The sequence below is a fragment of the Sapajus apella genome, unplaced genomic scaffold (assembly GCF_009761245.1).
Source record: "Sapajus apella isolate SASKATOON/1434 unplaced genomic scaffold, GSC_monkey_1.0 scaffold25, whole genome shotgun sequence".
Lineage (NCBI taxonomy): Eukaryota > Metazoa > Chordata > Mammalia > Primates > Cebidae > Sapajus > Sapajus apella.
In genome coordinates this window covers 25,875,325-26,163,682 of record NW_022436965.1, presented here as the reverse complement: position 1 = coordinate 26,163,682, position 288,358 = coordinate 25,875,325, and the positions used below count along the sequence as shown (strand labels likewise).

Here is a 288,358-nt window from a genome sequence, read left to right as displayed (position 1 = left end):
CTCAAGGTGAAGAAAGAGGGACCAGGCAGGGCAGGGCTGGCCTCTGACTTCCTCAGTGGTCTCCATTCTGGTCTTCCAGGCCCAACAGCTCTCAGGGGAGCACAATCCGAGGGACAGGGATGAGTGATCCTAGCTGAATGGATGCCTGGAGTGATTCCTGGAGATCCCAGCAGGAAGGAGACTTTGAGCATTGCCCACTTTAGCTCCAGCACAGCACCACTGCTCATACATGTTTATGTCCAATGTTCTTGTGAGCCCTAACATAGGGGAGCTATGACTGACTGGGAGACTTGGGGGGAGGGACAATTGTCAGGGGCATTCTGTAGGCTTTTCCTTCTGTGTTTACAGGGAATCTAGTTTCACAAACCAGCTCAACCCCATTGATGGTGAATGGGGTTCTGGGGGAGTCAGTAACTCTTCCCCTGGAGTTTCCTGCAGCAGAGAAGATCAAGTCCATTACTTGGCTTTACAATGGAACATCTATTGCCTTCATAGAACCCTCTAAAACCAAAAGTCCACAAATCCACGTGACTAACCTGAAACGGGGAAAGCGACTGAACTTCACCCAGTCCTACTCCCTGCAACTCAGTAGCCTGGAGATGGAAGACACAGGCTCTTACAGTGCCCAGGTGTCCTCAGAGACCACTGTAAAAGTGTCCAGTTACACTCTGAGGATATTCAGTAAGTAAGGGTGTAGAGGACCAGGTCCCTACTGGTAAGGGTGAGTGGGCCACCCACCAAGCCTCGTGGGCTGTATGACCCTTGGTAAAGGCCTTCTCCCAGTTTCACTCTTTTTGTCAGTCCAGAACCTTTCCTAGGTAGATTCTTTTTTCTTTTCTCTCCTTATTCTTTTTTTGTCCTTCTTCAGTCTGGCAGCCCCGGGCTGTGGTTGTGGCTGATTAAAAAACATACAACTTGCCCCTTCTTTGTGCTCAGGAGTTGGAAATGAGAGTCAGAGATGTTTCCACTGAAGGGGTCTAGATTTCTTGCTGGGTTCTTACTCCTTGATAACCTGAATCTTCTCCTCCTAGGGTGGCCTAGAAAGGTCTTTAATTGCTATTTGTATCATTTAAAACTATTGTTTCAAGCAGAGCGGCTGTCAAGGCCTGATGTTAGAGTGGAGTCTATCATCTCTGAGAATGGGATCTGTAATGCCATCTTGAGGTGTTCTGTGGAGGAAGGAGGAGAGACCATCACGTATGAGTGGACATCAGTGGGACCAGGGGCTGCTGTGTCCCATGTGGGGTCCAACCTCAATGGCTCCTGGAGCCTTCATGATCTGGACTGGAGCTACATTACTTGCACAGCTCTGAATCCTGCTAGCAACAGCAACTCCACTCCTATCCATGCTGCGCAGCTTTGTGCAGGTAACAGGCCCCTTCTGGTCTCTCTAGCACCCCTAGGAAATGTTTTGAGGCGAGGGCATGGCAGCCCTTGTCACCTGCCAACAGCCCCATTCCACTTGCACACATATGCTCTGTCCTCTCTCATTCTACTTTCTCTCTTTCAGGTTTCAAGGCAGCTGAAGGCACCTATTGCCCAGTGAATTGGATTTTCCTGGGGAAGGGGCTTCTTCTCCTTGTGTTCCTTGGGGTCTTAGGAACTTGGTATATCAAGACACAGGTGCTCAGCAAACGCCTGAGGCCTAACTCAGGGTGATAAGAGGCCACCAGTACCCCAAGGGAGCCAGGCTGTGCCCAGCTGAAGCCATTACTTTTCTGTGGCTAAATTTCATTTATTGACCTGTACTCTTTTCAAGGTGAAGTACTATGGATTGTCAAAGGCTATTGGGATAAAAATTTTTTATTTTGTCATGTCCGTGCCCATGTACATGCTCATTTTTTTTTTAAGAAAGAAGAAGTTTGGTCAAGAAGAGATAAAATAACTGCATGAACACCATATGCTACCTATTCTAAGCATATTTTTTCACCACAATTTAAGGTTTCTGAAATCAAGTCATAATATAAATGTATACAGCTAAAAGGAATAGGGCGTTTTTCTCCTGAAATATCATTATTTAAATGATCTGCTTTTAAAAATTCAATGTTGTCTTCTGTTGATGGGAATGTAAATTAGTATACTATTATGGAAAAACAGCATGAAGGTTTCTAAAAGAATTAAAAATAAAACTACCATTTGATCCAGCAATCCTACTACTGGGCATATATCCAAAGAAAATTACATGTCGAAGAGATATCTGCACTCCCATGTTCATTGCAGCATTATTCACAATAGCCAAGATACGGAAACAAACTAAGTGTCCATCAGTGGATGAATGGATATAGAAAATGTGGTATATATACACAATGGAACACTATTCAGCTTTTATTTACTTACTTTTTTTTTTGAGACAGAGTCTCACTCTATTGCCCAGACTGGAGTGAAGTGATGTGATCTCTGCTCATTGCAACCCCCACCTCCTGGATTCAAGCGATTCTCCTGCCGCAGCCTCCCAAGTAGCTGGGATCACAGGTAGGCTAATTTTTGTATTTTTAGTGGAGTTGGAGTTTTGCCGTGTTGGCCAAACTGGTCTTGAACTCCTGACCTCAAGTGATTTGCCTGCCTCGGCCTCTCAAAGTGCTGGGATTACTGGCATCAGCCACTGCATCTGGCCAGCTTTTAAAAAGAAGAAAACCTGTCATTTGCAATAACATAGGTGGACCTGGAAAGCATTATGTCAAGTGAAATAAGCCAGGCACAGAAAGATAAATACCACATAATCTCACTCATAGGTGGAATCTAAAACAGTTGAACTCATAGAAGTAGAGAGTAGAATAGTGGCTAGCAGGGGCTGGGGTAGTTGGGTAGGATGGTGGGGACATGTTGGTCAAAGGATACACAATTTCAATTAAGAAGAAGCTCAAAAAATCTATTGTACAATATGGTCACTATAGGTTAATAATATATTTTAACTTAAATAAAAATTTAAAATATCTTAAGAAACAATACAAATCTGTTCAATATTTATTAGAAATAGATAGTTGACACTATTTCATAAAATAGCACTTAACTGCTTTTAAAAGGCAGTAAGTAGCCCCAAGAGATGCAAAAATACTCAGAATCTGCTAATCCAATCCTAGCCTTAGGAAATTCATCAAAATTTAAATTTTTAACATAAATATCAAGTGAAGGCCAGGTGTGGCAGCTCACTCCTGTAAGCCCAGCACTTTGGGAGGTCGAGGCAGGTGGATCATCTGAGGTTGGGAGTTTGAGACCAGTTTGGCCAACATGGCGAAACGCTGTCTCTACTAAAAATACAAAAATTAGCTGGGCATGGTGGTGCACACCCATGATCCCAGCTACTTGGGAGGCTGAGGCACAAGAATCGCTTGAAGCTGGGAGCTGGAGGTTACAGTGAACTGATATTGTGCCACTGCATTCCAGCCTGGGCGACAGAGTGAGATTCCATGTCAAAAAATAATAATAATAATAATAGAAAAGAAACATTAAGTCAATGTAGTCAATATTAACAAATTTTTAAAAGTTTATTGTAAAGAGATCTGTAGGTAGAAAGCAAGACGAAGTACTTTAATACTTTCTTACTAGCTGGTGACGTTGGGCTACATGTAAAATTGAAGTTAAATAATATTCTGGGTAGAGTGGCTCACACCTGCAATCCCAGCACTTTGGGAGGCCGAGGCAGGTGGATCACTTGAGCCCAATAGTTCGACACCAGCCGGGGCAACATGGCAAAACCTTGGCTCTATAAAAAATACAAAAATTAGTTGGGTATGGTGGCACTAGTGCCAGCTACTTGGGAGGCTCAATTAAGCCCAGGAAGTCAAGGCTGCAGTGAGCTGTGATCATGCCACTGCACTCCAGCCTGGGTGACAGAGTGAGACCTTGTCTTAAAAAAGAAACAAAAATATTGGTGTTGCGTATGGTTTTGATAGCTTATCTATTCTATAAATGTTAATAAAATTTTTTGTTGTGAATAAAATTAAGTAAAATAAATGTGAAGTCTTTAAGTTAAATCAACCAAGCCTACCCTTAGAAAAAAAATCAAATCCCATTTTGGCTTGCCAGTTATTTAAGAGAGATTTATCATTTGCCTTCTAAATTTTATTTTATTTATTTATTTATTTATTTATTTGAGACAGAGTCTTGCCCTGTCACTCAGGCTGGAGTTCAGTGGTGTGATCTTAGCTCACTGCAGCCTCTGCCTCCGAGGTTCAAGAAATTCTCCTGTCTCAGCATCCTAAGTAGCTGGGATTACAGGTGCCCACCACTGTGCCCTGCTAATTCTTGTATTTTGTGTAGAGATGGGGTTTCACCATGTTGGTTTGGCTGGCCTTGAACTCCTGACCTCAGGTTATCCACTCGCCTTGGTCTTCCAAAGCACCGGGATTACAAGTGTGAGCCACCATGGCCGGCCTGCCTTATAAATTTTAAAAATTTGTGAAAAGAAAGAGATTAATTTGTAAAAAGGTAAATTAAGCTTAACTACCAAATTTTTTTTTCCAAAAAAGGTTGGCTATAAAGTAACTATTAGTTTTAAATAGGGTGAAGAACTACTCTTGCCCATCAGATACGTTGTAATATACCTTATTAACATCTTACATAGTAGAAATTCATTATAAGACTTTAAGGCCCACTTGGGTAAGGTAAAAAAATCAAACACATTTAAACAAAGGAAAAACTGAACTTTTCTCTATTTACACTAATGACTTAGGTTACAGTTATCCTTTTTAGGAGGGAGAACCACACAAAAAGTACACTAATAAGTCAGCCAAAATGAGCAGCTCTATAGAAAACTAGCATTCTCTACTAAACAACATTGACTGTCATCTACAATTCACTGATAATGTAAGCCATTGATTTAATAATTTTTATGTAGGGTTTCCTTGAGGCTTAAAAATTATTTTAAGCATTCCTCTGGGATAAGGAGATTGAGAAATGTTAGGGAGAGTCTAGTTATGAGTAGACTCTCCCTAACACAAAAATCACAACAGTAATTAGAGCAGGAAAAAGTTAATATATGTTATTATTAAATAATAAAAGATGGTTAACTAAAAGATTTAAAAGAGGATTCTACAAAATACAGGAACAGCAAATACAGGAAACTGCTACCAACCGTAGGGTTAAGGGAGAAAATATCTAAGGAGGAAACTAAGAATTTGGAAGAGAAGGCTGAGCGCAGTGGCTCACTCCTATAATCCCAGCACTTTGGGAGGCTGAGGCGGGAGGATCATGAGGTCAAGAGATCAAGACCGTCCTGGCCAACCTGGTGAAACCCCGTCTCTACCAAAAATACAAAAATTAGCTGGGTGTGGTGGCAGCGTGCTCCTGTAGTCCCAGCTATTCGGGAGGCTGAGGCAGGAGAATTGCTTGAACCCGGGAGGTGGAGTGCAGTGAGCCAAGATCGAGCCACTGCACTCCAGCCTGGCTCCTGGCAAGAGTAAGACTCAGTCTCAAAAAAAAAAAAAAAAGAATTTGGAAGAGGATACTGATCCCATAAGGCCAAGATTCAGACCTTGTTAGAGTGTGGCTGCAGCCCCGCCTGTTAGGCAACAGAAAGTTTGCTGGAGTGGGCTAGGATGCTAATGTCCTCTGCTAAGAACTGAAGGCCAGGCTTTGGAATTGCCCTGCCACCACCTGGAGAGATGGCTGAACACTTTAGTAAGAGAAGAACAAGATTTTGGCGGGGGCAGGGGAAAGAAGAGGTTTTCCTTGCCCTTTGCTCAGCTTTTATAACATTAAAGGATTTTTTAAAATTTTGTTGCTATTCCTCATGAGGATTGGGATGTGGGATAGGTAGAATACTAATCTATCCTTTACCATGGCACACCTATTTTTTTTTTTTGCCAAAATCTTACCAATGCTCTCTATAACACAGCTCCAACACAACGAAAAAAATAAAAATACATCTCTCTCTGTCTATCCCTCTCCAAAAGAATAAATACAATATAAAAATCCATTAAAGGATAAATAACATTTACAATAAATATACAATATAAAATACAATAAACATACAAATATAGATATACAATAGGATATTATAATGGAACATAGTAATTTAGCAAGTAATTTAGTATTTCATACACATGAGCCCATGAAACAAAAAGGATTTAATGGAAACCTGCCCAGGTTGTAAGAACTAGAACAATAATTCATAAGTAGAACAGGAAATGTTCAGAGGAAAAGCTGTTGGCATTTGAAAGAATAATGCAGCTCTTAATGCGAATTAATAATGAATACAGTTAGTTTGTGACATCACGTAAAATAGTGACAAGGGATGGTTTAAAAACAATCTGATTTTATATATCTTGTTTGTAATTTCCATTGTTTCAGGATATGGAGTAAAAACGATGTTTTTGAATCTAGAGACAATTCTCAATTATCTATAATCATGCAGTTTCTGGATTACCAAGGTCTTTAAATTTTCCTTGGTTTTGCTGACCATCTTTTCACTGTTTATTATGACTCTCACCAGAAGGTGGAGAACAAAGCAAAGAGTCTGTGAAGTCCACAAGACTCAAACGTCACCATCTGTGAAAGTGGCTTTTCTTAGCATTAGCTGGTGCTGGGAGAGAAAGGGAGGAACAGAATATGTTGAAATAAATGCCCTGCTCTGCCTAGTCCCCCTTTCTTTTGCCTCTTCTTCCCCCACCACCTTTGCCTCTCCTTCGTCCTTCCCGTCTTTCATCCTTTAGTTCCCTGCTATTCTACCAGAAACAACCTTGGTCCAGGATTGAGAATTAGAAAAAAAACAGCTGAAGATTTCCCTACCTAGAAGGAGGAAAAGGTCCCAGGGTTCTGTAGTGGGTGAGCTGTGGGCCTGGGTTCTTTCTTCAGATGTTACAGATGCTTCTGCTTGGCCTGGGGTGGAGCAATGCAGCAAACCAAGAATATGGAGCTACAAAGAAAAAAAGAGGCATTACGTAGGAGAAAACAAGTGTTGAGTATTGAAAAACTATCCATCATCCTGCTGTACCAGTGAAGACTCCAGACTGCAGCAACAGTTCTACACTTGAGACTTCCTTTAAATTTAGAAAAGTACAGACTAGTGTTCCAGAGGGAATCTTAGGGCTTATCTTGGAGCTGAGACTCTAGGTGGAGACTGCCAATCACCGCATGGAACCCTCCAGCTACATTTTCTGTCGCATATGTCTCACTTGTGTAGGAAACTCTCATCTCAGTCAGAGGGTGATAGGAGGAGATGAAATAAAGCCCCGAATCTTGACCCTGACTCATAAACAGACTGAACCTTTCTTGGGGATCTTAATTTGTTCTCATGAGGCCTCAGCAATGGGCCAAACACCTTTAATCTTGTAAGGTAGGTGTGTTTGGCTCACATCAGTTTCTCTGTTCTCTACCCTCCTCAGTTCTATTTCTAATTGTCTTTCCTCCTTAAAACATAATGCCCAGGCCAGGCGCGGTGGCTCATGCCTGTAATCCCAGCACTTGGGGAGGCTGAGGTGGGCGGATCACAAGGTCAGGAGATCGAGACCATGCTGGCTAACAGGGTGAAACCCTGTCTCTACTAAAAATACAAAACATTAGCTGGGCGTGGTGGCAGGTGCCTGTAGTCCCAGCTACTCAGGAGGCTGGAGCAGGAGACTCTCTTGAACCTGGGAGGCGGAGGTGGCAGTGAGCTGGGATTGCTGCACTCCAGCCTGAGCAACAGAGCGAGACTCTGTCTCAAAAAAAAAAAAAAAAAAGAAAAAAAGACATAATGCCGTTTGTTAAAGTCTATCTTCTGGTTTTTCCATTTATCCCTCTTGGTTGCCATCCCCTCTTCAGCCACTAGCCTCCTGTTTCTTCCTGAAAAATAGATGACCATTTAACAAGCACTTGTTAAAAGCTTAATATGTTCCAGACACTATTCCAGGCACTGGAAATACGGTGGTGAAAAAATCAAAATCAAACTTGTCCTTATTTTAGACAGGGGAATCCAATTTTAAAAATGAAATATATATTACGTCCAAGGTGATACAGAGAGAAATGAAAGCAAAGTAAGGGGTACAAGGAACCCCAGGGAAGTAGGGAATGGCTAATTTATATAAATGTGATCAAGAAGAGCTTCATTAATTAACAACATTTAGGAAGACACTTGAAAGAAATGAAAAGTTGGCTGGGCACTGTGGCTCACGCCTATAATCCCAGCACTTTGGGAGGCCAAAGTGGGCAGATCACCTGAGGTCAGGAGTTCAAGACCAGCCTGGCCAACGTGGTGAAACCCAAGCTCTACTAAAAATACAAAAATTAGCTGAGCATGTTGGAGGGCACCTATAATCCTGGCTACTAGGGAGGCTGAGGCTTTAACCTGGGAGGCGGAGGTTGCAGTGAACCAAGATCACGTCATTGCATTCCAGCCTGGGCGACAGGGCCAGACTCTGCCTCAAAAAAGAAAAAAAAGAAAAGAAGAGAAAAAAGAAAAGAAATGAAAAGTGAGTCATGTAGCTTTCTGAGGAAAGACTGACTATGCCAGGCAGAGGAAACAGCAAGTTTCCTTTTGAGGAAGGTATCTACCTGATGTGTTAGAAGAACAGCTGGTGTGTCGGGACCAGAGTGGATGGGGGGATAAAGGGAGGACATGAGGTTGGAGTGGTCGAGGGATCTAAATCATGGACAGCTTTATCATCCACTTTGTGGAGGTCGAGTTTAACTCTGGGAGAGTTGGTGGGTTTGGAGCAAAGCCATGACTTAGCCTGACTTCTGCTCTCATTGGATCACTATGGCTACAGTGTTGAGAACAGACTGCAGGTGAGCAGGAGCTGAAGCAAGGAGACTGGCTAGGAGGTTATTTCAATCATTGAGGCAGGAGGTGATGGAGGCTAAGAACAGACTAGCTGCTGGGAAGGTGGTTAAAAAAAAAAAAGGTGTTGGAGACTGAGTATATGTTGAAAATGGAGGAAAGAGAAGAATCAAGAATGACTCCAGGGGCTGGGCATGGTGGCTTATGCCTGTAACCCCAGCATTTTGGGCAGCAGAGGTGGGTGGATCACCTGAGGTCAGGATTTCGAGACCAGCCTGACCAATATGGTGAAACCCTGTCTCTATTAAGAATACAAAAATTAGCTGGGTGTGGTGGTGAGCACACCTATAGTCCCCGCTACTTGGGAGGCTGAGACAGGAGAATTGCTCGAACCCTGGAGGGGGAGGTTGCAGTGGGCTGAGATTCTGCCACTGCCCTTCAGCCTGGGCGACAGTGTGAGACTACGTAAAAAAAAAAAAAAAAAAAAAAAGAAGAATGACCTCAGAGTTTTTGGCTTGAGCATCTGGAAGAACAGAGTTTCCATGAACTGATCTGGGGAAGAAATGTGGAGGAAGAAATTTGGGGAGGAAGATCAGGAGTATAGTTTTATATATACATATATACCAAGTTTGACATACTGATAAAATGCTAATTTGACATTTCCCACTCAAAATTACAGGACAAACAGTTCCTGTAGGCAGCTGACAAGAGCTAACATCGAGACATTCCCCCCTCCCTGCAGCCTCTTCCCTAATAGTGTATCAAGTACAGAACTGCTTGCTTAACATTGAGTAAGAGCCAACTTCAAATCAAGCTTCCATGTAGATATACGCTGTTCAATTTAAACTCTCCTCTCCAACACATTGCCCACTGGAGTTATTCCCTCTTTCAACCCCCATATGCTCTCCCTCTCCTCTTCCAATGATGCTATGTTGCCACCTGAATGAGAAAGTTTGAAGTCATCCAGCATTTTTCAGTTCATCAGATCACATATTCCCACGTTATCCTCTGGAACTCTCTCCAATCTCAAATGATGAGCCTTCTCTTTTGCTCAAAGCAAAGTCCTTTACTTGTGTTGTTTTTTCCTTAATCTTGTCTGTCTCCCCTACTAGACTATGAGTTCCTTGCCCAGGAAACTCTAGTAGTTCTTTATAAAAATACAGTGAAATAATAAATAAGCGAATAATAAATAAATGAACGAATGGTTTTAAGCTACCGATCTTTTCCAGTTTCCTGGATTTGGGGCCCTCGATCCCCTCCCTAGAATCATCAATCTCTCTGGGCTACAGAGATCAAGTCCAGACTGATTTTAGTTAGTGGCTTATGGAATACATCTTTTTACTATTTAGACCTACCTGTATGATTAAGCACCTACTTTTCAGGCAAGAGCTAGCTGGAGATAAGATCTTTTGTTTATGACTTCTCTACTTCCACTGCCTTTGTCTCTACAGGAAAACAATACCACGTTGATATTTTTGAAACTCTTTTCACACATATTACCTTGTTGTATCCTGACAGAAATAAGAGTTCTAAATGCACAACTAACCACTGTTATATCTAAATTGCTTTTATTTTCTATCCCTTCAATTTATTCTTTTGGGCTTTTGATCTCAATGTAGTTTGAAGAAAAAGCCTTCTCTATTAAATTGTGCTGTGCTTTTTTTGGGACGTTAACTGCAAAGGGTTATATGGAGATGGGGAACAATCATTCTGTACAGTTTCTATAGCTATTGTTTACTGAAGGGCCCTTACAATGTAACAGCTCGCAATAAATGCGCTACAAATTTAGTTTCCTCATTTTCACAAAACAATGTCTCCTTTTTGATCATATATTAGTCTTTTTCTCCTCAAGTCGCTCTATCCCTCCTCAAGATGATGCTATAGTTCCTACTTCAGGTGACCTGCCTAGTTCTCTTGTGACATTTGGCCAAAGAGAAAGGTTCCTGGGATCAGACTCAGCATCAGACCCAATAGGAAAGTCAATTATCCCTCTTAACCACTCCTGGAAAAAAAAAAAAAAAAAGCCTCCCTATCCCTCTGTAACTTTGAATTTGGGGGAATATTTTCTGCAGGAATTTGAAAACTGGCACTAGGCCCTTAGGGACGCTGATGTCTCCTGAGTAACAAGGAAAGGAACCAATGTGCTAAACTCGGAAGTCCTCCCAGCCTTCTTAAGTCATCAGCAGCTCCCAGACCATTAAAATTTCTTTTCTTTCCTTTTTTTTTGAGACAGAGTCTCACTCTGTTGCCCGGGCTGGAGTGCAATGGCACAATCTCGGCCCCTTGCAGCCTCCGCCTCCTAGGTTCAAGCTATTCTCCTGCCTCAGCCTCCCAAGTAGCTGGGATCACAGTCACCTGCCACCATGGCCATGGCGTTTTAAACTGTCATGGTGCTGATGGGAGTTTCCTTTAGTATGTTAATGCATTATAATTAGCATCTAATGAGTAGTAAGGATGACCATTAGATTCATCACCATCTTGGTTTTGGTGGGTTTTGGCCAGCTTCTTTACTGAAACACGTTTTATCAGCAAGGTCTTTGTGACTTGTATCTTATGCTGACTTCCTAACTCATCTTGTGACTTAGAATGCCTAACCTCCTGGGAATGCAGCCAAGTAGATCTCAGCCTTATTTTACCCAGCTCCTATTCAAGATAGAGTTGCTCTGGTTTGAATACCTCTGACAGTCTGATGAGACCTTATGGTTTGTAGGCTGTGACTCTTAACAGCCCTTAGGTAAGAATTTGGGGCCTGGTGTGGTGGCTCATGCCTGTAATCCCAGCACTTTGGGAGGCAGAGGCAGGCAGATCACCTGAGGTCAGGAGTTCAAGACCAGCCTGGCTAAGGTGGTGAAACCCTGTTTCTACTAAAAATACAAAAACATAGCCTGGCATGGTGGCGCACGCCTGTAGTCCCAGCTACTTGAGAGGCTGAGGCAAGAGAATCACTTGAACCCAGGAGGTGGATGTTGCAGTGAGCCAAGATCTCGCCACTGCATGCCAGCCTGGGATAGAGCAGACTCCTTCTCATAAATAAATAAATAAAATAAAAATAGAAAAAAATTAGCTAGGCATGTGGGCAGGAGCATGTAATCCCAGCTACTAGGGATGCTGAGGCAGGAGATCACTTGAACCTGGGAGGCGGAGGTTGCATTGAGCCGAGATCATGCCATTGCACTGGGCAACAAGAGCGAAACTCCATCTCAAAAAAAAAAAAAGAAAGAAAGAAAAAAAGAATTTGAGCAAGAGAGAAGACAGGTTAGAGCTTAGTCCTCAAACTCTCCACTTAGCACTGTATAAACCATCTCATCTTGTTGGGAACTCACACAAAAACTGAGGAAAATAAGTTATGGCCACATAATCAGAATAGAGCTTGAAATAGAAAAAGTTGAATGATTGAAAAGTAAAGAAGGCTACATTTATTACACACCCTAGTTTGTGAATTAAGGTGTCTATTTGTTGTTCAATAAACGGGTTTGCTGAATGAATAAAATAATTGAACAAATAAATGAAAATTAAAAATTTGAAACAGATCCATGTTTGCCCAGGGTGAATGTTTTTGATGAGGGAGCCATAGGCAAGGTGGATTATGATAAGAAGAGATAAACTCACCAGGCGTGGTGGTTCAGGCCTGTAATCCCAGCAGTTTGCTACTAAAGATACAAAAAAAAAAAAAAAAAAGAAAAAAAATTAGCTGGGTGTGGTTGTGTGCGCCTAAAACCCCAGCTGCTCCGGAGGCTGAGGAGGATAATCCCTCGAACCCGGGAGGCAGAGGAGATGGCGCCATTGCAATCCAGCCTGAGCAACAGGGTGAGACTCAGTCTCAAAAAAAAAGAAAAAAATGAGTTAAACTTTGTAAAATATTTGAAGAGATTTATTCTGAGCCAAATATGAGTGGCCATGGCCTGTGACACAACCCTCAGGATATCCTGAGAACATGTGCCCAAGGTGGCTGGGGTGCAGCTTGGTTTTACACATTTTGGGGAGACATTAGTCTCCAATCAAATACATTTAATAAATACATTGATTTGGCCCAGAAAGATGGGACAACTCGAAGCAGGGGTTGTGGGAGGGAGAAATGTGTCCTTCCAGGTTATAGGTAAACTTGAAATTTTTCTAATTAGCAACTGGTTGAAAGAGTTATCAAAATAAAGGAATGTCTGGGTTGCCATTAGAGCTTGTGGAGACCAAAGTTTTACTCATGCAGATGAACCCTCCAGGTAGCAGGCTTCTGAGAAAAATACATTGTAAATGTTTCGCTGATATTAACCAGAGAAGTATAACTAGATGAGTCCGACCCCTACTTCCAGTCATGGCCTAAACCAGTCGTTCAGAGTTTTAGAGTGCCCTGGCCGAAGAGAAAGTCCATTCTGATGGTTGGGAGCCTCAGAATTTTATTTTTGGTTTATAACTAAAATAGAAGCACAAAGGTCTAGGGATCCAGAATCATGGTTTTTGGTGACCATGGACCTGGAGGTGATGGTATACCTTTTGTACTTAGGGTGTTTTCCTTGGGCTCCTCTCTATGAGAAATGTAGGCGGGGTTTTATTTTTCTGGGTTCCTAGTGGTGAAGTGAGGTGCCTCAAAAGAAAAAGGACCAGTTTTGGCTTCAGGTATCCTATCCTAACCGTGAAAGCAGTTAATTCTGGGCCTGGAATGGTAGATACTCAGTAATTAATAGGTTACTTCTTACTCTGGGTCCTTTTCTCCAAACCTAATTCGTCTAATCACTTCTAGTCCCCGCCCCTTCTGAGCTCCCTCCTTCGGCCTGTGTGATAGGCTCTTCCTCGGTTTCCGGCTTCTCGGACTCGAGGGCACTACGGCTTCCGGTGTCATGGCGGCTTGAAGTCCCAGGAGTCGGTGAGGCGGCTGCAGGTCCTCCCCTGCGGAGCCGCTGGTCCGGCTAGCGGGGATGTGACCGCGGGCTCTGCCGGCCTGCCTCAGGCGTCGCGTCAGCTCCCGTGTACGTGCCCTCAGCCGACACCGATGGCGGGATCCGGCTGTGCCTGGGGCGCGGAGCCGCCGCGTTTTCTGGAAGCCTTTGGGCGGCTGTGGCAGGTACAGAGCCGTCTGGGTAGCGGCTCCTCTGCCTCGGTGTATCGGGTGCGCTGCTGCGGCAACCCTGGCTCGCCCCCCCGGCGCCCTCAAGCAGTTCTTGCCGCCAGGAACCACCGGGGCTGCGGCCTCGGCCGCCGAGTATGGTTTCCGCAAAGAGAGAGCGGCGTTGGAGCAGTTGCAGGGTCACAGGAACATCGGTAATTGCCGCTGTCTCCTTTCTCTTCTTGCCCAGGTCACAGTCCGAGCACACTCTTCCTCTCGCTGTGTGGCGTTCGGTCTTCCTCCCCTTCTGCAGGATTCGCGGGTCTAGCCCTCTATCACCTGATCCAGGCCGCTTTCCCCTTTCACCTTATTACTGTCTGCAGTGTAGTGGAGTTGGTGGTCTGCTTTGCTCAGTGTCACATAGATGCTCAGTAAATTCTACCTTGCTTCTAGTCTCTTCAGAGAATGCCGCATTCATTAGCATACAGAAATATCTTTTCTAGTGAGAGGAGGCACGTCTTTGCTAGATTGTCGTATCTTGTGTGGAAATTTTTGAATATTTGCATACCAGTAGAAAATGGAAACTATGTCTAGGGCTTGTGACATCAATGCTAGTAACTCATACAGCTTACCTGGTATGTATTTATTATGGATTTGGAGGAAATGATTCACTGTTCCATGGGAGCCCTTATAGAACTGTGAAATTTAGGAACGCTGTACCTTTGCTCTTGTGAGACTGTTTCATGACTCAGATATTCAGAATGTAAGACATGTAATGATCGCTGATGATTGATCTGTGAAGTCTTCATTTTCATTACAGGACAGAGAGCTTATCATTAGTTATAGCTTTCGTTATTAAAGTCTTCTTTCTTAGCATGTGTGATGCATATTTAATTTGAAGAGTGAGTTTTTTTAATAATACCATTTTGGAGAAGAATTACTTAACACTAGCGCTACATTTTTTTAGTTTACTAGTCTATCACTATAACCTTGGTATTGAAGAGGAAAAATTTTTTGTAAGCCTAAGGACTTGCTGAATCTCTGCAAGATTAGTTAAAATTTCATCTGGAAAGTCTCAGTCTCTTCATTAGTATTTAGATTATAGAGAGCTGTTTATTTTTCCGTTTTTTTTTGTTTTTTTTTTTTTTTGAGACAAATTCTCATTCTGTCATCCAGGCTGGAGTACAATGGTGAGATCACAGTTCACTGCAGCCTCCAATTCCTGGGCTAAAGCCATCCTCCTGCCTTAGCCTCCCAGGTAGCTGGGACTACAGGCACCTGGCACCATGCCTGGCTAATTTTTTGTAGAGAGGAAGTCCCCCTTTGTTACCCAGGCTGGCCTCGGAACTTCTGGGCTCAAGCAGTCCTGCCTTGGTCTCCCGGAATGCTGGGATCACGGGCATGAGCCACCGTGGCAGGCCTATACTGCTATTTTGGATCAAGAAGCAATCTTTAGTTTGGTTTTTGTACATTGTGACATTCCTTTTAAAAGAGTTACTTTATATTTGGATTCTTACTTTTTAAAATTTCCTTTTTTTTTTTTTTTTTTAAAGGACCTCATGATGCAACAATATTATTTATTTATATTTTGGATTTTTACTTTTAATCATTTTCTCTTGGCACTCCAAGTTCATGTTCACCCACCACTGAGTACTTGGTGAAACGCAAATAATTGTACCATGTTTAGTATCTGTGAATGGTAATCAGCTATTGTAGGCTGTCTCATCTTGTTTTTATTAAAATAACCCAATTGCCCAAAGATCTTATCCATGGGAAAAATAAATTACAGTGGAAGCTTGTTCATCAAAGTTATCCTTATCTAGACTCTCTCAAATTTGTATTGCAGTTACCTACTTTAATAGTGACTTACTCTAAGTCTGATTCTTAAAGTATGATAATTTCTTTTCCTAGTGACTTTGTATGGAGTGTTTACAATCCACTTTTCTCCAAATGTGCCATCACGCTGTCTGTTGCTTGAACTCCTGGATGTCAGTGTTTCGGAATTGCTCTTATATTCCAGTCACCAGGGTTGTTCCATGTGGATGATACAGCATTGTGCCCGAGATGTTTTGGAGGCCCTTGCTTTTCTTCATCATGAGGGCTATGTCCATGCGGACCTCAAACCACGTAACATATTGTGGAGTGCAGAGAATGAATGTTTTAAACTCATTGACTTTGGACTTAGCTTCAAAGAAGGCAATCAGGTAAGAAATAAGAAATAACCTTTTCTTTACTCTCGCAGTTGTAGTCAAAGCCAAGTATTTTCAAATGACAAGGGTAGTTTAGTAGGGACTTATACGTCATTTTTATCTAAAATACTGAAATGCCAGGGGATGCAGCAAATCAAAAGAATTTCAGTGCCACCATTTAAAAAAAGGACATAATGTTTGGGTCAAGTAGGAGGAGCCAGTGAAGAAGGAGAGCTCTGGCATTATTAAAAGTACTTAACCTACATAGAATGCTATTTTAAATTTTATGAACGTTTGGCTAATTGCTGAGTTACTGTTCCTGATCTCTTCAGTATGGGGGCTGTATCATATGGCAGAATGCATATGATAGTTCTGGCAAATCCCCCATTCTCCATGGTTTATTGTTTCTTTGCAGAGTGTCCTTATTATCAGCAGTGCCTAATAGGTAAGAGACAATCCAAAGAAGACTTCTTTATGAGCACTATATGGAAATGTACAGCTTGCCTCTGAGAACTGCCCCCAGTTAATGAATCAAAGAATATGATAACCAAGGGCTAAAAATTTTTAGCATTTAGTTTGGCAGTGGATTTACTGTACTCTTAGGGAAATAAACACACTGTAGAGATGGATAGAAAGGGAGCAGCTTTTTTGTTGGTTGTAATATTTATTTATCTTCTTTAGGATGTAAAGTATATTCAGACAGACGGGTATCGGGCTCCAGAAGCAGAACTGCAGAATTGCTTGGCCCAGGCTGGCCTGCAGAGCGATACAGAATGTACCTCAGCTGTTGATCTGTGGAGCCTAGGAATCATTTTACTGGAAATGTTCTCAGGAATGAAACTGAAACATACAGTCAGATCTCAGGAATGGAAGGTAAATTTCACCAGTGCTTTACTTTGGGGTTCTTACTTTCAATTTAAGAGTATTCAATTTATGATGATTCTTATTTATTTAATTTGAGACATGTTTCACTCTTTTGCTCAGGCTGGAGTGCAGTGGCACGATCTCAGCTCACTGCAGTCTCCGCCTTATGGTCTCAAGTGATTGTCCTGCCTCAGCCTCCTGAGTAGCGGTATTATAGGCGCTCGTCACCGCACCTGGCTAATTTTTGTATTTTTAGTAGAGACAGGGTTTCACCATGTTGGCCAGGCTGGTCTCGGAACTCTTGACCTCGTGATCTGCCAAATCACGAGGGCAAAGTGGTGTGATTACAGGTGTGAGCCACTGTGCCTGGCCAATTTATGATGATTCTTGTCTAGAATTCTTGATTGCTATCTGTTGTCCATACTCCTGTTTTTCTATTTATGATACTTAAATGCCACTACCCACTCCTATGGCTATCAATGTGCTAGTGAGTGTTGCATTCATATTGTTCCTAGCCTATGCCTAGGCTTGGCATATAGTAAGTGCTTGATAAAAATGTTTGAATGAATACATTTTCCTAAAGAAGCAAAAGTGGTTTCTTTTGCTTAGTAACAGTTATATTGAGTTCTAAAGTGTTGCTAATACAATCATAGCTTATGAGTTAAGTGATAATTTTTATAGATTATCTTAACTGCTTTACAGTTAAAAAAATTATTTTTACTGGGCATGGTGGCTCACACCTGTAATCCCAGCACTTTTAGAGGCTGAGTTGGGAGGCTCACTTGAGACCAGGAATTTGAGACCAACCTAGGCAATGTAGTGAGACCCCAGTCTCTAGTAAAAAAAAATTATAAAAGATATTTTAATACTTGTTTAATATCAAAACCAATAATCATTCCAAAGCATTGTATTTATTAAACCTCAAAAAATTATCCAGGTGTGATGGCACACACCTGTAGTCCCAACTACTCAGGAGGCTGAAGCAGGAGGATCACTTAAACAGTAGCCTAAAGGATACTGATATTATCACAACATTAAAGCCCCACAATACCTTTGAAAACATACTGTAGTTAATTCCTAACTGAAAAACCCACAGAAAGTTCATTCAAATATTAGAGGTTTGGAACTGAGATATTAAGCAACAAGTTTTTGGTAGTAAGCAACAAGCATTTTTTTGAGCATCTAATACATACTGTATAGCTATCATAGCATACAGTTTTGTTTCTTTTAAACACCTAGTCACTGATTTCTGTTGTAGCATTTCCTGGAAGGGATACTTAATAGCCCAGTGTATGTACCTGATGCTTGTATGGGTAAAAATTGCTTTCTTGGGAGTAAAATCAGTATCATTCTTTATTATTGGTATCCCAGACAATTGAGAGTCTAAGTATTCTTAATTAGTGCTAATCCAAACACAGATCAGTTATTTGAATGAGCTTTGACTATCTTTGTGTCTTTTGGACTATATCTGTTTGGCCTAGAGCTCATCAGAACTAGATCACATTCAAATTTATGTGAAATTCACATACATTTGATAGGGACAATGTGTAGTATTAGGATCTCCAATATATTCCTCTAGATAAAACATTATTTTTCTGTTTTATCACTTTCTGTGGGGGCAAAATTGCCAACTGATTATGAGCATAGGCCCTAAAGTCAAACTACTAGGGTTTGTATTTTGGCCTCCACAAAGATCTTACTAAGTTATTTATTTAGGTTCACTAAGCCATGGTTTGCTTTCTTTAATATGAGGATAATAATGGCATCTATCTCATAAGACTATTGAGATTAATAAATGATACTTTTAGCAAGCAGCTCATGGTAAGTATTTAATATAATTAACTAATAATGGTAGTATCAATTCTTTTAACTCATGTACACAGTTCTGAATTTTGAGTTAGCATAATATTCAAGCAGAATATATATTCTTAAAGATTTAGAGAATGAGTAGTATGACAGATAAGATGTTTTAATACTGCCTCGTATTCTCTTTGATAGTTTATTTCTGTCCGAAAACCAGTTCAAGACTCATCACAGAGATACCCTGAGTCACCTATTACACATTCATTTTTGCATTAAATCACATTCTTATGTGGTTGCTTTGGTATTAATTTTTTGTTCTTTCATCTAGTAGATGTTTATAGAGTGCTAGGTGCTGAAAATGGAGAAAAAATGTTCTTCTCTAGAAGCGTATAATTATGTATATTATTTCCTCTGTTGCTGGGCATGATGGCTCACGCTTATAATCCCAGCACTTTGAGAGGCAAAGGTGGGGAGATCACTTGAGCCCAAGAGTTTGAGAGCAGCCTGGGCAACATGATGAAACCCCATATCTACAAAAAATTAGCAGGGTGGGATGGCACACACCTGTATTTCCAGCTAAGCAGGAGGATCACTTATATCTGGGAGGCAGAGATTGCAGTGAGCTGAGATTGTGTCACTGCACAACCGCTTGGGTGGCAGAGCAAGACCCTGTCTCCAAATAAAAAAAGCTATTATAGGCTCTCAGAAGATAGTGTTATAGTGTTTTCTGTTGCATTTTACTCACTCAAATAGTGCTGTATGCCTAGTTCTCAATAAATACAGACTGAATAACCAAAGGAAGACTTTTCTCCCTTTCTTAAGGCAAACAGTTCTGCTATTATTGATCACATATTTGCCAGTAAAGCAGTGGTGAATGCCGCAATTCCAGCCTATCACCTAAGAGACCTTATCAAAAGGTATGTTACATGCACTGTAAGCTTGCTTTGCATACATGTACTGTGTGAAGTCGTATGTCTTTTTTTTTTTCTGAACAGATTTATATTATTATTTCTAGTTTGCTTGACCTATGTGGGGGTTTTGTTCCCCTAGAAATAAGTCTGTGCAGGCTAGCTTCCTATAAGGAACATAAGTAATCAAATAGTTTTACCAAATTTATTTTCAAAGGAATGTTCTTTTGCTCATAGTATCAAATGGTAAGCTTTTCCTGGCAGCCGCCTTTTCACTGGAAGATAGATACTGAGCCACTGTACCTTTGGCCTCTCATAGCCCTGGCAGTTCTGTATACTTGATGGAAAGCTGACTTTTAAAAAGTCTTTATTAACTAAAGATTGAGTTTGCTTTTGCATTACTCCCCTCCCCCCCAAAAAAAAGACCCAAAAACCATTTTAAATAATTATCTTTGACAATGGGGACAGATACAGTGTTTCTGATATCTGACTAGATCCAAATACAATAGATATTTTGAAAATACAAATATGTACAATCAGGTCATTTAACAATAGGGATCTGCTGTGAGAAATATGTCATTAGGTGATTTTGTCATGCTAACATCATAAAGTACTTACATAAATGTAAATGATGCAGACTTCTGCCCACACCTAGGCTGTCTGGTAGAGTCTGTTACTCTTAGGCTACAACCTATACAGCATGTTACTGTACCAAATACTTTAGGCAACTGTAATACAATGGTAAGTGTGATTTGTCTAAACATAGAAAAGGTACAATAAAATTATAGTATAAAAGATTTAAAATGGCATACCTATATAGGGCACTTAACCATGAATGGAGATTGCAGGACTGGAGTTACTCTGGGTGATTCAGTGAGTGAGTGGTGAGTGAATATGAAGGCCTAGGACATTACTAATGACTAAGGGTAAACACTGTCTACTTGGCTGTCACTACATTTATTTTAAAATTTTTGTTTTCTTCTTTTTTGAGACAGGGTCTCACTTTATCACCCAAGCTGGAGTGCAGTGGCACAATCTTGGCTCACTGCCTTCCAGGTTCAAGCGATTCTTGTGCCTCAGTCTCCCAAATAGCTGGAATTACAGGTGCACACCACCGTGCCCCGCTAATTTTTGTATTTTTAGTAGAGACGGGATTTTACCATGTTGACCAGTGGATCGTGAACCGCTGAACTCAAGTGATCCACCTGCCTCGGCCTCCCAAAGTGCTGGGATTGCAGGTGTGAGCCACCATGTCTTACCATAATTTTTTTTCTCCTGTAATAAATTAACCTTAGCTTAGCTGTAACTTTTTTACTTTATAAATTTTAATTTTTCTTTACCTTATTTACTTTTAAAATTTTTTTGTTGAAAACTGAGACACAAGCACACCTTAGCCTAGACCTACACAGGATCAAATTATCAATATCATTGTCTTCCACTTCCACATACTATCCTACTGGAATGTCTACAGTGGCAATAACATTCATAGAGCTGCCGAGTCTCCTATTGCCTTCTTCTGGAATACCTCACAAAGGACCTGCCTGAGACTATTTTACAGTTAACTATTTTTTGGGGGGGGTACACTCTAAAATAACAATAAAAAATGTATACAGTTATAAATACATAAGCCAGTAACATAACTATTTATTGTCATTATCAAATACAGTAGTTTTATTTACATCTATGTCCTATTACAACAAACACATTACTCACCTGCATTACCACAAGCATGTGAGTGATGTGTTACGATAGGACATTATAACTATGATGTCACTAAGTGATAAGAATTTTTCAGCCCAGTATAATTTTATGAGATCACTGTTGTATATATGGTCCATTGTTGACCAAAATGTCATTATGCAGTGCATGACTGTATTATTAAATAGTAGACTTTTCGGGTTTCTAGACTATGGATCAGAAGTAAGTAAAATAGTACGCTAGAAAAGTATGGATCCCTTGTTTGAGTCAGAATATTATAGTTTCCTTTGAATATTGGACCTATAAACCTTCAAATTAGTTTCATTAACATTTTACTTTGAAATAGTTATAGACTCACAGGACTTTGCAAAAATGTTACTGAGAGGTCCCTACCATTTACCCAGTTTCCCCCAGTGGTAACGTTTTACGTAATTGTGGTATATACAGTATCGAAACCAGTAAATTGAAACAGGTATAATCCGCAGGATTTATTCTGATTTCACTAATTTTTTTTTTTTTTAAGACGGGGTTTCACCATGTTGGTCAGGCTGGTCTTGAACTCTCGACCTCAGGTGATCCACCCGCCTTGGCCTGCAAAGTGCTTGGATTACAGGCGTGAGCCACTGTGCCCAGCCAATTTCACTAATTTTATGCATGGTTTATTTGTGTCTGTTTTTTTCATGTTAGTTTTAAATAGCTGTTAGCATCTGATTGATACGAGATATTATATATTGCGTTTTACATTGAAGAGATGGCAGTGAAAAATTGTAAAATGGATTGTAGCCTGGAAGTTAAATAATCTAAGTTCTAGTATTAACTTTGTTATTTGTTTTTTATTCTTTAAATAATAGTCCCCCCATCCATTTTACATGGATTATTAAATTTAGAAATTATAGAAAGAAGTGATGAGGAAAATAAAAATTATTAACCCATGTTCTAGTGTTAGCACTTTGGTATATTTCCTTCCACTGTTTTTCTGCATATTGTGTTATATATGCATGCAAGTCGCTTCAACCTTTTTTGTTGTTGATTCAAGCACAGATACTGAAAACACTAATTAAACAAAGGTGGAGCTTAATGAATCCGTAGGAACATTGTACCCACCTAATAACTACCGTGTACATCAAGAAATAAAACTTTCCAGCTACCCTGGAAGTCCTGTATGTGTCTCGTCCCAATCTCATACATTTTTCTTTCCTTGAGTGTCTTATATGTCACTGCCATGTGTTCCTGTTGAAAGTTTGATGACTCAGTAATTGCCTTTTCATTAAAAGTCACTTGGTCTTCCTGCCTGGCCAAGATGGTGAAACCCTGTCTCTTCTAAAAATACAAAAAAATTAGCCTGGCGTGGTGGCGAATGCCTGTAATCCCAGCTACTCGGGAGGCTGAGGCAGAGAATTGCTTGAACCCAGGAGGTGGAGGTTGCAATGAACCAAGATTGTACCACTGCACTCCAGCCTGGACAACCGAGCAAGGCTCCATCTCAAAAAAAGGAAAATAAAAAAAGGCACTTGGTCTTCTTTTCTAGATTCCCAGAGGATTTTATCTTTTTCTTTGATGTGTAGTAATTATACCAAAATATATTTTGATTTTGATTGTTCCGGGTCAGTATTCTCAGAAATAACAGTGTAGTTTCACTGTGTAGTTTCAGATCTTTGTTTTTTTTGTTTTAGAAAAGGGTTCTTAAATTGGACTTTTTAGTATTTTTTTTCTCTTCTTTTTGGTTTTCACTTTTATGTCCTCCTAGTCTACGTATGTTTGATTTTCTTTGCCTTATATTCAATATTGCCATTTTTTTCTCTCTCTCTTCTTTCTTTCTTTCTTTCCTTTCTTCTCCCCTCCCCTGCCCACCCCTCCCCTCCCTTCCTTCCCTTCCTTCTTTCTTTCAACAGACTTTTTGCTCTGTTTCCCAGGCTGGAGTGCATTGACACGCTCTTGGCCTGCTACAACCTCTGCCCCCTGGGTTCAATTGATTCTCCCACCTCAGCCTTCCAAGTAGCCAAGATTACAGGCTCCTGCCACCATGCCTGGTTGATTTGTGTATTTTTAGTAGAAATAGGGCTTCACCATGTTGGCCAGGCTGGTCTCAAACTCCTGACCTCAAGTGATCTGTCTGCCTTGTCGTCCCAAAGTGCTGGGATTACAAGTGTGAGCCACTGCGCCCAGCTGTCATTTTCCCTTGAATCCATATTATCTCTTTCATTATTTCTTTTTCCTATCTTTTTTTATGAGGTCCTACCATGTGTCCAGGCTGGTCTTAAATTCAAGTGACCCTCCTGCCTCAGCTTCCCAAAATGCTAGGATTACAGGCATAAGCCACCGTGCCCGACCCATTATTTCTTTGTTATTTTAAAAAATATCCTTCTTTTTGCCTACTCTTTCTCTAAGACGTTATTTGTTGTGTTTATTCATCTTTATATCTCTTGTAGTGTAATTTTATTTTATGAAATGATTTTTTTAAGTTTCTGATTCTTTCCTGAGTTCTATTACCTTATTTTTATGATTTTCAGATTTTGATTTCTGTTGCTCTTTCACATCCTGTATCATTTTTTAAAAATGTCCTTAGTTCATTTGAATTTTTGAGGGGGACATGGGAGACAAAGTCTTACTCTGTTGCCCAGGCTGGAGTGCAGTGGCATGATCTCGGCGTACTGCAACCTCCACCTCCCAGGTTCAAGTGTTCCTCCTGCCTCACCCTCCTGAGTAGCTGGGATTACAGGTGGACGCCACCAGGCCCAACTAATTTTTGCGTTTTTAGTAGAGACGGGGTTTCACCATGTTGACCACGCTGGTCTGGGACTCCTGATCTCAAGTGATCTGTTCTTCTCAATCTCCCAAAGTGCTGGGATTATGGGTGTGAGCCACCATGCCCAGCCGTTATAACCTTCTGTTTCATAATTAGCTAAATGGCCTGGCATGGTGGCTCATGCCCATAATCCCAGCACTTTAGGAGGTTGAGGCAAGCAGATCACCTGAGGTCATGAGTTCAAGACCAGTGTGGCCAACATGGTGAAACCCTGTCTCTACTAAAAACACAAAAATTAGCTGGGCCTGGTGGCATCTGCCTGTAATCTCAGCTACCTGGGAGGCTGACGCAGAGGTTGCAGTGAGCTGACATTGTGCCACTGCACTCCAGCCCGGGTGACAGAGTGAGACTCTGTCTCAAAAAAAAAAAAGAAATGGTAGACTATAATGTTCATCTGTTTTATGGCCATGTCTTTCTGGCATACATTCATTATCTGAGAGGTTTCATTTTGCAGTTATCTTTTTGTACAACAGATTCTTTTTCTTTTTTTTTTTTTTTGAGGCAGGGTCTTGCTCTGTCACCCAGGCTAGTGTGCTGTAGTGTGATCACAGGTCATTGCATTTTTAACCCCTAAGGCTCAAGCGATCCTCCCACCTCCACCTCCCAAGTAGCTGGGACTATAGGCATGTACCACCATGCCTGGTTTATTTTTTTGTAGAGACAGAGACACACTATGTTGCCCAGGCTGGTCTTGAACTCTTGGACTCATGTAATCGTTCCACCTTGGCCTTCTAAAGTGCTAGATTACAGGCACTAGCCACCATGCCCAGTCAGTTATAATCCTTTTTATGTTGCTTATTTTTATGTGTGAATTATTTTCCTAAACTTATAGAAGAAGATGTACTTGGGATAACTTTTCTAGTTATACAAGGCTCCCTCTTCTGTTGTTTTGTGTAATATTCCCAGAAAGTAGTGATTTTTTTTTTTTTTTTCCCAGAGATTTTCTGGCTCTTCTGCTTTTTTCCGGTGCCTCCCTTTCTCTCTCTCTCCCTTATCCTGTTCAATTTATATTCTGTTCCCAGGTTTTCTTCTCACTGTGGGCCTTTGACTGAAAGAAAGCTTTGCCTGGTTCGTTTTAAGACAGGTCTTAGTGTCTAGATTACTCCAACCTCTTAGGATTTTACGAAGAATTCCTTGTATTCACTTAGTATTAGAATATGTAACCCCTTATAGTTTCAGCTGCTTTTCCCCAGCAGCCTGCTGTGCTTCTAGTACCTTTTGGCCGTTTGGGGTTATTTATTTTTTTCTCTGGTTCATCAGATCAATTGTAGCTTTCCTCTGCCTCCTTACACATAGATGCCAATATGGGGCAAATCCAACTACTATTGATAGCTTGTCGCTATAGTTTTTTGGTTTTTGGGTTTTTTTTAAGATAGAGTCGCGCTCTGTCGCCCAGGTTGGAGTGCAGTGGCACAGTCCCCACCTCCACCTCCCAGGTTCAAGTGATTCTCCTGCCTCAGCCTCCCGAAGAGCTTGGGACTACAGATGCACGGCACCATGTCTAGCTAATTTTTTGTATTTTTTAGTAGAGATGAGGTTTTGCCCTGTTGGCCAGGCTGGTCTCAAGCTCCTCACCTCAAGTGATCCACCCACCTCTACCTCCCAAAGTGCTGGGTTTACAGGCATGAGCTACCACGTCTGGCCTAGTTTTTGTTTTTTAAGTGATTTCTTTTTACTTAATAAATGCTTACCTGCAATAAGGAAGTAATGGTCTTTTTATGCCACAAACATTTCAGTAGCTCTATAGTGATACATTAATTTTATTAGACTATAACAGCATTTCAATCTTTTTTTTAATGACATAAAATTGTATGTATTTGTCATGTATACCATGTTTTGAAGTATATATACATTATGAGATAATTAAATCTAGTTAATGAACAAATGCATTACTTTATATAGTTATTTTTTGTGGTGTGAATATTTAACATTCATTCTCTGTGTTTTTCAAGAATATCATCATTAACTAGAATCACCATGCAGCATCATTAACTAGAATAGTCATGCAGTAGATCTCTTGAACTTATTCCTTCTATCTAATTGTAATTAGGCATCTTTTGGCTTTGGCCAATGTCTCGCCAAGTTCCCCTCTTCTGTAACTTCCCCACCCAGCCTCTGGTAACTGCCATTCTACTCTCTGCTTGTGTGACATCAAAGCTTTTTAGAATTCGCATATGAGTGAGATCATGCTGTATTTCTCTTTCTGTACCTGGCTTATCTCACTTAACATGATGCCCTACAGGTTCATCTATGTTGAAAGTAACAGGATTTGCTTCTTTTCAATGGCTGAATAGTATTCCATTGTGTGTGTGTGTATATATGTATATGTATATGTATATGTATATGTATATGTATATATGTATATATAAATATATATCACATTTTCCTTTTTTACTCACCTGTTTTTCTTTTTTTTTTATACTCATCTTTTTTTTTATTTTTATTTTTTTAAGCTAACATCCAAGAAATGAACACTTACCTGTTAATAGATACTTAGGTTGATTCCATATCCTGGCTATTGTGAATAGTGCTGCAATAAACATGGGCATACAGGTATCTCTTCAACATACTGGTCTCATTTCCTTTGGATATATACCCAGTAGTGGGATTACTGGTAGTTCTTTTTTAAAGTTTTTTTGAGGAACCTCCATACTGCTTTCCATAATGGCTTTACTAATTTATATTCCCGCCAACAATGTATGAGGATTCCCTTTTCTCTATATCCTTTGTCTGTTTGATAATAGCTATCGTAGCACATATGAAGTGATACCTCATTGTGGTTTTGGTTTTTCATTTTCCTGATGATTAGTGATATTGAGCATTTCTCATATACTCTTGGCCAATTGTATGTGTTCTTTTGAAAAATGTTTGTTCAGGTCTTTTGCCTATTTTTTAATTGGGCTGTTTGTTTCCTTGCTATTAAATTGTTTGAGCTCTTTTTTTTTTTTTTTTTTTTTTTTTTTGAGACAGGGTCTTGTTCTGTCCTACCGGCTGGGGTGCAGTGGTATAAACATGGCTCACTGCAGCTTTGAATTCATAGGCTCAAGTGTTCCTGGAACTACAGGTGCATGCCACCACACCAGCTAATTTTTAAATTTTTTTGTAGAGAGAGGATCTTGCCATGTTGCTCAGGCTGGTCTCGGACCCCAGGGCTCAAGTGGTCCTCCCACCTCTGCCTCCCAAATTTCTGGGATTACAGATGTGAAATACCATACCCAGCCAAATTGGGTTCTTTGTATATTTTGTACATTACTCCCCTAGCTGATGTATAGTTTGTAAATATTTTCTCCCATTCTGTAAGTTGTCTCTTTACCTTGTTTGCTGTTTCCTTTGCTGTGTAGAAGATTTTTAGTTTGATGTAATCCCATTTGTCTGTTTTTGCTTTTGTTGCTTGTGCTGTTGAAGTTTTGGGTCTTACATTTAAATTATTAATCCATTTTGAGTTGATTTTTTTTGTGTAGGTAAGAGATAACAGTCTAATTTTATTCTTCAGTGTGCTGATATCCAGTTTTTCCCAGCACTATTTATTGAAAATACTGTCCTTTCCCCACTATGTGTTCTTGGTTGTAAATGTTTTTTTTCCCCTGGGGTCTCTGTTCTGTTTCATCAGTGTGTGTGTCTGTTTTTAAATCTATACCATGCTGTTTTAGTTACTGTAGCTTTGTAGTATTTTTTTGAATTCAAGTAGGATGATGTTTCCAGCTTTGATCTTATTTCTCAAGATTGCTTTGGCTGTTTAGGGGGTCCTTATAGTTTTTGTTATAGATATTGTCAACAGGTTTTTGGTTTTGCTATCTAGTTGGGTTTTTTTTTATTTTTAGTTGTTTATTTTTTGAGACTCAGTTTCTCTCTTGTCCGATAGTCTGGAGTGCAAAGGCATGATTTTAGCTCACTGCAACCTCCACCTCCTGGGTTCAAGTGATTCTCCTGCCTCAGCCTCCCGAATAGCTGAGATTACAGGTGCCTACCACTATGGCTGGCTAATTTTTGTATTTTTAGTAGAGATAGGGTTTCATCATGTTGGCCGGCTGGTCTTGAACTCCTAACCTCAGGTGATCTGCCTGCCTCGGCCTCCCAAAGTGCTGGGATTACAGGCCTGAGCCACTGCGCCAGGCCTAGTTGTTTTATTATTAGAGAAATTTGATAAGCTTCAGTAATCATCCTACTACTATCTTTTTTTGTGTGTGTTACCCTAAACTTGTGTCTAGCTTTTTTTCACTCACTGTTACAGTGTGTGGATCACTTTGCAGTGTTTCATTTATTAATCAAAAGTGTTACTGTAAATCACAGTATACTGTCATAGGTATGTTTCATGAATTTACTGAACCATCTACTAATAAATAGCATTTGTATTCCTTATAGGTGAATGATTTGGTAAATCATGCTAATATAATTAATGCTGTGATAAACATTTAGACATTCTTTCTTTATTGATTGCATTTTCAAAAGATTCAGCAGAAATGATAAGCCACCTATTTTTGTGTTTTAGCATGCTTCATGATGATCCGAGCAGAAGAATTCCTGCTGAAATGGCATTGTGTAGCCCATTCTTTAGCATTCCTTTTGGTAAGTTGTATATTATTTTATTTTTTTTCTTGGTCATTTGATAGTCATACAGGACATCAGCACTAATTTATATTCCCAAGTTCCTTTATCTAATGTTCAACTTATTTGGAGGGATTTACATTTAACCGTATTATGATGAATTTTAACAGCCCCTCATATTGAAGATCTGGTCATGCTTCCCACTCCAGTGCTAAGATTGCTGAATGTGCTGGATGATGATTATCTTGAGAATGAAGAGGAATATGAAGGTTAGCATTTTCTAAATTATATTTTAATGTGTCTTTCTTAAATAAGTCTGGAATAAACATATCCATAACATTTTCATATTTTCCCAGTTTATCTAATGAGAATATTGAACAGTGTGATCTCTAAAACACTCTCACTTTTTTTTTTTGAGATGGAGTTTCCCTCTTGTTGCCCAGGCTGGAGTGCATTGGTGTGATCTCGGCTCATTGCAACCTCCGCCTCCAGGGTTCAAGCCTCAGCCTTCCAAGTAGTTGAAATTACAGGCGTGCACCATCAGGCCTGGCTAATTTTGTGTATTTAGTAGAAACGGGGTTTTACCATGTTGGTTGGCTTGTCTCGAACTCCTGACCTCAGGTGATCCATCAGCCTCAGCTTCTCAAAGTTCTGGAATTACAGGCGTGAGCTACCGTGCCCAGCCCTCTCACTTTTTTATTTATAATGTCCTTTTGACTCTTACATTTCATCTTTACCCAGTTAACAAAGAAGATTAATTTTCCGAACAACTTCTATCTCTCTGCTCTGTCTCTTCTAGCCCTTCCCTGTGCTTGCATATCTCCATTTTAGCTCTCTTTTTTGCTTTTAAGATTCATTCATTTAAGACATATTAACTGAGTATTTACTATGTGCTGTTGTGGGATTACTTCGCATCTTAATGTAGTAGGGGAGACAGATACATAAAGAATTACAGTTGTGTTAATCTGAAGATAGGGTACTATACAAGGGCAGAAAGGACAAGTACTTAACTCAGTCTGAATAATTGGTGAGGGCTCCTCTATAAAGGTTATATCTGAGCTCAGTAATTTGGAGTTGCTGGGCTGAAAGTTGAGGGGTTAGGCAGTAAGTAGCACACATACATAGAGATGAAAATGTCAGAAAACAGCAAATTGGCATGACTGTATCTTAAGGTATTTGTTAGGGAGCAATCAGTTAAAGCTAACAAGGTAGCCAGAGTACAGACTAGTCGGCTGTGTTTAAGAATTTGGATTTTGTCCTAGAGATAGTAACACCAAAATACAGATAGATGAAGAGCTTTGCATCAGGTATAGAGTAATATCTAGCTTATGGTAAGTATTCAATAAATATCTGTTCTTTGTTGAATGCAGTAAGGAGTTTATTAAATAAATTTAAATGGGAGAATGACATAGTCAAACTTGTGTTTTAGTAGGGACATTCTGGAAACGGGGGAATGGACTAAAGCAGGGTCAGACTTGGACCAAGGGCAACAACTGTGAAGTATTTGCATCAACCTAGTATTACTACTACCAGAGAAACAATTTTGTGTAGTGGTTAAGTGTGGACTTAGAAAAATTACAGCTGGACGTGATGGCACACACCTGTAATCCCAGCTGCTTGGGAGGCCGAGGTGGGAGAAGTGCTTGAACCCAGAAGGTAGAGATTACAGTGAGCTGAGATTGCACCACTGCACTCCGGCCTGGGCAATGGAGTGAGACTCCATCTCGGCGGGGGTTGGGGGAGAGTGTAGACTGAGTTTACATTATGCCTCCATCACTTACTAATTTCCTTTGCAGTTTTCTGCAAAAGAAGGAAACAACAGTTTCCTCATGTATAAAATGGAGATAATAAATAGTACCTATCTTGTAGAGTTGCTGTGAAAGTTAAATAATATATAAACATTTCCTAGAACAATGCCTGGCAAATAGTAAGCACTCAACAAGTATTATCTATCATTACCCACTAGAATATATGCACTATATAAGCCAGTTTGTTTTGTTTATTGCTATATTAATGTCACTGACCCACAGAAGGCACTCAAATATTTATTATAGGAAGAAAGATGGAAGGAGAAATAATTCACAAAGGGCCATATATAATCTGTCTAAATGTAGTGACAGAGTGGATATGAGAGCAAGAAGTGAGGCAGGTTTGGCTTTTGCATGAGACATCTGAATTGAACCACTTGACAGTTGGTGGTGCTAGTTAAAGAGATAAGGAATAAAGGAGAAAAAGCAGACCTTGAGGATCCATTTTGGACAAGAGGAGGGATGCCTCCTGTACTCACTGAAATAGGTTGAAAGAGAAAGAATTTTTGTTGTGGCCGTATCTAAGTTATGGAAGTTATAAGTAAAAGTAGGTAGGAAGTCACTGATGTTCCTGCATAGTAACCAAATATTTTCTGTAGATATCCTTTAGTACTCAATTTTGAACTTTAAAATTTTTTCCTATTTATCATTTATTTACTTTCAGGTTTTAATTATTTTGCTAACAAATGAGGCTCAAATATCTTCTAGATTCTTGACCTATTTTTAATTTCTGTATCTTCTGCCCATAAATTATATCAGTTTTGTATCCTCTTAATATTTAAAATGGAAAAAATTTAAAACAAAGCTTTATTTTCTACTGTTTCCTTTTCATTTTACTTTGTTTCTTGTTCTCTGGCTGATCTTAACACTTAACTTTGTGCCTAGTACTTTATATATATTACTTAAGAGGTGGTAGTTATTTTTTCAGTTTATAGATAATTGAAGTAAACTGAGGCTTAGTCACAAAGCTAGTAAATATTTTAAAAGCCAGATATTTAGGTGTGTATATCTCTAAAGCTCTTTTATTTTTCTATTTAAAAATACTAATTGCATAATATTCAGTCTTCTCCTTGTAGAAAATTAAAATGTTACAGATAAGGCTAATTATATGACAGTTTCTCTTGTAAATCATTTCATGTCCCTACAGTATAGTGAGAGAACTGTAATTTCTTTGAGTCTGTGACCATTTTGAGTCTTGAGTTTTCAGGATATCTATCTGAAAGAAAGTCTTGCCTTCAGCATTGTTTCAGGTCACAAAGGTCCAGTGGCTCTGAATTTCTTGGGATCAGTTCAGAATGCTACTTATGTCCTTTCAGTCTTCATCTTTGTGATGACCTGCTGTCTTCATCACCTCATCCTTTCTACTCCAAATAATTTTTATCTCTATAAAACTGAAGCTTGGGCTTTTTTTGAATAAACCTTTAGACTACCATATCAACTCTTCTGTCTTGTTATGACGTTTTTCTGCTTTTAAATACATTGAGTCTTTACATTTTGTTTAAATGTTGCTATCGAATCTGAAGTGAACTAAACTGCAGCAGACAGTATAGTACCATTAAATACCTTTGTTACTTTTGATGAACAGGTTCATCATGAAATAACAAATTGCTTAGCTAGAAATTATGGTATGTGTTGGAACAGCTGTCTTGTAACCTTGATGGAGGCAGGGAAGAACATTAAACCTTACATTACAGACCAAATTAAATTTCAAATCAAGTAAAGATTAAAATACTAAAACAAGTAAGGGGATGAAATAGGGAAGGAGGGAAAAGAAAGGTGTGAGGGAAGGAAGTAGGGCAGGGTGAGAGAACTTTTTAATATAAAAAGTCATTGTAGAATTTTGTTATTTAATATTCCTGATGTGGAATATTAAACTCAGAAGCAGTAAAATTATCATTTTACTTTGTTTTCTGACCCTAAGAATTATGACCTTAAGCAAGATTAAAAGACAAATGATAGTTTAAAGAAGAAATATTTATAGCTCTTATTACAGCTTATGGAAAAGGAAGTAGACAAGTACTTTACACATATGCTTTTCCTCTCTATTGTTGAAATGCTAATTGGAGCCAAACTGCAATATCTTTGTTACCCATCAACCACATTGACAATGATGAAACGTTAGATTATCCTCTTGTGAGTGAGGGCATAGGAAAACAGACATTCTTGTACATTGCTAGAGAAAGTTTACATTGGTAAACCTTTAAAGAAAGCAAATTGGAAAAATTAGAAATTTATGTCCATTTTGACCTAGCATTTCCATTTCTGGAATGTCAACTTAGAAATACACAAGTAAGGTCAGGTGTGTTGGCTCAAGCTGTAATCCCAACACTTTGGAAGGTTGAGATGGGCAAATCACCTGAGGTCAGGGGTTCGAGACCAGCCTGACTATCATAGTAAAACCCTGTCTCTACTAAAAATGCAAAAATTAGCAGGATGTGATGGCATATGCTTGTAGTCCCAGCTACTCAGGAGGCTGAGGCAGGAGAATCACTTGAACCTGGGAGGTGGAGGCTGCAGTGAGCCAAGACTGTGCCACTGCACTCCAGCGTGGGCGACAGAGCGAGACTCCCTCTCAAAAAAGACAAAGAAATATGCAAGTGAAATGAGATATGCATATGGGGGTTTATTGTGGTACTGTTATAAGTGATAAAAGTTTGGAAATTTTAAAATTATTCAGTACTGGACATATTAGATAATATATTAATGAGAAAATTTTATGTGATAATTTGGAAATATCTTAAAGGACATATTGAATATAAAAAATAAGATATTTGCTTTTATAATTTCATATTTGCTTGTATAAGTTTATACTAATTATGGCAGACTACAGAAGAAACTGATGTTATCTGTTGCCTTCAAGGAGAGTAGAAGCTGGGAGGAAGACTATTTTTTAAAATTTGGAGTCATTTGAATATGTCAACTGTTCAACACCTAAAATGACCTCATAGACTAGTTATGTATTCCTGAATTCTTTGATTGAAAAATTTCATATATTGAATACCTGTTAATTATATCAGAGTAGTTACTCTTATATGTTTTAATAATCAGATGTTGTAGAAGATGTAAAAGAGGAGTGTCAAAAATATGGACCAGTGGTATCTCTGCTTGTTCCAAAGGAAAATCCTGGCAGAGGACAAGTAAGTGAATATTTTTATAATTGCAGAATTGTTCAGATGCGATTACAATTCTGTATTAAATGTTTTAGTTCTGTAGGAAGATGTACAAAAAAATTTTGCTAAGGATTATGGTTTTGCATTTTAAATGATTTTTATATTCTGACCTTTTTACTTCTAAAAGTTCTATAATATGCTTGCATTTCTTTTTTAGCACTTAAAATTTGTTTTAAAAAAATATCGGCTGGGCGTGGTTGCTCACGCCTATAATCCTAGCACTTTGGGAGGCTGAGGTGGATGGATTACTAGACGTCAGAAGTTCAAGACCAGTCTGGCCGACATGGTAAAACGTCTCTACTGAAAATACAAGTTAGCTGGGCATGGTGGCACACACCTGTAATCCCAGCTACTTGGGAGGCTGAGGCAGGAGAATCACTTGAACCCACAAGGCAGAGGTTGCTGTGAGCCAAGATCCTGCCATTGCACTCCAGCCTGGGCTGGGAGGAGTAAGACTTCGTCTCAAAAAAAAAAAGACTACTTTTGAGCCGCTGTAAACAGTAACACCAGGCCAGGCATGGTGGCTCATGCCTGTAATCTCAGCACTTTGGGAGGCCAAGGTGAGTGGATCGCCTGAGGTCCGGAGTTCAAGACCAGGCTGGCCAACATGGTGAAACCCCATCTCTACTACAAATACAAAAATTAGCCAGGCGTGGTGGCGAGTGCCTATATTCCCAGCTCCTTGCGAGGCTGAGGCAGGAGATTTGCCTGAACCTGGGAGGCTGAGGCTGCAGTGAGCTGAGATGGGTCCATTGCCCTCCGGCTTGGGTGACAGAGCGAAACTCCATCTCAAAAAAAAAAAAAAAAAAACAGTAACACCAACTGCTGAATCATGCTCTATATCAGGTTCGGCTAGAGAAATGTTTTAGTCTAATTTTGTTCTAATTAGGTAGAGTTAGAAAACCAATTAGGTTAGGTTTTAATTGTAATAGGAACTGTCAGTGATAGTTTAAAGAAGGAAAGTGTGTTGGACTGAGAATTCTTGAACCTGAGTTCTAGTCTCAATATGATTAGCTTTGTGATGATCCTCAGTTTCTTCATCTGTAAAATAGGTGGACTAAAACTGTTATCACCACATTTTTATAAGAAACTCTTAATTCCAAATTAAACTATATGAAGAATATAAGAAAATATTTATTTATAGTATTTTTATTTTCCGAGAGAATAGAATATTGGGTTTGCTGTATCCTAGGGTTTCTCATTCTTGACATTGAGGCTGATATGTTAGAGTAGCTGTCCTCTACATTATAGAACGTTTGACAGCATCCCTGACTTCTCCCGGCTTTGAACAACAAAAATGTCTCTAGACACTGCCAGATGTCTGCCTTCTAGTGGGTGAAGTTATCTCTGGTTGTGGATTGTTTTATCTTTTTTTGTTTGTTTGTTTGAGACAGGGTCTCACTCTGTTTCCCAAGCTGGAGTGCAGTGGCGTGCTCAGCTCTCTGCAACCTCTGCTTCCAGGCTCAAGTGATTCTTCCACCTCAGCCTCCCGAGTAGTTGGAACTACAGGCACACGTGCCACCACACCTGGCTAATTTTTTGTAGAGACTAGGTTCCACCATATTGTCCAGGCTGGTCTTGAACACTTGAATTCAAGTGAACCACCCGATTCAGCCTCTCAAAGTGCTGGGATTGAAGGTGTGAGCCACTGTGCCCAGTTATTATTTTATCTTAATAGCTTAGTATTATGAACATTCCTGGCAACTGAAAAAATATGAACATAATTTTATTCTAGTTCTAATGACATGTTATTGCCAAACTAATGTGATAATACTTTCGGTTTTTTGTTTGTTTGTTTTTGTTTTTGTTTTGAGACAGAGTCTCGCTCTGTCACCCAAGCTGGAGTGCAATAGCATGGTCTTGGCTCATTGCCACCTCCACCTCCTGGGTTCAAGTGATTCTCCTGCCTCAGCCTCCCAAGTAGCTGGGATTACAGGTGCCTGCCACCATGCCCTGCTAAATTTTTGTCTTTTAGTAGAGACGGGGTTTCACCATGTTGGCCAAGCTGGTCTCAAACTCCTGACCTCATGATCTGCCTGCCTCAGCCTCCCAAAGTGCTGGGATTACAGGGGTGAGCCACCATGCCTGGCCCATGATAACAGTTTTTATGTCATTTAGTGTCACATACTGAATACTAATAATAATTATGTCCTTGCTGTTTGGTCATTTAACTTATATTTATTGAGCATTTGTTATGTTCTAGGTAACTGTCATGAAAGTGGTCAAATAAGATTTTTTCAAATGGTGATAAGTGCTAGGGAGAAAAATAGATTAAGGAAGAAGCTTAAGGAGTGCTGGGGTAGGTAGAGTGGGTTGCAGTTTTAAATGGGTGATAGGGAAGGACATACTAAGAAGGTTATATGAGTTAAAGAGAAGCAAGGAAGAAAATTTTAGGCAAAAGGAACAGCAAGATCCAAGGCTCTGAGTATTCCTGGCAGATTTGAGGCCAATGTGGCTGTAGCAGAGTGAGAAAGAAAAATAGTAAGAGATTAAATCAGAGAGGAGATTAGGGAGCGGTAGGGGGCATATTAAGTAGAGTGAGCCTGGTAGAGCATTGAGGTAACAGTGGCTTTTACTCTGAACTAGGGCAAGGTATTGGAAGATTTTAAATGAAGGACTAACAGGATCTGCCTTAACCCCAGTGGTCAAAATGAAATGGAAGATACAGAATAGAGAGACAGGAGAAATCTTTTCCAGAAGGAAGTATCCAGGTTTGAGATGATACGAAAAAAGTATCAGTGAAAGGAAAGTTGCTATTTTGAGAAGTTTTCACTGACATTTAAAGGAGAATGAAAGCAGCTTTTGATAAACTCTTGAAATCAGAGAGTTAATCTATTTAGGCTTTTGAAAGTGTTCATTACCTGCTGACAAAGCCATTCTTCATTTGAATTTTCAATTCAAGTAAACATGATTTTATAAGGAATATTACAAAAACCACTGAAAAATAATGAATGCCTCTGATAATGCAATTATAAAAAGTAATCAGGATTAGAATGATATAGCCCTTTAATTTCATAATGAATTATAAAAATAAGATGTGATGCTTAGTATGGGATGGTGCAGTATAAAAAAGTATATTCTAAGGCCAGGTGTGGTGGCTCATGCCTAAAATCCCAACACTTTGGGAGGCCGAGGCGGGAAGATCACGAGGTTAGGAGATCGAGACCATCCTGGCCATCAACATGGTGAAACCCGTCTCTGTTAAAAATAAAAAAATTAGCCGAGTGTGCTGGCATGCGCCTGTAGTCCCAGCTACTCGGGAGGCTGAGGCAGAATTGCCTGAACCTGGAAGGCGGAGGTTGCAGTGAGCTGAGATCATGCCACTGCACTCCAGCCTGGCAACAGAGCGAGACTCTGTCTCAAAAAAAAAAAAGTATCATCTATCTGAACAAAGGAGTATGATAGAAAACATAATACTCCTTCTGTAAATGCATTCCTACTCATTTATTGAACTTTGGTCTATAGGATTGGGAATAATTAAGAATCAGGTAAAAAAAAAATCAGAAATAAATTCATTATTCTTTTTTGTGGAGGAGTAGGGGGAGACGGGGTCTTGCTCTGTCACCCATGCTGGAGTACAGTGGTGTGATCTCACCTCATTGCAGCCTCAGCTTCCTGGGCTCAAGTGATCCTCTTCACTCTGCCTCCCAAGTAGCTGGGATTACAGGCATGCATCACCACACCCAGCTAAATTTTTAATTTTTTTGTAGAGGTAGGATTTTGCCATGTTGCTTAGGCTGATCTTGAACTCCTGGACTCAATCTGTCTACCCACCTCACCTCTCAAAGTTATGGAATTATAGGTGTGAACTGCCACACCCAGCCAGATTCATTATTTTTATTAAGCATTATGTTCTAACTTCTTTTGCGTTTAATGAGAAAGTATATATTGCTAAAACTGATCTTGCAGACAACTTACACTTTTATAGAAAGGCAAAATATTAAGTATTTCTAAGATGAAATAAAATGAGAATTAACCGATTAGTTTATATATTTCATGATACAGTTCAATAATACAGGTTTTATTTCATAAATTACACCTCCTTAGAAAGAAATCACATGAAATTTTATCAATAGCATTTTCCCCATGCAGTTTTACTTAAACAGCCTTTCTGTCTATACTGCTGTGGCCATTTGAAAGTGCTTTTATTTCCAGTTAATGACACATTTTAGGGATGTGTTTTAATAATAGCTGGCAAGCACCCATTTACATGTGTAAAAAAAAGGCAATATTTAGCATTAGATGATCTCTACTTTGTCTTAAAGAGCAATGTGTAGCTTAAAATAGCCATGGGATAGAAGATGCAAGGCCAGTCTCACTTCTCCATTTTTCTCTATATATGAATTCAGAAAATTCCATCACAGGCCCAAAATATCCTAGGTCTCATGTCTTATATCACCCCTAACAGAAATATTTGCATAAGATAGTGATGACAAGTCATGGGCAGGACATGGGGTTGCGTGTATTCACAAAGGAAGATTCCATAAAAAACAGACTCCTGTATTAGGAATTGCCCCCTCTTTGTGTCCTGAAAGTTTTTATAAATAGCTTTGTTTTGTCAAGTGGGATAAGGGCTCCTTTGAAAGGGGAAATGAGAAAGGATAACCTTCCTGAACTTGTAGGTTGATGAGTTTTAGGAAAAGGTACAAATGAAAGTTAATCTGGAAATTGATTTTCTTCTAAATGATCTATTGTCGCATCCCTTCAAAAGTCTCTGAGTAACCTAGGATGCTGGAATACCAGTTCACAGACTATTATTGACAGAATGAATGAGGCAAACAACTGAGAAGGGAGAGGCAGTTGTTTTTACAAGGTAACTGAGGATGAGTTATTTCAAATCATTTCATCTTCCTCTAACTTTTGCTTTAGGTCAAAAAAAAAAAAAACTTATAAATTATGTTATATCCTCTTTCTATCTCAGGTAGGAATTCAAATGCTCTGAAAAAGGAAATTACCTAGTATTAAATTTCTTCCTTTACTATAGTTATGAGGTATAGCTTCTACAAATTGTACCTCTTAATAGGTGCAGTTTCTAGCAGTTTTTGACCAGTATTTTTTCCTTTTTCACTTACAAAATTACAGATTATATTCCAGGTACCATGGAAATGCAGTTGCTATCTGGGCTATTCAACCATGTCTGTGGCAGATGTCTAGTGCTATTCATCACTCCTGTAATGATCTTGGCAAAAGGTTATACATGATTCACCCAACTTGTCTTTGAAAGATTTTTCAGAATTGAGCTGAGTTGTAAGGAAGTATTCTAAACCGTGTTGCTCTAAAGTATAGTTCATGGACCAGCAGCACCAGCAGCATTGGCATCAACTGGAAGTTTGTTTAGAACTCAGGCACCAGCTTAGACCTAAGGAAGCAAAATCTGCATTTTAATAAGATCTCCAATTGTTGTATGTACATTAAAGTTGATAAAGTACTGGTCTAAAACCATCTTGGTGGAAATGAAATGACATTTTTTTTCTCTGTCTTCCTTCAGGTCTTTGTCGAGTATGCAAATGCTGGTGATTCCAAAGCTGCTCAGAAATTACTAACTGGAAGGATGTTTGATGGGAAGTTTGTTGTGGCTACATTCTACCCGCTGAGTGCCTATAAGAGGGGATATCTGTATCAAACCTTGCTTTAATCAGTAACCTAAGAACTATTTCCTTTTTCTCCTCTTCCATTTCTTGGGTTATTGTATTCCACACCTGAATGCAGGAGCACCCCCTTACCATTTTAGGAAGGTACTTTGTACATTTATTTAATCCTACTAATGTGTAGCCATTGCCCAAGCAGTGACTGCATTGCATACATTTGGCACTGAGTAGGACAAGACCTCTCAGCTATACATTGAGGGGTTTTAGAGCATCCATGTGGGCAACCTATTTTTGTGCAGGAGAGCAGGTGCTGCTCTTCCGTATGTAACCTAAAAACATATTAATTATTTTGTGTGATCATGAAGCAAGAATGAATAATATCATGTCTTGGTAAATACTAACAAATTTGTTAGGTTTGGTGACATCATTTACAGATTCTTTCTTTATGTTGTCCAGTGGTTCTTCCTTATTGTTGATATCCATAAGCTGGCACTGGATGCTCTCAGTAATGTTAAGTAATTGTCAAGCAGCAGTTACCTACTGTGTTCTTAACACTGAGTTGTGAATTTTTTCTTAAAGGAGTACTGTAGTACTGAATATTCCTTTAAAGGAACTGCAGTGAGCCTATCCAAGATTTTTAAAATTAAGGCTTTTAAAATAGAAAGCTGATGCTTGATCTTGCACAATTTTTATGTCTAGTATGTATGCTTGAGTGAGTGTGCAGGTATGAACGATTAGAGAAAATTTGAGTCACTGTACTTTATAGTGTGAATCCTGTGAGCTAATACAGTCTAAACTCATTTCTTCCCTACCTATTTCACATCGATAAGATTTAGGATATGCGTTTTTTGAGAGGTGGTCTCTCTGATACAATGTAAATGACAAAACAAATAATTCCTGAGAGGCTCAGAACAAACTGGAGTCTACCCTGGAGTTACATTGAGACTTCTAAAATGATTAGAACAAAGACTAAGTTTTGCCACATGTAAATCAACCCCTCTTTCAGTCTAATTTAGACTCTGTATTAGCTCATCTTTTTTGTACTAAATCTATAGTTTTAAGATTTCTCAAGATGTGGCTCTGCCTACTATGATGGAAAATTGAAGTGGGTGAAAAGAATTAGACATACAATAAAGGGAAAAGAAAAAAATGGGTGAAGAGAGGATAGAAAATAAAGAATTCTTTTTTCTTCCTTTCTGTTTCTTGTATCCCTGCTCCCTTTTTCCTCCCCTTCTCTCATTCTCTGCCTCTATCCTTACCTGAAGATAGAGGAGCAGCATCCCAGGTAGTTTGGCTTTTGACTGCAAGGAAGTTAAGAAAGGAGTAGATATAATGAGATAGAAGTAGAAAGGAAGAAAAACTCAAAGAATTCTTAAGGAATTCTTAAAAGGATTCGTAGCAACCTGATGTTTCCCTTAGTAGAGAATGCTGGTATGTGTGAGTTCATGGACACAAGTTGATGACACGGCTTTTAGAATTATAATTATGGATTCCTCTTACATAATGGTAGGTTGTCTTTAAAGATATAAAAATTAGGACACCTTTATGAAGCACTGATAATACCAAAAAAAAAAGACAAGTTGTATACAGGTTATTAATTCTTTTATTTATTTATTTTTTTCCTAAGGAAAAAGTCTTTTATATCTTTCCCTGCTGGAAGCCTTCTCATAGTTCCTTGTTTGCCATGCAGGTTGCTGAGAGTCCAATTAGAATTTGCATTTTAGAGAGTGAAATATTTTATCCCATTCAAACAATTAGTGTTTGACATTTTAGTTATTTACAATTGCCAAATTCAGGACTCTCATTTAATGTTTATTATGAAACCAAATTTGGCATAAGGAGGCTGATTTGTGAATTACCAAAGGGTCTTGTGGCATGTTCCCCAATATGTGCCCTTAGCAAGAAGAGCTGTTATTTTTTGTTTTGACCCTTTCCGAGGTTGATTATAAATTGATTTGTTTTCAAGTCAGAATTCAAGTGGGCAGAACCAGTATTGTGAAGACCTAAACTTTCCTAAGTGTTCATTTGGGTAGCAGATTTTGTGGTGATTAGAAATATCTGCTCCTTAAGGGCAAGTATCCTAAGTTAGCACGTGTACTTTTCTCTCCCCTCCACCCCCCAAAAGAAAAGTCCTTACACATAAACTGCAGTTAGGCTTCTAAGCTTAGCCCTGCAGTATGCTGCTAACATCTTGATGCCGATCTTCACAGCATTCTTTGACTGTCATCTTATTGCTGATACATTCATACATATATTGAGTGCTTGACACTGTAGAATTTTATTACAGAAGATGCTAACTAGATTTTAAGGGAGCTGAGGGAATAATTGATGAGCCTTGAATTAACCATGCATTTAATTAAATGTTTTATATTAAAGCCAGAGAATTGAAAAAAAATGCCTCCTGTGATTTAAATTATTTTGTAGCTCTTAGCCCATTCTACCAAAGATGATATTAGCAGATAACCCCTCCCTCTTCTTATATTATCAGAAGTTTAATATCTTTCTTAAACCTGAACCAAATATTATCAAAAGATTCAAGTTTCATGATTAGGTTGAAATACATACATAGGGATTTTGATTTCTTGAAATTACTGAAAAACGAGAAATTTTCTTTTTGAGAGGAAGGGTAAAGAGGTGAGGTTTCATGTCTCTTAACCCCTACCCTTTGGGTCTAATTTTATCTCAGGTAGTTTTTCATTTTCTAGATTAATGCCTGTGCTTCCTTACCTCTTGCCTTCCCAGTTACTTCTTCAGAGTATTATTGTGGCACATTTTACACCCAGAAAAGGCACGTGCCGTGATTATTCTGTAGGAAATACTTGATTCTTTTGAAATATATTTGGAGGGGGTAGCTAGCTAGCCACTATGAAAACAAATGCTGTATTTACAGGACAAAAACAAGTAAAGTTGGACATCTCAGTAAGAGACAGCATTAACTAAAAGTATTGACTGCCTTTTAAAGGAATTTTTAGAACTATCGTCTTGCAATAAGAGATTGCATTTCTTACCACTGGATGTCTTCCTTTTTTGTGGCCATCAATATAGCAGCTCTCTTTAGAGGGATTCCCTTTCTGCTATGCCTTGAGCCAAACTGGCTGCTTTTAGAACAAAAATCGTAAGTATAGTTTTACTCAAACTTCTCTTTGTTTTCATTGAGAGAATTATTGCCTTCTTTTTGGTACTCCAGCTGCTAAAGAGTGCTAAGGTATGTTAAATTATTCTTTAAAAGAAAATCTCCAAATACTTATTTAACTTGTCTTCTAGATTTGTGTTGCTTATATTTTTTAACTATTGAGCAAATTTATTATAAGGATTGCTGTCACATAGAGAAAGCTGAAGGGAAACCATGGGCAGAAGGCTTTTTTCTGTCTTATCACACTGGACCTTCACTCTGGTAAGGGCATCAGTTACTTTTCTAGAATAAAAGGCAGAGTTGGAGCACTTATCAAATGCTGTTCCATGGCTTACTTTAGTTAATTCGCCATGCAGATAACATTTTGGTATCTTTTTCTTTTAGATCTTGTTTTCTATTAGGCCTATCTTACACATAATTGCTACTATCAGTTATACTTGGCAGTATGACTTTTTCTTTTTTTCTTTTTTACAATTAATTTAATGAAAATCAGCATCATTGTAAATGATAGTAATTGTAACAACATAGTTACCGGGTGAAGGAGTAGGGGAGACACTCAGTAACTATTTATTTACCGAGACACTTATGCAAGGGTGCATGCTAGGTGGCTTTATTCAGATTGGGGTACAGATGGAATCACATCATGACTTTGAGTCTGGTGGATGTGTAGATAAAGATGTAAGCAAGTGCCTTGTGTTTCCTGGAAAATACTAAAACTCATTTGGATGAAAGCTTCCCAGATGATGATAATTAATAGCACTTATGCCTTTTTCCTGGAGTAACTTCTAGATTGAGTCATATAGTGTAAAAGTCCAAAATTTTCTTTGTTTACCTTTTGTTTTATGTTTCACATATCTATATATATATATAATTATTTTTTCACTATCTGCCTGGAAATAGCCTTGGTTTACCTTATTTTTTTATATGTGTAAAACTACTCATATTTGATTTTATTCCAATATTACATATGATGGAAAAGCCAGAATTGTCTGACAGAATTTAATTCTTCCTTGGATCTCTAGTTCTGTTTTTTGTTTTTTTTTGAGACAGAGTCTCACACTGTCGCCTGGGCTGGACTGTGCAGTGGTGCGATCTCAGCTCACTGCAACCTCCACTTCCTCTGTTCAAGCGATTCTTCTGCCTCTGCCTCCCAAGTAGCTGGGATTACAGGTGTGTGCCACCATGCCCAGCTAATTTTTTTTGTTGTTGTTGTATTTTATTAGAGACGGGGTTTCACTATGTTGGCCAGGCTGGTCTCGAACTCCTAACCTCATGATCCGCCTGCCTAGGCCTCCCAAAGTGCTGGGATTACAGGCGTGAGCCACTGTGCCCAGCCTAGTTCTATTTTTAATATCAAGTTCCTTCGTCAAATTCTATTACTGTAGCTCTCTAATAGTATTTCTTGTCTATTATGGTCACATATAGACAAGTCGTTGGTCACAGTTTGCTCAAAAGAATTCCCATTTCTTAAGGTGCTCAGTAAATCACTTTTATTTTGAGATGGTAGCTTTTCAAGTTAGCATTACTTACTAGCTTTCTCAATGAACATAAAAATGTTGTCTCCATCATATGGAACTGAGCCTCTTGTGGTATATTTAGATAAGTCCCATTCTTAATCACAGAAGAACATGTATATTTTAGTTTTTGGAGTACCCAGAATTTTGAAGATTTTGTTTCATTTTGTTTTAGGATAGCTTCTCTGCCTGATACTATAGGACATTATCATGTTTGTTATTGTAGCTGCCTCCCTTAGATGTTTTTCACTATTTTTAAAATTGTATAATGACCAGTAGATTCACAGTGGCATGTACTTGACAAGTGCCGTGGATATTTAAGAAGGTGGTAAATAATTTTAATATTTTTGCTGTAATTTTATAGGAGAAATGGACTTAAGAGAAATATCTATAAATCAGAGCGTATTTAGGAAATTTTATATTTTATAGGTGGTCATTAAAGTGATCTGCAGGATATAAGATAGTTTACACAAACTTTATTCTCCTGATAGGAAATTGTTATTCATTTTCCTACCACTCAGCACTTTTGTTCTGCCTTGTACTGCTTATGTGGATTAATGTTTTAAATTTGCTTTATTTGTGCTTTTCAGAGTTGTCATAATTATGGCAGTTGTGTTTGTGGCACTGTAAATGCTGGAATTCATGGGAAACCTATCAAATGACTGCTCGAGTGTTATTTCCCATTACATTAGGTAGCTGTCACAATAACCAGAAGAAAGCTGGTGGCTCTTTTGAAGAAGGCCATGTATGTTTTGTTATCTTGGTTTCTAGTATTTTAATTGAAAGGCAAAGAGAAGCATTCTGTCTTATTTGTCTTATATAACCATTAATCTTTTTTGTGCAGAAGAGAGCTTATTTTGTTACGTGTAAGGGAAATAAGTCACGTTCTGGGGGAAAAAACTGGAATTGTTCATGTTTTGTTTTTGGGGGGAAATCTTTATGTGAAAATCAGAGCTACTTGTTACCATCAGCCCTTACTATCAACAAGATAATTATTCGTAATCACTTTTTGTATCCCAGGTTGGAATTGCTTTCCCCTTCTAAGTTATCTTCCCTTAATATCTATGATATCAGGACAATGAGGGCATAAGAGCAAATGTAGTGAGGTATTCAAAAATCCTGCATATTTGGACTAAAACATGCTTTTGTTATTTGAATTATATGTAGCTGTATTATTAGCATGGGTTGCGAGAAGATTGCCAATTTTAAGAGTAAAGAGGAGAAAGATAAGTAATAAAAATAGAGGAGGGGAAGAAAATGCCTCCCTTACTGGTCTTAGTTATCTCCCATAAGGTTAATGAGCTAAAAATGATACTTATATTTTAAGTTCCAGGTTTGGTACCACTAGCATAGAAACATTGCCTTTCCTATACATTCCTCATCATTGTTTCCTCAGAAAATTATTTTAAGGATTTGTGAAACCAGATTTAATATCTATATTCAGTTTGGCCTAATTTTTAAAAATAAATATTTATACTCCAGCTTTTGTGTATTTGGTGTACATCACCACTTATGCAAATCAAGGATCAGAAAACTGGAGGTTAGCCATCTCCATTATTTCCTTTTGCACATTGGGTACAGTGGGTGGCATTAGTATGTACTAGCTGCAAAGTTTCAGCACCTTACGGAAGTTAATAGGTTTATTATAAAAAAAGTTAAGCTGAATCTCTGTAGATTACTTACTTTGCAGAGTATAAAGCTGTCATATCTTTTCCAGCAGAATTTACTCTTCCATTCTTAATTCTTTTTTGAAATATCTTAAATAATTTAACATTCCTTTACAGCCTCTTAATAGTGTCAGATCTGGGGTAGAAGGGATTTTTTCCCCCCAAAAGGGCTCCATCTTTGCTATCTGTTGATCACTCTTAGATAATCTAATTATGATCAATAAATTTTAACAGTTGATGGCATCCTGTGTCAGCTGGAGTAGTTGGTTGTGAATATTAAAACCTAGTACTATTTTCCCTCAGTAACATGTAATTGCTACATTTTTGATAAGAAGGTATGGTTAGAAACAAATGTGAAAGATCACTTAAACCAAAGCCAGTTACAAGGAGTAATCTCTCCTGTTGGTTTACCTTCACCTCAGAACTACAAGAATATTACAATACATAGTGAAGAGTTGTCTGTAACATTTCTACCAGTTGTTTCAGTAGCATATTGGTCTTGGCATTTCTTGACACTGTGGTTCTGTATTCTTTGTGATGTCTCATTGTGAGGTTTTTTTGTTTTTGTTTTTTTGTTTTCAGAAAAAAAAAACAAAAACTAAGTGGGATTATTTATGTAGATGTGTGTCAGTACCAAAAAGTTAACTTTCTCAAGTCCCTAAATTTCTGATTTCCATTCAAGTCTTTTAAACTCTTTTTCCTGCTGAATAGCAAAGGACTTTTATTGTTCACTTTCCTATATTCCTAAAAAGTATGAACAATGCATTTCAGTTGACTGTATTGCATACTTTTTTGCTGAAGACTTTTTCTGTAAACACAATTGCCTTGTTCAGTTTTGTTGTAAACTGACGCACCGTAAGATGCACTGTTGATATGCTTCCTGATGTGTGTTTGATAAGAGTGATAAAATAAAAGCTTAAAAGTAAAGGAGTTGCTTTTTAATTTCAACTATTTCTGTGCTTAGTATAAATACTCAGGTAACAGGTAAATAAATATATATGATTTAATCCTAACTCAAAACTGCTGTTAAAAATGTCCATGTAACTTCAACCATCCAACTCTAAAGAATATGATTTTTCATTTTTGGAAATCTTGCATCAAATTGACAATATTGAAATGTGATTTTTTATTTTGGAAAAGTGTTCTTGATATTGTAGAAACAGCCTGGTTGGTCTAATGAAAAAAACCAGAGTTCTGACTCAGGAAATTTGTGTGTTAATCTTGGCTGTTTTATCAACTTGATTATCTTTAATCCAGTGATTTTGCTTTGATAATAGTTTTATTTTTATGTTGTGAGGACCAAATGAGATAATAGGTGCAGTAGTAATAAAACGGCCATAAATCATGAAGCATCAAGGTGAGGGATACCGTTTTAGCTTATATCATGTTTAGTGTTCCCTTTTTCAGTTCCAGTGAGAACTGAGACCCAAATATAGGTTAAAGAGACTTGGCCAACATTTCCTAAAACTGAGAGGTGGTATTTATGTACTGGTCTATCTGGGAGTGGCATTGGCAGGCACGTTGTTTTAGGAAGTCGGTGACTGATCTGGAAGATAAATTAAAAAGGGAATTGTTGGTAGGAGGGACACCCTAGTAATTCTCATCCTTCAGCATATAACAGAATCACCTGGGAGGACCTGTTAGGCTACCAAGTGCTGGGCCCCGCCCCTAGAGTTTCTGACTGTAGTTCTTTGTGGGATTTGAGAATTTGCATTTTTAACAAGTTGTCAGTTGGGACTGCTGCAGCTGCTAGTGTGGAGACCGCACTTTGAGAACCACTCATCTAAACAATGGGCATTGTTAGGATTGAAAAGCAGAAGCAGGCCTTATTCAAGAGCTACTTAGTAGGAGTAGCCCAATCTCTTGGTGATAACTGAGCATTATTTTCCACCAGACATTGTGCTAAATGCTTTTTGTGCGTTGTATTTCCCCCAACCTACCCCTAATCCTCCCAACAAACCTATGAGGAAGGTATTAATGTTTATTTCATTTTATGGTTAAGGAAATAGATTGTTAGCTTACTTCCTAGAGTTTACACAGTGGACAAAAGAATGTCTAACTCCAGAGCCACCACTATGCTAGATAGCCTTCTAGTCAACCCAGTAATATCTTCCAGGTCCAGCTTCCCTTTTTCATTTCCTCAGATACTACTTGGTTTAGTCCTTGATCTTTTACCAGAGTTTCTTACAAGATCCCTGTCTCCTGCCCTTAGTCTCTTCACACTACTCACAGTTTTCATTTTTAAAAAGAAACCTGATCATGTTACTCATGTTTAAAATTCTTCATTTGATTTCCTGTTCTGCCCATTTGCCTTTAGAGTAATATCATAATTCCCTTGAATTGGCATATAAGACTTTTTACAATCTGGTTCCACCTGTCAGTCATGCCTCCTGTCTCTGCCTATTTATATTTCATGCTGCAGCCGCACCTACCTGTATTTCTGCAAAGCCCATACTTTTTCCTGTTTCTGATCCTCTTAAAATGCCATTCAGGCCAGGCGAGGTGGCACATGCCTGTAATACCAACACATTGTGAGGCTGAGGTGGGGGGATGGCTTGAGCCAGGAGTTCAAGACGAATCTGGAAAATATGGCAAAACCCTGTCTATACAAAAAATAGAAAACCATTAGCCTGGCATGGTGGCATACACCTGTAGTCCCAGCTACCTAGGAGGCTAAGGTGGGAGGATCACCTGTGCCCAGGAGGTCAAGGCTGCAGTGAGCCATAATGACACCAACTGCACTCCAGCCCAGATGACAGAGTAAGACCATGTATCAAAAATAAAACAGGCAAAAATAAACCAGGTGTGGTACTGCACACCTGTAAACCCAGCTACTTAGGAGGCTGAGGCACGAGAATCGCTTGAACCTAGGAGATAGAGGTTGTAGTGAGCCAAGATCACACCACTATACTCCAGCCTGGGCACAGAGCCAGGCTCCATCTAAAAAAAATAATAATAAAAGAAAAATAAAAGTGCTATTCAGTTACCTGCCTCCCCATCCCCAGTTATCTGTGTGATAAAGAAATCATATTGATGTTTTTTTTTTTTTTTTGGAGATGGAGTCTCCCTCTGTTGCACAGGCCGGAGTGGTACAATGGTGCGATCTCGGCTCACTACAACCTCCGCCTCCCAGGTTCAAGTGATTCTTCTGCCTCAGCCTCCTGAGTAGCTGGGATTACAGGTACATGCCACAATGCCTGGCTAATTTTTATAATTTTAGTAGAGACAGGGTCTCACCAAATTGGTCAGGCTGGTCTTGAACTCCTGACCTTGTGATCCACCCACCTCAGCCTCCTAAAGTGCTGGGATTACAGGCGTGAGCCACTGCGCCAGGCCCATATTGATCTTAAAACAGCTCAGTTGTTAATTTCTCTCGTTACCTTCCCTGTACTCCTTCCTGTCAAATTACTAGTACTTCTGCACCAAGTCTGTACTTTATAATATATATGTGCATTTCGTATGTGACTAGGTTTACCATTTTGTTTTGCCCCAGGTATACTCCTTATCAGTAGTGGATCACCTTATTCAGATCTGTATTCCTAGCACCTAGTATCATGCCTGGGCTATAGTAATTGCTCAAATGTTTGTGGAGTTGAAAATGAATTCGTAGAATCTGGCATCCAGTTGGATGTGGATGACTCCAATATTTCAAAGAATGTCAGTTTAGGGTTTAGTTAGTAGTTTTCTTTTTTTTTTTTTTTTTTTTTTTGAGACTGAGGTTCACTCTTGTTGCCCAGGCTGGAGTGCAATGGCGCAATCTTGGCTCACCATAACCTCCGCCTCCCAGGTTCAAGCGATTCTCCTGCCTCAGCCTCCCGAGTAGCTGGGACTACAGGTGTGCGCCACCATACCCAGCTAATTTTTTGTATTTTTAGTAGAGTTGAGGTTTCACCGTGTTGGCTAGGATGGTCCCAATCTCTTGACCTTGTGATCTGCCCGCCTCGGCCTCCCAAAGTGCTGGGATTACAGGAATGAGCCACTGCACCTGGTCCATTATTGTGTTTTTGAGATATTACTCTACAAAACTTACCTAAATGGGTGCTAGACAGAGCATTTACTATTTTGGAAATTAGATGGAGATATGAATTCAGTGATTACGAGTATGAACTTTGCAGTAAGAGAAATGTGTTCATAATCAAAATATGCCACTGGTTGAGACTTTAAAAATGCTACTTAACATTTCTCAGCCTCAGTTTATTGAACTATAAGATGAACATAATATCAGGGCTGGGTATGGTGGCCCACGCCTGTAATCCCCGCACCTGAGGAGGTGCATGGGTCAGGAGTTTGAGACTAACCTGGCCAACATGGCAAAATCCCATCTTTACTAAAAGGACAAAACTTAGCTACTTAGATGGCTGAGGCAAGAGAATCACTTGAACCCAGGAGGTGGAGGTTGCATTGAGCTGAGATCATGCCACTGCACACTGCACTCCAGCCTGGGTGACAGAGCGAGACTGTGTCTCTTAAAAAAAAAAAAAAAAAAAAAAAAAGACCAAAATAATTATTAGAAAATGACCTTAACTTTTGTAGTAAAAAAATTTGAAGTATGTACTTGAAAATATTTTACCTTGTTAATTTAAATATATGCTTTCCTCATTCTAAAAATTATTCATATCAGCCAAATCAGCTATAATCAGGTAGTATATCAAAGAGTCACTCCAGCCTGGGCAACAAAGCAAGATCTGTCTCTACAAAAAAATTAAAAAAAAATTAGCCAGGCATAGTGGCATGCACCTGTAGTCTCAGCTACTTGGGAGGGTGAGACAGGAGGATCACTTGGGCCCAGGAGTTTGAGGCTGCAGTGAGCTGTGACTGAGTCACTGCACTCCAACATGGGCCATATAGAACAAGACCTCATCCCTTAAAAAAAAAAATTCACAACTACTATTTGGAAAGTTCCATTTACTGTATATTTTCATATTCCTAAATTACTTTTTAGCAATTTACTATTGTGTACTTATTGTGACCTAAAGTCATGTTTTTTTATGGCCAATAATAAACAATTTTGGACAGTTATTTTAACAAAATGGCTACCTCCAAACAAACTATCACAACTGTTTTTTAACAGTTACAGTAGAACTTCATAAAACCTAATACTGATAGAATAATATTCAATGACAAATAAGGGACACAGTAATCTTTAAAAATACAAACAAATGGGGGCCGGGCGCGGTGGCTCAAGCCTGTAATCCCAGCACTTTGGGAGGCCGAGGTGGGTGGATCACGAGGTCAAGAGATCGAGACCATCCTGGTCAACATGGTGAAACCCAGTCTCTACTAAAACTACAAAAAATCAGCTGGGCATGGTGGCACGTGCCTGTAATCCCAGCTACTCAGGAGGCTGAGGCAGGAGAATTGCCTGAACCCAGGAGGCGGAGGTTGCGGTGAGCCGAGATCGCGCCATTGCACTCCAGCCTGGGTAACAAGAGCGAAACTCCGTCTCAAAAAAAAAAAAAAAAAAATACAAACAAATATCTGTAAATTTCCATCATGACGTAATTTATTGAGATAATCTGACGAGGAAAAGAAAAAAGTCTGTATGTTTATTTCAGTCAAAAGAATTTATTTTATTCCTGGGTGGCCTGTTTAAATTTTATCATGTATTCATTTTAACTGTTCAGAATACAGTGCAATGAAATATATTCGGTCAAAAGAAGAATCTAGATTGTCTCTTAAAAACAGCCTTACAGTCAAGACAAATCTAGTGAGAATTTACTTCAGTGAGATGCCGGAAAGGTCTGGACTTATGAGCAAACCACTGGGCATCTTTTCAAAAGCTTGTGGGTGAGAGATGAGCTCAACTGGGGAAGGGTATGGTGTGCTACGTGAAGTCAGGATTTCAGAGAAGACACTGTTCCTCTCGCTCCCTAGGGAGGAACACTGCCCAGTATAGTAAATTAACTTTTTAAAAGTACTTAGACTTTCTACTCTATAAGGAAAAATATTAGTTTTATTTATCTTATTTTATTGTCTTTTTTTTTTTTCTTTTCGTGGAAGATGGGGTCTTGTTATATTGCCTAGGCAGGTCTCCAACTCCTGGATTCAAGCCATCCTCCCGCCTCTGCCTTCCTAAGAGCTGGAATTACAGGTGTGAGCCACCGTGCCCAGCCGAAAAATACTAGTTTTAATAGGAAATGTTTTATGTGCCAGGCCCACAAGGTGATTTCCTTCCTTCCTTCCTAATTCCCTCTCTCCCTCCCTCCCTCTCTTCCTTCCTTCTTTCTCTCCTTTGTGTATTTCAAATTTTAATATTTATAATATCTGTATAATAAAAAAAGAATCTATTTTTTCTTTAAAAAATACTAAAAGTGCTGGGCACAGTGGCTCATGCCTGTAATCCCAACACTTTGGGAGGCCCAGGTGGGTGGATCACAAGGTCAGGAGTTTGAGACCAGCCTCACCAACATGGTGAAACCTTGTCTCTGCTAAAAATATAAAAGTTAACTGGGCATGGTAGCATGCGCCTGTAATCCCAGCTACTCAGGAGGCTGAGGCAGGAGAATTGCTTGAACCCGGGAGGTGTAGCTGAGATCATGCCACTACACTCCAGCCTGGGTGAAAGAGTGAGATTCTGTCTCAAAAAAAAAAAAAAACTAAAAGTTTCAGGTCTTTAACTGATTTTTTTTTGCTTTTAATCTTTCTTTTATCACAAAAAAGAAAGCAAAAAAGGAGTGTTAACACCAACTTGGCTCCTAAGGGACCCTTTGTGCCCTTGCTGGGTCAGTAAAGCCAATCAGAACAGTTTTATCATCTAAGGGGCTGGTACTGCAGGAGGTGCAGGCCTGTGATATTAACTGTCTGTATTTTGTCCCACTTTATAGGCAGCGAAGACAAAAGGATGGCGTTTAAAAGCCCTTCAGGGGGCCGGGCACAGTGGCTCACACCTGTAATCCCAGCACTTTGGGAGGCCAAGGCAGGCGGATCATCTAGGTCAGGAGTTCAAGACCAGCCTTGCCAATATGGTGAAACCCTGGCTCTACTAAAAATTAGCCAGGCGTGGTGGTAGGTGCCTGTAATTCCAGCTACTTGGGAGGCTGTGGCAGGAAAATGGCTTGAACCTGGCAGGTGTCAGAGCAAGGCTCTGTCTCCAAAAAGAAAAAAAATTAAAACAGCCAGGTGCGGTGGCGTGTGCCTGTAGTCCCAGCTACTTGGGAGGCTGAGCTGGGAGGATCGCTTGAGCCCAGGAGTTTTGGGCTGTGGTGCTCTTTGCTGATTGGGTGTCCACACTAAGTTCAGCATCAATATGGTGACCTCCCAGGAGCCGGGGGGACCACCAGGTTGCCTAAGGAGGGGTAAACTGGCCCAGGTCAGAAACGGAGCAGGTCAAAACTCCCTGGCTGATCAATAGTAGGATTGGGCCTGTGAATAGCCACTGCACTCCAGCCTGAACAACACAGCAAGACCCCACCTCTGAAAAAAACAGAAACAAAAAACCCTTCATGGTCCAGGCACAGTGGCTCACGCCAATAATCCCAGCACTTCAGCACTTTGGGACACTGAGATTGCAGTGAGTTGAGATCACACCACTGTACTCTAGCCTGGGCAACAGAGCAAGACTCTTGTCTCAAAAACAAAACAAAACAAAGGAAGAAAAAGAAAAAAAACCTTCAAGGACTCCTCACTACTCTCAGGACAAATTCTAAGCTGCAGTGTGGCTAGAGTCTGGTGAACTGAGGCAGGCTATGGAGAACATAAAAGGGAGAAGTTAGAGAAGGAGCAGGCCAGGTGAAGTGGGACAGCATAGATCCTATAGGACCTTATAGGCCATTTGATAATTTTGCATTTTATTCTGGTTGAAATAGGAAGCCACCAGAGGGTTTTGAGCACAGGAGTACTATAAATCCACAGATCCTCATTCTGGCTGTTGTATTGAGAATGGCCTTAAGAAGGGCAAGGGGGCCGGTGTGGTCATTTACACCTGTAATCTCAGCACTTTTGGGAGGCTGACGCTGGAAGATCATTTGAGCCCAGGAGTTTGAGACCAGCCTAGGCAACAGTGAGACTCCATCTCAATTTAAAAAAAAAAAAAAAAAGGAAAGAAAAGAGGGGCAACGGTAGAAGTAAGACTTCTTTGGAGGCCATTATGTAATTCAGGTAAGAAATAATGATGGGAGAAAGTGATGGTGAGAACTGGTCCGATTCTGGATGTACTCTGAAGGCAGAGACTATGGGATTTACTGTAGATTGGATCTGGTATGAGAAAAAGGAGTGAAGGATGACTCTAAGATTTTTGGCCTGAGAAACCATAGAGATAGGGAAGAGCGAGGGAGGGAAGCAGGTAGTTTTGGAGGTGTATAGGAATCATTTGAGAATTCAGTTAAAGACATGCTAACTTGTAAGTCAGTATTCAAGGCCACTGCATACATGGTGGTTTACACTTGTAATCCCAGCACTTTGAGAGTCTGAGGCAGGCGGATTGCTTGAGATCAGCCTGGGAAACATGGTGAAACCCCATCTCAATTAAATTTTAAAAAGTTAAAGAATTCAAGCCCCAGAGTGATGTCCTTGAGCGGGTGAGATGTGGGTCCCACCACCTGCGAAAGTCTGACCTGCAGTCCCTGACTCAAGATGGATGAATGGACACAGTCTCACACCATTACAGTGTTTCAAGAGGGCTAGGGATGGCCGTTGGCTGCTTTCACAGGGTGAAATGCAAGCAATCGACCCAGACCCTCTGTCCATTACACATTTATTCTCTCAAGACTTACAACAGAGGTTCTAAGTTAACACACTTGTGGATAATTAACATGGTTAAGAGACTTGTTTTATGGCTGGTAAAACCTTTAGGTTCTGGGGGTGCCCAGAGTCAATACTATTAACAGGTGATTCCCCTTTGATCTTCCTGGGAGAGACCACCCAGCACAAGATTAACATGAGTAAACAGAGTGGAGACAAATGGGTGTAGGGGTAAGGCCTTTGATCATTTTTATCTCCAATTCCAAGCTCCCTCTGTCTCCTTGCATTTGTAGGATTGCAAATTTCAGGGTTTTGTTCTGTTATTTTGTTATTGTTTGTTTGCATTTTCGTTGGCTGGAGGCCACTCTCAGCTCCTAGAAGCTGCACGCAGTTCTCTGACATGTGGACCTCTCCACAGGCCATTCACGACATGGCAGTTTGTTTCTTTTTTCTTCTTCTTTTCTTTTTTTTTTTTTTTTTTTTTTTTTTGAGACTGAGTCTCACTATGTTGCCCAGGCTGGTTCTCGAACTCCTGGGCTCAAGCAATTCTCCTGCCTCTGCTTCCCACGGTGCTGGTATTATCTGTGTGTGAGCCACCATGGCAGGCCTGGCAGGTTTTATTAGTATCTGCATTTGGGACTCAAGGAGTCATCAGTTGACTTGTTGAAGGTCATAATTGTAGAGCCATGACTCCAACTCTTATAGTCTGGCTTCAGAGTTCATGTTCTTACGTATTATGCTAAGCAGTTAAAGACAAATGAATAAATAAGTGCTTTGTGGGTGGGGGACACAGGAAATAATTACCCAGCAGCTCTTAGAACCCAAATAAGTTTTGAAACCACACTTTCGTAATTCAATTTTTTTTTCTTTTTATGTTTTTGTAATTCAATTTGATATCAAGCCAATTGGCACTGCCAGAGACTTTTATTGCAACATCAGTTCTTTCTTCCAATAATATTAAGTAACATAGGCCAAGGGGAGATATGGAGTCTGGAGGAAAAAATGTTGAGGAATTTTTTGCTGTGCCTAAGATCTTACCTGGAAAATAAAAAAGTTAATTGGTTGTCAATTCCTAAAGAAGGAATAGGTGACCAGGAGATATTGCCAACAAAAATAACTTGTGGTATATTGTATGTGTGAGAAGGATAAGAGATAAAAAGCACAATAAATTCAGACATGTTCATTTAGAGTAGAGCTGAAGAACTATATTATGAAAACCATATATATATTTTTTTGATATGGAGTCTTGCTCTGTCACCCAGGCTGGAGTGCAGTGTCATGATCTCAGCTCACTGCAACCTCTGCCTTCTGGGTTCAATCAATTCCCTGCCTCAGCCTCCTGAGTAGCTGGGATTACAGGTGCCTGCCACTAAGCCTGGCTAATTTTTGTATTTATAGTAGAGACAGGTTTTTACCGTCTTGGCCAGGCTGGTCTTGAACTCCTGACCTCATGATCCACCTGCCTCGGCCTCCCAAAGTGCTGGGATTACAGTCATGAGCCACTGTGCCCAGCCTGAGCAATCATCTTATGGAAGGTCAACAGCCCAGCAGAGATGGATGGCTGAACAGTGACCAAATAGGTGGAGAGGCAGGTTTAGAATGAAGTATGCTGTCCTTCTGGTTTCTATATAGGTCAGATGCCATTCTAGACTAGGTTTTTGAGGAATTTCCCTTGGAGAGATTAACACTGTGTGACTGCCTACATTAGAAAGATCCAGTTTAGGCTGGGTGTGGTGGCTCATGCCTATAATCCCAGCACTTTGGGAGGCCAAGGTGGGTGGATCGCTGGAGGCCAGGAGTTCCAGACCAGCCTGGGCAACATGGCAAAACCCCGTCTCTACCAAAAATACAAAAAATTAGCTGAGCGCTGTGGTGGGTGCCTGTAATCCCAGCTACCTGGGAGGCTGAGACCAGGAGGCGGAGTTTGCAGTGAGCTGAGCCTGCGCCACTGCACTCTAGCCTCCGCGATGGAGCAAAACTCCATCTCAAAAAAAAAAAAAAAAAAAAAGGAAAGATTCAGTGAAGTGGACTCTCAAGAGTATGCATTAAGTATTTGATCTAGGACTCACAATGGTTACAAGCCATTTAGCTTTAAGAGAAAAAAAAATATATATACTGAAATCATTGATTATGGGGGTTGAGGCTTTTAATGACTGGATTATTTTTACACTCATTACCTTCAGAGGAACTCTGTTATGTGGCAATAGATTGACTTCTAATCCTGCTGTTGCTTCTTAACTGCTGTTCTTTCTTTCAGCTCATCTTTTCAATTATGAGAAGTTTTGTCTCCTTATCTATGAATTAAGGGAGGTGGACCAGATAATTTCCAGCCAACAGCACAGGAATGAAATTTCAAGTCCACTCCTCCACACCATAAAAACCATACCTCAGTGTGGAATCCTGAGGTTGTGTACCTCCTGTAGTTGTCACATACTGATACTCTCAATTTTCTTCTTCTTCTTTTTTTCTTTTGTCTTTTTGAGACAGGGTCTGGCTCTGTCACTCAGGCTGGAGTGCAGTGGCAGGATCACAGCTCACTGCAGCCTCAAACTCCTGGGCTCAAGTGATCTTCCCACCTCATCCTCTGGAATAGCTGGGGCCGTAGGCATTCACCACCATGCCTGGCTAATTTTGGTATTTTTTTGTAGAGACAAGGTTTTGCCATGTTGCCCAGGTGGGTCTCGAACTCCTGAGCTCCAGTGATTGGTCCACCTCAACCTCCCAAAGTGCTGAAATTACAGGTGTGAGCCACTGCACCTGTCACACTGACAGTCTCTTGTCCACTTTCTCTCCTGTTCATTCCATTTTGTTATTTGCGTGATTCTTAGGTTACAATCAGTTTTGAGCAGTTGTACATTTACTCATCTTTGTATATCATCCCCAGCATCCCACACATTGTAAATGTACAAAGACTTTTCTGACAGCTTTCCAGATCAAAACCTTCTCAAGGACTGCATATACTTTAGGAGAGTATGGAAAACACTGGGTAAAAAAATAAATTTGTCATTTAATAGAGTGTACTCATCATTCCACAAAATTTCAAAACACACCCTGAAGTACAGAAAATTTATAGTGTGGAAGAAGTGGTGAGGTAAGTCAGAATCATCTCTTGGGAGAATGAAGTACTCATGTCCTAGGAAACTACCAACAGCAAAGTCAAAACCCTAATCTCACCCCCACCCATATGTTTGAAGGCTCTTGGAAACAGTGATCTCATGAATACTCAGGCCTTGCCTTGAACGGAGCCTTGAGTTGAGCCAGACTTTCCCCTGGTGTGTTGTCTATACTGCTGGGAAATAATCTGGACATTTTTAGAAGTTCAGTGGACTAGCTGAGGCCATTGCACTCAGGACAATGGAGGGAAGGCTCCACTAGTGTATATTTGCTAAAGCAGCCCACTGTTCAAAAAATCTGGGTGAGGCCAGGCACTGTGGCTCATACCTGTAATCCCAGCACTTTGGAAGGTCGAGGCGAGCAGATCACTTGAGGACAGGAGTTTGAGACCAGCCTGGACAACAAGGCAAAACCCTGTCTCTACTAAAAATACAAAATTTAGCTAGGCCTGGTGGCACATGCCTGTAATCCCAGTTACTTGGGAGACTGAGGCACGAGAATCACTTGAACCCCGGAGATGGAAGTTGCAGTAAGCTGAGATGATGTCACTGCACTCCAGCCAGGGCAACAGAGCGAGACCCTGTCTCAGAAACAAAGCAAAACAAAAAACCCTGGGTTGTGGATCATTACTGGTTGTACTAAGCAAGAGAGTGTGGACAGACTGGCACATATCTGACATGACTTCAGAGAGAAACAATCAAGGAAGCAGCTTTTTAAATTGTTAGCATACCTGCTTTTCTGAAATTAAAAATTCTAATTATAAAACAATTTTCTCTGTAGCATATTTAGAAAACACACCCTCAAAATCATCCAAAAGAATATAAAAATCACCATAATTCTCTTGTCCCTAAAAGACAAAACATAAGACTTATTGTTCCTAATTTTTAAAAATTTGTTTGCAGTAATGGCCCACCTAAAACATCTCTCCTGTAATCCCAATATGATTCTGTATTTTTTTTTTTCTTTGAGATGAAGTTTCACTTCTGTTGTCCAGGCTGGAGTGCAATGGTGCAATCTCAGCTCCCTGCAACCTCTGCCTCCTGGGTTCAAGCCACACTCCTGCCTCAGCTTCTCAAGTAGCTGGGATTACAGGTGTGCACCACCACTCTCAGCTAATTTTTTGTGTTTAGTAGAGACAGGGTTTCACCATGTTGGTCAGGCTGGTCCGGAACTCCTGACCTCATGTAATGCACCTGCCTCGGCTTCCCAAAATGTTGGGATTACAGGTGTGAGCCACCTCGCCCAGTCTGATTATATGTTTTTAATAGAGGACTTCTCCATTTCACTTTTTTCTTTCTTTCTGTCTTTCATTTATTCACCTAACATTTATTGAGTAGCTACTGTGTGCTAGGCTTTCTCTCTCTTTTTCAGACTCAGTCTTACTCTTGTCTCCCAGGCTGGAGCCCAATGGTGTGAACTTGGCTCACTGCAACCTCCGCCTCCTGGATTCAAGCGATTCTCCTGCCTCAGCCTCCTGAATAGGTGGGATTACAGGCACCTGCCACCACACCTGGCTAATTTTTGTATTTTTAGTAGAGATGGGGTTTCTCCATGTTGGCCAGACTGGTCTCGAACTCCTGACCTCAGGTGATCCGCCCACCTTGGCCTCCCAAAGTGTTGGGATTACAGGCATGAGCCACTGTGCCCAGCCAGCTTTTTCTCTTTTCTCTTTCCAACTCCATATGATGTATTAGACTAGTATTTCAATTTTGTAGATAAGGAAACTGATGTTCAGGGAGGGAATTTAGGTGATTTTTTTCCAGGTCTCACAGCTTCTATAATATACCTGTTGTATCTCTCTCTCTTTTTTTTTTTTTTTTTTTTGAGATGGGGGTCTCTCTCTGTCACCCAGGCCGTAGTGCAGTGGTGTGATCTGGGCTCTCTGCAACCTCTGCCTCCCAGGCTCAAGTGACTCTCCTGCCTCAGCCTCACAAGTAGCTGGGACCACAGGTGTGCACCAGCACACTGGCTAATTTTTTGTATTTTTGGTAGAGACGGGGTTTCTCCATGTTGCCCAGGCTGGTCTTGAGCTCCTGGGCTCAAGCAATCCACCCTCCTCAGCCTCCCAAAGTGCTTAGATTACAGGCATGGGTCACCGTGCTTGGCTCTATCTATCTACCCTCTATCTAGTAGATGAAATATTACTTACCTTTTTGAAAACCAAGCTGAATCCATAACACACTAGTGAAAATACATACTTTTTGGTGAATATTCCGGTTTTGGTGTTTCACATTTTACAGCTTATTTAATAGCATAGCATATCTCACTTTCTAAGTTCTTTACCTGAGTACAAATTCCTTGGTCTTTTTCATTAAGGAGGCAGCAGAAGTTAGAAAAGGTGATGGTGTGGCCATGCGCGATGGCTCAGGCCTGTAGTCCCAGCACTTTGGGAGGCCAAGGCAGGCGGATCAACTGAGGTCAGGAGTTCGAGACCAGCCTAACATCGTGAAACCCTGTCTGTACTAGAAATACAAAAATTAGCCGGGCATAGTGGCGGGCGTCTGTAATCCCAGCTACTTGGGAGGCTGAGGCAGGAGAATCCCTTGAACCTGGGAGGCAGAGGTTGCAGTGAGCCGAAATCACACCACCGCACTCCAGCCTGGGTGACAGAGTGAGAACCTGTTCCAAAAAAAAAAAAAAAAAAAAAAAATTTAGAAAAGATGATGGTGCTACAAGTGGGAAACCACATGAAAGCCTCCATCCCCCAAGGCTGAGTTTCAAAGGGCAGCCTCCTGTGAGGAGTGAGGCTGTCCCTTGCCTCTGGCCTCTTTCCCAAACCTACTGGCCTGTCCTTTGGGAAACCTCTTCAATCCTTCATTCTTTCCCTCTTCTGAGCTCTGAAATCCTTTATTTGTGCATTCACTGTGGCGCTTATGACTCTCTGCCTTGAAAAAGAAACATCTCTCCTATCTCTATTATGGCACTATAAAGCCCTTTAGGACACAGAATCTTTTGATTTCCTGGATGTCTATCACAGGGTCTAGCACAGAGCAGCCAAATAAACATATTTTGAGCAAACATCAGTTTGTTCTTTTTTGAATGCTGAAAATGTGCCAGTTTGCACTTAAGAGAATAGTTCAACTCAGTCATCCATATATAAACATGGAGGTATTCCAGGTAATGCCTGCTCTGTACAGGTTTCTGTGCTCTTCATCTAAGCCTCCACTGTATCCAGCTAGAAGGCTGAGAATTACAGAAAAACATTTCCCTATCATGATTGCCATGCTAAGGAGGCACAGTTGCCACCATAAACAGCACTTGCCGGTGGCATTTACAGCTTCTCAGGTGATGTGGCATTCTGACCAGATGCCAGAAGACTTGCGACATGGGACAGGTATACTGTTCTGTGGACTGTTGTATCTTTCCTGGATCCTTTTCTTTCAGAGCTGTATGCTCTGTGGGTTAATGATTTTCTTTTGTGTTGGACTGGTAATGAACAACTCCACTGTTGGTTGTATTTTATAATTTCAATCTTGTAGAACAGTATAAAGAAGTTCTAAACACCCTTTTAAAGTAGCTAATTGTTAGCATTTTCCTCCATTTACTTCATTCTTATTTACTTTGCCTCCCAAATTTCTTCCTTCCCTACCCCCATGTATGTATGCACATATATTTCTTTCTGAACCTTTTATTTATTCTTTGAGACAAGGTCTCACTCTGTCACCCAGGCTGAAGTGTAGTGGCATGATCACAGCCCACTGCAGCCAGAACCTCCAGGACTAAAGCGATCCTCCTGCCTCAGCCTTGGGAATAGCTGGGTCCACAGGCACACACTACCATGCCCAGCTAATTTTTGTGTTTTTTGTAGAGATGGGTTTTTGCTATGTTGCTTAGGCTAGTCAAATTCCTAGGCTCAAGTGATTCTCTCGTCTTGGCCTCCCAAAGTGCTGGGGTTACAGGCTTGAGCCATTGCTCCCAATCTTTCTGAACCATTTAAGAATTGCAGACATCATATTCTTTTAGTCTAAACATTTTAGTATGTCTTTCCTAAGAACACAAATATTCTTTTACATAACCATGGCACAATGACCAAAATAAATTTATTTAGTCATTTGTTCACATCCACAACACACAGGAAATAGCTCCAGAATTTTTCCATTGATAAGTATCTTTTGTGGCTTTCAGGTGTGTTTTATAACTCTTCTTACACAGGTTTTGCACATTTTGTGCTAAATTTATATTTAATTTTTTTGTTGCTTTTATAAATGGCGTTTTCTCCGCCAACGTGTCTTCTAAATGTTATAATGTGCATATATGAGAGCTATTGATTTCTATATGTTCATTTTATAACTTGCTACCTTACTGATATGGTTTGTCTGTCTCCCCACCCAAATCTCACCTTGAATTTTAATAATCTCCTCGTGTCAAGGGCTGGACCAGGTGGAGATAATCGAATCATGGGGGTGTTTTCCACCATGCTGTTCTCCTGATAGTGAGTTCTCACCATATCTGATTTTTTTTTTTTTTTTTTTTAGACAGAGTCTCACTCTGTTGCCCAGACTGGAGTGCAATGGCACGGTCTCGGCTCACTGCAACCTCCGCCTCCTGGGTTCAAGTGGTTCTCCTGCCTCAGCCTCCCAAGTAGCTGGGACTATAGGCACATGCCACCACACCCGGCTAATTTTTGTATCTTTAATAGAGATGGGGTTTCACTATGTTGGCCAGGCTGGTCTCAAACTCCTGATCTCGTGATCCACCTGCCTCAGCTTCCCAAAGTGCTGGGATTACAGGCATAAGCCAACACACTCAGCTGATCTGATGGTTTTTTTTTTGAAACAGAGTCTGGCTCTGTTGCCCACGCTGGAGTGCAGCGGTACAATCTCGGCTCACTGCAACCTCCACCTCCCAGGTTCAAGCAATTCTCTTGCCTCAGCCTCTTAAGCAGCTGGGATTACAGGCACGTGCCACCACACTCAGCTAATTTTTGTATTTTTAGTAGAGATAGGTTTTCACCATATTGGCCAGGCTGGTCTCGAACTCCTGACCTCAGGTGATCCTCCTGCCTTGGCCTCTCAAAGTGCTGGGAGCCACTGTGCCCAGCCATATGATGGTTTTATAAGTGGCTTCCCTCTTTGCTCAGCACTGATTCCCTCCTACTGCCCTGTGAAGAGGTGCCTTCCACCATGATTGTACGTTGCCTGAGGCTTCTGCAGAACTGTGAGTCAATTAAACCTCTTTTCTTTGTAAATTACATCTCAGGTATCTCTTCATAGCAGCATGAAAATGGACTAATACACTTACCAAAATTTTTCTATGGTTAGTCTTATCATTGACTCTCTAGGGTTTTCCAGATATTCTCTTTTGTCATTTGCAAGTCAAAGTAGTTTTACTACTTTCTTAAATTCTTAAAAAATAATTTTTAGTTCTTATATATTTTTTCTAATTCATAAGCCTCTTATGATTTCTGTTGTCTAACTTCATTAGCTGATACCTTTGGTGTAATGTCAAAAAAATCATAGTTAGAGCATCCTTGCCTTGTTTTCTTCAATCATCTCTTAAAAGACAATGCATATAAAAAGTATTTTGAAGGACAGAAATAACTCTAATGTGAGAAATTTCTGGACATTTAGCTGGTGAGATGAGATTATGACCCCTTTTATGCCTAGTAACCAGAATAACAAACAAACAGATGAAACTTTAGCAACAAAAGGTAAAAGTACAAATTTGATTTTATAGTAGTTCATTAAAAACATTTGAGTGGGACCTCAGTTTTACCTTTTTTCTTTAAAAGATTTCTAACTAATAATTTTGCTCTTTACACAGTCATTCATCTAAGACTTATAGAATGCCTATAATATTCCAGACATTATCTTAGGTTCTTTCTCATTTTTTACTACACCCATGTGAAATAGGTATTAGTCTCATTTCATAAAAGGACATTGGAGTTTGGAGGGGTTAAATGACTTACCCAAAGTCACACAGTTAGTAAGGGTAGACTGATTTTGAATCTGGGTCTCCTAGTTTGAATTTTTATAAGTACTTAATAATAAATAATAGCTAAAAGTTATTTAGTGTTTACTCCGTTTTACATACTTTCAATCGATAGGTTTAATACAACTACCAAATGGCATTTTCATCTTTATTTTATTGTGTTTTTTTATAGATGAGAAAACTGACACACAAGTAGCTTGCCACAGATCACAAGCAATAAAGAAGGTGAGACTGTCTTCAGATCCTATGGTTAAGAAACCAGTCACTACACTATTCTTTCAAAGAAATGAATGAAGTTCTAGGATCATGAGAGATGGAGAGTATTCAATCTCCTGAATGTAAATTACCAGCATTATTTACCAAGTTTAGGTTTTTCCTGTTACTTGATTAAATTGATAAAGGAAATGAAAAGGCCTTTGCACTCAAGAAAGTGGAAGAAAGGCACCTAAATGCCTGAATCTCTTTATGATAGGTGCTATGTTAAATCTAGGTATTTTTGGTTTTTCAACATATCGTACTTCTTGCAAAAACTGCAAAATGCAACACAACTTTAAATGTAAACATAGCTTCTAAGTGCACAGGGTTGAACATATAATAATCTGTGTGTGCACACCCACACTAGGTTATGCAACAGGAGTATAAACACTGGTCCTGGAATGGCCTGGGAGGTCATCGAGGCCCTCCACCATCTTCCTGCAGAGTACTGAGGCCTAGTGACCTTAAGACTGCAGACTCAATGATGAGTCCAGGCTTACACAAGCTTAGGTTAACTAATACCTTTGCTTGCATTTCCTCTCTCCTTTCCTATCTGTTTGTGCAAAAGTAAAAAGGCCCCGCTTCACTTTCTTGGGAGCCAAAACACCACCAGAGAGCGAGTTTGGGGCCTGGCCAGATATCTTGCGAACTGCACACAAAATAACTAGCCCAAGGACAGGGAGCGCGCCAGGCCCGCTCAGAAGGTTTCTCCGCAGAAAAATCCGCCGCTCTTTCCCAACCACCCGCGTGGGTGGCTCTGAAATCCGTCACCTTGGGGACACAGCTCCCCGCCCATCTCTGTGGCCCGCTTGTGCTTAGTGCCGCTGGGCCCACTAAGAGCCTTGGACTCGCACCTCCCAGTACAACCTAGGGACGTCAGGGCTCCTGGGACCCACTAGGCGCTCTTGGCCGGCCCGGACCTGGCCCCTCCTAACGGACCCAACTGACATTCCCCTCGCCCGCCCCAGCTAGTGCGCTGGAGAAGCCGGGCCGCCCGCTGACTGCGCTCCAGGACCATCCCCATTGGGCCAGAGGATGAGTGACGCATTAGGCCCCGCCCCGCCCCGACGGGCCCCTCTCTTCACGCTCGGCCCCTACCGCCTAGCCCCGCCCCGGCGCCCAAGGCCGCGCCCGCCTGTTCTCCTTCGCTCTCGGCGCTGACGTGTCTAGGCTGTAGGGTTCCACTCCTCCCCGCGCCAGCAGCCACTCGTCGTGGCAAGAGGGGCGGGGTGGCCGGGGCTGGCGTTCCTCTTCGCCCCCGCTCCCGGCCCGCCCCCACGCCGCGGCCCCCCGGATGAGGGTATATATTCGCAGCGGGCGCGGGACGCAGATGAGTGGCCGCGCGGAAGGAGCCGGAGCCGGGCGGAGCTGGCGTTGTGCTGAAGAAGGTGAGGGGCTCCCAGCCCAGCGAGGGGACGGCGGGCCCGGGACCGGGGCAGCGGGGGCCCTGGTCCCGCCGCTCACACGGCCACGCGCGCAGACGTGGACACGCGTCGCACGAACGTGCACAGCGCGGGCAGCGGAGCACACGCCGAGGAGCCTCCCGTCCGCCCGCACACACACACACCCCAGCCTGTGCGCCCCGCGGTCGCACCCCATCCTCCGCCACCCCGCTGGAGGTTGTGGATGGAGGGCCGGGGATGGGATGAGCGCGCCCCAGATGGACTAGGGGCGTTGTGGGAGGAGGTCTGGGCCAGTGTCTGGAGACCTAGGAGGTTGTCTAGGTGTGTGGGGTTGGGAGTGGGGCCTCTCCCGGGTGGGCAGTAGAGACCTCCAGGCTCTCAGGCTGGGGCCTCGTGGACGGTTATACCAAGTGTGCGGGCCTCCAGTGGGACAGGAGGTCGTTGGAACTGTCAGGTGGAAGCGAGTTGGTGTGTCTTGAATATATGAGGAAAAGAATTGAGAGCTCTGACAAGGACTAGGAGATACCTTTGGAGGACAGGACAGTGGGGCAAATCCTCTTAGCTTGCCACTTTCTTGCTTTCTTTTTTTTTTTTTTTTTTTTTTGGTTTGATTTGTCTTGATACTGGTAATGAGAGAGGATTGAAATTTCTGGGTTTCCTCTTTCTTGGCCCAGCAGAAGGATGGTATTGGAGGGCTGAGCACACATATGTTGAACATATGGCAGCCTGAAGTTTGGCCTGACGCTGTGCTACATTTATTTCTACATGGTTTATGAAATCTGAAATCAGGTAATAGTGATTATGCTCATATGTGTGTGTCATTTGGTGTTGCAAAAGTTTAAAGACTTTTAGGTGAAATTCACTGGGTGTGGACCCAAGAGTTTGCAGTTGTCTATTCCTTCACTCTTAGTCAGTTGGCTCACTTAGCTGGAACTAAGAAAGACTTCATAGGCTGTGCTGCCTGCCAGGCATTTATAGGATTCAGTTGGTGGTTATGTCTTAACTCTACTGTTTTTAAAAAGCTTTAAAGAGGTTTACTTACTAATTTTGAGGGCATACATATACCAGCAGAGATAGGGGCCAGGTGGGGGAGGCCAGAAAATGAGGGAAAAATACTGGATTTCCTTCATGCTGGTATTTAAATCTAATAAAAATATATTTGATAATATTTGATAATGGTAGACTTATTACCAAATTTGTCATTTATTTTGATGCAGATGCATTAGGCTATGGGCATGTACCGAGTTTTGTCATAATTTCTAGAGCAGATTTTCAACTTTTTCAGATTTTGGTTGTCAAAATAAAAATCTGTATCTCTTAATTCTTCTATTCGTTGCTGCTTACCATTACACACACGTGCCTCTAAGCAGCGTTAATGGGAAATATGGTACTATTTTTGTGGCATGGAGGTGCTTATATCTGCCTCAAATTAATATCACAGATAAATTATGGTTGTCCAAAACTCAAGTATGGTGGTTGTATTCTGAACATTATACAACATGTAAATGAACACGTGACCAGTTATCAAAGTTTATGAGGTATCTTATTTGCATGGATTCATTTTCCCAAGTGTCTGAAGGCGGATGAGTATCTAATGACCTTTTAGGAGGAACTTTTAGGAAAAGTTTGTTTTATATCTTAAAATGTTTTAATAATATGTTTGTGTATGCCTTTTAGCAGACAGAGCACTTTTTACTCTTGACTCTCTTGAAGGCATGTGAGAAAGGTTGGTTGTCTTATATTCATGAGGAAATACATGTACAGGAAGGTAAAATGATTGCGTAGAATCAAATGATGGAGAAGAACCAAGAACAAGGACTTCCTATTCTTTGGTTATCTGATTCACTGCTGATCTTCCCACTACAATGTACTCCCTTAAATCAGAGGCAAAGCAGTAGCATAAATGAGGTCTTGGGAAAAGCAGCATTCCTTGGAAAATAGTTTAATGTAAATCTGTTCCACTCAAGTGTCTTTTTTTTTTTGAGATGGAGTTTTGCTTTTGTTGCCTAGGCTGGAGTGCAAGGGCCTGATTTGCAACCTCTGCCACCCAGGTCAAGCAATTCTCCTGCCACAGCCTTTGGAGTAGCTAGGATTGCAGGCATGTGCCACCATGCCTGGCCAATTTTGTATTTTTAGTAGAGATGGGTTTTCTCCATGTTGGTCAGGCTGGTCTCCATCTCCTGAACTCAGGTGATCTGCCCACCTCAGCCTCCCCAAGTGCTGGGATTACAGGTGTGAGCCACCGCACCCAGCTCAAGTGTCTTTTTTAATATGATTTTTAAAAATTAAAAAAATAATAGCAACATGACTCTTGAAACCTATGTAAATCAATAGGAATGCCTTTTAATACCATAATGAACATTCAAAGCTAAGTACGTATTGTTATTATCACGTCAGGGAACACACAAGCTAGACCTGAGCTTGTAAATGGTGTTTGATGTTTAATGATCCTCGTGAAGTAGAGACTATTATTAATCTCATTTGACAGATAAGGTAACTGAGGCATGGGGAAATTAAGTGGCTCAGCTGAGCCTAGAATTGTGCTCTGAACTACCATGTGTATTACTTTGCACTGTTCTTACAGGAGGAGAAGATTTGGGCTGTTTTTTTGGTACCTACTTTTTCCCTCTGTCCCTCACATGGAAGCAGTTATAATGTAGTGATGATTCTTTACAGTGACCCTCAGATTTATTCCTTTCACTCTTATTTTCTCTGCCACTAATCTGGTGAGACCTTTGGTATTTCTTACTGCAATTGTCTTTTAACTGTTTTTAACTGGTATTTCTTACTGTAATTTTCCTGGTTCTGGTTGTTCCTCCTTACAATCTATTGTATGCCATTGCTCTTTTCTCTCATCTCTTTAAAGCATGGTAACATTGCCCTGTTTGAGAATCTACTGTTGGCTTTCTATTACTGACTCTGTGAAGTCTGAATTTTTTTGCTTAGTTTTCAAGGCTCTTCATGATCTAGCCCTACACTAGGCCATTTTCTATCGTTTGTCATGATGTTCACCTTACTGCTTTCCGTCCCACACATGCTTGCTCCTCATGGCCACCAGGCTCTGCTTGTTTCCTAATCTTTTAATTTTTTTGAGACAGGATCTTCTGTCTCCAGCCTGGAGTGCAGTGACGTAATTATGCCTCACTGCAGCCCCAACCTTTCAAATTCAGGTGATCCTCCACCTCAGCCTCCCAAGTAACTGGCACTGCGTGCGTCACCACCCCTGGCTAATTTTTGTATTTTTGATAGAGGTGGGGTTTTGCCATGTTGCCCAGGCTGGCCTTGAACTCCTGAGCTCAGGCAATTCACTTATTCCAGCCTGTACCAGGATTACAGTTGTTTTGAGCTACCACACATGGTCTCTAATCTTATCTATATAGCCTGCCCAACCCTTATCACACAGCTAGGTTTTGCCTCTTTGTGAACTTTCTAGATAACACCTGTCTCCTCTCAGAGCATTTGTCTATATTGAGTGAGTAGATTAAATATTTACTCATTTTCTTACTCTTTAGCACTATGAAGTTTAATATTTTACTATATTATCACAGAATGCTCTTTAGAAAACATTTGTCTTATTCACTGACTATTATATGTGTATTGCTTGTCTCTTTAAGGAGGGTCCAAGTTTTTAGTGAGTAGAGAAAATAGATGTGTTATTATTGCTTCTTTGCAGAAGTTGCTAATGAAATGAAATGTATTTTTCCTGATTATAGGTGGTTCTGTCTTCCTGAATATTTCAGTATACTGACTATAAGAAAGCATAGTAGTATCTCTATCATTAGAGATACAAGGAGAGCATTGAAATATTAAGCAGTCAGGTGTTCTTTCCGTGGTAGCTTAGTGGTCAAAGGAGTAATACAGAGAAAATTAAACATGGTAAAGAGTGTGAGCCTTGTCGTCAGGCTGCCTGGGTTCATATCCCAGCTCCACTCATTGGTAAGATTGCTTAGCCTCTCTGCCTGTCTTCTCAACTGTAAAGAAGTGGTAATAATAGTGCCTATGCCATAGAGTTGTTGAAAATTAAACAAGACGTGAAGGTAAAGTACTTAGAAGTGCCTGGTACATATTATTGTCTTACAGGTATGATCCCTTACAAATATTGAGTGATGGAAAAGCAGAAGTTAATTTCTTTAACATCAAGTTTTAAAAATATTCTTATTTTTAGAGGGGAAAAAAACCTCTCTCAATTTTGGAGGTTGGATTTTGACATGCTGTTAATTACTTTTCTCTTTTAGGTTTACAGGTACATAAATTACACCCCTGTTTTCACAAAGCTTGGCTATTAGAGCATTATGAACATTGATGACCTCAAACTCAGGTTGTCCAAAGCTGGGCAAGAACACCTACTACGTTTCTGGAATGAGCTTGAAGAAGCCCAACAGGTAGAGCTTCATGCAGAGCTCCAGGCCATGAACTTTGAGGAGCTGAACTTATTTTTCCAAAAGGCAATTGAAGGATTTAACCAGTCCTCTCAGCAAAAGAATGTGGATGCACGAATGGAACCTGTGCCTCGGGAGGTGTTGGGCAGTGCTACAAGGGATCAAGATCAGCTCCAGGCCTGGGAAAGCGAAGGTACTGGGCATGTACATATTTGTTCTGAAGTTTATTTGAGATATACTAAAATTGTCAGGTAGCTGGATCGTGTAACTATTATTTTGATTTGTACTACATTAAACCAGGTGACCCCGCAGAAAGTGACAGATTGTCTTTTCATTTTTGATGCTCCATTCAAGGCTTCTCTCATTCAAATCTTAATTTGCCTCCAGTCTTTCCCTCCTCAATTTCCATACTTCTGCTAGATTTCTTTTCCTGAAGTTAAATACACAACTTAAATACTTAAGTTTAAGCTGGCTTAATCTTTAAACCTGCCCTAACTTGACCCTAACCCATATTTTTCAACCAGCATTTTAGCTAACCAAATAATTCACCTTTCCCTGAACATGGTATCATGCCTTCCCTGCCTTTGCTTATGTTTATCCTTGGCTTGATGTGGCCTTTGCCCTTTCTCTGCCTAGCTAGGTCACCTTGTAAGGTCATCTCTTGGAGTTGTACAGTGCAATAGTCTGCCACTTCAGGAATTTACACTCATTCATTAAGGTTCACCACACGTAGTATTTGATCTATGACCTTTTCTTCGGTGTCCCAAGTTAGAAGTAGTTGTTCATGCTTTTATTTCATTCTAGCTTATCATAAGAGTTGTTTAACTTTTGTCTTTCTCAATACATTGTAAGTTCTTGAAGAGCAGCCCATGTATTAGTTGTCTCTGTATGTCACATAACATTTAGAACAGTTTTATTGTTATAAGTTGATCAATAAGTGTTTGTTGAATTGCCCCAATGCTTTTCATTCTAAACCATATAAAAAAATCTGTCGCCGTAACCTAATACTTATTTGTGCTTTTAAGAATGGCAGAATAGCTCAACTGTAGCTTTGGTGGAGCTGAAAGCTATGGTTTTTATAATCTGCTTCTCCTCTGTAGGTAAAATGTTGACTAAATATTGTAGCTGTTGCCCTGAGTGTTTGTACCTGATCCTTGTCAAATCTGGGCCTCATTTTCTCAACTGTGAATGAGAACTTGGGCAAATACTTCTCTTAACTTTTTAAAAGGCATTATTTTATTGCAAAAATAATATTGAAATGACAGATTGCCCATAATCTCATCAAAGCTATATTTTGTATTTGCTCACATTACCACCTAGTACTTGATTGTATACATATTTTTTTGTTTCTTTGTTTCCGAGACCGTTTCGCTCTGTTGTCCGGGCTGGAGGGCTGGAGTGCAGTGGTGTGATCTCATTCACTGGAACCTCTGCCTTCCAGGCTTAAGCGATTCTCCTGCCTCAGCTTCCCGAGTAGCTGGGATTACAGGTGCACACCACCATGCCCAGCTAAGCTTTTGGTATTTTTAGTAGAGATGGGTTTCACCATGTTGGCCAGGCTGGTCTTGAACTCTTGACCTCAAGTGATCTGCCCACCTTGGCCTCTGAATTACAGGCATGAGCCACTGTGCCTGGCTGGATTGTATATATATTTGATGTCATAGATGTGCGGTAATACTATACATCCAATCTTATGGTATGTATTTGCTCTACACCTTGGCTATTTTTATTTTGTTTTCCACTCTTTGGCATCCTCCTGCCTCCTGTAAAAAGAAAGATTATTGGCACTATCAACCTTCTGTATACCTTTCTCTTTCTCCAGGCTCATAAATTTACTGATTTTCAAAGGGTGTTCCAAAGAACCCCAGGGTTTTCACTGCTAGGGAAGCTGCCTCTTATAGGGAGGGGGGAGCAGATACTAAACTGGTAGGACTCCAACCCCTTTATCCTCCACCATGAGTAGTTCTGCTTTTTTCTGTTCAGTGTATTTGATCTTTACATGAGGTTTTATTTAAAAGAATTTAGAGGTTTAAAAATAGTTTGAAAATAATTGAATCTTCTTTGAGAAGGTGCTTTCCAGATGTAAAATGCTTGATAGTAGCTATCCTAGCTTTTTACTTAAAATAGGGCTTTGTCACTAAGATGTGAGAGAATGATGCCTAGATGTATCCTTGGGAATGAAGAGTTTCAATGATACCATGACTTCGTTACTTTGGATTCACAAATCTTTCCCTCCTTCCCTGGGTTTCAAAAAGGCTACCATTCCAAGCCAAAAGCCACACAGTCCTTTCTTTACCCTCTAGTATCCCAGTTGCCTGTATTTTTCCTTGGGATTTTAAGGGGGTGAAGTCTTAGTAATAACTCTAATGGAAAGTCAAAGCTTTGACCTTGTGTAATGGGGAACATAAGCCACAGTTAAGATACCCTATAATTTGAGTCTTCTTTATGGCCTTTTTGTTGGACTAAGTGGAGCTAGTCTACAGTTACGACTTTTCATGTAAACTAAAATCCAGAACTATTAGAACCAAGTATAGCATAACACAGTACAAACTTCCTTTTGGCTTAGTGTCAAGTGAAAGATATTTATTTGTAGCTTAAACAGTAAGGGTGGAGACGGAGACTTTATGTTGACATTATATCCTTTTCACTTAGCCAGAAACTGCCATGTGTCTGCAAATTCATAACAAAATGAAGTTTCTGCAGTAAGTTATCAAAGGGAAGAGAAGCCACTGGGACGATTATGGCATTGTATTTCAGGTAGCAGGAGGATCCTGGTAATTGTATCAATGACATTTTTTTACCCCTAACACCCGTAGAATGGGGGAATAAAACCATTGTCCAATAATTGCAAAGTATTTGGTAATTATTCAGATGATAACGGACATTTTTACAACTAGAGTGAAAAATTATTTCTGAAGGAAGAATGTAAGTGATCACTGTGCTCCTTGTTAAAGAGAGATCTTGCTTTAATTCTTGAAGTTTTCTGGCCAGTTGTAGAAAATGAAGAGGAGCAACTAGAAAATCTTTATTTTACAAAGCTGAGATCTTGAAAGAGAAGTAATTAGCAGCCCTGACGAGGCCGGGTGCGGTGGCTCACCCCTGTAATCCCAGCACTATGGGAGGCTGAGACGGGCAAATCACTTGAGGTCAGGAGTTCGAGACCAGCCTGACCAGCTTGGTGAAATCCCATCTCTTTAAAAAAAAAAAAAAGAAGCTTTGATGAGAATCTGTAATTTTGGTAAAGATTTGGTAAATTTGGTAAACACTGGAAAAACCTGTTTGCTTGATAAAAATTCTTCTTCTTTATTAAAACAAATGCATGCTTATTTGAACACAAATCTATCAGTCTTATAGTATCTAATTACTATTCAGTCTTAGCCTTTTTTGCCTACGAGACATTTTCCTATTAATCATAATGATGCTTCTCTACCATATAGCACTATTGTAGAAAAGTAAATGGATTGTTTAGAAGAAATACATTCTTTTTTTTTTTTTGAGATGGAGTCTCGCTCTGTCACCCAGGCTGGAGTACAGTGGTGTGATCTTGGTGTACTGCAAACTCCACCCTAGGTTTAAGCAATTCTCCTGTGTCAGCCTCCCAATAACTGGGATTACAAATGTCTGCCACCACACCTGGCTAATTTTTGTATTTTTAGTAGAGGCAGGGTTTAATTTCCTAATTGTCACATGGATTTAAATACATTTATAATTAGTTAACATTTTTCAGGTAGGTGCTGTGCTCAGCTCACATGTTGGTCAGGCTAGTCTCGAGCTCCCGACCTCAAGTGATCTGCCCACCTCGGCCTCCCAAAGTGCTGTTATTACAGGCGTGAGCTACCTTGCCCGGTCCAAGAGGTATATTCTTAACATTATCTCCTCTTCATTTTCTTAAATCTAGGATATTGATGTTTTTAATATATTTGTTTTATTTTGAAAGTAATACATGTTTATTTTAGAGAAACTGCAAAATACTAAACATTACAAAGGAAAAAATACAAATCTCTGTAATTCCACCATACAGATACTTGATAGTAATATTTTATAGTATTTTCTTTCACATACACACATATGCATATCTTGGGGTTGTGGTTTGTGTTTAGTTTTGTAGCCTGCACAAGCATTTGTTATCATGAAAAATGTCAAGGCTATTTTGAAACAAATAGTTAGCTGCAAAATCAGTATAGTGAACCCCCACATAAGTCACCTTGATTAAAAGTTAAGGAATTTTTGCTCCTTTTGCTTTCTCTCACCCTCTTTTTTTTTTTTTTTTTTTCCTTTGCTGCAGTATTTTTTGGCAAATTCCAAACATCATTTTATTTTTATCCTCATATAGTTTGGTATCCATCTCTAAATATATGGGTGTTTTCTTACTAATCACATGCCATTGTTATACCTAGTGAAAATCATCTAATGGAATCTCTGTTACCTAAAACTGGTTCAGATAGAGATTTTTGTGATTAGGCTGCTTTTTGTGCTTAACCATTTTGGGGAAATATAGTTTCAGCGATAACTTGATTAAAAATTAAAGACTTAAATTATTCCCTCTGACTAACTTTCTTGGATAGCTTTCCTTTATTTCTACCAGTTGAATAGCCTGTTTACCCTACTCCACTTGTCCTGGAGTTCTGACAGTGCATTACTCCAAAAGGACCTGTGCTGTCTTCCTTGTTTCAGCACATGCCCAAATTAAAGTGTACAGGAGGAACGAGTCCAAGTAGGAAGTTATCCAGGAAGCATTTGACCTCTGACAGCCACTGTGAACTTTTCTCTCTGTTTTTTGTGAATGTTATCAGTAAAAGTGCTCAGATTTTCTTGGGCCTGCAATGCATGACTCTCCAGGGAGAGACATATACTCCAGCCTTGGAAATGTGTGAGTCTGGCTTGATTTTTTTTTTTTTTTTCCAACTTCTGATTTTTTTTTTTTTTTTTTGAGACAGAGTCTCGGCTCAGGCTGGAGTGCTGTGGCGCGATCTCAGCTCACTGCAACCTCTGCCTCCTGGGCTAAAGCAATTCTTCTGTCTCAGCCTCCCCAGTAGCTGGGATTATAGGCACCTGCCACCACACCCAGCTAATTTTTGTATTTTTAGCAGAGATGGGGTTTCACCATGTTGGCCAGAGTGGTCTCTAACTCCTGACCTCAAGTGATCTACCTAACTTGGCATCCCAAGTGCTGGATTACAGGTGTGAGCCACGTCCCAGGTGCTGGGATTTATAGGTGTGAGCCACTGTGCCTCGCTCCTTTTTTCAATTTCAATTTCAGTTTTGCCTGTGTTGAGTTCCCTTGGGTAGGAAAGGTATTAACTCTTATGTCTTATCATGGAGAGAGAGAAAGGGTGATTGATGAACTTTTCAGTGTTTTTCAGTAGTTCTGCAGAAGTAGCTTTAGGATAAAAATTTGTGATTTCCTAATTGTCACATGGGTTTAAATACATTTGTAATTAGTTGACATTTTTCAGGTAGGTGCTGTGCTGCCATATAAAATTTATGTTATGACAAACACAGCTTTAAATAATGTATAATTGCCATATAACCAAAAAGGCTTATTGACTTTTATGGGCCCACTTAATTCAAAACAGCATTTTATCTGTCATCATAAGACAGATACTAGTTTATGTGGTACATACTTTTGATAAACATTGCAGCTTTATTGTAGTAACAGAGCTGAAGTAGATGAGTACTGAGTACTTCAGCTAGTATACACACAATTTGATACTATGAACAATAGCTGTAGCTGCATTTCATTTGTGAATTACAGCTGGCCTTGATTCTCCAGGGACTGCTGCCTTTTCTCTTGTTTTTCGCTGTTTGCTCATAAGTGAGATGTGTAAACAGGAAGAAGTTAATGCAGAACCTTTTTATTGCAAATATATGTGGATTGTGTTGTAGTTCATTATAATAGTTGTGGTTAGACAGAGATGAGATGTAAATGGATATCTACCTGGTAAAGTACATCTGGTTGGCATCATCTCAGTGCCATTGTTAAGTGGTAACCGGACTGGTTATCAGGTTCAGAGATGGAAAGAAGCACTGAAGAGTGAGCAGGAGTTGAGGAAACAAACACGTGCCATTTATCTGAATAAAGAGTGAGGCCACTGTGAGCTGCTGGCTAGCAAAACTTTTCATTTATTTATTTATTTTTGAGAAAGAGTTTTGCTCTTGTTGCCGAGGCTGGAGTGCAGTAGCACAATCGCGGCTCACTGTAACTTCTCCCTCCTAGGTTCAAGCAATTCTCCTGCCTCAGCCTCCTGAGTACAGGTGTGAGCCACCACACCTGGCTAATTTTTGTATTTTTAGTAGAGATGGAGTTTCACCAAGTTGGCCAGGATCGTCTTGAACTCCTGACCTTGTGATCCACCTGCCTCGGCCTCCCAAAGTGCTGGGATTACAGGCATGAGCCACCACGCCTGGCCTTGTTTTCTAGAAACCATAGTTTATTTGATATAATTCAGGAAATAACCAAATATAAAACAGTGTTCCCTTTAAATTTCTACATCTCAGTTATTTTGTATAGTGGTTATGGGTCTTGCTTAAGGCAAATGCAAACTCAGAATGGCTGTTAAAAATTTCAGTGTTTGGGAAGTTTTGGAGAATGTTGGTTCTTCTTGCTCAACAGTTTTTTTGTTAAGGATGGTGGGTAAGACAGACTGAAAACAAAAGGCAACACACTTCTGGTAGCAGGGTGGTATGGTGGTGAAGACGTCCTGGAGTCAGGTTCTAATCCTGATTGATATTTACTAGCTCTGTGACCCTGGGCGAGACTCTTAACTTCTCTGAGTATATTATCTCTAAAGTGGTGAAAATTACACAGTACCTGCCTCTTAGATTATAGTTACTGTTTTGGGTTCTATTTTGGTTACTCCTGATTTTATGTTCTTATTTTCAAATTCTTTGATGAAATACAGTTAAATGCTATGGAGTTAACAAGGACAATTCTGGTTTTAGGGAAGGAAGAAAGAAGATTTCTCAGGTAGCTAAGATCAGCTTCATATCAAAGGTGAAAATTATGAAAATATATAATGTGCTTTTGAGGTTTTAAATTGAAAAAATAGCTGGAATAGGCTGGGCATGGTGGGTCACGCCTGTAATCCCAGCACTTTGGGAGGCTGAGGTGGGCGGGTCACTTGAGCCCAGGAGTTCGAGACCAGCCTGAGCAGCGTGGTGAGACCCCAGTCTCCCATGCACCTGTAGTCTCAGCTACATGGGAGGCTGAGGTGGGAGGATCACTTGAACCCAGGAAGTGTAGGTTGCAGTGAGCCAAGATTGTGCCACTGTACTCCAGCCTGGGTGACAATGTGAGAGTCTGTCTCAAAAAAAAAAAAAAAAAAAAAATCAGAACTGGCTCTAAATTTATAATGGGCTTATTTTTCTTTATGTTGTTGACTTACTAGTGTATTAAAGAAAACCCAGTACATCGGCTGGGCACAGTGGCTCACGCCTGTAATCCCAGCACTTTGGGAGGCCGAGGCAGGCGGATCATGAGGCCAGGAGTTCGAGACCAGTCTGGCCAACATGATGAAACCCCATCTTTACTAAAAATACAAAAATTAGCTGGGTATGGTGGCAAGCCCCTGTAATCCCAGCTGCTCCAGAGGCTGAGGCAGGAGAATCGCTTGAACCCAGGAGGCGGAGATTGTGGTGAGCCACGATTGTGCCACTGCACCCCAGCCTGGGCAACAAGAGTAAAACTTCGTCTCAAACAACAACAACAAAACCAAATATATCAAAAACAAATAAAGCACAAAGTTGGTAAATGAAATAAACCCACATGACCCAAGGATTTTAAAATAATAATTGATAGTTGCCACCACTGCATCCTCTGTCTCAGCCAACAGTTGTGGTCGATGGCCAGGTTTGTTCACAAAATTGCCAAGAATTCTAATGAAAGTGTGAAACTCAGAAAACAAGAACAAAACCTTTTACCATGACTTTAATTTTATAGTTTTTCTAGCTTACCAGAGACCCAATTTCCACATAGCCTCTTCTCACAAGCTTCTCTGCCTTGTGGTATGGAGACTGTCCACTTTTGAATGAAAAGATGGGTCTTAGGAATGGATTATGGCAAGATTTTTTTTTCCTTTAATGCAGACTGAGAGCTCTTTTGTAGCTTTTATAGTTACATTTATTTGTATTTGGATCTCAAATCCATCTTTATTTTGGTTCAAAGAATAACATTTATTTTTCTTTTTTTTAGAGATGGGTTCTCCATGTTGGTCAGGCTGGTCTTGAACTCCTGACCTCAGATGATCTGCCCGCCTTAGCCTCCCAAAATGCTGGGAAGAAATAATATTTTTATTCCAGCATTATGCTTGATGACTACTTATTGCTGAATATTCAACTGGCAAAAATTGACAGCCTTCCAGACCAAAGAAATAAATCAGTAATGAAAATACTCTGAGTCTTACATTCTTCTGAGCTGGCATAGATGGCCTGTTTTTGAAAAATGCATTTTATTTATTTATGTATTTTTGAGATAGAGTCCTGCTCTGTCGCCTAGGCTAGAGTGCAGTGGACGATCTCAACTCACTGCATCCTTCACCTCCTGGGTTAAAGTGATTCTCCTGCCTCAGCCTCCTGAGTAGCTGGGATTACAGGTGCCTGCCACCATGCCTGGCTAATTTTTGTATTTTTAGTAGAGATGGGATTTTGCCATGTTGGTTAGTCTTGTCTATAACTCCTGACCTCAGGTAATCCTCCCACTTCAGCCTCCCAAAGTGCTGGGATTACAGGCGTGAGCCACCATGCCTGGCCTAAAAAAATTCATTTTAATAAATTGTATTACTATATATTTACATCTGCATGTAGTAAAATGCGCTAGTTTTTTTGTTTTGTTTTGTTTTGTTTTGTTTTTGAGATAATCTCACTGTCACCCAGGCTGGTGTTCAGTGGCAAGTTCTTGGCTCACTGCAACCTCCGCCTCCTAGGTTGAAGCAATTCTCTGCCTCAGACTCCTGAGTAGCTAGGATTACAGGCACATGCCACCATGCCTGGCTAATTTTTTGTATTTTTAGTAGAGACGGGGTTTTGCTATATTAGCCAGGTTGGTCTGTTCTTGAATTTCTGGCCTCAAGTGATCTGCCTGCTTTGTAGTTATATGTTTTTGTTTTTTGTTTGAATCTCGCTTTGTTACCCAGGCTGGAGTGCAGTGGCGTGATCTCAGCTCACTGCAACCTCTGCCTCCTGAGTTCAAGTGATTCTCCTGTTTCAGCCTACAGCTGTGCACCACCATGCCTGGCTAATTTTTGTATTTTTAGTAGAGACGGGTTTTGCCATGTTGGCCAGGCTGGTCTCAAACTCTTGACCTCAGGTGATCCACCCGCCTCAGCCTCCCAAAGTGCTGGGATTACAGGGGCGAGCCACTGTGCCCAACCAATTTCATGTTTTAACAAATGTATACCCATGTAACTACCATCCCAATCAACATAGCACATTTTCATCACGCTACAAAGACTTCTGATGCCCTTTGCAGGTGATATCCCAAGTTCATTCTGTTGAGTTGGGTTTCAAACCAGAAATGCTAACTTCAGAGCCTGAGTTCTCAACCATTATACTTTACTGTTTTCCTAACTAAAAATTTCTTTTCTTTATATAGCTTACGTGCTATACTTGCATGCTCATTAATTATCTATTATAGGCTGGAAGTAATTTGATTCTGTCGTCATTCATCCTGACTTTGATATTTTCTTTTGTTCTTTTTCTTGACTTGCCATATCTATTATTAGTCAAATTTTTGCAAAACATGTATAATATCTCTTGGTTCTTGCCTACTAACATTATCAGCAAGAAATATTTAGTTCATTAAAATACATTGTTCATTGTTTGGTATTTGGTTGGGTTATATAAATTTAATTGTTTTAATAATATAATTTTTTTTTAGCAAGATAGTCATCCACCATTCTATGTAGATCTGTGTTCTCTGTGCCTTATGTCAATAAGTCCCTATCTTGTTATTTCAGTCCCATGTTATCAATAAAAGCAGCAAGCAGCCTTTGGTCCAAGCCAGATTCTCTACCACTAGCCTGTACCCCAAATTAGCAAATGACCTCAGGACAAGGCAGCTGCATCACTTTACTTCCCTTTTGATGAGTCTTTGCTGCTGCCTATGTATAGTTAATACTAAATTGTTGAATTGTGGAGGTTTTGTGATACAAGTGTTTTCTTTTCTAGGACTTTTCCAGATTTCTCAGAATAAAGTAGCAGTTCTTCTTCTAGCTGGTGGGCAGGGGACAAGACTCGGCGTTTTATACCCTAAGGGGATGTATGATGTTGGTTTGCCATCCCATAAGACACTTTTCCAGATTCAAGCAGAGCGTATCCTGAAGCTACAACAGGTGGCTGAAAAATACTATGGCAACAAATGCATTATTCCGTGGTAAGATACGTCTCATTATTTTAGTGTGATTGAACATATATTGTTTTATAATATTCAAAATGCATATTCACTTTATTCATAAGCAGACATATTACTTGTTACTATTGATTTTCTTGGGAGGTGTACTTTATATATTAAAAGTAATATATATTATTGCTTGATAGATGACCACTGTTGACTTAATGAGCAACATATACTCACCACCAACTTTTATATTCCTGAGTAGCTTAAAGTACTCAGTGAGTTCTCTCCATCTAGAAAGTCATATTTTCAAGTACCAGGTTATTTAGCTCTCCCACACCCATGCCTCTTCCACATACACACCAGGCGAAAGCTGCATTGACTTCTGGGCCATACTCGTGTCCTCAGCCTCTGCTGGTATGCCGTATTCTCAGGTTCTCAGGGCCTCCACCTTGATTAGTGTTAGTTCCTTTTTTTTTTTTTTTTTTGAGACAGAGTCTGGCTCAGTCACCCAGGCTGGAGTGTAATGGTGCAGTTTCAGCTCACTGCCACCTTTGCCTCCTGGTCTCAAGCCATCCTCCTGCCTCAGCCTCCCCAGTAGCTGGGACTATGGGCACTCGCCACTGTGCCTGGCTAATTTTTTGTAGAGACATGGTTTCACTTGCTACCTAGGCTGGTCTCAAATTCCTGAGCTTAAGCAATCTGCCCACTTTGACCTCCCAAAATTCCGGGATTACAGGTGTGAGCCACTGTGTCTAGCTAGTGCTAGTTTCCTAGATCCTGCTTTGCTTTTTAGAAGTTTTTGGTTCAGCTCTTTGATCTCTTTCCCAGGGCAGTTTCGGAGATTAGCATGTTTTGAGGGGAATCTCAGCTGTGTGTTTGAGGTCCCCCAAGTCCCTGTCTTGTTATTTCAGTCCCATGTGATCAACAAAAGCTCCGCTAGTTCCTGTCCCCCAGCAGCAGCCTTTGGTCCAGGCCAGATTCTCCACTGCTAGCCCGTACCCCAAATCAGCAGATGCCCTCAGAACAAGACAGCTGTATAGACTCAGTTCTCTTTTAAAAGATTCTTTTTCTGGATGTTTAGTTCCAATCTGTTTTGCCTCTGAAGCTCTCTGATGCCTTTAAAAATATGCTTTCTGTAATTTTCCTAGCTTTTCTAGCTCTGCACACTATGAGTACTGGCCTGCTCTGAACTGTTTTGTTCATCTTGACTCCTGTGGGGGATTTGGAGGAACATCTGTGTTCTAAGTGGCCAACGTTCTACTTGCAGCCCTGGCCTCTTACTATTATGTTGAATTTTCTTCCCTCTCTTTCTTCCATCTCCTCACAACTCAGAATTTCTTTTCTTTTCTTTTTTTTTTTTTTTTTGAGACAGAGTCTTGCTCTGTCATCCAGGCTGGAGTGCAGTAAAGCGATCTCGGCTCACTGCAACCTTTGCCTCCCGGGTTCAAAAGTGATTCTCCTGCCTCAGCCTCCTGAGTAGCTGGGACCACAGGCGCATGCCACCACACCTGACTAATTTTTTTGTATTTGTAGTAGAGACAAGGTTTTACTGTGCTAGCCAGAATGGTATCGGATCTCCTGACTTTGTGATCTCCTCACACTCTGAAAGTGCTGGGATTACAGGCATGAGCCACCATGACTGGCCTTGTTCTTTTCTTAGGCAGAGAAGTTTAGCCACTTCTTTTGTCATCTTCCAAATATATCCAAACCTTTTGTACCTGCAGTTCAAAATACTCCGGATAATTTGTTAAACAGAAAGCTCCTGTGGTATGAAATGATACCATTTTGTTTATTTATTTAACAAATATTGAGTGCCTGTTTCTAGGTGTTGAGGATAAATCAGTAACCCAAACAGACAAAAATCTCTTCTTAAATGTAGTTTACATTCTGGTCAGGGCAAAAGCTACCACAGTCACTAATTATAGTTGTAGATATAATTTTTTTCTTCTTTGCCACACTAGCATGGGTTGGATTTTTGGGACAACAGAAAGTGTAATTATACTTTTATGATTTTTAAATGGAGAGTTGCCAGAGCCCAGATTGCATTTCAAATTTTAATAAAAAGAATCCCAAGAGATCATGAAACTATATTACAGTTGCCCTTTTCTGTCTGTTTACTCAGAATAGGAGTTTTAAATTTGAAATACACTTTCACAGAGTTCTAAAATGTTTACTTAAGCCATTTAATAGGTTCTCTGGAAGGAGGTGTGTTTAGTATGTTTAATATTGTTAAGTAGATTTATTTTATACATAAGGGTTGATGAAATTACTGAAAGAAATTCCCCTTGGGTAATAGCTAATAAATGTGTCTTACCCCAAAAAAAATGAAGGAAGTCAAAATAATGAGCAAGTGCTTTCAGAGATATCTTTAGCTTAGAAAATAGATAAAGCTTTATTTTGCCCTAATCTCCCTAGCACTATTGCTTAGAAGATGTAATTTTCTCTTGTAAGGTATATAATGACCAGTGGCAGAACAATGGAATCTACAAAGGAGTTCTTCACCAAGCACAAGTACTTCGGTTTAAAAAAAGAGAATGTAATCTTTTTTCAGCAAGGAATGCTCCCTGCCATGAGTTTTGATGGGAAAATTATTTTGGAAGAGAAGAACAAAGTTTCTATGGCTCCAGGTTTGTAATCATCCTTATTTAATGATGACTAGAAAGGATAATAACACAAATCATCAAATGTTGTTTTCTTTTTAACATGGTGATTTAGGTATTTAAAAATTAAAATTTATGTATTTTTTGCAGTTTGGAAATGATTTAAATAGATAAAAATGCCCATTGGTAGAATGGATACACTTGTTGTGAATGTCTGCTTTATGTAGCAATTCGAGCAGCGTTCAGGGTATTCATTCTCAAGTTATTTTATTTTTTATTTTTTTAAATTTTTGAGACAGAGTCTCACTCTGTTGCCCAGGCTGGAGTGCAGTGGCATGATCTTGGCTCACTGCAACCTTTGCCTCCTCGGTTCAAGCGATTCTCCTGCCTCACCTTCCTGTGTACCTGGGATTATAGGCACACACCACCACGCCTAGCTAATTTTTTGTTTTTTTAGTAGAGATGAGGTTTCACCACGTTGGCTAGGCTGGTCTCAAACTCCTGACCTCAAGTGATCCACCTGCCTTCGCCTTCCAAAGTACTAGGATGACAGGCATGAGCCACCGTGCCTGGCCATGTAGCAAATTCATGGCTAAATTATTTATTATAGTGAAAACTTGGAAACCATATGCTATTTAATAAATGAGAGGCTAAATTGTAGTTTATACATAGCATTAATTCTTAAATAGCATTAAAATCACTGGTGGCATTAAATGATAAAGATTATTTCAGTAGGTTAAGTAAGAGAATACAAAATGAAAAACTGTGTACAGCCTATGATTGGGGGCACTGCTTTGCACAATTCCAGGTAGTGCATACATATCACAGCTTGTTAAGGGAACCCACTAGAATTGGACAGTGTATTGCCTGTCTAGCCACATTCAGTGACTCTGAGTATAATCTCAATCTATAAAATTGAGATTTATATTTATGTGAATATATATTTATGACAGATTTATATTTATGTGAATCTGTACTTGTAGGAAAGGCTGAAAATAATATTAACAGTGGTGCTCTCTGGATGTAGGCTTTTATTTCATCTTAATTTTTTGGGTTAATGGAAGAGTTACTATTCTTAGCTGTATTTTGTGAAGTCCAATTTTTCATCATTTAAGCTCTGGCTAAGGTTGTTATTGGACAAAGTACATTAAAGCACCATTATAAATAGATGGAGAAAGAGGAGGCTTTATTTGTATCTAGTTTAAATCACCTTAGGCCTTCCTATCAATCTGTTTGTTTAACGAATGATTTGCTATAAAATACTTATGTATTTTTATTTCTGAGATGGGTGAAATTGTCGGCATTAGGGTTATAAATACAGAGCTAACTTGAATCATACAAATGTTAATAAAACTTGAAATTTTATGAAATAATCGTTGCCTGATAAAAGATTTTATATTGTACAATATATTACTAGAAGGGGCTGAGTTAAAAAATAAAAAAAGATACATTTTTTGGGGTTGCCTGATCTTACATTGATAGTGTTATTCTCTGAATAGTTAATGCTAAGTGACCTTCAAAATACTATAGTTTAATTTTTTTGATACCTGATTCCTTCCTTATAGATACTCAGTTTTCTTGCCTTTGTAACGTGAATTTTGGCTTTCAGGGATCTTAACCCCAGTTTTGAAACAATCTTTGTATTACCTGTATAATGGATTTTGGTGTGCTACTAATGGGCTATTTTATCTTCCAGATGGGAATGGTGGCCTTTATCGGGCACTTGCAGCCCAGAATATTGTGGAGGATATGGAGCAAAGAGGCATTTGGAGCATTCATGTTTACTGTGTTGACAACATATTAGTAAAAGTGGCAGACCCACGGTTCATTGGATTTTGCATTCAGAAAGGAGCAGACTGTGGAGCAAAGGTAATGCCTTTCTCAACTACGGTGAGGCTTTTGATGGCCTTTCTCTGTCATATATGCATTCCAGAAATCAAACCATGTTTATTAGGGTGATTTGAATATTTTAGAAACATTTACCTCTCTAAAATAACTAAACTGTCCCACACACACTTTTTTCCTTAAATTCACAAGACTTGATTCTAGGAGTAATGTTGTATACTTACCAATCACAAGTAAGAGTTTAAACGATGTGAGGATGATTTGCAAGTGCTTGGGAAAGTGGTCATCACTAGACCTGGGTTGGATTCATTAATTTCAAATTGTATTCAGTCAGATTAACCCACCTTTTTTCCTATGACAAAGTTATTTGAGTAGGTAAGGAAAATATGGTAGAAATAACAGATTTAGGCTTCCTAAGTCATGTGACAAGGTATCTCATGGTGTTCTTTTGAATAAGATGAAAATATGCAAGTTAGGGATAAGGACAATTAAAAAAATGAAAACCTCTGCTTGAAGGACCACACACAGACTCAGTTGGAGGGAGGTTTTTAATGATGTAATGGGTCTATTCTTGGCACTGTACTTTTCAGCACTTTTTTAGTTGCTTAGATGATGGCATGTCTTTATGGTAGCAAACAAAATATACGTTATAGCTAGAAATAAAATAGTAAACATACAAACTTTTAAAAACACTTTGTAAGACTTAAAAATATTGATATAAACATTGCTAGAAGTCTGTAAAGGTATCCATTTTCTGAAGTTCAGAGGCGATCAAATTTTAAAAAAATGTATCCATTTTTATCAAAAACAGTATAATACAATCCTAATCAAAATCATAGTGAGACTATTTTAGGAACACTTGACAGAATCATCACAAAGCTTAGAATAAACATGTAAAGGTGGCCGGGAAAATGTTGAAAAAGGGTGAAGATAAGGGAGGAAAGGGGACTGGAGACAAACTACCAAGCATTAAAAGGAATTATAATTTAGTAGAGTGTGGTACTGGAACCAGAATAGAATGACGGGTTAATGGAAATAGAGTAGGTCAGGCAAAAACACGGGTGTGTGTGTATAAGAACACATTAAATACGGCATTTCAAATTAGTATGAAAAATGAATGAAATAACTGGCTAAAAATAAGATCTCTCTGTCAAAGCTCATATAAAAATCAATTTTAGGTGGATTACACAGTTAAATATTTAAAAATGAAACCATAAATGTATTAGAAGAAAATTAGAATAATTTTATAATTATTCGAAGGGATGCAAAGGGAAGAATTTTCTGCCAAAAGCAATAATCATTTAGGCTTCTGACAAAAACAAATTAGATTTCAAATTATTTTGAAATGTCTGGATTTAAAAAGATCTGCCAAGTAAGTTATTTCTCTCAAAGTTAATCTGGAAATTTTATGCAAAGTCACATCTAGAAGCTGAAGTCTTAAATTTGCCAATGTAAGTTTTGAAAGATTAAGCTGATAGACCTAATAAGCCTCCTCTGGACTCTGAAAATAAGAGTTGGTTCATTTATTTAAGACTTCTGTCTGTTCTAGTACTCTGTGAGTATCTGAACTGAATTTTTTTTTTTTTTTTTTTTTTTTTTTGAGCCAGTGTCTTACTCTGTCATCTAGGCTGGGGTGCAGTGGCAGGATCTGCACTCAGGCTCACCACAACCTCTGCCTCTTGGGTTGAAGTGATTCTCTTGCCTCACCTCAGTAGCTGGGATTATAGGCACATGCTACCACACTAGCTAATTTTTATATATTTAATAGAGATGGGGTTTCACCATGTTGGCCAGGCTGATGTCGAACTCCTGACCGCATGACCTTCCAAAGTTCTGGGATTACAGATGTGAGCCATGTGCCTGGCCCTGAACTATATTTTTAATAGCTACTAAAGTATAATAGAAACATAGTATATTGGATAATAAGAAGCATACTAAGCTTTAATTAAACAAAACAGAACAGTATATTTCTGATTTGTTCCACTTAGTGTCACTCTTTTTTTCTGAAATAGAAACTTAAATTTTTCTTCTGTGAGTTTCAGCACCAATTTTAACTTTATGCAATCAGAGAATGTTCAACCTGGAAGGGACTTCAGAGATCATCTTGTCAAACCCTTTAATCTCAGAAATGAGAACTCTGACTTCTAGTACTTACTACTTACTTAATTAATGAGACAGGGTCTAGCTCTGTTGCCCAGCCTGGAGTGCAGTGATGTGATCTTGGCTCACTGCAACTTCTGCCTCCAGGCTCAAGTAGTTCTCCTGCCTCAGCCTCCCGAGTAGCTGGTACCACAGGGATGCACCACCGCACCTCGCTATTTTTTTGGGTCTTTTTCTATTTTCAGTATTTTCACTGTGTTGCCCAGGCTGGTCTTGAACTTCTGACCTCAAGTGATCTGCCTGCTTCAGCCTCCCAAAGTGCTGGGATTACGGGCTTGAGCCACTGTACTAGGCCAGAGTTCTAGTACTTTTTAAGAGCCAGGCTTAAGGTTCTTCATCACATTAGCAGAACCAGGATTAGAATTCATGTTTCCCAACTTCTGAGTCTTGTATAATATTACATTATAGAACCATACTCTTTAGGTTAGTTTTTGCTGACAGCTCAAAAATCTTTATTTTTTTGAGACGGAATCTCAACTCTTGTTGCCTGGGCTGGAGTGCAGTGGCGTGATCTCAGCTCACAGCAACCTCTGCCTTCTGGGTTCAAGCAATTCCCCTGCCTCAGCCTCCTGAGTAGCTGAGATTACAGGCGCCCACCGCTATACTCAGCTAATTTTTTCTGTTTTTAGTAGAGATGGAGTTTCACCATTTGTCCAGGCTGGTCTCAAACTCCTGACCTCATGATTCTCCCACCTCGGCCTTCCAAAGTACTGGGATTACAGGTGTGAGCCATCATGCCTGGCGGCAGCTCAAAAATCTTTAAATTGGTGTGCTAAGTTTTGTTGACTACACTAATTAGGCAAAGATGTCACTCCCTTCCATTACGTGTGGGCTTTATAGGATAAATCCAGACTCAGTCTTCCTTGCAAACTCACTCACTGTTTAGTCCTGTATTTGGCATGCAGTGTAGTAGTCACTCAGTGAATGAATAAGTAAATATTCAGATGGAACCAAAATATGACTAGACTGGCATATATTGAAGTCCTTTAGAAATGTTAGAAGCTGTTTATGTAATTGTACCCCCTTTTAAAAGAAAATCAAAGTACTAAAATATATATTTTAAAACACCTGAATTAGGGGATGATTCATACTGTGATAGTAGAATTCTTTGCAGTACTTTATTTTTATTTTATTTATTTTGAGACAGGGTCTCACTCTGTCACCCAGGCTGGAGTGCAGTAGCACGATCATGGTTTCACTGCAGCCTCGACCTGCTGGGTTCAGGTGATCCTCTCACCTCAGCTTCCTGAGTAGCTGGGACTACAGGCACCTGCCACCACACCTGGCTAATTTTTTGTATTTTTAGTAAAGATGAGATTTCACCCTGTTAGCCAGGATGGTCTTGATCTTCTGACCTCGTGATCCACCTGCGTTGGCCTCCCAAAGTGCTGGGATTACAGGTGTGAGCCACCACATCCAGCCATGCGTATTTTTATTTTTGTGGCCGGTTCGGAGTAGGAGTATATAGCAGTGATTGGAAAATAAACCTGTGTGCATTAAAAAAAAATGAGAAGGCTGGACGAGATGGCTCACTCCTGTAATCTCAGCACTTTGGGAGGCCGAGGCAAGCAGATCACGAGGTCAGAAGATCAAGACCATCCTGGTAGTATGGTCTGTAGTCCCAGCTACTCAGGAGGCTGAGGCAGGAGATTCGCTTGAACCTGGGAGGTGGAGGTTGCAGTGAGCCAAGATTGTGCCACTGCACTCTAGCCTGGGCGGCAGAGTGAGACTCTGTCTCAAAAAAAAAAAAAAAAAAAAAAAAAAGCGGGGGTGGAATAGGTAGAATACATGAAGTAAGAGTTAGTGGGTGGTAATGGGTTGTTATATAAGAATTGTAAGTAGGCCCATGATTGGTATAAATCATTTTACTACATAATGTTCCCTTTCAGTTTAATCTAATTCCTTGGTAGAAAGTTTCTTTTCATTAAGAACTGCGTTCCTTTCAGGATGGCAAACAGTGAACCACACAGCAGGCTTACTTATCCAGCGGTCCTGCCTCACTAGCTAGACTCAGTGCCTATATCTCTAATTGCTGTGTAAATGAAGTTCTCAATAGTGCCTTTAGTTTTCCGGATGAGACTGCTGCTGACTCTATTTGTTTTAAGAAATTTATTGAAGAAAAGTTTTAACTTTATTAATATAATTTCATGTTTACTTAGGATAGACTTGTCAAATTGGGGCAGAGTTTAAAAAATATTTTGAAGCATGCTGAATTGATAATTGGACAGGGCAAACAAAACAATACCTTCAAATAGGTATGTATTTTTGAGACAGTCTTACTCTGTTGCCCAGGCTCAAGTGGAGTGCAGTGGTGCAATCACATTTCACTGTAGCCTCAACCTCCCCAGACTCAGGTGCTCCTCTTGCCTCAGCCTCCCTAGTAGCTGAGACAGCAGTGTGCTACCATGCCTGGCTAATTTTTATATTTTTTAAATAGACACCAGGGTTTCACCTTGTTTTCTAGGTTGACAAGTAGTTTTTGTTGTTTGATTCTTCGGTTGGATATTTATTTCATCCGAACTTTCATTTTATATTTATATTAGTGCATTGCATACAGTTCTTTTGTAATTTTCTTCTAAACACTTAAGTCAGTGATGTGTGGGATTAGGGTGGTAGCACACCAAAATCATCTGTGAGGTTTTCAAAAATTACATATTCTTACATTTTCCCTCTGATTTTAGTATACACTTTTTTTCTCAGCTCCCCTATCAGCCCAGAGCCATTGATACATTATCACATCACTGGTTTTCAAAATTGTTTTTATAAAGCATAGAATCACTTATTTCAAATAAAATTTAGTATGCAAAATAGATAAATATGGGTGGGTTTTCTGATTAACGTTGGAGTGGGATGCTAATGACCTACCTGCTCTAAACCCCTTTACCTTCTACTCAGGTCCCTGAAAAACAAGGAAAGTGCCATATTGACCAATGAAAAGTAAAGAAATGCTATTTTCAAATGAAATATTGGACAATAGAAAATGAGAGACAAAATGCTTAACTTAGTTGGTCTTTTGTCTTGTGAATCCCAGAGAAATTTCATTTTATTTATTCTCAAAGTAATTGAATGTGGTTAAGGATAAATTAAGTAAAAAATAGAAGATAAATGGGGGTTATAGACTCCTGATTTAATTATTCCCAGTTGAATGTGATTTACTCTGCGCTAAATATATGTATATGATGGAATTTCTAGTCCATGGTTTAGTTAGGTGATACGTAGGAAGGAAATTTACCTCATTTCCAGTTGGAAAGTGTCTGTCAAGGTATATAAAGATGGATAGTTGATTGTCTAAAGTTAAAGATTCTTCTTGGCTTAATACCTTTTAGCGTAAGCAAAGTTGTAAATGTGGCCTTTGACAATGGCAGATCTCCAAAGACACAATTAAATTTCTTCCTCCACTGTTGTCTTTCTTTGGTGGGCAGGTGGTAGAGAAAACGAACCCTACAGAACCAGTTGGAGTGGTTTGCCGAGTGGATGGAGTTTACCAGGTGGTCGAATATAGTGAGATTTCCCTGGCAACAGCTCAAAAACGAAGCTCAGATGGACGACTGCTGTTTAATGCGGGGAACATTGCCAACCATTTCTTCACTGTACCATTTCTGAGAGATGTTGTCAAGTATGGGCAAGATGGGGGTCTTTTAAAATTACAATCATTGTTAATCAGAAACTAAGATACTTCAGCGGCAGGCAGACACCCCAAGTCCATCTTTCCTGAGGATCGCTTATCAAATGGACATTTATCTTGTGTTGTTTTTAGTAAGATGTATCATAAAGTGGGAATTATCAGAGCCCATTCCCTACTGTATTAACAGTAGTCCAAAGCATTCCTCCCTTTCCTTCTCACCCTCCCACCCCTAACTATGTGCTACGTTCTGTTGAAGCAAAGAATAAAAAAATGAAACTTTCCTTACTACAACTGTGAGCTTTTTAAAAATACAGATGTTCACCCTGCAACAACTGAATTAGAATTTCAGAAGATGAGTTTGGGGCATCTGTATTTTTAAAAAGCTGCCTGCACAGTTCTAATTCAGCTGATTCCCAGGCTGGCGTTTAGAGACTAGTGTGCTAAAGAATAAAGAAAGAGAACTTGACACCTGCATGAAAATCAGCGGGTAGGGCTGCAAAGGATAAAGTAAGAGCTGTTTTATCCCACTATAGTTTTAAATGAAGGACATTCTCACTATCGGCTTCACTTAGGTTTTAGACATTCAAGATGACTGTCTCCTTTTTTTCTTTTTTGGAGACAGAGTTTTCCTCTTGTTGCCCAGGCTGGAGTGCAATGGTGCGATTTTGGCTCACTGAAACCTCCACCTCCCGAGTTCAAGCGATTCTTCTGTCTCAGCCTCCCGAGTAGCCGGGATTACCTTGCCCGGCTAATATTTTTGTGTTTTTAGTAGAGACAGGGTTTCACCATTTTGGCCAGGCTGATCTTGAACTCCTGACCTCAGATGATCCAGCTGCCTCGGCCTCCCAAAGTGCTGGGATTACAGGCATGAGCCACCGTGCCCAGCAACTGTCTACTTTTTAAAAAGTTAGTAAGCATTACTTTCAATATCAACTCCAGTTCCAAAATGTTTCCCATTCTACTATGTCATTTGTAGCTGTGTTATTGATTCATCCATAGTAACTTAATACATTTTTTCATGCACACATAATCAGTTTTAAGACATTTGTAATGCATACATACACAGTTTTAGTGGAGATCATTATTTGATTTTTTAAAAATATAAAGAGATGATTGAGGGAAAGACATTCATTTGCTATTTAAATATAAACTGAAACTTAAATGCTCTTCACTATGAAAATCTTAGTATTGGTTGTTGATGTATTTGCTCCTGAGTGTTATAAGATTTTCTGGCATTTTAAATCTGGAATGTGATTATATCTTTTTTCCTTTTACTTCCTAGTGTTTATGAACCTCAGTTGCAGCACCACGTGGCTCAAAAGAAGATTCCTTATGTGGATACCCGAGGACAGTTAATTAAGCCAGACAAACCCAATGGAATAAAGATGGAAAAATTTGTCTTTGACATCTTCCAGTTTGCAAAGTATGCTTTGAATAGTACCAGTAAGGTTAAATAAATGTCTTAAAATGCTGCTTTTCACTCTCTTAGGCATGAAACAGTTTTCAGGAAACATTTGATAGCACATATCTCACATGGCATTTTGATTGTGATGTAGTCTAGATTCATTAAGGTTCTCTAGAATAAAACCAGGGTGTGATCTGAGTTGCCTATTAGTACAACTTTTTTTTGGCTAGTTTCAACTAGTTTCTGGCTCTCCTATGAAGTTTTTTTTTTTTTTCTTCCCCATATATATATATATATATATATATATATAAAATGAGTTGGGGTCTTGCTATGTTGAGCAGGCACTTGTGATCTTCCTCAAGTGATCTTCCCATTTCGGCCTCCCAAAGTGCTGGGATTATAGGCATGAGCCACCATGCCCTGCCTTGCTCTCCTGTAAAGTTGTTACAGTCATTTATTTTGGATGAGAAACTAAAAAGGTTAAGATAAAGAATTGACCTGTTTTGTATTTAGGATATCTTCTTTCTGCCCTGTGAATAAATGTTTCAGTAAACATATTTTTAGATTATATAAAGATCACATTTGATATTGAGATGCTCGTTTCAGAATTTGACTAGTGCAAAAATGAGGAAGACAAATTAGCTGTATAAAATTAATGCGCAGTGGCTCAGGCCTGTAATCCCAGCACTTTGGGAGGCTGAGGCACGTGGATGACTTGAGGCCAGGAGTTTGAGATCAGCCTGGCCAACGTGGTGAAACCTCATTTCTACTAACAATACAAAATTAGCCAGGCATGGTGGTGCATGCCTGAAGACCAAACTACTCAGGAGGCTGAGGTGGGAGAATCACTTGAACCCAGGAGGCGGAGGTTGGAGTGAGTGAAGATTGCACCACTGCACTCCAGCCTGGGTGACAGTGTGAGACTTTGTCTCAAAAAAAAAAAATCATAAGTGAATAAATAAAATGAAATTTATCTTTCCGTTTCTAAATCATCTTTTTTGCCTATTTTTTTCTTCCAGAACAGATACTAATGTGATCTTTGTACATTAGGATTTCTAATCTTTCTGATTTAAGATGAAGTGTTCTATAGTTGAGGGGGGCAAGGATTTCTGATTTTGCATTGAAAAAGAAAATTTCAACTTTCTTTAGTCCAAGGATGAGCAATATTTTACTCATCATTTATTTGAAATTGGAATAGGAAAGCCTATTATTGAAGACCAAAGGCTTAGCTATGTTCAGGGGTTTAGAAGCTATTTATACAGTTTCATAATAAAGAAGTCTTTGTATGGTTTCACTCTAGGAAGTTTGTGGTATATGAAGTATTACGGGAAGATGAGTTTTCCCCACTAAAGAATGCTGACAGTCAGAATGGAAAAGACAATCCTACTACTGCAAGGCATGCTTTGATGTCCCTTCATCATTGCTGGGTCCTCAATGCAGGGGGCCACTTCATAGATGAAAATGGCTCTCGCCTTCCAGCAATTCCCCGGTAAGTCAATACCTTTTCTCTTTTGTGTAAATGCTTTATTGGACTTTCTCTCTCTCTCTCTCTCTCTCTGTCTGTATTCCTAGATCTTTTTTAAAAAGCAAAGTGTTGATGTGCGGACAGTTCCTGATGTGAAATAACAATAGCTTTGCCTATTATAAAAACAATGATAGTTTTACTTCCTTGTAAAGAGGAATCTTTTTTTTTTTTTTGAGACAGAGTTTTGTTCTTGTTGCCCAGGCTGGAGTGCAGTGGTGTGATCTCTACTCACTGCAACCTCCACCTCCCAGGTTCAAGATATTCTCTTGCTTCAGCCTTCTGAGTGGCTGGGATTACAGGCACGCATCACCATACCCAGCTAATTTTTGTATTTTTAGTAGAGATGGGGTTTCACCATATTGGCCAGGCTGGTTTCTAACTTCCTATCTTGTGATCTACCCGCCTTGGCCTCCCAAAGTGTTAGGATTACAGGCGTGAGCCACCCCGTCGTATAGTTAAAGCCAATCAGTATCACACTATACCACAGGGCAGGTCCCTCAGCCACAGAGGATTGGTTTTTGATGCCCATATATCTGTGGCCTCACTACTGTTTTTTTTTTTTTTTTTTTTTTTTTGAGATAGAGTCCGCTCTGTCACCATGCCAGATTGCAGTGGTACGATCTCCGCTCACTACAACCTCTGCCTCCCGGGTTCAAGCAATTTTCCTGACCAGCCTGGCCAACATGGTGAAACCCTGTCTCTACCAAATATACAAAATTAGCTGGGCCTGGTGGTGCATGCCTGTAGTTCCAGCTACTTGGGAGGCTGAGGCAGGAGAATCGTTTGAACCCGGGAGGCAGAGGTTGCAGTGAGCCCAGATTGTACCACTTCATTCTAGCCTGGGTGACCGAGTGAGACTCGGTCTCAAGAAAAAATAATAAAATATTAGAATACTGAACATTGGAAGTTACTGGTACATAACTGGTTTTATAAGAAGCAGCTGTGGTAGCCTTCGTCTCCCAGTCCAGAGCCACTTTTGGGCTCTGTATTGTCAACAGGCTTGCTCTTGGCATGTCACATTGTCCTCATGTTTCATCTTTGGCCATTGAGGTTTTTTCCCCCCACCCTTTTGGTTTCTTGGGACAAATTTATGATTTACCATAAACACATGCCATTCAATCAAGTATATTTTGCAACTCCATTTCATTGTTATTGTTTGATTTGCTTCCATTCCCATTAATGCTTATTTATTCCCACATAGCAGTGCTACAAATGGGAAGTCAGAGACCATCACAGCTGATGTCAATCACAAGTAAATATACCAGCCTGCCTATAGTGCATGGTGATGGGGCTGTGCTTCCCTCCATACTAACTGGCATTGTAGTTTAGTGCTCTGCCTTTTGGGGGTCTGGAGGGAGGATGGTTGAAGCTTTGATGTGGGTGCACTGCTTACTTGGTGGCAGGTATCTCTCTGGATGACACTAACTCAGAATCTTGTTGCATGCTGGAAATGGGGAGCATGCTTCACTGAAGAATCTCACCACAGATGTTGGAGGTGGAACTGACAAATTTACAGGTGATAGATAAGATCCAGAGCAGGTTACAGGCCAGGGAGAACACATTTTGCACCTTTAGCATAATCTTAGACAGGATTAAAAATACCATTCTGAAGATGTGTCTTGTGGAATTGTGTATATGCTCTCAGTATAAAGGCTGATTGTTCCTGTCATATTTGATGACCCTTCATGTGGAGAAAACTGTTCTCTTGATTTATTCTCACACTAATAGCTCTCCTTTTTGGTCGCTGCATTAATTTTAGTCAATTGCTTCTAAAGAATCTTTTTGTTTTAATGGCAGATCATTTTTAGTTAGAAGTAACACATATCCTCTCCCATCTGGGTACTGACAGAGTTTGGAAAAGCCATTATCTTTATAGCTTAAGAGACAGCTGGATCTTATTGTTACACTTTGAAAGTTAAAGTTTTTAAGTTGGGTGCGGTGGCCTGTAATCCCAGCACTTTGAGAGGCCAAGGTGGGCAGATTACCTGAGGTCAGGAGTTCAAGACCAGCCTGGCAAACATGGTGAAACCTCATCTCTACTAAAAATACAAAACTTAGCCGGTGTGGTGGTGTATGCCTATAATCCCAGCTACTCAGGAGGCTGAGGCTGAGAATCACTTGAACCTGGAAGGCCAAGGTTGCAGTGAGCTGAGATTTCACCACTGCACCTCAGCCTGGGTGACAGAGCAAGACTCCATATAAAGAAAAAAAAAGTTAAGGTTTTTAAGATAATTTGGGAAATATATATAGGTCAAAGATGGAAGTTATCTCAGAAATAGAGTAGCACTGATATCAAGGTCACTCACGTGCTTTTACCTGTGTGTGCCATTCCTCTGCCCAGACAAATTCCTGTGAGTGTCAGTGTTTCTGGGATGTGACTCTGTAAACAAGGAAATGGACTCAAAGATCAGATCAGCCTATTATAGGTGCTGGAGATCAGTGGTCCCCAACCTATTTTGGCACCAGGGACTGGTGGAAGACAATTTGTGGAAGATAATTTTTCCATGGACTTAGGAGTGGTTTCAGGATGATTCAAGCACGTTACATTGATAGTATACTTTATTTCCATTATCATTACATTGTAATGAAATAATTATACAACTCACTATAATGTAGAATCTGAGAGCCCTGAGCTTGTTTTTCTGCAGCTAGATGGTACCATTTGGGGGTGATGGGAGACAGTGACAGATCATTAGGCATTAGATTATCATAAGGAGCATGCAGCCTAGATCTCTTACGTGGGCAGTTCACAATAGTGTTCACATTTTTACGGGAATCTAATGCGGCCACTGATCTGACAGGAGGTGGAGCTCACGCGGTAATGTGAGCGATGGGAGCAGCTGTAAATACAGATGAAGCTTTACTCACTTGCCCACTGCTCATCTGCTGTGTGGCCCAGGTCCTAACAGGCCACAGAGTAGTACTGGTCCATGGCCCAGGAGTTGGAGACTGCTGCCATAGATGACTATTGTCCCTCATGTCTTGGGAACTGGGATGCAGAGCCCTTTGTCACTTCCTGTCTCATCCACCATTTTTAATATATGGAAGCAAGCTGCTTTTATAATTTAAGAAATGAAACTTTGACTAAATTTCTTTGTCATTGAACCATAGCTTTTAACCTAACAGTGAAATAGTTTCTTAATTATGTAACTGAAGACAGCATCTAGCTATTTTAGTTAAGATACAAAAAACTTTAAACATTATTTAGTTCTTACTCTTTTATTTAATACCCTCCCCACCAATGTACTTCGTTTTAGGCATTTGTAGAATAATTAAAGTGAAATCAAAGTTTGGCTTTCAATGATACAGTGCACTGAAAAATAGTCCCTGCATAATCCTTAGCAGCAAAGGATGACCTCAGACAGTTGAAGAAGATCATGTAATAGTGAGAGATGAAAAGGAAGTATATTGTGTAAAAGAGGGAAGACACAGCTGGGAGATATTCTGAAAGAATGGAAACAATGATGCTGAGTTTTGGCTCAATGTTATTTTTATTTCTCACCTTAATGCTTACTGAATAGTGTTAGCTACCAAAAGGATGCATGGCTAAAGAATTGGGGGGGCAGTAGGTTTATTGGGCTAATTTGCCTATATCCTGAGATTTTACATCCGATGATGGTAGCTTCTGGTTTCCCTCCTTCAGGGCATCCAATTTTGTTTACTAAAGTTGACTCCTTAGTTTCTTGCGGTATCTTTGTGGTAATAGAATGGAAGTTATATATTCAGGCCAGCTATATATATGTGTTCCTTGGGTTCACAGCCACCTTCTGTTCCTGCTACACTGAATCCTTCAGGGGTTTAGGTGGGACTGGGCTATATACTTCTTATTAATGGGGTGGGTCGTCACTTTTTTCTTTTTTTTTTTTCCTTGGCATGCCTACTCAAAACTCATTTGGTTCTGTATGACTTTGAGTTGCCCCAGAATGTCTGGACCAGACCACTTGAGCTTTTGTGGTAGAATCTGGCACGTATGTAGAGAGGTGTGTGCCCTGCCCATGCATCCTCTTTTTACTTCATTAGTTTGTCATCTTTCTATTTTCATAGTTTTATTTGTTTAAACAGCAAGCATTGGTAGGCCTGCTCATAGGTTTATAGGTGCTATTAGTATCCTAGGTGCTGAAGTATCTTATACAAGAGAAATAAGTCACTTCTTACAGCCTATTGGGACGTTCAAGATGCATGTACATAAAAGAAAAGTAACATTTTCAGGCAGTATGCGATTATGTGCTAAATGTGTGCTATAGCAATAATTACTGTAGGAGGCAGTGACATAGTAGATGTCTAATACATTTATTTATTAATTTTTATTATTTTTGAGATGATGTCTCGCTCTGTCGCCCAGGCTGGAGTACAGTGGCACAATCTCAGTTTATTGCAACCTCTGCCTCCTAGGCCCAAGCAATTCTCATGCCTCAGCTGGGATTACAGGTGCTTGCCTCCACGCCTAGCTAATTTTTTGTATTGTTAGTAGAGATGGGATTTCACCATGTTGGCCAGGCTGGTCTCAAACTCCTGATCTCAAGTGATCTGCCTATCTGGGCCTCCCAAAGTGCTGGGATTACAGGCGTGAGCCACTGTGCCCAGCCACATTTATTTTTTATATGAATAAATGGATGGAGACAATCACTGTGAAATCTAGTGGCCAAGAGAAGATTGGGGCTTGAGTTAAATCTTGGAGGATAGGTATGGTTTTTACGGTCAAAAGGACCATAGTTGAGAATGACTTGGAATAATCCAAAGAGTATGACTGGTCTGATTCGAGTCAACAGTCTCGGGATAAGTAAGTTGAAGTAGGATAGAGAGTGCTTTGAATGCTAGAGAACCCTTGAACTGTAGCTAAACTCAGAAGCCCTTTGATTTTGATTCCACCAAAGGTTGAGACTATGTACTTGGAGAAAGCAAAGAAGAGCTGTGGTTTGACAAGAAACTAATTTTTTGTGTGTCCTGTGTCTTATTGGTAAGATTCTTGAAGTGGCAGATAACACAGAAGTCTAATGATTGCAAATGCATTGACTATTGTCTTTTGTGTTAGATAACTTAGAAATTAGAATTGCCATAAATGTCAGGTTGTGACCTAGATGAAGCAAATAGTGACTTTGGCCTTGGCTTTGCTTGTGTGCATTCTGTCTTGGCTCTTTAAAAAAGGACTTTTGGTAACAGAGAAGTACTTTGAAACATATTGAATAAATCAGCTCAACTAATCTAGGATGTTTGGGTTGTACAGAAAAACATGTACTGGGAAATAATTTAACTGTCCAATAGCACTTTCTGCAGTGAAGGAAATGTTGTGTATCTTTGTTGTCCAGTTTTGTAGTCATTGGCCATTCATGGCTTCTGAACACTTGAAATGTGATTATTATGTCTGTGAAACTGAATTTTAAATTTTAAATTAATTTTAAAAATTTTAATTAATTTATGTTTAAGTAGCCCCATGTACCTACTGGATTCTGTATTGGATAGCACAGCTTTAGAATGTTTGTCAGCATTAATAGTACCAAGGTAGTGGTGAGGATTAAAATGCAATATGAAGGCTTCAGAGCACTTTGCAATGGGCTTGGCATGTATTATATACCTAGTAAGTAGTCGCCTTTTTATCAAATTGAAACTTGGAAATGGTAAAAAATGAGATGTATGTAAGGGGACATTGTGTAAAAACTAGTGAAGTGCTGTAAAGAGCTACCTGTAATTATTGGCACTTGCCCCAAATAGTGTCTTTCTGACCATGAATTTCATGTTAACTTAATCATCAGGGAATTTAATGATCATCAGGGTAGTATCTATTCCGTTTGTTTAGAAAAATTCTGTTATCTGAAAGCTTCTCAGAGGAAAGTTATGGTTTGTACTTTCGCTCTGGCAAGTAACATGGGAAGCCTAACGTTTAACACATGTTTTTTTTCTTAGCTTGAAGGATGCCAATGATGTACCAATCCAGTGTGAAATCTCTCCTCTTATCTCCTATGCTGGAGAAGTAAGTCTGCTTTACTTTTTCCTCTCTTCTTTTACAAAGCTTGCTATATTTCAAAATAACAAAAAAGTGGATTTTAAATCTTCTCACCACAAAGAAGGGTATTTGAGGTGATAGATATGTTAATTGGCCTCATTTGATTATTCCGCAGTATATGCATGCATCAGATCATCACATTGCACCTCAAAAATATATACAATTATTGTTAGTTAAAAACGAAATAAGGCTGGGCACAGTGGGAAGGCCGAGACAAGAGGATTGCTGGAGCTCAGGAGCTGGAGACACCAGCTTGGGCAACATAGTGAGACCTTGTCTTTATAAAGAAAAAATATTACCAAAAAAAAAAAAATTGAAATAAAACTTTTTATAAAAGCAGGAGTCTGGCATTGTTTTATATTTAAGTAGGGGTGACCTTAGAGAAGGTGCAGTGTTTTCTGATGGTCTTGTGCTGAGGAGCTTTGCTGGTAACAAATTGAGAAGCTGCATTTGTTCTCAATTCTTCTCTTTGAGAATTCCTGTTACGGCCTGCATCTATCCCACATAGTGTTAGTTGCCATTAACAGTCCATTTTACCTACTCATTGAAATGCAATAGACTTTTGTAAAATATATAATCAGGCTTGTTTTTAGATAAATCATCTGGCTTTTTAAAATGCAATGTAACTTTTCTTTCAAGGAGTCTACTTTGTTTATATACCTAGTACTGTCACTTTTAAGATTTGTGGATTTAGAGGTCCCTACTCTTTTAATTATATAATATTTTTTCTGGAGATCTTTGTATTGCTTTGCTGTAGCATTACAGACAGCTTTCTTGCTTAGAAAGCTTATTGGCTGCTTGCAGTGGCTTATGCCTGTAATACCAGCACTTTGGGAGGCCAAGGCGGGTGGATTATTTGAGGTCAAGATTTTGAGATCAGCCTGGCCAATATAAGGAAACCCTGTCTTTATTTAAAAATGCAAAAAATTAGCCAGGTGTGGCGGCAGGCGCCTGTAGTCTCACCTACTCAGGAGGCTGAGGCACGAGAATTGCTTGAACCTGGGAGGTGGAGGCTGCAGTCAGCAGAGGGGTGAGACTCCTCTGTCTCAAAAAAAAAGTTAACTCTATTGAGTGATGATTATAGGAAAAATGATTATCATCCTATTAACTGTAAAAATGATAATTAGAATAATTTTCTTTTTGTATTTTTGTTTTATGCTTTTACAGATCCGTCATTAAGTCTAGTCTAAAATGTATATTAAATAGATTTTTGACTTTTAAATTCTGCATCTCAACCTCTGTTGTAATTTGTGCTTTAAATCATCATTATAGCCTCTAAGTCCAGCATTGCATGACAAGTGCAAATTTTCTAATCGTGTTTCATTTCAATCCTCTTTTTAGGGATTAGAAAGTTATGTGGCAGATAAAGAATTCCATGCACCTCTAATCATCGATGAGAATGGAGTTCATGAGCTGGTGAAAAATGGTATTTGAACAAGATACCAAGTTTTACCACAATAGGAATAGCTTTTATTTTTGATAGACTGACTGTGAACTTACAAGACCGCCTGGATGACTCCAGTTTAAATATCCACAGGGTTTTATTTTGCTTGTTGAACTCTTACAGCTATTGCAAACTTCCCAAGATCCAGATGACTGAACTTCAGATAGCATTTTAATGATTCCTAACTCATTGAAGGTCTTATTTATATAATCTTTCTCCAAGCCAAGGAAACCATTGACCATCCAGGAAATTTCCTACAGCTGAACTGTAGTCAGAACATTCAACATCACTTTACTTGGAGCCGGAAGCATTTGTTTTTGAAGTTGTACATAGTAATAATATGTCATTGTACATGTTGAAAGGTTTCTATGGTACTAAAAGTTTGTTTTATTTTATCAAATATTAAGCTTTTTTAAGAAAATAATTGAACAGTGAAATAAATGTATCTTCTTGTCTCTGGAGTGTCATTTGTACCTTGAAGAAATTATTTTATTGAGAAAATATGAAAGTTGGGAGAAACTTTAAGATAGTGCATAAAAACAAATTGATGCTTCACTGAGGTTGCAGAGTCACATAGAACTTCTTTGAGTGAGTATCTAACTTTGGGCTTTATCTTATCACTTTATAATAGTAGCTTTCATCCAGAGATTATTTTGTCCCCCTCCCAAACGGACATTTGCAATGGCTGGAGATATTTTTGGTTGTGACAAGTGGGGAGGTGAAATGGTACTACAGGCATCTAATAGGGACTAGGGATGTCACTAAACATCCTCCAATGCACAGGACAATCTCCTACAACAAAGAATTATCTGGCCTAAAGTGTCAATGGTGTCAAGGTCGAGAAACCTTGTTTTCAAGTTTTTATTTACTCTGTTTTGCCCAAATATTTAGTGGCACATAGGAATTCAAAAGAATATAGTTTCTGAATTTTCTCTGGCAGGCTCTTCCAGTTTGTTGTTGTTTTTTAGAGGATTAAAAGAAAAAGGTGGTTCTTTAAATATGGGCCATAGATCATTGGTCATTAGTAAGGGTTCTCTGTGTTTAAAATGCTGTTTGCATGAAAAGACTGAGCTTTATAAATGCATCTTAAATAACATTTAAGTATTGACCAAAAGTATTAAAATGAACATCTGGATAAATGAAAGATTGTAAAAGTTATACCTAGAAAAGAGATGAGTAAATTTTATTTTCCACTAACAAGTTGTCACAAGATAGGATGTCATAGGGTGGGTCTTTTGTTTAAGGATCACTTTTTTTTTTTTTTGAAGAGCATGTGATGTTGATATCCATCGATCTATCTAAATTTTTTTTGTGCTAAGGCCTAAATACTTCATTTAGCATATTTTCTGTTTTATTTCAATAACAGCTCAATGTTGCTATTGTTATCTATTCGTTTTCAAAAAGATTTGTGAAGATTGACTCCTCATTGAAATGATCTCCAAATGGGTTGTGAGAATGGAGTTGTAGAATTTTTAGCTCTCAAATGCCAAAAACTGGTGCTAATGATGTGATTCGTTTCTTTTTTTCTTGAGCCTTGCTATTTCTTCTTCCCCTATTTTAAGAACACACTAATGATGCTAGGAAAAGGGAAGAATGGAAGCCTGGGACTGTTGTAGTGGTTTTATTGGAGAGGAGCGATGGCTGGGGAACATTGGGTGTTCAGAACAAAGTCTGAGCCAGGCGCAGTCGCTCACGTCTGTAATCCCAGCACTTTGGGAGCCTGAGGTGGTTGGATCATGAGGTCAGGAGTTCAAGACCAGACTGGCTAATATGGTGAAACCCCATCACCACTAAGATTACAAAAACTATCTGGGCATGGTGGCATGCGCTTATAGTCCCAGCTACTTGGGAGGCTGAAGCAGGAGAATCGCTTGAACCCAAGGTGGAAGTTGCAGTGAGCTGAGATTGCACCATTGCCCTCCAGCCTGGGCAATAGAGGGAGACTCCATCTCAAAAAAAAAAAAAAAAAAAAAGGAACAAAGTCTGAGAGCCTCTGAGCCATGAAATGATAAGGTAGCATTATGTATCTTTATGAGTCCTTGTTAGATAATTGTTATAATTCAGAAAATACAAAATTGGGTAAAATGTTTATGAAAATAAAAGCTAGAATAATGTGGCAGTAATGGTGGAGAATTTATTTGAGAGTTGATAGTCACTTTGAGTCTGGTTAGATTCCACCAGCTGTGATTTAGGAACTTTTTTGATAGTCACAAAGGAACATATAAGCCCAATGAATGTGTTACTTGAATATTTGATTTTTGTTCAATTTCTCTCTTGCCTCTCAAATTTGATCCAGTTTTGATGTCCACAAAGGAATTATTAGTGATACCTATTGGAAGATAAAGAAAAATTCAGTTTTCAACTTCTACCTCTTCTATTCCTAGAAGTTTTGATTTTTATTGGTAATTTTGATTTTATTTAGAATCCCAGCTTACTGTTGCTAGCATTTCCTCTTTATTCATCATAGTACAGTCATATGTCAGTTATCTGGGTAAAAAGAGGCAAGGAAAAGCATGCATATGCTACAAGAGTGACTAAAACACAAATCATTCAGTTGGCTTGGAAATCTGTTTTTTTATTGACCAATGTGGATGTTTTTGCAATTCATGGTCTTACTTTCAGCCCTGCTTTAGGAAATACATATTGGGAAGTGATAGATTAATGAGCCAGTGAGGACTGAGTCCTTATCACATGGCCAGCAGTATTAGTTGGGATATAAAAAGTATAACACAGAGACTTGTCCTTAAAAAACTTACATTCTGGTTACAGGGACAAAATTAACCCATGTAACAATGAAAAGATAGAAGAGTTAAACAAAGACAATCATAAATTGGAGTTTAGCATGTCCTCATCGAAGGATCCCATTGTATTAGGGTTCTCCAGAAAAACAGAACTGATAGGATATTCAAAGTTATGGCAAAAACTGCAATTACTTTTGCATCAACTGAAATATATAGAGAAAGATTTATTTATTTATTTTTTTTCTTTTCTTTTTTTTTTTTTTTTTTTGAGACGGAGTTTCGCTCTTGCTACCCAGGCTGGAGTGCAATGGCGCGATCTCGGCTCACTGCAATCTCCGCCTCCCCAGTTCAAACAATTCTCCTGCCGCAGCCTTCCGAGTAGCTGAGATTACGGGCGCGGGCCACCATGCCTGGCTCATTTTTTGTATTTTTAGTAGAGACGGGGTTTCACCATGCTGGCTAAGCTGGTCGTGAACTCCTGACCTCGTGATCTACCCGCCTCGGCCTCCCAAAGTGCTGGGATTACAAGCGTGAGCCACCACGCCCAGCAGAAAGATTTATTACAAGGAATTGGCTCGTGATCATGGAGGCTAAGTCCCGTGATCTGCCCTCTGCAAGCTGGTGCTGTGGTTCAGTCCAAACCGGAAGGCCTGAGAGCCAGGGGAGCCAATGGTGTAAATTGTAGTCTGAGTCTGACGGCTGGAGAACCAGGAGTGCAGATGTCCAGCGGCAGGAGAAGATGGATGTCCCATCTCAGGTAAAGCCAGTTCACCCTTCCTCTGCCCTTTTGTTTTATTCAGGCCCTCAATGTATTGGATGCTGCCCGCCCACACTGATGAGGGCAATCTTCTTTACTCAGTCTCCTGATTCAAATGTTAATATTTTCTAGAAACACACTCAAAGACACATAGGAATAATGTTTTACCAGCTATCTGGGCATCTCTTCGTCAAGTTGACACATAAAATTAACTATCACACCCATCATTTTAAGAGTAGAGCTACTCTCTTCTCAAATGGGTTAGATGTCTATAAGTACTAACAAGAAAATGTACCTTAATAATTCTAACATGTATTATGAAAAGTCGGTGTGATTTTTAGTAATTAGAACCGTGTTTTTCTCATAGTAGGCACTCAGACATTTTAATTAGGATTTATTGGATTTAATTACCTTTTTTCTTTTTTCCTTTTTTTTGAGATGGAGTTTCACTCTTGTTGCCAAGGCTGGAGTGCAATGACATGATCTCAGCTCTCTGTAACCTCTGCCTCCTGGGTTGAAGTGATTCTGCTGTCTCAGCCTCCTGAGTAGCTGGGATTACAAGCGCTTGCCACCATGCCCGGCTAATTTTTGTATTTTTAGTAGAGACGGGGTTTCACCGTGTTGGCCAGGCTGGTTTTGACCTCAGGTGATCCGCCTGCCTCGGCTTCCCAAAGTGCTGGGATTACAGGTGTGAGCCACCATGCCCAGCCCAATTTAATTACCTTTAAGTGGAAATGTGTGTTGTGGTTTAGAAGTGGATAATGAAAGGAAGATTTATAATTATTTTGGGGAGAAAAGGGGGTTTCTTAACTGCATCAAGTTGCTAGGTGATTAATGCCCAAAATATGGGTCTAATTGGGAAATCTATAACTGATTTTCTAAGTGTGGTCCTCTGACCGGGCACATCAGCATCACCTGGAAACTTGTTAGAAATGCAGATTCTCAGAATTACTACATTATGCATTTGGGGGTGTGGCCCAGAAATGAGTGTTTTAACAAGCTGGGTGATTTTGGTGTACATTAAGGTTTGAGACTGATCACTGTAAGGGAATTTGGGGAGGCTGACCAAAGGTTAAGGGATGTTCCTGTGTTGATCTGTTTAAGATAATGGCCTCCAGCTGTATCCATGTTACTGCCAAGGACATGATTTTATTCTTTTTTATGGCTGCATAGTATTCCATGGTGTAGATGTTTCACATTTTCTTTGTCCAGTCCACCTTTGATGGGCAACTAGCTTGATTCCATGTCTTTGCTATTGTGAATAGTGCTGTGATGAACAAGTGCATGTATCCCTTTGGTAGAACAATTTATATTTTTAGATATACACACAGTAATGGGATTGTTGGAGCAAATGTCACATGTTTTCACTTTTAAGTGGAAGCTAAAGATTGGGTAGTCATGAACATAGAGATACCAACAATAGACACTGGGGACTACTAGAGAGGGGAGGGAGAGGAGGAGAAAGGGTTGAAAAACTGTTGGGTACTATGCTTACTACCTGGGTGACAGAATCAATTGTACCCCAAGCGTCAGCATCACATAATATATCCATGTAACAAACCTGCACAGGTACTGCCTGAATCAAGGATAAAAGTTGAATTTTTTTTTTTTTTTTTTTTTTTTTTTAAGTTCAGGTATGGTACTAAAAAGGGAACATAAACAGTCTCTCTCTCTTTTGGGAGAGAGACTGAGAGAGGCCAACATTTCCAGAGCAATAATAAATTAAGCCAGAAACCAAATAGATAGCTTATGTGAGCTTTATTCTTTCAAACACCCAAGGGGGTGGTACTGATGGTGGTAAAAGAATGAAAGATGAAATTAACAAGACATGACCAGGAGAACTGTAATTGCTAGAACAATGGTTTCCAACCCTTAGGATCCTCTGAATTACTTGGAGAGATTTTTAAAAAAATATTACAAGTTTTTGACTTCAATTCTAGAGATTGTGATTCTCAGTCTGGCAGAAGGCCAGAGCATCTAATTTATAAAAAGCATTCGATGATTCCAAAAGGCGGCTAGGAGTGAGAATTACTGACTTGGAGGCATAGACTTAGCTTAGAAATCAATAACCAAGAATGAGAGGGAAGAGACTTTGGATGTATTCTGGCTTTGAAAGCTTAAACAAGGGGAAGAGAAGAGTGAAGAACATTTCACTTGAGTACAGTACAAGCAAAAGATGAATAGACAAGGCTGGGAAGCAGGCATTCTGGGGATAATTCTACTTTGCAAATAGACCGCTAGAAAGAACCAGCCTAAATAGGGGTCTTTCTAAATTTTATTCCTCTCTGATTTAGCATTTTCTGAAATGGAGGTCAGGTGGTAGGCAGGGAATAGAAAGGGGGAAAGTTAGTGAATAGTTAGGTTTAAAAATATTACAGGCACTTGTTTCAGGCTGAATGAGAAGTAAAAAGTATAATAATGTGTTAAGGCCAGGCACGGTGGCTCACGCCTGTAATCCCAGCACTTTGGGAGGCCAAGGCTTGTGAGTCACCTGAGGTTAGGAGTTCGACACCAGCCTGGGCAAGACAGTGAAACCTCGTGTCTCCTAAAAATACAAACTTTAGCCGGGTGTGGTGGCACAACCCTGTAATCCCAGCTACTCGGGAGGCTGAGGCAGTAGAATCATTTGAACCTGGGAGGCAGAGGTTGCAGTGAGCTGATATCACACCATTGCACTCCAGCCTGAATGACAGAGCAAGGCTCTGTTTCAAAAAAAAAAAAAAAAACAACAAAAGGTGTTAAGGTGATGATGATGATGTTATGGGTAGATTATTTTTCTCTATATAAATTTTTAGACAATGCATTGTTAATCTTATGATAAAAAGCTTTATCTTTTGTAAAGGCTCGAAAGAAAAATTAGCCAAAGATGTTCACATTAGCCACTTTGGAACAGCTGGGAAGGAACTTGGAGGTACAACTGGCTGTGGTGCAGTTAAGGTGGGGATGTAAACGTGCTTTCAGAGAGCAGAACCTGCACCACTGCAGTATAAGACAGTCTTCATTACGCTATTGTCTTTGGCACTGGGCATTTAATAGAGTGCCTTCATTTGTGAAATATGAGAATGTCTTATGATTCAGAGGAATATATGAAGGAAATATTCTGTAGAAATTCAAGGTAATGCACTTTGAGAAAAAGCTTTTCTGCAAGAGGTTTAATATGAGTCCTCTGATGTAATGTATACATTCAGTATTATGTCTTCTTACAGCTGAAAGGCCTAAAGGCTTGCTAAAAAGCTCAGTGAGTCAGTGGTGACACCAACTATGTTTATATAAACAGTGTTTTCCAAATTCTCAATAAAGTTAGGACACCATAGGAACAAAAAGTCTATCCTTATAGCTTCATGACTCATCCTTTCCACATCAATCATTTGGTTTCTCTTTCAGTTATTCCACTTCCCAGGAAATGATCTTTCTCACCGATCTCAAATTTTATTCTGGTAGACAATGTTTTTTTCTTTCTTTTTACAAAATCATGTACAGTATGAGTGTACAACTCATACTGTATGTATTTTATAAAGTAAAATATATAGCAGGTGATATGGATAAGATTGAAATGAGACAATAGGTTTCCTTTTAAAGTTTAAAATACACATTTTATTTTATTTTATTTATTTTCATTTGTCTTCAAGACCTGAAACTGAAAACCACCAGTCAGTCAGTCATGTGCCTCTGGTAATGCTACTGCACTGGAATGGACCCCGTGAGCTACAGCCAGGCTGACAGGTTTTATTTTTATTTTTTTAAATAAATTCCTCACTTTTTTTTTTCTTTAGGTTAGAGACAGGGTCTCACTCTGTTGCCCAGATTGGAGTGGAGTGGCTCAATCATAACTCACTGCAGTCTCCAAATTGTGGGCTCAAGAGGTCCTCCTACTTAAGCTCTCCAAGTAGCTAGGACTACAGGCATGCAGCACCACGCCCAGCTAATTTTTTTTTTTTTGAGATGGAGTTTTGCTTTTTGTTGCCCAGGTTGGAGTGCAATGGTTTGATTTCAGTTCACCACAACCTCCGCCTCCCAGGTTCAAGCAATTCTCCTACCTCAGCCTCCCAAGTACTGGGATTACAGACATGTGCCACCATGCCTGGCTAATTTTGTATTTTTAGTAGAGATGGGGTTTCTCCATGTTGGTCAGGCTGTTCTCGAACTCCAGGGCTCAAGAAATCCTCCCACCTTGGCCTGCCAAAGTGCTGGGAATACGGGCGTTAATGGCCATGCCCAGCTTATTTTATAGACTTTTAAAAGGCCTGAAATGTAATAGAGGAGAGATTAACTCTCATGCATATATAACGTAAATATTCAGTAAGGATGGTAACTATGGCCCACATGTTGTTCTAACGCTTAACCACGTGTCAGTTGTTGCACTGAGCACCTTACATACATTGTCTCATTTAACCCTTATTACCTTCCTATGACGTGGGAACTTTTATTGTTCAGTCTACAGGGAAGCTGAGGCATACAGGTTAAGTAAATTGTTTAAGATGATATACCTCATAAGAAGCAAAGCTGAGAATTGAACCCAGAATGTAAATCCAGAGGGCCACAGTTTGTGTCTACTTAAAAAAAATTTCAAACATACACAATAGAACAGAGTAATACGCCTCTATTACCTAGTTTCTAACAATTAATTGTGGTTAATCTTCGTTCATTTATTTCCCACTTTCCCCCTATACTCCACCCACCCACTGAATTATTTTAAAATCAGTTCAACATCTTGGTTGTAATACTTCATTGTAACAGTAACCAGTGTATGTGTGTGTGTGTTTATATATATATACGTGTATATATATATTTATGAATATATTCACAATATATATGAATATATTCATAATATATATTTATGAATAATATATGTGTATATATATTTATGAAGAAATATATATGTATGTTTAGACAAAGTCTCTGTCACCCAGGCTGGAGTGCAGTGGTGTGAACATGGCTCACTGCAGCCCTGACCTCCCAGGCTCAAATAGTCCCCCAACCTCAGCTTCCCAAGTAGCTGGGATTACAGGCACATGCCACTGGTCCCCCTAATTTTTTTTCTTATTTTGTAGAGACGAGGTCTTGCCATGCTGCTCAGGCTGGTCTCAGACTCCTGGGCACAAGTGATCCCACCTCAACCTCTCAAAGTGTTGGGATTACAGGTGTGAGTCACCATGCCCAGCTCATAATATTTTAAAAACCTTAGTAATTAACAATCATGCCTTAATATCATGTAATATCCAGCCAATGTTTGAACTTTCTCAAGTGTTTCATAAATATCTTTTTTTTTTTTTTTTAGACAAGGTCTCACTTTGTCACCCAGGCTGGAGTGCAGTGGCAAGATCTTGGCTCACGGCACCCTCCACTTCTGGGGCTCAAATGATTCTCCTGCCTTAGCCCCTCAAGTTGCTGGGACTACAGGTGCGCACCACCACGCCGGCTAAATTTTTGTATTTTTTGTAGAGAGGGAGTTTCGCCCTGTAGCTCAGGCTGGTCTTGAACTCCTGAGTTCAAGTTATCCACCCGCCTCCCAAGGTGCTAGGATTATAGGTGTGAGCCTCTGTGCCCAGCCCCCAAGTATCTCATAAATATCTTTTATATGTTGAATTATTTGAATCGGGCTCTAAAGTCTATTTATTGCCTTTGACTAATATGTCTCTTAAATTTCCCTTAAATATTTAAAAATGTATGCAGGTCCTCCCTCTTTGCTTTTTTTATTTTTGTTTGATATTTATTTGTTAGAAAAAACTGGTTATTTTTTCAGCGTAGATTTGCAGATTTTGGGTTGTGTTTCCATAATGTCCTTTAACTGCTCCTCTCGCCTCCATATTTCTTGAAAGTTATAGTTATAACTGAAGCATGATCAAATTCAAGGTCAATTTTTTAAAATTAAAAATTCTTCATAGCACTTTGGGAGGCCAAGGTGGGCAGGACACTTGAGGTCAGGAATTTGAGACCAGCTTGGAACATGGCGAAACTTTGTTTCTACCAAAAATACAAAAATTAGCCAGGCGTGGTGGTGCAGGCCTGTAATCCCAGCTACTCAGGAGGCTGAGGCAGGAGAATCACTTAAACCAGGGAGGCAGAGGTTGCAGTGAGGCAAAATCACACCACTGTGCTCCAGCCTGGGCAACAGAGCAAGACTCTGTTAAAAACAAAAAAACAAAAACCCAAAAAACTTCATAGATAGTCTGCATACTTTGGGTTAATCTCATTAGAGGCACATAAATTCAGTTCTTGTTCAGCCTAACAAGATAGAGAGTATCTCTGTGTTCTCATAAAGACATTTTAAAATTAGTCTTCTGAAAATAGATTAATAAAATATTAAAATCACCTGGGGTCAATATGGAATAAAGAAATACTAATTTAAAGAGGAAATAGTTGCTCTTGATTGAACTATGTAATATGGCCTTGGTAGAATTAGCTGTATTTAGGTCAAGTCAGACTTTCTTGTGAAATGTAATAGGTGACTGCATTCTCTTCATTTTAATCAATGAAACTTAAATGGCTTCTCTTCTTCCACATGTCCTATCCTTGACAAGATGGTCAGTATCACTAAGGGGCCTGGCTTTCTACCATCTGATTCTAGGAACTATAAACTTGTATTTACCATTCTCCTTGTTTCTCTTTTATCTGTGTATCTTTGCCATTCTGTTTTCTCAATGATAGTATGTTCTCTCCCATTCACTGATAAATTCTCCCATTCGATGATGAGAAAAAAACTCCCACAAAACACTACCTACAGTACCTGATTTAGCAAGATCTGCTTAAAAGGATCAAATATTTCCAGGTACCTTAATGGTGTCTATTTTATTTTATTGCTGCATAACACCACGTATTTATTTTTTAGTTTCTGAAGATTAGAAATCCAGGGGTGCTTAGCTGAATAGCTCTGTCTCTCATTTTTTCATGAGATTGTAGTCAAGCCGTCAGCCAAGGCAGCCGTCATCTGGACTGCACTGGGGCTGGACACCCTGATGCCAAGCTCACTCATGTAGTCTTTGGTAAAAGGCCTCAGTTCTGTGCCATATGGGCCTCTCCATAGGGCCTGATGACATGGAAGCTGGCTTTCCTCAGCCCAAATGACCCAAGCAAGAGAGACAGCAGCAAGATAGAAGCCACAGTGTCTTTTAAAACTAACCTCAGAAGTGATGTAGCATCATATCTATAATACAATATTGGTCAACTATTGTACAATACGGGACTGCTTGAGTATAAATACTAGGAGGCAGAGATTATTGGGACCCATTTTAAAGGCTGGCTTCCACAAAGGTGTAAAATTCTTTTTTCTTTTTTTGAGACGGAGTTTCACTCTTGTTGCCACTGCCTCCCAGGTTCAAGCGATTCTCCTGCCTCAGCCTCCTAAGTAGCTGGGATTATAGGCGTGTGCCACCACACTGGGCTAATTTTTTGTATTTTGAAGAGAGACGGGGTTTCACCATGTTGGCCAGGCTGGTCTCGAACTCCTGACCTCAAGTGATCCACTCACCTCAGCCTCCTAAAGTGCTGGGATTATAGGTGTGAGCCACTGTGCCTGGCTTTGCATAGGTGTAAAATTCTTAACACAATTTTAGCAAATAGAGTTAAACAATACATTAAATGGATAATATAACAAAGTGGAGTATAGCCCAGGAATGCATGGTTGGCTTAACATTTGGAAATTAATAAGCAGAATTCAACATATTAACAGACAAAAAGACAAAGATTTAGAAAATACATTTCACAAAATCCAAAATCCTTTCCTGATAAAAAGTCTCATGACACTAGGGATAGAAGAAATAGACATGATAAACAAAGGCATGTTTTTAAAGCCTACATCTTACTATCACACTTAATTGTGAAAGACTATATATTTCCCCCTAAAATCAGGAACAAGGCAGTATGTTCTTTTTTGTTACCTCTATTCAATGTTGTACAGAAGTTCTACCCAGTACAGTAAGACAAGAAAAACATATAAAAGATATCCCATGTTGAAAAGGAAGAAATAAACCTGTCTACTTGAAGATGACATCATTACTACTGAGAAAATTCTGTGGGATCTGCATAAAAGTTATCAAAACCAGTAAGTTTAGCAAGGTTATGGAATACAAGATCAACATATAAAAATCATTTGTATTTCTATATTCTAGCAGCAAAGAATTAGACATTAAAATTTAAAAAATCATTAATAACGTTAAAACATGAAATGCTTATGGGCAAATCTGACTAATATGTGAAGGATCTGTACATTGAAAACTACAAAACCTTGAGTGAAATTATAGAAGCAGATCAGAAGATTTGGTGTTAAGATGTCAGTTCTCCCCAAAATGATATTGACGACAAGACAGACAAATATATCAATGAGACAGAATATATAATCTAGAAATAGGCTAACCTAGAAAGAGATGATACATATATTGTCAATTTGTGGCTGGCCATGATGGCTCACACCTGTAATGCCAGCATTTTGAGAGGCCGAGGTGTGTGGATTACCTGAGGTCAGGAATTCGAGATCAGCCTGGCCAACATGGTGAAACCCTGCCTCTACTAAAAATACCAAAAAATCAGCTGGGCATGGTGGTGCATGCCTGTAATTCCAACTACTTGGGAGGCTGAGGCAGGAGAATTGCTTGAACACAGGAAGCAGAGGTTGCAGTGCGCCATTGCATTCCAGCCTGGGTGACAGAGTGAGACTCAGTCTCAGAAAAAAAAAAAAAAAATGGCATATTGCATAGGAATAATATTGGGAGAAAGAAGCCAGACACAAGAGTATCCACTTAATTATTCCAAATATATGATGATTAAGAATTGGCAAAACTAATCTATAATGGAAAAGTTCTATGGAAGGGGTATCTATTGAGGGAGGACCACATGGGAGCCTCCTGAGTACTGGAAATATCTATACTTTCATCAGCTGCGACTATAGATACATTTCCAAAAATTAGGCTGAACACTTAAAATTTGTTTGTAATGTTATACCTCAATTAAAAAGAAAAAACTTAATCTTCTATACATTTTGAAATTTGAAAATATATTTTAAAACAATTCATTGATTAAAGAGAGAGTTTAAAAACTTATTCAAGACTGTATAACTAGCAGATGGTGAGTAAGGATTAAAATCCAGGTCTGTCTGGCTCTGAAATGCCTGCTTTGAATTATTAGATTGGTGCAAAAGTAATTGCGATTTTTGCCATTGAGAGTAATGGTGAAATATTACCATTGCTGCCATTAATACTCTGTTATGCTGCTTCCCACTACACTGTCTAATCCCAACAACATTCTGAACAATGCTATACATACCAACTATAGCTTTTGAAAGAGTAAAGGAATAAAATTGTTGGGTTTATAATTTTTAAGCCATCAGAAATGAGCAATGGAAAAAATAACTAAGAATGAAGAGAGAGCAAATGTTTTTTGTAAATTTCATAAGTAGCAGTTTGAGAAGAAGGCCCTTTGGTATGAGATGGCTCAGCCTGTGGTATCCGAGGCGGAAGAGTCAAAAGCATAAAGAAACAGAGTGCCAGACGGTGATTAGGGCCAGATGGCTGTCGCCAGGGTCATGCTCAAGTTAGTGTAAATTAAGGAGAATCACAATAAGTTTATACAACACCAGCCCAAAGCCAATTATTGTCCTTGGATTTAGGGTATATTTCCTCTTTATTTATAGGAAAGTGTATGTTTGTATGTGTGTGTTTGTATATGGGGGGGTTGTGTTTGCAGGGGATGGCAAAGAGCAAGTCTGGGAATAATGGATCAACATTTGAGAGTAGAATTGGGCTGTAATTAGGTGAGTGTAATTGTTTCCGTGGAAAAGTTTTTCTCACACTCTTTCCTTTCCCTTTATTATATTCTCAGAATATACTGAAGGGCAGTGCATTTGGCAGGCTGAATTTGGCACTGCTCAGACAGCCTCAGTAGATCAAAGGGCCTGAGAACACTAGTTTCTATCCAATCCCATTTACTGAGCTGTTGAGCAATGCAGTGGTGATTGTGATAACTTGCTTCCAGGGGGTGAGAAGCAAAAAACCGCAACCTACACTTTCTGCCTGGGGTTGCTGGTGGAAGTTGAGAGCTCCAACCCAATGAAGAACAAAGTTGTAGAACTAACTGCTTTGCTTATTGGCCTATTCTCAGAGACAAGAATAGCCAAATAGTGACCAAATTAAAGGCTCACAGTACTGTGATTAACGTTTATTAGTTCATTAGTTTATTCTGTCCTCATATCGAACTTTGGTTGGCCTTCCAAGAATGACACTCCGCGGTCTTGTTTCTGGACCTGTCTGGAGTACTCTGGAATGCGGCTGCAGCCCTTAGCCCCAAGGCTGGGGCTGTCCTACCCTATCCACCTGCTGCCAGGGGGACTTGCGTAAGCATAACTTGAGGGTAATAATGAGATAATATCTGAAGCCCTGGAGCAGAATGTATTTGCTAAAGCTGGATTTTATGGCTGGAGTTTTCACTTGTTTTCTTAGTGTATGAGAGGCTAGTTCCTGTGAGTCCCTGCCTTCCTGGGGGCCTTGTCCCTACTGGGAACAGTTACTGGTTTTTTGTAGCTTTTCCCGCAGGGCTATTTCTGTGCAGTAGAGGGCAGTATTTTCAAATGCCTAGGCAGCATCTCGGCCTTAGGAGAACCTGGGAACTGGAGGCTGTAGAATGTGGAGATTTGAATGTTTAGCCCTCCAGGGACCCACTTCACACCCCAACCAACATTTTCATCTCCCCTTAAAGCTGGGTTCAAGTTACACAGGGTTGAGTAAAAGCCCACCTTCTCGACCATCTGAGAGATGCTAACATCATCCATACCCCAACCCTCTGTGCCCAAGCAGATAAAGAGCACCCAGGTTCATTAACAGAAACTCAGTAATGCAGAGAAATAGAAAGCCTATTTAAAGCGACTTCTTTTCAAATGCAACTGCTATTAATGTTTCTGTGTAATGTTTTCTTTTAGGTATTTCATTTCTATGTATCTTAAAGAGTGCTTAAATAATTAATACTATAGCAAAAACATGTTCTCATATTGTGTAATTAATATTTATACGTCTAATTTTTATTTGACAAATTATATTTCTTTAAGTGGATTTGTTAACATTTTACTTAGCGTTGAACATTAATATTTTTTCTTCCAGCTTTTTGCTAATATAAATAATGCTGTGATAAATATTTTTTAGTAAGAGGTTTGCCATACATGTGAGTATTTCCTGAGTATGGATTCCCAGATGTAGAATTTTTTTTTTTTTTTAAATACCTAGTAGGCTTCTAACGAAAAAAATGGTGCTGATGCTGAAGCTGGTCAAAGACAATTCAAACGTTCTGCACTCCATGTTAGTGGTGGGGATGCCATGGAACGGAGCTTTTACAAAGCTAATGCATTGATGCTCAAGCAGCAACACCGCATTCCAGTAGACTCTTTAGAGAAAGTAAAGTGAAAAGAAATGAAACAGGAAAATGTCTCTGTCATTCCATCTTCAAGTTTTTTTTTTTTTTTTTAGAGAAAGGAAGAAAAAGAATAAAAAAAAAAAGAATAAAGGAAAGGAAGAAAGAGGAAGAGGAAGAGGGAGAGAGAACAGGGGTGTTGCTTTATTGCCCGGGCTAGAATGCAGTCTAAAACTGGGTATGCCTGTAATTGTGTTTAATAATAGAGACATAAAAAAAATGAGGGAAGAAAATAATTAACAAGCAGCCATCCAATATTTCATTTAAACCTGTAAATACGTGTGATGTAGTACTGATAAGAGTGCATATTTTGTGTATTAAAGTGGAGAGTTCTATGAATGTTAATTAAGTCTACTTGTTCCAGATCTGAGTTCAAATCCTGGATATCGATGTTAACATTCTGTCTCATTGATCTATCTAATATTGATGTTGAAGTCTCCCGCTATTATTGTGTGGGGGTCCAAGTCTCTTTGTAAGTCTTATATATCTGGGTATTTCTGTATTGGGTGCATATATGTTTAGGATCTTTAGCTCTTCTTGTTACATTGATCCTTTTATCTTTATGTAATACCTTTCTTTGCTTCTTTTGATCTTTGTTGCTTTGAAATCTATTTTATCAGCAAAAATTGCAACTCCTGCTTTCTATTTATTTATTTTAGCTCTCCATTTGGTTGGTAAATTTTTCACCATCCCTTTGAGTCTTTATGTATCCTTGCATGTGAGATGGATCTGGATGTAGCATACCAATGGGTCTTGGCTTTTTTTGCCAAGACAGGCAAAAAAAAAAGCCAGATGTAGAATTATTTGGTCAAAGGATATAAATATTCTTAAAGCTCTGATCGCTTTTTTTATTGCGTTGCTAGGGAATTTTACTAATTTACACTTCTGCCAGTTGTCTTAGTTTTTTATTGCTGCCATAACAAATTGCCACAAACTTAGTGGTTTAAACTACACAAACATATTATCTTACATTTCTGCAGGTCAGAGAACTGGTACAAGTCCCATCAGGCTAAAATCAGATTGTTGTCAGGGCTGACTTTCTTTCTGTAGGCTCTACGGAAGAATACATTTTTTTTTTTTTTTTTTTTTTGACTCATTCAGATGGCAGCATGGAGTTCCACGGGGTTGTGGGACTCAGGCTCCTGTTTCCCTGCTGGCTGTTAGCTGCGTCTGTCCTTAGCTCCATGATGCCTCTCTCTGGTCCTTGCAGATGATGCCTACATCTGTAATAGGGTATTGAATCCTTCTCATGCTGCCATTTTCAGACTCATTCTGTTGCCTTTGGTTTTGGTATCTTTCTGACCCAGCCGAAAAGGTTCTTCATTGTTAAGGGCTCAAGGGATTAGACTGGACTCACTCAGATAACCAACAATAATTTTCCTATCTCAAGGTCCTTATACTTAATCACATCAGCAGAGTCCCTGTTGCCATGCAAGGTAACATATTCTTGGGTTCCAGGGATTAGGGCATGGACAACTCTGGGGCCATTATTCTGCCTACCCTACCAACAATACACAATTTTTTATTTCACCAAATCTTAACCTCACCAGCTATTATAAACACTTGTGTGATAATGTGATTAAAAAGTATCTTATTTAAACGTGTATTTTTTTTTACTTGTGAAGGTGAACTTTTTTTTGTACTTTATACAGTTAGTTTTGTTCATATCTTTCTTGTTGGCAGAAGAAATGTATTTTTTTTCTGTCATTTCCCTACAAGTTCCCTTACTGCTTGGACTTTAATACATTTTTCTTCTTGAAATCATATTTGCTTCTATTTTTGTTTATTCCCTATTTGCTTCAAGCTTCCTCAAAGGGAGAATGGGAACCAAACTTCCTGAGCTCTTGCAAACTTTATTCTCATATTTGATAGCTATTTTACAGGGTAGATACTTTTAAGTTTAAGAGAATTTTCCTTCAGAAGTTTAATGGTCTTGCTTCATTGGCTTCAAACATCATTATTGTTCCTGAAAGCCTGATGCTAATCTGATTCCTATTTGTAGGTAAACTATTTTTTCCTTCTCTGGAAGGCTTAAGAATCTTTTCTGTATCTTGGGGGAAACGAAATTTCACAATGACATTCCTGACAGAGAGTATGTACTCTGGTAGCCCTCCTTTTTCTGATAGGTTCTTCTGAAATTAACTAATTAATGCAAATCTTTTTATTATGGAAAATTTAAAGCACATACCAAAGAAGATAAAATAGTATAATAAACTTACATATATTCCTGTATCACTCACCCAACATCTATAATGATCAATTTTATTTATTTATTTATTTCTTGAGATGGAATTTTGCTCTTTGTTGCCTAGGCTGGAGTACAGTGGCGCCATCTTGGCTCACTGCAACCTCTGCCTCCCAGGTTCAAGCGATTCTCCTGTCTCAGCCTCTGGAGTAGCTAGGATTGTAGGCACCCGCCACCATGCATGGCTAATTTTTGTATTTTTAGTAGAGACAGGGTTTCACCATGTTGCCCAGGCTGGACTCAGACTCCTGACGTCAGGTCATCCGCTTGCCTTGGCCTCCCAAAGTACTGGGATTACAGGCATGAGCCATTGTGCTCGGCCAATGATCAATTTATTGCCAGTCTTGTTTCATCTCAACCATTTACTGTCCTTACCAACCCAGTCCTTTTTTTTTTTTTTTGAGACAGAGTCTCACTCTGTTGCCCAGGCTGGAGTGCAATGGCATGATCTTGGCACACTACAACCTCCACCTCCTGGGTTCAAGCAATTATCCTACCTCAGCCTCCTGAGTAGCTGGGATTACAGGTGAGAACCACTGCACCCGGCATATTTTTTGCATTTTTAGTAGAGAGGGGGTTTCACCATGTTGGCCAGGCTGATCTCAGACTTCTGACCTCAGGTGATTCACCTGCCTCGGCCTTTCACAGTGCTGAGATTATAGGCATGAACCACCCCACCCAACCTGAAACCAGTAATTTTGAAGCAAATTATACATCATTATTTTATTCATAAATAATTTATGTTTTTTCTAAAAGATAAGGGATTAAAAAAATCATAAACCATATTAATAATAATTCCTTGATGTCATCAAATATCTGGTGTATGTTGAAATTTTCCTGATTTGCCTCTTTTTTTGGGTGTGTTTTCGAGCTTGTTCCAATTAGGATTCAAATAAAGTCCTTATCTTGCAATTAATTTATATGTCTCTCTTTTGATTTCTCTCTCTCTTTTTTTGTTTTGTCACCCAGGCTGGAGTGCAGTGGCACAATCATGGCTCACTGCAGCCTTGACCTCCTGGGCTCCAGCAATCCTCCCACCTCAGCTTCCCAAGTAGCTGTGACTACAGGTGTGTGCCACCATGCCTAATTATTTTATTTTATTTTATTTTATTTTATTTTATTTTTTTGAGACGGAGTTTCGCTCTTGTTACCCAGGCTGGAGTGCAATGGTGCGATCTTGGCTCACCGCAACCTCCGCCTCCTGGGTTCAGGCAATTCTCCTGCCTCAGCCTCCTGAGTAGCTGGGACTACAGACACGCGCCACCATGCCCAGCTAATGTTTTGTAGTTTTAGTAGAGACGGGGTTTCACCATGTTGACCAGGATGGTCTCAATCTCTTGACCTTGTGATCCACCCGCCTCGGCCTCCCAAAGTGCTGGGATTACAGACTTGAACCACCGCGCCCGGCCCTATTTTTTTATTTTCTTATTTGTAGAAATGGGGTCTCCTTATGTTGTCCAGGCTGATCTTGAACTCTTGGGCTCAAGAGATCCTCGCTCCTCAGCCTCCTAAAGTACTGGAATTATAGGTCAGCATGCCATGTCTCTTAAGGCTCATTGACTCTATCTATAATCTTCCCCTCTCTGTGTGTGTTTCTCTTTGTCTGTTGCTTTATTCACTTTGCAATTTATTTAAGAACACATGGGAGAGAGTCCCACAATTGGGAATATGTTGGCTGTTTCCTCATGTAACAAGCTCCTTTGTTTCCTGTATTTTCTGTGAATTAGGATTAGAAGTAGAGGCTTGATTAGATTCAGGTTTGATTTTTTTTTTTTTTTTGGCCCTAATATGTCATAGATAATGTCTGTTAAAAGGTTCAAAATGTCTCTTTTTGCATTGTACTAGCAGCCGTTGATGGCTATTTCCCTGAGAGGCCCTTTAAGTTTGAATGTGAGCTAAGGAATATTCTTTTATTACTTACGCAGTAATTTCCTCTCCTCAATTCCTTTACTACTTTCTGGAACACATTTTAGTTAAACATTTTCCCTTTTGGTCTTTGAATTCTCTTACGCATTTCCTTATTTTCCATTTCTTTGATATTTTGCTCTGTGTTCACAGCTTCCTTGATATCTATGGAGTTCTCTGATTGAAATGTGTATTTTTCCCTCTTCATGTTCCTTTTTCATGGCATCCTGTTCTTTTTTCATTGGATGTAATGTCTTCTCACACCTCTCTCAAAATGCCAATTTTCTTAAAAGCTCTCTTTTATTCTCTGAATATATCTGTTTACTTGGGATCAACCTTTCTATTTGTTTGACTTGATCCTTTACTTTCATCCACAGATATTCTTCAAATGCCATTAGTCCTTGGCTGTTGATCTATGTTTAAGATAAGGCAAAAGGTAGTCATCAGGGAGTCCTGTGGTTGTTTCATTCTCTTCACAGGCTTCATTTTAGTGTGGATGGGCAAGAAACAAGCTGTTACAACTGTGCTTCCCAGCTACCAGAATGTGGAAGTCTGCACTGATTACTGTAGCTCTGAAGTAAGTTTTTAAATCAGAAAGTGAGGATCCTCCAACTTTGTTTTTCTTTTGGAAGTTTGTTTTGGCTATTTTGGGTCTCTTGCATTTCCACTGAATTTTGAAATCTGTTTGTCAATTTCTGAAAAGAAAAACATCCGCTGGGAATTGAATAGTAATTGCTTTGAATCTGGTATCATTACAAGAAATATTGCCATATTAGCAATATTAAGTATTTTGATCCATGCACATAGAATGCCTCATTTATTTAGGCTCTTTTGATTGTTTTCAACAATGTTTTGCAGTTGTCTGTGTACAAGTCTTGCACTTCTTTTACTAAATGTATTCCTAAGTATTTTATCTTTTTGATATGATTACAAAGGGAATTGATTTCTTAATTTCATGTTTGTACCTTTCATGGCTAATGTATGGAACCATAATTGATTAATTGATGTTTGTATGCTGATCTTGTTCTGGAATCACCAATATCACTACAGCAACCTTGCTGGATCTTTTTTTTTTTTTTTTTTTTTTTTTTTGAGACAGGGTCTTGCTTTATTGCCTGGACTGGAGAGCAGTGGTATGATCTCGGCTCACTGCAACCCTGCAAACTCTGCCTCCTAGGCTCAAGCCATTCCCTTGCCTCAACCTTCAAGTATAAGGTTGGGATTACAGGTGTGTGCCACCACACCAGTTAATTTTTGTATTTTTAGTAGAGATGGGGTTTCACCATGTTGGCCAGGCTGGAACTCCTGACCTCAAGTGATCCATACACCTTGGCCCCCCAAAGTGCTGGGATTACAGGTGGGAGCCACCACGCCAGCTGATGCTTTCTAAAATTGTTTCTTAGTTCTAATGGTATTTTTTGTGTGTGAATGTCTTATAATTTTCTGTATACAAGATCATGGAGAGATATCTTTTCTTCTTTCTTATTAATCTGGACTCATTTTCTTTCTTTTTCTTGTCTGGTTGCTTTGGCTACGATGTTCAGTGCAATGATGAAGGGGTGAGAGTGGACATTCTTGTCTTTTTTTTTTGGCACATAAAGGTTTATTATAAAAATATAGTTTTGTCCTTATATAAGCAACTTAGAGAGGTTGTACGTGACCAGCATAGCTCTTTCTTATTTAGTTAAGCAATGACATCAGTTTTGTGCTTTTTTTTCTTTTTGTGACAGAGTTTGGCTCTTGCTGCCTAGGTTGGAGTGTAGTGGTGTGATCTCGGCTCACTGCAGCCTCCACCTTGTGGGTTCAAGCGATTCTCCTGCCTCAGCCTCCTGAATAGCTGGGATTAAAGGTGCCCATCACCATGCCCAGCTAATTTTTATATTTTTTGGAGAGATGGGGTTTTGCCATGTTGGCCAGTCTGGTCTCGAACTCCCAGCCTCAGGTGATTTGCCTGCCTTGGCCTCCCAAAGTGCTGGGATTACAGCCATGAACCACTGCACCTGGCTTAATTGTGTGCTATTTATTTATTTATTTGAGACAGAGTCTCGTCCAAGCTAGAGTGCAGTGGCACAATCTTGGCTTACTGCAACCTCGGCCTCCCGGGTTCAAGTGATTCTCCTGTCTCAGTCTCCCGAGTAGCTGGGACTGCAGGTGCACACCACCACCCCTGCCTAATTTTTGTATTTTTAGTAGAGATGTGGTTTCATCATGTTGGTCAGGATGGTCTTCATCTCTTGATCTTGTGATCTGCCTGCCTTGGCCTCTGAAAGTGCTGGGATTACAGGAGTGAGCCACCGCGCCCAGTCTGTCCTTTTTAATACAAGATGTTGAGTTGTGATCTCATCCTTTCAAAATAGTTGCTTCATTAGGTTGTTTTGAAGGTTTAAGTGAAAGTAGTAAACAATAAATAATAGCTACCATTTTCCATATTATGTTATTTAATGAATAAATGTTCAAATGGCTTTTTATTTTTATTTTTTAAATTTTATATGTACTGGGTACATATAAGTTAGATCTGAATCAGGTTAAATAGAGATAAGTCCTGAGGGGAGACAGGTAAAATAGTAATAATTTTCTGAGGACAGTATTTGGGGGAGTTTCGAACCTTCTTCCTCCTCTCATGGATGATAGGTTGCTGATTTTTTTTTTTTCCAGCTTTCATGTTTTTGAGGCTGCTGTAGAGCTGGGCAGAAGGGGATGAGTATAGAGCAAGTTAACACTTCATAAAGCTCGTTGTTTTCACCTAGTTTCAGCTGTTTTTCCTTAATAAACTCTCCTTAGATTGTTGTAAGCCTGTGGTTAATATTCAGAGTTCTAATTAAGTTTATTTTGACCATTTCTTCAGTGTTCTTTTTGTTTTATGGAGGAATAGATTTTCAGAGGGGCTTACTCCAGGATCCTGGAGGTGCTTCTCCTTTTGCTGACATTTGAATACAATCTCAGGTGACAGGAGGTAAAAATACATGTAAATATGATAATCTTGAAATAATTTTTTCAAAATGAATTTTCATGTTTCTTTTCTTCCTGTAAGATACTGCTACAACACATCTCACACAGGCAAATTATTTTATAATTATTGTTGGAGGTTTGTGAACCTGGAGTTTTAGCTTAAAAAAGAACACATCTAATGACGTATTTTGAAAAAAACTAAAGCTGGTGGATGGTGATACACCCATATGCCCTTTATCAAAGGATGCTGTTTAGAAGATACAGATATTTTTCTCTCTTGACAATTTTTAAACACACACAGGAATTATCATTATAGGGTTTTATTTTTATTGGTGGACAAAACCAAGCATCAAATTTTAGGGTTCAGATTGAATAATTATAACCAATGGTTATCTGAGGACTGTGATTCTTTTAACCTTTGTTCACCCTACTTGAGTTAGGTGAATGAACCAAAAAGGGTTTAATAAGTGACGAAGTTGGACCCAGCACTTTACTACACCCTTGCAGGAATACAAGAGACAAGGCCCAGAGGCCCCAGTCTTCACTGTCTTTTAAAAATCTCCTAACATATTCTGTCTTTTCTTACTCTCCATGCACTTCAGAATACTCTTTGCAAAAAAAAGCTCTTTGACTTATGAAGAAAAACTCTACCTCATATTTACAAATCAACCCTTGACTGAAAGCATAATAAAAATATCAATTTTCAGTTGGCAGACCAGATAAAATTTCTGTTTTTGACATTTTTCCTTATGTTTTTCAAATGCGCAACTAAAATTGTGATGATAGTTTCACATTTCCATAATCCATTTCTTTCTTTTTTTATATTGGATCTGTTTAGGTCCCCAAACCCAGAATACTAATTTTATTTTCATCTGATTCCTCTGTTTTTCATGAAAACTGCAAATTAAGTTCTTTTATTTTATTCCAAAACCCAGCTTCCTTTCTTTCTTCCATCCCTGGTTTCTCAAATAATTGCTCCTTTGTGAAGAATCGAACAATAGCAAACCACTGGTAATCTGTTACTGGTTTAAGTCCTATATTTAACCAGCAAATTGTTTAATCAGAAACATAATCTGACCTATTGGATAACCAAATTTTGTTTAACATATCTGAGAATAATACATTCTCATTTAGCCTCCCATACACAATGGAGGATTTTTAGTATAAAATAGGATGCACCAAAAGTGTATCATTTGATAACATATGAAAGTGGAAAATTAAAAGTTTAACCAAAATTTTACTTTTTTTTTTTTATCATTCCACAGAAGAAATGGTTCCCTTTTCTACTTTTTTCATCTTTTCTTTGGAGCTCAGAATTCTTCATTATTGCCCAATGTACATTTTGGATATGCTCATGATTATATAATATTGTGTTTCAGAATTGAATGCTTTGTGGGTTCTTTCTAGAGACACTGTCTTTTAAACTAATTCCAAAGTAGAAATAAAAATGCTGGAGAATTGGGACTGAGAGATAGGAGCCCAGTTCACTGAGTTCCTGGGCAATCTTCATCCCTCAACTTGGGTGGGTCTCCCTTTTATTCTTTTAACCCTTTGATAAATTACTTCAGATTTTGAGCTCTTGTTGGGCTCTCTTTACAGCATTTTCTGAGATGGTTGTGCTGCATTACATTGAGAAACAAAGTACCTGAGTTTTCATCCAACCTAGTTATTAACTAGAGTAACTTGAAGCCAGTCATTTATTTTTGAGCCCATTTCTTTCTCTACAGAATGGAGCAGAGAATGTGTATGTGTTGGAATGTGTATGTGTTGGGCTCAATGAGCTTCAAGACTTCTTCAGGCTCTTATTTTATATTTTCCTGTGGCTCAAAGCAGAAATATTTCTGGTTATTCAATAGAAGCCTTAATTTATCTAGTACTTTTGACTTTTTCTGATTTCCTGATATTCATCATCTTTCCATATATTTCCACATGTATGTTTATGTTTAATATATATGTATATACACTTATGTGTAGGTATATATATTCTGTCTTCTATATTCTAGCTAGTTAACATTTATTGAGTGGTTAGTATGAAGCAGATGATACTATAGTAACTGCTTTACATTTTGTAAGCTCATTTACTCCTCACAATAATCACCCAGGATACGTATCAGGGAAAAGAGGCACAGAGAGGCTAAATAACTGCTCAAGATCACCCTGATAGCAAGTAGCTGAGCTACGATTAAAACTCAAGTAGCTAGGTACCAGAGTCATGCTCTTCATCGTTGCACTCTATCTTATACTTTTGTGTAAGATGCCTATGTTCCATCTTTTTTTTTTTTTTTTTTGAGATGGAGTTTCACTCTTGTTCTCCAGGCTGGAATGCAGTGGCTTGATCTCGGCTCACTGCAACCTCCGCCTCCTGGGTTCAGGCAATTCTCCTGCCTCAACTTCCTGAGTAGCTGGGATTACAGGCACGTGCCACCATGCCCAGCTAATGTTTTGTATTTTTAGTAGAGATGGGGTTTCACCATGTTGACCAGGATGGTCTCGATCTCTTGACCTCGTGATCCACCCGCCTCGGCCTCCCAAAGTGCTGGGATTACAGGCGTGAGCCACCGCACCCGGCTGTTCCATCTTAATGTAATTACGTTTCGCTGTTGTTGCCCAGGCTGGAGTGCAATGGCACAATCTCGGCTCACCGCAACCTCTGCCTCCTGGGTTCAAGCAATTCTCCTGCCTCAGTCTCCAGAATAGCAGGGATTACAAGCAAGCACCACCACACCAGCTAATTTTGTATATTTAGTAGAGATGGGGGGTTTCTCCATGTTGGTCAGGCTGGTCTCAAACTCCCTACCTCAAGTGATCCACCCACCTTGGCCTCCCAAAGTGCTGAGATTACAAATGTGAGCCACTGCGCCTGGCTAGAATTTTTTTTTTTTTTTTTTGAGACAGAATCTTGCTCTTGCTGCCCAGGCTGGAGTGCAGTGGCATAATCTCCACTCACTGCAACCTCCACCTCCCAGATTCAAGTAATTCTCCTGCCTCAGCCTCCCAAGTAGCTGGGATTATAGGCACGCACCACTGCGCCTGGCTAATTTTGTATTTTTAGTAGAGACGGGTTTTTCCGTCTTGGTCAGGCTGGTCTCAAACTCCCAACCTCAGGTGATCCACCCACTTCGGCTTCCCTGGCCCCTTGATTGGTTTTGGGGTGCTTTGCCTATTTATTTTTTCTATTTGTTTTGTTCACCTCGAATCTCTTAAATGTTTAAAATGAAAACAGTTTATGCACCTGGGTTCTTCTCTGGGACATGAAGGGCTTTGAAGAACACAGATTCCATCCATAAGATAAACATCTGAGCCTTCCCAGAAACAGACAAGTATTACATAGAATCAGAATCTGGTCTTTATCTTGAAAGGCAATTCGAGTGCTGCTGGACATTCCAAACTGGAATTGTACATGGAAAAATAACACTGGTGCTATAAATTCCTTTCTACTTTGAAATATGTTGTGTGTTAGAGACAAAGAGGTAGTGTTTATGGTGTAACTCAGAACACTGGCTTAGAGTTATGCATTAAAAGTGAGATGATAGGACATTATGCAAACAGAGTCCCTAAAGAGAGATGTTGTAGTGGGTTAAATAATTTTTTTTAAATTTTTTTAATTTTTTGAGACGGTGTTTCGCTCTTGTTACCCAGGCTGGAGTGCAATGGCGCGATCTCGGCTCACCGCAACCTCCGCCTCCTGGGTTCAGGCAATTCTCCTGCCTCAGCCTCCTGAGTGGCTGGGACTACAGGCACGCGCCACCATGCCCAGCTGATTTTTTGTATTTTTAGTAGAGACAGGGTTTCACCATGTTGACCAGGATGGTCTTGATCTCTTGACCTTGTGATCCACCCGCCTCGGCCTCCCAAAGTGCTGGGATTACAGGCTTGAGCCACCGCGCCCGGCCTTTGGTTAAATAATTTTTAATAATTATTTAGAAACTCCCTCCCAATAAATACTCACAGATATGAACCTCCCAGACTTCCCGTGTCCTCCAGAGATCGATGGGAAAAGTAGAATGAGTCACTAAAAATAAAGCTCAAAAAATGAAAAGTCCTTTATCTTCCAAACTTCTTGGATCAGTACAGTCAGTGGGGACCATGTTGATTCTCTCATGGATGCTGGAAAAACTCCAGCCTGGAAGCAAGGCAGCTGAGGGTCTTTACATGCCATAAAGAAGGTTATTATTATGTATAAGATGATTCCTGAAAGCTGGGCCTGAGCATGGAAAAATAACACTGCTGCTCCGAATTCACTCTGCTCGGATACAGGGGTGCGTGAGGAGCTGGGAGATGGTTCAACGAGCTGAGGGTTGTTGTCATGGAGTACAGACAAGGCTAGGGTACAAACGGCAGCAGGGGAGATTCAGGACACACAAGGCAGAACGTTTGACACTGAGTGTTGGTAAACACTGAGGACTGTCGAGAGATCCTGTTTTCTGGAGATGCTTGAAAGAACATTGGTATCTGATCTGACAGGGATGGTTTAGGGTTCCAGGCTGTATCCTGGAGAAGGGTTTATATCCTTGATCATTATATAAAATAAGTCATTTTAATAACTTTTTGTCGCCCCACTTTCTTCAAGAACGCTAAAGCTGAGTTACAATTCTGAGTTTTCTGTGCCTATTTCTTCGCCTCTCATCTTAGACTTTCTGCCGAGGCAAGGAATGGCTATTCTTTCTCTGCAATGAAAAAATGAAAGAACAGGAAAGCAGGCAGGGAGACCAGATAACCCTGTGCTCCAGAATTGAGTGTAAATTAAGTCTAGAGCCTCCGAGGTTTGTTATAGATGCCAAATGGGCAGGAGGAGCAGTGAGAATTGCAAGAACTGGATTCAAACTCAGATTCCGTCACTTAACAGCAAAAAACCTCAACTAAGTTACCAAGTCCCTGAGCTTCATTTTCCTTTCTGTAAAGTATGGCTATTAATATCGGCCCTGAGTACATATTGGGGCTGTCTGAGGATCAGATGAAGTCATGTCTGTGAAAGCACTCCTTGAACTGTGAAATATTATATGTGGCATTGTTAGAAACAGACAAATAAGAATCATATTTTGGCCATTAACCTTAACTTTCTCTTTACTTACAGGAGAACAGAACCTAGTAGTTTGGGTTAGGACCCAGATGATAAAGTGAACAATCTCTCAGAGTTAAAATTATATTTGAAAGACCTTTAAATCATTCATAAAGATAGCACACATACTTCTGTGGATACACTTAGTAGGATAATTCTTAAGGACACTAAGATTCGAGAATCATGGGGTAAATTCAGGAAGAAACTGAAAGAAAGTCTATATGCAGCTGTCTGAATATTCAGAGTATTTTGCTTTTTAGGAAACCAAAGTGTTTCTGTTGTCTACAAGAGTTCCTCCATACTGATTTTTAAAGACTATTAAACTTTATACCTTAATATATGTCAATGGATTTGTCTGTTAGAATAGATCAACCAATAGCAGGGAGTCTTAAGAATTAGGTTCCAAAATCGGAGGCTGGGTGCGGTGGCTCACACCTGTAATCCCAACACTGTGGGAGGCTGAGGCAGGCAAATCACTTGAGGTCAGCAGTTTGAGACCAGCCTGACCAACATGGTGAAACCCTGTCTCTACTAAAAATACAAAAATTTGCTGGGCATGGTTTTGTGTGCCTGTAATCCCAGCTACTTGGGAGGCTGATGCAGGAGAATTGCTTGAACCCGGGAGGTGGAGGTTGCAATGAGCCAAGATCGTGCCATTGCACTCCAACCTGGGCAAAAAGAGCAAAACTTTGTCTCAAAAAAAAAAAAAATAGGATTAGGTTCTAAAATTGGTGCTTAAGTTAAATGTGTGCAGAATATAACTCCAATGTACACAATATTCTCTGGTTTTGTGTTAGTAAGGCATGTTTTCTTTAAAATCCAGCAATAGGCATGCTTGAGTAGTTTTTGGTGTAGCAGACAATTTTGGGGTATCTTCTAATGTATGACATCCTTTTTCTGAGAATTGACTCATGTATGTGTATGAGCCCTTGGAACTATATTCTTATTGTATGATCCATTCCCCCCACAGTTTAGAGGTAGAGGATGGACATAAGAAACACATTTGACCAATGAAATTCTCCATCCCAGCATTCTGGAACTGGACTCCCATAATATCTGTCATTCACTCATGCTCACTTGAAGTGGGGAGAGATCAATTTGAGAGCTAAGGCATCGCTGCAGGTGCTTATTATAGCCACCTATAATATTATGTGAAGAGAAGCAGAAAAGGCTGGTTTGCTGAAAAAGAATGGGCTAAAGTAAAATGAGCAGCGGGAAGCAGGAGAGAGAGAGACAAGAAATGAACGAGAGACAGAAGAAATAAGAGAACGAGGAGAGGAAAGGAAAGAAGAGAGGAGGAAAGGAGAAGAGAGGACAGAACAGCAGAGAAGAGAAACCAGTTGATTAAGTTACTGGTGGTTAATGTGTGGCTTCAATTCCTTGTGAAGCTTAAATGTACCACGTGAGTTTGGTTTCTGTGAATATCTATATATCCTTTTAAGGTATGTGTGTGTTTCTTAAACTAAGCTAGATAAATTCATTTTACTTTCAGCATTCATTTTACATCCTAAGGCATCACAAAAGCATGCAGCTCCTAGCTACAGACAGAAATATTATAGTTATTTCAATGCTCAACTCCTGAATTTACTTTTTAACCTTGGCTTGTAGACTAGAAAAGGTCTTGAAAAGTCATCTTGCACATCTTACTTTTAATTAACACTGCATCTTGACTATTCCAGATAGATCTGTCCTATTTTTAGTAAAATCCCAGTAATGGAATTCGATATTGGTTTTCAGTCATTTGTTTTCACTGTAAAACAATCCTCATAACTAGAATGCATTACTTCCTCTGGAACATAAATAATTCTGAATGCAATGACTCACATTTCCCAAGACAGACCAACCAGGGGGTAAAATCTGTTCACGGAAGAGTAATAAAATGATGTTTCTCCACATCTGTTCCCACAATATTAGGAATTCCAGTCTTACTCAAAACTCTCCCAAATAGCTCGGAGAGTTCCAGGACACTTCTTTGGTGTGTTCCACCGGTTAGTCCTTTCAGCTCTGAAGTTAGCATTTGCCGTTTTCTTACTTTCCAGCTCTGGCTTCCTACAGCAATGGCTGTTGTCAAGGCTGAACACGGGTTGTCACTCAACCAGAGTTGTCTCTGAAAACGGAGGCTTCAATGAAATGAATCCTCCTCATGCTTTAAATACCCCTCAACTATTTCAGTAAAATATCACCTCCAGCTTCTCCTTGCTCCTTTCTTTGTAGGACCTTCATCCCAGAGTTCAAGATTAGACCCCAGATTTGGCTGAGAATAGCCTGAGTGATGGGGAGGGTGTTTTGAGTGATTGATAGACATACTATTTTCCCCTGAGCTAGTCCTTACTGTTGACATAGCTCGGTTGTTCTTGGGACTGTCTTTTATCCCTTGTTCCTGTCTTTGCTCAGTGAGTTCTTCCCCAGAAGCTCACCTGGTCTATACACAAATAGACTCCTGCCTGCCTATTCGGCCTCAGACAAACCCAGGTGTGTCTGGGTTTTGGCGTCTACATCACTGGCTCAGTCCTGGCTCAATCCTGGCTCAATTAAGACTATAACTTGAGTCCTAATTATACATAGACAGAGAAAAACAATCTCACCTATGGAGTAGAACCACCTTAAAATGAAAAAGGAAAACGCATATCTATACCTACAGGCCCCGTCCTTTATAAAGCTCTGAATTTATGAAGTTGTTACACTGCTTTCCACATTTGACCTGTAGCATCACCAAATCTGTGCAATCAGAGATTGTATTTTTTGTGCATTCTTCATAGTAATGCCAAAGAGGTGAACTACTCCAGACATAGACATTTGAGGAGAATTTCTAGTTGTCTCTGGCAAGCACCCAGCAAAGTGCCTGATAACAGCCCAACAGTGCCTGTCCTGGCCTGAGTCACCCTCAGACCTGACTTCAGATGCTGTAAGTTATTTGAAGAGTCTTCTTAATAGTTGATCTCTGCACTGGTTTTCTCTTCATAAAATAACGCTAGTTCTAATTTTTTCCGTAAGATCTCACTTTCTGCCTTTAATCATTTCCATGGCTGCCCTCTGAACCATTCCCATGTTCTCCATGTCCTTTTCTGCAACAGCTGTGAGGCACAGGTACTAACGGCTGCTTTCTGACCCTCAAACTGGTGCTGAGCTTATGTGACTTTTAGGGACTTAACAAGGACTCAACACTGGCTCTTAGTTTCATGGCCACCCTCATTGTGTGTGTGTGTACATTTCCATCCCCTGATGAAACACCTCCTGCTCCTAACTTACTGTGGGAACGTCCCTCCATGATCTCTTTCCATCCTCCCTTTCCTGTTTGCTCACTTCTTTTCTTGCTCATCTTGGAGACTATGCAATTCTGGATTAATTACAAATAGAGAAGAGCTGGTGATAACTCCACAGCCCAGAGAAAGCAGGTCTCTTTACAAGAAGGCTCGCTCTCAAAGGTAGGCTCGGTCTTCTTAACCTGCCTTTCGCCCTCTACCTCCCTCCTTGGATCTCCTACCCTTGGGTTCCTGCTTGCCTTGCGTTTCCCATACTCACAGAGAATCAGGACCTCCAGAGCAGCCCAGCCTGGGCTTGGTCAGGAATGATCCAGGCTCTGAAGGGTTAAGGCTGGAGTCTATATGGATGGAGAGGATTATCAGCTATCCTTTGGAGAGTGGAGTGAAGGCTCCTCCCCTGCTGCCTACCCGCCCCTTTCACATGATCTCTGCCCATGGCCATGGAAGGGGGAGAGGAGGGGGTTGAAGATAAAGGAGGGAAAAAAGAGTTTACAAAGTAATTTAGAAAGTCCTCATAAAGCTTGTGTTTTCATTTAGCAGCATGAATCCAGAACAGCAACAGACCCTCAGAGGCAGCAGCCAACTGGGAATTGAGTGAAAAGAAAAATAGGCATCCTGGACTCTGGCACTGTCCAGTTTTTTTTGGTCGGGGAAGCAGTGGTGGGAAGGGATTAAATCAGATTTTTCGGGGAAGAGCTCGGCTCTGGCTTTCAGGGCCAAAATACTACAGGTCAGCTCCACGTGTGTGCCCCAACTGTCCTGGAAGCTTCAATTGGAAGAAACCCCAAACTTTAAGCTGTGCTTAGAGCTTCAGCTCAAGTAAGAAAAACGAGGTGCGGGGTAGGCAGGGGGGACCACAGGGTGGGGATCAGGTCTCGGAGGGGAAGGAAAAGCAGATGGATATGGGTGGGAATAAGGCAGAAGGGAGCTGTGTCTTTAAGTCTGTCCTATGGTTATACATATTTTTTCTTCTATGAATGGGTTTTGCTGTAAATTATAGCTTTGCCCATAGTCCCTTGGGTCAAAAGAAATAGTCTCCAAACAGAAAACAGCTCTGATTGGTGACTTTCCTTCTTCCCTCCCCAACCCCCTTCCTAATTGAAACCAAATGTGCAATATATTGGATGCTGGGATCCCTGGCGCTTTCCCAGGAATCCTCAGAATGTGAGGTTTCTCTCAAAGGCATCTTGCATCAGCCTGTGGATGTATGCCTACCACCGGGCTCCTTCACCAGCAAAGTGGAAAAAGAAGCGTTTCACAACAAATTCTTCTTTTTGGGTTGGGGAAACGCAGTGGATTATAGCTCTGTTTTCTTCTTTCCAAAACTGTGCACCCCTGGATGAAAGTAAGTCATGTGGGTCTTTTTTCTTTATTATTTTGTTCTTTTTTGAAAACGAAACTCCGCTTCTTTTGGTGTCTCAGGAAAAGTTTTATAAAAGAAACAGAAGGGCGTTTTAAGTCAGGCAAGGAAAGGAACAGAATGAGGCACCACAGACTTGAGAAATCAGATCCCACATTTTTGGGGGTCTGAATTTATGTTATGAAGGGAAGAATAAAGAGCACTAATAACCAAAGAAGGCCGAAGCAAAATAAATGAATCCATAGCAGCTGCAAGATACAATAAACAGCGTTAGCAGAGTTGAAATTGTTGGCAGGCAAGACAGGCCGATTGCAGAATTAGTTTCAGGATGGAGAAAGCAGAGCAAGAGAGCTAAGTTTTTAGGCATTTAGTAGTGTGTTAGAAGGTCCTGAGTTTTGGAGATAATGTAGACCAAGCACTTTTTGTTTTTTAGGGGAGTTGCTGATTTACTTGTGAGTAGGGTAACTTTGGATGAGGGGTGGCTTCCCCCTGAGATTTGGGGTGGCCTGGGGGAGGCCGGGTGCATGGAGGATTTTTCAGTTGGTGACGATGAAATATAGCTTCCCAGACTCATCTCCTCACTGGCTCTGGGTGTCTTTCCCTTTTTTATGGAAAGACTTGGGACTGTTTTCATTTGGGACCTCTGAGTCCTGGCCTAGGTTCAAGAGTCCCATCCAAAGGGAAAGAGAACTTTTCCGAGTGGCTGAAACTCTCAGACCAGCCATTTGAGGCGAGCGTTCGTACGGTTCAAGCCAGTAGGGGGTCAGCACCATTTTGCCGATAGCTGATCGTTGGCTTCCTACATCCTTTCTGTAGAGGAACGCAGAGTTACAAGTCCTGAAAAGGGCCTTAGGCCTCTCATCTGATCCCCCTGCTCCACAGACGTCAAAAATGACAGGAAGGGGACCGACCTGTTCAAGTCCCACAGTACATCTGTAGCGAAGCTCAAAATGAAATTGAGCTTCTCCCTACTGCTAGTCCCGTGCTCTCCACTCCATACCTCTGCTTTCATTTCCTTTTTAAGGTTTATTCTGGCTGAGACAATAGAGGCAGTATGATGAGCAAGTCACCGCCAGGACGTTAATTATCAGTAATGAGCCAACAGTGGCTCATCAGCTAATGGTGTCTATAGTTCTATTTGTGTGTGTGTGTGTGTGTGTATGTGTGTGTGTGTGTGGGGGGGAATAAAAGGAAGCTAACTTTTGAGTATTTTCTATGCACCAGGCTTCATGCTCAGGGCTTTTCATATATGATTTGACTGAATTCTCACGGCTATGTAAGGCATTGTTTCTATCTTACATATAATGACATTAACGCTTAGAGAGATGAAATGAGTTGCTCAAGAAAATGCAGCTAATACATTTGAAACTCACGTATGTCTGACTCTAAAACCTTTGCTCAGAATCACCATTCAACGATACTCCTTTCATCTTCCTTGCATTTGGTTACTTTTGGATTCAAATTCCATATTTCACTGGGTGATCAGGAGGTGAAGGTGTCAGGCTACAGGAGCAGTATGGATTTTCTCTCAGAGGCCACTTCTGCACTTGGCTGAACATTTATATGGATATCAGATGTGGGTTGATTTCTGGGTCTTTGGTATATACTTACCTTTGTTATGCAAAGAGCCTGGGACTTAAGAGTCAGAAGACTCAGGATCAGTTCTGGCCCTACCTTTTACTACTTAGCAAAGTTGCTTTGCCTTTCTGCATCTTGATTTCTGTATTTATTATATGGGAACAATGGCAGTACCTTTCAGTATTATTGTTGTAAGAGGTATTGGACGTGCATGCATGCATTCTGAAGGCTATCAAGGGCTTGCCGGTCTGTATCAGCTCTCATGATTAGGATCAGTAAACACCAGAACGTCATGTAAGGCAGCCCCTGTGGCGCTGGGTCTGGCAGTTGCTGCTGACACTGGCAGGAGGGGGAAGATGGATTTGGATGTGTGTGAAACTCTGAAATGGGTGGCCTCAGCCTTAGTGCCTGTCTCCTTTGAATGGAAGCAAGTCCTCCTCCTTCCCAGGGTAGTATTCCTGAGGATTCTGTCTTAAATTCTCCTCTGCTGGCCTGGTTTGCCATGATTCCTCACCCGAAGCAGTGTAGGCTGAAGAAAACTGTGCTTGGTGAAGCATCCCCTTCTTGGAGACTCCCTGTCTCTGAAAAGTAAGGCTTTAGCCAGAACCAGTCCCCTGATTGCTCCTTAGACAAGACTGATATTTGAGGAGCTTCAGATCTAGCTGAGGGCAGATCCTTGACCCAGGACCTTCTTGTCACTGGCAGGCACATCTCCCTCCATCCTTTCCCTGACATTCCCTATTCTGTACCTGCAGTCAGAAGGGAAGCCGCTGCTCCTGGGGTGGGGATCAAGAGCCGGCCTGCAGTGGCGAGGCCTCAGCCTCTGTTTCTGGGTAAGATCCATTTGCTTTAGAAACCTTAAAGGTAAGGGAAGTGGGAAGGTGTTTCCAGCATGCCTTTCACTTAGATTCCTCAACAGTCTCCATGTCCAAGCACAGAGTGGGACTGTCTTTCAAAGAAACCTTATCACCTGCCTACTCTCCCCTAGCCGTTCTGTGAACTCCCACTTTTCTTCCCTGCTTATATAATCACTCCCGAGTCTTGAAGTCATATGAATTCTCTATCACACACAGTGAATTTAGTTCAGACCTTTCCGTGTATTTGCATTTTTAATAGATGCATGAAAAAATCAGAGCGGCCACCCCTTATGTATTCATGTCACATCATTTTCAGTTCGTATGAACTCTCAGACATCCTTCCCGAGCTCCTTTACAAGATCTGCTTTCAGGCACTTCACATCACCCTCACGTCAAACACACAACCCAAGCACACATCTCGCAGGCATCCAGAAAGCAAACACACGTCTAAAAACGGACCTCCACAGACATGCTAACGTTCTTGTGCCAGCTCACATAAATGGTGACCTGCCTGCAACACAGACACACTGGACTCTTTATACCTCTTGCCCTGTTTGAAGCTGTGCAACATATGAATTAATCAACTGTCTCCCAACAACCTACTCAGTCCAGAAATGTGTCCGGTATCCCCAGGCATCCCAGAGCTTCTCTGAATTCAGCAACCATCCATAATGAGGGCTGCTCACTAAGAAATTAGAAACTCCAGGTAGACCTTAAAGATTTTCAGACCAATCAAATCAGAGTATCTGAGGTTGGAGATTGGAAACCAGTACTTTGAACTGCTCCCAGGTGATTCTGATGTGAAACAGTTAAGTGCCTCTACTGAAAAGTCTCCAGCTGTGTTGTCTTTGGCAATTCAATTCTATTCCATTTGATTTAATTCTATTCCTCAAAGATTTGTTAACACTGTGTTTAAGATTTTTACTAATAGCATAGTTTCGTAAAGGAGCTGAGAAGCTCCTACCTGTGAAGATGGTAGTTTGGACGCCCTTTCGGACATATTTCATAGGTAGCTAAACCCGTGAAGTTTTCTGTAATCCAAGATAATCCTTAGGGCCTTAATGGCTTAAGTTGCCAAAATAAATTGAGATGGGAGATGGATTAAAAATGAGAGCAAGTAATCTAGCATTTTTACATTTTTTCCTTTTAAAATTTGAATGCTTTTATGAATCCAAAAAACATGAAACAATAAAAATCTCAGTGAAGTCTCATGTCTAAGATAGTTTTTCACTGATTTTATTTTTCTCTTAAATAGGGCTGATTTCAAAAGATTACAGGTATATTTTTTATCTATTAAAAATGTCATTGCATTCTGGTAATCTGTCATAATTTTGTTTTTGCTGTATTTCTTTATTTACTCCTCAGTAAACAGTTATTGGATGCCTAGTCTCTGCTGGATACTGTTATGTTTTATGATCAACAAGCACCATGAAGTTATGAGCACTTATAAGCATTCACTGCTTTAGGGTCTAGGGAGTATAATATGAATTTGACCATACAACACTTGATTTAGAAAATTAGTATCCACACTGGGTTAATACAATTTAGCTTTTAAAGTTTGCTGAACTGTAATTCAAAATGACCCAGAAACAGTTATTCTATGATTGTTAGTAGAGCCAGGTGTCATGCCATAAATAGGACCTCAAATTTTATATTTTTTATGATTTTTAAAAATTAATAGAGCAGCTTTAGCTTTATATAAAAACTGAGAACAAAATGCATCGTTCTGATGAATTCCTTCTATCTTTTGCACAGTTTCCCTATTATTATAACCTTGTATTAGTATTGTTTTATTTCCTGTCAATTACTCATATGTATTTATTAAACAAAATAATAAATTTATTATTTGTTCCCTATTACTATGAAAAGAATAAATCATATTTCTGCCTCTCAAGTTGTTTATAAGGTTATATATCTACAGTTTGAGGTTTCTTATTTATTAGAAAAAATCTTTTCTGTGCACTGAGTGCATGACTTATTCAGTGCTAGGGCTTCACACAATGTCTGGACATAGTAGACATTTAATAAAATATCTGCTGAATATATAAACAAATGAAATGAAGGATCCAGAAGTAAAAGACATAATCCTTGTCCTTAGGAACTTAGGAAACAATAGACATGTATAACAGTGACTAGAGAAAATTTCAGAAACACATAAAAGATTATTAAATCTCTGACAAAGGAGACATTGGTATAGGCAAACGAGGCATAAAGCCATTACCAAGAGTCCCTTCCTCGTTCCTGGGACTGTACTTATCATCACCATTGTCTTTGTTGCCATGGCCTTCATGACTGTCCTAGTAATTATGGCTATTGTTCTACGTCTAAATCCAAGCATTAAAAAGCAAACTCCCATAGCCCCATGGTAAGGTTGGAAAAGTATGTGCAAGTGTGTCTGCGTGTGTTTTTGGCCATTTTTAAAAGTATAGTCACACCAATATACGCCACTTCCATTTCTTGCCAGATGTAAAATGAGTGACTACCAGGGCTTTGTAAAAGAAAATCGCACTTTGGAAGTCCTTGTGGGAGCCATACCAAAATGCCTGGCAGTATTGTAACTTCTCAGAGACGTGAAAATTAGAGGATTGGTGAAGTTTTCAAAGGCTACTGACACTTGTCCTTCAGGATGGACCCTCCTGAGACGCAGGGGAGCCAATCGACCTGAAGGAGAGAGTGGTAGGAGCTAAATTCACTCAAGAATAGCAATCTGTCCTCAGACAGACACAGTTCCGATTTTAGAATGTGTACGTAACAGAGTTTAAAATGGACATCACAATGCTAAAATAGTATCAATGGAAATTAAAAATAAGTCCTAATCCCTACCAAAATTCCAGCAAGTTTTTTCTTAGATATCAACACACCAATTTTTTTTTTCTTTTTTCTTTTCTCTTTTTGAGATGGAGTCATGTTCTGTCACACAGGTTGGAGTGCAGTGGCTCAATCTCGGCTCACTGCAACCTCTACCTCCTGGGTTCAAGCAATTCTCCTGTCTCAGCCTCCCAACTAACTAGGACAGAGTGTATTCCCTCTCAAATACACTTCCTGTATTTGAGAGGAAATACAGATGGTCCTGACTTAAAACAGTTCAACGTATGATTTTTCAACTTTACGATACTACAAAAGCGATACTCATTTAGTAGAAATAGTACTTTGAATTTTGAATTTCACTCGACAAAACTGTAGAAACAGTAAAAATGTTCGTGGTTGCCAGGGATTAGGAGTGAGGGGGCATAAATAGAACACTGAGGATTTTTAGGGTAGTGAAACTGTTCTGTGGTTACTACATTTTACCTTTGTCAAAATCCATAGAATGTACAACACTAAGAGTGAATGAATCCTAAAGCAAATGATGCAAATATTGTGGGTTTTTTTTTTTTTTTTTTTTTTTTTTTGAGATGGAGTTTCGCTTTGCTGCCCAGGCTGGAGTGCAGTGGCCCTATCTCAGCTCACTGCAACTTCCACCTCCTGGGTTCAAGCGATTCTCCTGCCTCAGCCTCCTGAGTAGCTGGGATTACAGACACCTACCACCACACCTGGCTAATTTTCGTATTTTTCGTAGAGACAGGGTTTTACCCTGTTGGTCAGGCTGGTCTTGAAATCCTGACCTCGTGATTCGCCTGCCTTGGCCTCCCAAAGTGCTGGGATTACAGGCGTGAGCCACCGTGCCCAGCTGAAAATGATGTGTTGATATCACATACCATTAGGTTTATTGGTAGGCTTATTGATTATAATAAATGTGCCACTGTCCTGAGGGATGTCAATAGTGAGAGAGGTTTTGTGGCAGAGGGCAGGGTTTATACAGGAACTGTACTTTCTACTTAATTTTGCTGGGAACCTAGAACTGCTCTAAAAAAATGAAAGTTTAATTTTGAAAATCTGCCTTATCTCCAAATTTTAACACTTTGATTTCATCTTGGCTACTTCTTTCTTATTTGAAGGCAGGCAACGTAATAGGGTTATTCATAAGCATCTGTATTTTAAAATGATCAATTTTGTTTTTCAGATAAGTACCCTAAACTTAAATGACATTATTTTATTTATTAAAGCTATCTGCGGCAGAAATGTTTCAAATTCTTGAGAGAGACTAATTGAGTAGGATAATAGCAGATATGTAGGTATTTTTATGTCATATCCTTCAAATTATAATAACTATCACTTAAAAAAATAGTCATTTGTTTTGTTTGTTTTTATAGACAGAGTCTCACTCTGTTGTCCAGGCTGGAGTGCAGTGTTGCAGTCATGGTTCACTGCAGCCTCTACCTTCTGGGCTCAAGTGATCCTCCCACCTGAGCCCTTCGAATAGCTGGGGCTGTATGTGCACACCACCACACCTGGCTAATTTTTTTTTTTTTTTTTTTTGTAGAGATGGGGTTTCATTATGTTGCTCAGGCTGGTCTCAAACTCCTGGGCTCAAGCAATCCTCCCACCTTGATTTCTCAAAGTGCTAGGATTACAAACATGAGCCACTGCACCCACCCTGATTGAATTGTTTTAACTACAACTTGGTGTGGTAGAAAGAGTGATGGGCCAAGGGTTAACAGGGTGAGATTCTAATTTTAACTTTGCCACCTATGAGCAGTGGGACTTTGTGCAGGAATTTTTAAAGTCTTTCTGCAAATAAATTTTCTCATCTGGCCCAGCGTGGTGGGTCACGCCTGTAATCCCAGCACTTTGGGAGGCTGAGGTGGGCAGATCACGAGGTCAGGAGTTTGAAACCATCCTGGCCAACATGGTGAAACCCTGCCTCTACTAAAAATACAAAAAATTATTCAGGTGTGGTGGCAGATGCCTGTAATCCCAGCTACTAGGGAGGCTGAGGCAAGAGAATTGCTTGAACCTGGGAGGCAGAGGTTGCAGTGAGCCAAGATCATGCCATTGCACTCCAGCCAGGGTGACAGTGCAAGATTCCGTCCCGAAAAAAAAAAAAAAAAAAAAATTCCCGTCTGTAAAGGGCAATATAAAATTTCTACATTTTCCAGTCCAATTATGCTCATCGCTCTCCTGTCAGCACCCACAACCTCATATTCACTTTCACAGAAAGACTTGAGTCACTATGATCTTTACCCCAGTGGTCACCCTATCCCCATGCTCCTCTCTCCTCTCATTTTAGCTAAATACCACTTTTCTTTAAAGGCCAGCTTAAGTTTCAGATCCTTCATCCATATGCAGATCTTACTTCTTGGAATCTCTAGTTCTTTTGGTCAGTATCACTTAGTTTAGCAAAGACCACGTCTTAGGTGATCACTCTAACTCACCTTATAGCATAACCCATAAGTGAGTACTTAATGAGTTCTCACTGTATATTAGATTAAGGACTTATTTTATATGCCTAGCACAGTGCTTATTTGTTGTTGGAAAAATTTTTAGACAGCAATAATTGAGATCTCATACACTATAGTCTTTAAGGATGGAAAAGAGCTCAGTAAGTTTCCATTAATTGGTTATGCCATTAAGATCAGCATCTAAAGAGAGCTAGGTCATGGAAAAATGGTCTAAGTACTGGACTTACTATCAGAAGAACTGGGCTTAAATCTTGATTCTTGTGAATTGTGAACACTGTAGAAAGATACTAATGTCTTTGCGAGTACAGATAAAGAGGAACAGATAAGCTCACATGAAAACTTGGTTTGTATTGGGTCTGTATTAGACAGAGGGCTATTTTGTTTTATATTTTAATTTTTATTTATGTATTTATTTTTGAGACAGAGTTTCACTCTGTCGCCCAGGCTGGAGTGCAGTGGCGCAAACTTGGCTCACTGCAACCTCTGCCTCCTGGGTTCAAGCGATTCTCCATTCTCCTGCCTCAGTCTCCCAAATAGCTGGGATTATAGACACCCACCACCATGTCCAGCTAATTTTTGTATTTTTAGTAGAGACAGGGTTTTCCCATGTTGGCCAGGGTGGTCTTGAACTCCTGACCTCAGGCCGTCCACCCACCTCGGTCTCCCAAAGTGCTGGGATTATAGGTGTGAGCCACCACAGCTGGCCTGTTTCATTTATTTTAACAACAAATCGAAGATGGTTATTCCAGGAGGGTTTCAGAATACTACCCCGGATTTGGGTTCTCCCGGTTTGATTACAGGCAGTGCTGATGTCTTTCTCTTGATCACACTCTTTTCCTCATGCTTGCGTTCAGTCGTCTGATCATAGAAATGCTTGCCTTTAACCTTTCCCTCTCTCACAGAGTGTTCTCTGTCTTCTGAAATACCTTTCATTGGTTAAAGCTTTCAAAAAATCCCTTTTTGAACATTCAGTGTTATGTAAAAAACAAATTACCTGCTCCTTAATATCATGTTTGGAGGTGAAAAATTTTCCAAACCTTTTGTTCAGCCATTTATTACCAAAGGGATGTCAAGCTGGGATGTCAAACTAGGATGTAAATTCTAGACCTATACGATTCCTTTCAGGGCGTCTGAAAAGTTGCTTTCTTATCCTTTTGCTGTATTTTGGTGGCAGGCTTTGTTTTTGCAGTTTAAAGGGTGATTGATGGTCTTATTATCTTTCCTTCACAACTTTCTGAAGTTCACTTGCCTGTTTCATTTTCATGATTGAAGGTGCCAGCTGCTTCTGCCCCTCTCCTGGATCCACCAGCAACCCCCATACTCCAGAAAAATGGAGCTACACTGTGCCTTTCCCTGAGCTGTAGAAAGTTCCACCTCTAGGTTCCCAGCTGCTTCTCATCATCATTTTTCAATTGATTGAGTTGCCGATATTTACAAAATACATTTAAGAAAGACCCTCATAATGTCTGGTGTTGACCTATGTACACAGGTAAACTTCAATGACTGTCCATTTCCCTTTCACTGCCAGCCTCATGCTTTTTGCAGAAGTAATATAGAAAAGAAGAAGAGCATTGAAATAGAAGACAGCCTCCCAGGCTCAGGTGATTCTCCTGCCTCAGCCTCTGCCTTCCGGGCTCAGGTGATTCTCCTGCCTCAGCCTCTGCCTCCCGGGCTCAGGTGATTCTCCTGCCTCAGCCTCTCGAGTATCTGGGATTACAGACACCGGCCACCATGCCCAGATAAGTTTTGTATTTTTAGTAGAGATGGGATTTTGCCATGTTGGCCAGGCTGGTCTCGAACTCCTGACCTCAGGTTATCCACCCACCTTGGCCTCCCACAGCGCTGGAATTACAGGTGTGAACCACTGCACCTGGCCAGAAGATCTAATTTTCTAACTTACAAAGTACTTGAATATTGAAAGGAATTTCATATTTTCCAAACTAAACCCTCATTTGGGTTGGGTAGGGTTAGGGCAAGGAGAAGTCTGGGAAGCAGTTCTTGGGTAGTTAAATTGGAAAAATAGAGTCTGGCACATTCAGAATGACTCCATATTTGTTGCCTGCAGACAGTACATAAGAAGTGAGACCTGGCTTTAAGAAGTATGATACCTGTGAAAACCCTGGATGCACTTGCAACTTGCCTTACCCAAAAGTGTTTAGGTCTCTAGCAGGGACACCTCCAGTTTCTTTTGCAAATAAGCTGATACTTGGTTTCCAAAAATGTATTGAACTAGTCTTAACGAGAAAAATAAAAATTATATTGAACGTTCTTACACCTAATGCTACATTTTAGCATTTAAAAAAGTAATGAAGCATATGTTTGGGTGGGAGTGTAGAAGAGACTGTAATATTTTTGTGTCTGAAGCCTCTATAAGGTCTTATTCCAGCCTTCCATAGGAACATAAGCCATGACTGTCGTCCACAACTTGTTCCTAAATTTACTCAGCTACACTTTCTCAGAGCTATGAAGAGAAGTACTCCGATGCTATTTAAAAATTCTTCAAATCCTTTTTTGTGATGATGAAGTTATTATAGTTACAAATGCATGATTCAGCAATAGGCATTAAGAAAATATGTCCCACAGACAGCCTGATGATCATGGTGTATGACTCTTTCTTCTGAGTACATGAGGGTTAGATGAATGTGGTGAAAAAGGATTGAGATCTCTAGATCCACATCATTTACTTGTATAAGCAGTCTCACCAATGGGTATAGAGCCAAAAGAAATGAAACCATATGTCAAAGAGATACGTGCACTCCCAGATTTACTGCAGTGTTAGTCACAGTAATCAAGATATGGAATCAACTTAAGTGTCCATCAGTGGATGGATGGATCAAGAAAATGTGGTACATATACACAATGGAATACTATTCAGCCTTCAAAAAGAAGGAAATCCTGTCATTTGTGACAACATGAATGAACTTGGGGGGCATTATGTTAAGTGAAATAAGCCAGCCTAGAAAAACAAATACTGCATAATCTCATCTATATGTGGGGTGTAAGAGAATAGAACTCATAGAAACTGAGAGGAAAATGGTTCCCAGAGGCTGGGGAGAGGTGGGGTGGGAAGATTAGAGAGATGTTAGTTATAGGACACAAAATTTCAGTTAGATAGTAGGAACAAATTCAAGAAATCTATTGTACATCATGGTGACTACAGTTAATAGCAATAAATTGTATCCTTGAATATTTCTGTGATAGTAAATTTTAAGTGTTCTCACTACAACAGAATGATAAGTATGTGAGGTAATGCATATGTTAAATAGTGTGATTTAGCCATTTCACAATGTATACATATATCAAAACATCATGTTGTGTGCCATAAACTTATACAGCTTTTACTTGCCAATTTAAAAATATTAATTTAAAAACGATACAAAAGAAACGTAGTGTAGGATTCGCCCCAGACCTACTCGAATCAGTATCTATATGTAAATATTAGTTTAAAAAGCAAAATGAGATAAAACAAAGCTAAAAAGCAAAAGGAATTCCATTTTTACCTGTGCTATGAACCACACTTCTTTTTCTTGAGATAGAGTTTCACTCGTCACCCAGGCTGGAGTGCAAAGGCACAATCTCCGCTCATTGCAACCTCTACCTCCTAGGTTTAAGTGATTCTCCAGCCTCAGTCTCCTGAGCAGCTGGGATTACAGGCACCCACCAACACGTCCGGCTAATTTTTGTATTTTTAGTAGAGGTAGGGTTTCACTATTGGCCAGGCTGCTCTCGAACTCCTGATTTCAGGTGATCTGGCCGCCTCAGCCTCCCAAAGTGCTGGGATTACAGACATGAGCCACCGCGCCCAGCCAACCACACTTCTTAAGGCCAGATAAATAGCTTTAAGTGTAGAGTAAATGGTGTTCCACTTGCAAAGAAGAGGATCTCTTTGTCCTCTCCTTCCCCCAGCCCCAAATAATGGCTTTGCTATTGGCCAGAAGGATGGGTTGAGGAGGGAAGTTTGTGAAGCAATGGCCAAAGGCCTTATGGAACAGGCATGCGCAGGGGCAGCTTGATCATAAATGGCTGATGAAGCAGATTCGCTGTCACTTACCCCTGGTGAACAGGCGGGACCGCCTTGTTTAAGGCAGACAGGTGATGACAGAAGAGTAGACAGCCCTGAATGAACCTTTCCTCAGGATTGTCCCATTTGGCATTACTCAAACCTGGATAATACATGGACCTGTTTTATAGGGAAATATTTTTCAGCTCTTTGGGTGATCTAGTATTAGGATCTTATTAAAATATGTATAATTATAACACTAGGTATACAATTCTTATGTTTATAGTTCTTACACAATTATAGAGCTCAAACAAATTTATAAATGAAATCAGATATATCTGAGCAGATTTGAGAGAGAAAAAGAAATCAAATGTAACCATGAAACCCAATAAGATTTAAATTATTTTAATGTGATAGATGATGTAGTTTTGTTGAAAGTAGTCACTAATGTGAAATCTAAAGATAGGCAGAGTAGAACCATGTATCCTCAGGGTCTGGTCTATGCCTAAATCTGTCATTTAAATGTATTAATACTCATGCAAAGCATACCTGTTAGTGTAGTATATGGAACAAATTGTTATTAATAGCTTTGAAGGTTCATAAGTTCAGAAAAATATGATCTTAACCAAAACTCTGTAGTAAGCATTCATGGAATGTCAGCTTCAATGAGGTATGATTTGATAATTTGTTAAATTGTCTACTCACTTGAAGATAGGGTTAGCATTGTGCTGATATTAAAATTGGTACTAAATGGATATCTAATCCATTTACTAATAGAATCTGGGACAGAACCATTCTTCTTTGTGCATTTATGCCTCAAGTTTCTGCTTATTCACTGGTATGTGTTGGTATGTAAGAAGCCAAAGTCCCCATGACACCTGCTCACAGCGTGAAGATGGCATTGGATCCTGTGGCTGAGTAGATTAAACTGCTTCATGACATGCAGTGACTCAGTTTTCCCACCATTTCCTCTCTTTCCAGATTGGTCCTTGGCTTGATGTGGCTTTCATTTGGCATTTGTGCAATTGTAAACACAAATGGAAAGCCAGGCAGTGAAATTGCATGATGGTTACTCCTTGTATTAAAATGTCAAATTATTATCAAAGACGTAAAATGTAAAAAAAATCCTAGAATTTTTGTGGGCTGCCAGTTATTTATACTTTCAGACATGCTGCTTTAAAATTAAATTTGGGCCCCACGGTTCTCAGGAAAACTTTTTTCATCTGCTGTCTTTCCTTTAAGTGTCATTAATAATTAGAAATGACAATTGTGAGGACTTCTGAATAATGGGTGTTTATTGTGCTCCAAAATTTAAGTTAAGCACTTTACTTATGTAATCTCATGGAAATCTTATAATTGCTGTGAGCTGAGTATTTTGGCTATTTTACATATGAGATCATATGACACCAAGAAAAGGTCAATCACATGACAAGTAAGTGGCAGCAGCAGAATTTGAACCTGTATCTTTTTCATTGCAACGCCCAAGGCTTTACCCACTAAAGCCTCTCCTCATGTCTCCATTTCACATTGTGAATATCTCTTTTACTGCAACTAGGCACAACTACTCTACAATTACCCTCTGACATTCCTGTCCTTACCACTGGGCCAGTGAGTCTCAGTCTTTAATATGCATCAGAATCACCTGGAGTGCTTTTTAAAGAATGAAAGTCCCAGGCGCCACTCCAGACTTACTGAATTATAAATTTTCTGTGCAAGTATCCAGGTAGCCTATATATATATATATTTTTTTTTTTTTTTAATTGGGATGGAGTCTCACTCTGTTGCTGAAGCTAGAGTGCAGTAATCTTGGCTCACTGCAACCTTTGCCTCCAGGGTTCAAGCGATTCTCCTGTCTCAGCCTCCTGAGTAGCTGGGATTATAGGCATGTGCCACCATGCCTGGCTAATTTTTGTATTTTTAGTAGAGACGGGGCTTCACCATGTTGGAGTCTGCATCTTTTAAAACAACCTCCCTCAGGTAGTTCTGTTGCAGGTGTCTGTCTGATCACACTTTGAGTAAAACTGCATTAGACTGTGGTTGCCTCAAGAACCATGATTTTTTAAAAAGTCCATCCTTGTATCTAAAGGACATGCTCACTAAATGCTTGTCAAATAAGTAAAAGAATGAAGGGACAATTGTCAAGAAAGATGTGTTCTCGGGAAGAATATGCTTTTGGCCAGACCCGTGGAAAATTTAGAGATACATGTTTAAATATCACTTAATATACTCAGTCTAGACTCCCCTTCCTGGATGCCAAGCATGGCAAAGAGCCGATGAGAGGGTGGCAGGAAGTACAAATTATCCATGAAAAAAAAAATGGAAATCCTCTAGACCATCCAGGATGAGATAGAATAAATCTTCTCCTGCTTTTCTAAAACGAAAGTCAATTGAACTAGAAACATTTAAATGCACTTGAGGCCCAGAAAAAGATTTATTTCCTTAATGTTTTCTGGACTTGAAATTTTCTACTTAACTCATAGCTCTAAGGTCAATACGGATTTGTTACCGGAAAGGGGTCCCAATCCACGCCCCAAGAGAGGGTTCTTGGACCTCATGCAGGAAAGAGTTCTGGGCAAGTCTGTAAAGTGAAAGCAAGTTTATTAGAGAGGAAAGAAACAAAAGAATGGCTACTCCGTAGGCAGAGCAGTGGGCTGCTCAGTTGCGTATGCTTATAGTTACTTCTTGATTATGTGTTAACTAAGGGGTGGATTATTCATGAGTTTTCTGGAAAAGGGGCAGGGATTTCCCTCAAAACTGAGGGTCTCTCCCCTTTTTAGACTATATGATGTGACTTCCAGACGTTGCCATGGCATTTGTAAACTGCTATAGCGCTGGCGGGAGTGTCCTTTAGCATGCTAATGCATTATAATTAGCATCTAATGAGCAGTGAGGACCACCAGAGGTCACTTTCATCACCATCTTGGTTTTGGTGGGATTTGGTTGGCTTCTTTACTGAATGCTGTTTTATCAGCAGGGTCTTCATGACCTGTACGTACCTTGGGCCGACTTCCTGTCCCATCCTGTGACTAACCTCCTGGGAATGCAGCCCAGCATGTCTCAGTCTCATTTTACCTAGCCTCCATTCAAGATGGAGTTGCTCTGGTTCAAATGCCTCTGACAAATTCATTCCTGTATTTAGCAAGAGGTTTTTTGTTGTTGTTGATTTTTGTTATTTTGATTACTTACTAAGAGGCTTGTATTTAATAAGACATCGTCCTTTCCCTTTCTGAGTTCATTTTCAGTTAGAAAATTCAGGGAGGTGTAAAAGAGCAATGCAAGTAAGTAGGGGGGTTAGTTGCTCAGAATCTGCAAATGTAGAGTGTGTGGAAGGGTTTGTATAGCCAGGGGACTGGCGCGGGATGCTACAAATTGAATAAGAATTAGAAGAAACTGGATAGGCAGGAAGCAAAGAGCAGTGGAACAGAGGCTTGGCAGATTGCTTGCGGCTGGCTGGTTCAGTTAACAGTGAGGGCAGGAGCCTAGGGTGGTGGGATATTTGCCTTGGGGATCATGAAGAAATAGCATTGCATTGATATGTTTTCTGACATTAAATAGAACTTTGGATCTTATGGAATTTTGAGCATTTCCTTTATCTGAAAGCAGGTGAAGTATTGTCTTAAGATGTAACAGCAGTATGTAAGTCAATTGCAGGGGAGAAGGAGGCTGCTTTCTCAGAACAAGGAGCACTGAGGAAAAAATTAAACAAACAAACAAAAACAAAAAGAGAACGTTGCTTTCAGTAGTCCAGATGTGAAGGGACAGGGTTTAGACCACGGTGGTGGAGTGCACGAAGAAAAGCCAGAGGGATGTGGAAGGACAAGACGGTACTGCCACGAATGGTGGCAGGAGCAGCGTGGAACAAGCACATCAGCTGGTGTGGAATGTATGAGAACAAAAACACTCATTTTCCCACCAGAACCCTTAGTAGGAGACAGTGCCTTAAGCTTATGGGTGAGGATCCCAAGTTGAAATTGCTTAGTAATTTCACCCTTTGTTGCTGGGAGAGCAGATGGCTCTGGAAGAGACGGACTGTTTGTTGCTTCTTTTTCCTTCTTCCGTCTCTCATCACTCTCCAACCTGTTCCCACAGTGAAGACCACTCACTAGTGACATTTCTGCTTGAGACCTACAAAGGAAGTCTTGGTGATGAGACTTAGGCACTGTTTCCCAAAGTGCAATTCTTGGAAATCTGTGAGTTTTAAGTAGATTACAGGGCCACAGTTCTGTGGTCAAACTAGTTCAAAAAATATTGTTAGAGAATTAAGAAACTTTCTTTACTGTATTAAAGACTTCCCAAAGTGTTTAATATGGTAATACACATTTTGACTATCCAAGAGAGGGCTCGCTTACAGCACTCCACCAACTTTTTGGATCATGGAGCTCTTTTTAAAAGAAGCACCTGGGGAGGAGAGGACCACACAGCATGTACTTCAAGAAATTAGGGACTAGAGAGCTTGTCTTGAAAATAATTCTCTTGCACTAGAGGTTGGTAGTGTTATGGAAAGGAAGAAGAGTTGGGATTTGGGTCCAGGCTTTACCACTGACTGGTGATCTGGGGTAAGTCATTGAATGTCTCTGAGCCTCAGTTTCCCCAGGGGTTATGTTCATACTAAATGAACTCTTCAGCTTCTTTCAAAAGTCTGTCTCTATATTGAAAAAGGAAAATAATCTGCAATTTCTTTACTCTGCAGTAACTCTGGTGGTGGAGGCAGTGATACGAACAGAGAGGGTAGAGGGGACAGTGACAAGAAGATGAGTGAGATACAGTCTGAGCCCCTGAGCTGATCAGATTGTTGGGCACAGTTACAGTGCTGGGCTGATGTAACAAAGATAAATGAAGTTTGTAGTGTGTCCTCAGGCTTCTCTGACTCCAACCACATCATGTGATACACAGTAACTAGTTCAGTTGCTAAGCAACACTAATTCCCAAAGGTCACTTAATCCATCTAGTCTCAGTTCTGCTACTAAGTAGCTATAAGCCTTGGATAAATCAGTTAACCCTTTGGGTTTGGGTTTTCTTCATCTGTAAAATAAGGAAGTTGGATTAGGTCTGGGACCATTTTTAAGTTTCCCTGAGTCTTACCTGGAACATGGTAAAAAGAAACACAGCTGTTCTCCTCTCACCCACCCCATGCAGGTGCCCTAACATTCTGTCTTTGCTTTCCTTCTCTTCCTTCCTCCTGGGTCATTTCATCTGTTTCAGACTTGATTGCATTTATGTAGTTGAAGTTCAAATGTGGATTTCTAAGACCAACCTCTCTCTTGAATGCCAAAGTCAAGACGTGTCTACCTGTTATCACTCTAAGGAAACCAGTTTTCCCAGGTTAAAAAAAAATAACAGGCCAGGTGCGGTGGCTCATGTCTGTAATCCCAATGCTTTGGGAGGCTGAGAAGGGCAGATCACTTGAGGTCAGGAGTTCAAGAACAGCCTGGCCAACATGGTGAAACCCCACCTCTACTAAAAATACAGAAACTAGCCTGGCGTGGTGCACCTGTAATCCCAGCTACTCAGGAGGCTGAAGCAGGAGAATTGCTTGAATCTGGGAGGTGGAAGTTGCAGTGAGCCAAGATCGCATCACTGCACTCCAGCCTGGGTGACAGAGCAAGACCATCTCAAACACACACACACACACACACACACACACACACACACACACACACAAGGTGTGCTCCTGGTCACATGCAGGCCAGACACCCAAGATTTTTGACTACTTCCTTCTTCCCTCCTGTGCTAGTCACTGGCCAGTCCTCCACCCTCTCCACATTATTATTGTTATTTTTGAGACAGAGTCTTGCTCTGTTGCCCTGGCTGGAGTGCAGTGGCATAATCTTGGCTCTTGTAACCTCGGCCTTTCAGGTTCAAGTGATTCTCATGCCTCAGCCTCCCATGTAACTGAGATTACAGTGGGTGTGTGCCACCATGCTCAGCTAATTTTTGTATTTTTAATAGAGACATGTTTTCACCATGTTGGCCAGGCTGGTCTTGAACTCCTGGCCTCAAGAGATCCATCTGCCTTGGCCTCCCAAAGTGCTGGGATTACAGGCCTGAGGCACTGCGCTCAGCCCCTCTCCACATTATTATAGATCCACATTATGTATTTCTCTTTTCTGATGTCGTTATTGTATATCAGGCTTTCATTGGTCATCCTGCGCCAGGTCTCTCCTCCAAAGTACCCCACATGCCAGACTCAGCCTCACAGAGCTCCGAGCCTGCCATCCCACTCCTCCAAAGGCTTTCCTGGCTCTCTCGTACTCACCCCCTACTGGCTTTTGGAGCCAATCATTTTCCAGCTTTGTCTTCAATTACCTGCGTGTTCCTGCCTCCAGCCAACTATTTATTAATCTTCTTATCCCATAACTTGCCTCTTCAAATTGTTCCCTTTTCTTAGACTTTTGTCTGCATTCTTTCTACCTGACAAAATCCTAGTGATTTTCAAGAGTCAGCTCAAATGATGCCTCCTCACTCCAACAATTTTTAGGGAACACTCAACTGGCTTGATTTCCCTTCTTTAGCACCTTCTTCTTTTCTTTCTTATTACCTTACCGACCCAAACATATAATATCCATTATATCTTTATTAAGGCCAAGGAACGTGTTTTTTCATCTTTATGTCAACTATAGTACATATTACATACTAGGAACTCAGAAACATGGTTGAACAAATTACTATTAAATTATGAAGCTACTAAAACAATAATCTATTGAAATAATGTAATTATCTTAATCTCCTAAGAAAATACTAATTAAGTAAAATAAATAATCTACAATAACCCAAAAACGAATCAAATTTTGGTTTACTCTTTGGTGTTTTGGTATTCTACTTTCATGTCAAGTTTAGGAATGATTTTCTTAAGAATTTTGATTTTGATTTTAGTTATAATTTTGTGTTATTAAGACCATCAGCCTATGGTTAAAGACATTTGTCTCTCCTGTGAAATCTCACTATCTCCATGAAACTGGCTGGCTTTGCTACATCACAGGAATGGTGTTATTTTTTCTAGTTGGAGCATCGTATGATGATGTGGTTGAAAACGTGCTTTGGCATAGGACAGACTTGATTCGGAATTCTCACTCTGCCCTCAGTAGGGCTGCATGGGGAATTTAGTTAGCATCTCCAAATATCGGTTTCCTCATTTGTGAATGGAGGTAATAATACATCCTGTGACTGCAGGTGCTGGTTCTAGTCTTGGAAGGATTGTCATGCTTGACAAAAATTGTCATACTTACCCGAGGGGCTCCTCCAAGCCTGGGCGGGGTTTTCTCTAGGCTCTGTGGAACCATTAATGCGAACCACACTGGGCTATGTAATTTTGGAGGCAGATTGGAAAGTTGAAACAGAAGGGCAGGGACTGTTGGTCCCCATCTTCCTGTCCTACTGGGGAGGGATACAGGAAAGTGGACTTGTGCTTCTCATCTTGAATGAGATAGATGACAGACTCCAGGGAATTCCTCTTGTTTGGAAAAAATGCTCCGCCATTTTATTTTATCCCAGTTTCTTACATCCCCAGACTTCCTAAAAGACTAGACCACTGGAATTCCCTGAGAAGCCAGCTAAGGCTAGGACATAAGATCAGCCCCACAGCTCATTTTGGTTCCTAGACAATAAGGAGAAGGGACTTAACAATTACTGAGTGCTGAGTACCCACTATGTGGTAGGAACACTCTGTACGTAATTACAATTATGCTTTCTTATAACTTTATCACATATATATCATCTCTATTTTATAAGTAGACACTAAGCAACCTCCCAAGATTGTACAGCTAGTAAATCTGAGTGAGGAAGTGAACTCAGGTGGTCTACAAAACTTTCAGCATTTGTGACCAGGCGTGGTGGCTTATGCCTCTAATCCCAGCACTTTGGGAGGCTGAGGTGGGAGGACTGCTTGAGCTTAGGAGTTAAGAGATCAGCTTGGGCTACATGGCAAAACTTCATCTGTGTGGAAAATACAAAAGTTAGCTGTGTGAGGTGGCATGCATCTGCACTCCCAACTACTTGGGAGGCTGAGGTAGGAGGATCACTTGAGTCTAGGAGATTGAGGTTGCAGTGAGCCATGATCATGCCGCTGTACTCCAGCCTGGGTGACAGAGCAAGGCCCTGCCTTAAAAAATAAACAAACAAAAAACCTTTTAGAATTTGAGAACTTCAGTGTGATCAAAGCAAATTAGCTTTATGAGGTAGGGGTTTCCTTTAGCTTCTATGTCAGGGAAATTTTGAACCCACAGGATTAACCTTTTGGCACCTTAGTACTGCAGGGAAATAGCTTTCAGAAGTACTGTTTGGGGGCAGGGCATGGGAGCTCATGCCTGTAATCCCAGCACTTTGGGGGGCCGAAATGAGTGGATCACCTGAGGTCAAGAGTTTGAGACCAGTCTGGACAACATGTTGAAACCCTGTCTCTACTAAAAATACAAAAATTAGCCAGGCATGGTGACACACACCTGTAATCCCAGATAATCGGGAGGCTGAGGCATGAGAATTGCTTGAATCTAGAAGGTAGAGGTTGCAGTGGCTGAGATTGTGCCCTGCACTCCAGCCTGGGTGACAGAGTGAAACTCTGTCTCAAAAAAAAAAAAAAAAAGACTGTTTGGGAACACTTGAGTCCTGTTTTCTTCCCTGAAGCTGATGTGATGCTGATGACAGTGAATGTTTTAAGAACTAGAGAGGCTGGTGGTTGTAAACATCCCTGTAAACATTGGCTCAAAGATTGTTAATGTAAGTTTTTCTAGAGCAGTGAGGTAAGCCCCAAGTAGAAAAGCACAGCAGTATGGTAAAATGTGGGTGTTCTGTCCAATTTGTAAGACTTCAGCTATATACCTTGTAAGGAAACTAGAAGCCAGATGAAAGTTGTGCTGAGATGTGTAGCAGTTGTTCTTGCTTTGTGTGGCCATTTTATTCCCATTAAGTACTGTATCCTCCACTAAAGAAATGGGCGACTGACAGTAGCCATTCAGCAGCCCACCTTGGCACTGTGACACTGTACATAGTTGCAGAGAGTTACATCCATTCAGAGGGACACAACAGATCAGAGGAAAGGAAAGAGGTAACTATGCATGCAGACATGAAACTGTCACCAACACGTATAACAGACAAGTCAAGGTGAAATGTACAGCATACTAATATTCGATTTTTTTAATTAGAAAAACTATGCATCTCAAGGCATGGTGGCTCACTTCTGTAATCCCAGCACTTTGTGAGGCTGAGGTGAAAGGATCACTAGATCGCCTGAAGCCAGAAGTTTGAAACCAGCTTGGGCAACATAGCAAGACCTGGTTTCTGCAAAAAAAAAAAAAAAAAAAAAAAAATTTTAGCTGGGCATGATGGTATGTGCCTGTAGTTCTAGCTACTCAGGAGGCTGAGGCAAAAGGATCATCGGAGTCCAGGAGTTCAAGGCTGCAGCAAGCTATGATCACTCCACTGCGCTCCAGCCCGGGCAACAAAGCAAGACGCTGTCTAAAGAATATAACAGCAGAACCCCCCCACAGCAAAACACTATAAATCCATAGTTTTATATATGTGTAGAATGTTTCTAGAAAATTTCTAGAAAATTACTCTAGTAACTGATAACTCGTTACCTCTGAAGAAGGGGGATAGCTTGCAGTGGAAATGAAACTCACTTTTTATTGGGTGAAGCAGTGATTCCCAGTGTGTTCTGGGATTCCTGGGAGTCCTTGAGATCCTTTCAGGAGATCCATAGATTGAAATTATTATTATTATTATTATTATTATTATTATTATTATTATTATTTTTTGAGACGGAGTTTCACTCTTGTTACCCAGGCTGGAGTGCAATGGCGCGATCTCGGCTCACCACAACCTCCGCCTCCTGGGTTCAGGCAATTCTCCTGCCTCAGCCTCCTGAGTAGCTGGGATTACAGGCACGCGCCACCATGCCCAGCTAATTTTTTGTATTTTTAGTAGAGACGGGGTTTCACCATGTTGACCAGGATGGTCTCGATCTCTTGACCTCGTGATCCACCCACCTCGGCCTCCCAAAGTACTGGGATTACAGGCGTGAGCCACCGCGCCTGGCCGATTGAAATTATCTTTAAAATAATACTAAATTATTTTTATTCGCCTTCTCTCACTGGTGTACGGTGGAGTTTTCCAGAAGTTCAGTGACATGTGCCATTGTAACAAATTGAATCCAGAAGCAGATATGATAATCCAAATATGCCTGGTCAAGCCAAATATTTAAGAGATTTAAAAAAATGTAAAACAATGTCATTATTCTTGTTTTGAAGATAAAGTTATTTTTATAACAAGTTTGAAGATAAAGTTATTTTTATAACAATCATTATTCAACCAAATTACCATTATTTACTGAGTTAATACACAACAAATTTTAAATTCTCAGTTTTAAATTCTAACTGGGCAAGCATCAGTAGGTATAAACAACATCCCTCTGAGATCCTCTGGGATGCATCCAATTCCTTCAGTGCCTGGTGTGATTGGGAGGCTTCTGTTGCACAGTGCTGGCCAGGAGTGCCAAGGAGGAAAGAACTATGAATGGAACAGAAGTCTGTAATAAAATATTGCTTTCTCTTTTTCCCCCCTCCATCAAGGGAGATCGACAAGTTGCCTGGGGTTCAGTGCTCTAGAAAGTTCCAAGGTTTGTGGCTTGAATTATTTTAAAGAAGCTGAAATAATTGAAGAGAAGCAGAGGCCAGCTGTTTTTGAGGATCCTGCTCCACAGAGAATGCTCTACACCCGTTGATGTAAGTAGGTCCGGTCACTGAGCCTCTGTCATCACATGAGATTGGGAGTGGCCGCAGGAGTGGTGTGGCTCACCTTGAACCTGCCCCACTTATCCTGCCTGGTGGCACAGGGAAAGCTGAACACTTGGCTTCTGTGCCTAGAGCTGCTATCTGATGAGGAGACGATGTATTTGACTCTATAGGAAGTCTGATGTGGACTGTCAATTAACTCATTTTCACTTCCATTGATTTGGCTGTGACCAGCCCTAGATTAGAGGGCAGTTCTGGAGGTCCTGGCCTAAGAGTGTCTTCCTCAGTTTTGAGTGAGCCAGGGTATCTGGCCCCTTTCTGGCACTTCTCTGCCCAAACAGGACCCACTGGAATCTCAGGGGTCCCTGGGTCAATCCATGTTTTCTAATATTATAATTTGTTTTTGTTTTTAATAATTATTTTATAAGTTGCTTTCTTCTAGGAATAATTTGAGGTGATTTAGAGTAAAACAATACTTAATGGAAACACTACACTCAGGATAATAGGACAAGAGTTCTGTAATAATGTTTTGGGGAATTAAATGTAAGAAAACCTAGCCCACAGATACTTATCGCAGATTTGTACAGCACTTAGCTGGGACTCAAGGCAAAAAGAGAAGCGTGCTATATTGCAGAACTTATGTTAGGAGTCCATTCTCACATACCAAGGTGGTCTGCTGCAGGTGAATTTTGGTCTGAATGGGACTTTTCGGTTCATCCTTTGGCAGGCTCAAATCTCACTGACAGATCTAGAACTGTAGCAATTTCTAGATTGTGTCTGAGACCCTCCCAGGCTGGAGCTCCATATCTCTGTCCTGCCTGTGTCTCTGGTGTTTAGCGCAGGGTCTGACACATGGAGGATGCTCAGTGAGAGCTCTTAGATTCAACTGAGGCTTTACTATATTCCTCACAGCTTCTGGAATGTGTGCTGAATGAATGAATAACTGAGTAAGTAACATGAATGATTACTGGGATGAGGGTGGGGCTAAAGTAGTATTTTCTTAGATTCCCCAGAAGATTAATTCTCCCTGTCAAGGTGCTCTTTGGATTATCCCCTTCTTTCTGTTTGGTGTCTAGGGAACGCCTCGTTGCTCTTTAGCTTCCTTGTGGTAATAATTCACTTCATAATTTAATATCTTAGGTTTTCTTCTTCCCACAGATTGCCATGAAATTTGCCTTTTCTTCCTCCCTCCCTTTCTTCCTCCCTCCCTCCTTTCCTCCCTCCCTTCCTACCTTATGATAGACTCTTGGTATGGGAGAGTTAGGAGGTCTTAACTTGAGCCTTCACAGTGTACATTTTAGAATGAATAATTCATTGCTATGCTTCACCACCAACCAGAAATTATTATAGGCTTTCTCTATTACAGGAGATGTCTCAAACATTATTTGTCTATGATTCGTTCTGCTTTACCTTTCAGAAACTATCACTGTGGTCTTTTCTTCCCCTGCCACTGGATCTTTTTTTTTTTTTTTTTTTTTAAGACAGGGTCTTGCTGTGTCACCCAGGCTGCAGTGCAGTAGTGCAGTCTTGGCTCACTGCAACCTCTGCCTCCAGGCTCAAGGGATCCTCCCACCTCAGCCTCCCAAGTAGCTGGAGGTGTAGGCGCACACCACTACTTTGTATTTTTTGTAGAGATGCTGTCTCACTATGTTACCCAGGCTGGCCTTGAACTCCTGAGCTCAAGCAGTCTTACCACCTCGGCCTCCCAAAGTGCTGGGGTTATAGGCATGAGCCACCATGCCTGGCCACCAATCTTAAATAATTATTTCCATAAATTATGATTTCAATATTCAAGGCATGTGCTATATATAGCCTTGTCCTGTGAAGCCTGATTTCGGTGCCCTCTTCTACCCTCACCGTCATATTATCCCTGGAACTATTTCGAATATCTTGGCTCCTCCAGGAGGAATCCTTGTGGTCACCAATTCAGACTCATTCTCTTTCTGGGAATGATCAGACTGAGTATTTCAATCTGTTTAGAGATTTGCTAAGTTTCAGTTTCTTGTATTTCTTATGAATATTTCTTATTAATAATCAAATAATTCAGCATCCAATCTGGAGCACTACTGAGGACAGGGGAAGTTACTAACAGGTAATCTGGAACATGAGGCATACTCTGGATGTGTGGCCACCTGCTTTTCAAAGATCTTGCCTCTTTAATGCGTACTGAGAGCAGAAGGGTAACAACAGCCTTTGGAGATTGAACTTCTGAATTCTGTTCAGTAGTCTGGGTCTAGGAAACTCTGATAGAGATTTTGTAGCACTGTTTCTAACAAGCTGTGGGGGCCCAATCCCCTGGTGGAGGTTAAGAGTTCCCAGAGGGAAAAGTCAAAACCACCACAGCACCGCGGCCCGGCCCGTGCTTATGAGATCCAGTGGTGGTACCCCCAGTCAATCTTCCTCCACCCTCTCTGTTCTCTTTTCCCTTCTCATCCCTACTCCCCAATCTGCTCCCTTCTCTTTTCGATCCTCATTATCTCGCTCTCCCTTCCACTCCCTCCTCCCTCTGTTTCCCTCTGGTTCTGTTTTCCCTTTCCATCACCTTTTTCTCCATTTTCTTCTCTCCATTTGCCATTCACACTGTCTTCCTTTCCTTCTCTATTCTAAAATGGCTCTTCCAAAATCATTGAGGGGCAGCTCAAAGAGCAACTCTGCCAACATTAATTTCTCCTTGAAAGGGAAAAGCCTGCATTTCCAGTTATGGCTTAGTCTTCCTTCATTAGTTAGAAACTGTCTTTTTCACATAACAAGTGGCCTAGGAATGGTGTGTTTTTCTCAAGTCTCTGATCAGAGGTTCTGGTTTCATATATTCTGCTGTGTACACTTTCCAGGGCATGAAGACAGTGCAACCTGGGGCATCGGAGATGAGGGTGGCAGTGAGGATGGTGATCTGGCTGTGACAGGAACACACCTGGAAATGTCTGCTTGTCACAGAATCGATTGTAGCTGAAGCAAGCAAAACTCTGTGATCATGTTGCTGCATAACCTCAACCTCTGAAATCTTGCCTTTCTAAGATAACCATGGCTGTGCCAGGATTATTTTAGAAAGGCAAGATCAGGATCAGTGTTCAACTAACCAGAGAGTCTACAGCTCTTGTGGGTATCCTTCCACCAGAGAGGGGGACAGCCTATTAGAAACTGAGGAAAGAAGCTCTTCAGGCTGCTCAGTCACTCAGGCCCATAGTCCCAACACTTTGGGAGGCTGAGGAGGGAGGATCACTTGAGCCAAGTTGGAGACCAGCCTGGACAACACGGCGAGTTCCTGTCTGAACAACAACAACAACAAAAAAAGAAAAACAAATTAGCCAGGCGTGATGGTGTCTGGCAGTGGTTCTAGCTACTGGGGAGGCTGAGGCTGAAGAACTGCTTGAGCCTGGGAGGTCGAGATGGGGTAAACCCTGTTTATGCCATTGCACTCTAGCCTGAATGACAGAATGAGACCCTGTCTCATTTAAAAAAAAAAAAAAAGTTCTTCAAAGAGGAACGGAGGGGAGGAACCAAAGGCTGACCTAGACAATTCTAGGTAAACAGGGCTCCAGAAACACTCTGAAAATCATAAGCTGAGAGCAGACTTCAGTAACATGAAGAAAGAACTGGGGAGGAGGCGGGGGCGGTCTAGCGAATAATGTGCTTTTATTTGTTCATGTGATTCATAAATTATGGACAACATTTTTATTTACCAAAAAGGTGACAAAGTTTATTGAGCACCTGTGATGTGTAAGGGACTCTGGAAGTAGTTTGAAGGGATACAGATATAAATAAGAGAAAATTCTAGCCTCAGTAGGAAAGGAGAGGAACAAAAAAGAGAACTACACTCAGGGGAGGTAAGCACGAGTCAGGACCGTGACAGATGGTTGAAGGAAGGAAAGAACACTTGTAGCTGGGATGTTCAAGGAACACATGCTTTGAACATGGAGGATGTGAAGCTTGAGCTAAGCCTTGGGGTTTAGGAAGGAATTTGATATGTAGAAGGAAAGATGTAGGTCATTATGGTTGGAGCTGACCTAGGCAACAAGGACCCAGAGGGATCTGGTGAGCAAGAGCTGTGCTGGGCATGTGGACTAGAGGGAGGGAGGAAATGGCAGTCTGTTTGGTGCAGAGGTTTGGGTTGAGGAGTGGTGAAAGATAACACTGGAAAGGAGGACACTTGCCAGACTGTGGAGAGCCCGGACTGCTGGCTGGGCTGAGACATCCGGACACCGTTTTAAGGATTCAGTGTGTGCGTTATATGTGCTCTAAGGGAAGGAAGGCTTTGCTGTTAGAGATGCTCATTTCTGATGTTCCTCTTGCTGAGTGTGAGTGCAGTCCTGGATGAGGTTAAAGGTGTCCTGACAACAAACCATTTGGAAAATATACAAATATATATGCATGAGACACTTCGGGCAAGCATTTTGTAAGGTCTCAATTTCTTGTTTTTGCTTTGGTTGTTGTAACTTATAAGAGTAGATTGAAGGGTTAGCCACAAATTCTATTGCTCTCAGAGCAGATTTGGGCTGCTAGGTAGAATCTTATTTTCAATGTTTCAATTCTCATTTCTTTGTAATTTTTCATATGACATTACATATTTTAGCCCCAAATTGTGGGCTGCAGGAACAATGTTGTTACGTATTTCTGGCTGGCAGTGTTCACCGAATTGCCTCCTGAGCCTGAACCTGTTCAAACTTCCTGCTTTTTAGGGCATGGAACTCCTGGTTTCTCCATTTATGATAGATGAGAAGGTTCTGGAAGTCTCCTTTCTAGACTTTCATAGCATGTTTCAGGATTTCTCACTGGTGTCTAATGGTCTTAGAAGAGACATTGATTTTTTTTTGTTTTTTGTACTCAAAAGACCACGATACCCTCTAGGTAAGGTCTGAGTCTCTGTCAAATATTTTTGCTTTTGTGTAACATTTAGCATAGAATTAATCAAGCATTATTTTTTTGGGGGGTAGAGAAGGTAGGTGGTGGTAGGCGGTTGGGACCCCCCTGCACTTATGTTCTGCTCCGATATTGAGTCTCATAGAGAATGGTCTAAAATAGATCGTTGCTATCTGAAATATCATCTACTGAGAGCATTGGCATCATCAAAGAGCTTGCTAAAAATGCAGGATCTAAAACCTCAGACTAAATGAGAATCTGTAATTTGATTGGCCTTTGAGACTAGCTGGTCTCCGGATGTAATGTATACACATCACCTAGGGGTCACGTTAAATGCAGGTTCTGATACTCAGCTACTTAGGTAATGATAAAACAACCTTGAGGTTTCCTCGCATCAAAGCAACTTCCTTTCTAGAGGTGTCACTGGACACCTTCCCTCCTCAGAGCGATGCTCCTGCACAGAGCAAATGGTTTATGACAGGGTTTGGAAAACGGTAGCCCGCAGGTGAAATCCAGCCTGTCACCTCTTTTTGTAAATAAAGTTTTATTAGATCACAGTGATGCTCATGTATTTACATATTGTTTATGACTTCTTTTGTGCTGTATTGACTGAAATGAATAGTTGTAAAAGAGACTGTATGACCCACAAAGCCAAAAATATTTACTATCTGGGACTTTATAGAAAACAGTTTACTGACCCTAGCTTATGTGTGTGCCCCTAAATATTTCCTTAAAGGAATGGAAATAGCTATGCTGTCTTGCCCCAGTGGCAAACTTTGCAAGCCCCTCTGAATCCATCGCTATTCATGGAGAAGCTGAACCATAAACCATAATTCCCAAGTAACCCGGAAAGGGTCTTGAGCCTAAAATTCATCTGGATAATGGTACCACAGAGCCTGTGACTTTCCAAAACCCATTTAATATGTCCCTCCTCAAAGCAATGGTTGTAATTTAATGGAATTTTATTGAACCGACTCCCTCCTCCACAAATTGATTTCATTAATTGTTCAACACAAGCTTGACTTTCCCCAAGAATTGGAATCAAAAGAAAGTTCTGAGTAAAAATATATTTGGGACTAAGGAAATAAAAAGACTTGTACTGAGTTGGTTATAATACACATTTCACTCCTAAAAAGGTAGCGTTGGTTTCGGCCCCCCTCTGAGCTATTCACTGGGCAGACTGTGTGGGCTTGGAGTCCTTGTTTTAATTCCCTTGGAGAATCCCACCACCTGCCTCTTATTTGGGTTTTTGAATTGTGAAATGATGGCACACACAAGCTCCAAGAATAGCTGCGTGTGTATGCCAAGTGTACAGAGACAGAAGGCAGAGACTTAGGCCAAGGATCAGGAAATACAGAAGAGAAGCTGGCATGGAGGCATCTGCTCCACAAACACAGTCAAGCCGGAGGTTGTGGGAGGAGGGACGTGCAGCCCGTGTAATCACTAGAGGATGTGGGCACTCTGCTCTGCAAGTCTTGGAGGTCTTGGTTCTCTTTCCAGAACCAAATTTCAGAGGAGGTGGGTGTAGGAGAATTGAGATTCTTTTTCCTCATCCAGAGTTATCTGGAACCAAAGAGGTTTAGGGTGAGACTCTGTGGGAATCTTTGCTGTAGCTCCAGGAGCTTTATTCTTACGTAGTTCCGTTTCCCTTTGTCCGAATAGCCCAGGACACTGAAAGGGTTTGTGAAGAGGCAGGGCAGACGCAAGTGGAGAGTCTTCTCCTTAATTCTAGAGTCTACCTTGACTTCAACCACTTGTTGGAACTCCTCATTCAAGCTCCTGTCCAGGTGGCATAACCACCCCAGCTACCTTCCCTGAATCTGCAGGTTAGGTGGGACATTTTCTTCTCTGCTTTTGCAGCAACTTCCGCACCATCTGTTCTCATACCATACTGTGTGGAAATCATCCATTTGGAGTCTGTCTCTCTCTCCAGATTGTAAAGTCATCGATAGAAAAGAGCTTCATCTCATATATTTTTTTTGCCCTTAGTACCTGACATATATAAGAAATTAGACATATGTTTATTGCACTGAAAAGAACCTAGCTGTGTGGCTTAATTTCCCTAAAGCGTGGGTTTCTCATCTGTAAAATGAAGGTGATAAAGGCATATCGTGTGATTTTTTTGTGCGTGAAGATTAAACTAGATAATGTTTGGATGAGTGTTTTATAAATATGAAGTGTTTGAAAATACTATTATGGTTGTTCTAATATCTGGATTGATTGGGATTCCGTAGAAAGCAAGTAGAAGGGAATCAAGAAAATATGTGGAGATGTCCTAGTCCACTTTTTCTAAATGGAATGACTGAACGAGGGGGCTCTGGAGACTTCAGCTTCTGAGGCACAGTTTGGGTATGTGGGGTTGATATCTGCTCACAACAGTGGGGAGATGTTTTATTCATTTCTTTCTTTATTCACCCTACATACAACTAAGAAAGTGAATAAGTAATAACTGGATTTCAATGGGCATTGCAAAACCAAAGGGTCCTGTCCCTCAAATCTCCCAGTATCCCTGGCCTGTATGTGTCTTGTCTTGGGAACTTGAATAATGGAACTGTTAGATCACAAACATAGATTGGGGAAAAGAGAGTGAGTTGAGTTTGAAAAATATTGAGTGTGACATCTGTCAGTCAAGTATGCAGGACTGAGTCATTTCACTGTTCATGTGTCTGTTTTAGCTCCCAAACTAGACATAGAGCTCATTGTGCAGATTCCATAGTGCTTAATGCTCTGGCTTCCCATTAAAAAGCCTACAGAGCTGGCTAGAAGGGGTTCCCTATCTCATGTCAACTCAATAAACAAATATTTATGGATTCATTACAAAATATTGGATCTTCTTTCCCATGTAGGTAACGAAGAACTGCTGCAGATGTTTGAGCAGAGCTGTAAAATAATATGAATTTTGCTGTGAGAAAACTTGATCTTGCTGCAATGTATAGAAAAGATTAGAAGGGAAAGAAGCTGGAGGTGGAGAGGCTTGTTAGGAGGGCCAGCATAAGAGCAGGTGGGCAGTGAAGGAGCCTGAGGCTGAACCATGACAAGCAGAATAGAGTGGAGGGGACTTGACTACACAAGAGGCCGGTGACTCAGCTTTCTCCGTAGTATTAGTCCTGGAGAAGTCTCCCTGCTCTGGGAAGAGCAATGTCCAGCCTCATGTGATTTTGGAACAAAAGCCAATGATTGAATCCAAGGGAAGATAATGAGACACTCACAGGCCATGAAAATCAGGAAAGCACCATTAATGTTTTTGTTTCAAAACTTTACTTTGCCAAGTCTCAGACAAGGGTGCAGAAGCCTCAGCATGTGGACTCGAGCCCTGTATTCGGAAATGCAAAATGGAAACCCCCTAATAAATCAGAGAACTGAAAATATCCAAGAGCCTGAGAGGCTGGGGGAGGACAGGAGTGAGAAAAAGAGGGGGCTGCAGTACTGATCAGAAGACGGGAGAAAGCAGAGTGCAAAACTCGGGGAAGGGCTGAGTAGATATTCAGTTTAATCTGGACTTTTATTTCACTGCAAACGAACTTTATGAATTTTTTTGCCCAAATATTAAATATTTATTAATTAAATAAGAGATATTCAAACAGGAGAAGCTACTTTCATTCAATAAGAATTCTAGTAATTCTTCCTAACCCCAGAATTGTATGTTTTTTAACTATTAAATAATCAGAAATAGAAACCAATTAGATGAGATATATGAATGACCTTAAAAATTTTCCATAATATTTGACTTAGGAATTTTAGTTTTATGCATGTACTCTAAGGAAAACCCTGAAAAGGAAAAAATCTATACACAAAGATTATATACAAATTTATTATAGAATTATGTACTAAAAAACCCCTAAATGTCCAGGCTTGAGTATATGGTCAAGTATAAAAGTTATAAGCCTTTGAAATAATGGGTTTTGAGAGTTTTAGATAACACAAGAAGGTATTTATGGTATTATGTTAAATCAAGATGGATTTCGCAATGTTATATAGATATATACAATCAATAATGTAAAAGTTCATAGAAAAAAACTCCAATGAAAATATGCCAAAATGTTAACTATGATTGCTTTTAGATGAGGAGATTACGGAGACATTTTTGTTTCCTTATGCAACTGAAAGGTCATAAATGAACATGCATTACTTTTTTATCAGAAAAAGAAATGTTACATAATTTTTAAAAGGGAAGACTTTGTAAAGGAATATTTATTGAGAGAATACGTGAAAAATCTAGGTAATTTCCTTATTTCCCTGGGATTCTGAGAATTTTTCATTCTCAGGAATATATTTCCTTGCTCCTAAATTATTTTCATATGTAAGTCGTGTTCCTCGGGATAAAACGTGGTAAGTTTGCTATTTGAGCTCTGCTGGAACACATGGAGTAGTTCTCTGTTACCTACACAGATAACAAGGTCTTAACTCCTTGGTCTGATATTCGAGGCCTTTCAGAGTTAAATCCCAATTGATCTTCTCACAGTTTCCCATGTATATTTTCTACACAAATCAAAAGCCTTTTCAGACTTCCTATTTCTTATACATGTCTATAACTTCCCCTTTCTGAAACTCTATGTTCACAGAGCATGCATTAAACATCAGAAAGTGGACTGGCAGCCTCTTTTAACATAAGCAGTTTGGTACTGCTGTGCGATTTTGGCAAGGCAGTTAGTTCACCCTCTAGATCTTAGATGGAACACTCTCTAGGTCTCAGATGGAAACAAGGGACTGTGGAGTGGGTGGTTGCCAAGGTTCCTTGCAGCGCTACAGCTGGGTGAACCTTGCCCCCTCACGGCCCTAGGTGTGCTCATTCACCTGCCTGCACCTTGTCTCAGGTTCCCACTGTGTGTTAAGTGACCCCTGCCCGCCTCATTGTTAAATCTGATCCTTCCTAGCTCATGTCCCATTTCCTTTATAATGCTGTCCTCAGTGATTCTGATTAACAGGGACTTGCATGTATGATTTTTTTTTTTTTTGCCACCCATACATGCTGCCTTTTATCAAAACTATGGCACCTGCAAAGATATAACAGATAATATAATTTGAATTAAAAAGTCAACTCCATGGGGAGAAGAAAACCCACTTAAGTGAGCTATAGAGATAAAGGTGCACATTTCCCTAAATCCTTTGTTTATGGTCTGTTAATCAATAAAGTCCAATCTGTGATCCCCAGATACATAAGGGGAGAAGGATATATAGACTATTTAGGACATTTCTGAAAATTCTCAGAAAAATCACATACAGGCCCGCAGTAAGTCTCTTTTTCTTTATTTTGAGTCAGAGGATTTCTTTTTTTCATTTTTAGCCAGTTTAAACTTTATCTCTTGAATAACTCCTAACCTGACCAGAGCCTTTTTCTTCCTTCAAATTTCTACAAGTATATTGCTCCCCTTTTTTCTTTTCACCACCCTTATTTCCATGTTGGACAAAAACCGTGAAGAAGGTTGAGAAACTGTGTACCAAAATGCCAAGAGCATCTTTGCCATGTTCCAGCACAAAGGGCACTGTTAGAAGGAGGTGATCAGAGTCATCTTCTAACTCAACCTCACAAGAGGAGCCAGGGCAGATGGACAGTTCCCAATTGTTTACTCCTCTCTCTCTCTCTCTCTTTCTGTCTCTCTCTCCCCCACCAATTCTCTCTCGAATTCTTTTTCCTTCTGTTTTTTATTAGCAGCACAAAAGATTTTGAAGTGCTTACGGGCAGAAAGCTTGCCTTGTTCATCTTTGCAGCTCTTTCTGGGACCAAGTGTGGTGCTAAGTACAGGGTAGACATTCAGTAAGTATTTGTGGAATGAATGAATGAACAAATGAAGTACAGGCGTAGCTTTGATGGCAATGGGTCAGTGTGAACTCCGGAAAGAGCACGCAGAGTTATAGTCAAAGTGGACGATGGATCATTGCTCTGATTTACTAGTTACGTAATCTTGAGCAAACCCCTTTATCACTGTGGGATGAGTTTCCCCAGCTGCTGAAAAAAATGTGTGTAGGGGAAAGGGGGAGGCTTAGTGATGAAAAATGTGTGCCATAAGGAGCAATGTGTAAAGTCATCTGGCACATGGTCGCAGCTGAAAAGCTGGCATTAACATAGCACTTTATTTTTCCTGCATTTAAAAAAAATTAAAAACCTGAAAATCCCTAAGTTATACTAACCTCAAATCTCACCACTTAAGAATTATATAAAATAAGAAGTAAAATTTCCCTTCCCAGTTAACTCTTCTAATCCCCCAGAGATAATTATTTTTCTTAACATTTAGGTTTGATGTTTATCCTTCTAAATATTTTCCCAAAGTTTCACGAATATATATGTTTTTATAATTATTTAGGATATATGCAATACATATATTTTTATAATTATTTAGGAGATATATATATATATATATATATCCATGCAACTTTGGATGGCTACATACATACATGTACATATATGTATATGTGAACACATCATTTTCAAAATGGAACTATTCATATCTGTTTATCTGTTTATCATCTATCTATCTCCAAGTCAATTATTTTCGAATGATGGCAGAATCATTTGTTTTTTGAATATACCATATTTTGCTGCCAGTCCCCCAGTTCCAGTGTTTTGTGATTACAAACAATAATTCAAGGATCCTCTGTGTACATCTGTATCTGTAAGCTTTTGTACAGTACTTACTTTAGTAATAAGGCACTTGAACACTTGTTATTCCCTTGACTCATAACCACCACAAGAAAAAAGATCGTTATTCTGTGTTACAGATGAAGAAAAGGGAGGGCTAAAGGGGGCAAGTGGCTTGGCCAGAGACCCACACAGATAGACTGCGGCAGATAGCCGCAGTGTTTCCCAGTGGCTTGAATTCTTGTCCAGAGTTCCTTTGGCCACACTGCAATAAAGCACAAGTCAACAGGGAACCTTTACAACCATGCACAGAAGGGTGGATCAGGGAGCAGGCAGTCTCATTAAATTGTAGAAAAGAACAAACACACGTACACAAACAAGAAACCCAGGGCTAAACACATTTAAAGGAGTTTTTTGGAAGAAAGGCACTGGTGGTGAGGGAGGGACCAGCGTTAAGATGAGCTGTCCTTTAACTAGTTACCGTCTTTTATGCAACATTCTCAATATGACATCTAATGATTAGGATGACTTAGACTGCATAAATGTGGCAGGAGAATGACCAAGGACCCCCCTGCAACCCCAACAATGACACTATCCCTCTCCCTCAAGGGAAGTGTCTAGGGAAGATCTGTCAGCATCTGGTTAGAATTGGCCTTAATTGACATCTTCTTCAATTATCTGCAGGAAATATCAGCTGTTATTAAAATTTGCAGATGCAGTCAATTGTCAGAGTCCCTGGGGACCAAGAATTATTACTCAGAGCGAGCGTGAGAGAGAGGCTGGCAGGAAAGAGAACAATTCAGCCTGGAAAAATGCAAACTAATGAATAAAGCGGGGCGGGGAGAGGGGGAAGAAGGTGGAGGGATAATTAGGGTGAGGTAGTGAAGCACTCCCCTGGGCTACAAACTTTAAGGGGACACCAAAAACTCAGCTATCCAGATTAATAAAATTTTAATTCAATATTGAAAAAAATCAAATTGGTAAATGACAGCTTGTGAGCCAGCAGCCTGTTTGTAAATACAGTCTTATCGGAAAGCCACTGGAAGTAAAGGTGCCAAGGCAAGGGAGATCCAGGCGAAATTTTCTGATGTGAAAACCCTGGTTAAGCTTGTTGGACATGTGAGACCTTCGCTTGTGATTGATGGTAAAAATACTCCGAAGAAAAGGAATAATGGATCTGACTGCGTTTATGGGTTTCCTGGGGCTACTGTAAGAAGTGATCACAAACTGGGTGGCTTAGGACAACAGAAATTTATTGTCTCACAGTTCTGGAGACTGGAAGTCCAAGATCAAGGTATCATCAGGGCTGTGTTCCCTCTGAAGGTTCTAGAGAATCATCTTTCTTTGACATCTAATTTTCGATGGCTCTTACAGTCACTCCAATCTCTGCCTTGGTGGTTATAGCTCTCTTCCTTGTGATGTCTCTCTGTCTCTGTGTCCAAATCTTTTTCTCCTTTCTCTTAGATCCTAGTCATTGGGTGATATCCTAATCCAGATAACCTAATTTTAACTTGATAACATCTTCAAAGTCCCTATTTTCAAATAAGTTTACATTCCTAAGGTTACCTATGAATATAACCTTAACTCTATGGTTCCTTATTTGGAAGTAGGGTCTTTCTTGGACATGATTCAACCCACCATGCTGTTAAAGACATCTTTCTTGGACACAGTTGCATCTGAGATATCTTTCTTGGACACAAATCAACCTACCACGCTATTAAACAAGTGAGGCTGGGGAGAGATTTGACTTAGGTGCAGCAGAACAATTATCCACTCACAGGTATCTGGCAGCGGAGTCAGGGGCAGACTCCTGATATGATTTCAATGCCTGAGAAAATATTTAAGGAAATGCACTTTAGTTCCTTTGGGAAAAGGATCTAGTAATTACTATAGTTTCAAAGTAATATATAAAGCAATTAATATATAACATATTTTGAGATAGCTGCCACAATTTTAACGAGATATGAAAATACTATTCGCTTCTACTAGCTGGATAAAATGAAATAATAACAAAAGGAATGTAAAATTTAGTACAAATATTTGCAGTCACTATTGTTTGCAGGTTTGAAATCAGAACTACCCTTAAACATCCTGCACGTATTTGTCACCACGTGACATTAGCAAAGGTTATAATATTTGAATATTTAGCATGATCCAGTTCTGCCTGATGTTTTCAATGCCTGGCTGAGAATATAGATCTTTTTAATGAAAACAGACTTTTTCAGTCTCATTTTGGGATCCATATCCCGAGTGTTGGGACATCAGGTGTGTCAGATGGGCTGGCACTACTAGTGAGAGGCAGTATGCTGAACTCATTTTCTTCTTCTTCGGGGAAATCTCAGCTCTGCTCCTTTTTTTGGAGACAGTTTCACTCTGTCCTCCAGGCTGGAGTGCAGTGGTGCATCCCTGCCTCCTGGGTTCAAGTGATTCTCATGCCTCACCCTCCTGAGTAGCTGTAATTACAGGTGCCTGCCACCATGTCTAGCTAATTTTTGTATTTTTAGTAGAGATAGGGTTTCACCATGTTGGCCAGGCTGGTCTCGAACTCCTGACCACAGGTGATTTGCCCACCTCGGCCTCCCAAAGTGCTGGGATTATAGGCGTGAGCCATCGCACTCAGCACAGCTTTGCTTTTTCCTTTGCAGTTGATTGAATCAGGCCTGTTTAGATTATCTAGGATAATCTTCCTCATGTAAAGTCACCCCATGATGGATTTTAATCAATCTACAGAACACCTTCCCAGCAACACCTAGATCAGTATTTGAGTAACTGGGGTCTATAGCCTAGCCAAGCTGACAGATAAGAAGAGCCATGATCACAATGATAAAAGGACCCGTTGTCCTCTAGTTTCCTCTTGGGCATTAATAATTTAGTGAATATAAACCCAAATACTTTGGATAAGGTTGACTGAATTCAGCTTTGTGGATGCCTCTGATTTCAGTTGTTTTAACCAAGTGCAAACTCCTAGTGCTCCTGTTGTCTGTTGACAGCCAGAGGCTCATGTGATCTGGAAGGGTAAGTGGCCTCTCTCTGATTTGCCAGGAGCAAGTGGTTATGTTAGCTGAGGACCCAGAACACTAATTTCAGTGATTTGACTCTGGTACTAGTGGTGAGAGGCCAGAGGGTGGGATGCTGCTTTTTCCTTTGGCCCTGGTAAACATTTTCTGCTTGTTATGGTGGTTGAAATGCTTTATTTAATCTTTTCTTCATGTGCCAGGAGGTTCACAGTAAATGAAGGGTGTGGTCTGCGGGGGGAAAAGTGGCTGTGGCTTGGCCTCTCTGTACCCTGTCGGCACACACACACACACACACACACACACACATGTTCTGTAACATGTGAATGTATCATGTGGACACTCATTACTGAGCTGTGAGGGCTGCCCTGAGAAGCTGGGGGCAGTGGTCGGGAGAGGAGAAGGCTGTGGGGTACAGTAGAGATGGCACTAGCCTGGGAATGAGTTCCTACTGCCAACTTCTCATCAGCTCAGTTCCTCCAGTCCTCTACTCACTCCTTCATTGCCCAGGACATATTTATTTAATGCCAGGCTAAGCACAAGGCTTCCAGGATTCAACAGTGAACAAGACAGATGCTACCTTTGTCCTTTTGGAGCTGACTGTTGAGCAATTTTAATAAATAGCAATGATCATATTATTAGCATTTCCTGAGGGTTACCATGTCCCAAGAGTATGAGTTATGATAGAGGAAGAGGAGGTTAATCTAGGTGAAGGCTGGGAAGCTTCTGGGAGGTGGTGACTAATAACTACTGCCTTTTTTACATTGGAGTCATGTCCTTTCAGTGACCTCCCTTTCCTTCTCCTCTGTGTTCTCTCCCTGGGCTTGGCAGGCTGCCCTGGATTGGGTTCTCTCTTCACAGTCTCCTTTCCAACTAGCCTCTCTAGCCCGATCAATCAAGCCCTTGTCTGGAATCTCTAGCTGCCTGATGGACACCTCCTTGTGGAAGCACTCAGACATCTCAACGACACAACATCTGTGAAGAACTCAACTCTTCCGTTATATTCTTCCTTCCCTTTCCTGTCTCTGATAAGGTTTTCACAATTCATTTTGTCATTTAGGTAAAAAACACAGTCATCTCTGACCTACCTTCCCTATCACACCTACCAGTCACTCAGATACCCTGTCTATTCCCATGATGTCTCTCATTCTCCTTCCGTTAGCTTGTCACTCTCAATGGTCAGACTGTCTTGGCCACTTTTCTGGGAAATTGCTATCTTTTCATGCTGGCTGTTTTCCTCGAACTTTAGTTCATCCTCTTTAGAGCTACCAGAGCACATACCCTTGATACGCCTTCTTGTGTCACTCTGTTGCTCAAAAGCCTTCAGTGGGCCACTGCTGGGCTCTGCAGCCAGGTGCTTGTGTAAACCTGGCTCCATCACTTACCAGCTGATGGAGCAAATTATTAACCATTCTGTGCTTTTGTTATTACATCTATAAAACAATTGTGTCTATCTCATGGAGTTGCGATGGGGATTAAATGAGTCAACATATAAAAAGCGTTTATCAAAAATGTCTGACATAATTTCAGCATTCCACATTTTCACATTTTTTCTCTTGTACCTTGACTTTTTTTTTTTTTCTTTTTTGAGACGGAGTTTCCCTCTCGTTACCCAGGCTGGAGTGCAATGGTGCAATCTCGGCTCACCGCAACCTCCGCCTCCTGGGTTCAGGCAATTCTCCTGCCTCAGCCTCCTGAGTAGCTGGGATTACAGGCATGCGCCACCATGCCCAGCTGATTTTTTGTATTTTTAGTAGAGACGGGGTTTCACCATGTTGACCAGGATGGTCTCGATCTCTTGACCTCGTGATCCACCCGCCTCGGCCTCCCAAAGTACTGGGATTACAGGCGTGAGCACCGCGCCCGGCCTGTACCTTGACTTTTTGCTTTTCTCACTTTTTTTTTTTTTTTACGGAGTGTCATTCTGTCACCAAGCTGGAGTGCAGTGATGTGATCACGGCTCATTATAACCTCCACCTCCCAGGTTCAAGTGATTCTCCTGCCTCAGCCTCCTTAGTAGCTGGGATTACAGGCATGCGCCCCGCACCCAGCTAATTTTTGTATTTTTAGTAGAGACGGAGTTTCACCATGTTGGCCAGGATGGTCTTGATCTCCTGACCTCTTGATCTTCCTGCCTTGGCCTCCCAAAGGGCTGGGATTACAGGTGTGAACCACTAGTTCTGAACTGTTTTTTGTACAGTAATGCACAAATTAGTACCTCGGCCTACACAAACTACATCATACGTGAGGTACTTGTCTTTCTTCACACTCTGTTAAAAACTGTATGTTATATATGTACACACATATGCATATTTATACTAAACTTAGGTATATGTGTATCCATATATACATATAGATTTATGTATACTTTACTGTTTCTTAATTGACCCAATGTTTTGATGGTGCTTCTAAATAAAAAGTACTAAGGCAAATCTCCACCCTCATATTGTGATAAAAGATTAATTTTTGAAAACTGTCCAGAGAACAGCTTTCCATCACATTAGTCACGAGATACAGTTTTGGTTTTTTCAATGTACTGGTGGCCATTCTCATGAGGGTGGGCTGTGCTGACTGGGCTTAGTGAAAGTTACCGGTGGGCACGTTCTCAGGTCCTCCCCATGAAGCATTCCCACTCAGAGACACGGAAAACCTGTGAGATGAGCTCATGCAGATGATTTCTGAGATGAAAATAGCAATGTGAGGTAGTGCCAGGAACTTCAGGTTCACAGAGTATAATTAAGATTTTTCCTGAATCACTGCACACTGCAATTTCATTATGTATATTCTTTAATTATGGACTCTAATTGCCCATTTTAGTTCTGTAATTAGACATGTGAAGACATTAATTTTGTAGATATAACAGTCAGTTCAAATGTACTTCCAAATTCTTTCCTCTACCCTACCTTTCAAGAAAAATTAATACATCATTAAAAAGTTTGTTCACAGAAAGAGCCTCTTAGAGGGAAGCTTTTGGGAGCCAGTTGGTGTTCTCAGAGGTGGGGCCCCGGTTCAGGAAGGATATAGGAACATCACCCTGTTATATTCCCCTTAAACTGTGTTGCTTTATGTCTGATAGGCCCTGCTGAGTCTAGCGCAGGGAAGAGCTCCATTAATTCACATAGGACCAATTTCTCTTAATCATACAATGTTAAGGTAACTTCAGTGTTTAATGAGTCATGGGAGAGGAATGAACTAATGTTAGGGCAACTCTGGCTCTTTATTTCTCTTGTGTCCTATTAAAGGATGAGAAGATGAAGCATTTTAGGCTCATGGGGTTTGAATTTTTCATTTGTGTATATTATCTGTCTTTGTGTGTGTGTGTGTGTGTGTGTGTGTGTGTGTGTGTGAGAGAGAGAGAGAGAGAGAGAGAGAGCAAGAGAGAGCTAGAATGTTTTCTAAGAGCTCTCAATGATTCAGATCTCCATTTTTCCTTCACCTATAGCACTTTAGTTAAAACAAAACAAAAAAACAGACGAGTTCCAGCATTTTGCTCCATGGACTGTGCTATGTCCATTTCAGCTGATATATTTTACATGTGTATCTATTTGCTTTCACTTCTAAATCCAAGCAAAAAAAGTCAGTGTGGTAGAGTTGAAAGAGCCTTAGAAAGGCCCCTTTTTCTTTTCTTTTTACACATATTCTCTCTCTAGGTAATTTATCTAGTCTCATGCTCTAAGGCCACTTATACATTTTTTTCCCTCCAGTTTATATCTCTAGCTCAGGCCTCCTCTCTAGCTCAAGATTAGATAACAATCAGAATGCCTATTTCTACTTGGATGATTCACAGATAATTTAAGCTTGCTGTGAAAGCTAGATTTACTTTTTCTCCAAATGTATCGCTTTTCTATTCTGCCCAAACTCAATAAATGGCAAAACCATCCATTCAGGTATTCAAGCCAAGTCATCCTTGATTATTCTTTTGACATATGAGCCATCAGCAAGGCTTGTTTCACCGTCCAGAACCTATCTTCAATCTGTCTGTTTCCCTCTCCCTCCATTCAGGCTGCCATCCCAATGCATCATGTTCAGTAAAGCAAAAGGGATGGTCTGCTCTCACCAAAAGCAATTTGCGCTCTCTTAATTCACTGTTGGATTATCTAGCACTTAACACAGACCCGGTTGTGTTTGGTACTCAATAATATACACTGAAGAATGAATGAGTGAGTTAGTGAGTGAATGAATGAATGAATAACAGAAACCACCTCCTAGAACTTAATAATACAGAGCAGGTTTAACCTGCTTTCATAAGAAACCAGTGAACAGGGTAAGGTGTGACATTAACTTTTGGTGAGAGCAGCTCACCCCTTTTGCTCTACTGTTTCACCAACAATCTCTGTTTTACTTTTACTTTCAGACACACAATTTAGTCAGAAGTTTGCACCTGAGTCTTACTTCTGACACCTACTAGTGTAAAGATCAACTGGTGCAGAGCACTATACAGAGATTCTTTATTGTTTGCTACAACGTTGGAAAACCACATATATAGAGTTTCCTCTCTAGGACCACTCACTGGGAGGGATAAAAATGACTCAACTAAATTTTCATGATTGGGATAAGACGAAAAACATTAGCCGGGTGTGGCGGTAGGTGCCTCTAATTTCAGCTACTCAGGAGGCTGAGGCAGGAGAATAGCTTGGACCTGGGAGGCGGAGGTGGCAGTCAGGTGAGATCGTGCTATTGCATTCCCACCTGGCCAACAAAAGCGAAACTCCATCTCAAAAACCAAACAAATAAATAATAAATAGAGGGGAAACATTGCTTCACTCGGCAAGTGCTTCCTAAGAGATTCCCGTCATCCAGGGATGATGCTGGATGGTGGAGATGTGGAATAACGTAGAGGTTACAGGGTAGCAGGGATGGGGATACACACGTAAGCTGATGAATAGAAGAAAGGGGTGCTGGCGCCGGCACAGCAGCAACCACAGGGCTAAAGCAACTGCAGAGGACACGTGCTCAATTCTGTGAGGGGACGATCATGTCATTGTTGATGGAGTGTACCAGTCAAGAAAAACAGGTGAGCAAAGGCCTGTAGCCTGGAGGTGGTTTGGGGTTTCCAAGGAACGACACTTAGACCTGCTGAAGCGTGTGTTTCAAAGAGAATGTACCTGGCTCAAAGACTTGCACATAGTAGGCACTTAGCCAATATCTGCTTAATAAGTGGATGAATGAACATAAGTTGCAGAAAGAAGGCTGAGATGTTGGGACAGGCGAGATCATGGGAGGCATTGTGCATCATGCTAGGATCAGTAATGGGAAGTAGAGAAGTGGTCAGTGAGGTTTTATTTAAGCAGAAAAGAGACCCTATCGGGTTGAGTTTTAGAAAAATCCCTGTGACTGCAGACAAGAGGATGGTTTGGTGGGGAGTGAGACTGAAGTCATGAGCACAGACAGGAAGGGTAACTGAACATTCAGAGAGAGCTGAAAGTACAGACAGGAAGGTGTTCAGAGGTTGTTGCAGTTCAGAGAGAAGCCCTGGGCCTGGCCTGGCAGTGTAGACAGGCGGTAGTGGAATGTCGCACTCTAGTAACTGACCGGAATGTGTGGGTGAGCGTGATTAAGTCCAGTGTGTGTGTGTGCATGTGCAAGCTGAAATGTGTGTGTGTTTATAGGCAAGTGAGTTGAAAACTATGTGTGTGCTTAAGTTGGAATGTACATGTGTGTGTATACAGGTGTTTTGAAGTGTGCGTGTGTGTGTGTGTGTTGGAATGCAGTGTGTGTCAGTGCATTGGAACCTGTGTGTGTCTGCATGAGTGCAAGCAGGCAGTCAAGAATGGTGTCTAACACCTATTTGGCCTAAAGGCTCATAAGACTTCTGCCTTATTCCTGGTCACATGCTCTAAGTCACAAGCAGAAATGGGCAGAACAGCTCGGCCTTGTAATCCCAGCCTGACTCACACTAAGCTGTTTCCAACCAAGTGAATTAATTGCTCCCTCCTTATGCCTACACAGCACTTTCCTCTACAACACTTGTCACACCACTGTTATTAGTTTATATAATACCTTCCCCACTGCTGGGCTGTGAAATCCTGAAGGAGGAGAACATGTGTCACAAATCATTTATCTCCAGAGTTTAGCTCATTCAGGCACATACCAAGTTCTCAGCTAATGTCTGTTGAATGAACTAAAAGAATAGGTAGGCCTTTAGAGCTTATTAAGTTCAAACATAGACTCCAAAGCAAAAGCTCATTATTGCCTCTTACACTTTCTGGAAACAACAGCAATAATAGTTACCATTTCTTAAGAACCTACTGTGTGCAAGGCACAGTACCAAGTACTTTGGGGGAGCCAGTGATTTTATGTGCAATGTTTTTAAAAGTCCCTGGAGTTAAAAAAAAAAATACTAGGAGGTAAATACTATCCACCCCTTCCACAGATGACAGAAGTGAGGCTCACTAAGATTAAGTAACCTGCCAAGTCACACAGCTAGAAAGTAGAGAGCTGAAACAGGAGCTCAAAACCTGGGCTCCGAACAAGCATGCCCTGCAGACTTCCCTTCCGTGCGATGCCCCATGTCTAGTTTTCTATTTTCTTTATAGTGGAAAAGTCACTGCCCTTCCTGTGAGAAATAAAAGGGTTTAATCTGGTCAAAAGGAAACAGTGTTTCCTCTGTGCTCAGGAGGTTTTCGCCAATCACAGAGAGTGAACCAAAAACAATATTATGTGAGATGTGGCCAGTTGGGGTTGATTCCAGCTTTGGATGCTGTGAGCTAGATCCCAGGACCACACGAGGAAAAACGATAATAGCATACTTGAGATCCAAGCCCATAGTGGGTTGAGGATAGAGATTTTACTTTCCTCAAACTATTGCCTCCAGGCAGGATGCTTCCTACCCCAGGGGGCCACTTCCAAATGCTGCTCTGAGCCTTGGTGGAAAACTTCAAATTTATTGAGGGTTTACTGCGGAAGACTTAGTCAAGAGGGCAAGTACCCTATGTCTCCAGATTGCCTTGGACATATTTGTATTCAATTAATATTTTGTCAATGGATTCTAATAGGTGATTACAGTTTGCAATGCTGTATTCATGAATACATCACAACTGATCTTCCCAGCTCCTTATTTCTTTTCCCAATGGGTTTTTCATTGTCATGGATAACCCCAGGAGAAAGAGGAAGCACAGAGGAAGTTCTCCTACATGAGTAGGTGGGGGGACCCAAGAGAGGACTTCTAGCTTTTCTTCTTCTGACTTTTCTACATTCCCCAAGTTGAGTGACTCATCCCCATCTTTTCATTTAGCAACTTGGGATTGAACAGCACCTCCCAAGCAACCCTCAACCCTGGGAACCAGGCAGAAACAAGTGAAAATGTGGAGGAGGTGGTTGTGACTTTTTGGGCAGTCAATGATTTCAGGGATCCAGAAGTTATTCCGCTTTCTAAATTACTTCCCCTCCTGCTGGATATGAATGTAACTCCCTCAACTTTCAGCTTTCACATCCACTTTATATACAATTCTTCACTGCCTCTCCCATTTTATATTATTATACCTATGTGCTGGGACTTGAGCAAAGGTATTTGTTGTTGCTGTTGCTGTTGTTTTTTAATTTAAACTTTATATAAGGGAAGCCATAGAGAATTTGGGCAATTTGTAGGGAAGAGGGAGAGTGAATTTGGTAAAACCAAAAGTCAGTAAATGTCACATGGTAGACACTGAGCTGCAGACAGATATTTCAACATGAAGCCGCAGCAAAGAACGTGGCTCTGGAGACAAACTGGCTGAATTAAAGAGTTGACTTTGTTACCTACTAGTTACCTACTGGTAGTTACCTACTGTTATCTACTAGTTACCTACCTCTATTACCTAATAGTGTGACCTTGGGCAGGTTAAGCAACTTCTCTGAACTTAGTTTACTGATATATAAATTAGTGATAATAATAGTTCCTATCTCATAAAGTTACTGTGAAGATTAAGTGAGGCGTTGCATGTGGAGTGTTAAAACAGTGCATGACACAGAGTAAACCCGTTAAAATTAGCTGTTATTAATATTTGGTTGCTAAAGGTCTGTCCTACCTGATGCGTCTGTCTCTTCCAGATAAATCCTTTGGGATTGAGCATTAGAAATGTAGTCTTGCAGAGAGTTAGCACGGGGAGGAATCCTCGAGATTCCCTAATCCAAAGCCCTCTATAGCAGATGAGGAATCACTGGCCCAAGGTCACGGAGTAAGTCACTGAGTAATCCTTCTGGTCTGCTGCCCAGGTTGCATTCCTTCCCACAAATCTGGCCATGCTTGTTCTGGAGGGCGGATAGACTAGCCCTCCCCAGGTAACCTCATACCATCTTGTAAAACCATCTCTCTTCACAAAGAGGCACAATTTCTGAGTTCCTCAGGCAACAAAGTAGGTTGTGTTCAGAGACCGGTGAGGTGGATAAACTGCCCAGCCTAGATCTCCAGGCTAGACTTGGTGACTGGCGCTCAGTGGAGTCAGAGTCCTGGTGACCTATGCGTCAGGGAGAGGATCCTGAAGAGGTCTTGAAATAATTTGACGTGGAAAGAGAAACATACAAATTTGTAGACACAGATGAACATCATATTTTTAAGTCAAGAACTCAGTTATATTTTTGGCAGCATGGTACCTACAGTGCTAAGGCATGTTCTTGACAAGAGTGACACTCACTAGCTCATTTCTTTCTTGCTCTTTAACTTTCGTTTTAGTTTCAGGGGTATCTGTGCAGGTTTGTCATATAGGTAGCCGGGATTTGGTATACAGATAATTTTGTTACCTGGGTAATAAGCATAGTACCCGAAAGGTACCCTTTCTGATTCCCTCCCTCCCCCAACCCTCCAACCTCAAGTAGGCCCCTGAGTCTGTTGTTCCCCTCCTAGTATCCATGTGTTTTCCTTGTTTAGCTCCTGCTTGTAAGTGAGAACATGCAGTATTTGGTTTTCTGTTCCTGTGTTAATTTGCTTGGGGTAAAGAGATCACGTCCTTAGACATGGCAAGAGAAACATACAAATTTTCAGAGACACAGATGAACATCATATTTTTAAGTCAAGAACTCAGTTATATTTTTGACAGTGCCTATAATACTAAGGCATGAATGGAGCCTCCAGCTCCATCCATGTTGCTGCTGCAAAGGACATGATCTCATTCTTTTTTATGGCTGCATAGTATTCTGTGGTGCATATGTACTATGTTTTCTTTATCTAACCTACCATTAATGGGCATTTAGTTTGATTCCATGTCTTTGCTATTGTGGATAGTGCTGCAATGAACATGCGTCTTTATGGTAGAGCAATTTATAGCCCTTTGGATATACAACCAATAATAGGATTGCTGGGTTGAATGGTAATTCTGTTTTTAGTTCTTTGCAGAATCACCACACTGCCTTCCACAATGGCTGAATTAATCTGGACTCCCACCAGCAGTGTATGTGTTTTTTTTTTTTTTTGTCTGCAACTTCACCAGCATCTGTTATTATTATTATTTTTTTTACTTTTTAATAATAGCTATTCTGACTAGTATGAGATGGTGTCTTATTATGGTTTTGATTTCCGTTTCTCTAATGATTAGTGATGCTAAGTATTTTTTTTGTATGGCTGTTGGCCACATGTATGTCTTTTTTTGAAAAGTGACTGTTCATGTTCTCTGCCCACTTTTTAATGGTGTTGTTTGGTTTTTGCTTGTAAATTTGTTTAGGTTTCTTATAGATTCTGTACATTAAGCCTTTGTCTGTTGTTCCCCTCATAGTTTGCAAATATTTTCTCCCATTCTATAGGTTATTTATTTACTCTGTTAATAGTACCTTTTGCTGTGGTACTATTAGTTCTCATTGGTAAATTTTTGTTCTTGTTGCAATTGCTTTTGTTATCTTCATCATGAAATCTTTGCCAAGTCCTATACCAAGAATGGTATTTCCTAGGTTATCTTCCAAAGTTTCTACGGTTTTAGGTTTTACATTTAAGAGTCTTTAATCCATGTTGAGTTGATTTTTCTATGTGATATATAAGACAGGGGTCCAGTTTCAATCTTCTGCATGTAGCTAGCTATCTCAGCATCATTTATTGCATGGGGAGTCCTTTCCTTATTGGTTGTTTTTGTCAATTTTCTTGAAGATCAGATGGTTGTAAATACACAGCATTATTTCTAGGCTCTCTATTCTGTTACATTGGTCTATGTGTCTGTATTTGTACAGGTACCATGCTGTTTTGGTTACTACAGCCCTGTAGTATACTTTGAAGTCAAGTCAAATAACATGATACCTCCTGCTTTGTTCAGCTCATTTCTTTCTTGTGAAGACTTCAGTGCAATCACCTTAGACATCTTTAGAATGACATTTAGGAAAATGGACTCCTTCACAGAAAAGGTGAAAAAGAAAATAATAGAACCCAACTTTAAAGAAAATTTTTTTTTTGAGGGGAGAGAGGGAGGACTTTATTCATAATCCTATCAGCTGAACACATTCCAGTCTTTTTCTATAAACACATATTTTTTAAAAATAAAGTTGAAATTATAGAACTAAGACATTTCTAAGAAAACTTAAGTTCAGTTAGGGACTTGCTGCTTATCTTTGGGTAAGTCAATCTGGCTTCTTTTCTGGGAGGAGTGTTGTGTCCTTAGAGACGTGAACATCGATGTCTGCTTGTTTTTGTGAGGAAGCATGATAGAATGAAGAGAACATTGTCTGGAGCCAAAAGATCCAGATTGAAACCAGACTTTAAGCCTGGGCCCTGCTTCCCCTTTTGCTGGATAACCTTGAGACAGTGTCTTAACCTTCTTGGATCTGTTTTCTAGCTTTTATGAAATAGATCACTGGCATATCACTGTACTCACCCTTGATATATGGGAAAAAGTCTTTCAGGGACAGGGTTAAAATTTCCCCTATGTGGCCTTTGACTACAGTTTGGCTGGTTGGGTTGCGCAATTTACAATTGTAGATTGATTGAGAGTCTTTTGCAATATGTTTTTCTTTATGCTAGATACTCAGGTCCTCTCCTGTCTGTGGTGACAGTGGTAATTTACCAGGGCATTTTGTCCTTTTCTTTTCATTAATTAGGCCACTCAAGCCTACCAGAATCCCAGGAGACCATTCATGGATGATGAAGATGGTAAGATAGGGTTGTAGTATATTGGACCTGCTATCACAAACTTTCATATGCGGGGTGACTTATAAATAAGAGAAATTTACTTTTCACAATTATGGAGGCTAGGAAGTCCTAGATCAAAGTGCCAGCAGATTTGGTGTCTGGTTAGGCCTGCTTGCTGGTTCACAGACAACTGTCTTGCTGTGTTCTCACATGGTGGACGGGGGAAGAGAACTCTCTGGGGTCCTTTGTATAAGGGTACTAGTCTCATCCACAAGGGCGCCATCCTCAGGATCTATTTACTCCACAAAGGCCTCAACTCCAAATGCCATGACTTTGGAGGTCAGATTTAAACACAGGTATTTTAGGGGGACACAAACATTCAGTTTATAGCAAAGAGTGTATGTTCACAGCACAGGAAGGTTCACAGCTGAAGGGAGTCATGAATCGTGTGTAGACTTTCACCTTTCACGTTTTTGCTCTGATTCATTGTGTAATCTGCTGCATTCAAAGGAAGAAGGTAAATTTTGGGTCCTCCTTGGAGCATTTAGGTGACTTCTACCAAATACAGGATAGCTTTGAGCTATAACCTCATGAAGTCACTGGTCATGTTTGTGTGTTTGCTTTGGACCAGACCCAAGGGCCTGCCCTGTGTCCTGCCCAGGCCCCTCCCACCTCTTTCCTGGAGAAACCCACAGTGAGGGTGGAGGGTGGGGGTCCATGTTTATCTTGGTGGGCCTCACTGGAGCTGGACGCTGCTGCTCTGTTTGCTCAGGCTTAAGTATGCATCTCCTTTTTTAACTGGCTGGGGACTTTTCCCCCAGTCCCTTGGCCTGCCATTGATTTTGGTCCCTGCTGCCCAAACCTTCTAGGATGATAAGGAGAGCACTATTACCCACTGCCTGCCCAAACCTAGGAGCAACAGCAGTTGGGTCATGACCAGCATTCATGGCTGCAAGTACTGTCAGGCCCCTGACCAGTGAATTGAGTGAAACTTTACTTCTCTCCCCAGTGGGATTAGAGTTCACTGAATAGGTGGATCTGTTAAAATATGTGTAGCCTGTGCTAAAGTCAACTCTAGGGGTGAGAATAAGGCAGCTCTGCTTGCTGGCTAGCCCAGGCTGGCAAAGAATAATGGGTGCAAGCGAGAATACCAGAGCCAAACTGGATTCAAATCCCAATTCTATTGCTTCCTGGATAGACTGACTTAGCCGAGTACTTTTATTTCTCTGTGACTCAGTTTCTTCGCTCGTGTAATTTGCATATTTTAAGGATTTTTGAGGGTACTGTTTTGAGGGTTAAAACAATGTAATTACTGATGTTTAATTGTTTTGAACCTATAAAAATGACACAGATTAGCAGAGTGCTTTGAAAACATGACCCAATTATATAAGATGCCCCTTCGAATGTAATAATATAGCCGTGTTGAAAGAAAAAGGATGAGAAAAGCTATATTATACAAACATGAATCACATGAAATTAGGAGTAGCTGTATTAATACATGTGAAAATCCTCTACAATATTAGCAAATTGAATACAACCATGTACAAAAAGAATTACACATCATATAAAATTAGATTTATTCTAAGTATGCTAGACTGGTTCAATATTTTAAAATCATGTGATTATATTAATTGATGCAGAAAATTATTTGACAAAATTCAACACTCATTCCTAATTAAAAAAAAAAAAAACTCTCAGCAAGTTAGGAATAGAGAAAGAATTTCCTCAGTTTAAAAGTTTACAGCTAATGTCATACTTTGTGAAGAAAGACTTAATGTTTTCTCCCTAAGACAGGGATCAAGGCAAGAAAATCTGTTCCTGCCACTCCTATGCAGCATAGAACTGGAAATTCTAGCCATTTCAAAAAAAGAAATTTAAAGGCATACAGATTGGAAAGGAGGAAATAAAACTACATTTGAAGATGACATGATTGCCTACATAAAAAATACCAACACATTTACAAAAAACTCTCCTAGAACTAGTAAGTGGGTTCAGCAAGACCACAGGATACAAAAATTAATTGTATGTCTATATGCTTGTAATGAACATGCCAACACCAGGATAAGAAATACAATGCTAATTTTAATCATTAAAAAATAATAAGTTTAAGTATATTTAAATATATTTGTAATATATATTATGTAAGTATAAATATAATAAAACATGCATAGGACTTGTATGCTGAAGGCCATAAAACCTGATGAAAGAAATATAAAGATCTAAATAAATGGAGAGACATACCACATTCATGGAAGTACTCACCATAGTAAATACAGAATAAAGTAAAGATGTCAATTCTCTCCAAATAAATATATACATTTAATATAATTCCTATCCAAATTTCAGCAATGTTGTTTTTTAAAAAAAAAAAAAATATATATATATAAAGAAAATTATTCTGAAATTTTGACCAAAGACTGAGGAACCATACTAGCTAGAATAATTTTTACAACAAACGAAGTGGGAGGAATCAGCCTGCCCTATTTGAAGACTTATTATATAGCTGTAGTAATCAAGCTTATGTGATATTGACAGAGTACAGACATAGATCAAAGGAATGCAATGGAGAATCCAGAAACAGTCCCATATGAATACACCTCTGTGTTGCCTTATTTTTCAGAAAAGTTCTAGACTCAGAGTCAGGAAGCCCACGTTTAGGTCGTTGGCCTTGCACAAGTGATTTCTTCCAGTTATAAAACTTTGATTTTCTCAGTCTAAATCACTTAATCTTTTCTGCCTCAGTTTTCTTTTCTGTTTAAGGGAACATCCTTCCTTCTTCCTTCCAAGCCTCTATTTGACAAGGATAACAAAATATCTTTCTTTTTAAGCATAAGGCATTCTACAAACCAAAATAATTACTATATTCATTGATACGAATAACATACCTCAACACCATGAGACCCTGACTCCACAAACCTTGAGTCAAATGCCAAGAACTTTTGTGAAATTTATTAATTTTTTTTTCTTACCAACTAACACCACAAATTCTTCATTTGGACTGCTTAAGAAGCACGAAGAATGGGACTCATTCTTGCAGAACTGTTCTTAGAGTTTGCTACTGCTCAATGCTCAGAGTTTGGCCATGTGATCTTCTGAGAAGTCTATGAACAAGAGATTTTACAGCAGTTTAAGTGTGGTTCAAAGATTTATGCTCTGTCTCTCAATAGAATATTTCTGCTTGTGTGGGCAGAAAAATATTAAAATGATTCAAACCAATCAACAACCACCCACTCAAAGAGAATTATATGTAAATTTATATTGTGTGGATCCTGGGAGCTTTGAAAACTACATATGTGGAGCACAGAATACACACACACACACATACACATACACACACACACACAAAACCACCCTTAGCACCACTGCTACCTTATGTGATTACTACCATAAAAACACACAGTTTTAAAAGCAAGAAAATTTGAAATCTACAGATGTGGCTAACACTCAAACTTGAATTGGGCCACAAGAACTTTTCCCTCTCAGGCTAGTGAGGTAGTATGGCAGAGTGGCTGGAAGTGTGAATTCTGGAGATAAATGTTCTGGGTTTAAATCACAATTTTACCTTTCATTAACTGTGATCTTGGGCATGTTATTTAACTATTGAGTGCCTTGGTTTGCTCTTTAGTATGATTAGAATAATTATATATAAAATATATAATATCTATCTCATAGTGTTGCTGTGAGAATTTGAAGAAATTGTTTACACTAAGCTTTTATGCATGAAATATATTTAGAACACAGTGAAGCAGAAGTATCTGTGTTCTTCCATAGAATGTATGAATGAGACCTGGTGTGGTGGCTCCCGCCTGTAATCCCAGCACTTTGGGAGGCTGAGGCAGGTGGATCACCCGAGGTCAGGAGTTTGAGACCAGCCTGACTAATATGGAGAAACCCTGTCTCTACTAAAAATACAAAAAATTAGCTGGGCATGGTGGCAGGTGCCTGTAATCCCAGCTACTTGGGAGGCTGGGGCAGGAGAATCGCTTGAACCTGGAAGACGGAGGTTGCAGTGAGCTGAGATTTTGCCATGCACTCTTCCAGCCTGGTCAACAAGAGCAAAACCCCATCCTAAAAAAAAAAAAAAAAAAAAGGAATGTATGAATGAAGTGGAACACTGCGGGGTGGTCACTGCCTTAAAATGCTATCCCCATATATCTTGTCATGGTGCTATTGCAACAATACTTCTAACATTATTTATTTCTTTATTTGAGTCACTGAAATACAAACACGTTCTGAGGAGAGTCAGCAGAGAGATTTACAAACTAGCTTTTTAGACTGGGAGGCACACTGGAGATCTAGGTTGGCGGCCTAGGTCTAATCTCAGGGCTCTGCTTTTCTAACAAGGTATGTAATTGTGGACAAGTCAACTGGTGTCCGCAAACCTCATCCTTATCTGTACACTGAGGAGGCCAAACTGGGTGATCTCAGAGGTCCTTTCTGGCTGTAATATCCTAAAAGACTGGATGCTCCCTATTTGAGGAAACTGTTTTATCGACGTACATACTGTGGAAGCTTACTAATGCAAATATTTATTTATTTATTTATTTTTGAGACCGAGTTTCGCTCTTGTTGCCCAGCCAGAGGGAGTGCAATGGTGTGATCTCGGCTCACTGCAACCTCCACCTCCTGGGTTCAAGCGATTCTCCTGCCTCAGCCTCACGAGTTAGCTGGGATTACAGGAATGCACCACCACACATGGCTAATTTTTTTGTATTTTTAATAGAGATGGAGCTTTCTCCATGTTGGTCAGGCTGGTCTCGAACTCCCGACCTCAGGTGGTCTGTCCACCTTGGCCTCCCAAAGCCCTGGGATTATAGGTGTGAGCCACTGCGTCCAGCCTACACAAGTATTTATTAAGTAGTTTTTTTGTAGCAGCCACTTTTCTAGCCCTTTGACCTATTTAACCCTTACAGCAATCCTATGAAGAAGGATTTATCATTATCCCCATTTTACAGATAAGGAAACTGAAGGAGACAGGCTAAGTAATTTGCCCAAAGGTCATATGGCTATTAAGTGGCAGAGCTAAGATTCATAATCCAGTAAGGTGGGTACGCACGCCAGGCATCATATTCAGCACCAGACTGCGCTAGGCAAAGAATAACTGAAGAAGAGGGACTGTGTGCTATTCACCTTGTTTTCCCCACATATCTGTAAGACTGCCTGGAGATTTTTATAGGTTCTGAATAGATGTTTATCATTCTTGTGTTTTGTTTGTTTTGAGATGAAGTCTCACTCTGTCGCCCTGGTTGGAGTGCAGTGGCTCTACCTCGGCTCACTGCAACTTCCGCCTCCTGAGTTTAAGCAATTCTTCTACCTTATCCTCAGGAGTAGCTGGGATTACAGGCACCTGCCACCATGTCCGACTAATTTTTGTATTTGTTTATTTTGCTTTAAGTTCTGGGATACATGTGCAGAACGTGCAGGTTTGTTGCATAGGTATACACATGCCATGGTGGTTTGCTGCACCTATCAACCTGTCATCTAGGTTTTAAGCCCCACACACATTAGGTATTTGTCCTAATGCTCTTCCTCCCCATGCCCCCCACCCTCCCGACAGGCCCTAGTGTGTGATGTTCCCCATCCTGTGTCCATGAGTTCTCATTGTTCAACTCCCTCTTATGAGTGAGAATGTGTGGTGTTTGGTTTTCTGTTCCTATGTTAGTTTGCTGAGGATGATGGCATCTAGCTTCATCCATGTCCCTGCAAAGGACATGAACTCATTCTTTTTTATGGCCGTATAGTATTTTATGGCGTATATGTGCCATATTTTCTTTACCCAGTATATCATTGATGGGCATTTCAGTTGGTTCCAAGTCTTAGCTGTTGTAAATAGTGCTGCAGTAAACATACATGTGCATGTGTCTTTATAATAGAATGATTTATAATCCTTTGGGTATATGCCCACTAATGGGAAATTTTTGTATTTTTACTAGAAATGGGGTTTTGCCATACTGGTCATGCTGGTCTTGAACTCCTGACCTCAGGTGACCCACCTGCCTCAGCCTCCCAAATTACTGGGATTACAGGCATAAGCCACCATGCCCAGCCTATCATTCTTGTTTTCGTTGATGATAAAAAGTTGTTGGATTAAATTGCTTTCAACCTTCTGGTTTGCTAAGTGTTGCAGAGTTGGCTGAAGTTCCATTTTCTTTTGTTAATGTTTCCCACACAAGGTGAAGGTTTTGGTCGGGCCTTGGGAGGGCTCCTGACTGAGGAGAAAGTGGGAAGACCCAGAGCAAGGAGAAGACAATGAGGCTTCCAGGCTTTGGGCTGCGCTGGCCTCTCTGCTGCCTGCCACTGTCTTCAAATCCAGCCTTGCTGTGTTTCAATAAAAGTAGAGTTGTACCTCTCTGATTTCTCCCCAAAGGTGGCCTAGATGTGGTAGAAGGAAGAGGAGGCAAGGCGTTGCCTGGACCTGGAATACTGACGAGTGGGTTGCTCTTTCTTGTATGCCCAGTGGCCTGGTCTTAAGCCTAGGAATAAATGTGGCCACCATGGCCATAAAACGCCTCCACTGCTGGGCTTGCCTTCCCTGGCATCTGTGAGTTCCAAGCTCATTATATAGACGCCCTATAGCAGTGTTGAGAGCTTGCCTATTATTTCCAGAAGTGACCACGGCAGATTAGGAATATAGGTTTTTTTGAGGTGTTTTTTTTTCTTTTTAAATTTTATACATTGTTAGATGAACATACAATAAGGAGTGCCTTCCAAACTCTCTTAGGAAAAGAGCTCTAATGTTGTACTTGTTCAGCAGTTCCATGTGTTCTCATCCCAGTTTTGATTATTACTGAGTAATACGGTAATGACACTCTGACCTGTGTTCTTTTATGACTGAGATTGCCGGTGGGGACAGAGGAGGTGTCTGATGTACAGAACCAGAGGGAGGCTGCCTGAGCCAGGCTGGGGATGGAGACAAGAGGCTGAATTCCATGACGCTGACATCATCAGTACAGGCCGGAGTGCAGTGACATACCTGATCCTGCAATGAATGAAGAGTACTTAGGGCACATGTGGGTCACAGGGGGATTGTTCTTTTGTGTGCCGCTGCAATCAAAGAAGCAGGACACGATGTAGGTCAGCACCTGGCGTTTTCACAACTCCTTCAAACTGCAACTTTCAGGGTACTAAAAGTTTCCAGGCTGACTCGGTCCAAAGGTGATCATTTCAGAAACTTTGAATAAGATTGGTTCGGCGACTTTGGTGTTATGCAAGTAAAAGCAGAGGGCAGCTGAAAAGGCCTCTGCTCTGGACATGTTCTAAGTGACTTCTACAGATGGGAATATGTGAGCGTGCATTAAGAATGAAGCAAGTGAGACAGACATGTCTCCAGTACAAGCACAGCACATGCAAGGACACAGCCTCGCGGCTGGTTCAATGTGAGACTTCTCTATGGCTCTGTTCTCTTCATTTGCACAGATATCTGTACCACCCAGTATAAGTGGTTTAATCGTAGCTAGCCTGTGCTGTGTGCCTGCTATTTTCTGGATAATTCCCAAGTGTGGTACACATGGTAACTCGCTCCCTCTCACGGAAGCTATTTACGGTCGATGTAATGGTTATATTTTACCAACATGGCAACCGAGGCACAGAGATGTTAAGTGTTTCACCCCAGGTAAATAAGTGGTTCAGGCAGGATTTGAACTCAAGCAGCACCTGACTCGGAGTCTAAACTCTTAACCAGAGCACTACACTGACTCTATAAAATCTACACGTTTATTGGTTTTAAGCTCTGCTAGTTGAAGAACATTTATACACGATCGCTGCTAAAAATTCAAGCTGTGCGTGGGTTATGAATTCACCCCTAAAGAAGACTGCCATGACACACAGAGGAGGGCTGTCGGTAGAGCTTCAGGAGACGTGATAATCCATAAGCTGTCCTGAATTGAACCTAGCTGCGCTTCTGCCAGTGAACAGGCTGGAGAAGGTCCAGGAAAGTACCAAGAAGTAGAGAGGTTACCTGAGAGTGCTCAGCTCCCAGTGTGCCCCTTGGTACCTGCCAGTCACAGCTTGGTTGGTTCTGGCTGTGGGGCTGACCTTCCCCAGACCTTTGTCAGGGGCTCATACCCTGGTGCCCTGTTTTCACTGATGATGAAGCCTCAGGACCCTTGGTCCCCTCACGATATTGTACAGGAAAATTGTGCATACTTTTGTTGTGTGAGTGAGGTTCTTTAACTCAGGCTGATTGACATGGAGCTTGGAGCTTGGTTCTAGTGATCAGATTTAGATATGATTTGCTCATCTCCGCAGGCTAGTGTCAGGCTGCCCTGCGGATCTGGACTGTGGCTTGGGTGCCAGTTGCAACATGGTCTTCAAGGATACTCAATGGCAAGACAACAGCACGCTCTGTCATGCAGCTGAAGTTATGGAAACAGATGACATCACATGAATGTCTATTGTGTGAGGTGATGGTTAATACCTGTGTTTCCAAGAAAGTGCCAGGCACTGACGAGTCCTCACCACAACCCTACACGTGTCAGGGACAGTTGTTAAACTCATCTTAGAACTGAAGAAGCATTAACACCAACAGGGAAGATAACTTGCCCAAGGTCATACATGAAAACTAATAAAGAAATAAAGACTTAAACCTAGGCAGTTAAGGCCTATGTCTATGCCCGTGACCGCCAAGCTATTTCACCTTTCCCCTGCCAGGCTTTATAGGGGATAAAGTGGAGAGTGAAATAGAACTTTCCTCGAAGACTGTCTTGTTGGTCTCACCAATTTTTTTGGTTAGTCTTTGGGTTTACTTTAAATTGATGGGCTGCTGGAAAAAAAATGTAAACTGTCATTTAAAAAGAAGGCATTAAGGTTTTGTCTTAGGTTAATTTTTCAAAGGGCTTACCAAGAGCACGGAAGACAGAATGCTGGCTGGGTGTGGGGGCTCACACCTGTAATCTCAGCACTTTGGGAGGCTGAGGCAGGAAGATCACTAGAGGCCAGGAGTTCGAGACCAGCCTGACCAACATGGTGAAATCCCATCACTACTAAAACTACAAAAAAATTAGCCAGGCGTGGTGGTGCATGCCCGTTATCCTAGTTACTCGGGAGGCTGAGGTGGGAGGATCACTTGAACCCGGGAGGTGGAGATTGCAGTGAGCCAAGATCATGACACTGCACTACAGCCTGGGTGACACAGCAAGATTTAGTCCTTATCATTCATTTGCGGCCATTGTGTATTGAGCACATCCTGAGAGCTGAGCACTTTCTAAATATTTAACATGTGTTTCTTCACTTTATGCTTGTAACTGCTTCCTGGAAGCAGGGCTCTGATTATTCCCATTTTATGGGAGAGGGAAATGAGGTTCAAGAATATTACATAACCTACTCACAGTCACAAAGCTAGCAAGTGGTGGGGCAGGCGTAGAAACCCCAGCAGTCTGGCTCCAGAGCCCATGTTCTTAATTAACTACTACTCTAGGGTAGAAAGCTCACTGGGTTTGGGGTTAGGACACTCATGCCAGTTCTGCCAAAATGTCAACACGTGTGATACCAGCCAAGTCATATCTCCTCATGGGTTCTCATTCATTCATTCACTGACTCATTCAGCAGCGATTTCCAGCAAACCTACTATTTGCTAGGCATTGTTAATACTTGACACATAACGGGTTGTAAGACAGATTTCCTCCATGCTTTTGTAGAGTTTACAGATGGATTTTCAGTTTCCTCATCTGTAAAAGATGAGAATTAAATGTTTCTCATCCTTTTGAAAACCCATGCATCTTATTATAAACATAAAAAGTTATGCCTTCCCTAATGTTCTTTGAAAGTTCTATGTGAGTAAATAACCATGACTAAAAATAAATTAAAGCAATTATAATAGTGAGTAATTTTTGTTTGAATCACACAAGCCTCATGCCTATTCCTGAGGAGATTCTCCTGAGCTGGCCCCATGAACCCTGGGCATTCTTTTGGTTAAGAATCATTGGAATGGTATTCTTGTTCTAAAAACGGATCAACAGTTACATTTTTTAATTGCTTTGAAATGCTGGAGTTGTGTCTATTTAATTTGTATTCATTCTTTCACCAAGTTTCCACTCTCGGATTTGTGTGGCAGATAAAACTTTACTCATTCCTTTTACTGAAAACCTCTTCCCTCCCCAGGGCATGGTCATGAGTCACGAGCTCTCTCACCAACTGACATTTCCCCATCCTCTTTTTGGAGGGAACAACAGGGACATGCCTTGTGCCTGACACAGTGGGCCCACAGGCCGCTCCTTTAGTGGCCTTGTGAGTTCCATGAGCTTTTGGCTCTAGGAAGTGCCTGGGCTGCTATTACTTTCAGATTCTCATGAGAAAGGATGCTTTACAGACCTCTTAGGAGCACCAGCCAGGTTGTAAAGATCTCCCGAGGACTGGGTCTGGAAGGATTGGCCACTGTGACACCCTGCCTTGACCTTAATTGTGTATTGCCTGGTGTTCTCTGATTGCCTCTCGGATGCCCTTGAAAACTCTCAGGGATGGCCTCACTGTGCATAACAAAGCAACATGATCTGCTGGCTGTTGTACTGAAGGAGCAGAGAGCAGGATTCTCATAATGATCGTTCAAAGAATTTATTTACATGGAGCCCTAAAAAGGAGTGATAGGTGTTGTGAAAAAATGCATTTTAATTCAACAAACATTGATGCAGACACTGTGCTTGGTGACAGGCGTATAGAGATGAATAAGATCAATGTCTAGTGATGTGCTGGCACAACTGGCTCTGTGGGGAGGTGGGACCCTGATTTGTAGCTTTTCCTGATTTCCATTGAGTAAATACTCTTGCCATGTTTGATTTCAAGCTGCCAACATGATGCCAACTGGCTCACAGAAGCCTTGACAATTTAATAATCAGCTCTTGTAAGCCTGTACAAACTGATCTTGCATTCTGCTGCCAATATCTGCTTTTGAAGTTGTTGGTTTACACTGGAACATAAAGTGCCATGCAGTGTGATAAAAACAGAGATAGAAGTATGTAGAAGGTAGAAAGGTATCACAAGGGACACTGATTCAATTCTGTGGTGGGCATATTCACATGGTAAGCTGCAAAAAAGACAGGGAAGGCATATAAGTAGGTGGAGACAGGGACCTTCAGAGCATCCTCAGTGCCTTTAGGTCACAGGGAAAGCCTTGGTCTACCTTAAGGTCCTGTGCAGTCTAGCCTCACCTTACCTGGCTAAGCTCTCTCCCGCATTTACTGACACAAACCTTCTGCTCTAGTGAGTCCAGCCTAGTGTTTTCAGTCTTGAGAGCACGTCCCTGCCTTGGCCGACACTATCCTCCGCCGTTCGGAAGGTGCCTTCCCTCCCCCTCTGTTTACCTGCTCTACTCATCCTCCTTTATGAATGCTTCCTACAACAGCTCCACACCACAGAAAGCACTGCCAGAAAAGGAAAGATTGATCACGTGGATTCCACCGAAGTGAAGAACTGATGTTTATCAAAAGTCACTGTTAAGGAAGCAAAAGGCAAACAGTGAAGTCAGAGGAACTATTTGGAGCACCGATGACCAATCGAGGATTTGTATTCAGAACATGTAAGGACCTCTCACAAATCAATAAGAAAAAGACAGAAAAAGGGGAAAGAGACTAGAACAGGAACGACAAATGACATACGAAAAGAAGCTTGCCTTCACTCCACTTTACCTCAGTCACTAGGGAAATGAGATGCCACTATATACCTACTAAAGGGCCTAAACCCAAATAGACTTGCATGACCAAGTGCTGCTGAGGACCTGAAACAGTGGGAAACAGCATATACTCCTGGTAAGAATCGAATGTGGTGTAACCTATTTGAAAAACATTTTGGCAATATTTATTAAAATGATACATTTGCATAGTCTATGACTCACCAGTTAATCCCCTAGATATAATCTAATAAAAATGCGTATCCATATGTTTACCTAACAGTATGTTCTGGAATGTTTATACAGCATCATTGTTATGGCTCCAAATCGGAAACACCCAGATGTTCATCATCAGTAGAAAGTAAATTGTCAACTATTTGTAAAGTGGAATCTTATTAAACTATGAAAAAGCATGACATATTGCTCCATATAATTACATGGATGAACCTCACAAACCTAATTTTGAGTGAAAGGTGTCAAACACAAAAGAAGACAAATGGAGTTATTATATTTATATAAAGTTCAAAACCAGACAAAACTATATGAGGTTAGATGTCAGTTTACCTGATACTTTGGGGAAGAGCAAGAGGGTAGGGACCAGGAGGGCTGTGCTGGGGGCTTCTGAGTCACTGAGGATGTTGTATTTCTGGCTGTGAGTGGTGATGACACAGGTATGTTCGCTTTGTCAATGAGCTTTACACGTGCGATTTGAGTACTTTTCTGTGTATCTTACATTTTCATTAACTAAAAAGCAAAGGAGCTTCTGAATGAAGGTATTGGAACTAGCGTTGGAAAGTGAGGGAGTGTTTCTGGACCACCTTTGTGGTTTCTCTTTTGATGTTTTCTGTCGTTATGAGTTTATTCATCGAACAAAGACACATTGAGAGTGACAGTGTGCCGGGAACTGGATACTGAGAATGAAACAAAGTAAAAACAATTGCTGCTCTCATGGAGCTTACATTCTCAAGGGGACAACAAGGTCATTGAACAGACAAATATATAACTAGTCAGGGCGTGAGAAATACTCTGAAGTGATATTAGGGGATAAGAGGATAAAGAATGACGGAGCTGGGCTGGGGGTTTGGCCACTGACTAGGTGTTGTTTTATATGGAGTGATTGAAGAGGACCTCCAACCAGGCAGCCTTGGGGCCAGAGCCTGGATGAAGTGGGTAAGGGAGCCTGAGGGGTATGTGAAGAACAGTCCAGGCAGAGAAGGCAGTAAGTGCAAAGGCCCTGCGCTGGCATCCTTGGCCTCTGAAGCAAGAAACGCAGCATCATTCTTGGCATCTCTCTCTCTTCTTCACCCTCATATTTGAATCAAATAATAATCCATTTGATTTCATGGCTAAATCTCTCGTACTCTGCCTCCCAGGCTTAAGTGATTCTCCTGCCTCAGCCTCCCGAGTAGCTGGGATTACAGGCGCATGCCACCACGCCTGGCTAATTTTTGTATTTTTAGTAGAGACAGGGTTTCACCATGTTGGCCAGGATGGTCTCAAACTCCTGGTTTGTCTGCTTTTTCTCCATCCCCTCCACTGTTGCCTATTTGGGCAACAGTTTCTTAACTCTGCCTTCCGTTTCCATTTGTCTATCTTCTGAGTTTAAGGCACTCATTGGATATGCCACTTCTCTGCCCAAAAGCCCTCCAGTGGCTCTGCTTTACTCTCAGAGTAAATGTCCTACAAGATTTTGGCTTTCCTCTCTGCTCTCAGATCTTTCTGCTTATGATGTACACTCCATGCTTGAGCCACGCCAAGGCGATTCCATGCTCCTGCATTCGGTCTGAGGAAAGGCCCTTTAGTCTCCGGGTCTCTATTCATGAGGTTGCCTCTGCCTGTAGAGTTCTTTTCCCCACCTCTTCATTTTACGTTTGGCACATCCCTTAGGTCTCAGCTTAGATGTTTAGTCTGAGAAGCTGTTCTTGCCCCTTAAACCTTGGCCGGGTCCCTGTGTTCTCCCATCATTACCCTGTCATATCATTCTGTCATTAATTTTTCTTTTCTTTTTTTTTTTTTTTTTTTGAGCCTCCCGTGAGACTCTAAGGCACATGTGGGAAGTAACTGTGTCACTTATTCATAGTACTTAGCAAAGTTCTGATGTTTAGAAATTTCTCAATAAATATTAAACAAATGAATGCATGTTGAGCTAGATTTCTGTGACCAAATTCTAGACCAAAATCTAGAATTATTTTCGCTAGTAACTGATAGAAATATCTTACAGTCAAGACATTACTCATCAACTCACAAAAAGCAGACCATCTTTGTGTTTGAGTTTTTTTTTTCTGATAATTTTGTGTTACATAATTTCTCAAATACAGAAACATTATCTTTCAAATTTTAATACCCTTTATTTGACTCAATCACATGTAAAATTTTTGTCCAAGAATTTTGAATGTATCTGTGAAAAATACTCAAATGTAGAAATCCAAATGCCTTGCTTAGGCTGTGGAGCAATATCATTAATGTGACTTATTTCTAGAATTCAGACTTACTTGCTAAAAAAAACCATTTTGAGTTCAACTTGATTAATTTTGTCAAGGTTTTGACGTGCTAGTTGGACATTCTTTCCAACTTATTACAGCCTCTCCATAAAGACACAAAAGCTTTCAACATGATGGGAAAGCTGGTGAGGCAGGCCAGAAAGGGAAAGCAGTTCTTTTTCCTTTTTGTTGTTGAGACGGCGTCTCGCTCTGTCGCCCAGGCTGGAGTGCAGTGGTGCGATCTTGGCTCACTGCGGCCTCCACCTCCCAGATGCAAGCAATTCTTGTGCCTCAGTCACTTGAGTTGCTGGGATTACAGGCATGCGCCACCATGCTGGCTAATTTTTGTGTCTTTAGTAGAGATGGGGTTACACCATGTTGGCCAGACTGGTCTCAAACTCCTGAACACAAGTGATCTGTCTGCCTTGGCCTCCCCAAGTGCTGGGATTACAGGTGTGAGCCACTGCGATTTGCCAGAAAGCAGTGATTTTGAAGTGGCTGCTTTGTACCATCAGTATGAGGAGTGATGTTATTGCTTCCCGCTGGGCAAGAACATTAGAAGAAAGTTGAGCAGGGACTTAAAATGGGGATGTGGAGTACTATGCCAATGTCTCTCCAATGGGCTTTAAAAAATTCTTTTAACAGGATTATTTGGAGAGTTATAAATGTTTGAGCCTTAGATACACTCATAGCTACCGTTTATGTACTTGCTTTATGCCAGACACTATGATAACTGCTTTACACAGACAATCTTATTTAACTGTAGTAACAGACATATGGGACTGTTACCATCATTCTCATTTAACAGATGAGAAAATAAAGGCTCAGAGAGGTTGAGTGGTTTGCCTTAGGTCACATAGCAGGTCAGAGGTAGTGCTGAACTGTGAACGCAGTTCCTCTGACTCAAAATGTGCAAGGCTACTAATGACTAGGTTCTACTGCCTTATGTATTGAAAAGTAAATCAGCCAACTCATTCTAGAGCTAAATGTTATCTATTGCTGTGGATTATCCATTACATAACCACCCATTATATTCCAGTATTTGTTAAAAGGTAGGAGAGAAGTGATTATAAATATCATGGATTCAGTAGAGCTTCTGACCTACAGAAGACATTGAAATGATTCAAATGTGTCCTTTCTTTTCGTTTTCCTTTTTTTTTTTAACCAAATAACACTAAGAGTTTCACTGAACAAGGGTTTATAAAAGGACCCTCTCTAAATTGTGAGTGGGGCAAGTGAACATGCTCTGAGCAAAAAGAACCTTTCCTTTCTGGGGGAATTGTGACCCTGGAGAGAAGGAGAGCGGGAACAGCTGGCTATCTCCCCGTGAAAGTCCAGGGCCCCCCTCTCAGGCCTCTGGGCTCAGCTCTGGCTGAGGGTGTGTTTGTTTGGCTGTGATTCTTTCCCTTCAGTTTCCCTCTCTGGGTGTCGTATTTCATGAGCTCCAGGCTCCTGCCCGTTTCAGCGTGGAGCCTCTGGCTTTCATTCCAGCCTCTTTGGCCAAAACTGAGTGAGGGCTCGAAAAATGACACTGATTGGATGCACATTTGGTGGAGGCGATTGCTGGACCAGCACCTCACCAATCCCAGCCCCAAATGCAACTGACAGCTACACCCTCCTGGTTGGAGCCCAAACCACTGCCTTAGTAAGAGAGGCCCCTTTCCTCCCTCCTCTCCACCCACACCCTTGCTGTTTGCCCAACTCTTCCTGCTAAAATCAGAGGCAACTTGTGCCTCCCAGCCTTCTTCCCTGCCCCGCTGTCTGCCCAGCCACCAGCTTCTCCTGAGCTGGAAAGTCCCCACTTGTCTGACTGTGCTAATCCTCTGTTCGAGGTTCCAGAACGTACTTCCCAATTGTTGGGCCTGGGTTCCTGAACTCGGCTGCCCAGAATCTCCACCTCTCTGCTGAGATTTGTACTGTACAAGAGACTCATATAGAACCCTCTCCGTGTATTGCTATACCTCTTTTTGCGGAATTCCCCATTCTCATTCTGGGAAGGGAGTGGGAGTTGGTGGGCTTACATGCACCTTGAATCTAATCATGATCTTATTGCGGAGAGCTCAGTAGGAAAGTAGTAACATCTTCATGTAAACAACTTTTTTTCTGTTAATCTTTTTGTTGAACTTCAGAAAATTCATGGATAAGGACTATTGATTAGAGTATGTGTTTCTTAGAAGAGATGGAGTTAGAGACACTTAAAAAATAAGGATTGACACCCCAGGAGTGCACAGAGCACCTCCTATTGGGACCCAAGTGGTCTCTTGGGTAGGTCATAAAATCCAAGTCGTAAGAACCTCATGGCAAAGAAAACTTGAAACTGCAAACTCTCACACAGTCATTTGCTGAAAACTGAAGTATTCCAACAAATGTGGCATTAGACCTACTTGGAGAAACACATTTCCTTCTTTTTTTTTTTCTTTGAGACAGAGTCTTGCAGTGTCGCCGCGGCTGGAGTGCAGTAGTGTAGTCTCGGCTCGCTGCAACCTCCGCCTCCTGGGTTCAAACGATTCTCCTGCCTCAGCCTCCCAGGTAGCTGGGATTACAGGCAGCTGCCTCACTTGGCTAATTTTTTGTATTTTTGGAAGTTACAGGATTTCACTATGTTGGCCAGGCTGGTCTCGAACTCCTGACCTTGTGATCCACGGCCTTGGACTCCCAAAGTGTTGGGATTATAGGCATGAGCCACCACCCCCAGCTGGAGAAACACAGTTCAATACAAGATGGAACCTGACAATTTTGCATGCTAACCTGGACTGTTTCTTAGTAGAGCAAAGGGGATGGGGCTTTTTGTTTGCTTTGGGTGTATTTGTCTTTGCTGCCAAGCTGTTGTAATGTCCTGATTACTTAATATGTATGAAGCCTAGCTGTGTACTAGAGATAGTCAAAATAACATTTACTACGAAATGAGACCAGCTCCAGTTGTTTCAACAGCTCCAGTTGTTTCAACAGCTCCAGTTGCAATAATAAGAGCTAAGACCTGCTGCCAAGCACTGTTTCTAGCTATTAACTCATTGACCCCTCCTGATTACTCCTCACGATGGTCCTCTTGGAAAGGATCCTATTTTTCTATGAGGAAACTGAGGCTTGAGTGTTAAGGAACTTGCTTAAACTCATACAGTTAGTAACGGTCAGAGTTTATCTTTAAAACCGGGCCCCTTCGTTCCAGATCCTGTGGCTCAACCACTGAGCCATACTGCTCGTCAGGTTGTTGGTGGAGTGATAGTAGAACTAGAGGGGCTAGAGTTCTCCATATCTAGCCCTAAAAATCTATAGCTATGAACACTGAAGACAGCAACTGCCAATTAAATAAATCCTCCATGAAACTGAGAAGAGAATCTGCTAATCTGGGTCACTAATGTTTGCGGTTTATCTGCTTGTCTATCTGCAGTAGAACTGTCTTCTTAGAACACTTTGCTGAATGAAATTGAACACGGAAAGCTGACTGAAGGGAAAATGGAGAAGGTGGGGTAGTTGAGAAGGGAGTAAGATCAGACAAATGGCAAAGCTCTATGGGACACTGTGTCCAAGCAGAACAGTCAGGGTTTTTAGTTCTCAGAAGCTGTCCAGGTGGATGCCCTCCTTACCAGAGTCGGTTTGCCCCTTGCTGTATGCACATTGGAGGCTGTTCAGAGCAACAGGGAGGCATGGTCTGTGCCCATTCCAGGTGTCTAATCTCGCTGCCACTTCCAGGCCTGCCCATCACAGACAATATATTTAATACACTCTCCCTTCTCCTTTATTTTTACTTCTAGATATGCCATGGTGATTATTTTTCAGGGGAGCGGGGGGAATAGTTTCCATCTGAAGCTGGGTTGAAATCTAGCACTATGATTAGCGTTGCACTATCCTTTGCCTGCCTCTTCCCTAACTCCTGCTGTGTATAGGTGGGCATGGCTCAAGCATCTCAGGGCTGGGAGAAGGTTGCATTAGGAATGTTTCTACCCACAGAAGCTGGCCACTGAGAGGCTTGTAGGCACCTTCCAATTTACCATTCTCTTCTTAAACAATGCAGCAGTCTGAGGGGCTTATTCAGAGGATTCTCCCCAGTCATTCCCATTGCTAGCTTTGGAGACCTCCCGCAATTCATTGCCTCGTACTAATGTGCTTTATTTCTAAAGCCCTGTCCTGGGGGTTTTTGAGGAAAAGGAGGGAAGATCAGCATGCCTTCCCTAGCCTGAAATTACCCTGCTTGACTCATACAGTGATAAGCTTTATAATCTGTAATCCTTTTGCGATTGTCTGTTCTATGAGGATATTCTCTGGGACTTATGCTTCTTTAACCAAGATTGTCTGCAGCGGGAGGCTCCCGTGACAGGAGATTCAGGAGAAGGCTAGCATGGGCTTCTAACTTATACCAGCACTCCCTGATGCCTGTGAATGTGGAGCAAGGAGATTTTCAGAACAGATAAGAGACGTTTGAATTTCTCAATGCCTTCTGAAAAACCATGTGCAGAGTTGAATTGAAATTTACCTTGTTAGCATGATAAATCTAAGCACTTGCCTTGCTAGGCCACAGTGACTTAACAATGTCCTCTAAAAGACCTGTGTTTGTTCTACTTGCATTGATTTGCATCTCCTTTTTCCAATTCTGCGTTGTCTCTGGACACTTCTACTTCCAAATATCACCTGTTTAAGGAATAGCCCTTACCTTGTCTTGTACTATATGAAACCAAATTTCTGTGAAAAACTGACTCTAGCAGTTAGTCCAATTTGAGATTGCTGACTGTCATGAACATTGGATTTGAAGAGTATGGGGTGTTGCGGGAGAACAGCTTGAGGCTGAATGTGGTCGTGCGATCTGGCTCCTACACGCTGCCCGGCAGGTGGTTGGATATCGTTAATGCCATTCTCTGCTTCTTGTTTGTTCCATTCAAAGCATGAAAAAAGAAAAGCAAAATGTAGAATATCTTCAATGAATTCAACTTCTCTTAAGCTCACTTTTATCTTCTTTCTATAATAGTCATTATTTCTGCAAATGCCATCAATTTTATCCAAGTGAAAATCCGGTTTTAGTTTTAAAACACACAGATATAAAACTAAGAGCAAAGTTCAACAGTAAAATTCTTAGACATAAACACCAAGATGTGGGGGTTTGCAGATAATTTAGATAACACTCAGAAAGATATTTTTCTCCTAATTAGCTTCTACTGTCACCTCGTCCTAAGTTGATATGTAGCTCAGTTCGTTAGGAAAGGGATTTCCCACACATGCCCTACTATAATCATAAACATCTGCAAATCTATTTTCAGACAAAGGTGGTTACTCACGGGAGAGCGTCTTTAAATTTCAATGGACCACACAGAGGTGGATGTCTAGCACATTTGCAGTGACCATGACCTTGCCCTGGCCCTATCTCTCACCGTTTCTTCTTGTCAGTATTTCAGGATTCCAACCATATGATTTTCCCACCCCTCACCTGATGTTTGGCAACAATATCCTGGCTTCTCCTGGCAACACTGTCTTTTGCTTTTTGGGGTAAATGTGCTCCCTATCAGCCCTGGATCCTACCCAGGCTCAGGACCTTGTGAGTGCAATGTTTACGGGGCCATTGTGGACCCCATGACTATGACCCAGGTACTCAGTTTTGTATGCCACATCCCTTTTCAGGGAGCAAGGTCAAGGACATCATGCAACTCATTTATTTGCATGCCACATTGAAGATTCATACCCAGGGGAGTATTTTATTCTCAGGCAGCCAAGACTTTGAGACTCCAGCATAGTATGGAGAGTGCTGAGCCTTCAGCATTTTTATCACATGATTTCAGCCTTGGGAATCTGGTACACTTGCAAACCTCTACACAAGGGGAGGTATTTGCATAGAAACATGAGCATGTTGGGGCTGGGCCATCCTTTCACTCTACGTGTTAAAGCATACATTCTAACCAAAATTTTGGAAACAATGAGAATCTTACTCTACTCTTGGGATTTGGGGTCACAGCATGACTTTGGAGGAGGTATTATTGAGAAGATGCCTCTGGGAGGTGTTACTCAGGGTCATTAATCACTTACAGGGCGCTATGGAAATGGCATAGTTCATGTTCTAAAACCACTTACAGCTACTGGTTGAGACAGGAGAGGAAACTTTGTGCTGTGTGATTAACCCAGTGTTTTTTGTATTCTGTCTTCTACATGTGTTGTAGAGAAATGAAATTTTGCCACATTCAGCAGTGCTCAGGAGAAACATGGGCAGTGTTGGTATATATTTCAACGGTATTCAAGACCCTGATAAATAATTTCGGACTTGGAGAGATCAGGGCATGGGAAGAAGAACTGAAAAAAACAACAGAGGAAATTTACTAATGTATGTTGTAGGTTAAAACACTGTTTATAGCTGGCCATAGTAGATAGAATCATTCTTTATAGCAATTAAGTGGTGTTAAATAGGTTGACCCAATTCTCTTGGAAAAGCGATTTTGTCCTCCAGACCTTGCTTCTGAAGCTCAAAGTTGTTTTAAACAATACAGCTGTAGTAGAGGATAGCCTGATATACAAATTTTGCCACAGAATCTGGGCCAGACGGCGTTTGCAGAAAGTGGAAGGTAACTGATCAGCTCTGGTATTTGCATGTGTACGTGGTGTGGTCACGTGGGAGTGTTCCTATGTTACAAGCCACATGGCTCTTGGCCATAAGCTATTGCTGCTCAAGGCCTTGACTCTGTATCAGTATGAATCAGGTAGCTCTTTCAGCTCATGCGTATCCATTTACTTTCTGTGTCAGGCTGATGTCAAATTACCCTGCTTTTGCATTCTGGTAAACAGACACATAGATTATTAAAACTGAAAGGGATCTAAAAAGTTATCTAACCCAGTATCCGATGTGAAGAAGGAGCCTCCCTACAACCTCACAAATAAGATGATCAATTAGCCTCTACTTGACTATTTCCAGTAGTGGGGAGCTCATAACCTCACAATGAAGCACAGCCCATTTTTGGATGGCTCTAATTTTTAGGGTGTTCCCGCTTATTTTTGATTAAAATCTGTCTCTCTGCAACTTTCTCAGTCATGACTTTGGAATTCTGTCGTATGATCTGAATTCCACTATTTCAGAATAGGGCATCACATTTGAAGACCATCATCGAGTCCCAGGGTAGTTTTCTTTTTTCTGCGTGAAACATTCCAAGGTCTTTCAGTAAATCCCCTTCTTTTCTTGGTGGGGAGTCACTCATCAGCACTTGTGTCTTCCCACAGGAGCGATATTAAGCTCCTTGAAACTTCGCATCCTGGAGACATAGCTTTCTTGTCACAAAGCCCAATTTACCTCCTCTGAGAAGAGTCTAATTCTTTTTATTAGTTTTAATTGTACAGTTTGGGATTCTCCTTTTTTCCCTCTTTATGTTATTTTTCTTCCCAGCATCGTCATCTCATGGTGTTATTTTGCACAAAGTTCTGAATCACATTCTTCATCTTTGTTCCTTGCAATTACTGTCACTCTGTCTTCCTTCTTGGATTATTTCTTCCATTTTTTTTTAGAAAATTTTTGAATTCTCCCGTCAGCTGGAGAAGAGACCTTCTTTAAATCCTTTTATCTTCTCCTCCAGCTCATGCTGGTATGCAAGCAGCTTATACATAGGTCCCATGCAAGCAGCAAGTTCAGAAAAACCCGCTTTAAACAATTCAGCTGTAGTAGAGGATAGACTAATATATACAAGTTTTGCCACAGAATCTGGGCCAGATGGCATTTGCAGAAAATGGAAGGTAACAATGATCAGCTTTGATATTTGCATGAGTAGATGGTATGGTCATGTGGGAGTGTTCATATGTTTACAAGCCATATGGCTCTTGGCCATAAGCTATGGGAAGAAGAATTGGAAAAAAAAAAAAATAGGGCCGTGCATGGTGGCTCACGCCTGTAATTCAAGCACTTTGGAGGCCAAGGTGGGCAGATCACCTGAGGTCAGGAGTTCAAGACCAGCCTGACCAACATGGTGGAAAAAAAAAATGCATCTTAAAAAAAAAAAAAATCGAGGTAATTTACTAATGTAAGTTTGTAGGTTAAAACACTTTTTCTAGCTGACCATAGTAGATAGAATCATTCTTTACAACTATTAAGTGGTAAGAACATGAACAATGTATCATCTTATATCGTTGGCTCTTGGTTTGGAATAGATATTCCCTACCCAACTAGATTCATGTGTGTGACTCTGAGTGTAGGCCATTCATTGAATGTCTGTTACTGCTAGAGTCTCTGAGTATGTGGTCTATTGATGTGAACTTAAATATAGTTGGTTCTACATGCAGTTTAAATGTTACCCTATTTCAACCTCATGGTTCTCATTCTTATGCCAATAGCTATAGCATACTTATTCTCTACCATAGGATCTAATCACATAAGCTTTGGTACTGCTGTTGTCCAGAAGGAACATAATGTGAGGGAGGATATGTCTTCCTTACATTGTGAAGGATTAAGAAACAGAGGCTCAGGGAGAATATTTGGCTCATCCAAGATTATACCATTAGTTCAGCAGCTGGTCAGATGCTACTTCCACTAAGCCACTCAGCTGGCTAACTCCCTTAGCTTTAATAGAGAAAGTGACTTAAACTGTGGCATTTCTGATCTTTTATACTCTCTCTCTCTCTCTGTGTATACATTTTTTCTTCACCATCTAGCATATTTTCTGATATGTAATAAGATCTCGATAAATACTGGTTAATGAATATTTCAAGTCATCTTTTCCTTTTGAAAGTTGGGACTATGTTTGACAGAAAAACACTAGATTGAGTGACAAAGCATAAAGTATAAGTAGGAAAGTCATAGCTTGGGAAAGAGAGTATGTGCAGTTTGTTCAGAAATGTATAAGGCATTGTGCTAGGTGCCACAATGCCTATACAGAATGTATTAGTTCCTGATATCAGTGAGTTTATAATGAGATAAACATATTATATTTGGCATTATGAAAATGAGATAAAAATGAAGATAAGATTGAATCATATGGAAAAAAATTAGCTTCCAGTTCAAGAGAATGTTATCAACATCAATGAGGTGTTCAGAGAAGGGAAGGTTGTGGAAAGCCTGCGATTATGTGATTGTTCTCTTCGGAAGAGGGTTGAGTGTGAGGGAGGAAGAGGGCAGATGGAAGATGCGAAGAGGGTGTGTTCTAGAGCAGTGTTGTCCATTTAGTACCAGCCCTGTGTAGCAAATAGGACGTGAACCTCCAGTTGGCTTAAGGTCCTGAGGTAGAAGAGATTAAGAACGTAAAAAAGGGAACACAGTTTATTGGGCACCTACCTTATGTGAATTCATGAATATTTCCCGGTCACCTGTCTGTGGCAGGCACTGTGGTAGATGTCAGAGGCTCAGTGGTGATAAAGAGAGTTACTGTCTCCACCTTCAAGGGCAGACCGGGTAGTGTTCTAGCAACCTCACAAACATGATCTCAGGAAGGAGGTGCTGAAATCACATAAGCTCCCCTTACGTAGTTATTCCAGTTTCTGGTTTCCATATCCAATGGATATTTGTCCATAGCTTCTCCCCCTCCACTCAACTCCAGCCTTTTCAGAATGTGTCTGTCTTTCCAAAATGAGTTTGATACTTTGTGCGCATGCCGGGATCCCCATGGGATTGGTGACATCACAAGCCATTGGCTCCTGTTGCCCTCTGCACATTCCTAGTTAATGCTGAGCAGAATCTTGGCAGAAGCAGTGGCATCCTTCACTTGGTTTTAGACCTTCAGCCTCCCTTGTAAAGCCCTGGCTCACACAGGTATTGAGAAGCCTTATCCTGCAAAGAACCTACACCTTAGGAAAGAGTTGCCCATGTGTCTTTGCTGTCAAACAAATAATATTGGCAAATCTTTTATCAGTTTTCTATTCCAGTAGAGGTGCCATTTATTATGGGGCAGATGGGATATAGAAAAAGCATCTTCCTGCCCCTAACCCCTACCTGTCCTGAGATAAAGCCTGTTGCAGTCCCCAATCACTAGGAAATGCCCTGGAGCAGTGGAGTCCGTACAGCCTGAGAGTGGTAAAGGGGCCGCAGAGCCAATTCTGCAGGAAGAGAGTGCGTGAGCCTTATTCATTGTTCATGTGGGGAGTTGCTTCATTTACACGCTTTTCACCCTGATTTGACACATGCTAACATCAAATAACTATCTATGTTAGCTCATTTGGATACTGCAACAAAAAAAGATAGTCCAAGTACCTTATAAACAACAGAAATTTATTTCTCATTGTCCTGGAGGCTAGGACATTCAAGATTAAGGTGCTGGCAGATTCAGGATCTGGTTAGGACCCACTGCCTGGTTGATGGATGGCACATACTTGCTGTGTCCTCACATGGTGGAAGGGTGAGGGATTTCTCTGGAATCTCTTTTATTATTATTACTGTATTTTAAGTTCTGGGATACAAGTGCACAATGTGCACGTTTGTTACATAGGTATACACATGACATGGTGGTTAGCTGCACCCATCAAACCATCATCTACACTAGGTATTTCTCCTAATGCTATCCCTCCTCTGTTCCCCCACCCCCAGACAGGCCCCAGTGTGTGATGTTCCCCTCTCTGTGCCAATATGTTCTCATTGTACAACTCCCACTTATGAGTGAGAACATGCGGTGTTTGGTTTTCTGTTCCTGTGTTAGTTTGCTGAGAATGATGATTTCCAGCTTCATCCATGTCCCTGCAAAGGACATGAACCCATCCTTTTTTATGGCTGCATAGTATTCCATGGTGTATATGTGCCACATTTTCTTTATCCAGTCTACTGTTGATGGGCATTTGGGTTGGTTCCAAGTCTTTGCTAGTGTGAATAGTGTGGCAATAAACATATGTGTGCATGTGTCTTTACAGTAGAATGATTTATAATCCTTTGGGTATATACCCAGTAATGGGATTGCTGGGTCAAATGGTATTTCTGCTTCTAGATCCTTGAGGAATCACCACACTGTCTGCCACAATGGTTGAACTAATTTACACTCCCACCAATAGTGTAAAAGCATTCCTATTTCTCCACATCCTCTCCAGCATCTGTTGTTTCCTGACTTTTTAATGATGGCCATACTAATGGCGTGACCAGTGATGATGAGCTTTTTTAAATATGTTTTTTGGCCGCATAAATGTCTTTTTTTGAGAGGTGTCTGTTCATATCCTTTGTCCACTTTTTGATGGAGTTGTTGCTCTTTTCTTGTAAATTTGTTTAAGTTTCTTATAGATTCTGGATATTATCCCTTTGTCAGATGGATAGATTGCAAAAAATTTCTCCCATTCTGTAAGTTGCCTGTTCACTCTGATAATAGTTTATTTTGCTGTGCAGAAGCTCTTTAATTTAATTAGATCCCATTTGTCTATTTTGGTTTTTGTTGCCATTGCTTTTGGTGTTTTCATCATGAAGTCTTTGCCATGACTATGACCTCAATGGTATTCCCTAGGTTTTCTTCTAGGGTTTTTATGGATTTAAGTCTTACATTTAAGTCTTTAATCCATCTTGAGTTAACTTTTGTATAAGGTGTAAGGAAGGAGTCCAGTTTCAGTTTCCTGAATATGGCTAGCCAGTTTTCCCAACACCATTTATTAAATATAAAATTATTTCCCTATTGCTTGTTTTTGTCAGGTTTATCAAACATCAGATGGTTGTAGATGTATGGTGTTATTTCTGAGGCCTCTGTTCTGTTCCATTGGTCTATATCTCTGTTTTGGTACCAGTACCATGCTGCTTTGGTTACTGTAACCTTACAGTATAGTTTGAAGTCAGGTAGCATGATGCCTCCAGCTTTGTTCTTTTTGCTTAGGATTGTCTTGGCTATATGGGCTGTTTTTTGGTTCCATATGAAATTTAAAGTAGTTTTTCCTAATTCTGTGAAGAAAGTCAATAGTAGCTTGATGGGGGATAGCACTGATTCTATAAATTACTTTGGGCAGTATGGCCATTTTTACAATATTGATTCTTCCTATCCATCAGTGTGGAATGTTTTTCCATTTGTATGTGTCCTCTCTGATTTTCTTGAGCAGTGGTTTTTAGTTCTCCTTGAAGAGATCCTTCACATCCCTTGTAAGTTGTATTCCTAGATATTTTATTCTCTTTGTAGCAATTGTGAACGGGAGGTCACTCATGCTTTGGCTCGCTGTTTGTCTGCTATAGATGTATAGGAATGCTTGTGATTTTTGCACATTTATTTTGTATCCTGAGACTTTGCTGAAGTTGCTTATCAGCTCAAGGAGATTTTCGGCTGAGACAATAGGGTTTTGTAAATATACAATCGTGTCATCTGCAAACAGAGACAATTTGACTTCCTTTCTTCCTATTCGAATACCTTTAATTTCTTTTTCTTGCCTGATTGCCCAGGCCAGAACTTCTAATACTATGTTGAATAGGAATGGTGAGAGAGGGTATCCTTGTCTCATACCAGCTTTCAAAGGGAATGCTTCCAGCTTTTGCCCATTCAGTATGATATTGGTTGTGGGTTTGTCATAAATAGTTCTATTATTTTGAGATACGTTCCATCAATACCTAGTTTATTGAGAATTTTTAGCATGAGGGGTGTTGAATTTTATCAAAGGCCTTTTCTGCATCTATTGAGATAATCATGTGGTTTTTGTCATTGGTTCTGTTTATGTGATATATTACGTTTATTGATTTGCATATGTTGAACCAGCCTAGCATCCCAGGGATGAAGCCAACTTGATCGTGGTGGATAAGCTTTTTGATATGCTGCTGGATTTGGTTTGCCAGTTTTATTGAGGATTTTCACATCGATGTTTGTCAGGGATATTGGCCTGAAATATTATTCTTTTTGTGTTTGTCTCTGCCAGGTTTTGGTATAAGGTTGATGCTGGACTCATAAAATGAGTTGGGCAGAAGTCCCTCCTTTTGTATTGTTTGGAATAGTTTCAGAAGGCATGGTACCAGCTCCTCTTTGTGCCTCTGGTAGAATTTGGCTGTGAAACAGTCTGGTCCTGTGGTTTTTTTTTTTTTTTTTTTTTGGTTGGTAGGCTATTAATCACTGCCTCAATTTCAGAACTTGTTATTGGTCAATTCAGGTATTCAACTTCTTCCTGGTTTAGAATTGGGAGGGTATATATGTCCAGGAATTTAACCATTTCTTCTAGATTTTCTAGTTTATTTGCATAGAGGTGTTTATAGTGTTCTTTGATGGTAGTTTGCATTTCTGTGGGATCAGTGGTGATAGCCCCTTTATTACTGTTTTATTGTGTCTATTTGATTCTTTTCTCTTTTCTTCTTTATTAGTTTGGCTAGCCGTCTATTTAACAAAATAACTCCTGGATTTCATGGATTTTTTCAAAAAACTAGCTCCTGGATTCACGGATTTTTTGAAGAATTTTTTGTGTCTCTATCTCCTCCAGTTCTACTCTGATCTATTATTTCTTGTCTTCTGCTAACTTTTGAATTTGTTTGCTCTTGCTTGTCTAGTTTTTAAAATTGTGATGTTATGGTGTCGATTTTAGATGTTTCTTACTTTTTCTTGTGGGCATTTAGTGCTATAAATTTCCCTCTAAACATGGCTTTAGCTGTGTCCCAGAGATTCTGGTACATCACGTCTTTGTTCTCATTGGTTTCAAAGAACTTATTTACTTCTGCCTTAATTTCGTATGTACCCAGCAGTCATTCAGGAACAGGTTGTTCAGTTTCCATGTAGTTGTGCAGTCTTGAGTAAGTTTCTTAATCCTGAGTTCTAATTTGTTTGTACTGTGTTATGATTTCTGTTCTTTTGCATTTGCTGAAGAGTGATTTACTTCCAAGAATGTGATCAATTTTAGAATAAGTGTGATGTGGTGCTGAGAATAATGTATATTCCGTGGATTTGGGGTGGAGAATTCTGTAGATGTCTGTTAGGTCCACTTGGTCCAGAGCTGAGTTCAAGTCCTGAATATCCTTGTTAATTTTCTGTCTTGTTGATCTGTCTAATATTACAGTGGGTTTAAAGTCTCCTGCTATTCTTGTGTGGGAGTCTAAGTCTCTTTGTAGGTCTCTAAGAACTTGCTTTATGAATCTGGATGCTTCTGTATTGGTTGCATATATATTTAGGATTGTTAGGTCTTCTTGTTGCATTGATCTCTTTACCATTATGTAATGCCTTTCTTGGTCTTTTTTGATCTTTGTTAGTTTAATATATGCTTTATCAGAGATTGGGATTGCAACCCCTACCTTTTTTTCTTTCTTTCTTTCCATTTGCTTGATAAATCTTCCTCCATCCCTTTATTTTGAGCCCATGTGTGTCTTTGCATGTGAGATGGGTCTCCTGAATACAGCACACTGATGGGTCTTGACTCTTTATCCAATTTGCCAGTCTGTGTCTTTTAATTGGGGCATTTAGCCCATTTACATTTAAGGTTAATATTTTTATGTGTTAATTTGATCCTGTCATTATGACGCTAGCTGGTTATTTTGCCTGTTGATGCAGTTTCTTCATAATGTTGATGGTCTTTACAATTTGGTATGATTTTTTGCAGTGCCTGGTACTGGTTTTTCCTTTCCACATATAGTGCTTCCTTCAGGAGCTCTTGTAACACAGTCCTGTTGGTACAAAAGCTCTCAGCATTTGCTTGTCTGTAAAGGATTTTATTTCTCCTTCACTTATGAAGCTTAGCTGGGCTGGATATGAAATTCTGGGTTGAAATTCTTTTCTTTAATAATGTTGAATATTGGCCTCCACTATCTACTGGCTTGTAGGGTTTCTGCAGAGATATCCACTGTTAGTCTGATGGGCTTCCCTTTGTGCATAACGTGACCTTTCTCTCTGGCTACCCTTAATATTTTTTCCTTCATTTCAACCTTGGTAAATCTGATGATTATGTGTGTTGGGGTTGCTCTTCTTGAGGAGTATCTTTGTGATGTTCTGTTTATTTCCTGAATTTGAATGTTGGCCTGTCTTGCTAGGTTGGGGAAGTTCTCCTGGATAATATCCTGAAGAGTGTTTTCCAACTTGGTTCTATTCTTCCTGTCACTTTCAGGTACACCAATCAAATGTAGGTTTGGTCTTTTCACATAGTCACATATTTCTTGGAGGCTTTGTTCATTCCTTTTCATTCTTTTTTCTCTAATCTTGTCTTCATGCTCTATTTCATTAAGTTGATCTTCAATCTCTGATATACTTTCTTTCGCTTGATTGATTCAGCTACTGATACTTGTATAAGCTTAATGAAGTTCTTGTGCAGTGTTTTTCAGCTCCATCTGGTCATTTATGTTCTTCTCTAAACTGGTTATTGTAGTTAGCAATTTGTCCAACCTTTTTTTCAAGGTTCTTAGCTTCTTTGCATTGGGTTAGAACATGCTCCTTTAGTTCAGAGGAGTTTGTTATTACCCACCTTCTGAAGCCTACTTCTTTCAATTAATCAAATTCATTCTTTGTCCAGTTTTGTTCCCTTGCTGGTGAGGAGTTGTGATTCTTTGGAGGAGAAGAGGCATTCTAGTTTTTGGAATTTTCAGCCTTTTTGTGCTGGGTTTTCCTCATCTTGGTGGATTTATCTGCCTTTGGTCTTTGATGTTGGTGACCTTCAGATGGGGTTTTTGTATGGATGTCCTTTTTGTTGATGTTGATACTATACCTTTCTGTTTGTTAGTTTTCTTTCTAACAGTCAGGCCCCTCTGCTGCAGGTTTGTTGGAGTTTGCTGCAGGTCTGCTCCAGACCCTGTTTGCTTGGGTATCACCAGTGGAGGCTGCAGAACAGCAAAGATTGCTGCTGTTCCTTCCTCTGGAAGCTTTGTCCCAGAGGGGCACCTGCCAGATGCCAGCTGGAGCTTTCCTGTATGAGATGACTATTGACCCCTCCTGGGAGGTTTCTCCCAGTCAGGAGGCATGGGGGTCAGGGATCCACTTGAGGAGGCAGTCTGTCCTTTAGCAGAGCTTGAGTGCTGTGCTGGGAGATCCACTGCTCTTTTCAGAGCCAGCAGGCAGAAACATTTAAGTCTGCTGAAGCTGTGCCCACAGCCGCCTCTTCCCCCAGGTGCTCTGTCCCAGGGAGATGGGAGTTTGATCTGTAAGCCCCAACTGGGGCTCCTGCCTTTCTTTCAAAGATGCCCTGCCCAGAGAGGAGGAATCCAGGGAGGCAGTCTGGCTACAGCTGCTTTGCCTAGCTGTGGGGGGTTCCACCCAGTTCGAACTTCCTCGTTGTGTTTACACTGTGAGGGGAAAACCACCTACTCAAGCCTCAGTAATGGTGGACGCCCTTCCCTACACCAAGCTCAGGCGTCCCTGGTCGACTTTAGACTGCTGTGCTGGCAGCGAGAATTTCAAGCCAGTAGATCTTAGCTTTCTGGGATCCATAGGGGTAGGATCCACTGAGCTAGAGCACTTGGCTGTCTGGCTTCAGCTCCTTTTCCAGGGGAGTGAACAGTTCTGTCTTGCTGGCATTCCAGGCACCACTGGAATATGAAAAAAAAACAAAACAAAAAAAAACAACAAAAAAAAACTCCTGCAGTTACCTCAGTGTCTGCCCAAATGGTCACCCAGTTTTGTGCTTGAAACCCAGGGCCCTGGTGGTGTAGGCACCTGAGGGAATCTCCTGGTCTGTGGGTTTTGAAGACTGTGGGAAAAGCATAGTATCTGGGCTGAATGCACCATTCCTCACAGCACAGTCCCTCATGGCTTCCCTTGGTTAGGGGAGGGAGTTCCTGATCCCTTGCACTTCCTGGGTGAGGCAATGCCCCATCTTGCTTCAGCTTGTCCTCCCTGGGCTGCACCCACTGTCTAACCAGTACTGATGAGATGAGCCAGGTACCTCAGTGGAAATGCAGAAATCACCCACGTTGTGCCTTGACCTCTATGGGAACTGCAGACCAGAGCCATTCCTATTCAGCCACCTTGCCAGCCACCTGTACGGGGTCTCTTTTATTTTTTGCTGACACAGAGTCTTGCTGCATCACCCAGGCTGGAATGCAGTGGCATGATCTCAGCTCACTGCAACCTCCACCTCCCAGGTTCAAGTGATTTTCCTGCCTTAGCCTCCTGAGTAGCTGGGATTACAGGCCCCTGCCACCCCACCCAGCTATTTTGTATATTTAGTAGAGACAAGGTTTCACCACGTTGGTTGGGCTGGTCTCGAACTCCTGACCTCGTGATCCACCTGTCCCGGCCTCCCAAAGTGCTGGGATTACAGGCGTGAGCCACTGCACCTGACTGCGGGGTCTCTTTGAAAAGGACACTGAAAGAGGGCTCCACCCTCATGACCTAATCACTTCTCAAAGGCTCTACTTCCTAATACTGTCACATTGGGAGTTAGAATTTCAATATAGGAATTTGAGGGGAGCAGACAGCCAGTCTCTAGCACTAACTGATAAGGCTTCTGAATAGTCCTGGGCCATTTTACATAATGGGGGTTTACTAAGGACACTCTGTGGTGAGGTCAACAGCATAGTTCTTGCTTCTAGGGGTTCTCTGTGGAGGGCCTGTTAGAATCCCCTGAAGATTTTCCCTTTTGCTTTCCGGGGAAGCATTGAGAGGAAAAGGACTCAGCTCCGGTGCTTTCTGCATACTTACCCACTCTGGCCCTTCTGATTAATGTTTGCTGTTCTGCTTTGAAGATGCCTCCCAGGACCCAGAGGGAGACTGTAGCCTCATTTCTGTGGGGACCTTTGGCTGGACTCTCCTAGCTCTCTCAGAGGTGCGAGGCCACGGTTCCTGTAGCCTCAGGCTTGGCACCAGCTCACCTCTGGTGGATCCAGGATTCCAGATCTCCCATCTCAATAGAACCGGGGCCTCTTTGTCCCAGCGTGAACTTGCGGGCTGTCTCTCTGACTGCCTCTTAACGGCCCCTGCCATTGGTGATTTTCATTCCAGCCATGAGCCAGTGGATCCCTGAAAGCGACTGTGTGGGCTTCTCTCACCATCTCGCTCTGGTCTCGGCCTGGCGGTGTGCTCCTCTGTGGTCTGGACGGGGATGATGAACTTGGGCTGCCCGTTGTTTTTGTTTTGTGATATTTAAAGCAGCCAAAGCTCTCATTACTGTAATACAGTATGTGCCTGGGCTGGAGAAGGAGCAGCATTCCTTCTGGATCAGGGCATCTCTGTCCTGTTGTGGTGTGCCCGCCCAGGTGTTTAGAACCATAACTGGTAGAATTTACAATGCCAGGGCTGAAAGGGGCCTTGGAGCTCCTCCATTTTCACTCATCCCAGTCTCCTTGTTTGAATGAAAAGGGAGCTGAACCCATTCTGGGTATAGGACGGCTGCTCAGGCCCCGGGGTGATGAGTGGCAGAGCTGGGACTAGAACTCAGGCTCAGAGGCTAGCTTACTATCATCTGGCTAGGTTTCTGCTTCTGTTATCCTCAGTTGTTTAAGATCCTTCTGAGTCCCCAAACCAAATGAGGCAAATCCATGTAAATCTTAGCACACTGCTTGATACATAGTAAGTGCTCCATAAGTGTTTATCAGTACTCCCGTAAGCCCTGAGACATGCAAAATGTTCTTGCCCTTCAGGGACTTACAGTCTTGAGGAGGAGACAAAATTTTCACACATACACACTAACACAATTAAGGAGCAATTTAAGTCATTACATCATTGTCTGCTAAGTCTTGGGGAATAGGTGCAGTGGATCATGCAAGAGAAGAGACAGATTATTATGGTCTAGAAGAAGTGCCATTGTGAAAAGAAGAGCTTAACGTGTATGACATCTGTGTATGACATCTTTTCAACTCTTGGCAGTGAGAAGGACAGGTCAGCAGCCATTCTGGGACACTGCAGAGCCCTCCAGCCATGCACTCATCCACCCAGGACAATCACTCATTATCACCCGACTCTGTGCTCTGCACGAGAATGGAAAGCAGATCATGACAAGATCCTTTCCGTAAGCCTAGCCAGGGAGACAGATATGCATAAAGATATTGCCACTGACAAATTCTGCATTCATATATATTTATATCCTCAAAGCATCATCTGAGCCCACAGGTGGGTAAGCAAGTCTGATAGGAGCTCAAAGCAAGAATTCAGAACAGACCAGCAGCTTGTTCTTCATTCTCACCAATCCCTGAGAGCTGTAAACCCTCACAGGGACTCAGAAGACCTTCTAAGGCTCAGTTGCTTTAGCAAAAGCAAGCAAGATGAAGACACAACAATGGCTTTAAACTTAATCTACCTCCTTTTATTTTCTGACGTTAGGGTTGGAAGAACAAGGCTGAAGATTGGCCCCGGGACATACAGATTAAGAATGAAGGCTCTCTAGCCCTATACCTAGTAAGAATATGGCCCAGGGGTTCCTGCCTGAATCCCAGAGCCTGAAAGGCTCATTCAGCAGTTGGGTTAGCACTAAGTGTCTGGGATTCCTTTCCCGATAGAAAAGGAAAGCATACATTTACCTGGTGAAAAGGGGCAACTCAAAAACTGTAAGCTCTTGTGCACAGGGGCTGGTAAATGTGAGTATTCTGCAAGAGCGTTGTTGGGAGGTTAGACCCAAGCAAGGGCATTCTGAGAATGAGATCGAGAAGCCTCTGAGGTGAGCATGGGGCAAGCCCTTGGTGTCACATTTGGCCCTGGCAATGTGGTATTATTGAGCTGGGCTAGGAAGTGGAGAGGAGCGGGCCTGGCAGGATGGAGATGGGGGCTCTTATCAGGAGTAAGTACCAGATGCTGGTGACTCAAGGGGAACCTTCCTGAATGGAGATGGAGCCTGTCAATGTTTAATCGCCTTAAACATATTTTCTGCACTGCTTGGTTCACAGGCTGAACCAAGTAGTAACACAGAAGAGAATGTCCAGCCAGCAATGTGAAGGAAGCATGAAATGGAAAGGGTTAGAAGCTGAACTTCTTTTGATCAATGACATTATTATTTTGGCAAGGATTGCAGAAACTGCAGGTGCTAAGGGAGTAACTTGTTTGGAGGAAGGGATAGGGACCAGGAAAGGAATCGTAGACACTTGGTGCTAACCCAACTGCTGAATGAGGCTTTCAGGCTCTGGGACTCAGGCAGGAACTCCAGGGCCACATGCCTCCTTGGTATAGGGCTAGAGAGCCTCACTCTTAGTCTATATGTCCCTGGGCCAGTCTCCTGCTTTGTTCTATCATCCCTAACATCAGAAAAACGGGGGTAGATTACGTTTAGAGCCACTGCTGTGTCTTCATCCTGCTTGTTTTTGCTAAGGCAACTGAGCTTTAGAAGACCTTCTAAGTCCCTGTGAGGGTCTACAGCTGTCAGGGATTGGTGAGGATGAAGAACAAGCTGGTCTGTTCTGAATTCAACTCTGTCTTTCTCTGTCCCTCTCAAAATTGAAGGTCTTCCCGAGCCTTTGGCTCTTTCATCAGCCTGGATGTTGAGACTGCAATTTTTCACGATTGCTTGTTTTCTGTTTTTTTCTTCATGGTCTTTCCTAAAGTCTGTTATCCACCCAGGTCCACTTGTACATCTCCTAACCTCTTGCACCAACCCTGCAGCCATGCCCTGGCATGAAGCTGCTCACTCACTGTCTTGTTGGTTTTTCTGAATGCTCACATGCAGTAGTCATGGAAACCTCCTCCTGGTAAGAAACAAGACTGACTTCTGTTGTCGTGTTGCCCCCAGGTGATTCAAGCTGTCCTGGGCTCACAATAGATGCTCAGCATATGATTGCCACCTCGACTGCTGACCTTTTTCTTCCTATACACCATTCTATTCTTACCACTATTCAAAGAGTGATATTTATAAGCGCTTGCTATATCCCAGGAATTGTACTGTAAGTTTTTTATATGCACTATTCCATTCAATTTTAATAGTGATATCATTTTCTACTTCTAACTGTCTCATACTTTCTACATTGATAGAAGAGTATCCCCAACCCAGAGGCTAACTAGTACCTGGCTGTTTTAGAAGCGCCTGACCCGTAACATTTCTGAAGTTATCACTACTGGATATGGCTGCCAAGGCCTGGGAAGAGAAATCCTTTTTGTCTCTGATGGTTTCAGGGACGGTGAGAGGTTCCCTGTTTCTTTGCGGCAAAAACGCCAGGGTAAGCCTTGATCTCCTGAGTCTTGAGTATGTTAAGAGAAAGGCACTAAGGTTGCTCTGCCAAGGGCAGACCCTGCCTGGTGTCTGGGAAGTTGAGCCCAAGCTTCTCTCCAAGGAGGGTCTCCTGCAGGGATCAGGAAGGAGGTTCTATTGGCATCACACATGATCTCTTCTGGGTTCAGGAGCGTTTCCCATAGCTAGGTGAGACAGGATTGGTTGATGTCTCAGTGATGCCATGTTGGCTGGGCTGGCACTAAAAGTAGGCAGCACTTCAGAGCCATGCGTTCTTCCGAGGCAGCACAGCCATAACCGCAAGAGTAGGATGGTCCTGGTGGAAATGGCACAAACGAAACAAGGTCCTGAGCCTTGTGGCTTTGAGTGGCTGAACCGAAAGGTTCCTGGGGTAGGAGCACTCTCACTTGCAGTATTGATCAAGCAGGGCAATCACATCACTGGCCCACAGAAGTGGCCACCCCTCAGTTCTCAGCCCAGGCTGATTTCTGCTCTGCTGGTTCCTAGGAAAGCACTTGGGTCTTTCATGACTGCTGAAGCCCCAGGCACTTTCTCCAGAGGCAGCATCACTCACAGGAGGCACCAAGCAAAAGGTCCTGGTCAAAGGCAAGAAGTTTGTATTGTTGTTCTTGCCTATTTTATTATCATTTAAATACCTGCCAACCAACCTACAGATGTTCTTTGAGTACTTACTATGTAGGTGTTAAGGGATACAAAAATAAGGGTATGGCTAGGGGTGGCATGCTTTTTGCCCCTAACTTGTAAATTTATTGAGAACATGATGGCCAGACACAGTGGAAAGAAAAGAGAAATACAAATAAATGGTAATATTTATGAGACGGACACTCTTCTAGGCACTTCTTACGTGTTAACTCATTTCATCCTTACAGTATTCCTATGGGCAGGTGCCAATATTACTCCTATTTTTTTTTTTTTTTTGAGATGAAGTCTTGCTCTGTCACCCAGGCTGGAGTGCAGTGGCACGATCTTGGTTCATTGCACCTCCGCCTCCTGGGTTCAAGTGATTCTCCTGCCTCAGCCTCCCGAGTAGCTGGGACTACAGGCACGTGCCACCACGCCCAGCTAATTTTCATATTTTTAGTAGAGATGGGGTTTCAGTGTATTGGTCAGGCTGGCCTTGAACTCCTGACCCCATGATCTGCCCACCTCGGCCTCCCAAAGTGCTGGAATTACAGGCACGAGCCGCTGTGCCTGGCCTATTACTCCCATTTTTACAGGCGAGAAGACAGAGGAGCCAAGGTTCAAGTGTGTGCCCAGGTGCATGCTGCTGGTGAGAGGTGAAGGCAGGTCTCAAACTCAGCAAGTCTGGTCTCAGAGAAGGTGACTCATAAGGAATAGCAAGGGAGGTAGGAGGCAGAACATGGGGTGCAGGAGCTCAGAAGGTGGAAGCAAGTAACTTCAATCTGGTTTAAAGAAACCAGTTATCAGAAACAGACAGGGCCTAAAGAAGGTATGGGTGGCTGAGTTTTAGGAAGGAAAAACAGGAAGTTGGGCCAATAGGGGTAGCGTGATAAGAGAGTGAGTGCCAGACTGGACGACCAGGGGCCTGGCCTTGCCTGTGAGCAGCTGCTCCCCTGGGGAGGTCACTCTGCTTTTTGGGCTACCTTATTTTTCTCACCTCCAGTTGGAGAGAATTGGGAAAGATGAGATGTCAGGTCCCTTCAAGTTTTCACCGTATGGTTCTATGATTTGAGGGCTGGTATGTTTCTTTGGTTGCTTCCAAAACCCTCTGACCACAGTTCCTTAGGCTGATCCTCTCATGCCCTGTAACGTGGACAGATGGCCGTCCGCGTACCGTCACATGCGTCCGAGGGCTGCAGAGCCTTGGACAGAGGGTGCGGTAAGAAGGAAAATGAGAGAAGCTGGTTGGGAAAGACACTCACGTGCAGAAAAGTTTCCAGCGAGTCAGAGGTGAGAGTAAAAGATCCAAATGAAAAACCAGAGATGGCCGGGCGCAGTGGCTCACACCTGTAATCCCAGCATTTTGGGAGGCTGAGGCGGGCAGATCACGAGGTCAAGAGATCAAGATCATCTTGGCCAACATGGTGAAACCCCATCTCCACTAAAAATACAAAAATTAGCTGGGCATGGTGGTACACACCTGTAGTCCCAGCTACTTGGGAGGCTGAGGCAGGAGAATCGCTTGAACCCAGGAGGCGGAGGTTGCAATGAGCCAAGATCACGCCATTGTACTCCAACCTGGAGACAGATCGAGACTCCATCTGAAAAAAAAAAAAAAAAAAAGGCAGAGATTGCTAGAGCTCAGCAAGGTTGAATAACTTGTCTAAGGTCTTAGCAGCCCGAAGGATACTGGATTATAACACTTCTAATACATTGTTTGGTATTTGGAAAATACTCTGCTTTCAGTTTGCATTTTCTCTTCTTCTTCTTCCTCCCAGTAATCGAATGAAGACATTAGATTTGATGTTTCTAGTGTGTGTAGTACAGACAGGAAACTAGGTGAGTGTTACACAGTCAATGTTCTGTGACCCCATTCTGCCCCTGGAAGAGGGGTGTTTTCTATAATAGTGATGTGGCTCAACATCCTCTTCTCTTCCTAGAAAGGGAGTGAGAAAATGAGATAGCCATCTAGCACTTTCCCCTCTCACCCCTTTTACAAACTCCAGCATCTCATTTTACAACGAAATGACTGAGGTGGAGGGAGCAAAGGGCTCTTCCAACAAAGGCAGAAGTGGAGCTTGCTGTTTCATCCAGTGTGGGTCACCTCAGGTCACCTGAGGCACATCCTATGTTCCCAGATACTTACGGATGGGGTCATTTGGGGCCTTTGGCTTCGCACCGAGGGGTTGCATTTTGAGAATCACGAGGTTGGGACTCTCAGAGGAAAACTGGGAGTCAGGAAAACTTCAACAAATCCTCAGGAATCGAAACAGAACATGAGATGAGGATGTCTGGGACAGCTCTGCTGTTTGTTTCTGTATGTGTTTGGGGGCCCATCTCTTGCCAAAACCAAGCTCATTTCTGCATTTTTGTTTGCTTAATATGAAATACTCCAAAATTGCTCTTCATATTTGTTTAATCTGAAATGAAAATGACTCAGCAGATAGGAAAAACAAGATTTAAATGCCCTGATGGCCCCTGAATTAAAGTACATAGCCCTAAATCATGGGGGTGTTCTTCTCCACACCAAACCTTAATCTTCAACACACAGAAATGCAAGTGCCACACACACACACGCGTGCACACACACACACACACACACATATTGTGTTTGCCTGCCCCAACTCAACCTCACTCCATTTATCTTTTCCCCTTCACACTCCAGCCTTTTCAAGGCCCCACCTTTCTTGCAGGGGAGGCATATTTGAGCTTAGGTGGAGGGGCCTGGCCTGGCCTGGGCTGCAGGCCACAGATGATTTTCCAGGAGGGCCAGCACTTCCTCTCCGTTCCAGATCACAGGCTCAGTGTCAAGATCCCTGTAGGAAATCTGAATTTTCATTCTTCAGCAAAGTTGAGGCCACCTCAGATTGTCCCTAGCTTTTGGATCTGGAAAAATGGACTCTATGGAGAGAATGACCATCTACCAACTCAGACATGTCTTGCCTTGTACACCAGCTATATTCCTGAAAAGTTGGGTATAAACTGAATCTTGGTATGTTGAATCAATTTTGAATGTACTGAAAAGATTTGCTATTCAAAGGAACCCAGCACTGTATTCTTTTGTAAAGGGAAAAATTATTTTGTAATGGCTGCTCATCCTGTGATTTATGAGTCTGGTAAGCAGTTGGAACATTTTTGTATACTGAGTGCTATTTTAAATGTACTGTGTGGGATTTGTTATTCAAAGTTACCCGGCATTGAATCCTTTTGTGAAGAACTATTCTGTAGTGTAGATAAACATTTCATGATTTATGAGTTCGGTAAGTTTAGGCATTTCTTAAAGTGGGATATACCCCTAGTTCTACTTCAGAGAAAAAAGATGTTTTTTTGCTAATGCTAGAGCAAAAGATCCAGGAGTTGCCCTCTCTGCTTACTCTCCTTATCATCACTGGAATGGAAATGATGGAGGTATTTTTCTAAAGAAACGTAGTTCACTATTATAGCTACATTTCAAAGGTGTTTCTCTCCATATCCATATCATTCAAATATGTATTTATATATACATATATGTATATACATACATAATGTATCGTGTATATTTAGATCTAAAGTAAGAAACAGACATTGCAGTAGGGCTTATGTTCTGAACCACTGAAGGGCTGCTATTTCCATCATACAGAGTGCTGGGCCTTGCTCGGCGATCACCAGGAGTATAAGCCAGGCGAGGGGGAGACTTCACTCCTTCCTCACCCTTTCTCGCTTGGCAGCTCAAAAATCATTTCAGCACTCCTCTCCCAAGGTTCGTAGCTGTGTCCCCACACCATTCTATTTGAGCACTGGTGTGACGCTTGTTTTGGGAAATGATCTGATTGCTAAGACAGTTGGAAAAGAGAAATGTGGTGTCGTGTGTACAACCAAGAGCTGACCTAGGATGACCACATATTCCTTGGCTCACCCACGAGCCACATATTCACTGAAGTTCTCATAGGTAGGAGCAAATCCTGCCTGTGACAACCCTACGTGACTGGAGCTGTGTCAGGTAGAATGTGCAGGGAACTTGCCCTTTCACCATGATTTGGCCCTGACCGTGTTTCACAAAAAGGCTTTTGGAAGCTCACCCAAGTGCAGAGAGAGATCATTTGTGAGACGTTTGACCTCTCAGACTCTTGCTTTTTTCTTTACTGGAGAGCTGCTGATTTCTAGTTGTGACTGCCATGCTCCTGTCTACCTGATCTTCCATTTTGCTTCCTGGCTTCCTGGTGACTTTTCCAGATCCCAGTGGGGGCAGTCCTGAGATGGAGAGCTGGTGGTCTTTTGTCAGATCTGGGAGGTCTTGGACCATGACTTCCTTTGAAATCAATTTGGAATGTCCATCCACCTTGGCCAGGGAAGAGGATTTTGACTGTGAAGAGGGAAGTGGGTTCTTTGCTACAAAGGACATAGTCTCTCTGAGCCACATGTTCCTTGATGTTCTTTGGCAAATATTGGGCTGTGGGCCTAGAGACACTGACCTTGGAGTCAGGGGAACTGGGATCCAGTTCTAACTCTGTGGTCTTCTAACTTAGTGACCCAGGCAAGTCAAAATTAATCTCATTTCGATATAGAGATATGCAAGGTCCTTGACCTTAAATGACTCATGGTCTGGCTTGAGAAAAAGATAGGTAAAGAAGCAAACTCTAATTCAGCACAATGAATGGGAAGCAGCATCCAGACCAGGTAAAACAGCCTCAACTGTGGGTGAAGTGGCTTAGTGTTGTACTTTTCTACTTTGTCAAAAGGAGATGATAATTTCTCTCCACAGGATTGTGGTGAGGCTCGATGATATAATGCATCTGTAAGTAACTAACAAAGTACAGGAATTCTAAAATAGAAACAGGCAGTAATTCTCAACTGTTTTCTTCTTCGTCTCGATTCATGTGCAAGATATGCCAACCAATAATACCTCTCAATACAACAAGTGATTCTTGAAGTATAAGGACGTGTTCCCCCCACACCTCCAACTCTGGGAAATGCACAGAAAGCATCCTTGAGATTCTGATAGCCTGCTTCCAGGAGAAATGCTTTGTTTTGTTTTGTCAGAAAAGCTAGTATAAGTGACATTAACAAGGAACACATTTTCCTTGTTGAAAATCAAAACATTACAAATAAGGCTCAAGCCTCCCTTTGTTCAGCATTCAGTCTCCTCTGACAATGCTGCAGTCCATCTCCTAACTCCTCTCTGAGGGAACCGCTGCTGTCAGCATGGTGTTTCATCTTCCAGATCTTTTATATATGTAAATGAACATGAGTGTGTGTGTATCTATCCATAAAAATATATAATGTGCTTTACATAAATGTCGCAACCTTCTTGTTCACCTAAAAACATGTCATAGACCTCAAACTTTGTAACTGTGAGTAACTCTAACTCATTCATTGTTACTATTGCTTAGCATTTTCCAGTAGGAATATACTGTAGTTAATAACATTATCCTAATGGTAGACATTTTTCTAAGTTTTTGTTATTAAAAAATATATCACAAAGCACTTTTTCGTTGTGTATGCCTTATTGTGTACACACGCAAGTCTTTCTAATAATCAGTGGGATATATAAATCATGGTATATGCATTTTTATTAAAATTATCTTCTAATTTATATATCCAACAGCAGATAATGAGAGTATGCATTTCCCCATATTATTGCCAAATTTTATATTGTCACACTTAAAACATTTGCCAATGCCAGGTAAAACTGGCATTCAACGCTGCTTTAATGTTTGTCTTTGTAACAGCTAGTGAGAGTGAATACTTTTACATGTTTACAGAATTATATTGTCTCCTCTGTTAAATGCGTTTTATTTACTTGACCCCTTTTTCTAATGGCTTTTAAAAAATGATTTACAGAGATTATACTAGAAGTTACTTCATTATACAATTTCAAATGTTTACCTTAGACAGTTGTTTACATGTTATGTTTATGTTGTCTTTTGGTCTCAAAGAGGTTTTGAATTTGGATGGAAACATTTATTATTCTTTTTATTCCTGGATTTTGCTTTTCGTATCTTATTTGTGCAGACCTTCCTTATCTCTAGCTCATAGCAAATTGTTTAAGATTTTCCTTGAAATATTCTTATGGTTCCATTGTGACATTTGGGCTCTTCATTTTTGTGAGGTGTAGATATACTTTTATTTGCTTTTGAAAAGGCTACTAAAGCATCTGCAACTACTGAGTTGAAATGGCCCCTTCCTCATGTAGTACCTTTCCATTTATTCATGAGTCTTTTCTGGGTTGTTCATTCTCTTCAATGTTCTGCTTATGTATTTCTATAGCAGTTGCATACTCAGAGAGGCCTTTGCTGGCCACCTTACCTAGAATAGCTCTCACTCCCTTTCTATTGTGTTACTCTACTTCATTTTCTTCCCTGTACATATATTTCTTTAAAATTCTTCTTCATTTACTAGTTTGCTTCTGTACTATAAGTTCCATGTTGGCAGGAACCTTCTTTGCCTTTTTTACTGATGTGCTTATAACCTATAATAGCATCTAATAGATATTTACAAAATAGTTGCTAAATGAATGAATGAAGGCCAATGACTTGAGCAGTGGTATTTGCATTTTGCGTTTTCTTCCTTAAGGCTTTAATAAACTGTCAAAGGGATTTGTACTACTCACTAAAGAAGTAGGTAGAGAAGGGCTTTTCTAATTCCTCTTCCCTGTATGCTTTTGAGTTCTCTTCACATGTCACATTGTTTAAATATTGAACCCTTGGAAAGACTCATTCAAAGTGCAGAAAAGGGTGATTCTGCTCACCATAAGCTTTAGAGATACTTCCTTTTAGGGTATGGCATTTAGAATGACCGGATGTAGGCTCAAGACAATCATTAATTCATTCTACAAATACTTATCAGGCATTCTGGTAGTGTTGAGACTACAATATGAATAAAATAAGCATGGAGCTTGTGTGTGTTGGGGGGATACGAATTAAACAATTACAGCAATGAATATAGAAGGAGAAACTATGATCATTTCTATATAAAAATTATGATTTTAGAGCATGTAACAATCCAGGGGATCAGAGAATATTTCACTGAGAAAGTGACCATTTAATGGAGATTCGAACTAGGCAAAGAGAGGAGAGAGACTTCTTGGCAGAGGTCCTTAGGCAAAAGAAAATGGAAGAGGAAAGAAGAGAAGCCCCAGTGTGACTGAGGTGGAAAGGATGAGGAGGGCAGCTTTGGTGAGGTAGGTGGAGCCCAGACCAAAAGATGACACAGTGTGATAATGAGCAAAAACAAAAAAGAGGAACGACAATAACAAAAACGCATGTGGGCCGGGCGCGGTGGCTCAAGCCTGTAATCCCAGCACTTTGGGAGGCCGAGGCGGGTGGATCACGAGGTCAAGAGATCGAGATCATCCTGGTCAACACGGTGAAACCCCATCTCTACTAAAAATACAAAAAATTAGCTGGGCATGGTGACGCGTGCCTGTAATCCCAGCTACTCGGGAGGCTGAGGCAGGAGAATTGCCTGAACCCAGGAGGCGGAGGTTGCGGTGAGCCGAGATCGCGCCATTGCACTCCAGCCCGGGTAACTTGAGTGAAACTCCGCCTCAAAAAAAAAAAAAAAAAAAAAGCATGTGGATTTTGAAGTAACACAAACCTTAGGTTCACATGTGGGTTTGGTCGCCTGTCAGCTGTGCAACACGACGAGCTTTAACCTCTTTCTCCTTAGCTTTTTAATTGTTGAAAACAAACCTCATAGAGTTACTGTGAATATTGTATGAGATCATCTCTGATACACAGTAGATCTACATGGTATAGGTATAATACTTCTAGGTGCTTTACAGTGCTCTGTTTGTTAGCTGACATGCATCTAATTTTAAGCAAAACAGAAAAATAATTACCACATTTGGAGATTCACAGCTTGAAGCCCAGCAACAGTTTCAAAAAGAAAATTAGTCAACATTTTTTGAACACTTAGTAGTTTGGCTTAGCTCACTGAAAAACCATTTTTAAGCACCTACTTTGTACACGATATAAAGTAATGCTTTGGCAATATAAGAATAAGCCATTTTGAAGTTAATGATTAAGTGGATAAATTTACAACAATGTTGTGAAGGATCCAATAGAGTTAAATTAAGCCTGTGTTTTGGTGAAGGAAAGAAAGGAAAAGAAGTGTGGGAGACATTCTTTGTAGAAGGAATTATTAGGGAAAGTTATGGAGGGGAAGAAGTTACGGCCAGTTACCCATGAGAGAGGTGCCACAGGAGAGAGACAATCCTAGGACTCTTATGCAAAGGACTGCTAGGAGAGGGCGGTGAGCCAGGGCAGTCCTGGGCCTCAGCACTTACTGAACGGCTGCTTACAAAGGGCTCGGGTCTCTGTGGAAGGACATCCTGGATTATGGTCCGGAGTTAGTGCTCGACTATAGTCAAGACCAATGTCTCCAGGATTCACCTGTGTGTTTCTTTCTCTGGGTGTGTTTATTTAGGGACTCATTTGTGGAAATAGTATTCCTGCTGCTGGAAGTGACTAGGAACACTGAGACATGTGTTTATCTTATCCAAATCAATACCATGAAACTATGCCCGTCATCCTTTGTAGTTGTGGTCATGCACCCCTCAGCCCCTCACTATGGGACCATTTAAATTTTCTGTGTTTTATTTGCTTTCGATCCATCCTCTTCAGACAAAACCATCTGACTATATTGCCTCTTTTTTTTTTTTTTTAAACCACCCTGGGTGTGTCAGGATTATACTGCTTAGAAATTGTCTAAGAAAGCTTCTGTTTTCTGGAAAAAAAAAAGTGCCTTACTCATGTCATCCTCCTATTTATTTCATCCCTGTTATTGCCAATTAAAGTCTTGTGCATCCTTCAAGAACCTGGTCAGACATATATTTCGCCATGAAGCCTTCCCTAATCAGTTCAGCTTAAGGGAATTTCTTCTCTCTTTATTATTTTGCGTTACATACTCTTTCTAATAGTGGATCTAATGCTTGCTTGCTTCTTAGTGTTATCCAGAGGGAATTTTTTTTTTTTTTTTAAAGATAGGGTTTCACCATGTTGGTCAGGCTGATCTTGAACTCCCAACTTCAGGTGATCCGCCTGCCTTGGCCTCCAAAGTACTTGGATTACAGGGGTGAGCCACCACGCCCGGCCTCCCCAGAGGGAATTTTTAAAAAATCAACTTTGTGTTCTAGAACAGCAATTTTTTTTTTTTTTTTTTTTTTGTGGGGCTGAATCTTGTGCTATTGCCTAGGCTGAAGTGCAGTGGTAAAATCTCAGCTCACTTCTGTCTCCACTTCCCGGGTTCAAGTGATTCTTATGCCTCAGCCTCAGCCTCCTGAGTACCTGGGATTACAGGCACCCACCACCATGCCCGGCTAATTTTTGTATTTTTAACAGAGATGGTGTTTTACCATGATGGCCAGGCTGGTCTTGAACTCCTGACCTTAGGTGATCTGCCCACCTCGGTCTCCCAAAGTGTTGGGATTGCAGGCATGAACCACTGCACCCAGCCTTCTAGAACAGTTTTATATTTACATAATTATTGAGAAGATAGGTGCAGGGAATCTATGTATATCCCACACCCAGTTTAGTCTATTATTATCATCTTATATTAACAGAGTATGTTTGTCAAAATGAATGAACTGATATGGATATGTTATTATTAACTAAAGTCCATACTTTACTTTGATTTCCTCAGTTTCCCTTAATGTCCTTTGCCAGCATATAACATTGTACTTAGTCATCATGTCTTCTTAGGCTCCCTTAGCTGTGATAGTTTCTCAGACTTTCTTGTTTTTAATGATTTTGACAGTTTTGAGAATTACTCATCAGGATCTTTATAGGATGTCCCTCAATTAAGATATGTCTGGTGATTTTTTTCATAAGTAGACTGAGGTAATAGGTTTTTGGGAGGAAGACCACAGAGGTGTCATTTTCATCACATCATATCAAGGACACATACTATCAACATGACTTATCAATGTTGATGTTAACCTTGATCACCTGTCTTGAGGAAGCGTTTGTCAGATTTCTCCACTGAAAAGTGACTTTTTTTCTTTCTCCATTTTCATGCTGCAATCCTTGAGACAAAGTAACTACGTGTAACTTACTCTTAAGGAGCTGGGGAAGGGAGATAGTAATGTTTCATTTCCTTAAGAGCAGATTATCTACATAAATTATTTGGAATTCTTTTGAATGGGAAATATGCCTATTCTCCCATTTGTTTATTTAATCATTAATTTATAGCAGCATGGACTCATGGATATTTAGTTTACTCTTTGGTTTATAATTCGATACTACTTTTTTGGGGAAGGGGAACTCATTAAATTGGCTACTGTGTCCCTTTGACATACTCCTATTATCTTTTTATGTGTACATTTTTTCAATCTGGCACTAAAAGGCACTCCAAATCCATCTTGTATATATTCTGCGCCAGTCCTAGAATCAGACATTTTTTCCGAGGAATCCTGGCTCCTTTTACTGAAGAATGGTTGCCAGAAATCAAGATCTGAGTACTAGGTTTGCTCGTTGCTACAGGGATGTCATTGCTTCTAGTCTCTCTCAGAGGATGGAACATATGTGTGTATACTGACCCAGGCATATACACATATCTATAAATATTTCCATATGTAACTATTTGTATCCTTATTAAGCTAAACATGAGTTCATGCTGATGTCTCCAAATTGAATCTATCATCATATGAATCATTCTGGGGAAACCTGAAAATACAAAATCCCAGGTATCACTCCAGAGATAATCAGGATAAATATTGAACTTAAATATTTTGAAAGGCAAACATTAAAAGTATCAAATGTTTTTCTTGGTTGAATATTGGAATCAATATTAAGATTATGAAAACATCAGTTTACATGATAAATATAAGTTTTACTTTACCATTATTCACCATCTGGGTATTTATCTTTTTTTTTTTTTTTTTTTTTTTTTTTTTGAGATGGAGTTTTGCTCTTGTTGCCCAAGCTGGAGTGCAATGGCGCAATCTTGGCTCACCACAACCTCTGCCCCCTACCCCGCCCTGGGTTGAAGGGATTCTCCTGTTTTAGCCTCCCAAGTAGCTGAGATTACAGGCGTCCACCATCGCACCTGGCTAATTTTTTGTGTTTTTAGTAGAGATGGGGTTTCACCATGTTGGCCAGGCTGGTCTTGAATTCCAGACCTCAGGTGATCCACCTGCCTCAGCTTCCCAAAGTCCTGGGATTACAGGTGTGAGCCGCTGTGCCTGGCTGAGTAAGTATTTACCTTATTTTGTTACCTCACTATACTTTTGCTAATGTAAATTTTATGAGTGTGCAATCTAATAGAGTTTGAAAATTATTATATTAGGTGATTATTGGATGTGCCATTCAATTTCCAAAGTCTATGATTCAAAGTCCCATGTATAGAAGTAAACACTACAGAAACACAAAATTAACTGTGAGAATTGTATTCATTCATGTTGGCAGTATCTGCCTCACTCATTTCCTCTCCTTTTCTTTCTGTTTTCTTGCTTTATTGGTTGGCGGCAGACTCCAGTTCCAACACCATCTTCTGAGATGATCCTGATTCCCAGAATGCTCTTGGTGCTGTTCCTGCTGCTGCCTGTCTTGAGTTCTGCAAAAGCTCAGGTTAATCCAGGTAACATGGCTATTACTCAGCTATATGCTAGAAGACCAGCTGAATGTTTAAACCCATTGATGTTCAATGGTGGGTCTAAAAGCTGCCAAGAGGGTCTACAAGGCTCTTTTTTTTTTTTAATCTCCATGGTGAAGTATGATCAAAATAGAAACAAAAACTAATTTGCTTGATATGTATATATTTTAATATTTATAACATATTGAATATTGTGAAAGATTTTCTTATATAGAGCAGGGTGAATTACGAGGGCATTTTAAAAAATGAGAGGTGGCAGAAGTAACCATTCACTTTTGCATCTTCTGGGAAAAACAGGACAGAATTTTTAAGTGTCTTAGAGAACGGCTTCAGGTTGGTTTACCAGTTGTTTCTGGCTGTCTTAGACTTTGATTTTACTTGGATGTCCTGTTATACTTTTGGGATCCTGGTCCTATGGGATCTCAGGCAAGTTCTCTTTTTCCTAGGGTGTGGCCATGCTCAAAATAGATAGGTTAGGAGAACATTTTGAGCCCAAATTTATGGGATTGTTTTGTACTACCTGCATATTTAAACTTTGAATTGAAGTGAATAATTATTTATTACACAATATGCTGTTTACCAGCCTATCCAAAGCTCAGTGTCTTGAAATGAGCATTTATTTGACTCCTAGCTGGGCTTGTTTGGACTGTTCTCTGGTCCTGTGTTGATTCCCTCAAGTATAACCGGGAGTCAGATGGCTATTGGCTCGTCTAGCATGGCCGTGGCACTGATGAATGGGGCAACGTGGCTGTGCTCTGTTTCATCCTCCAGCAGACTAGACTGGGTATGTTTTCCTGGAAATTGCACAGACACAAGAGCAGAAGCAGGAACATTCAAACATTTTTCAAGCCACTGCTGAAATCGTGTTTAATAAGTCTCATTTGCCAAAGCAATTCATGTGGCCAAGCTCAGCATCAGGGTGGGAGAACACAAAGACTTAGATGTGAAAGGTCTGGGATGCAGGTATTGAAGAAGAATTGCAGTCAGTTTTTTCATTTTGCCACAAATATGAACATGGAAAAGTATGCACAGCTTAAGTGTTCAATTTCATGAATTTTATAAACTGAGGACATCTAAACAGTACTCGGATTAAGAAACGGAAGTACACCAGCACTTCAGAAGCGCTCTTCATGCTGCCTTCTGGTAGCTTTTCTCACCACCCCTCCAAAGTAGCCATTATCCTGCTTTCTAACAACATAGATTAGTTTTGCCCATTTTTGTACTTTATGTAAATGGAATTATACAATGCATAAATGCTCTTTGTGTCTGGCTTCCTTCACTCAACATTTTGTTTATGAGATTCATCCTACTGTTGCATGCAGTTGTCATCTATTCGTTTTCATTGTTGTATATTACTTTGTTTGAATATTTTATTTAGCCAATCTATAGTAGATGGGAATTTGGATAATTTTTAGTTTGGGCTCATTACCAACAAAGCTGCTATAATTATTCTTGTAAAAAAACTTTTGGTAGAGATATGTACTCAGTTCCCTCAAGTATATGCTTGGAAGTGGAACTTCTGGTTCATGTGTAGCATATGATATACTATTCTGCATAACGCCAAAGAATTTTCTGAAGTGCTTTACCATTTTGCCCTCCCACAGCAGTATGTACGAGTTCCAATTGTTCCATGCTGTGTTTTGATTCTTAAGGGTGCTTTCATTTTGTCCTCTTCATAGCATAAGGGTACATTTATGAAGATGCTTGCTCTCCTCGCCTCATAAAAGTTCCATGTGCATGGGCTTTTCTTTATATCTTCAAAAGCAAATATGATCAAAACTCCTTAAAATCAAAGAATTATTGGTTGAATAAGCCCAGTGCCTTGTTCCTTTCTCATCATCAGCTCAGCTGTTGTATCTCAGATGCTAACCTGGGTACCATTCTTTCACTTTTCTGCTCCGTATTCCTGTCAATCAACTGTTGATGTTTGGTCGCCTCCTACTACATTCTTCATGCTTTGAGTTCCAAGGAAGAGTACTGTGAGGGCATGGAATGGGGCGATGTTTTGGTGGTAGGCATACTCATGGAGACTGGCATGCCATGAGGACGTTTAAATGACTAAGCAGGAGAGCTGATTTTCTGTGTTAGAGTCCACTGTGGCCCTGGAGCAGGAAATGGGCTGTTTGAAGACAGCAAATAGTCATCTTATTTTTGTTTTTTATTTCTGGTGTCAGGTATTTCTGTTGGCTCTTTCTGTCGGGGAAAAATAAATAGACATCTTAATTTGCAAAGACCTTTATAGGAAAACAGGGCATGTTGAAGGACTAATCCTTCCCTCTGCCATTTCTTTCTATTTTACCAAGTCAAACCGGAGACAAGTGTTTGAGGCAGATGAGAAATTTTCATTCATTATCGGTGATAAAGAGTCTATCGTGAATCCTGAGGCTCATGGAAAGTTATGGCTTGCACACTGCTGAGCATAAAGTCAGTGTATAATAAATGCATGTTGATTTAAGGATGACTCTTCATCAGTCCTTACTGGTGTCAACTGAAAGCTGAATATAATGAAAGTATTGAAAGGTAACTGAAGGTACAGAAAGACTGAGTAAATTCTTGACCAGTTAGGTTTTCTTCACAGGATGGCCACATGATATAACAAATAGAATTTAAGCCAGGAGACATGGGCTGTAAGCAAATCCAACATGTAACCAATTATTGAAATACTGAAACATTTTAGTTGGTTATTAGATATAAAATATTGGTTGGTTAATAGTAACTGAGCTAAGCATTAAACTCAATTAATACAATAAAATAATAATTAGCTGAAGCTCCTTGTTGAAGATTTTACAATGACTATTGGTCAATAAGCCGTCAGTATTAGCATGATTTAGTTGATAACAGAAACACTGAATATGTAGAAATATCAATCTTGGGGCCTCAGCAGATACCAAGAGAGGATAAATAATCTTGTTTATATTTAAGAAATTTTCTACTATTTGAAACCATAAATGTCTTACAGGTTTCATCCATGGAGGCTTCAGAGTAGCGGTGATATGACAGAGATAGCTGGCTGAGGCACGAAGGCAGCAAAGTTATTGGCTCAATGTTCTAAATCATCTGCGTTTTGGCAAAGTAGGCAGTGAGGCAGATGGCGTTAGTGGCATTTCCAGTAACGGCAGTGTTAAAGGCGGCATTGTCAGTGGGCTGCAGGGTAGGCTCTGCAGGTCTCCATGGGAAATGCTGACATGCAGGTGTGTGTACATAGTCCTGAGTTGTGGGCAGTGTTCTCAGCTATCTTCCAGCTGCAACAGTGCACCAGGAACTGGAACCTAATGATCATTAATCCAGTGGAGAAGTTATTGGAAGAATTTGAGGCAATTTCTGATGTCCAAATCATGGCTCAGAAATACCATTTAGCTAGTGATGTCCAAATAAAACAAATAATCATTCCAATAATTTCTGAAAATCATTTATACAAATCAACAGATGTTTGCAATGTTATTAGTGCTAATGAATGATTTGAAGTTAACTTAGAAAAAAGTATTTAGCTTACATTTGAGCAACAACTCTAATTATAATCCTGACTTGGTCATAAATTAATGGTGTGACAGTGAGCAAGCTGTTACATGTCTCTTTGTACTTCCTTAATCTTTTCACCTGTAGTAAACTTAAGCGGGATTAGATAATCTATGTGACCCTTTCTGCTACAAAATTGCTGTAATTTTGTGGCGTGAGAACTTTATAGCCCATATTGGAAGATCTGATGGGCTTTGAGCTTGGAAGTATAGCCCCTGAACTTGCAAGGTTGTTTCTTTGCAACAAAGACGTCTTGTTTCCAACTCCCTACCATTTCCCAGGCTTGGGGATGTGAAATCTGAATTTCAAGAGACTCTTGCCCTTGGGGCTAAGCACATCAGAAACGGCTGATAAATACTTAAAAATTTAAACCTTAAAACTCTGCTTAGTGAGTGCAGAAACCCTGCCCCAGTGTAACCTTCAAGAGCGCCATAGTGCTACAAGCCAGGCTGCTCCAGAGCACCTTTTGCTCTAGAGGCAGGGTCAGGAAGTGGCGTTTCAGGCTTAAGAAATAGCATATGCAATGGCTGAGAGGAGGGAGAAGAACATGTGGGACTCCTGGTGGAGGGTAATGAGTGAGAGAACCAGCGGGGCTGTGTAGGAGACCCATTCCCCAGTGGGATCCTTGAGTCAAGTTTTTCCTTATTTCCAACTTGGACTGGGGCCGCCAAACTTGATAGGAGAACTAAGGATATCTCCACGGGAAGGGGACCTCTTTAGACTCCACTGCCATGTACAGATATACTGGGCTGCAGTAGTTGTTTGAGTGAACATCAGTGTCAGGCTCCTCTAGGGCTTATAAAACCACTGTCTCAATGGTTGGTGGGAAACTAGCACCTTGTGTTTTTCCAGGTAGGAGGTTGAATGGAAATATCCTGATGATCCTGAAATTCTAGCCCAGTGGTCTGAAGCCCTGGGACCTACCCAGCCAACTAGAGGACTGCTGTGTATTAAAAGCACAGGGGTGCTTGTTCTCACTCTCCTGACTTGGCTTGTGACAGCTGTTTGTGCTTAGGAAAGGCAGAAACACCTCTTCTTCTCAACAGGCAAACCAGGCCTTTAGGATCTGTGGTGTGGAGCTGGGGCAGGGCAGGGCTGGGGCTTCCCATTTTCATACCACACTTTCCCCTCATAGGGGGAAACTTACTACCAGTACAGAGTCCTAGGGTGGGAGTCCCCTTTTGGTATCCAGAATGCTTCCACTTTGAAAAAGGGTGGCAAAGCCATTCAGGGTTTGGGATTAGGAGAGGAGGAGCTTTTCTCCTCCTGGCCCCAAATTTATTTTAGGTTCACCACTGTGGTTTTTGTTCTTTACAGCGTCAATCCCGCATATCACTGAGTTCTTAGGGTCAGGCAACTAGAATTCTAGACTATTCATGTTGGAATAGACCTTACAGGTATCTAAGTCTCCTCTTCATTTTACAGATGAGGAAACTGGGAGTCAAAGCAGGTGAGCGATTTGTCCCTGTTCCATGTTTAGCTAATAGTAAACCTAGGACAGGGATCCAGGGCTACCTGTCTCCCACCCCAGATGACTTCCACCTGGCCCTTCAGGGAGCGATGTGCTGAAGTGACCTTTATCTAAAAATCATGTATATCTGTGCAGCCTCATGGCTTCCTTTCTGCAACTAACTTCCAATAAACGTTTATGGGGGTGAGATGTAACTGAGGTTTGAGAGACAGCCTGAGGCCAAAGAATGGAGTAAGACCAATAAATTAGACAGTGCTCACACCTAGTCTCATTATGCTGAACAGGAAGGCTGGAGCTGGAAGCCCTGCAGGGCCAACTTACCCTGGCCTAGAAGCTGAAGCACCAGGCTGCTTTGGCTCCCTTCCATCACCACTCCCCTGTCTTCCAACCAAGCTGCTGTGTGTTAATTCACCTACATATATTTCCAGATTGGAAACTCAATTTTGTTTCCCTGGGTTCTCATCATTCGTGTTCCCAGAGATGTGTGTGCTGAGAAGGTTTATGTGGCCTCATTTGTGAAGGAAAAGGTGATGCTAGTTTCAGGTTTGTGAAACCAGGCCTGAGGTACTAGTGGTGTGATGTGTGTCGGTGGGTGGTGTTGGGGAGTGTGTGTTAGACGGCCTGAACAGGGCCCTGGGAAAAAGATAAAAGGCTGCCAAAAGATCTCTCTGGTTGAATTTATCTTACGTGAGCAATGCTAGAAGCTGTCCAATTGGCTCTTTCTTGCTGGTGTGTTTGTTTGTTAAGTGTAAGCTGATGCCTGAGAGTGACTTTGGCATCCTTCCTGCCAGTAAAAGCGTCTTTCTCTGAGTAAAACAGAAACTCATCTGCCCCTTGAGCCCCGTTGGTTGTGCCAAAGAGGGAAAAAGAGAATGCAAAACTCAAAGAATATTCAATGAACACTTAATATATTCTGGGTACCACTTTAAGTGGTATCAGAAAATTTAATCTTCACAATAATATTATTATTATATAATAACAGCATTATTCCAGTTTTACAGAGGAGAAATTGAGGCCAAGAAGCATTAGGTAACTTACCCCAGGTTACAGAGAAAGCTAAGTGGCAGAACTGGGATCCAACACAGCTCCAGCAGGCATGCTCTTTTCTTCTACTTCTTCTTTTTTCTTTATTCTGTTTTTCAAATTTCCAACAATGTATCAGTTAAGAGCTTTTTGTTTGTTTTTAGAGAGGGCATCTTGCTTTGTCACTCAGGCTGGAGGGCAGTGGTGTAAACATGACTCACTGCAGCCTCGACCTCCTGGGCTCAAGTGATCCTCCTGTCTCAGGCCCCCAAGGAGCTGGGATTATGCGCATGCACCACCACACCCGACTAGTTTTGGTATTTTTTGTAGAGAAGAGGTTTCGCCATGTTGACCAGGCTGGTCTTGAATTCCTGAGCTCAGCAACCCATCCACCTCCGACTCCCAAAGTGCTGGGATTACAGGCTTGAGCCACCACACCCAGCCACAAGCATGCTCTTGACCTCTGTGCTCTACTGCCTGTGGATGTGAGACTCAAGGAACGTCAGGGCAGAGGAACCCCAGATTCATGGACCAGCTATGCATGGGCTACAGGGACCCATGAATACCCTGAAATTGCATCTCAAACTTAATGTGTGAAGACAAAAGTCCATTTGCAGAAGGAAAAAAGTTTTCTGTTATCAGATGTTCAAAAGACTCTGTGACCATTTCCAGAAAAGGCTAAGAATGACTGATTTAATCCAATCTTGTACAAATGAAGAAACTGAGCTTCAGTGAGATAAAGTGTTGGGGGAAAACGTGTTTGAAAAGACTATTACCAGATCTAACCAGCCTGTGCCTACTCACGGGGCGAGCATGGTCAGATTTTTGGCTTCTCTGAACCGCAGTCTTCTCATCTATCATTGATTGCTACCTAGGAAGAGAATATATGTAAAGTACCTAGCATGGCATCAAACACACAGAATGTGATTAATAAATGCTAGATCTTCTGTCCTCTTCCTTAATTTTGTATATTGTACTGTGATAATGACAGGCTTCATTAGTCTTACCATTATTCTATACTGTCCTGTATATTTTAACTTAATTATTTAGGCCATACTGTAAAAATATTCCATTTTTCTTTGAGGGCAGACTTCTCCTACTTCCTGGGCTTTGTATCTTGGGATAAAAGGGTTCCAAATGCATCTACTGCATCATCAGCTTTACACCCAAAGTAGCCAGGTGAATTCCTCGTTCATACCCTAAAAGTTTGCCATCACCCTATTTTGCATTCTGAGGCCTAGATTCCTAGCTTGTAAAAGGCAGCCAGAGAGCTAAAAGTGATGCAGGAAAAAACAGAGCTTTGCTTTTTTTCTGTGGTCAATAGGGACAGAGGCCCACGGAGACCTAGTCTCCTTGAGTCTAAACTTTGGGGCCAGGAGCATGATCATGGGACTGCAGGAAGAGCTTCACACAAAGTCCGTTTTCTGCACCTCTCAGTTTTCACAACCACCTGCAGAGCTCAGGTTTGCTTGGGGCTCTCATGTGGAAAGACCAAGAGTCTACAGAAGAACGACAGTGTTGGCAGGAGCAGATGAGGAGACAGGGACCCTGCTTACCGTGGAAACCTGGCACTGGGGCTGCTAGGGCTGTGTTCACATAATTGCTTATTAATGTTTTGTTCTGAAAGCTGACAAGAACTCTAGGGACTTCAATTCCGTAGATCAAGACATGCAATATAGAGGTATGAGTATGTAAGAAACATAGATTGATACAGATATAAAATAGGAAAAATACACACACATATTTTTATATTTATATATGTGTCTGTGTATATTTATGTATATATATCTATATGTTTACATGTTACATGTTGCATGTGAACATATATATCTACATGTAAATATACCTACATATAAAAAAATATATATATATATTTTTATTTACTTTATTTTATTTTATTTTATTTTATTTTATTTTTTGAGATGGAGTTTCGCTCTTGTTACCCAGGCTGGAGTGCAATGGCGCGATCTCGGCTCACTGCAACCTCCGCCTCCTGGGTTCAGGCAATTCTCCTGCCTCAGCTTCCCGAGTAGCTAGGATTACAGGCACGCGCCACCATGCCCAGCTAATTTTTTGTATTTTTAGTAGAGACGGGGTTTCACCATGTTGACCAGGATGGTCTCGATCTCTTGACCTTGTGATCCACCTGCCTCGGCCTCCCAAAGTGCTGGGATTACAGGCTTGAGCCACCGCGCCCGGCCCAAATATATTTTTATATACACAAAAATATTCCATAAATATATACATAAGGCCAGATGTGGTGGCTCACGCCTGTAATCCCAGCACTTTGGGAGGCTGAGGTGGGCAGATCACCTGAGGTTGGGAGTTCAAGACTGGCCTGACTAACATGGAGAAACCCCATCTCTACTGAAAAAAAAATTACAAAATTAGCCATGTGTGGTATCATGTGCTTATAATCCCAGCTCCTCAGGAGGCTGAGGCAGGAGAATTGCTTGAACCTGGGAGGCAGAGGTTGCAGTGAGCCGAGATTGCACCATTGCACTCTAGCCTGAGCAACGAGAGCAAAACTCCATTTCAAATATATATACATAAATATGTTCACATATTACCCAATTAGATCAAATCTCCAGTGTCATGCCGATTGAGATACTGAAGGTGTGAGAGTGAGCTGGAGCTGAAAGAATTTGCCAGCCCAGGTGAAACGAAAGGGAAAGCTTTTGAGCTTAAGAAAAGGCACAGAGACACAAATAGAAAAACAAACAGGCAAGGATAATTATTATTGAGGGGTCATGAGGGCAAAGGTGGGGTTAGGATGGCACCAAAAGTAGAAAGCACATAATCTTGGGATCTTCAGTATATGACAAATGCTTTATGATCGAAGGCCTTGTCTTCAGCGGGTGTTAACGTAATGCTATGCCATGCTGCCTTTCCCAGGGTGCAGGTTCCTTTTGCTGTAACAGTTCAACACATTCTGGGAGCGGTACGTTCTAAAAATTAGACAACAATAATCCTCCCTGGGCTCTCTGTCCAGATTCTTCCCCAACTTGGTGGTTCTTGACCCTAGGGATCACACTATAAACAGGGTGTGTATGCTGGTAGCAGGGTGCGATGACCACGCGATACGGTTACCAGACGGACTGTGACAATGAGAATCAAGAGATCTAGATTCTAGCTCCAGCTCTATCTCTATCTACTTTGTGACTTGAGGTAAATCTCTGCACCTCACTTTATAACATGGGGTCCATAAACTTTGCTGTCTGAACTGCATGGGGTTATTGTTGGGGATCAGATGAGATAATGGAAGTGAATGAGCTTTGGAAAGTTACATACAAATATCAAAGACTGTGATTTGTTACTTTTGGAAGAGAAGAAAGTGAAAATAAACACTATGAAACAATAGTTTCTGTCAAGCAGATGATAGAGAAAAAAAGTCTATTAGTGACCATTAAGGTCACTTGTTGTACTCAAGAGAGACTCAAGTTGCGTTTGGGGAACGGGGCTTCTAAAGGCCCTGAACTCTGGCCATCCTAACTCTAAGGGGATGCAGGGTCCTGTGCTCAGGCCAAGCATATTCATTATTATATATATACCTGCATCTACTGAAGTACAGCACCAGGGGTCCAGCCTTCTGGTGTTGGAGGGCTGGGAGAACCCATCTCCTTGTAGAGGTAGAGCAGCCCAGGGCCGCAGGGCAGAGTGAGGCCTTCATGCATGTTCCTATTACATGCACCTATTACACCTATATAGTATATATATAGCAATGAATGTCTATAGAGAGAGTAATATATAGTATATATATGGTAATGAATATATATATAATGAATATATGTATATTCATTATATATATAGTAATGAATATATATAGAGTAATGACTATATATATATAGTAATGATTATATATATATATATATATATATATACACACACACACACACACACACACACATATATATATATACATATTATTTTTTCCTGGGGAAAACAGTGCGATTGTTGACTTAGCTATGTGCAGGCATTGCTAACTTGAGAAATGACTCGTACTGGCATGGGAGGAGCCTTCAGCATGGGCATAGGGCAAATCTACCTTGAAAGCAAGGCAGAGTGTCTTCATTCCGCGTAGCTGGTAGGATTGTCTGAATTATTGGTCTTCCAGGGGTTCTTAAAAACTTCCATGTGTTCTCTCTTCTCACCAGGTCCTGAACTCTACTCTGTGTCTTGTCAGACTCTCAAAACCTCAGCTCAGCTCTTCAGAGGGCTTCTCCTTACGTTCCCCCTCCACACAGCCCCAGCATTTGGCATGTGCTGAGTGAGATATACCGCATGCTCAGGGGATGCCAGGTCTCCCTCAAAAACTCTGCTGATTTTTGTCCCGTAATGACCCTCTGCTAGTGCCAAACCCAGAGTCAGCCTCCTGCCCCTGCTCCAAATGGGCAAATGGCTGAAAGTGGCTGTGGACGTTCCCTCACCTCTCTGAGATTCTCTCTTTTCTGAAGTCTTGGTCTCTGTATTCTCATTGCCTCAGAAACAGTCAGATTCCTTCAAGTAGATGATTTATGAATTTTATTTAGCTCTTCCAGTTACTCTTAGAGGGAGCACCGGTTACTGCAAGCTACGCCATCCCACCTAGAAACAGAGATATTAATAAAAAGTGAATTTATACTTTCTTGACACTGTGATGCATGTTAACTACTTATGTTTTACTTTTTGACTTGACTGCTAGGAAGCTCAGAGACAAAGTTGAAATCCATCATCAGCCAGTGCTATAGAACCAAATGTAATACACTTTGTATATAATCTTCTCTCTAGCTCATCTTATTGATCCTATTTTCTTTTTTTCGGTATCCAAATTTCTTCACTTATTTATTTATTTTTATCTCACACAACTTTGGAAGTCGATGCCAAACTTTACTGAATGAGTCAAAGTAAAAATAATGAAAAAATAAAGAATACCTAACTTTACTGAGCATTAGTGCTCTAAGCGCTTGACATATATTAACTCATGCATTCCTTATGGCATTCCTGTAAACAAGCGCCATCATTCAGTGAAAGTGAGAGGCGGAAAGCTTAGGTAACCTTTCTAAGGCCGTAAAACCTTTGAATTGCTTAAGGAAGAATAAATGTAACATTTAAAACAAACAATTCTCTCTCCTCCCCTAGATATCATTTATTGAGCCCCATGACATTCTATAACGTATGCTAACTGCTTTGCATACAATTATGTTAAATCTCTGCAACAACCTTGGCTTGGCAGGATTATTGAAGAAACCAAAGTTCATAGAGGTTTGGTAACTGGTCGTGGGGACCCATACTTCAGAAGTGGCAGAGCTGAGTCTTAAGTATAAACTTTCCATGATTCCAAACCATGGCCTCAGTTTTGTTCTCCACCCCTGACCTTTATAGCTATCCAGTTTCCTCAACTTACCTTCCTGTTGGGCAAAGGACCTATTATTTACTATGGAAGCTTCACTGACTTTGTTAACCAGGAAGAAGAATGCATTATGTGATCCCTATCTTAGTACCCTGAAACCCACTACAGCTTGAGGACTGCTCTCCTGGAGCTCTGCAAGAATTCTTTCTGGAAATTAGTTTGGGCTTCCAGGAAAACTGCAATCCTAAAAGTCTATTCCTAAGGGAAATTTCAATTTTTCGCAAGAGGTCTGGGTGAAATAGCCTCCACTTTACCCAGAGAATAACCATGTGGGCTGAAGAAAGAAACCCAAATAACCTTTCTTGGACCCCCTGTGGATTCCCATTGTGTCAATATTTATCTGCACAAAGGACCAGTCTGAAATAGCCTGCTCTGTGAAGCTTGTGGGAAGCAGGGCCCCAGTGATGGCTTCTTTAATTGAACTACCTTGTCCCTTCAGAAATCGGAGGAAGTAGACCATGATAGCCTGGGGTTGAAAGCAGAAAGAACCAGGGATCAGGGGACTTGAATTTCAGTCCTGGTTACCCTAGCCCTCTGTGTGAACTTGAGTAAGTCAGTTTACCTTTCTGGGCCTCGGAGGTTCTGATATTTAACATGGAAACATTAGAGGGATTGGCTTCTTACATTGGCTTCTGGGCTCCAAAGTTTTATGATTACAGATGTCCCTTTAGACTATAGGCTGGCTTGGGACCCCATACCCCAATAATGCTCCCCAGTCAGTCTTGTCTGGGCCCAGAGAGGCCCAGGTGTCAGATCTCTGCACTTCAGGCCTCATGTGGGCCATGTGTGTGTTTTCCTGGAAGCTGCATATAGGACACTCATTGACGGGGAGCCCGTGGTCTGGAGCTAGTAGTGAGATGGTAAATATCATGGAACAAGCAGCCCTTTCAGCCTCTCAGCTTTGGCAGGATAGTATGAAAAATAATTCTTGGGAAGCTGGGGACTGGTGGCAGCTGCTTCTCCTCAGCCTGCCTGCCAGGCCCTACCAGAGCTTGGAGGGCTGGAGCTCCCTGCTGGGACGCAGCCTTTGCTGGTAGTTTTCCACTCTGGGAAACTGGAAAAGTGAATTGGCTTCTCTGTCTGGGAGACTGGTGGGTAGCGGAAGCATCGGAAAACCACTAAGACAACTCAGCAGGAAAAACCAGGAGACACTTATTTGCTGCAGGGTCTCTTGCTTCCCTTGCTATTCCCCGCTTTTACTTGCTTCTTTACAGTTCATAATGGAACAAAAACAGACTGGTGGGATTGGATGAACGAGGAAGTGGACTTGGGGGGAAAGCAAAGAGACCTGACATTTAGGGCTTGGGCCAACTTGGCAGTTCTGAGTCTTCACTATTGGCTGAGATCCCTTCCACAGAAGGAGTTTACCCAAAATAGGCACATTCAATGGGAAAACCACACTGGTACGGCTGAGAAGTGCCACGTTGGTTGCCCTGGGCTTCTCCTGGTTCCAGATACTCAGTAGGATGAGAAAGGTCATCCAAGATCATCTTGTCCATTTTCCGGTGCCCTTTCTCTGAGGCCCTTGGGAATACTGAATCACCCAGAAACTTTGCCTATTTTCTTAATGCAACGATTGCTGATTTACTAAGGTCTTATCTCTGAATTTTCTATCCTCATTCTCATATTCCTTTGTCCCAATTTCTAGACCTCCATCCTAGCCTTCATCGTCTGAAGATGGTGTGCAATACTTGTAGACCTCTCTGCCTTTTCATCTACGTATTTATTTACCAAATGTGTGTTGAGCATCTCATAGGTGCTGTGTGTTGGCAGATACTGACAGGGAAAAGGAAGAATCTGGCTTGATAACTATTCTCAAAATTGCTCACAATTTCAACAAAGAGGTAAACAAGCACAAGAGAAACAAAATCTTCGTTGAAGGGTGTTACTTAAAAGAGCCCCCCTACACACCGTCATCATTTTTATCCCCATACCATGTTTTAGTATTTTCCATAGCTTCATCACACTATCTGGTTTTTTTTTTTCCTTGAGACCGTCATCTTGAAGCTTCGTTACAGTATCTGAATAGAAAGAGCCGGTAATAGCTATTGTCAAATACATAATCGGTTTGTGTCTGTTTGATTATGAAAAATCAATTGTCTTTTGTCTGTCTCCCTTACCGGAATGTAAGAGCCATGAGATAAATTATTTTGTCTGTCTTGCTTACTCCTGTATCTTCAGAAGAATACCTGACACGCAGCAAAAACTTTGGTTTTTGGTTAGGGAAAGACAGATCGCAATAATATATGTCATGACTCAGACTTACAAGGAATTTTTCCTGTATCTGCTGTCTGCTAAAACACCATTAGTCAAGGCTACCCTTGACCACATTCCCAGGACTTTGTTTTTAAGTCTTGTAATGATGAACAACAGAAAACTATCTATCACTTTTCAACAGACATTTATTGAGCACTTGGTTAATGCTAGACACCCTACTAGAAATTGGAAATACAACAGAGGAAGATAAACATGACCCTTGCCCTCATAACACATACTGTTTAGTGGGTAGACCAAAATTAAACAGTTATTTACATTACCAGTGTAAAAAGTGCTGTGAACGAAAACCAGTGTGTTATAAGAGCATATAAGAGATTCCTAACTTGGCTGGGGTACTGGGGGAATTCCTTGGGGGAGTGACTGGCTGACAGCTGGAGGATGAGCAGGAGCTAGTGGGTGAAGGAGAGAAGAGGCACCTCCCAGGTAAAGGAAGCATCATGCACAGAGACCTTGAGACTGGAAGATACTTTGTGCATTCAGGAACTGAAATAAGGTCAGCGTGCTTGGTAGAGAGCAAAAATCAGGGAGTAGCCAGAGATGAGGCCAGAGAGTACACTGAGATCCGATCATGCGGACCTCAGGGGTCATGTTTTCTTAAGAGGAATGGAAACCTGTTAGAAGGTTCATGACAGAATAAAGTTTTAGGAAGTGGATTTGGGCTGTTTTGTGGAGAGGGGATGATACAGGAATGACAGGAGCTAGAAGGCATTACAGTGGCTCAGATGGGAGGTTGTGGGAGTTGCGCACTGCTTGGGAAGAAGAGAGAAGGAGAGAAACAGTTGGACTCAACTGCAGGAGGTAGGACTTATAGAGCTGACTGATGGACTGCATGATTCTCAAGGCCCAGTTTACTTCTCATCCCTTGACTGCCTCCTGTCCAGAGTAACACTTACCATTCCTGAACTCTTCCTCTCCAAGAATTCGATGTTGGTCTCCAGGTAGAGGTTGACTCAGGGAGAGCCTTTCCAATTCTCATCAATGTCATTGCCACTCTGCTGTCCACCACACAGTTGACTTAAACCCTCTGTATGCTGGAAAAGCTGGAGGAAATGAGGAGGAGGTCAGCGCTGACAGGTGTAACAAGTTACTTACATGAAATGAAGCCTCATGGCATCCCCTACTTCCTCTAGTTCTCAAGCTTGAGTGTGCATCAGCGTCACCTGCAGGAGTGGTTACAACACGACTTGCTGCCCCCTCCCAGCAACCCCATCAGAGTTTCTGATTCAATAGATCAAATGGGGACTGAGAATTAGCATTGCTAATGAGTTCCCAGGTGATGCTGATGCTGCTGGTCTGGGAAGCACACTTTGAGGATCACAGCTCTAGACGGTAACTGAAATGCAATCACAGTAGTAGATCAGAGAGCCTTCAGGAAGGAAACTGGCACACCTTTAACACCACATAGCAGAGTATCCTATGTGAATCCACCCCCACCCTCCCGTCCCACACACTTCACATCTCTTTTGCTTCATTTTTCTCATCTGTTAAATAGGGAAATTCCTGAATGGGTTCAGTTAGGACACAAAATATGAAGGGTTTCTGTGCCTAGGAAATATAATTCAACTGAAATGTGTCATAAAGGCAGCTGTAGCAGCAGCAGCTCTGATAAAACTTCTTAGTTGCCATTCTCAGAATGAGCAGTACCTCGGAAGGGACGTTATTTGCGACAGTATCATGATTCACCCCATGCAACCCTCATTCCCCATTTCTGGTTTACTTTAGATGTTCCAAGAAGCAGAGGCTCTCGTTGTATTCATGGCCTAGTGTCTAGAGGTGCATGCTAGCAAGGGATGAAGGCCAAGTAGGACTGTCAGCCTGGCTTTCTCTGGTGCCCAACATGGCCCCAGAGAATCATCACGTGTCCAGGCTGAAGGGACCTGGGAGCAGTGGCTCCAGAGCCTGGCTACGCAGCACAGTCACCTGGGGACTATGAAGAAATGCAGGCTCCTGGGCTCAGCTTCAGACATACCAAAGCTAAATCTGTAAGAGGAGGGTCACAGATATATTCTAAAACCTCTTCAGGCTTTTCTAAAGCTATTGGTTCATGGACTGGCTTTTGGGAACCACTGCCTTACAGAAAGCCTAATAGAACCCCCTTGCTTTCCACATGAAGAAATAGACCCAAAGAGAGCCAGAAGCTTGCTCAGATCCCATATGGTGTAAGTGGTAGAACTGGGAGTGGATGTGAAGTCTTGATTTTCAGGGGTTGTGTGCTCAGTGGGATTACAGGCTTTACAGCCAAGTTCTAAGACGAGTTAGTATTTACTCTATGAATGGCCTTTTGTAGTTAAAACTTAACTTAGAATGTGTGATTAGTGGGAAACATGAAATATTGGGTGGAAAATGCTTATATCGTCTGACACTTGATAAATGCTTTTAAATAGATGTTATTATTACTGCGTTTCGCTGAAGTTAAGAAACTCATGACTCTAAGACGCGTCATTACTTTATGTGCCTCTAAGAAAGAAAAAAAAAAACTACTGCCAGTTCAACTGTGACACTATATGCTTGCGAATCGCATCCAGATTTCAGAGATAGTAATACGTGAAAAAATGGGCAGTGTGGTATTTCACTTCTCTTTTCTCAACTCTGTGAAGATTCTTGCTTTACTGAATTAGACAGTTACCAGTACATGAAAATTCCTGAAGGAGAAGCACACTTAGTGTGTTTGAGGAACAACAAGGAGGCCATTATGACTGATGGGGAAAGTGGGGCAGGGACAAGGTCCAAGACAGCCAGGGGGCATCTGATTCCATGTCTTCACTATTGTGAATAGCATGAACAGAAGAGTTTCATGATCTGATTTACATTTTTTATGGCTACATAGTATTCCATGCTGTATATGTACCATATTTTCTTTTCTTTCTTTTTTTTTTTTTTTTTTTTTTTTTTGAGTTGGAGTCTCACTCTGTCACCCAGGCAGAAGTGCAGTGGCATGATCTTGGCTCGCTGCAACCTCTGCCTCCCAGGTTCAAGAAATTTTCCTTCTTCAGCCTCCCGAGCAGCTGGGATTACAGGGGCTCACCGCCATTCCTGGCTAATTTTTGTATTTTTAATGGAGAGAGGTTGGCCAGGCTGATCTCAAACTCCTGATCTCAAGTGATCTGCCCACCTCAGCCTCCCAACGTGCTGAGATTATAGGCGTGAGCCACCATGCCTGTCCCACATTTTCTTGATCCAATCCACTGTTGATGGGCACCTAGGCTGATTTAATGTCTTTGCTATTCTGAATAATGTGAGCAGAAGAGTTTCATGATCTGACTTACATTTTAAAAGATACATAGGAAAAAGTGGACAAAGGGAGCCCAGTTAGGAAATTATTGTACTATTCCCGTCAGTGGAAGATAGTGAATGAGCTTATAATGGTAGTAAAATATGTGGGAAGATTTTACTGCCTACCCTAAAAATATTCCCATATCCTAGGAAATATTTTTAGGGTAGCCAGTAGAATCTTGTATCAGCTGATGGACTGGATACAGGGTATTGAAAGAATCAAGGATGGCCTCAAGACTTTTGGCTTGAGTCATTGAAAGAATGGAGTCTGGTTAAAAAAAAAAAAAAAAAAAAAAAAAAAAAAAAGACTGGAAGATGAGCTTTGGAGGGAGTTTGCATTTTACTCAATGTTAACTTGACTCCTTATTTACATGTATCTCTAAAGTTTACTTCATTTTTTCAATAAATATTTTTGAACACTTGTTTTGTCCCCAGCGTTCACTGAGAAATAAAAATGAAAAGGATACAGTGCTTTTCCTCCTCAAAATTTTGCCACCTGCAGGGAAGATAGGACTCTCATACAGGGTACATTTTATATGTATATATTGCGGGCTATATACATACACATTATATATATAGGGTATATATACACACACACACTCTTACCCAGGTGAGCATCCCAAATCCACAAATCCAAAATCCAAAATGATCCAATGAGCATTTCCTTCGAGTGTCATACTGGTGTTAAAAAAGTATCAGATTTTGGAGCTTTTTGGATTTGAGATGCTCAGCCTGTACATATTTTGAGAGTAATGGTGGGTATCCTGCCTACCACATAGTGTTATTTTAAGGGTAAAGCAGAGGTAAGCCATGGGACGCCACATTGCAAATTGTTAAGAATTCTATTATCAGGGTCAAGATGGCAATCAGGGACACTATGATATGGACTAAAGCCAAAAGATCCAGGATTGCCTGGCTTGGACAGCTAGATCTTCTCCCCAGGAAGTGCCTGAGGGAGATATATACACAGGTGACAGTGACAAAGGGTAAGTAAAGTTCTACATTATCAGTATCTGGGCCTGGGTCCTAAATGCCAGTGTGAGTGTTCTGATGAACTGACCTGGGCATGTAGCCCAGGTTAAAGGCCTCCAGAAGCCTCTCTTTGTTCATTAAGTCACTGGTGCCAAGGTCTAAAACACTTAGCACACTCAACAACATGTAAGATCAGTGTTAAGGAGGGGTCAGAGTGGACTCCTGAGAGGGCCATTTTCTGTGTGTGATTTTCAAAAAGTACATTGATCTCATCCATTGGAAATTTTGGCCCCATTAGCATCCTGTGTTAGTATTTCCTCACCCTTACTCTTCTCTTCAATTTCACTTCTCAGAAGGTGGAATCTGAGAATTTGTTGCTTCATCCCCAAACAGTTCAGATTTGCCTTTAAGAGTCAAGCACCATGATTATCTGTGGGCACATATTACTAAAGAGAAATTATACTTTTGATAAGAATAGGAAAAATAATATTATATTCCTATATTCATCTCGTGATTCAAAACTGACTTGGAAATCATAGTGGATGGTGTATTAGGCTGTTCTTGCATTGCTATAAATGCATACCCAAGACTGGTCAATTTCTAAGAAAAGAGGCTTAATTGGCTCATAGTTCTGGAGGCTGCACAAGCAATGGCATTGGCATCTGCTGGGCTTCTGAGGAGGCCTCAGGGGGCTTATAATCATGGCAGAAGGTGAAGTGAAAGCAGGAGCAAGAGAGAGTGGGGTGGCGGGGAAGGGATCACACACTCTTAAATGACCAGATGCCCTGTGAACTTAGAGCAAGAGTTCACTTATCAGCAAGGGAATGGCCCAAGCCATTCATGAAAGATCCTCCCCCATGATCCAAACACCCCCCACCAGGCCCCACCTACAGCACTGAGATTACTTTTCAGTATGAGATTTGGGTGGGGACAAATATCCAAACTGTATCAGATGGTGTATTAAAACATTTTCACACTGATGAGAAAGACATACCCAAAACTGGAAAGAAAAAGAGGTTTAATCGGACTTACAGTTCCCCCTGGCTGGGGAGGCCTTAGAATCTGGTGGAGGCGAAAGGCACTTCTTACGTGGCAGCAGCAAGAAAAAATGAGGGAGAAGCAAAAGCGGAAACCCTTGATAAACCCAACAGATCTCATGACGCTTATTCACTATCATGAGAATTGCATGGGAAAGATGGGCCTCAGTGATTCAATTACCTCCCCCTAGGTCCCTCCCACAACATGTGGGAATTCTGGGAGATAAATTCAAGTTGAGACTTGGTGGGGACACAGCCAAACCATATCAGAGGTGAACAGGGAAGTGTTCCAGTGGTTATATGGCCATGTTTCTTGCCAAAACTTCTTGCTATGGTTTTGGTTAATTGCAGTTTCTGGAAGTATCAGCTAATTCTTGGTCTAGAGCCATCTTTCCCTTTCTTAGGGTGAGATAAGAATCCAGGAGCTTTCCTTGGTATGATACAGGCAGAGGGCACTCTTGTCTTCAGTTCATCATGGTTGCAGCGGTTATCCTTGTTCTCCAAGCCCGTGATGTTCCTTAGGGACAGCAGTTGTGCTGTTTCTGTGTCAAGACTGGGCACTACGCTCATGTGAAACTTTTTTCCCTTGATTTTTGCTACTTCTCCAGGGCACTTCTAGGAAATGGGGCTTGGTATCTGTTAGTGCTATAATTTGCCTATCTCTGACCCCTCTAAGCTGAGGGAAGCCTCGCCTTTCTCCCTGCTACCTCTACTCCACCGTCTGGTCCCTTACTGAGGGCAGGCCTTCTAGGAAGTTCTTTGACTTTATGCAGTTTTTTATTTCTGCCCTGTAAATATAAATATGCCCTGGGATGAATGAACATAAAGCCCTGGCTATGGGTTTTGAAAATGAAAGTGAAAATACACAAATCAAAATCTTAAAAATTACCTTGCTCTAGAGATTATTTCAAAAATAGTTTTATTGAAGTACAATTGACATACAACAGACTGCACGCATTAAAAATGGACGAGTTGACCAGTTTTGACTTACATATAAACCCGTGAAATCATCACCATAATCAAGATAATGACCACATCCATCACTGCCAAAAGTTGCTTGTGTCTCTTTATCATTCCTCTGGCCACTCCTTCTTCCCCCAGGAAACCACTGATCTTTTTCTGTCACTATAGATTAACTTGTTTTTGTTTTCTAAAGTTACATATAAATGGAAGCATACCGTATGTACTTTTTTGGTTTGACTTTTTTTACTAAGCATAATTGTTTTGAAATTTATCTGTGCTGTTGTAGCATGCTTCAATAGTTCATTTTAACACTGAATAGCAAGGCATCGTCTAGGGTGGCACAAGTGAAGTGCCTGGGGTTAAAATGCACTCAGTTCTTTATGATGGTAATCATAATGATGATGACGATGATGATGATGGTGATTATAGAAACATTTAATAAGACCTGCTCTCTTAACAAGTTTTTAAGTGTAATTAAGTATAGGCACAATGTTGTACAGTGGATCTCTAGAATGTATTAATCTCGTATAACTGAAATTTATATCCCTTGAATAGGAACTCCCCATTTCCTTTTCCTCCCAACGCCTGGCAACCACCATTCTACTTTCTGTTTCTATGAGTTAGGCTATTTTTGATACCTTACATATGTGGAATCATGCAGTATTTGTCCTTCTATGGCTGGTTTATTTCACTTAAAATTATGTCTACCAGGTTCAACCATGTGGTCACAAATGGTAGGATTTCTTTCTTTTTTAAAGTTGAATAACATTCCATTGCATGTGTAACCCACATTTTCTGTATCCACTTATCTGTTGATAGTCGTTTGCGTTTTTTCCATGCCTCGGCTTTTGTGAATAGTGCTCCAATGAACATGGAAGGGTAGACATCTCTTCAAGATGCTGATTTAGATAATCTTGGGTGTATACCAGAAGTGGGACTGCTGGAGCATATGGTATTTCTATTTTTAATTTTTTGAGGAGCCTCCATTCTGTTTTCTATAGTGACTGCATCATTTTACATTCCCGCTAACAGTTTATAAGGCTTCCAATTACTCTACATCCTTGCCAATATTTGTTATCTTTCATTTTTGTTGATGATCGTCATCCTGACATGTATAAGGGGATATCTTATTATGGTTTTAAAATGCATTTCCCTAATGATTAGTGAGGTTGGACACCTTTTCATATAACTTGGCCATTTGTATGTCTTCTTCAAAGAAGACTGTTTTCCTTTGCTGTACAGAAGTTTTTGTTGCTGTTATTCAATTGTAGTTCTACCTGCTTTTGCTTTTGTTGCTTATGTGTTTGGTGTCACTTCCAGGAAGTCACTGCCTACCCCAATGTCATTAAGCTTTTACGCTGTATCTTCTTCCAGGGGTTTTATGGTTTTAGATATCATGTTTAAATGTCTAATCCATTTTGAGTTGATTTTTGGGTACAATGTATAAGAGTTTAATTTTCTTATCTTGCATTTGGATATCCAGTTTTCCCAACACCATTTATTGATAACTTTTTTGCCCATTGTATATTTTTGACACTCTTGTTGACCTGTGTGGGTGACTTCCAGGCTCTCTATTCTGTTCTATTGATCTATATGTCTGTTTTTTCAGGTACCATACTGTTTTAAGTAACTTTCTAAAATATTTTGAAATTAGAATGTGTGATACTTCTGATTGTGTTCTTCTTTTTCAAGATTACTTAGACTATTTTGAAACTTTTTGTGGCACCATATAAATTTTAGGATTTAAAATAATTTCTGTAACAAATGTCATTTGGGATTTTGAAACATAGTCAGCTCTCAATCTGTTTCAATTGTTCTTTTTTTTTTCTTTCTCACAGTGGGTTTTATTTTTCTGCTTTTTCACATGCCTGATAATTTTTTATAGCATGGGACATACTTACACTTCAAAACTTTTTGTTGCTTATCTGAAATTCAAATTTAACCAAGCATACCATATTTTATCTGGCAGCCCAATGTCCGAAGAACTCTAGCTTCCTTTACCTCTGTGGACTCTCATTTTTGTCTCCTCAACTTTGCAAATTCTCCAGACTCTGCCTGAGCTCTCATTCATTATATTGTATCCTGAACACACTCTCATGCCAGTAAGCTGAGGCCACCGTAGGGCTCGACGTTCTTGTTTCCTGACTCTCAGATTGTTGTTCTTTGTTTTCAGATGCTCATTATCTTAAAACATAATTTTTCGTATACTTTGTCCTTTTTGGTTGTTTCACGCTGGAGAGTAAACCTGGTCTCTGTTACTCTGTCTTTGGTTGAAAGTAGAAGTCTGTATCCAGAAGTCGCTGTTTTTAGCCAGGAGCCGGAACATGGCTCTAAATGGGGCCAAAAATGTATGTTTGATCCCTTCATTTGCTTTATAGTTTTCACGCAATTAAATACTTAAAAAATAATTGTTTGGATCATAAGGGTGCCTGGTGATTATGAGGGTTCCTCACTACTGTTGGGAAATTGATTAGAAGTGCACATCTGCTAATAAGGGAATGGGATGGGCCACTGGGGTTATTAACAAGTACAATGCATAAATTGGCACACTACATTATATTACACTAATTGTCAGAGTTTGAACCAAAACATAGATTTGGCTAGGGGGTCAAATCTTGGAGGCCCAAATTGTATTTGGAGTCAAGGCCAGGAAGACAAGTCTGATAGTCAGGGTGGTCAAACTGGGGCCATAGGGGGATTTAGGAAGATGTAAATTCTCTTATTCCATGTTCAATATTCAGTGACATTCTTCCTAGGGGACTCTGGAAATAAAAATAAAAGCATGTCCTCTCTCTTCTCTTTGGTTTTTCTTGGTCTAGCTGTATGCCGCTATCCTCTGGGCATGTCAGGAGGCCAGATTCCAGATGAGGACATCACAGCTTCCAGTCAGTGGTCAGAGTCCACAGCTGCCAAATATGGAAGGTGAGGATGGCTACTTCAAGACAGCTCATGTTCTGGGGTTGGACAGATTTCCTGGGCACAGATTCCTAACCTAAGGGGCTGGGGAAGGGAAGGTGGTGTCATTGGCAGGAGCTGTTGAGAATGAAGGATGGACAGCAAGTGGGCCTGTCCTGCTCTCTGGGTTTTCAGGGAGAGAGTTCAGGGCTTAGCCACATGTACTGTCTGGCAGCCCCATCTCAACCACAGAAGCCCCAGGGCCATATCAGCCACAATGAATGGGTTCATTGATAGGAAGTGGATTTGCTTTCCCTGACTTTCTCACTATGAGCTGCTGCAGGATGCGGGCAACAGTGGCAGCTATGGGAAGGTGCAGATTATGTAGGACACTGGGAGTTAGCATCCACTCCTCTTCTCAGGGGGTCTATGAAACATCACTCACTGCAAAGCATCAAGGGCTTAACTAGGCATTGAGGCCTCCAACAAGTTCTCTCCCTCTCTCAAGGATCTCTCACATGGGAGGGCCATCCTTACCCATAGACAAAGTGTGGCAGTTTCCTGGGGTGATTGATTCAGGGGTCTTCTACATCAATAAACTCCCTACTGCTCTACTGGTTGGACACAACACTCTTCTGGAATCTAATTATTTTGGTGTGAAGTGTCGGTTTTATTTAAATGGAAGTACCCATAAGAAAAGCAATCCTGACGAACCTTCCCCATAATTTCTTAGTATATGAAAGACTAGAGTGATGGTTGGTGGAATTGAAAGGGAGTGACAAATGAATGGGTGATATCTGTGGGAAAAAGGAACATTCTAGGGGAGAGAAAGTGGTAGGAGGTTCTCAGAATAAACTTTATAATAATTTCACAATTTTGCTCAGGCTGGAGGTAATAAAATGAAACCAGATTATTTACTACTTCCTTGACATGCTCTTCACCCTCATCCTCCCCATGTGTTTCTATGGCTCCTGGCTGGTCTGCGATGCCCATCCTGCTGCATTGCATAACCCACACTGGAGACCCTACTATCCCTCCTCCCTACTGCCATAACTTGATGTCCAAGCAAAGGGTGGCTAGCTTTGTTAGACTGAGTTTGAATGTGGGAAGGGAGATATGAAATAACTTATGGGGGAACAGAAGGTAGGAAGAGTTTTATTTCTCTTTGGACCTCTAAATCAGGATGGAGAATGAAGGCTACACGTGATCTGAAGGCCTCTAGCTCACTGGTGGGGACTGTCTCTCAGGGTTTCTTGGTACTCCAGGGAAAGGGATCTGACCACAAATGGGTACTGTGGTGGCAGTGAAAACTGTGGCGATAACCTGAAAAGTTTATAAGAGCTGGGCAGTCTGCTCTCTCCCCTCAGTACAGGGCAGCTGCTTGCCTATGAACCAGTAAACAGCTCTGTGGTTTCATGGTTGCTCCCTCTCTCCCCAACCCTCACCTTTCAAGGCTGGACTCAGAAGAAGGGGATGGAGCCTGGTGCCCTGAGATTCCAGTGGAACCTGATGACCTGAAGGAGTTTCTACAGATTGACTTACATACCCTCCATTTTATCACTCTGGTGGGGACCCAGGGGCGCCATGCAGGGGGTCACGGCATTGAGTTTGCCCCCATGTACAAGATCAACTACAGTCGGGATGGCACTCGCTGGATCTCTTGGCGGAACCGTCATGGGAAACAGGTAGGAAGTAGAGACATCCAGACCCTGGGATGTCCACGACCATGTTTTGACTTAGGCTAGGAGAAGAAGGGTATGGGTTGTTTGTGTGGGTATGTGTGTCCACAGACCAGGCATGCCCTTGTAAATGTATGACCCAGGGTGAGGAATGCAGGGAAGGAATATGAAGGCCATGGGTAAAGTGGAGTAGATGTATTCTGCTCCTTGAATTGAGAAGAGGAAGCCCATCAAAAGGGTGGGGAGGTGAAGAAAAGTGAACATAATTTAATACCACCTCATTACTCTTTCTCTTCTCTCTCCCCAGGTGCTGGATGGAAATAGTAACCCCTATGACATTTTCCTAAAGGACTTGGAGCCGCCTATTGTGGCCAGATTTGTCCGGTTCATTCCAGTCACTGACCACTCCATGAATGTGTGCATGAGGGTGGAGCTTTATGGCTGTGTGTGGCTAGGTAGGTCACTTGCCCAGAAAGCCTATAGACCTTATTAAAGACTCTGACTTCTGGGAAATGAAGGCAATCTTATCATAACGGGATCAGTTACTCCCGAAATGGTGATTCCCTCTTGGGAAGAGTAGAGACAGAAGCATTGCTCATTATCCCAGTGCTTGGTGCCCCACACCCAGAGTCATGCATTCAGAGTCATCATGCTGACTGCCACTGAGGGGCGCTTCTCCACAGTGCTCCCTGGGTGCCCAGATGGGGTCCTGCTGGACATGCTGTGCAAGCTTGTACCCTTGAAACTCACATAGTTTTCTCAGGTAATGGACCTGGGTAGTAGGCACTCACCTGGCTGTGTTTCCTTTGCAGATGGCTTGGTGTCATACAATGCTCCAGCTGGGCAGCAGTTTGTACTCCCTGGGGGCTCCATCATTTATCTGAATGATTCTGTCTATGATGGAGCTGTTGGGTACAGGTAAATCCTGGGAAACTTTGATAATCAGAATGGGAAACTGGCCACTAGGAGAGCATAATATTTTATCATGTCTTGGGATCAATAATCAATCAACCAATCAGTATTTATTTAGTTCCTGTACAAGGCATTTGGAGATAATTTAGGTGAAGGAATATACACGACCTTTATTTCCAGGGAACCTAAAACCTAGTTTGGGAAGACAAGTTAATTACCAAGAAAACAATCAATTACACAAAGCAAGGGCTAGAGTTTGTGATATGACTCTAAGTATAATAGCCATATTTTTGACCCTCAAAACAGGACATGTGGTTTGACACAAATATTGGCCTACTTATGGAAACAAAAGGCCAGAGAATTGAAGTAATGATACTCTGGGCAGGTCAAAAAATCAGAAAGAATAGACCTTATAAATATAAATGCTTTGAAAATTGTAAAAAGGGGACTAGTAAGGCTTACAACAGACAAGGAAAGTTTCTAGGGCAAGATGAGAATTGTAGCAGAGGAAGGTAGGTAGAAGGCAGCAGAAGAAAGGAAGGAGGGCTGAAGGCAAGACTGGCCTGACTACAGTAGAAGGTGGAGCTGAGAAGAACAGAATGGAACAATGGGTAAGCCTGAAGTGGGTCGATGGAGGGCCACGGCGAAGAAGTGTAACCAGATACAGTTGGAACTTAGGGATGGATAAGGGATGCTCCCACTTATCCCATTTCGCTTGAAGACTTCAAGCCTTGCCATTCTTCTATCCCATGCTAACACTTTTCTAAGCTTGGTCTGTATCTGCAAAATGAGCCTGGGAGAAAAGTCAGACCACAGTGAAGACCAGACCAGATGATGGAGGTTGACAGGAGTCAAGAGGAGATACTGGTGAGGCTCAGGAAGGGAGTGTGGAATTACAGCCTTACATTGGCTTCAGTGTGGAGAACGAACTATTGCCCTCTAGCTGCCATCTCCTGGGTGAAGGCCTGATTCATCCACTTTTCTACTCCTAGTCACTTCCTTTCCATCTTCTTAGTCACTGTTTGTTCCTGTTTGTTTAAACTGTCTTGGCATAATTTCACTCAGTCACACCCCAACAGGCATATATTCAAGGCATAGAGGATATCAGAGATCAATCAAATTCAGTTTAATTTCATAAGCCTTTGTCAATCAACTGTTACTAAATACAAGGAGTTTGGCCAGGCATGTTAGGTATTCAAAGGTAATGAAGTCACCGATACTACCTTTAAAGAGCTCACAATTGGAAGTAGGGGCTAAAACAGAATGTAAGTTACTATGATTCAAGTGTATGAGCAACAGATAGCCTATGATTGCTTTGAGATTCAAAGGAAAAAGTAAACTGTAGTAGGAAAGCACACAAATGGGGATGAAAACATCTGGATTTTATATAATAAAAGTTACTTCTGTTTGCTGGGATTAAAATGTGTATGAAAAGCATTTCATAAGATAAATTGATGTACGCATGCAAGCTGTTATCTGATTAACGTTTTTCTGACTGAAGGACCAGTAAAGATATGGTAGAACAGATAAATCTGAATTGGGTCTTAAAGGATGGGTAGAATTTTCACAGGTACAGAACCTTGAAATGGAATTTTAGGCAGAGGGAATAGCATGAGGTAAAAAGAATCATGGTTATAAAGTTTAGGGGACTATCTGGAAGAAATCAACGGTTGATTTAACCATGGACCATTATTTATGTGGCAAAGTAGTACAGGAGAAGTGTTAACAAAGAGAATTATGCCATATTTTGAAGGAACCTGAAGTCAAGGCCAAAAGGAGCAAGAAAAGGAGGAAGAGGAAGAGGAGAAGTTGCTATTCTTGCTCTTTATAAACATTTATCATTAACGTAATGAGTCATTGAAGACTTTTCAAGCTGGGGAAGGACAGGATTTGGAGCCGTGCTTTAGACAGATTAATCAAGCAGCATGCACAGGTTAGATTTGAATGGAATGAGGAGGTGATGAGGAACATTTTAAAACTCTGAGTTCTGTCAAGTAAAAAGAATTAATGACCAAGGCCATGACTGTGACTGTTATGAGGAAATGAGGAAAATAGACTCGTTTGGACAACATTTGCAATCTGATTGGATGTATGGGGTATAGAGTAGGGTGTGAAAAAGAGTTAGATGAAGCCTGGCAGTCTAAGTGACTGACACAATGGGGCTGACGTTTATTCATTCAACAAATATATTTTGCGTGCTTAGTATGCACCAAGCACTTTCAGTTACTATGAAAGAGAAGTATAATTTATAGAAAAGGGAAACCAACATGAAAGATTTAGTTAATAGGGGAGGATGATGGATTTAGTTTGGGGTGTAAGTCTATGAGACTGACAAGACTTTCAGTAGAGAAATAAGGAAGGTAGCTGGAATTGCAGCTTTGAACTCCAGGGGAAGGATTTTTTAACATGACAAAAATTTAGATATAATTGGCTTTCATTTAATAATTGAGGTAATAAAATATCTGGTGGAGGTGGCTGAGTGTAGAGATCCTCTCAGCCACTGTGAGATGACATTCATCAGAGTCTCAGGAAATAGTCATATTACCAAAGGTTACTGTTTTGTTTTAAAAAATTCAAGAGTAATAGATACCTGCTAGTGATTTTAATAACTCTAAGATATACAAACACGGAAAATCTCTTTTCTTATCCCGTCTCCGCTTGATTTAATTTTGGCCAAGGGGAAACTGAACAGGCATTTCTTTTAATTTGTGTTGCTTTTCATAAGACTTTCATGGGATTTATTTTTCTGGGGATAATTGGAAATATATTTATTGCAAGTAAACTTATATTCTCCTAGCTTTCTGATCTGTAGAGAGAAGAAAAAGATGGCAAAACCTTGGAAGGGAGATCCAGGCTCTGGTCACTGTGGATAAGGCCAGTCCAATTTTATAATTTACCAAACATTTTTTAGTGAATAAATATATTTTAAAAGGCTGGCATAATCACCCTTAGTATTTTTTATTTTTATTTTTTTTGCAATTCACAAATTTTACCTATTATTGATCTGGTTATAAACCTCAAGGGTCACACCCATTATAGCTTGAGGGTGAGTATCCCAATCTCTTTATTTGGGAGATTTGTGTCACATCTGCCGAAGTTTGAGATGCAGAGCTTGAGGAAAGAGAAGTTCCACATGATGGAGTCTTGCTCTGTCCCTCCATAAAAAGAAGGAAGGAGCCTCTTTGTGTCCTCCAAATAGTCAAATAAGTATAAATGCAGTTATATTCCATTCATCAGTCAGTCTTCTGGCAACCTCAGCCTTTAAAACAGAGCCTTTTACTCAGAAGTCAAAAAAGGCTGCTAAGCTGGAACACAAACCTAAATCTGATACCTGGGATTCTCATGAAATCCATACATCTTACTTCCTGGGTCTAGTATCCTACAAATTTAACTAAAAATAAATAGAAATTATGATTTACACTTAGAGATTATGTTCCCCCCCCTGTAGTTTAATATCAAATTGGGTCGCTGAATATGTAGAATGGAAGAGAGCGTGACTGGCTTCTCTGAAATTGATTCACTGAACAATGACAATATGTAGTTAAAGGAGAGTCAGAACTAAGCTCTGGAAACATTTATTTGACAATGGGGCAAGTGGTGCTATGTATGGTAGTATTCATTCTCTGCATTTATCCATTTCATCATTTACTCAATGAATTAATTCATCAAATGCATTTGATAATATTGAGTCATTATGTGAAGACATATCCAGAATATAAGAATAGGCAAGGTGCAACAGATTATAGAAAGCTTTTCATATTAAATGATAAGATGTTGTTTAAAAGTTTTACTACTAAAGGGGTAAGCATCAAATATTTTATAAAAGTTACTAATATGAAATTCTTAATTCTCCATTGATGTAAGATAAACTAGTCAGTACTATTATACAAATTTGATTATTTATAATCCTCCAATTCCAAGATAATAAGCTCTTACAAAATCTGGATAAAGATGCTGGGTAAAAGTTCTTCCATGAATGTGTAATTAACTCAGATTTCTCTCTCCTTTCCCCACCCTTCTCTTGGCCTGAGCAGCATGACGGAAGGGCTAGGCCAGTTGACAGATGGTGTATCTGGCCTGGATGATTTCACCCAGACCCATGAATACCACGTGTGGCCCGGCTATGACTATGTGGGCTGGCGGAACGAGAGTGCCACCAATGGCTACATTGAGATCATGTTTGAATTTGACCGCATCAGGAATTTCACTACCATGAAGGTCAGTGGAGTCGGGTGTGGTAGAACTTCTTTAAGGACGCACACATCATAGTGTTGTAGAGAAAAGGCATGCTAGAAAGAAGCCTAGGCTGATACCGGTTCAGTGACATATTCTGTTACTAACTAGCTAAATACATTTCACAAGTCACTTCTTCTCTAAGGGTGCGATTCTTCATTTGTGTGTAAGGTAGTTAGGTCAGTGAGCTCTCATTTTTTTGTTGTTGTTGCTCTAACACTAAGTGACATATTCATTAGGTACAATAACACAGTGTCCAGGGCCCACAGATTTTTTAAGGCCCCTAAAAATGCTTTAATTTCTTTTAATGTCAGGTGAAAAAAATTAATTTTTAGGTTAAAGATTATATTTATCTTTTTACTAGTGCAGTTGTGTGTGTGTAGATGTGTGTGTATATATATATATATATATACACACACACAAACATATGTATATATTTATACATCTATATACACACATATATATATGTGGAGTAAAGATGCTGGGTTAAAGCTCTTCCATGAATGTGTGATTAACTCATATATATATGTATGTGTGTATACATATATACGTATACACACTCACACACGTTTTTTTTCTAAAACAAAATATGAAATTGTTTTGGATTGTATATTATTTCAGGTCTCTCACCTAGCCCTGTTGAAAAGAAGTAGGCTGGCTCTAAAATGTACCGAGAAGGAAGCAGATGGCAGTCTTCCTCTTACCTCAGTTCAAACTAGCTCGAATCAGGGTAGACAGCAACTGCGATTGAGAAGATCATAGACTGGAGAGAGTTCAAGGCAAGGAAGGGCCTGAGAAGAGGCTGCAGTCCTCATTTAACAGATGAGGAAACTGCAGGCCAGCAACATGAAGTGAGGTGGTGAAGGGCAGACAGTGCATACAGGTAACAAGGGTTGCGGCCCAGGCTTTATGAGGCCTGACCAACTATCACTGCCACTGTGAGGTTCCTAGAAGGAAAAATCCAGAAGACTGCAGAACACCAACTATTCACCAAGGGTGGTGTTCACAAAAACAGCAGGTCTTGACTCTTACTGAGTTGGCTGGCACTGTGTCCCTGTGCAACTTAGCAGGGCCAACCTATCACTCAAATGCATCTCTCTCTACCAGGTCCACTGCAACAACATGTTTGCTAAAGGTGTGAAGATCTTTAAGGAGGTACAGTGCTACTTCCGCTCTGATGCCAATGAGTGGGAACCTAATGCCATTTCCTTCCCCCTTGTCCTGGATGACGTCAACCCCAGCGCTCGCTTTGTCACGGTGCCTCTCCACCACCGAATGGCCAGTGCCATCAAGTGCCAATACCATTTTGCTGATACCTGGATGATGTTCAGTGAGATCACCTTCCAATCAGGTAGGGAGCTCAGGTCCCCTTTGGGAAGTGGGAGAAAGGTGATGAAGGAGGAAGGCACAGACCCAGAACATCTCATTAGCAGGTCTCTGAGAGGAGTGGGATTGTACAGGTGGCTTCTCGTTGCTGGATACAGTGAATCCTTTGTGTGGCTAGTTTTACTTGTGGAGAGGTAGGGATGAGAATGGAAGTGAACAAATATTCATGTAACTCTTCTTAGAAAGTATTTTTTAAAAAGAGAGTATAGTACTATTTTTTCAAGAAATCTTGATTCCTTTTTGTAGGAAATGGTATTTTGATACTACAAACTGGGCTATAGGAATGCTCATTGCTAATAGGTTGTCATTGTTTCTTGGACTTTTTGGTGGAAGAAAGCAATGAAGTGAAAAAAATGTTTCATGTAACTCTTCATTATAAACTCATTGTTTTTGTAAATTTAATGTTAAATTGATTGCAGCTATTCTTCTTCTTCGTTTTTTTTGAGACAGAGTCTCGCTCTGTTTTCCAGGCTGGAGTGCAGTTGTGCAGTCTTGGCTCACAGCAACCCTGCCTCCTGGGTTCAAGTGATTCTCTTGCCGCATCCTCCCAAGTAGCTAGGATTACAGGTGCCTCATTCTGCACCTGGCTAATTTTTCTATTTTTAGTAAAGACAGGGTTTTGCCATGTTGGCCAGATTGGTCACCAACTCCTAACTTCAAGTGATCTGCCTGCCCTGGCCTCCCAAAGTGTTAGAATTACAGACATGAGCCACTAAGCCCAGCCATTGTTCTTTTTAACACTCAAGTTGTGCTGTCTTTAACTAGAGCTTGCATTTTTAAAGGGGCTCTTTGCTCTTTGAATCTGACCCTAGAAGCCTTTGATAACTTTCTTTTTTTCTGAAAGAACAAGGTATTTCAAGCTCATTTTGAACATGTACTACCCCCGACATGGAATCAACCATTTCTTCAAGAAATTCTGATTCCTTTTAGTAGTAAATGGTATTTAGATACCATAAACTGGGCAATAGGGATGCTCATTGCCAATAGGTTGTCTTTGTTTCTTGGATTTTTCAGTGGAAGAAAGCAATGAAATATGTATTTTTAAAAAGAAAAAGATTGTGAGTTCACCTTGTTACTTCCAATTCAAATTAAAGATAAGGTTTTCATTTAAATTTGATTTTATGCTTTCATCTCTATTATTTATGCTAAATATCATGTTTTCTAACAATGTTAGCAGCATTTTCTTCATCTTACTATTCGAAAAGCAATACCAATATTATTACTAACAGCATAACTATTGAGCATTACGATTTATTTGCAATTCTCTTTTCTTTGTCCTGAGAATGTATCCTACTAAGAATGTGTAGTCAAAGTACTATGTTCTAAGGTCAGTTGAGTAACATTAGGATAATTCTTTTCTGTATATAGTTATGTCATCATGTGATATACAGTTAGGTTAATTGTATTTTGATTATTTCAAATTTTAAGTATTCATTTTAAACTCTAAACACTACTTTTGATTAACAGTAACAGTAGCAAATAGTGACTGAAATTCCTGGAGCCAGAAACTGTGAAATCTTGAAAAGTTAAAAGGCATTTAGAACATTGTTCATACCATTAAATTTTAGATGGGGAGAAAAAAGATACACAGTGCTTTAAAAAAAATGTCCAAAGTAATACAAACAATAAAGGGTCAGAAGGAGAAAGGGCACTAGAGTGGGTTTGTCATAGACAGTATCAAAGGAATGAGACTTGTACTGGGCCTGGAAGAAAAGTCCAGGTGTAAAATAACATAAGAGAGATGAAGAGACGAATTTAAAGATAAACAACACTTTGGGAGGCCAAGGCAGGAAGATTGCTTGTACTCAAGAGTTTGAGACTAGCCTGGGCAACATGGAGAAACCCTGTCTCTGCAAAAACTGCAAAAATTAGCTGGGTGTGGTGGCACATGCTTGTAGTACCAGCTAGGGAGGCTGAGGCAGGAGGATCACCTGAGCCCCAGAGGCAGAGCTTGCAGTGGGTCAAAATTGCACCACGGCACTCCAGCTTGGGTGACAGAGTGAGACCCTGTTAACACCAAAAACACCAGATAAACCAAAAGAACCCATCATTTCAGATTTGATTTTTAAAGGAAGAAAATTTCAAGATGGTTTGCCTATTAAGATGTACTGATAAGAAAATAGAACATATTTTTAGGAAAACAGGTTTGGTGTTTAAATGCCTCTGTGCTAAGAATTTCCTCTTAGAGTAAATGGATTGATTATTTTATCTGAGTATCTACTGAGAGTAGAAATCAAGATGCTCAAAGTCAGTACCACTTATACTGTAAGCGTTAACTAGGGGACAAATAGATTCCCACCCATCCTCAGGAATTCTCCTGGCAGAGTAATTGGTACACTTATTATAGCTAATTATAGCTATGAACCATAGTTTTTGACTCCTGGGGTCTCCTGAGCTTTAAATCCAATGTCTTAATAATGTTAGTTTTCACTGGAGCCTGACAACCGAACTCAGAAAGCACATGCAGATGCCAGTTACCTCCTTATTTACATAATAATGTTAAGAAAAATTAGGATACTTGGAAGAAATATCTTTTAGAAAGGAAAAACGTATTCTAATTCTTGACCCCCTTGATTAGATAAATCAGAGGAAATAATTCTGGCAAAGCTGCCAACATCAATCTGGCAAATACACTTTTGTGGTTTAGTCTCAGAAGCTGCAAAATCACAGTAAAGGACACTCCAATGTCAGTAAATATTGATAAAGATAAAGCTTTAATTCATAAATTGGAGGGCTAGGCCAATGAGGCATAGTGGAGACTCTTTTTCTTGAAGGGAAAAGCATCTTAACACTGTCTGTCCCTTGCCCATTTACCCACTGTATTTTCTCTATATTTTTGCGGAATTTGGGTCCTGCTGCTTATGCTTTATGATCATGTGTGGTCACAGCCCTTTGAATTGCTGTTTCTTAAACCTTTTGTACCATAGCACCTAGTATGTAATATATGAAACAAAAATTTTATAGAGAAAAACTAGCCCTTACTATTTAGATGAAGGGTGATATTTTTATTTAATGTATTTATGATTTTATTTTTTTTAGAAGGCTGATGGCAACCCACTAAATTGATCTCTCGATGTGCTAGGTCACAATATGCCTCCAGAGAAAACACTAGCTATCTGTCTTCTCCCTGGTTCTGACTCACCCTTGTTTTATAACAGATGCTGCAATGTACAACAACTCTGGAGCCCTACCCACCTCTCCTATGGCACCCACAACCTATGGTATGTGTGATTCCTAAATTATACAAATTAAGTTGAAGGGGCTTCCTGGAGGATGAAGAAGGGTGGAGATTTGCAAAGCCCTGGCTGTGTGAGAGGCTTTACACCAGGTGGCTTTGGATGAAGAGTAGCCCTGGAAAGGTAGGACTGTCTACCTCCAAGATATGGATCCAAACATATTCTCTTCACTACTGTTTTATGTGCTTCTTTAACTGAGGCACAGTCTGGAGTTGACCCAATTTCTACATGAAAGACTGGGAATTTGGGGTCAGAAACAGGGAAAGGGACATTCCTATGTGAGACCCATAGTGGGGATTTCTAAGAATGAGTAGAAGTCTAAGAAACAAAATACTGGTCTCTCTAATTGGAGATACATATGCCATGTATGCATTGCTTTAGGCAGTCGTTGGTGACGCCAGCCAGCAATGTGGGAAGCATGTGATTGAATGTGTCCAAAGAGGACTTTGAGCTACCTTGGCATGTCTCAAAGAATGCAGAGGGTGAAACTAGTCCCTCACCTGTTTTTCATGAGGTGTGATTACGGGACTGTAGACTCAGGCCATAATAATATAGTGACAGATTTTGGGAAGAATAGAAAAACTCACCATTATCCTGTCTGACATGGAGAGGGGGAGGCTACTGTCTTGTGGAAGAGGGAAGTAGCATATGGGAACAAAGTAATAAAACAGGCTGGGTGTGGTGGCTCACACCTGTAATCCCAGTACTTTGGAAGGTACAGGCAGGCAGATCAGAAGGTCAGGAGTTTGAGACCAGCCTGGCCAACATGGTGAAACCCTGTCTCTACAAAAAATACAAAAATTAACCAGGTGTGGTGGTGCATGCCTGTAATCCCAGCTACTCGGGAGGCTGAGGCAAGAGAATCACTTGAACCTGGGAGGCAGAGGTTGCAGTGAGCCGAGATTATGCCATTGCACTCCAGCCTGGGCAACAAGAGCAAAACTCTGTCTCAGGGGGAAAAAAAGTAATAAAACAGTAGCAAGAGTAAGAATAAGCAGAAGTAGTAAGGTGGCATCTTCTAGAATTTTCCTCAAGCTACAGAGTCTACCTCCATATTTTCAGTCCAGTCCCTCATACTCTCTTACTTGACCTGTGGGATGATTGTATTCTCTGCCTTCTCTCCCTGGTCACAGATCCAATGCTTAAAGTTGATGACAGCAACACTCGGATCCTGATTGGCTGCCTGGTGGCCATCATCTTCATCCTCCTGGCCATCATTGTCATCATACTCTGGAGGCAGTTCTGGCAGAAAATGCTGGAGAAGGTGAGGAGGTGCAGAATAGGCAGATACAAGAATCTGCTCCTTTTTTTCTTAAGCCACTGTTGTCCCAGGAGTAAAAGGCAAATTGCAAAAATGTATTAATGGTTAAAGCTAACTGAGGCTATCAGGAAATGCAGAAATGGAGCCAGAAAAAAAATTAGCTAAGTCTGTTTTCTCATTTTTAGAGTGGAGATGTTGGAACCTTCCTCAGAGATGCAGAAAAATCTTTTAAATACATTTAATCTCAATTCAGGCATTTTCCTTGAAATTCTGATTCACTGGATTTTGGGTGGAGTCCAGGCATCCATATATATATATATTTTTAATTAACAAGTGCTTCTGATGCACATCCAAGGTTAAGAATCACTGTCCTTATGCCAAGTTGAAATTTCTGATAATGCTGTTGAAGTTCCTTCTCTTCTTTTTCAGTTTGCCTTGGTTTTGTGTGTGTGTGTGTGCGCGCGTGCGCACGCACACGTTTGCATGTGCGTGTGTATGTATGTAGAAAAACATCCAGCTTTATTAATATTCAAGCCAAGTTTCTCACTATTCTAATTTCCACTTTTGTGTACTTGAAGGTTTTGATTATGTATCTCTCTGAGTCCCTCTTCAGACTCTTTCTCTCTAGGCCAAATGATCTGAATAACTTTTTACATTGTCTAACACTTTATAAGAGGCAGACTTTTTCCTCATGTACAATTTTATATACACCTCATTGAGTAGTAACTCATGGGCATTGTTACATTTAACTATTTTTCTGATGAGAAAATGTGATGTGCTCAAGGTCATACAACTAGTATCCAGTCTTCTATGCGTTTTCCAATTGTTAATATTGAAATGCCTTGATTTCTGTCTTCAAAACTATATTCATTTCATCAAAGATGGAATATCTATGACTTGTTTGGTTTCTTGTACCAAATAGCAACTCACTGTTTCTTAGTGTCTGATTCTCTTGGGGTCTGCTGATGAGTAAGTGTTTCTACCTTTGGCCATGGTCACCTATCCTGGTCAATGAGTTCCTCTCAATAGACATGGACTAGGAGAGGTCACAGAAACTCTGAGCTGTGAGGTTTTCAACTGCCTCTGCAGGCAGGGAACAGGAAGGAGGAGAAATCCTGATTGATTTCTGTGTTTGGGGGTGAGGTCTCAGGGGAGATCAATTCCTGTGTGGAGCCTTTATTCCACAGGAGAGAAAAAGGCACTTGAGAATGGGCTTGAGTCTCCAGAGCTTTCTAGATGTAGGATGGCAGAAAAATGGCTCAAATCAGAGGTGAGGAGGAGCAATTCTGATGAGTAGACTGCAATTCCTTCTGACCTGTGTCATACTCGGGTTCCTGAGATGGCTGATGTTTGTTTTAAGGTTTTCACGCAGGAATGTTTCATGGAAGAGAAGGTCTCCTTGCTTCCCACAAGTATGTCTCCCAGTCTGAAAACATTAAAGCTTTCAATTCTCAAATAGCAACAGAAGACTGAAAGACAAAATCCACAGAGACTCACTCACTGTCATGAGCATGTCTTAAGGCAGGAATGAGGCAAATATCAAAACTTTTCCTCCTTTAGAATGCTGGAACACACCAGTGCCTAATACCTGACCAGAGGCATTCCAGAGTGAGGGTGGTGGTGAACTGAAGGTTCATTGGACAGCTTGAAGAGGTTATGTGACCTTCTTAAATAGTCTGTTAGGACCACATTTTAGTCAAGGGAGGAGGGTCTGTGTTCTCTGGCTTCACATAAAGTGAGCCAAAATTTACCACACTTCTCTGAGTCTTTATTCTGAGGCCTGTTGGAATTATCTATTTGGGCTATAAGAGAAATGTTGGAATCTCCACGTAAAGGTAAAGCAAAGATTTTGCCCTTGAATATTTAACTTGTTCCTCCAAGAAATTCTACCCTTGTAGATCCTGAGTAAGAGGACTCAAGGTGCTCTGGAATGACACTCAGGATTTTTTCCTGGGGACAGAATTTTATGTGGAAAATCATTAAGTCCACATATACATTCTAAGAACATTACTTAACATAGCTGTAGACTGTAGCATTATTTGTAGGATACTTTTGCTGGTGTCCTCAACATTCCTTCTCTGAGTGACTCAACCCACATATATTGAGTACCTACTATGTTCTGAGCTTCTTGCTTAATACTGGGGTTATTATTGCAACAGAGGACCTTTCAGCATAGTGGAAAAGTGCACATCTCAGGTGCATTGTTGAGCACCCAAGCTGTGTTTGTTGGAGTGGAGCATTTCACTTGTTTCAATTCAAATAGTCACATACATGCAGGTGCTGGCATTTTCCTTTTGATGGAGTGGGCAGGTTATATTAGATAAGATACCATAGGATTAGTTATTACGTCGTTCTCCTTCCTTTATTAGGTGTAAGTTACTTTGCTATCTCTGGACACGTAGGGCTTTCCTGTCCCATATTGTAACCATTTTACTTTTGGTTAATGAAAATATGGGTTGGCGGTGAGTATTATCCTCATCTTCAGTGTCAAAATGATCAGGTAAAACTATTGATTCATCGTGTTACAGCACATTTATTAAGTTAATAAACAATTTATATCTATTCCAAAACCAAGCAGTTAAAGGGTAAGCCAGCAAAATCCATCATTTAATAAAACATAGAAAACTCTGTAATTTTGAGATCTTTGGCTACTGATAGGTTCTTACAGCATTATGAAGATAATGCTTTTTAAAAAATGTTTCAGAAAGCACATCATAGAAATTAGAAGATCAAATTCTACCTTGAAGAAATGAAGGATTATTCTAAGTTTCTATAACACAAGCATTTGTGAAACCAGGCTGCATCCCTAGCATGTGCAGGGCTGCTGAGGTGCTGGGGTTAAATAGCAGTAAAGGGTTATTTCATTTGAGTGGAAGAGCTGAGTTTAGGAAGGGGAGGAATTGATCATCTCTTTTGTGCCAACACACCTTTCTCCTTGTTCTTCTCTTCCAGGCTTCTCGGAGGATGCTGGATGATGAAATGACAGTCAGCCTTTCCTTGCCAAGTGATTCCAGCATGTTCAACAATAACCGCTCCTCATCACCTAGTGAACAAGAGTCCAACTCGACTTACGATCGCATCTTCCCCCTTCGTCCTGACTACCAGGAGCCATCCAGGCTGATACGAAAACTCCCAGAATTTGCCCCAGGGGAGGAGGAGTCAGGTGAGGATGATGTGATGGGCAGGAGGTAGAGGGAGAAACCTTGACAAGCATCAGGTAGGTATGACAGTTTGCTCCCAGTTAACTGCACCTATTTTTAGTCTCTGCTAACCTCCTGAGAAGTCGACGTTCTCTTTCTAGATTTGGTCTGCTGCTGCTCCTGGGCTAATTTGAGCATCTCTTCTTTGCTACTGAACATAAGATGTGTGGAGGGATCCACATACCAGAAAAGAAAGAAAAAAATAAAACATGTTAATTAAGTGTTAACACCAGAAGAACCTAAACAGTCCAACCAGTCTAACTTCATTTTACATGTCGGGAAAGTGAGAAGGCCCAGATAGAGTATTCATCCAACACCAGATTTCATGAGTGGGTAAAAGGCAGGACTGGATTTTCACCCGGAGAAGTAAATAAAGAAAGCCGAAGACATTCTGAAATTCCCAGTGGTATAGTCATTTAAACAACTAAAATGAATAACTACTTGACTTATCTGCTTTTCTTAATTTCTCTTTGGTAAACATTTACTAGAGAAATATGAGATTTTATTATGAGAGTAAAATATTTCTCGCCTTTTCTCAATAAAAGCTTTGAAATGAAACAATAAAAGGTAAAATAGTAAGTAGTTCCAGTTGATTCAAATTTCAATGTCTTTTAAAAAATGATGCAGAGTGATGTCAGGAGGGGAGCTGGAGTCACCTCTTAAGCTCAGAGCCGCTTTTCTCTAAGGTCATCAACCTGAGGGACCCAAGTCAGTAGAAAAGAACTTGTGGTGTTCAGGAGAGAGGCGCTATGTCTGAGCTGGATGTAGAAGCAGATAGGACTAAATACAAGAGCATAGGATTTTACAGGAAGGAGCCTGAAGGGGTCTTCTCAAAGGATAAAAGGAAACATATCTATTTTATCATTCAATGGATAGCAGACACAGAAGAGCTTGCTAAAACTCAAGTAATTTCACAGAGACAGCAGGAATAAAGGATATAAACTAATTTATTTCTCAGGGTGGATAGAAATAATGTATCTATTTCCTAAATCTAAAACATCCCTCACCTCATATTTTAATTTTTTTCCCTAAGTTAGACTATGTCTGAAACTAGATCATATGTCTTTAATCTGAAAGTTTTTCGATACCTAAAATCAGTTGTTAAGTCAATAAGTGTCTTAAAATTAAGGAAATAAGTGATCAAACCTTCAACATTTAGTATTCCCACCCTAATATACCGTGAGCCTTCCTATAGCTTTACCGCACAATTCCACAAGTTAAGCCACAGAATTTGTTAATGATCATGTATTATGAGGAAAAGAAGGAGACATAAAATGGTGTCCTACATTCTGAAGGCCAGAAGAAAATCTCTAGAGGAAGCAAAACCATTCTCCAAGTAAGAATGTCATGAAGCAGTTTGGGCTTTCACAGGGGCATGTTTTAGCCCTCCTCTCAGAATTTCTTCCTTGAAGAGATCTCCACAGGTGCTCCGTGGAATGAGACTGGTTACCGTGTCTTCCCAGGCTGCAGTGGCGTTGTGAAGCCAGTCCAGCCCAGTGGCCCTGACGGGGTGCCCCACTATGCAGAGGCTGACATAGTGAACCTCCAGGGAGTGACAGGAGGCAACACATACTCAGTGCCTGCCGTCACCATGGACCTGCTCTCAGGAAAAGATGTGGCTGTGGAGGAGTTCCCCAGAAAACTCTTAACTTTCAAAGAGAAGCTGGGAGAAGGCCAGTTTGGGGAGGTGAGTTGATTATTTGAGTGGGGCCTCCAGTCTCTTATAGCTCGAAGGAAGTGGGTGGATAAAAATGGTCAGTAGAACAAAGAGTCCATTCCACAAGTGGGTTCACAACAGAATGCCTCTTCTACTTGTCTCTCCTTGCGTTGTCCTCTGGATTCTAGTATTGGGTCAACCTCATCTTTGTCAAATAGCTGTAGAGTTCCTGGGACTTCCGATTTCTATACAGGAGTTTTTAAGGCAGGCAAGTCAGTAGACTTTAGATATCTTGAAAAACATTCACTATTTTCCAAAATGTTTACAATAGATTATGGAGGGTGGGGCCCACAAGATGTGATCATCTTTTATGAACTGTCCAGGAACATCCTGCTGCTCAATAGCCACTTTGTTTTTTTCCCCTTTAATGGAAGTTACATGTAAAATGATGAAAAACAACCTCGCCCCTGCTTTTGGTCCCAGAATCAGCTGCTAGGGAATGAATCACCAACTAAGATAAGGAGGAGTACTCTGTTCAGTTGCCCTCAGAGTGATGCATGCATTATTAAACTTTTCACTCTTGCATCAGTTACACGAACCTTCTGGGAGCTCAAAGCAATGTTTTGAGTTGTAATAGGAACTCTTCACCACTGCCATCTAAACTCCAAATAGAACAGTTGGTTTGCTAAGATGTGTTATTGGTTTTCAGCGTGGATCTCATGTTCTCTTCTTGGATAGGTCTGGTGTTGCAAGAGGTGGAGGGGCCCATATTATCTGTTCATGGTGTTACATGTCCCCTGGATTGAAAACCCACATCTGTTATGCTGTTAATAATACACAGGAGTTGCTTATAATGCTAAACCCCATACTAAGGGATTACTTTAGGAAATTGCCTTATGTTTTACATAATCCAGTGACTAATGAATCAAAATTCAAGCATTTGTAATAAAAGACATTTTATAGTGGGCTATGCTGTCATATAATATTGTTATTGATTCATTCATTCACTTAATGTTCCAATCAATGTATATTTCTAAGTCAGGAAAGTAGCATATTAGCTGGGTACTTTACCATTGTTTTTAATCTTATCAATTATTTGAATCATAGATATGTTACACATATCTTCTTATTGGTCTTTTGATCATTTTGCCTGAGTTGTAAGAGCTAGTTTATCTCCAGGAAATGCCCAGCAAGAGTACTGAGACATCTTCAGGAGAAATGATGATGCTGAGACTAGATGACTTTTGTCTAGGTTCATCTCTGTGAAGTGGAGGGAATGGAAAAGTTCAAAGACAAAGATTTTGCCCTAGATGTCAGTGCCAACCAGCCTGTCCTGGTGGCCGTGAAAATGCTCCGAGCAGATGCCAACAAGAATGCCAGGTCTGTGGTCTACATTTTGAATTTTCTTTTATGCATTTCATCTTTAGGACCAGGAATACTCCTGGATACTTCTGAGCAATTTTCAGTGAGCTGAAAATTCCACTGTTACCCTTTTTCTTATTCTGATGGGCTCAGCAGTTCTCATCTTTTTCTCCATTTCTCTCAAACACAAAGGTACATTTTCTGTTGTACTTGCCACATATTTACTTCCTAATCTCCTGTGCACAAGCACTGTACTTCCCAACATGCACAGCTGTCTAGATGTATATGTCCTCAGTCTTTACACACAGACATACTCCTGCATGTCATTACCTCCTCTTGACAAAGTTTTCACAATCACACATGTCTTTCTTGCTAGGCCTCTTCCATTCGCCTTTTTTCACATTTCTATTTATTTTCTCATTCCTTTTTTCTCTTTTATGCTCCTTTTCTTCTATGTCCAGCAACCCTCAAAATGAGAAGCTACCTCTATTTGGAAAATTATCTATGAATCTCAGAGCAAAAGGAATCCACGATTCTCTAGCAGTTTTCCAAACTGGCTAATAATCTCTTGGATCTTTTTCTACATAAATTGCAGTTTCCAGCCACACTCCATTTGTCCGACAGCCTTTCCATTACAATGATGGTGAGTTAATCCTCACCCAGAGAGGCATGCTGGTTGAAAGCTGGCTGTATGTGTCCCAGAGAAATCTCCACACCTGGATAACATATGCATTTTCCCATTTGTGTTGTCTTGACTTGTCTCACTGATATTCATCGTGATAAAAGTTTATTATTCTCCAAATTATCATAAATTCCAAGAATGGTGATAGACTTCATTAAAAGTCTTGCAATGGATAGGATGTAGGATAAAAAAGAAAGAAAGGTGAGGAAATGAAACTGTGGAGGCTTTAGAAATTTAACTGAGAATTTCAATCTGTAAGATACTGGTAAAAATAAAAAACAACATTCCTGGATCTCATAGAGAGATGAAATATTTCTTATATTAATCTTAGCACATGATTGGAGAAAGTGGTACGAGGGGGAACAAAACAAAGCAACACCACAGGACACAGGATATGACAAAGCCTTTCTCCATTGCTCTGATCAGTGAAGTTTGCCATTCCTCCACCTGTGTCCTTAGCAATGATGGCTGGCCATGACTGTGGACCCTTCCAAGCCATGGAAACTCCTGGTTTGGGACAGAAGGAAGAATGAAACAGGGGAGGTATTGCATCAGGACTTCATTAATATCAATGGTTTATATTGACATAGCATGACTTTCAGTCCAGGATTCCTAGAAAACTCTTGGAGGACTTATAACTGATCTGCTCCAATAGTTTTCGGAATGTGGGCTAGAGGCCTCACCAACCCAAATACTGCTACTTTATGACCCGACGGTGTCTGTCACCATGTACTCAAACAATTATTAGTCTTGGTCAAGTGAATACTTCTTTTGACATGACTTTATCACTACAGCCTTTAAACAGCTCTGTTTTGGACAGGCTACTAAATACATGTTGCAACTGACTGATGGTTCATACCGCATTAAGAAAAGTCAGTAGGAGAAAATAAAGAGTCATCAGATAAGCCAAAGCATGGTTGTTTACATCATACAAAGTTTCTCCACTTTAGTAATAGAGTGACTCCATGGCTTTTAAAAAAGGTAAATATCCTCATGCACTTACGATACGATTTTCAGTGAAACGTTTTACTTTGCTGAATAGTTTTTAGCAGCCTATTTTAATCACTTTCTGTGTGGCAGGGATTTTGTTAGCTATGAGGGATAAAAATGTGAATAGGTCACAGGTCTTATTCTCAAAAACATGACAGTTGAATAAGGGTCCGTGATATTTCAGGAGGAATAGAAGGAGACAGGTCCAGGTGTCAACTTCTCTGTCCTCTCAAAAGTTATCCAAAGGGAAAAGAGATTTGGTGTAATGTCTAGGAATAGACCTTGGTGTGTATTCTTCTCCCTCTTGTTTCTGACTCTGGCAACTTCTGAGTTTGTCTTTGTCTGTATCCTCCCAAGGAATGATTTTCTTAAGGAGATAAAGATCATGTCCCGACTCAAGGACCCCAACATCATCCATCTCTTAGCTGTGTGTATCACTGATGATCCTCTCTGCATGATCACTGAATACATGGAGAATGGAGATCTCAATCAGTTTCTATCCCGCCATGAGCCCCCTAATTCTTCCTCCAGCAATGTACCCACTGTCAGGTAAACAAGCCAGGTCTTTCATCTCTCCTTCCCTGTGGTCATGAGAGTAACCTGGGATCTGAAAATAGGGAGCAGTGAGCCATAAAGTGTGCCACTGTTCTGGGATGGCGGGGGAAGTTAGAGTGCAGGGAACAATGGAGCAGCTGCCCTATGGGGGAATGCAAGGGACCCATCAAGGATAGAGAAAGGTTGAGCTTTCAACCCTGGTTTGTTGATACCAATTTTAGAAGGTATGCCTTTCACATCTTCCTGTTTCCATAGGCTACCTTCTGTCTTCTTGTCTGTTTCCTCAGTTACACCAACCTGAAGTTTATGGCTACCCAAATTGCTTCTGGCATGAAGTACCTTTCCTCTCTTAATTTTGTTCACCGAGATCTGGCCACACGAAACTGCCTAGTGGGTAAGAACTACACAATCAAGATAGCTGACTTTGGAATGAGCAGGAACCTGTACAGTGGTGACTATTACCGGATCCAGGGCCGGGCAGTGCTCCCTATCCGCTGGATGTCTTGGGAGAGTATTTTGCTGGTGAGTTCTCAGCATTTTAAAGCCCTACCTAGCAACTGGCTTGTGGGCTGGCATGCATGACATGTGGAGATGAACCTGAGACAGCAGGGGGCAAACTCAATAGACTGTAATATTTTCTCTGATTTGAAATTATTACTATTATTTTAGACGGAGTTTTGCTCTTGTCACCCAGGCTGGAGTGCCGTGGCATGATCTCGGCTTACTGCAATCTCCGCCTCCCGGGTTCAAGCGATTCTCCTGCCTCCAGCCTCCTGAGTAGCTGGGATTGCAGGCACCTGCCACCACGCCCAGCTAATTTTTGTATTTTTGGTAGAGATGGGGGTCTCACCATGTTGGCCAGGCTGGTCTTGAATTCCTGACCTCAGGTGATCCACCCGCCTCTGCCTCCCAAAGTGCTGGAATTACAGGCATGAGCCACCACACCCGGCATGCTTTTTGTACTAATTCTTATTATTCAATGCTTGCCTATTTCTGTTACAGAATTAACACACTTATAAAAATTTAGGGAGACCAGTTAAAAAGTATGAGATATTTATTATCTTTATCATTTGTCTCTAGTGATTGTTCTTAATTTAAGGTATTAAAAACCTTATCATTTAAAGAAATGTTATCTATACAAAATATTTTCTTCTCCGTTAGTTTCATAAGCATGTTTCTCATAATTATGTAGACTAATCCCTATAATTGTATTTCAATACTTTTCAACATGTTCTTTTTAAGTTCATCATTCTTTGCTGTATAATTTTTATTCAATTCTTGATATTCCATACCATAAGTGAATAATTTTTTCCAAATATCTCTCTTAGAGGTACATTTTCTGTCCATGCATACCTGAGACTTTTTAATTCTTGATTTTACTACCACCCAGCTGATTTATAGATTCATTAGACTATACACTTTTACTTCCTACAATGTCCTTTATATGTTATTTTATCTTTTGTCTTGTGTAACATTGCAGAGAAAAGTCTGAGACCAATTTGGTTTTGTTCATTTATGGTTAATCTGCTTATTTCCTGCTCCTATTCTTATAAAATTTGTGAATAATTTTGAAATGAAAAAATGTATAGTTATTCCCTTCTACTCACCAAGATAACCACTATTAATGTTCTGGTATATTTCTTTGAGGATTTTTTTCTATACATCTATTTTTTCTATGCACACATTTCTATACATATGTACATATATGTAATCTATATTACATAACTGGGATGACACTATGCTATACAATTCTTGATCTCTATTTTTAACTTAACATTTTATTAACTGTGTAATATTCCATTATGTAGATATATCCTGTAACTTAATAATACCTCTATAATTTGATATTTAAGTACTTTCCAATTTCCTGCTATTATGAATGATGCTGTGATGTGCACCAGTTTACATAAAGCCTTATAAAGATCTTTTTCACCTACGTATGTGAATTGTATATTTTACACATTTCTAATGGGATATTTAGGCCTTACTCTCTCTAAAGGTATTGTGTGATGTTGAAAATATATTAGACTGACATTCAGAGGACCTTGGTTCAAATACAGTTTTTCCACTACAAATGGTCTTATTAACCAGGCGACTCTGGGAAACCTCTCCTGTTTAATTTTTTTGATCTAAAAAATATGGATAGCTGGCATGGTGGTGTGTACCTGTAGTCCCAGCCACTCAGGAGGCTGAGGCAGGAGGATCAAAATCTGGGCTGCACTGCACTGTGCCTTTTGAGAGTCCTCACTGAATTTGGCATTAATATGGTCACCTCTAGGAGCAGTGGACCACCGGGTTGCCTAAGAAGGGATGAGCCAGCCCAGGTTGGAAACAGAGGAGGTCAAAATTCCCGTGTTGATCAGTTAGTGAGATCAAACCTGTGACTAGCCATTGTACTCCAGGCTGGGCAACATAATGAGACCCCATCTCTCAAAGGAAAAAAACACATTTAAAAATAAATAATATCCACTTCACAGTGTTGTTGTCTGTATTGAGTAGAACATATGAGTAATCAATGCATACTAATTATACCTGACTCTCATTGCTGTCACTTGTTGAAGTCTATCTTTCCACACAGTGATTGTCACTGAACTGGTAAATGAGAGTCCTGGATTCACTCCAGGCACTTAAACTAGATTCTTCTGTCTCTAACATAAAAACGATTGACTTCCCACTCAGATTTGGCCTTTCTCAGGAGCATTTTCCCAAAGCTACCCTATAATTGAGAGGTTGACCTAACACTCAGTCGCAGAGTCAGATAGCTTATGGCTGTACTTTTTTCAGCTCTTGGATCTCATACCCAGAGAAACAGAACTAAGTTGAGATAATGTGAATGAGAGAATGGGCTGTTTCTAAATACTCCATGAACATCTTGGCAGTTTCAGAATTCCTTCCCTGTGGTAGAGGAAAGGGTACAACCCCAGATTATGAAATCTAACTGGTTCTTGTTCTGCACAGGTTATTCTGATTTCCCATTCTTTTCTTTACTTAAATAGGGCAAGTTCACAACGGCAAGTGATGTGTGGGCCTTTGGGGTTACCTTGTGGGAGACTTTCACCTTTTGCCAGGAACAGCCCTATTCCCAGCTGTCAGATGAACAGGTTATTGAGAATACTGGAGAGTTCTTCCGAGACCAAGGGAGGCAGGTAAGAACTGTTGGGGGAATGGATGCGGACCTGTGTACCCTTGAAGGATGGAGAATGGAAAGTTCTGACTTAGCAGGAGTGGGCTGAGCTGGAAGATAGACTATCTGGATGATAGTCTTTGTCACTAACTATCCAGATGATGTGAAAGACCAGGATCCTCCCCAGGCATCCATACACTTTGCTTTATCCATGTGTCAACTCATTGACTCATGGAAAGCATAAAGAATCATGTCAGGTTCCTCCCCAACTCAAAGATAGCAGGAAATAAAGTCCTATCTCTCATGTTTTATCTATTTCTTAATCTAGACCATGTGGTTTTTCTTCTGGTTCGAAAAATGTAAGTGTAAAAGAGATGTATTAGCATTTATTAAAAATATAGCTGAGTGTAAGAAATGGGGTTGGTTTTAACTCTCAAGCAATGTTTCTAGACTTGGATGTCCAAAAATGAGCAGATATATCCTGAATTTGTTGCTCTTGGAAGGCATCTCTGGGTCCAGTATTGTGGCATCTCAGGACTCAGGGAAAGATGGGTTCCCAAGCTCCGCAGGCAACTCAATTCCTACTCCAAGCTGTTTTGGGGTAGCTTAGGTTTAAAATTCCTGTGGAACCTAAGCCAGCAGGGAGACTGATTTCCATTCCTTATTGGGTAAACAAAGCACTGAGAACATACAAGGATAAATGGGCTGCCACCAGAGGTGGGGACTCTTGTCGCCGGAGAGGTTGAGATACAGGCTCAAGAACAATGTAAGATCTGGAATTGAAAGCTTGCCAGTAACTACAGCACTGCACCTCCCCAAAGTGGCCTGGCAATAGCATATCCTTGGATTATGACATCTTCACCAAGAAAAGGATAATAGCTGGGGAAGGATCTTCCAGACAACAAAAAGTGGATCTTCTGTAGCTTAAATAGATCCAAGCAAGCCAAAGATAGATAAGAGATTGACAGGGGATAATACATTATACATATTAAAAATAAGAGAGAGGTCTCAGAATTCAATTTTATCTTGATAGTCCATAAATATTTTAGCAGAGGGGAGTCTAAATTAGCTATCTTGGTTATGAGGCAATTGCCTTCTTACTATCATAAAGGGAAAATTTACTCCTGAGTACACGAGATAAGTGAGTGGGCCAAAGAAAAATGTTTTCTGCTTCTGTCATGATTGGCTCAGCCAAGATGAACTTCAACATGGGTTGCCCATAAATGGAAGATTTGGTCTCTTTCTGGTTGCTTCATCTTTTATATGAAGGTAGGGACCACATAACGGCCTATCAGAAAATTCTGCTCCAGAGAACTGCAGAAGACAAAGGGAATAGCTTAGAAAAGGGGTGATATGATTCAGAACTTCAATGAGTAGGAAAAATGGACACCATGCCCATTTCAGTTATCAAATTCAAGGCAGGGGGCAAATCAAACCATGATGCAAAGATGCTTCCCTTCCCCCTACCTTCCTAATATTCTCTCTCTTTTTTGTTTTCCTTTATTTTTGTTCCCAAAGACTTATCTCCCTCAACCAGCCATTTGCCCTGACTCTGTGTATAAGCTGATGCTCAGCTGCTGGAGAAGAGATACCAAGCACCGTCCCTCATTCCAAGAAATTCACCTTCTGCTCCTTCAACAAGGTGACGAGTGACGCTGTCAGTGCCTGGCCACATTCCTACGGCTCAGGTCCTCCCTACCACTCACCCACACCTACGCCACTCCATCTGGACATTTAATGAACCTGAGAGACAGAGGCTTGTTTGCTTTGCTCTCTGTTCCTGGTCTCTCCCACTCTACTCCCCCACTCCCTACCCATGATTCATATATATTTTTTCTTTTTTTACATTAAAGAACTAAAAAAGAAAAAAAAAAAAAAGCCTAGGGCAGATACAATCTAGTAAAAGAAAGTCTTACTTGATATACCAAAGTGTTGGACAACAAAGGCTAGAAAATTCAGATAATTTATAAAGGTTAATTATTCTTGTGCTTATAAATGTGCAGATTCTACAATATTTTTCCATGTCACTCTAAACAAATCTTCAGAAAGAAAATCTTGAAGGAAACTAATGTCTTGGGAAACATGAGATGAAGTGTAGGGAAAACACTCGATAGATGTGGAAAATCTGAGGACTCAGAATTCAGCAACTAATCACAGGTGGTTTTCTAATTTGGCCTCTGGACATGTCTCACTGTTTGTATTTCTCCCTTCTGTTAAAGTGAATGATATATTCTTGAAAACCCCCAATTTCTTGAAATGGGTATTTTGTTCATTCATGGGCAGCAGTCAGGGTTGAAGTCCATATATGAAACAACAGGGGATGTTGATAGGAAAGAATGTCTGCTACAAGACTGTAGGAAGGGGAATTGTCATTTACAAAAAAAAAGTACCTCATGTATGGAAGGATTCTTGAATAGATAATAGACATAGGAAGGAAGGTCAATAGAGGACACATAACAGACATGCTATCCGCCATTTATTTTGATTTCATTAGAGGGTTCTCTTCTTTGTCTTGTACAGGCATTTTCATGTGTGTGTTTTAGTGAGAATGTGAGTTTTTAATCAGTAAAGGCTGATATTTTGATATCTTGATGGTAGATTTCTGAGTTCATCTTGTCCAAATCTTCTAGCTCTTTCAAGGATGAAGCCTCTGTGGGATCTTTGGACTTGGGGCTGAATTTCTCAGGCATAAATACCTTATGGCCTTGTCTAAGAGGGAATAGATCTATTCTGAGTGTCCCCAAAAAAGTTGTCTCAGTACTAATGAGGAGAAGTTACAGGGAGACTGATTTTCATTCCTTATTGAGGAGAACAAAGCACTCAGAACATAGAAGGATAAATGGGCTGCCAACCAGAGGTGGGTAGTCAAAATTTTGTCACTGGAGAGGTTAGGATATAGGCTCAAGAATAATGCAAGGAAAATTGAAGTTTTCAAACACAAAGTAGACGGTGGTACGAGACAATGTTTAATGTCCTTCTAACTCTGAGTGTCCTTGATTCTGGAGAAGCACAGGATGAGCATCTGTTGCTACTGCTGTGTGTGTACCCTCTTGCCTCTGAGATGGTATGACTTGCAGAAAAGAAAGCTAAAGGCTGTGGCTTCAGAATTTATGGAAACAGAGCCACTGTCAAGAAGGAATCTTCTCAGAGCAAATTCTGAGCTTTCACACTCCACAAATCCTCAGATTTAGTGGGAAGTTGGAAAAAGGAACTCTTCATTCCCATTGAGGAGAAATAAGACAACATTACAAATCAGCTTCCCACGCTGAGAAGGAATACCCTTGACCCATTGGGTCTGCCTCTGTTGCCTTCACCAGTTTACCTTCTACAAGTTTCTCAGGAACATGAGTATTTCCCCATTCAGCCTTCAACATTGCTCCAGGCCACAGCATAAGCATAAGTCTTAAGTCCACAGGATCCATTTTTCAGGTCATCTTCTGATCCTAGCAAATGTCTTTCCCCCGTAGTTGTCTTATGTCTTTGGGCTTTAGTCTATCCCAGGACAAACTTTGGAGAAATCACTAAGTTGAGAGTCAAGAAAGCATTGGTTTGGGAGCTTTGATCCTCTTTCTGCTTCACACCAAGTGTGTCATCTTGGCTAAATCACTTGGTCTTTCTGCATTTGTTTTCTTATTGATAGGATGAGGAAATTAGATTAAATGGTTTTGAGGAAATTAGATTAAATATCAGAACCCTTCTGGTTCTGATATGTCCAGTATTCACTGGATAATTGGATCTATAACTGATGGATTTAGTAATCTGGTCATTTCTTGCTCTGAAAACTGTAGTCAGCCAAAGAGATCATGGAAGAAATCACTGTAATGGTAGTAATAGTAACATATGACATTTGTATTGTCTTAGGTTTACCAGATGTTTCCAAATACATTATCATATTTGATATGTTTAGGGCTAGATACCTTGGACCCTGCAACACTCAGCTTTCAAGATAAGTATTAGCTTCATCAGGATTAAAGGGACTTGAGCTCAGGACCGGCAGCTTATTCTTCTTTATCCACATGCCTTTGGTAGGGCTACATCCAGATCATGCCATGACTTCTTATAGAGCAAGAGAAAATAATATTATTTTATCTTCCTTTGCCTAACATCTCTCCACTTACTCTTTTTTAAGAATCTGCCCCAGTTCACTGAGTTATTCTATAATTAAAAAAAAAAAAAAACAAAACATATTTTAAATGAACTCACAATGTCTGAATTTTTCTGGCCTTGAGTCATAGAAGTAATCTGTTTCAGATGGCTGCCCAATATGTATTATCATGTCATACGTATATGTATTCTTTTCTGGGGTGAGGAATGCTTCAACTTCTGGCACTGAGACCTTTGTGTTACAGACACAGGTTTAGTTTCTAGCTTAGTCATGCCTTTAGAGTTTAGTAGCACAAATCTAAGCAACCCAACAGAATACATTGCAAGGGCCTAGTATGTATAGAATTTAAAAGTAGTTTAAATCTGAATTAGAAGAATGAGGCTAGGACTTATTTGGAAAAGGAGATAGAAAAAAAATGATCAAAAACTGTAGGGCCTTATTACCTTTGCAGTAAGTTATCTTCTTCATGATATATGTCGATTATTTTATGTGCAGATTGTGTTTTGGGATTGTCAGATCTAAATTTATATTCTTGCTGGCTAATGTGCTGATAGCTAGGTCTGAAACTTGATGTGCTATCCAGACACGTATGTGATCAGAAAACATCTAGAGTGCAAAGAGGTGCCTGAGGAGCAAAATGTGGCTTTAATGTTGTGGAAAGATCACTTGCAAGTATATAAGACTATATAACGAAGAGGATTGTATGCAAGTGGGGTGAAAGAAAAAAGGATACGCGAATGTGCATATGACTGAACAGGGAGGAAGGTCAGGGCTAGAAAGGAGGCTACATAAAAAGAGGCAATGGAGAATGCACAGGAAAGACACAGGGAGGGAGACAGGTCGAGCGAGGTAGAAACAGGGGTAGCTGGAGCCATTGGAAATCCATTTTGAAGCAAGAAGGAGCTTTGAAAGGGATTAGGAAAAGTAAGGTTCTTGAAGTAAAGATAAATATGGGTGGAGAAAGAAGAAATTCTGGATGATAGAGATGATAAAAATATTTATTAAGAAATGAAGTCAGGTTCAGTGTATGAAATGGAAGGGAGTCTTTCAGCATTTTAAGAAAGGGGAAGTTCCTCTTGGAAAAGACATAGCAACCATCAGGGAATGACCTTTTCATTTCAGAAGGGGGTGAGGAAGGCGGTTTGAGCACCAGGTGTATTCTGGACCATTTCAAGTGCTGGTGAGAAAAAATCAACCCTTTGCCTGAACTGGGCTTGGTTTTCCAAGTGCTGCTTTGAAAATGAAGACCCAGAGATGGGGAGCTTATCACAGTTCATGAATCTTCATGTTCTATTATCTTTCCTCTCTATCAATAAAGTTCATTTTCTATAACGCCCACCATTGCTGTGCCCAGAATAACCACAGGCAAACATCAAAACAATAGGCATAAGTTAGAGAAGATTAAATTGTGTCTGATATCTGCACAAACAGATATGCACCATGTTGGAAACATGTGTTTTTCTAGTCCCATCCAGGCTTCCCACAAGAAAGCCATGGTGTGGGGCTAAACCATATGTTTTGAGTAAAGGAGAATAGAAGGGGAGTGTCTGCCAGAGGGAAAAAGATGAAGATGTTCCAAGGAAGTATACTAAAACAGAACAGTGTTATGTTTTGCCCAAAACTACAAAATAAAAAATAATAATAATAAAAAAAGAATTACAATATGTGGCTACTATGTCTTTGATTGTAAGTTGAATTTATAGACCTGGAATTTGCCATCCTAGTCTTTTCTTTTTAGTAAGACTTCTGTCCTCCGACAGTGCATACAGTAGGTCCGTAATGTTTCTGCATCTCCAAGAAGATGCAGATCTTTATTTTTGCTGGGAAATCCTTCTGCATAGAAATTTAACATTTTTACAGAAACAGATGAATGTGTTTTCCACATAGGAAATGTTTTCAAGAAGTGACTTGACAGGGAAAGAGACTGGTTAATGGTGATTTGATTTCTGGAATTTTGAGTTTTCTGCTATAATTAGCTGTATTGCTTGGTGCCAAAGAGCAGTGGGGAATTGTTGAATTCAAAATAATTTTTAAAAAAATTGTTATTTTGAAAGAACTTGAGGCTCACAATAAGTTACCCTAGATCCATTTTCCCCCATTTATAACACTTCATTTAGTCCATTTTCAGACCCAGAAAATTAACATTGGCATAATGCTATTAAACTACAGACCTTTTTTTGATTTCACCAGTTTTTCCACACATATTCATTTAGTTGCTGGATACTTCTAATTCTTGTGATTCGTAATATGGCCTTGCTTGGATACAACAGGAAAGACACTATTTGGATAAAAGTCTACAATATTAGAACAAATTAATGTATTCCCTTATCATGAGCAATAACCTGCCTTCACTGCTTCTAAATTTTCTGATTTGTTTAGCTGTTTGGCATCTGAAACAATCCGAGAAAAACTTAGGAAGATTAGGCAACACACAAGACAGTAAAGCTTTCTCATAGCTTGTTGGCTAGAAAACCAGATACAGTAGGATATTCTAGATGCTTCCCAGAGCTTCAACAAATGAGTAGGATTAGTACTGGGGACAAGATGAGGAGTTTGGAGTAAAACAGTATTTTGGTCGAGAGTTAGCTGGCACTTAGTTAATGGCAGTGGGAATAGCTTGTGGAGATAATAGAATACAATGATATAGACTCCTAATGTTTGATAAAATACTGTTTTCAGAGTGGTAGAGAGGTTTCATTTGCCTCAATAGCTGTTCTTAAATGGAATAACAACCACTTTAGACCAAATTAATTGCAAACACGGCAGCAACCTGGGGAGAAGTTGAAACTCCAGTTTTGTGGATTACAGTTTTGAGTTTTGTGATTGACATTTTTCAGTCCCCTAGGTCACAAGATTATAACAATGTGTAGACGTCTTATTAAGTTCCTAGGTCATTGTGAGCACTTGATAAATATTTGCCGAATGTTGTTTTTTTTAATGAATATAAGATGGAAACAAAAACTTGTCATCCAGTTTTCTAGAGTGAATGCAGGGAGAATAGTTTTACTGTAACATGGAGAGTTTATTTTCAAATGAAGAAAGAGAAAAAAATGCTCAGACTGGTACCTGGTGAAGTACATTCTCCATTTGTATACTTTTTGATGGTGTACTTGATTTACAGAAATGCTTAATTTTTTGAGGCATTCAGGCAGCAATGAAAGGTAGTTCTCCATAGGACATTGAATCAAAAGCAGAGACCAGACTCTAACCTCATATCCAGCCTATTTGAAACAAGCTATCTAGTTTCTCCTGTAGACATCTTGTCAACAACATGCAACAATGTCAGGTGCCTTGCAGGAAAATGATATGAGTCCCAAGCTAGCCTATGCTCATCCACAATCACAATTACATGCCAAGAAAGAATTTGCAGAGATTCAGGGGAAGCGCAATGGGATACGGTAATCAATTTCAGTGAAAAACTGTTTACTTGAAAAGAAGCTTGGACACAATTGCAAGTTGGATCCCTGCAAACACACCAAGAGTTTGTAATCTAGCCTATCCATTGTATGTCCTTTATTATTCATGATATCCTATTCTTCTACCTGGTTGTCTGGTGACTTTTTCTGAGGACTGAGTTTCTGCAGCAATGTGGTGCACTCTTCCTGTGATGAGGAAACATCTGGGCCTCCTTCTGCAGGCTTTGGAAGATGATGTGTCATGTCAAGGGGTAAAGAGCAAATGGATTTATTCTGCTTGAAACTATCATAGACATTCCAAATAGAATACGTAAAGATTCTCTGTATTAGAAAAGGAAACGTGATACCAATTGTATATTTTCTTTATTTATTCTCTGTAAGTCTGTCAGATGATAAATTGTAAATAACAATGATTAAAGAGTCATGCTACTGATGGATCTCCCTTTCTGTATAAACAGTGCGAGTTCTGGGCTTTGTTACCCTTGCTCTTTATAGTCTTATATCATTCCTACAGAAGTGATGGGGTATGGGACAGAGCTGTGGTGTATGTGGCGTGGACGACTGTTTATGGGGCTGTCCAACAAAGGATTATTTAAATAGGCCTCTAACATATGAGTTGACTGTTCACTGGGAGGAAAGCATCTTGGTCTCTGGCATATCCAAACATGTGAGACACTGGGATTTTATGTCCTCATATTAATTAGTCCAGTTCTGGGGAATTCAGCCCAGAATTAACTGGGGAACCCTTATCGTTGTGGTTACAGAGTTGTCTTGTTTGATACGGAGCTATTCCTTTCAAATACAAATATCGTCTCAGACTGCCTGCACATACACAAACCAATAAAAACTATGAAAACTGGAATTCAGACTCAGTCATTATAATAAAGATTAGAATGAAATGACCTCAAACCCATTTCTTACCTGGTGTCTGAGAATAAGTTTATGTTTTTAGTTTTCTGAGAATATTTCTCAGAATATGTGAGTTTTCTGAGGACATTTTTCAGCACTGGTCATGGTAGATAAATCACAGGGTCAAGGTTTGGCACGGAGAGATGGAATCATTGTCTACCATATTGTTCTTCTGGTTTCCAGGAAAACAGAATGAGCCCATGAAAAATATAAACTTATGATGATTAAAAAAACATTCCTACCCATTCACTCAGCAATAAAAATATATTATGATGGTTATCAAGTTATGTCCTATGTGTGATAAAATACTTGTAAAAAGAAAATTAAATGGCATCAGTTGTGAAGAGAACTGTATTGTAGTCTGAGCACCTCTAGCAGTTCAGCCCATCTTTCAAAGGTCATAACGCCTTGAAAGCAGCAACTTTAGTGGAAAAAAAAGGAAGAAGAGAGCAGTTTCATCACTTGGCTTGAATAAAAATCAATGGAGAAAGAAAAGACTGCTGGTCTTGCTCTGAAGTTGCCTGGACTTCACTTAATTCAGTCTGTGTTAGGCTGGCGTGCATCCTGAGACTGCAATAATGCTCAGTCTCCGCAGCCCAGGCCCTCCCGCTTTCTTTATATAAATGAGTTTTTTATGGGACAGCCACACAACCAAGTCTCTCTCTTCTTAATCCTCATCACCTCTGAGCTCTAGGACATTTTAAATGAGGACTTGGGTCTAGACTCTCATGATTAGGCTTAATTTTACTCCATGACCTTCACAAAACATTGTTAAATTGTGATCTCTTTAGAACAGTTGTAAGTGGGATAAACGTAGGAGCCGAGTTCCACCCCCACGATAAAGCAGTTTTATTTAGGAATCTAATATTCTAATAACCAGATTTGTTCTTTCAATCTAATTTTCTTGATATAAGATAAATGATTACTAAGTTGGTATCATTAATCAAAACCTCTAGGATCAAAAGCCAATATAAATTATCTCAGTGTTTTGGGGATCATTACTGTTCATAAATAATTAAAACATTGAAAGAGGCCATTAAGTAGATTAAAGTATGTTCAGTAGAGTTTGATGTATGATACACAGTTTTATCCTGTGTGAGCTGCGGCTGGTTACAGTGTCGCATTACCAGTCTACTACAATACAGAAACCTAGTGTAAGCATTGGAAACTTTTATAGCAGTTTTGTCACTGGAAAGAGGGCCTTGAATGTGAGTTGTCCAGGTTCTTGGCATTTGGAACGAAAAATTGGACAAAATGCACAAAGTAACAAAGGTACGAAGCAGCGAAAGCAATAGCAGGGATTTATTAAACTGAGAAAGCATTCCAAAGGTGGGAGCGGGCCTGAGCAAGTGGCTCAAGGGCCCAGTTACAAAGCTTTCTGGTTTTTAAGTAGTCCTTTTGAGGTCCCAGTGTGCTACCCCTTATCTGGATGAAGGATTTGGTCCATGGCTAAGTAAAGGCTGAGGTGAATTTGTGTCCTAATGCAGATGAAGGCATGGCCCATGCTTAGTGCTTGCCCACAGCCAATCCAAGACACTTTCTCTTTTGCTCTGAGACCTCGTAGAAGTGTGGCAGGCCAGGTCTCACTAACAACTGTTTCAGTACTAAGTGGTTAAATTAAATATTAAAAGCCAGTGCCCTTATACAAAGTCTGGGATGTAACAAAAAGCCATTAAGTTTTGTCTAGGCCTTTCCTGGGCCTTAAAGCATGACAAAATAATGAAGGGATTCTTAATAGGACCCACTTAGGATTAAACAAGTTTTATTGTGTATCTGAAGAAACTCCCCAGGCATCCACAAACAAGTTTATTGGGGGTCTAAAAGAACTCCTCAAACCTCCAGTGACTTAGCAAGAGAGAAGATAAGGGTAATCACCCCAGCACCTGGATCCATTTAGAGTAAGCAAATTTACTGAGGTTCCAGGGGAAGGTTCTCAGGACTCAGATCTTAGTATAGCTTAAAAGAAGTTAATCACTTATATCTTTAGATGAATGCACACTTACACGTAGACATACAGCTTAGAAGGTATATAAGCTCTGAAAAACTTTGTAATTTTGAGTTGGTCTGGTGATAATTTCCAGGCTTTCTCCCCGTAACCAGTTACAAAAATAACTCTCTTCCTCGCCGGTTCATCTGCATCTAGTTATTGGGCCTCAAAAAATAGCAGCCCAACCCTCAGTTTGGTCTGGGAACAGAAGTGGGAGAGTTGCAGGGAGAGTAGCCTTTGATCCTTTGCTACTGGGGAGTGGGGAGATGGGATTTTTCCTTCTGGCTTAGCTTTAGGAAGTTGGTGTTAATTGGCCCTGAGTTCCCTGCCCCCAGACCCAGGTGTTTTCCTTTTGATCCAGCTTTGGGAAGCCAGCATGAACTGTCCTCAGATTCCCTACTCCCAGACCTTGCTGTTTTTCCTTGATTCAGCTTTAGGAAGTCGGCACGAATTGGCCTTAAGATCCCTGCCTCCAAACCCTATTCTCCTGCCTCATTTTGGCAGAGTACTTTCACGTGTGTTGAAAATTGGGGCTTGTTTTGTATACCTTTTGCTTTTCTTTTTCTAGCACTTTTTTTTTTTCGTATTTTCTAAAAGCACCCATTTAGGATGGCTTGGAAACACAAACAGGTCCTTTAGCACAGTTTGAGATGCACTGGTATAGAAGGTTACAGCACATTCTCAGTACTTCAGAGAATGAGATTCTGATTCCACCCCACATTCTAAGTTTTGAATACTGGTAATTTACGCATGATTCTACATAAAGTTCTTAATAAAATCAGTGCTCATTTTCCCAATAAAGTTTCTTTAGAGGAGGAGGTCTGGCATCAGAAGTTGGGCTGTGAAGTGGCACAATGCCTGGATCTACGCATCCAAAAAGGAACGGAGAATTAGGAATCCCCCAACTTTAGCTCCTAGACCCAAACCCTTCCTCTAAAATGGGCACTGGTGCAAATACCCCGAGACCTTCCTGTAATGAAGCGCCAATCTCAGGCGCCAGGGCACAGACCCCCGTGCGTACCACAGCTCCAGGCCAGAGCGCTAGCCCGGGGGTAACGCCCCCACCAAGTTGATTAGGCGCCACGGAGTCCTAGGCGAGCAGGACCGGGGGCGGCACCGCGGCGGAGCGAGGAGAGTCTGGATTGGCTCGGGCCCTTGCGTCACGCAGCTCCGCCCCTCGGCCTATCTCACCCCACCCCGTCTCCGAGGTCAGGGAGCGGTTGGAGGACTGAGATTGGAGGGATGAGCGCAGACTCGATGACGCAACGGGAGGGGGCGGGGCGTGGCCGCACTCTGATTGGTGACGGGAGAGGTGGGCCGGGCTGGGCCGAAATCTTAGGACTTCCGAAAGCAGCGGCGGCGTGTGCTTCAGTGCCTGGAAGTGTGCGAGAGCGAAGATGCGAAAGGTGGTTTTGATTACCGGGGCGAGCAGGTGAGGCCTCCTTTGGGTTGGCAGAGGCGGCAACGAATCAGGGGTTCGAGAGAGGAGGGGTCTGCGACCCTCCACGGACTGACCCCGGGAGCGCCCGCCCCTGACTTTGCCCAGGTTTCCCGGAGTCCCGCACTGCTGGAGGTGGGCATGCCGGCCCCTTGAGGTGCTCAGTAACTGGGGCTGTGAATTAAACATGGCAGTGAAAGGGAAAACTAGAGCGTCAGTAAGTGACGATTGTCACAGTGATAATCCCGAGGTTATCAAGGGAGTAGGGGACTCACGCGGGCCCCTTCCCTTTCCCATCGTGGAGCTTTTTTCGTACTTACTGTCTGTGCCCAATATTTTGCTCCTAACTACGTGGTCATGTCTTAAACTCCAGGTATTTTGTCTGTACGAGCCTTTTGCCTACAAATTTGAACGGTGGGGAAAAACGATCCCGTTCCATTTAGCTCAGTGCTAGAGACCTAACATACTTTTCAGAAACCCAGAGAAAATTAACCTTTTCCTACGAAGGCATGGTTGGGGTGCAGAATAACCAGCTCATAATTATTCCAGGGTTGCTCATTTAGTTTCTCAGCCTCTTCTGTTGCCTGTTTACCTCTCATTTGCACTTCCATGAAGAATGTGTAGAAGATGAAGCCAATCAAACCATTTTCCTACGAGTTGCATTTGGCATTTTTGATTAAGACAGAGGACATGTTAAACGTTGAAGATTGGTCCACTTTCAGTTATTTAACCACACGCATATTAACTAAGGCAGCTTGATAAGTGTTGCAGTTGGCAACTTTTTAGTTTATCCTCTCAGGTGACTTTAACAGTTGATTGGTGCTTCTTATGTGGAAGTTACTGAAATAAATCAGAATGGATTTTGTCTGTTTCTTTTACATATATTGTGATATGTGCAGTTGTATATTAAATGCTTACTATTCTCATGTGAGGACAAATAAGTACTTTTGATGGTTTAATGTCAGTGCTAACAGACACTGATGGTTCCAGCCTCTTTTTTGGGTTTTAACTATTAATATATTTGCCTGGAATCAGCTTAAGTCTTGAAAGAGAACTTATGACCCAGTTTTTCATTGCTGTCAGCCAGGCTGGTCTGACTCCGGTCGCCACTCCTACGCGGCTTTGCAATACTGTTTTTGAAGTTCTTTGTCTCAGAGTGGTGTACTCATCCCTGCCTCCCTTTCTTGGTCCTCACCTAATATTTAGTGTATTCCTACCTTCTACTTAATCATATTGAGTTTTTTTTTCTTCTGTTATTCAATTATAGTTGTTTAGAAGGATGTTACTGATGCCTGATTCTGAAGGATTCATCTGTTCCTTTATCATAGATTTCTGGTGTTCCTTATGGTGGCTATGATGCCAACAGGTGGTAGAGCCCGCCGGTGAGGAGCCTAGACAGCAAAGTAAAAATGCACATAGGAAACAGCTAATAATATGCTCTTTTCAGCCATTACTGGTGACATATTAAATCATTTTCATGAGTGCATAGTAAAAATACACATAGGAAACAGCTAATAAGATGCTCTTTTCAGCCCTTACTGGTGATATATTAAATAATTTTCATGAGTGCATTAATAAGTACAAAATGAAAACCACTGGCAGGATAAGGCCCAGTAATAGAAAGGCTAAAGAACAACTGTTGTTTTAAGTCCAGTTATTGTGTCGTTGAAGTTTTCCAAAATGAGAAAAACACAAACTAGACTGCATCTCAAGCAAGTGACTATTGGAGTGGAGGATTCCTCCTTTCTTAAATAATGGTTGAGGCTTTTCTATCTGGGCTTCTCATTGGAGGTCAAGTTGACACAGTTTTCTGAACCGGAGAGAAATGCCCCTACCTGATGCCATCCCAGATAATCCACATCTTGTGTCTGAATTTTCCTCCCAGTGGCATTGGCCTGGCCCTCTGCAAGCGGTTGCTGGTGGAAGATGATGAGCTTCATCTGTGTTTGGCATGTAGGAACATGAGCAAGGCAGAAGCTGTCCGCGCTGCTCTGCTGGCCTCTCACCCCACTGCTGAGGTCACCGTTGTGCAGGTGGATGTCAGCAACCTGCAGTCTGTCTTCCAGGCCTCTAAGGAACTTAAGCAAAGGTATATCTCTTGCTGATGAATTTTTTTTCTCTTATGTGATTGTGCAGCGTAACACTTAATAAAATAAGAAAGAAACCTAAAGAGAAACCAGATGCAGTGTAAGCCATTATCTGAGGAGATCTGTAATAGAGTGACCCATTGTGCCTCAATACCACATTTTCATTCTTAACCATGATCATAATTATTTTATGGAGACTAATGTACATTCTGATGTGTGATCAGTTGCACTGCCTTATGTTAAGGTAACTCCTTTGACATTTCAATTCATTTTTTACATCTTTCCTTCACATGATGAATTCATTAAGTAGATAAGGCAAGTAGTGACATTTAACAAGTGAGAAAACTGAGACACATAAATAAGGGTAATGTGCCTATGAAGATCATCCAATCTTATATTAATTGGGTGGGACCAAGACCCCAGGTCTTCTCCCTGCTTCCT

The 288,358-nt window shown here is 40.7% G+C and overlaps 5 protein-coding genes across 21 annotated transcripts in view; all 5 read left to right on the top strand.

Moving 5' to 3' along the window:
• LOC116560259 (SLAM family member 6-like) overlaps positions 1–2,039 on the top strand; it is a 2,759-nt gene extending 720 nt beyond the window's left edge. For 2 of the 4 annotated variants that reach the window (XM_032291575.1, XM_032291574.1), the window contains exons 2-4: positions 349–681; positions 1,092–1,367; positions 1,511–2,039. In XM_032291575.1, coding sequence (XP_032147466.1) covers positions 384–681; positions 1,092–1,367; positions 1,511–1,659 — 723 coding nt within the window. In that variant the 5' untranslated portion in view covers positions 349–383 and the 3' untranslated portion in view covers positions 1,660–2,039. Of the gene's footprint in view, positions 1–79; positions 251–348; positions 682–1,091; positions 1,368–1,510 lie in introns of all 4 variants that reach the window. The other 2 variants (XM_032291573.1, XM_032291576.1) reach the window with 2 other exon arrangements.
• Positions 2,040–13,499: 11,460 nt separating this feature from the next.
• Positions 13,500–40,689, top strand: UHMK1 (U2AF homology motif kinase 1). The gene is given in 9 exon segments (XM_032291572.1): positions 13,500–13,826; positions 13,828–13,951; positions 15,648–15,940; positions 16,607–16,798; positions 19,415–19,509; positions 28,494–28,570; positions 28,720–28,818; positions 33,406–33,494; positions 39,016–40,689. Coding segments are annotated over 9 exon segments (1,260 nt in total). The 5' UTR covers positions 13,500–13,682; the 3' UTR covers positions 39,163–40,689.
• Positions 40,690–64,471: 23,782 nt separating this feature from the next.
• On the top strand, positions 64,472–100,589 carry UAP1 (UDP-N-acetylglucosamine pyrophosphorylase 1). 8 transcript variants are annotated; one of them, XM_032291566.1, is made up of 12 exons: positions 64,539–64,796; positions 65,489–65,600; positions 69,047–69,383; positions 79,355–79,559; positions 81,975–82,150; positions 83,820–83,992; positions 89,551–89,744; positions 91,036–91,176; positions 92,459–92,647; positions 93,885–93,935; positions 98,585–98,651; positions 100,026–100,589. In XM_032291566.1, the coding sequence occupies exons 3-12, from the start codon at positions 69,104–69,106 to the stop codon at positions 100,116–100,118; spliced, it is 1,569 nt and encodes a 522-aa protein (XP_032147457.1). In that variant the 5' UTR covers positions 64,539–64,796; positions 65,489–65,600; positions 69,047–69,103; the 3' UTR covers positions 100,119–100,589. The 8 variants fall into 8 exon arrangements, with proteins under 8 accessions (XP_032147459.1, XP_032147461.1, XP_032147455.1 ...); XM_032291565.1 differs by having other exon boundaries at positions 65,486–65,600; XM_032291568.1 differs by lacking the exon at positions 65,489–65,600 and having other exon boundaries at positions 64,472–64,796; positions 93,888–93,935.
• Positions 100,590–131,108: 30,519 nt separating this feature from the next.
• Positions 131,109–281,973, top strand: DDR2 (discoidin domain receptor tyrosine kinase 2). Of its 3 annotated transcripts, none has more exons than XM_032291559.1 (18): positions 131,109–131,257; positions 154,078–154,230; positions 226,759–226,867; positions 249,623–249,725; positions 251,152–251,383; positions 251,685–251,832; positions 252,190–252,295; positions 256,324–256,507; positions 257,630–257,873; positions 261,067–261,129; positions 262,278–262,408; positions 265,358–265,568; positions 267,069–267,292; positions 268,515–268,642; positions 270,654–270,845; positions 271,139–271,373; positions 273,848–273,997; positions 275,494–275,628. In XM_032291559.1, exons 3-18 carry the CDS (start codon positions 226,786–226,788, stop codon positions 275,626–275,628), a joined length of 2,568 nt encoding a protein of 855 aa, XP_032147450.1. In that variant the 5' UTR covers positions 131,109–131,257; positions 154,078–154,230; positions 226,759–226,785. The 3 variants fall into 3 exon arrangements, with proteins under 3 accessions (XP_032147450.1, XP_032147449.1, XP_032147448.1); XM_032291558.1 differs by lacking the exon at positions 131,109–131,257 and adding an exon at positions 131,390–131,783; XM_032291557.1 differs by lacking the exons at positions 131,109–131,257; positions 154,078–154,230 and adding an exon at positions 131,390–131,783 and having other exon boundaries at positions 275,494–281,973.
• Positions 281,974–285,686: 3,713 nt separating this feature from the next.
• Positions 285,687–288,358, top strand: part of HSD17B7 (hydroxysteroid 17-beta dehydrogenase 7) — a 24,534-nt gene continuing 21,862 nt past the window's right edge. For 2 of the 5 annotated variants that reach the window (XR_004272877.1, XM_032291563.1), the window contains exons 1-2: positions 285,687–285,824; positions 287,716–287,919. Coding sequence is in view for 4 of the 5 variants with exons in the window: in XM_032291563.1 (XP_032147454.1) it covers positions 285,790–285,824; positions 287,716–287,919 (239 nt within the window). In the remaining variant the exon portion in view is untranslated. The remainder of the gene's footprint in view (positions 285,825–287,715; positions 287,920–288,358) is intronic. The other 3 variants (XM_032291560.1, XM_032291561.1, XM_032291562.1) reach the window with 2 other exon arrangements.

Bases quoted from the DNA above. Each gene is read 5' to 3' on its own strand.
- DDR2 (XM_032291557.1), top strand. The intron at 251,384-251,684 runs GTAGGAAGTAGA...CTCTCTCCCCAG, and splicing joins GGAACCGTCATGGGAAACAG to GTGCTGGATGGAAATAGTAA. The intron at 252,296-256,323 runs GTAAATCCTGGG...TGGCCTGAGCAG, and splicing joins GATGGAGCTGTTGGGTACAG to CATGACGGAAGGGCTAGGCC.
- UAP1 (XM_032291564.1), top strand. From the start codon at position 69,104: ATGAACATTGATGACCTCAAACTCAGGTTGTCCAAAGCTGGGCAAGAA. The intron at 91,177-92,458 runs GTATGCTTTGAA...GTTTCACTCTAG, and splicing joins GACATCTTCCAGTTTGCAAA to GAAGTTTGTGGTATATGAAG. The intron at 98,652-100,025 runs GTAAGTCTGCTT...TCCTCTTTTTAG, and splicing joins TTATCTCCTATGCTGGAGAA to GGATTAGAAAGTTATGTGGC.